General features: G+C 35.6%; 1 protein-coding gene across 2 annotated transcripts; it reads left to right on the forward strand.

The window, feature by feature from the left end:
• Positions 1 to 37,507: 37,507 nt before the first annotated feature.
• Positions 37,508 to 243,309, forward strand: KCNH7 (potassium voltage-gated channel subfamily H member 7). 2 transcript variants are annotated; one of them, XM_066553653.1, is made up of 16 exons: positions 37,508 to 37,849; positions 39,827 to 40,057; positions 161,832 to 161,987; positions 177,075 to 177,503; positions 181,100 to 181,123; positions 184,237 to 184,451; positions 201,468 to 201,893; positions 206,441 to 206,840; positions 207,319 to 207,518; positions 217,507 to 217,759; positions 220,515 to 220,720; positions 223,216 to 223,315; positions 232,257 to 232,520; positions 237,232 to 237,397; positions 240,826 to 241,018; positions 241,665 to 243,309. In XM_066553653.1, the coding sequence occupies exons 1-16, from the start codon at positions 37,774 to 37,776 to the stop codon at positions 241,926 to 241,928; spliced, it is 3,603 nt and encodes a 1,200-aa protein (XP_066409750.1). In that variant the 5' UTR covers positions 37,508 to 37,773; the 3' UTR covers positions 241,929 to 243,309. The 2 variants fall into 2 exon arrangements, with proteins under 2 accessions (XP_066409750.1, XP_066409751.1); XM_066553654.1 differs by lacking the exon at positions 181,100 to 181,123.
• Positions 243,310 to 243,793: the final 484 nt, after the last annotated feature.

Consider the following 243,793-nt stretch of genomic DNA (forward strand, 5'->3'; position numbering starts at 1 on the left):
CTCTTGGCCATAGAGCAGGTGCTCTCCAGCAGCACTTCAGCCTTTCCTTAGAGCAGAACAAAATTGCAACCATAAAAGGAAAAAATAAAAAATCCATCTCTACAAAAGGAGAGAGATTGCTTCATTGTTTTGAAAATGAAACATTTATTTTCGTTTTATTTCAAGAGATTTTTTCACTTTCTTTTACACAAACCTTGAGTATATTAGAATGCCTTGAAAGGAAAGAAAATACAGTTTTGCTGCTTTTAGAAATATTAAAGCATTTCAATCCAAGCAAGGTATAAAATCATATAAATATCTTCTATGATCTGGAGCTTAAATAAGGAACAAGAAGGAAAAATTGGAAAAGAAATTTTAACTTCTCAAGATATTCAATAGAAACTTCATTAAGAAATCAGTTGCCAAAAACTGAATTTGTACATTAAATACTCACAGGAGAAGATCTATAGATACCAGGAGGTCTAGCTATGCAGCATGGCTGGTCCATTCACTGATTACTTACATGGCAAACCAGAAACTCTTGTCCATGCTTTTTCTGAGACTGCCTTGCCTCTGCCCAAGACACACACAGAAATACTTTGACACTGGGGTTACAGATAATGAGGCCCATGTCCTTCACCTCCTGTTTAAACCAGACTGGCTCTACAGATCAGCTTTTCTTCACCCTGCAAAGACTAACACCTGAGCAGAGGCACAGCACTGAGCACAGCCTTGACCTATTTTCCAGGGCAGCTAAGCTTGTTTGAAAATCATGTGAAGAACAGAGGGAAAGGCATAGCTCATGTAGGCTTTACAACAAGGAGTTTCATATACAGGAATGGAAAATGCTAAAAATTATTTATATGGTCTTACTAATAAGATACAGGTTTGGAGGTTGAATGAAGTTATTTTCTTTGCTGGAATAAACTCCTTATGATTATAGAAAGTAGAGAATAAGTAAATAAACCAATATCACTGTGTGGGTGAATAAAAAATGGAAAATAAAACACACCAAAGCCATGCCTCAGAAATTACTTTTTTCTCATTATGTGCATAGCAGGTTAATCTGATTAATCTCTCCCACATATTTTATAAAAGCCATAAGTTTTTCCAAGCTCTCACAAGTCCTATGGAATAATTTTCTGGAAACCAAATAAATCAGTCCAATCAGTACCAAATAAGTTCCTCAGTTCATGATCAAGGACAAGAAGAGAAGGGTGACTTGAATGCAGAGGTGGGCAGGCCTGGCAGTGTGAGCTTCCCAGAGCTTGGAGTCTGGTGGGTATCACTGGCCCTCCCAAGCCAGTTCTGTGCTTCACCCCACTGCTGGTAGGGCTCTCTGTGCTGGGATAAGCAGGGGAACGTGGCTCAGAGATTTCTCTGCAGAAGCTGCTCCAGTCTGGAAGCAGCAGTCTTATCTATTATTCAGATAATGGGCAGCCTGCTAAAGAGTAGAGCAACCAGAAGAGGATTGGTCCGTCAGCACTTTGTATTGGTGTTTCACTGTTGAGCTGTAACAAAAAGTTATTTTTGGAAGCCAGATTTTTACTCCTTACCTTTATGTGAAATGAATTATCACTGCTGTGCTGTAACAAAAAGTTATTTTTGGAAGCAAGAATTTACTGCTTACCTTTACCTGTTGGTTTTAAGGAATATGCAGCACAGTTTATTTTGTTTGCACTGACCCCAAACTGTCTTCTATTTAAAAAGAATGATATTTTAATAGATATTTATATAATAGTTATATAAAACAAAATGGCAGTAAACAGATAAATTATAAATGAATTTTAATCATTAATATTCACTCAACTAAATGGATCAGTATCCTGAGAATGTCATTATTTTGTGTTCAGCATTTGTATATGACAGGTTTTATTTACTTGTGTACTTGTGTCTACAAACCCCAGCTGAGTCATGGGGATTTTATTACCCTGGGGAATGAATAAACATAGAAAAAGATGGTCTCTCAGGAACGCTGGAGTCTGAGAAAACACATCAAGTGCAGAGCAGAGATGCCTAGTGCACTCTCATGCCTTTCCAGCATATGAAGAGTAGCTATAAATTCAGCTAAAAAGTAGCATGAGTCCTCAAAACACACCCAGTATACCACGGGGTACATTTCTGCAAAACACCCGCCCAACAAAAACTTGTAGCAACCAGTCAACTTGCGATTATAACTGCAATATCTCTGCATATTGGTCCCATGTCCCTTGTTCAGGACCTGTGTCTGGGACCCAGCTGGATCTATGGCCAGATTAAAGTGTGGAGGATGCTGCAATAGTTGCACCTCCAATGGAGATGAAATTTCTCACAGAAGTCATATTTACTCATGTAATTTATAATACATCAGTTGTTGTCCTGCAGGCATTTTGAGGAAGTAAATTACTCTGATGACTTTATGTTCCTGAAATTACCTTTCTCATCTCAAATAAATACATATCCTTTTATATACTTAACAGTACTTTTATTATATATTTGTTACATATTATTCCATTCAAGGCCTTACCTTTTGAATGAAATCCATATTTTCCTTTCTAAACTGTAGTTTATGCATTACTGTATTTATGTTTAGTTCTAGTTGTCCTGGAATTCTAGTAAATGCATCATGAAATTAATATTATTAAGTATTAACATCAGGGTGTTTTCTTGATCATTTATCCAATATTTAAAGGTATCTTTGCCAATATTGTCAGCAATTCCGTATTCAGTAATCCTTAAATTGCAAAAGGATCATAAAGGCATTAGCAGAGAAATGAATGGTCTCACAAAAGGCACTGTACAGAAAAAAAAATCTACTTGCAACTCCAAATCTCTTGAGGCTTGTCCATTCAAACACCAAAAGTCCAAACACTCAAAAGCTGATGCTAGTATCTACATTCAGAATGCTAACCAAGAGAATACTCTTTTCCTATGCTTTTGCTTACACAGACATTTTGTGAATATAAACCAGTTTTCCAATTTTTCATGTCTATGTTTTTTAGCATTATTTTTTAAAACAAAATGGAAAGTACAAATAACCTTGCCTTCATTATGCAGCAAATGTAGGCAGACCTTTAGCTTCAGCATGACTCCATAACTGAAACTGTCCACTTGTGTCCCTACAAGGACCTTTTTGCACAGTCAGCTTAAATTAATGAAGACATATGATGCATTAAGCCATGCACATTACACTCAACAGCGGTTCAGGCTTGAAAGTGCCTAATGTTGAAGAAAGTTTCCCACCAGCTGTTTTTGTGTTGTTGTGTGCTCCCATTTGAACTATTACATAATGTGTTGAGATGAAAAATTGGCATATAGAGGCATAACAGTTTGTTTTCTAGAGACCAAGCAGTTTATAATTTTAGTTCATACTCACATAATAAAGCAGACCTTTAGATCAAATAGAAAAAAAAAGAAAGATGTGGCAAATGACATCATAGACCATCACTTTCAGGAAGTATTCTTAAAATATGAAGACATATCTTCATCATGTTGGAGTCATAACTTATGACAGATCGAAATCAACATTCTTCTGCCTGAATTATGGTCTAAAGATGTTATGTACACCGACTTACTGTAACACAGGAAAAGGAGAGAAGAAAAAATGATAACTGATATGTTGCACACCATTTTTTACTAAAAAAATATCCAGTGAATGATACAAAGTGTTTGCAATATTGAATCAGATAAAATAAATGAGTGCGCATGTACACACATGCAAGATTTCTTGCAACAGCACTAACGTTTTGTCCATCATATACTTGTGCACACAGAAATGCAATCTATTCTGAGGTGGAAAAAGGAAATACAACAATTAGCAGGCATGGCTAGTGCCCCAGTGATTACAATCTCACTGAGTTACTAAAGAAATGGGCTGCAGTACCACCAGCTGGTTTGCAAAGGCTTTGCTGCTACTTAGGAAAAGGCAGAGGTAAAACCAGAAAAGATGAAAACAGAATCTTTAGTGGGCATTACTTCAGCCTTTCATTGGGAGGACACAAGAGATTTCAGCCTTTGGTCATTGCAATGGGACTTCACCACCATATACTTTCATCATTGTAATGTCCATGGGAGTCATATTGCATTCAGAATGAAAACCAAATCTATTTTTGATAAGAGGTAAGTCCAAGAGCTGGAACCATTAGTTAGTAGAAAGGCCCAAGAGGATGGAACTGCCATGACAAATTAACCTTATCATGAGGCAAGTGAAAAAACTTATTCTTAATGCTGCCTAATCTTAGCATATATGTGTTTTGCCTAGAGATGATTTTGGGCTCAGTCTAAGAGTTTGTTAGTGCACATGCATAACACTGGCTTTTGAGACAGGGAGATGCAGAGAAGTTATCCAGAATTTACAGAGGGGTTTAAATTTATCACAAAGCAACTTTAATGGGACTCTTGGAACTGGTTATCTCTCTGGTAAAACATCAGCCACAGGAAAGATTAATTTGCTGCCCATTCACACTCACCTAAGCATAGATTATAATGTGAAACAAAACCAGTGATTCAATTTCTCTTCCACACAGGTAAGAAGTCCAAATGATCTGCATGGTCTGTGTTTGTGTGTAAGTGGTACTGATTTTCAGTATAGCTAAAAGTTAACACTGGATGAAAGTTTGCATCCAGAATCAATGGAGAAACACTGTCCAAGTAGAGATTATCTGTAACCTCATTTCCACAGAGTTATAATTTGTTTCAAATTTTTGAATACTGATAAAGGTGAGAACCCCCAGAGTCAGGCAGAGTGAGATGACACTCTTTCAAAAAAAGGGGTCAGAAATTCTTCAACATCAATTTCTGTGTACTCAACACCCTCTTTTCTATTTTCAAGCACCAGGCAGGCAGGCACTTTTCCTGGTAACACATCCACACAGGTTTCCTTGGCATCCCTCAAATCCTCACAGCACTATTATATGTGAATGCTGCAATTTTCCATCAGTGGAGAAACTACTCTGTTTCCACTCCCTGTAATTTTACACCCTCAGAAGACACTTCTATTGACTGACAGACATCACCTTCTTCTTCCTATTGCTGCACTGGGATTGGAAGCCTGTGCCTCATAACAGTTAATATTCCTGACTTTCCTTCTTATACAATTAAAAAGCAGTCATATGGAAGAACAAGTTTGTGCAAGGCAGGTCAGGTTTTAAAATACAAAATCCCAGAAAAGACAAATATGGAGAAGTACTTCAGCATCTTAGTTTAAATTCAGCCCTGTAAAAGCTCACATGAAATATTCATACTTTAATGTCCACAAAGTAGTTTAATCTGATCTGCAGAATCACAACACAGGCAGTATAATATGTCCCATGGCTGTACAAAATGCTGAAGTGAGCAGAATGCTCCCATTTTCCTCAGCCAGAAAAATTTTGACCTGCAGGCTCTGGTACAAAGCACTCACTAAACACCCTGTATAGCTATTTAATATATGTGCCCTCTGGAAATGCTGAAGGCTTTTCTCCTTAGGTGTCTGTCTCTGATCCTAGCAACGGACACTGTTTCTTTGTTCAGTGACCTTATGAATAGAAGTACTAAGAGCCAGATAAATTGCTAGCAGCATCACAGTCATTAGTGAAGGCCAGTGATCCTCCAAATTTCATCCTAAACATAATTATGTAGAGAAATCTATCTACAGAACTTACAGGTTCCTCAAAACACTTCATCTGTCATCACCCCATTGAACCAACACTATTTATTTGCTTTCTAAAGGAAAGCTAATTGATTTATCTGTTACTTGGAATAACACCACGATAAATAAATTATCACTTAAACACAATGGATTACTAACATTTCCTTTTCTAATTATATTTGTGACATATTACCATGTCTTCCTTCTTTTAAAAGCTTGCATATGTTTTCCTTATCCCTATAATCTAATCTAAGGTGCAAAACCTGGACTTGTGCCAGTGAGCCCCTTTGTTAATATACTGCTGCACTACCAGAGTCCATCTGGAGTTACTGTTCTGCTTGATGTCACACGGCAGATCCTACCTGCATGGAAGATGAAAGGACATTCAAAGCACGTATCAAGGGATGACAGTTTTCTTTGTGATGAACCACAGAGTCACAGTTTGTTAAGTAAGACTGTGACAGTGATAAAAGACAAAGCCATCATTTTATAGCAGAGTATGGCCTATCAGTACATGGCAAGCCATACTATCTCTGCTCACACATGCTGACATCTCATAATGCATTCTCCCAAGTGCCGGACAGAAATAGTCCCTGAAGACAGCACCACTAGAGAGTAATAGCATACTGCTTATCTGAGAGCAAATGAATGGAAAAAACCTGAAGTGTGCAATGTGTCCCTACAAAAATCACAGATAAAGTGAGCTTTCAGCTGAAATAATTTTCTAATTTCATTAGAAGTTCAATTGCTTTTGAATCAAACAATAAGACAGTTATATTATCTTCAGTGACCACAACTTAGCCCCCTTTCACTATGACGTTTTTTTAATGTTGAAAGTAAATTTACAAAAATCTGTTGGGAGACTTCCTTTTTGAGAGCTGTGCATCCATACTGTTCATACAGTCTTGCACTGTACTTAACATTCTTCACACTCGACATCTTCCAGCCTGTCCAAATATCACTAGCTGGTGCTTACAGGCTCCCAAGCTGCCCTGCAGGGTGAAATCCCATGGGAATGTAGGTTATGGTGGGAGGCTAACAGCCAGACACTTCCCAGAGCAGGCAGCATAGAGGGACAGGGAGGGGACACTGTCAGCAGAGGTGGCAGGAAGGAAATTGAGGCTGCTACCTTGCTGGAGGGAATGGGAAGACTTAGTAGCTTCCCGGAGAGAAAAAAAAACTGAAAGGAACATCAAGAAGGAAAGGATTTAGCTTGAAAGACTAGGGAAATATGCAAAAGGCTACCAACCAGCAGGGGAATATAAGGAAAAGTCAGGCTCTTCTCTTGGTTTTAGCCCAAGCCTTTTGATAGCCCCCACGCAAAATTCTTCATGATATATTGATGTTGCTATTGGAAGCAATTGCAATCCACCTGGATTGAAAAAACAGAAATATCTATCTGCTCTAGTGATTCCTATGAAACCTCTGTCTCCCTACACTCCCAGAGGGACACAGCAACTCTCCTGCAAGTGCAGCTCATGGGGAGGGACAAGGAACAGCAGTGCAATAAAAACATAAAGTGATGTTCACAGAGATAACCCTGTGTGACTGCAAAATTAGTGGTGATGTGATGATGTAAGGGCTGTTTATCAGCAAGGAGCTGTCAGTGTGGTTAACAGGGGCTTTCAGGCTGAGCATTAATCACATGGGCTTAACTGAGAAGTTCTCCTGGTGCTGCTGTACATTTGAGATGCATTGGCTGCATTGACTGGGGATTGTAAGACTTCAAAAGTGCCAGTGAAAAGCTGTCTGCCACTCTCCTCTCAAGACGCATAGTGCCTTCTGCAGCCCTTCCTGCAGCCATCCTCTCACAGAAACTGTCCATCTGGCACAGCCAAGAATCCTGCTCTCACTTGCCCTGTAACTCACCCATAAATACCTGCAAAATTCACTGGTTAATCACCTGCAAAATTTTCTCTTGTGACACATGTAAAATATTAGTCGCAAAAGTGAAGTAGCCCATTTGAGTGGTGCCTGCGATACTGATCAACATTTACTGTTTGCTTGTGCCCTTCCCATCTGTTGACTGAATGGCTCTTATCTTCACACATAAATATTAAATTCTTTGGTATAGTTGTAATACAGTAAGTACAATAAATAGCAGTAATGTTAACTACTGTATTTAATAGTGAGACTCTTGATACCATTTATATTGCTGTTATAGTTAGTCCAGCATTTCTGATTTGTGTCACGACTTTTGTTATATAGATTAATTGATTTTTTGTTTTCAGTAGTTGTTGACAAGATCAAATAGATGCTTTTTAAATTTCCCCTCTTCTTGATTCTGGACTTTTAAATCTATATAGGCACTCAGGTCCCAGTACCTTTATCTCCATTTCCATATTTAGAGTACCTTCCTCACTAATCCTTCTTCCATTCTCATTTTCATGTCTTCTTTTTATGCTGATTCTCAGACCTGAAACTGCAATCTCGCTCCACTGATGTTGTTTCGCGGGAAGCCCTCTGTGCTAGATGGAACAGAAAAATTATATTCAAAGGCAAAATATTTCAAAATTAAACCCAGAAAAAAATTTCAGGCACTACATCTGATATTTGACTGTCACAGACTCATTAAGTAGGAGGTTGGAGGGGATCTTAGGGATAAACTGGTCCAACCTTTCTTGGCAAAAGCTTAGTCAAGACAAGATGGCTCTGCACTCTGTTCAGCTGAATCTTAGAAGTGCCCAGTGCTGGAAAAGGTGTCCAGTGTTGGGGAAGAACCAATATTTGAGTAATACAGAGCATGTATACATGACCACAATGTGGTACATAGAACTGTCTGGATAACAGATTAGAAAGATCTCATAATACAGTGCTTTTGCAGAGGGAGTCCCCCCATCTGCTACACCTCAGCTAATAAGTCCTGTGTCTCGGCTTCATTTGAGCTTGGACAGATTGTTTCCCTTTCCAGACCAATGACCACTCACAACTTGTTGCCTCCACTCCTTCACTGGTGCAGTACAGACAGCCATAGTTATTCTGAGGCAGGTCTCCATCCTGTGTAGTCTTAGGTCTGCATTTACCTGGCTATAAAGTATATACAGTGTCTTATCTCTTCTAATTTTACTATGGTCGTGTGTTTGAAAGCTCTTAATCCTGAAGTGGTGGGATTATGTGACAGTCCCAGTTTTCATTTGAAGAAACACTCTTTAAAATTTAAAGAAGTATGTTCAAAAAATCTGAATTCATAGAGAGAGGAAATCACCTTTCCTTGTTTTTAACTTTTTCCTGATTTTTCAGCCATTCTAACAATTTTGGCATATTCTGTTCTAGATTATTTGCAATTGGAATTAGCTATACTAAAACACTTCATTGTGAAGACTGAATTTTTAATTTGTAAGCTCATGACAAAGATCACACTTTTTCACACATTCTGGCATATGCATAAATTAAAAAAGTCTATCAACATTAAATTCTCAAGAAATGTTATAGCTTCTTCTGTTTTCTTCTAGCCAAGCCATCACACAATTTTGTAATTGGAAAGGACAAGCTGTTTTATGAAGTCAATCATCATTTCACCTGAAAAAAGGCTATTTTTAGAAATTCTTAAAACACAGCTAGCTTTTTGCTAGAGATTTTAAGCTTTATGCACACTGCGGTCCCAACTACAAGTGCCAAAATGCCACAAAGAAAGATTATTTCCTCAATACTTTCAGGTTAGTGAGACAGAAAGTGCTGGAAATTTTATAAAAAGAGAAACCATAATGAGAATTACCACTCAGCTTTTCAATCAAAAAGGCTGATTAAGCACTGGAGGTTTTGGGAAGATTTTCAAACAGAATTGATGCCATAAATAATCAGAATTTTGCTGATCAACTTGGTAAACACACTGAATATTGTCTTACATGTGATCACTTTTAATATTCAGGTGGGCCTCATATATATTTTAAAAGAGATAGCCTAAAGCCTAAACCTGGCTAAAGCTGACCACTGCTGTTGGGTAAATATGAAAATACAGAGAATGTGTATGTTGATGACTGATTCTTGCCATTGTTCAGGTTAGCTCTTCATTTTTTATCTTATTAAGAAGCTCCTAAAATTACACAGGAGCGTGCCAACAATTTGAAATATTTTCCACACAGGTCAGGCTCTGTCTGTAACTCTTGAGGGGGCAGAGGCTGCCAGAATTCCAGGCTTCACTCTGTCTGCTGAAGGCATCTGCATTCTAGGCCAGGTTGCAAAGAAGCAACCTGTAATACCAGAACACTTCCTCTAGGGACCCATGGGGTGGAGAAAAGCATGTACTAGAAACAGTGGAGGACCAGGGTTCGATGTCAAATGACCAAAATGTCCCAATTTTCTGTTGTTTCTCTGTACAAATTGTTTTATGTTCGCTGGTGTCTTGAAGCAGGAGCAACAATGAATGTCAAAAAGACTTTCTTCATGTCTCAGGAACAACAACTGGAATATATTTGAGATGTTCGGTCATTCCTTTAACTTGGCCCTGATCACAGCTGAATATTCAAAAATGCACATGAGGGGGTTTTCATGCAGCAACTCTCATCAGAGTTTTTGGATTTGCAATGCACAAGTTACTCATGTAAGGCATGCAATGCACAGTGAATATGAGATAACCTCCTCCTTGTCAAAGATAAGGTGTGAACTTACTGATGCTTTTCGGAAGTGGAGTAAATTACTTCACACATTGCTGGCTAAGAGAATTTGCAAAAGGAGCTAGTGTGGAGTAGTTTATGAGCTTGAATTCACACTTCAATTTTTTTTCTTTATGATAACTTTTAACATAGAGAAGCATTCAGTCATCTTAATTCTGAGAGTCTTAGTGACCAGAGTTTTAAAAAAATGCAATGTAATATTCTTGTGTTTTCTTCTGGAATGCCAATTCTCCATAAGCTGAATTGTACACTTTTAAGTTCTTTCTGATTTCAAGGATAATGGTATGAGATATTTTTCTTGAAAAATATATATAGTGTTAACATGGGCTGTTGAAATATGTTACAGACAGCTGAAGTAAGATGAAATTCTGGGAAAATAATATAGTAATTAGCATACTGAAGGTCTTATGTAACTTCTAATAGTTTAGATCTTGCATCTTCCCCAGCATCTTCCCTTGATTAATAAGTTCAAAAGTACAACAATTCTTGTAAAGCTGGAACTTCTGAATCAGGACCTCTTTGGCAGGAAGAGGAAGAACCCAGCAAGAGAAGCACTTCCCACCAAATCCTGCTGTCATTCCAGATGCACAAAGACTTTTAAAAGCAATAATCGTGCTCAGGGCTGGGCTTTATGCAGTCTGGTTTTGATACTCTCCAAGGATGGCAACTGCTCAAAATCATCTCCAAAGACAGGCTTTTAGGCATATTTTTAATTGCTTTGTTCAAATTCACACTTCATTTAAAGTGCTCATGGAGGTGGGGTGCTAGTGAACTTGTCAACCTTTTTGAAATGTGCTGAATCACAGGAAAAGTGAGGATGCTTACTTACTGAAGACGCCCTGGGCTAGAAAGCTTGAGTAATAATAAATGAAGTAAAACCAGATTCTTTCAGAGTCCTCACAGGATCAACATCATCACTTTCCACAAGGTCCGAATACAAAGCATTTTATGCAAAATCCTAGACATTTCAACCTAGTAATAACCTACCTAGTAATAACCTACCTGTAAAAACTAATTTCTATGACCCCAGACTCTGGTTAAAGATAAAAGGTCAGTCAATTGGGTAGATTTCAGTGACTGTAAGCAGAAAATGAGAAATAAAGACCAGTAAAAAAATAATAGCTTGAATTTGCTTCTTTCAATTTCAGTGTTCTATTAGACTACTTTAGGTATTACTTCATTTAAATATCCCATACAGCAAAATTTTAAGTGCTTAACTGAATATTGATCAACCAGTATTCTTCTTAAAAAACATTCTTTGCATGTTCAGCTTTGTTACTTGACACCTGATTTTCCAAAATTCTGAGCACCTGCAGCTCCCAGTGACTTCATTCTCACAGTAACCACAGTTACCCAGGAAATCAGTTCAGAGCACACTTGTACTCACGTGGCATGGCCCCAGTTTGCAGTGGAAAACTATGCATTTTGAAGACTAGGGAATTTTTTATTTTGCTACACCTTCAAATAAGAAGTGTCTATTTTTCCACAGCAGATGCTGGAGCCCTGTCCTTTTAAGCTGCCAACATCCCAGATTCTGTTTCCAAGTTCATCTATTTAAAGAGCAAGAATTGTCATGCTGGAAAGTACCTTAAAAATAGGGGTCTTTTGCAGGGCCTAGACCCAGCTCCCTACTTATTCCATTCTGTATGCCAGTGACAAGGAAAAATAAATTATGAACAGATGCATGCTTCTGCCCTGCTCTGGATTCTGGCCAGACAGACTATCTGAAAAGGTGTAATACAAGCAGCTGCTGCTTTCTAAAGGTACAGATATTTATTCACAGGAACAAGAGAACTGAGATGAAAAAGGTAAAAGAATTAGGACTCTGAAAAGTACAATTTCTTAGAGCTGCCAACAAGGTGACACAGCTTTCCACCTCTCCATATGCAGAGGCACCTTCTATAAATCCATACTTGTGCTACATAATCTCAGGCACTTGGACAAATCAGGCTAATGCAGAGTTCCTTGTTTCAGTGACTCTGCAGAGCACAACTGGAGATTAGGAAAATAATTATTCACTGCAAAAAAAGAGTGTATATGACATTAATCGAGATTATAAAAAGCTAACTACATCTGGGGCTAAAAAATTGTGCTATCCCAAATTCTCATTAATAGCATCCAATTACTGTCTGTGGTTATGTAACTGCTCATCTCACTATGTGGCCACTTACTGCTGGAGTCTGTTGCTGCTCAGCATAAATTGCACAGAGCACAGGGTGTAAAGGCATTTATGGCATTTACTTTGCATTTTGCAGTACAAGGATAAACAAAAATATAATCTGAAACAAAATTCCAAGTTGCAGGGAGAAGTCATTCCAAGCAAATTTTTAAAATTCTTTATTTTTAAAAATTATTTCAGTTGCAGGGGGAGTGGGAATTTTGTTTGGTTGTTTTGGGATTTCAGTAGCAAAACATATGATTGTAATGGGGTATAAAAGAAAGTAAATGTTTTCTGTTTCAAATATGTAGTAAAAACTAGTACACTATCACATAAAACAAACCATTAATTTTAGAGGGTTTATTCCCCTGAATGCTGTACAAATATTTCAGATCTCAAAGTGCACATCATTAGAATAGGGGAACTTTTACTGAGCAGTCTGACCAAATAAAATGTCAATGAGCCTCTACTGAAAAGAACAAGCTGAGATAAAGTGGACAGAAAGATCTGTGAGTCAGTAAATACTGCAAACAACAATCATAGAGGGTCAGGCAATTATCACAAGAAGAAAAAACACCGATAAGTCCAGCAAATAAAAAGTGATCCCCTCATAAACCACAAACATCAGAGAGAATGACAGCAGACTAAAGCTGGGGTTCACAGGACATTAACCTTTCGGAATAGAGGGCTGACTATTGCTTTGGAAACAAATCCAACAACCAATCTGTTTGTACAGCAAATTACCTATTTCCTTTGTAGGAAGGAAAACAGAGTGTTTGAGTAGTAAAGCTGCTGTGAGAACCAAGGAAACAAAATCAATGAGCCAAAACATGAGGCAACAATTGCAAACTGAAACAATGAACAGAAGAGTTATGAAAGATAAAAGCCTAAGACTGAAGCAGCAGAGAAAAAAAAAGAATAGGCTGCAATGATTTCTGAGAGGATGGTTTTTCATTTTCTTCATGGTTAATGGCAAGATTTCATTGACCTCTGCTGAAGTCAAATCAGGGCTCTTAAGATGAGAACAAAAATGGCTAAGAAAGGACAAAAAGCAGAACAAGTAGTGAAAGGATTCAGTGTGAAAAAAATCCAACAAATACTAATTCTTCCCCCATTATAAGTATAATTTATGCCTCTGTAGGAATGGAGATTTCAATTTTATGCTATCTACTAAAAAATAATAATTTAGCAAGAAGACACCACAGGGGATTTTTGCCATAAAGAACAAAACCTTCAAAAACTCATTCTCACAATAATAACATTTCTTAATCTTCAGCATATTATCTGGGGTCTGAAAGTGGATCCTCAGCTCCTGCAAAATTCCCTTTCTAGAATGTAGTGCATAAGGTATTCCTAAGGAAATTGACATCATACTGTAATGGTGGTGTCTGCTGGTATTGAGCTTAACTTCTGAAATTTTCTACGTGAGGAAAAAATGCCTCCTGCTTATATAAATGAGCATTATCATGAGTTACAATATGAGTTGACAGATATAATCATGAGTTGACAGATAGTCAAACTTATTTCTGGAAATAACCCAGACATCCTATTTTATTCAAGATTTTTTTCAATATTTTTTTTAACTAGCCCTGACACGTTTTCTGGGATAAACACAGTATTGTAAAATCAGAATTCAGCCTTGTAAGTTAGCTAATATTCTGCTCTATCCAGCAGAGCCCCAGTGCATAAGTCTTACATCATATTCAATACATTTCTTTCAAAACACATTAGCTTAACAAGGATCTATGTTATAAGCAGTATTAATCACGTGTTTGCAAATAACAGCTTTTATCAACATTGATTATTTTCTTGATAGAATTAAAAAATCAATAGGCAAAAGTTAGACAGTAGATGCAATATATTTAAATTTATAATGTATTTCTATTTAAATTTTAAAATTAATCTTTAAAGAGTGGTTTGTATGAAAGGATTTTGACAGATTAAAATCATAACTGAGGGGTACCAATACATGTAAATGCATCAGAATAGAGTAAGAGGCTAGCTAGAAAGAGGAATCAATAGTAAAACATTTATGGTGAAATTAAAAAATATAAAGATTATAGCTTCAAGAAAAATAGTTTCATATATACACATACATAAGAAAAGGCAGAAATCCTTGAGTACAGACATTTTTGACAAAACTGAATAACAATTCAAACATAAATATTTAGACTAATATAAGGACAAATTAAATGGGTGTGTGTTGCTCAATTTCTCAAGCAATGTTAAAACTCAATACTAGATAGATGTACAAAACAAGAACTGCCCCAGAAAAAGATCTGCACTGTGACCAAAGACTCAAAAAGAAATAACAAATATGTAACAGAAATGATCAGGGAAAGAAATAAATGCAGCGAAGGAATTAAAAAGAAAATAACAAGACTGTTTCTCATATGAATTTCCCCCCAGCATTACAGATAAGTTCTTAAAATCTGAAATATTTCCGGAGGAAAAGGAAAATAAGTAGGGGTAAGGAGATAGACTAACATGAGTGCAGAGACTGACCACATGGGTATCAAATATACATTTTGAATACCTGAAACTAATAATGGACCCCCAAATCCAATATTACATCCCTTAACTTCTGCACTTAATCAGGTCAGGATGATTTGTAGGTGCTTCATCTGAAACACTGCAGGCTACAGCACAGCAGAACCTTGGTGGCCAGAGACCCTGGCACTCCCTGCCACGGGGGCAGCACCGGTGCAACCAAAGGTTTTCCCCCCTCTTTCTCAAAAATGCACCTGAAGGCATGAAGAGTGATGAAAGCACTTTCCTTTGTGACAGAGTCTGTGCATTTAATGCTTTCTGAGGAAGAAACTGAACTCAGATCCTAATTTTTGAGCTGGTGAACCCTAGAATAAGATAGAAAAGGTGAACAGCTGTCATTTTCTCCATTAACTTAAAGAAAGGGAGACTACAGAAAAATGCAGCATGTTTCTGCAGATATGCTTTTGGCGCACTGCAAAGAAACTTCTTAGGTTAAGTCTCAGAGTCAATTAAAGTGAAGGAATGTCTGCTTCTGGGGTTCCAGCCATATTTACAAGAAAAATAAGTAATAAGATGGCTACATAGACATCATCTGCTTTGTGCATCTGCAGAAGCACAAGCCTATGTGCTTAGGGATTTTAAGGCAGAACAGGGAGCTCCTTATTGAATTTAGGCTCCACAAACATTAAATAGTGACTGAATTGATTTAGATAATTTGTATCTACTCAGCTGTTGTCTTAGGTGCCTAAATCCTTTCCTGGACCTGGACCAGGAGAGAGCTCACCATTGTGCTGTTAAGTGCCCTGCTTTTACAGAAAATCAATGCCGATCTACCATATTTTCATTTAGAAGATCCTCCCCCAGCATTTGTATAGCTTGTCATTATACAACTAATTGGACACATTATAAATGCTTAAAGATATTGGAGGGCCTTAACAAGGAGGAAAACGTAATTATTTTGTTTTGTAGAAGAGTATGAAAATCAGAAGAAAATTCATGTATGTACTAACTACTGAGAATTTCTTGTATTCAGATGAGGAACTCCTATGGACTTATAAAAATAGCAGAAACTTCTTCATTTCTGTTATTTTAAAAAGAGAATAAACATATCACTAATAAGTAGAAGGAACATGATATTGCTAAGCAGCTGATGTTGTGTGTCATCTCTTCCTCTTAATGATGTGACCTGATGGAATCAGCTCTCTTTTCCATTTTGAATATGTGATTTTTAAGCAATTAGTGATTATCAGAGAAACCTATGGGAACGTGACCTGTCATGGGGCTGCAATTTTCATGCCAACAACTTCAAAATTATCAGGTTTTACTCATTTAATCCAGGATAGTAAATCCCTGCCTGGGACTTTCTGAAGATAATATTTTTCTCAGAAGTAAATAAAGTAATGAACATAGAACTAGGTGAGGTAACACTTTTCATAAAAGTGATAAAGCCACAAAATCAATAGCACAAATGCTTTAAAAGTGAATATCCATTATCCTCTCCTAAGATCCAAGGGAGAGGAACATTTTGGGAACATTTTACAATACAGAAGGTTGACCAACAAGCACTAAACTCTGAGCACTGATCTTTGCTCAGAAGGTAAGGATCAGAGCCACACCTCATGAAAAGCAAATCATTGAATTCTGGTCCACTGTGGAATCTCATCTTCCTTATTTCTCTATAAGATGATTGGGTTGGCCCCAAAAAGCCAACCATTTCTGGGTTGCATCCAAATCAGCATGGGCAGTAGGACAAGGAAGTGATTCTGCCCTTCTAATCTACTCTGGTGAGACCCCACCTGTATCACTGCATCCTGCTCTGGGGTCCCCAACATAAATACACAGAACTGTTGTATTTATTACAACAGTTAATATTATGTGTTACTGTTGGAGCAAGTCCAGAGGAGGTCATGATGATGGGCAGGGCTCTAGAACACCTCTCCTGTGAAGACAGGCTGAGAGAGTTGGGATTTTTCAGCCTGGAGAAGAGAAAGCTCTGGGCAGATCTCATTCACCTTCCAATACCTGAAGAGAGCCTACAAGAAAGATGGAGAGGGACTTTTGTCAAGGACATGTGATAATAGGACAAGGGAGAATGAGTTTAAGCTGAAGGAGGGTAAGTTTCTGCTAGGCATTGGGAAGGAATTCTTTATTCACAGGGTGATGACTGCCTCTGAGTCCAGAGAAGCCATGGATGCCCCATCCCTGGAAGTGTTCAAAGCCAGGTTGGATGGGGCTCTGAGTAACCTGGCCTGGTAGAAGATGTCCCTGTCCATGGAAGAGGAACTGGAACTGGATAATTTTTAAGGTGCCTTCCTACCCCAAACTTTCTATGATTCTATGAAAAAAAAAAGGACAGAAAAACTATCATGCAAATAGAGAAAGTCACTGACATCTGGAGATGCATAATCTTTCCTTCGGGGTATCTTTGATTAAGGGAGGTATCCACTGGCCAGTTTTTTCCAGCAAAACACACAACTTTTCAAAAAATTTATTCATATATTTCAGTACAAATAGTAAAAAAAAAAAAAAATTTAAACCCACATAATTGGCAGTCATTATACACAAACTTGGATAAGCTATTTGACCCAAAATATACTCCCTAACAAATAATACTAAAAAAACCAACAAAACCAAACCAGTTTTAGAAGTTATTCCTGTTATTAACATTTTTTCCAACTGACCTCTTTTTCCTACATTTTCTTCAACACACTACCTATAAAATTTTTATTTATTAAAGCATTAGCTTTTTACTGAAATACATAGATTTTTATAAAAATGAAAAATGTGAAATCTATATTGATAAATTATAAAATGGAAACAAAAATGGGAAATGGGTCAATCTTGAACTCTATTAAATGGAAAGAGCTTTAAAATTTCAGACCACATGCATTTTGACATGTAAATATCAACATACCATTAGTGGAAAGTTCACTGTATAGACTTCCAAGATTAGCAAACAAAAGAAACAATAACCTTTTTGTTCCTCTTAATTTTTTTTTAAGCCAAACTTACCTTTTCTTGCATGTGAAGTAGTTTTGAATGCTTAGAGATGGGCAAGCTGTAGTCAGTTTGCATTTAAGTTGTAGAGTGCACTGTGAATCTGATAATAAATTATTTAAAGGAAAATTGCTTCCATTTACAGGAGATCTTAGGAATCTGGTGAATATAAACCTACACAGGAGCATTTTAAAGTCTCTTCATTCTCAGCAAAGGCTTTTGTGTTGAAATGTTGATTCTCTGTTCTTCTATATCTATTCTATTAATGGTTTACTAAGCAGTGTAAAGGAAGGTATTTTCTTTCTTAAAGCCCACTCAAACACATCAGAATAACTTCCTGAAAGCAATACACATTTACTTTCAAACAGGGAATATTTCCCTTAAAAGATACTTTAATAATTTTCCTAGTAATTACCAAGCTTTTAGGAAAAAATATTCAAATAATCTCCAGGGTTCACACAGCCTTTTTAACAAGGATACCTGGACACTTTCTTATTTTTAAATACTTCTATTTTACTAAGAGGAAATAGAGCCTCACAGAAACATAGGTGGCTTTTGGCTTCATGGCTGCAGACTGCCAAGTGCACTTCTGTCAAATCCAAGTCAACGTCTTAAAAGGCCAGGAAAAAGCTGCAATGCAAGAATGAGGATGCCCAGCAACACAGCCCCTCTCCCCACATTCTGCATTGTGTAAACTTTAGATATGAGGGGCTGCATCTTCTTCGTCCATGCCACACCATCTTTCTCCTTCTGAAGGCAGTGGTTATCCTAAGCAGTGTCCTGCTCCACAGAGGCAGAAGAGCTTTTGGCACAAAGGTGACAGGCAGACCTCACAGTAACCACACAAGTTACCATATAAAGGAATTAACTCAGCCTGTTTCTTGTATTCATAACACTTCTTTATCAGTAATTACAGGAGGAGGACTGAGATCTGTGCCTACAGTGTTGCTTTCTGTTCTGCCATGCTATTCAGAAATAACAATTTCCCAACAAAATATTAGATGGCAAAGTCCATCTAAAAAAGTTAACTTTATATTAATTCTCCTTCATTCTTGAAATACAAGAAAACAGAGCAAGCTTCTTTTGAACTATCAGAACATGCATGGCTACAGAACCTCTGCTCAGGTGCTTCTTTGCTCAGAGGCCCAGGGCAGTTGGAATTAGAACAGTTCCAGGCAATGAAAAAATAAACTTCCACCAGGAGAACAATTTATGTCTTCTAGAGGACAGTCATCATCAAAAGCACATGACACATTCAACTTCATTACTGGGTAAAGGTGATTTCTAATCAGTTTTGCATGTATTGCACAAATATACCCGAACTCTAGCAAATCTTAGGGCTTTCTGTTCACTTAATCATCACGCATCTCATGACATATATTATTCTGCCTAAAACATACATTATTTGAACTAATGTTCTATGGAGAAAGAGTCAGTCACAGACTTTTTTAGATTAAAACTCAAACATTTGTGGTTTACACCTGTATGAATGTTTTTATTTTTGTTTTCAAGGCTACAAGCGGTTAATTCTATGTTATGGATAACCAAGACCACTGAATTATTACTTATTATCTGTAAGAACTAGTCAAATAAAAAATGTCCATTACTGTAATCAGTTATTATATTCCACATCAATCACCAAGCAAACTACTAAACATTTGTCCATGTTCCATAAATTTTCTGTACATAATAGTCACCAAACAAAAACAGAATCAAGATCTGTTTCTGAAAACCTCAGATAAATTATCCATAAATATTTGTTTTATTAACCAACTCTATTACCTGACATGTCTCCCAGCAGATGTTAAGTATTCCCCTAACTCCTTTCCTAAGTAAATTAATATCTGGTTACACACTTTTTTTGTGTGTGTGCCACAGTAATATGATTTTAACCTCACTTTCTTACCTGTGGTCAGGTATCAGTTCAGGGTAAATGATGTCCAGTCACAAGTCTTTACTGTCATCCAAATAAAGTTTCTCCAACCATGACCAAAGTATATATTTTTTCTTTCCTTAGTTCTCTTCCAGCTTCATTCAGATTAAAAATATTCTGTATATATGCCTTGTAAGGTAAAAAAAAAAAAAAAAAACCAAAAAAAAAACCAAAAAAAACAGAAAATGCCCAATCTGTTTAATTAATTTCTGTCTGATGAATTATCCACTTTCTCAAAAGTGTTTAAATGTGTTTTCTAACCAGTAGTATGGGTATCTTATATGCTGATCTTTAAAGAGAATATCCTAAAATCTGTTTTCAAGCCTAAGACTCAGGATATTAGTTGAGTTAGCTCAGGATATTTCCAACTCCTAACCTTGGCAGCATCTCTTTGCCCTATTGGAGTGCCTATACAGGCAGAAAGACTTCATCATTTCCCATAAATACATAGGTATTTTTATTCCTTCTAAAAGAATATGAAACCTTCTTTTTTAAGTAATTGGTAGAAGAAACAAGTGTTTCTAGTTTCAACACTTACCCTAAACAGCTACAGCAACTCAGGGACTCAGAGAAACAGGAGGACAGGTGATGACATTTCCTGTTCTTGAAATGCAGCAGAGGTGACCCTCTGTTGGGCTGGTAATGGCAGGGTTCCCCCAGTGCTTTACTCAGATTTCTTAAGTGCATCATTATTTTAAGCGTACATATTTTGGGTTCCTGCTAAAAGAGAAAGTTTTGTCCTCTACCAATTCTTTTTCTGGGTTGATTTCAACCTGAGCTGTGAGTACATGAACACTTGCTCTGGCATACGGGAGTAGGCGGCACAGGAGCAAAACAAGAAGGCAGAGATAGGAAAGGGTGGACTTTTTGGAAACATATATCATTAATGCCAGCTTCTGAAGCTGTGATGTTAAAGTCAGCACCCTAATGCAGTGGAATCATCTCTTAAAACTACTAGATAAGATGTCAACAAACTCAATAACTGAGATTTTTTTAGCTATCACAATAAGGAAACACTTCTGCTGATTTATGAAGAATGAGGCACTTAAGTCCTGTTAGATAATTCCAAAATCTGATGGCCATGCAAAAAGTCTAAATTTGTTATGCCTTAATGAAAAACTGGATATTATGATGGGACTGTTCTAATGATCTAAGCGGAATCATTTATAGAATCATATAATCATTAAAGCTGAAAATACCTGTAAGATCATTGAGTTCAAACAACATGGAAACTGCTGTGTTTCAGTGTCAATACAGTCACAGATTTCTATCTTCTGATGCTTTATATAGGGGGTGTATTCCTATGTATTTTAGTCCACCAACTTGTTTTAGTGTCTTTCTTAAGGTCAATATGACTTTCATGTGGTCATATTTCCCAAGTTTTATTTTTCAATAAAATTTAAAGAATTTAGCCAGATATCTGAATAACACAAAATGGTACAGCCCTGACCTGATGAAATCAGCACATTTCTGATCTTTTATTCCAGAGACAGATGCACTTTATAAAAATATTCTTTAAATATCCTGAGACACTTAGGGATTTAATATAGAAAGAAATAGATTTGCCATCAAATTGAGGGGCCATAGAAGTGAAAAAAGCATGAATAATGCTTATAATCCCTTCATATCCTTAATTGGTCACAATTTTCAATTACTGTTTTTATTCTTGGATGTTTCAGTGATATCTGACACAACTGAATAACAGTGAATTGCTCAGAACTTATGCCAAGCAGATACAAAGTGTCATTAATTTGCTTACCTGACTATGTACATGAGGTTCGTTCTGGCAATTTTTATTCTTTTTTTCCCCATAGTCTTTGCATGTATCCAGGGAATTACCATTTTGTTAATTGTTATCCATTGTTTCTACGCTTCCTCTGTGTGAAACAGTCAAATTGCACAGTTTAGATTTCATTTATTCAATTCCCCCTTTTGATCAAAGTTGAAGCCTTTATTTTGCTTATATTTTTAACCTAAAGTTAGCTAATATTTAACTCTATAGGTCGGGTAAAACTATCCTGTTTAATGTTCTCTCACTATGACAAAGTTCAGATGATAATTGGGGAATAGGCATTTATAAGGTGTGTCATATTTATAGTACACTTTGCAATTGACCATAGTATTTTCATAATGGTTGGCATGATTTAACTGGCAGATCTTTGTGAACTCACAGTTGAGAGTTCACAACTGAAAATGAGTATTTTATCCATTTCTTTAAAAATGAAGCATGATTGATGTCACAGAATATTTTCATACATATAATGCTACTCTTTATCTAGAAATGTGTAACAATACCTTTCCAAATTCTTGCCTATTTAAATACCAAATTATTTCTTTATTCAGAAATAAATTTTAGAAAAATAACTATTTTCTCATTTGCCGTATGATAATGTGAATCAAGAACCAAAGCAGTACTAACATAAAGAGAAAAATTTTGGGTCATACATAAATATACAGGAACAAATACCTGAAAATTTAATTTATGTTCATCCAAGTAAATAGTAGAAATAACCTGGCTATCCCTATCAGCTTTCTGTTGTTTTGGTTTTTTTTCCCATTGGCAGTTTACATAATGAAAATAATGACATTGAATCTAAACTGTACACATCCTACAGAGCCACACCCTTTTTCATGCTGCCATTTCACAGAATCACAAAATATGCTGAGTTGGACGGGACCCACATGGATCATTGATTTGTACTCCCTGCCCTGTTCAGCACCTTTGCCAAGTGTCACACCATGTGCCCAAGAGCATTGCCCAAACACTTCCTGAACTCCGTCAGGAAGTTCATTTTAGGCCCCTCTCTTCTAGAAAGACACTGAGATTCTGGAGCTTGTCCATAAAAAGGCAGCAAGTTGCTCCAGAAGAGTTTAATGTTCGATATTGTGAAAACTTTCTGCACTGAAGAAATTGTCAGGCATTGGAATGGGCTGGCAAAGGATGTGGTTGAGTCACCATCCCTGGAGGCATTTAAAGGACATGTGGTTGTACCACTTAGAGACATGATTTAATGGTGAACTTGGCAGGTTAACAGCTGGATTCCATGATCTTAAAGGGTTTTTTTCCAAACTAAATGATTCTATGATTTTAAGATTAATTTAAAATCAAATTCTTCACATATGCTATTTATTCATTCCTATTTCTTTCTAATGCCTTTGGTTGGTGACTGACTGAATTGGCAATAGCCTTGCTTTAAAGTGTAGATATTAGGTACTTCATTTCGAAGTGCTAAATTATCTCTGCTTGGTTTCTTTTCAGATTCCTGGGTACGTGCCATTTAAAAATGTAAACACCCAGCAGACATGATGTAAACATGCAAAGATTTTAGTCAATACACTGGTTGGATTCCTCTCACATTAGCAAGGACAGCACAGACAACTACCAGCCCCAGGTGTTTAGATCTTTTAAAATCTGTAACACATACGCAGGAAAACTATGTTTCTCTTTAAATAAACATTTTCTATTAGAGATTTCTTACCCAGACTTGCATAACACATTTATTTCCCTGGGTCATTTTCCATTTTACAGCAAATAGATTATAGACAGAACATAGCAATCTGACAGCAGCTTTTCCCTCCATCAATAGCATTTCTATTTAAAGAAGAGGATTCAAAATCAGTACTAAAGGTACATGATCTCTTTTCTAAAGGGAGTCAGTGTACCTGTACATAATTCATCACTTCTGTTAGCTTAGTAAGGCCAAGCTTAAAAATCAAGGAAAACCTGGCACTAAGTCTTTTCTTTAAATGCTCTGCAGGTGAGAGTTCATATCTTCACCTAAAGCCAGCTCTATTCTCTGACCATATTACATGTCTGCAGGAATGCTGTTGGCACCAACACTGTTGGTTTAACTGGTATCCAAGGAGAGAGTCATCCCCACTGTACCTTGAGAATACAAGGATATTCCATTACATTCCACTTATTCTCCCACTTTATCCTTGTGTTCTCTGATTAAAAAAAAAAAAATTACTCAGTTAAACTGGTTAACAGGTATGGCCACATAGATAACAGTATGACAGCAAATTAATCAAGCATGAGCTGGTATCAAACTCAGAAAATGAAGGAAACTTTTATGAGAAAGTAAATTTTCATCCAATCATCCAATGAAATTGAAGAAAGAGTATATAAATCCCAAAAAGCTACCATCACACCTGGCTAATGCTATAATGCAGTTTTCTGCTGCTTCTCAGTGCGAGAATACAGAAACCTGCTACAGTTGCTAACTTGTGAAACAGAGACTTACCATAAAACACATATAAAGTGCAATAACTATCACAAATATGCTGGAGTGCCACTCAATTTCCCTGATAAGACTTCATATTCTGCTTCCTGACATTCTTGACTGATTGATTAAAACAATGCAGCCTTCACACTATTTTAAGAGTTAAGCTTAAATGAATAGCCTGGCAGAGCCATGATCCATGGCCTTCAGTACCTGCCACAGGCTTTCATGGATGATTTCTGATGAACGCAGCCCAGAGTAAACACACTCTTGTAGATTGCCTGTTCCTGTGATCATAATTATAGGTACACTCTCTTTCAAGGATTAGCTACTGTGTAACTTGCAGATTTTTTGCTTTCATAACAAAGTTGGCTTGGAAGCAAATACAAATATGAAAGTGACATTGTGAGCACAGGGACATTGAAGAGTCATGTGATTCTATGACCAAAACTTGGCAGTATTTTCACCAAAAAATACTGTCATTGAGACAGACATCTGTATCTAATTATAAGGTTAATGGTTTGGGTTATGAAGGTAGGAGACCACCCCTGCTTATAATAACCTACTTATTTGTTTAAAGTATTTGTAAAAGAAAATATCCCAATAGCAGCAAGTGGAACTTACACCTAATTTATAAGAAAAAAATTAAATCAGAATTTTCAAGTCCTATTACACATTTTAATGAGCCACTTACTGGATTCTTTCACTTTTTCCTCCATCTCATTTTAAAGACAGAAATAGAATTCCCTTGGAAGTTTTATTTTAAAGATAGAAATAGAATTCAAATGGATTTTGCTTCATTTGCTCAACACCTAAAAAACAGGTATCTAAACCCAGCTACAAAGACCCTGGATAAAACAGTCTGGTGCTTTACCTTTAAAAGGCAAAGTTTTAGAAGCTGGGCTGGATATCAGAAATCTTGCTTTGTGTAAACTTAGCTGCCTAATTACAGCTGTAGACTGAAGGAAAACGTTTTTGTTATCTTTTTATTAACTTGGGTATGCATATGTATAAACCAGTTAACTTCTAATGCCATGGCACCTTCTTATTTTTTCACCAGAGGATCAGGACTTTTGACTCTAATTCTGTACTATATGGCAGTACTGACTTCAGTGGAATAACCCTTCATTCAGTGTATTCTCTGGAGAGAAAGAGTATAATTAGATCCCTTAAAATTATTAGAAGTGAGAGAGTAAAACAAGCCTTAAAGTAGGTGTGTTTGCATATTGAAACGCTTTAGTAGCAGTAGGTTGCAGGGAAGTCTATTGTCATTTGCAGCCTATGTTTTAGGCCATGATTCTGCTAAAAATGCATATTTGCTGGGGATGTTGTTACTAGGGAAGTATAAGTTACTAAATATATATATATATATAACTATAAAAAACAGGAGAGTGTTTAATAAAAAGAATGAGAAAAAATTCCTATCAAGAAAATAATGTAAATACCTCCTATCTAAAACACAGTCTGCAAAATGTTTCATGAACACAGGCTGGAATGGTGCCTGTTAGAATCTGACTGATACAGCAACCAATGGGAAGAGAGGAAGAGGAGGGACACTTGTCCATGGAAAGTTAAGAGTTCTGGAGAGATCTATAATAGACTAAGACCCCCTAAAAAAAAGCATCTCTTTCCTCTTCTTTTATAAAAGTCCGAATCCTATAATTTTCTTCTGTTTTACTGGATCACTCCCACAGTAATTTGCTTAATTGAACAAAGGAAAAAAATCTTCCTTAAAAACTGAATCACTTGCTACCTTTCAGAAATTTACTGCTATTGAAGAATATCCTAAGTATACACATCTGAATCCCAGCTATCCAAAAAAATAGGAAACATAGCAACTCTACAGAGACATTATATAGCATAGAGAGCAAATTATAGGTAAAATTAGCTAGCAGTTGTTAAAGATAGCAGATGTCAAGAAAGTCTTTTAATCACTAAACACAGAAGTGATTGACAAGTTGTTATTTATCCAGAAATGTAAAATTTTTAAAACTAAATAACGTGTAAAATACAATTATTGACAGAATTGGTTATATATAATGCTAGAGATTTTTAATTCTATACATATTTTAGGCAAAAATAACTATTATTTCCCCCCCTAATCTAACTTTCTCTTGGCTTGAACTAGATGTGCTTTTAGGTAGTGATTGTCACATATCACTATCATGCTCCCAACCTTCCTGAGGTATTTTCACATAAGAAAAGCAGATAGCATTATAGCCAGGGCACTGCTACCAGATTATCATATGCCATGATCTGTCTCAAGTGTGAACTATTTTGGAAGGATTTCAACGCTCTATAGTTTCTTAGATTCATAAATTGATAAAGTGTTCCAAGACCCACAGCTATTCACATTCTTGTGGGTTAAAAATACATACAATATTTTTTGCTTATCATGTATGTACTACCTACTGATACCTACTGGCTTGTCTGAAATTCACCCATAAATGTGAGTGAGCACCCATAAATGTGTTCAAGCAGCAAATGTAATTATATTTATATTAAACAGAATATTGATAATTCCTGTTTTTCTTTTCCTTTTCTTTTTTGACTTTCAGGAATTCTTTCTGGCAGTAAAATGTTCACTTAGAAGATCAACAGGAGAGACTAAAACATACAAAACAGAATCCTGAGGTTATTCATGTCTAAAGCAAATGACACAAATGGGACCCCAATCTCAGAATCTTCTGGATGACAAAACATGGATCCCAAGTTAGTTTATGAGAACTGAGATGAATAAATTGTTCTCTTATGACTATTTATTCTTTTGAACATGATTATTCCAATCCAAATTATTCTCACATGCACACTTTGGCTAATGTTCATCCACACACCTGTCTCCTTTGAGCATTGGCTGGTGCACCTGCCTTCACTACTTCTCATGCAAACTGAACTAGAACTAAGTTAGTTTATGGTCCTTTTTTAGAATTAATCAAGAGCAGTACATAATTTTTTAAACTCTTAGATGAGGAAGGCCAAGTAAAACTATAGAAAGCAGACAGTTTTCAATTATTCCAGGTAATAAGATCTGCCTGACGCTTGTCATCTGCACGGTGATTCTACTACTCCCTAACAGATCACATTTCATATACTAATATTTAAACAAAATTAAATCAAACCCCTTGAGTCTTTACTTCTATAGCAGTTATTCAAATTATCCTGTTCACCTGACTACTGAAAAGGCAAACATGTCAGTGCTGAGGATAGAGAGATACAATAAAGAGGAAAAGGGAAATCTGGTAACCAAGCAATGTAGTCATGAGCTTGCATCTGTGAGAAGGATCAGCAAAGTTCCTGCGCTATGCCAGCACAAGGGAGCAGTGGAAGAAATTAAAGTCTTATCCCTGAACTTAAAGAAATAATTATAGAACTGGAAGTACTTTATGGCAGATTAACAAATATTACTAGAAGACATTGAACTCTCATGAGAGAAAAGCAGCACTGATGCAAAGTAGCTCTGAGAGCCAGGGTAAATGCCGCTTCTGTTCAGATAGTTAAGAAAGAAGAACAAAGGGTACAAGCAAATACTGTGTATTTATATTTAATGTTCCATCTGAAAAGGTTTCAGATATCACAGACAAGTATCCTGCACGTATACACGTGTATGTGTGATGTCTTTTAAAATGTAAATCAATTATGTATCACTTATGGAACATCTCAAGTCTAGGGAATCCTATTTATACCATTGATGATTTCAGCTAATGGTAGAAATGGAACCACATGCTTCAGGGAGCCCTATGAGGCCAGCACATAGATATTATAGAGGGAAAGAAGTGGCATAATTAAAACCTCATCTGCATATTCTGGATAATCAGAAACCAAGTCTCAGTATATCTGAAATTATCAAACATACCATCGTGGAATCATATGATAATATGATTGTGAGCAACCTCAGAAGGTGCAATGTCCTGCCTAAAACAGTGTCAGAGAAATTGTGAGACCAGGTGGTTTAGGGCTTTATGTAGCTCAGTCTTGAGAATGTCCATTCCCCTAGGGAAGGGGAATGCATGGCTTTGGGCAATCATCGTGGCTAGGTGAGTTTAGCAGAGAAAGGACTACTGAAGCACTAAACAGGATTATAGTTTTGTCTTAAACTGAAGATTTATTTTGTACCCCTTACCCTCAAGGGATGTATAGCCCTAAATTGGGTTAGTTGACAAGGTCTGAAAATTGATATTTACTGTCAGATGAATCACAGCAGTCTTGAGTTTTTGGGTGCCAGTATGATGAAATCTTTATTTGAGATTATCACAAATTCTCCCTCAGTACAGTCCTCTGATTTGGAATGTTCACTTCCCAAAATGTCAGTATTTCCTGGGAAAAAAAATAAATCCTAAGAAAAATTAGAAGTGTCTTTAGGAAATATTTTCACTCATACTTAATATGACTTTATCAGTTCATTTTTTTCATGATAAATTGGAATAAAAACAAGGCCTATGTTTTCAGCAGTACAGTTCTGTATCTGAATCTGCCCATGCATCTGTCAGGATGTGAAAGTCTGGAGGCAAGATTGGATAGGCAGTCATCTAAGTTGTGCATTATTGTCCCTAACCTAACACAAAAACATGGTGGATTTAAAATCTTAGATGTGCTTGACACAGCATATGAGGAAAATCAGTAAATGAATATTTATCTAGCTCAAACAGCATAAAAATTAATGTATGTCTATATTGATTTTTTTTCAAGACTTGTGAAATCAGACTTTCAAAATCACCTGTGAGGGGCCTGAATACTGAGCTAAAGCACAGTTTCTGAGTGATTGCTTTGGGTGCTACAGCATGTACAGAGGAAGTCGTCTTTGAAAAAGCATATCTGGATAGTTTGGTTATAATATTGTGAAAATAAATACAAAGTATAAAAATAGTTTAAATTATAATCATCAACCAAATTAGTATTTCTACTGTGATCTAATATGCACCTATCTTAAATAACTGAACAAAGGATGATAAAAAGAAAAATGCAAAATAAATGAATGCGTTATGATGAGGTAATCTTGCTACTTCTGAATATGTATTTTAGCATAGCAGTGGATTTATTACTCTTTACTGGCAGAAAAGTTGACTTTAACCTGAAGTTATTATTCATCCTGCCAAATAAATTGAACTGTATGGAAGACAAGTGCTGGAAAAGTAAACTGAAAATATATCTTATTCGTATTGCAACCAAATAGCCATAATGGTAGAGATCGGAAATACAGGAGAGATTATGTAAATAAATTCTATCTTAGGCAGCAGAAGACTTTCACAAAACAACATATGTCATTTGATTATCTCTCTCTGTCATCACAGATAATGAGCAAAACTCTCACTTGTCAAATACCTGCCGTTCATATTTCATATTGGCTTCAGCAGGGTTATTGAATACAGTGCTTAGCACTGATGAAAAATCTCCCCATTCATTTGCAGCTGTATTGATACAACTCTGGAGATGTTGGCTCCAGACAGGCACCTGAGTTTGTATATTTAGCCTATAATGCATGTAATCTACCTGCACAGACAGCTCACACTACTTTTGAGGAGGAAAATGCTGTTTCAGGATATGAGCATCTCTTCAAATGAATATAGACAAATGCCAATTTTTGTCATATAATTAGACATGACCTCATGCTATGGTATTAGGAAAGAAGAGTGGAAATATTGAAAAAGAAATGTGTGAACTGGATATTTGCAGATTATTTTTGACAGCAATGTGAACAAAAGCACTGATAAGTACACTGTCAGAAAGAATAAGTCTATACAATTCTGGACTCTACACAGTTACAGAGAAATATTATTACTGTGAGAATAATACTGAAAAATAAATGTGGAAAAATACAGTTGTAGGGAGAAAATATACATGGCAGGTGGAGAAAGCTTCGCCTACAGAACTGAGTGTTAGAATATGCTAATAATAAAATCGTTAATGACTAAGTGAGCACAGTGTAGAAACTGCAGTTACTTTATTTAGATGAAGTGACTGTGTAAAATATGTTAACAGAATGCAGAAAGAGCAAAGAAGGTATGAAACACTAAAAAATTAACATAGAAACACAATGTACTACTATTGAGATATTTATAGGAAAATTAAATTCACTTGATCAAGATTGTATGGAGCCATTGACACTAAAGCCTCATACTGCTTTGGTGGGGTTTATTTCTTATGAGTGAAATAGGAATTTATTAGCTTTACTGTGTTCTGGGACATATATACAAATTTCTCAAGCTTACTGCAGTCTGACTGAGGTCTACAAGGTCTTTGGGGATACATAACATACATTCTTAGGAACAGCAAAAACATTCTCAAGCTGGAATACACATTTGAAATTGTATTTAAAGTTGATGGAAATTATTTTTCCCCCTAAAATGTTTCAATTTATATTTAATTTTGGCTCTAAAGTTCAGTGCATGTTATAATTTCTGGCCAGTTTCAGGTCAGTTTCTGGTCCATTTGTACTTCCATCTCCCTGTTCCTTCTATTCCTCTGCCTTTGGGGCTGAAAAGCACAAACTGACTATACCTAGTAGATATAGTAGTAGTATTGACAGTAGTCAAACAGGGAAGACAGAAATTTGAAAACAATAGGAAACATGACATAAAGGGAAAAAGGGAACAAAATTTATCCAAAATCATAATGTATCAGATCAGCCCAAGGAAAGGGAACAAAACAAACCCTATATTTATCTATTGAGATTAAAAAAAATCTTATCTATTGAAATTAAATTATCTATTGAATAAAATTAATTATATATTAATGAAATTAAATTATCTATTGAAATTAAAAAATCTATTGAAATTTTAAAAAAATCTTGTATTTTTGGACTACCAGGATACCGGTGTCCAAAAAGAATCACTTATATGCTTCAAAACTATATTTTATTCATCTTAATATTTATCTGTGCTGGAAAGATATTTGTATATGATTTGTATATGTATATGGACTCTTTGAGAGCGTATCCAATCTGATACTGTCCAAAGCAGAAAAAAGGTCTCACTGCCTCCTGGCCACTCTCAAGAAAAATGTTACCATGAACCAAGTTCAGAGCAGCTGCTGTCCTTTTTCTCCCCTACAGCTGCTCAGCATTGCCACACTGCCATTTGCTGTAGGGCAGAGGAAAGGAAAAGAGGAGTTCTGGCTATTTACTGCTTGCTAAACTAGCTATGGAAATATCATCCAAGCAGGAATTCAGCTCCTCTACCCTGATCTAAGGTAAAAGGCTGAAGAGTAGAAACAATCTTCGTCTTGTGACCTCTCTGAAGTTAACTCCACCAGCAGAGAGGGTTATCTACAAAACTGGTTCAGAACAGTAATTTCGTTTTGTGAAAGAATTTGATATGGCCCATTTTTATTATTATTGTTTGGAAATGAAACCATTTTAAAATTATGAAAGGAAATTGTGCAAGCACAGAATGTGCTGGGTCCTAGCTGAGGCTGCCTTCCCCTGAGGACACACAACACAGAACCCTGCTGCAGCTAAACTAGGAGGAACTTCAGGCAAAACCAGCAACCTTGTAACCTCAGGAAGGTCTAGGCCATTGCTGTACTTTTCATTGGCTTTAGGGTGAGAGCTGGAATTCGCTAAAAATCCGATCCAAATGCAAGGTGCACTCTCTCATCATTATTGATAAAAATACATTCAGAATATGCAGATGTAGAAGAAGGAATTCTAACCACAGTTTATTCAAGGGAGAAGCTAAGAAAAGGAATGTGCCTCACCTGACAGATGGCAGTCCTAACACTTAATATGAGAATGCACTGTGGAGAAGGCAACTGGAATTTGGTACAAAGATAATTAATTTTAGAAATGTATGGATCTAGTTCAGTTAGTAACTTACAGACAATAATTTAATTTTTCATGCTTTAGCAATGAATTTTTTCCCTTTCCTAGCTTATATGATATTTTCTAGGCATATACTTCTAAAGAGATTAAAACTTAAGATTTTTCATATAATAAGCATAGCCGTTCTTACACGAATTTGCACAAACTAATATTAAAAAAGATCATACCTGGTATATGTTATAATGGAAGACAAATTATGGAGAATGCATATATTTATCTTCAATTACATTTCCCTGTGGTACAGAATTACTCACAATTATATGGAGCAAGGTACTAGATTTGTACACCATTAAAATTCTTCCATATATGGTAAAAGGAAACAAATAAATTAATAGAAATATGTTCCATGTCTTTCCTAATTACAATCAGCATTCTTTATGGACTGACAGCTGTCAGAATCATAGAGTCATAGCACTGTAATCTAGCTAGAAAATCTTGCAGAGGAACAGCACATGCTGGGATCATTCCTGATGCTCTAAATTGGCCAGAGAAGGTCAGCGCAGAATAGCCTGAAGTGCCTGTTCCAGGCCAAGAACCTAGGGAAACACAGCGTGCATCTAAATGCTGTAACCCCCAAGGCAAGCGCCCACACCAAAACTGTGGCTTAGTACAAGGGAATGAAGCCCTGTGGTGAGACAGAGAGATATTGAAAGAGTCTCTCAGAGGAAGAAGTGCAAGCCTCATTGCTTGAATAATTTAAATCCTAAATGAATAATACAAATGCAAATATACTAAAGGGAACTATCCACTGGCAGGGCCTTGAGTAAATGGATATATTGATGGTTTTTGTAATTCTCTTTTCATACCTGTACCTGCTAATTCCAAAATGATCCTAACTCAGGAGGTTCTGAATACCTAAGCATTCTAATGTAGCACATAATAATAACAATGGATACTGTAGGATAACTAACAACTTTTTGTGAATCCTTACAGAAAAAGTAAAGTTGCTTGCTGTCTTACTCTTTTCCCATGTGATGTTACCTTTAATAGACTAGGAAATATAGCACATGTAAGTTCTGCCTTATGGATTTTGCATTTATAATTCAAATTCTTGTCATCAAATTACTGTCTCAGAGTGAATTACATGTAAAATATACATTGAATGAAATCCAAAATATAACTTTTTTTTATTACTGATTAAACTAGCTGTAAAATTAAATAGAAATTTTTAATCACTTTTTAGACTGTAATTTCATGCAGACACTTCTTTTGTCATCCTAAAAACCTGATAGTCTTTCCTCCCATGTATATATCTGAAGTCCTGAATACTAATAAGACCCATATGCAGACACAATGATGATGAATGCCTTAAGGCCAAATATAATAATTGCCTCTGTGTAATCCCATTGGCTTTAGTGGTCTTGCCAGGAATAGGAGCCTTTATTTTAGACAGAAAAAGTGAAACACAAACTAACCATAATCAGATCTAATTCAAGATGAATTTTGTAACACCAATAATGAAGCATTCCCATTTTTCTGTGTAGACCATGTGGCTTCAGGATTAAGAATGACCTGGTGTCCAAGGCATCAGCACAGTGCAAGAAAATACAAAGTATTGCTTGAGGAAGCCAGCTCTGGCAGCAGCAATTGCTACCACACTCACCTAGTGCCTTTCTCAGTAGCATCAGCAGAGATTTGCTCTTTCGACGCTCATGACGTTCAAGTAGTTGATTTCTATCTTCTCCAACAGAAGTAATTTGGCAGTCTGCTGTCCCCAGCAACTGCATACTTTGCCTGAGCCTCAAGCACAGAGAGTCATAATCTAAATGATGATCATTACTATTGTGAAGGACCAAAACAAAATCTAGAGCTATAACTTGAAGTTCTGGAAAGACATAAATGAGTAAAGAGATGAGAAAACAAGACTGATATAAACTAAAGGTGATAATAAAAGACATCCACCTGTCAGAGAATCACAAATTCTATCTTAGCCTAAAATGGGATTAAAAATAAAGTCTCAATATTGCTTTTGACAGCTCTGAAGACAATTCCAGCCTTATTTAAAGTTGTAAGCATATGTAACATAAGTGGATGAAGAAAGAAAGAAAGAAAGAAAGAAAGAAAGAAAGAAAGAAAGAAAGAAAGAAAGAAAGAAAGAAAGAAAGAAAGAAAGAAAGAAAGAAAGAAAGAAAGAAAGAAAGAAAGAAAGAAAGAAAGAAAGAACCATATTTTGCTCCAGTACAAAAAGTGTTTATTCAAATAGGAATGCACTTAAACTTCTGTGTACAGGAGGGCAAACATAAGACTTTGAAAAGTCAAATATGATAGGAATGCTGGACTAAATCTGAGTCCTGTTGTTTGGGGGTTTTTTTTCCCACCAAAAATATGATGGCAAATATGATTAGAGCCATTTCCCCAGAGCCATCTTTTCCTGACAGTACCAGGTTTAACTGCTAACTGCCAAGGTGTGGCAACACATTAGTAATACATCTTTAGGCATATAGTCCTCAAAATTTACTTAAGGAACTTGAGAAGTATTTAAAATTCCAGTGAAAACTTTGTAACCATCATTTCAAAATCAGCTGCTCTCCTTGAGGCCAGGAAATGCCAAATACAGTTCTGCTGAGGAGCAGCCGTGCTCAGGAGAGCTGTCCTTGGGCTGTGGCGAGGGTGGCGCTGCAAGGACCAGCGCCACAAGAGGGCAGAGGACACGGCATCGGCCATGCAGGATGGGCTTCAGCTCCGGAGACATCCTCCCTCGGTATTTCGGTCCTTGCAAAGTTAGAAACTGTACAGCTTTATAGATAAAATACATATCTCTATGGCATACTCCATTTCTCTAATCACAGTAGAGACGCATATTTATAATGAATTCAAACTTTCCCACTTGCATGCATGTTTTCCCAATCAAATGCAAATTCTTCCACATTACTTTGTGCTTGCTTGTTGTTAGCTGTCCAATTTTAATATATTTTCCTCTCACACTTCTTTGCTTTCTTGCTACAGAAAATTATCAAGCAATAAGCACAACGAGCATTAAGCACTCCAGGAGCAATAGATCATCTACAAGACTGTAGGAGTGCAAATCACCACAACAAAAGATTTTCTGATGTCACCTATTGCTCCTGTAGTTATTACAACCCATCATTCTTGTGAATTCATTCCCTTCTAAAAACCACATCTCAGATCTTGTCTTTCAGCAGCAGTTATCTCTCTTTCACTGGAGTTATCTTGATCAGTTCTTAACCAAACAACCAAGGTGGATAAAAAGGGGGGAAAAAGAGGACTATAATATACATTCATAATATTATAATCAACATCAAAATTCAAGCTACCACTGGGAGACAGAACAAAAAAATTTTCCCAGAATCATGGAGTTCTGGTGCCTTCAGTTTTCAGGCAAGCATAGTGTCACTCTCAAATTTAACATAAAGCTGGGGCTTCAGTGAAATTTGAATTCTTAAATGTATTTTTTTTTCTTGTTTTCTTTCCAGACAGGCATCTAAAGCACTGGACTCTGGACCCTACTAGCCTGTAGTTGATCTTGTTTGCTACTAATTGTTCAATACTAGAAGCAAACGCTGATTGTTCCATAAAGTTTTATTGTGATTGTTCCATAAAGTTTTATTGTGATTATTTTCTGTTGCTGTTACAGATATATCAAAGTGATGTTTTTAATGTAAAAATGAAAATTATGTCACTGCTGGCCATTATGACTTAACAAGATGTTAGGTATTATAGAAAGTGTTAAAATAAGTATGTTCCTCTTCACTCTTTGTACTACTGTGTTTGGGAACATTAATACATTTTCAGAGAAATATATGTTTTTCATAAAGACAAAGAGCAATAAGAGAAAAATTGAACTTGAAGGCTCATCCACTATCCAGAAGAAAAATATTCAAAAATACTTTGAGATTTTTTTTCTAATGTTTATCAGAGTCAAAAAAATGAGTTCTCCAAATATTATTACAAAACATATATGGATGTTTTTCTTTTGATTCATACCTCTGTATATAGAGATTTTAGCATTTGTTTCTGCAAATAAGCAATGCTCACTTCCTAAAATTGATTACATATCTGATTATATATCCCTTCATGTAGCCTAGGCTTTGTAATTAGTATACAGTCAATTAATATGAAGCCATCTTAATACAGTTTATGTATATATAAATTTTATTTTCAGACACCATTCACACTTGTGTAAATCCAGGATGATTCCGCTGAGATTAAATTAAATTAGTCCTGAAATGCACCCTCATACTCAAGAGACTGTGCCCCACCTCTGAGAAATATAGAGGATGACACACGGTAACAGTGACACAAAGGGCCACACCTCTGAAAAGCTCACAGGAATAAGGAAACACCTGTTTGTGCTGCGGAAGAACAGGTGGGAAGCGGTGGTTTGCCGGCTCAATATCCTGTGCTTGAGATTACAAAGAACGGTGCTCAGGTGCCTCTCTCTTTTTGCCCTATGAGTTTATTAAGAGGCCGTCGGTGCTTTGCACTACCCTAGAGATGCCTTTCCAGCATCGCATGGCGGCCCCCATCTCCCTCCCAGTGTCACCTCGCCGAGCCGTGCCGAACGCACACAGTTTTGCCTGCTGGGTAGGGCAGGAAGCCTTAATTACAGCCTGAAAATAATACCCGCTTCCCCCGGGAGCCTCCCTAGCTATTCCTGTGGGATGGGAGAAGCTGAGAGGAGCCAGGTGGGGGGAGGCTGGCGCTCCCCGGGCCCGAGCGCGGGCAGCGGCGCCTCCGTGCGCGCCGGCGAGGCGGCCCCAGCACCACGGCCAGCTCCGAGCGGCCGCCGCGCCCCGACGCGGCCCCGGCCCCGGGGCGGAGCGCGGTCCCGGGCAGCCGCTCAGCGGCGGGGCGGCCTCGGCACCCGCTCGGTGCCGCCGCGGGCCGGGCGAGGGCTCCGTGCCGAGCTCAGCCCCCGCACCCGCGGGACCCGGCGCGCCCTCCGCGCCGCTCGCTCGGCCCCGAACGGGGTCTGGCACCTGCCCGGGAGCGGCGTTCGGCGCCGGGGGAATCCCCCTTCCTCCCAAGAGGGGGTCGTGTGGCGAGGGGAAGCCCTCGCCTGGGTCACGCTGCGTAGGAGGCGGCAATCCCTTCCACCGGGGAGAGGAAGGATGCCGAGGGCTCCGGTGGTCCCTTCCCCCGCTCCCCCATCGCTCAACATCGACCCCTACTCGCGCCGCCCCCTGCCCCAGACGGGGCGTGTACCAGCTTCCCTCCCTCCCCCGGCCCTGCCAGCGCCTGGGGCTCCCCGGCGGGCCACGCTCAGGGGCCGCGAAGGGGCCGGCGGTGCCGGGAGGGCGGGGACGCCGGGGCTACCGGAGGTAGCGGGGCCCCCCTGCTGCCATCGCCCTCGGTCCCCGCTGACCCCTGCAGCCGCCGCGGTGGGGGATGTGGCACGTCGCGGTGCTGCTGGGGTGTAGCTTATTCCTGATGCCGCTGTTTGTCGCCGAGTTTTGAAGAGATTTATTGGCTGGCTCTTGCTAAACCACGCTTGAGTAATCCGAGCTGCTGCGCGCCGTGGTGAAGCCCGGAGGGGGGGAACGTCACTCCCTCTGGCAGCGGAGAAACATTAGTCTTCCAGCCCTCAAACCACCACTACAGCGTCGGAAACTGCCGGGTCACAGCCATTTGCTTTGGAAAATTGGCGATGTTTGGTGCTAGAGATCGATTACCCTTGTAATCTTTCCCCACCCGCCACCTCCTCCTGCTTACCCCACCCCTACCCGCCCCAGACAATAGCGTCCGAGCTCCTCCAGGAAAAAAATAGAAAAGAAAGCAAGGAGAGAAAGAAAGAAAAAGAAAGAAACTGGGGGATGAATCTGACTCCAATAGGAAAAGCGTGTCTCTAGAAGTGGTGCTAATGGGAAGAGATTTCCGAGCTCCAGAGGACGATGATTTGTCACAAAGGGTAGCTGGCTCGGTGCTTTGGGCTGGAGCCTTGTAGGAGATCCTTGGAGAAGTCATTGTGCACAGAAAACCGAAGACCTGTACAAACATGCCTGTTCGCAGAGGTCATGTGGCACCACAAAATACATTTTTGGGTACAATCATACGAAAATTTGAAGGGCAAAGTAAGTTCTCGCTTTCTATCTATTTTGCTATAGTAGTTTTATTCTGCTTGTGACTAAATGGACAGCAGCTCCAGACTATTTTTAAGTTTGTAGCTTGCAAAGAAAACCCCGGAGGTAAGGAGGGGATCCCTGGCAGAAGTAGCAATGTTTTTGATCTAGAATACAGATTACTAACTTGAATTATTGGCTAGCGGGTTTGTTTGGGTTTGGGTTTTTTTTGAGAGGGGGGTTGGGGCTATTTTCCCATCCTATTTCAAGGAATAGTTTTTATCGTTGATTGTATCCATATTGTACAGCTATAGAAGTTATATCTCTTACCTTCTTCTGAACCAGTGAGATGGCTCTAAAAGCAGAATGTAGAACCCTGTTGTCTTTGCAATGTCTAAAAAATAGGCTAGATTTATTATTATGATTGTTAATGCTGTTAATAATAATTGCATTTTCAAAATAAAGCAGAACTTCAGACTTTGATTTAGAGGAAAGAGAAAATATGCAGAAGAGTTATTTAAGAGGAAATACTCTCTTACCTTGTTGTCATGACTGCCTTTAGATATAGCTGTCAAATTTCTCTCTGTTCTTTATGTAAGTCTAAAATATCTATCAAACCAGTGCAAATGCATCCTCAGGGAGAGTCTGTGAGATCTTTTCCAATGCAGCAGTTTACTACCTGTCGAGGAGGCTGAAGCTGAAGTGCTTTTTTTCCTGGCCAGAATTCTGGTTTCCTATTAGCTGTAAGAAAGATCACTTGATACTTAAAATGAATTTAGTTTAGAAACAGTAGTTTGATATATGTACATTGATTTAAATATTTAACATAATTTTAGTATCAGCCTGGTGTGAGCCCTTACAGGTAATTCCAGTTCATATACTTCCATATACTTAACCCATAATAGCATGTGTAATATTTATATTTTTTGAGAAAAAAATAAAGACAGTGCTACTCCTAATATATCTATATTAAGCTGGTGTTGCTACTCCAAGTTTTTATGTAGTGAAGTGTAGATTTTTTGACAGTAATAATGCACTAGCTGCTAAATAGGTAAGTGATAGTGAAAGTTCAACATGACTGAAAGATAGCAGAAAAAGTAAAATGAAATCTCCAGATATGTCGCTGTGTTCAAAGACAGACATATTTAAAATTTTGAAGACTTGCACTGTTTACTTGGTGTAATGTAAAAATATTTTATAAAGTGAGCAATCCCCTTGTGAATTTGAGTAGCTAAAAATTAATGTTATTAGCAGTAAGTGTATCACAGTCACGTTTATAATTACAATGGGTATAGTGTGTTTAAAAGGTAAACAGAAACGAACTAATAAGAGTTGAAAACTTTTGAACATGTCTTTGAGATGAGAGTTTGGGAAAGGAGGATGGATGGAAACAGAGAACTTCAGTGAAATTTGCAAAATGTTTCCAGCATAACAATCGTTTCATGTTTTTTGTTTTTAGGAACTTTTCTTCTGTTACATTCCAGATAGATTTATTAAAATACTATAAATTTATTGTCATTCACCTCAATAAAAACCCCTATAGAGTAGATTGAGATGGACCGGACCTTACATCAGGAAGCCCTTCCCTAAAGCAGAACCCCCTTCCCAAGGCTCTACTTTTCCCCAAAGGAAGCTGCTAACTTTTCAAAGACTTTCCTGGAGTTGTGACTGATGGGCCGGCGCTCATCGCTTGGGCTTCAGTGAAGCCTGAAACAGACAAAATTTTGAAGTCAAAAGGAGATTTACAGAGACTTACATAGTGTGGTTTTATTTCCTTATAAAAGGAATTATATTCATCTTTAATGTATTCTAAATTAATTGAAGTTTCTTTAAAAGTTATGGATCAAATAATCTTCATTAAATTACTGAAAATCTCTGTATTTCAGGCATTCTGTGAAAAGAAGGGTTGTTCAGCATTCATCTCTGCAATCGACCCTATAAGAAATGTTGAAAGAGCACTAAAAAATGCATCACTTTCTTTTATTGCAGATAAAAAATTCATCATTGCTAATGCTAGAGTGCAGAATTGTGCTATCATCTACTGCAATGATGGGTTCTGTGAGATGACTGGGTTCTCCAGGCCAGATGTCATGCAGAAACCTTGCACCTGTGATTTTCTTCATGGGCCAGAGACCAAAAGACATCATATTGCCCAAATTGCTCAAGCCCTGCTGGGGTCAGAGGAAAGGAAAGTAGAAGTCACCTATTATCACAAAGATGGTAAAGTCTGGTTTTATTTTCAAAACTTTTTGCATGTTTAATTAGCAGTTGATCGGTAAAAGAAGTGTGTATGTTGTACTGGCCAGCCCCTTTGCTTTGTTGTAATTTCTCTGAAGTCCAGTGAAATACATTTGTGTGTGTCAGTAAGGAAATCTGCCCTGAGAGTAGTGGGTGTATGGAGTATGTCACTGCACACTCACTCCAGCAGCTGAATGAAGCCAGCACAGTGTTTGCAACTCTGGAACAGAAGTTCTTCTCCCAGTTGGTTTAAAGAAGATGTAAATCACTTAAAGTAATCAGCATAGAGGAAACATACCTTGATTTAAATTCAATATTTTACCACAAAGTTAAAAGTAGAAAAAAACAGCCCATCATAAAGAAAGCATTAGTTTATAAAGAAAGGGACAAGCCTTTTTCAGAGCTGAGATATTGTGAAGTACCTGCAATTGAACTACAGATATTGTCCTACTATTGCCAGAGTCAAAACTTGGGTTTGCCTAGACTATGAACTATTCCCTGTTATTCAGTAAGAAGTCAATACATGCAGAATGGCTGAATCTGCTGATATTTTTTTTCTGTTAAGAGCAAAAAATTAATAAATGTATTTGCAGATTTTAAAATGCATACACATGAAAAATAATTATGATACATAATAGTTATATGTAGAGTTTTGTTGTTGGGTTTTTTTTTAATTACCCAGAGTTATTTACAGAAACACCCATCTTTCAAATGAATTCAAATAATTGATAATTGTGGTGTACCTTATTTTGTCTCTTGCTGTGTACACTCTTGGGAGAAGGAAAAGGAAATTCATATTCAAATGCTGAGCTTAAATTAGTTCTGGAGAAGTGCCAGTGTGTTGTTTACATCAATTTTAGAATCACATGCAATGTGCTCTCTCATTTTAAAGTCACAGAGTTAAATCCTGTTCTCAATAATTCTGTTGTTATCTTGGAGAGACTTAAGGAATATTATTTTTAGCTTAGGCTGGTATAAGTCAGATAGGACTCAGGCCAACCATCCTACCCACTCTACCAATATTTAAGCATACTCCTGGTAGCAGATTCTCAGTAGAGCCCTTTATTCTTAGATCTGGTTTGGTGGTCGGGAGCAGATTTCAGTTAAGATTTTTTGTAGCTGTGCCTTGGACGTAGATTTCCCAGGAGAACTGACACTGTGTGTCTTTTTACACATCTACCGTGTGTTTGTGTTAACTTGGCATGTGTTGAAAATAATATTGCAAAAGGAGAATGTTATTGCTAACTTTCACAGCCATCAGCCTGGAGCACTGTTTGGAGATGTGGTAGTTTAAAAGTCCTAAAGTCTCCCAAAACATTAGGAGGGAGGAAAAGGCCTTTAAAAGTACTGCTTATCTGTCAATTACCAGAGGAAGATAGATAGATAGATAGATAGATAGATAGATAGATAGATAGATAGATAGATAGATAGATAGAATAGATCCTTTTCTAAAGTGCTGAATTCTGAAATCATGCAACACACCATAATCTGTTTGAGACATACCAAAGAAATACCGTCCATAAAAGTTGCCATATCTTTCATAAATAGTTTTGAACGCAGAGTTAGAGATTATTCATTGTAAACAATCTTATGCATAAGGGTTTTCAGTAACATCACTTCTATGAATAGTTACTTTAATTGTCTCTATATTTTACTTGTCTAAATTTAAGCATGTGGACTATGATCTGCTAAATTTAAGCAGGTGAATCAGGCAAAAATTTTCAAAATACAAGATAGGTCTGACACTCAAATGCATGGCTATCTGTCAGCTTGATTGTCTGTATATAAAGAGGTTTTTTTGTTTTGATCCACATAATGTTCAATTTCTTTTCAAAATTTGATAGAAAGCCTTAAGTCTATGTGGTGTCATGAAATTGAAATTACCTGTATGATGAATGTAATGAATGTTAGTAAACATATCCTATAGTTCTTCTAAATAACTCAAAAAGATAACATCTCACTTTTCATCTTCACTTTTTCAAATTTTCAAATTTGATTTTTCAATATATAGCATATATACATATCCCTATATATAACATAGTCTGTATATTGTAACAATATACAGAATAGTGATACCTAACAAAGACTTCCTCCAGGTTGTGAAACAAAGTAAATTTCAAGAGTTTTCTAAAATTGTGAGTTTAGTGCCTGGTTAGTGGCTTATTTTGCATTTGTGCTCTGAGTAGGAGACTTGAGGTCAATTTCAGCAATTTTCAATCTTCAGAGGTCAGAAATGTAACTTTCTACATGTGAGTAACCCAAGTTCCTCCAATGAACTATCCACTGCTTAAAAGTTTAATTTGATATTTTATTTCATGGCAAGCCACTGTATAATATTTAACGTAATACTAAACATATGGAGGAGGAAGACACCTCAAGTAGCTGTGAATTGCTGGAGCTTCCACTGACCAGAGGTTCTGAAGACCATATTACATATTACACTCCTGACTAAAAGCCCAGTGAATTGCAAATAAAACCTTATTCCACATCACGCTATCATTTACTCTCCATAAGCCACTGATTATATTAAAAATTATTCTAATATTTTGAAGTAAGGCAAATGTCAATGGGATCACTTTTAAAGCTAATCTGTCATCAGAATTCCAGCAATGCAGATATCAGAAAGGGAATCACTCTATAAATAATGCTTTTTCTTTTTGATTCTAAATACCACCTCATATAATTTTAATTCTTGCTATAGAAAAATGGTATTGCACACACACACAGAATTAGGATTCTGATGTTCTCTACTGGTCTATAGTCCACTTTTCTAGATGAAAGTGCAGGATCCCGAGTTTTAAACATCGTGATGATGCAAGACTGAAAGCTGCTGTTTGTTCACTGCTTTAATTTTTGGCCAAATTACTCACTCAAAGAAGATGGGACAGAAGGATGGGAAAAAATATTGTAAGTTCATATTAAAAAAATGGCAATTACTTGAATCTACACTGCCTTAAACATGACAGACAAAAGATAGAGTGGTCAAAGGAGAAAAATTTTTATGCATGATGGTTTTATAAATGAGTAACCTGGATGGACCCTGTTTCCCTTTTCACTGTGCAGTGTGGGGAGGGTGCAGAGAAGCATCAAATGCTTGTGATGGCTTTGTGTAATTGTTTAGGTAGCCCAGACTTGGGTGCCCGGCATGATCTGGGCACCCAGCAGGCCTGTCCCAGCCACACCAGTGCTGCCTTCACAGCAGTTTTTGACATTTGCAGCTAAAATCCCTACTAGCTTTTCTCACAGTACTTCTATCAGAGTGTAGCTTGCTTTTGGTTTGAATTTCTCCTCTCTCTTTTTCCTTTTAGAAAGGTATTGACACAATCTAAGCAAAGTTCTAGTCCTCTGTCCTCTTCAAGTAGTGCCACAATAGGCAATTACATAGCTACTGAAAGAGTTATTACTGAGAAAAATCATTAATGGGAACAGACAGTGCCAAAACTAAAGGTCCAAATTTACAGGTTCTAATAGCACAAGTAGCTCCACAGTTGTTGCTGGATGTACTCCTGGGATTAAAGACACATAAAATTTCTTTTTTAATGTAAATATCCCTTTTTAAAAAGAGCAGTAGATAAATACAAGTCACAAGAAGTATTATTTTGAAACAGGTTTTTTTTTCCAAGGTTGCCCATTAGGCACTAGCATCTGCTTAATTTAAAAATTATACTTTGATATCAAAGCAGCAATATCATAAATTCCTTACTATCTCAAAATTTTTTTCACTAATCTTATAGCTATATGATCTGAATTATACTTGAAGGCAAGATATTGTTTATACAGGATATCAGTTCTTATTTTAATAAAGTTATTTATGGTGAAAATATTTGACAGCTCTTCCTTTGAGGACTCCATTTTGCAGTTTAAGTCATTATTGCATAAATCATTCTTGACAGATGTAAAATATTGCTTGAGGTGGTAAAGCTGTAAAACTTTTGAGATAAAAAGTATAATTATTTTGGGATTGAGAATGGATATATATAATAATCAGAAAATACTGTACCACACAGAATACATTTTTACTTTTTACTGTATGCTTTGTAGGCAATAATGAGATTTGTCTAAGCTTGCAGATGATATCTATTAAAGGAAGGTAGGCTCATTTAAGCTCAGCTTAAATTTAGGCTTAGCCATCATATATTCTAGTGTTGAGAAGAACTAAGGTAGAGTATAGGTTTGAGCAAAGATAAGATCAAGCAATTTGCAGACTGTGTACAAACCTCATAAACTACTTGCTATTTACCAGTTTCAAAAAAACAATTTGCCACAACTGACTACAAATTAAACATAGTTGCATTTTCAAAGCACATTTCCAAACTAATATCTTAAGGCCTTTTCTGCTCTTTTTTTGAGGATAGGAGAATAAAAGTTGTGCAAACATGGTAATGAAATAAAGTGAAAATGGTATTAAGAGTTCTTAAGAAGAAAGATAAGGACTTCATTTAGAAGCTCATCATCTAGACTTCAGCCAGCATAGGTGTTTTACTACCTATTTGTGTGAACCTACCAATCAATAAAAAACACAACTGAAAAGAAAGCTGCTTACATGTGTGTCAAGTCCCCTTAGATTTGTTTTAGCGTGAGGGTCAGTAACTGCAGTCTTGACCATAGTTTCAGTGCCTTATCCGGTAGCTGTTGAGATAGGCCAATGAATCCAATCTCTCTGCTACCCTGCTGGTGTAGGACTCCTTGACAGAAGAAATACTATCTGACTGCATTTTGATAAAGAAAGTGTTTCCCCCCCAAAAAACCTGCCAAAACCCCTTTCTTAATCCGGGGGTTTTTTTCCAGGCATTCTTAAAATACCCCTTGGATGAAATCCACACTGTTACTGAAAGTGTTGGACTTTTGGAAACAAATGAGGATATCCATTCTTGTGTCTGTAGTGCTGTGTTTCTACCTTAGGCTTTAATACTTGTCAAGAAAAAAACATCCCTTGCCCCACTCAGTATTGCTGATTTTACAGCAAGGAGAACCACCAGCAGTGAGAATACCTCAGTGATCCAAAATATCCATTGTCCAAATATCTCATTTACCCATCCCCATTCAGATACTGCTCCTATGTCTGCTCAGAACTGTAGGTCTCTTCTGATTCACATTTCATGTAGAATATCTAATGATTATGATAAAGCACCTCTTAGAAAGCCTAAGAAAGCTTATAAGGTCAATTTCAACCTTATTTTTCAACTGCTTGACTTTCCAATATATTCTTTTTCTTTCCAGGTAAAGATGAATTGATTTTAAATAAGGAGGGAACTTTTATAGGAAGAGATAGTATCTGAATAAATAGAACAACAATTAAATTGACTTCTAAATTACTCTCTTTCTCAGTGTTTAGGGTCAGAAAGGTATGAATATATATATATATAATTTTAATAAGTAATTAAGTATAAAATTGCCAATATTTTAGGTACTGCATCTTTAACAGGAAAAAAGTCTTAATTTGGAAAAATCCATTCTGACAGTTTTGAGTTCCTCTATGGCACAAATAAAAAACCTGCAGGCTACTGGTTCAGGAGTCTTTCATTTCAGTACAGTGTTAAGACAGAACTCTTCTTACACTGGACTTCCATAGGATAATTTTATGTCAGGATTCAGAATGTCACAGGGCCAATTTGCACCAATCAAGGGGCCCAAATTTCTCTATTCTAAGCTAAAAAGAAAAAATGATTGCTGACTTTTAAAAAGTATGCCGTAGCAGTAAGAAAGGTGACACATTTTAGAGTGAAATGGTAATGTAAGGTTACGATGTGATACACATCCTCAAAAGAGCTTCATTTTTTAATTAGACATTGCTGACAACATTTTTTATCTGCTTTGAATATGCTCATTTTAGTTGTAGTGAAAGCTATTTTGGTTTTGGGTTATGAGACAAAAAGAACAGATGCTGTCAGTCTATTTTTGGTGTCATTTCACATGATTTATTGTGTCCTCTTTCCATCTTTATCGTGCATCCTTTCTAATGTTACATTATGATAAGAGAGTCATTGCGTACTCCTAATTCGTGTTATTGATTAGTTCTTTCCCTTCTCCACCGACTTGGCCCATATATCAAAAAGAGATGCTGAGAGCAAATCAGACATCATACCTTGCAATAGACACAGGGGAAGAGCCACTGCTTTTCTAATAGCACCCTTTTGCATATTTGATATGAAACAAACTTCAAAACATGGCACTTGGAGTAACACCAGTGTGTTGACATGAGTGCTGTTCCCTCTTGTTCCAAGCAATGGGAAGAGGACAGTGGTATGGGTTAGATTTTATGTTAGTGCTTTCAAGTCCAGCTTTAAAGTGTTTCCTACATGCTTGACTTAGTGTATGACTCAGTCTGTGTACTAGGCAGTCCATGCTCTTCCAAGCTAAGTATGGAAAAAGCTTAATCAGGCACTATAGGATTCAGAGTTGGAAGACAAAGCTGACTATGGAAATTGCTAATTGACTCTGGAAACTGCATATCTCAAAAGCAATCAGAACTGTAGCTGTGAACCTCAGTCCAGGCAGAGCGGATAAATGACAATGACAGCAGGGTATTGTGGCTCTATAGTTACTTGCTCGTTTCACATTGTCTGCAACTCTGAAAGTTCACATCTCTGAGGTGGGAACTATTTACCTTATGATTTTGTACAGCTTGAACTTTTTATTCTAGTATACTGGGTTTTTTTAAAAGGCAATAACATGCATATTTGAATAATTTCTTGGAAATTAAACTAAAATTTCATTTTGAAAGCAGAATTATAGCCATAACTAGACACAAAATGCTTTTTGACCTCCAAAATTTCCACAGATATACAATTTTAAGCTTCCTCGCCAATTTTCTCAATATAGCCTTTGCATTTCTCATTTTGTTAATTCTTTAATACTGAAATCACAGTGAAATCTCATCAGGAAAGATCACCACAAAGAATACCAAAATTCAATCTGAGAAAAAGTCAGAGTAAACAGTGTAAAGGGAAGGTCTTATGTTTTCTTTGTTTCATTAACTGGATTCCAATTATAGATCTTATTATACCTAGTTTTGATACTGCCTTTAATTATAGCATTGAAGTGTTATCCACACAAAGTATATATTCTAGCTTATTTGTTAACAAAGAGCCATCATATAATCAAAATCTACAGATGGTATTTAAGTATCTGCATTATTAACTATTTCATTACAGATAGTGAGTGGAAATGACCAGAAGAAAGCTTAGGACAGAAATCACAGCTGCATTTAGTACTTGACTACATGGTGAAATTTCTTGCTTTCCTGTGCTTGTTCCTCCATAATAACACATTACCTCATTTAAACCTCTGATTTGCCAAATGAGACTGTAGTGGAAACCAGAAGGTCTTGCCTCAACAGCCAGTTCAGAGAAACACAACAAGAATTTACTTTAAATACTTGGAAATTAGGATTTGTCGCAACATCTGAATACTGATCCTTGACAGCTTGTCTTGGCCTTTTCTGAGCAAATGCATGGGACTATTTGGCAACTCATAAAGGCCTGAGAGCAAGATATCAATGCCTACTGACACAGGAATTAGCTTGCACGTCAATAGCTTTCATAGAATTAAATTGCAAAGTTTAATTTTTGTAAGACTAAGAAATCCTGATCTTTAGGCATTGGAGCACTGCTCATACAGTATAACTTTGCTAACTAGTATTAGCTGAATCTCTATTGCTGCATAAAGAGACAGCAAATTATGAAAGAAACGTGCAAATCACAGACAACACTTTCCTACATTTTTATCCACAGGATAGACAGGCAGAGACAACTTCAGAACAAGGACATATTAGGGGGTTTTGTCTTTGTCTTATACCTAGGCTACTTGAAAAGCTGTTAATCATCATGTAAATGTGTTTCATCACTAACATCCATGTGCTAAAGCACTTACTCCCAGCTGTTGTCAGACTTTGGAGTCTGTACCCTTTTGAGATTATTTCTTAGAGCATTCTTTGCTGATTTTCATTCAAATCAATGCAAGTGGATCTCTGAAAATAGCTTGCAAATTTCCTCCTTTCAAAACTCATATATGTCAATCTGCTTTACTCCTTCCTCTCTGGAAAAAATTGCCCGATAATCTCATTAGTATTTTGCATGTTTATGGCATTTCTTTTTATACTTTCAAAAGGACATGAAACTCAGTAGTCCATAAATCCTATTGTCATGGCAGTTAAGTTAAAATAATGTTGCAATTCTGTCTACTTGCTTTAGAAGTGTAAAGAAAGAAAGAAAGAACCTAAAGTCCATGCCGTTTTAAATAATGACAATAAAAGAAAGGAGAATATGTTCCATTTTTCCATTTTAAGTGCCCAGTGTTATTTTTGCTTGATAAAATATACCAGGAATCAATTTAACACCAAAGTCTATTCAACTGAAAGAACAACTCTTCCCAGAAGGACTATTTCTAGGGTCATGGACAACATAACCATATTACGTGATAGAGTGGCAACAGCCTTGGAGTACAAAACCAGGTACCTATAAATCAACATGTGAGCCTTCTCTGTGGATTAACGGAGCAACTCAGTAACTGGTGTGAAAGCTTATGTATAATGTCAATCCTGAACCAGTCCATGCTGGGTCGCAGTTCAGAGCATCCTTTGCAGAACATCCTTAGCCTTTCTATAAGCTACACTGATTGTTTATTGCAACAAAAATGTGAGCACCTAATGCACAGAAGCATATTTAGTGTTTTACCCACAGGGTTTTAAAGAAAAGTTTTGTAGTTTTTGCGATAAAGCAGAGTTTGAGTACTGTTGTGGATGACCACAAAATTGTAATAAAACCTCGTTCCTCCTTATCCTGCAACTTGCAAATCCCTTCTCATGTCAGGATTAGAAATTGGATGTAAGGACCTACTCCCAAATGCCTAAAAAGTCAATTAAAAACTACTCACTTCTGCTGCAGCCACAAGCAGAATTAGTGTCTGATTTGTGTGATGTTTGTAGATCAGGAGCTGGGTGTGGGTGGCTTCCCCCTCCTGTGCTCACGGTTATTTAAAAGCAGAAAAGAGGAAGGAATGCATGGTTCACAGACCACTCTTCTTCCTAGCTGATGGGTAGGCAAGGCTACCACGCAGATCTATTTACACTCATTTTTGATTGTCTTTTGACCTCATTTGTAAAAAAAGCAGATCCTGCAGTAGCAGAATTACCAGTAGCATCATTGTCTCTGCAGAACTCGACATATGCAAAACATAATTATTAGCCTGACAAATACATTGTGTGTGGCTGCTTGAATTTCAAACATAATCTCTTTAACATTTAAATGTGCAAGAGCATTTGTCCCTGCTTCATGGGAATTAATCAAATTGTTTCCCTTTTAAATAAAATTTTATTCTGAATCCCTTTTCACCTTGGGATAATTTTTCGAGAAATAAAAATAAATTATAAAGGACTTTATTTCCACTTTCTGAGGAATATCTGAAGAAAGATATTTTCTTTTTGAAATGATGGAGAAACAAGTCTACACATTTAATCTTGATTATTACCTGGAAAGTAGAATGCTGGGGGGGGAGGGGGGAGGCTGTTGCCCCATAGATCCCACAGGCACTAAAAGATCAGATTTAACTAAGTTATTATAACTATAAAGAGCATGCTGAAGTTGAGTTACTGCAAGAGAAATTACTGACCTGAAGTTCTACGTGTAAAATCAAATTAAGGAGTTAATTTCCAATTATATGTGTATATTATAAAAGTGCATTTCTCCTTCTCAGAAGGTTTAAGAACCACTTTGAGGAGATGCCAAAATTACTTCCTACCCCATCATAGAATGCAAACTGATATTCTATAGTTCACAACACTTTTGCTAATAAAGCACTTTTCTTGTTAAATATATTAAATCACAGGAAGTTTGAACTGAACAGCAAATTAGAGGGGCTCCTAATGAACTGATTGGCTAATGCAGTGAGTCTTTTACCTCAAAAGATGTATTATTCTGAAAAAGCTCACAGTTCCAAAACATCCTTCTCTACTGCATTTTTGCACTATCCTCTTCTCTTTTCGAATGCAGTACACCAAAGTTGCATTGTAACATTTCCCAGTGTACACATATATATATATATATAAATGCCACAAAAAGTCCCCAACATGATCAATTCTAAAAAAGGGATAACAGAGTGAGAATAGAAAATGATATTTTCTATTCTCTGTCAAAATACCTTTAATAGGAATTGTACTTAATAGGGATTATTGTAATATGAGCATCTCAGACCACAGGTCAGGTCCAAGACGACACCCTAGGTAATGCAGTTGTGTACATGTCTCTCTCCTGTCATAATAAACAATAATTTCCCGAGAAATGCATTATTGTCTTACAGAGATCACAAATGACCCTGAAGTGCCAGAATGGGTTAGAGATAGCCGGGGCAAAAGTGTCCAAACTGAATGGCAAAAGCCTCCAAACTGTTTCCTTCTCTTGACATAAAGTTAAAAGAGCACAAAGGTAGAATCAACTCCTGTGTCTTCAGCCCTCATCCTTTCCAAATTTGATATAGAAAATAGAACTGCCAAATAAATGGCAAGTAAAAATGCAGGAGGCATGATTGAGAAATTTCAGTGGCTGCTAAACTCATGCTTTTTTCAAACAGAAAAAAATAATCATTTGCCAGTCTCACATTGAACTTTGTTGTGATATTTGTAGCACTTATTCAGGTGCTAGCACTAATCAGTCACAAAGGGCCTGTGCATCAATACTTCAAAAAAAAGCAAAACTTAACTGAGTATTATTTGTGTTTAACTGGTGCTACATGTATTATGCAACAAATGGGGCTTTATTTGCTTTCAGAAAGCATTCTGTTAGTATGGCACATACTCTAGTATATAGCGTTTCACCATTCTGGTATAGCAAAGAACCCTTTTCTTAGATTGCTCTTTTATAACCATTGTGTTTTCATAGAATCCAGAAGCATTTAGGTCAGGAGAAAAATTGGGAGGTCATCCCAGTCTTCTGCCAAAAGCAAGAGCAACACAGAATTCAGAGTAGGTTGCTTAGGATTTGTCCAATTGGATTCCAGGATGGAGCCTCTCTGGGCAACCTGTTCCAGTACCATCATATTGAAACTGGTTTTTCTTTACACCAATTTAAAGCATTGTCTATCATTCTTTTGCCACGCACCTCAATTGAAGACCTGCCTCCATCTCCTGGTAATTCCCTCACACCTATTGAAAGACTTTTATTAAGTCACTTGGAGCTCTCTCTACTCTAGGCTCACAGCCAAGGCCAATTTCCTCAACCACTCCACAGAGGACATGTGCACCAAATCCACATCCATCTTGGTGGCCTCTGCTAGCCTCATTCAAGTTTATCAGAATTTCTCTTGTATTAGAGTTCCAAAGTTGGATTCACTATTCCAGGTGTGATCAACTGAGCACGGAGTAAAGGGGAAGTATCACTTCCTCAATCTACTGGCAAAGCTTCTGATGATACAACCCAGTATGTTTTATCCTGCACACAGCTGGATTCAAATTTCTCAACAGATCATCATCTGAGTCCTTTTTCACAACCTCTAGATTCAAACCTTTCCCAGACTGAGGCAGTGAATGTTTAAACATTCACTCAACTTTATCTGCATCCACTGTCACTAAATCACTCTCCCCACTCATTAGCAGACTCAAGTTGTATACTGGACTATACAGCTTGTACACTAGTTGTGTACAAGTATACAAATTGAGTTGTATACTTGTTCATTCTTTCGCTGCTAACATACTAGCAACACAAACTCTTCTTGTTGCCTTTGATATCCCAAGAATTTCAAATCTAGCTCAGCTTTTCCTTTTCCAAAACCATCCCAGCATGCCTGGGCAGTGTTTTGGTATTTCTCTCTTGTAGCCTGTCCTTGCTCCCACCTCTTTTAAATACCGTTTTTGTTGGGGTCGTTTTGCTGTTTTTTGTTTGGTCTTTTATTTGTTTTTTTTCCCACTGAAGCTCAGTCATGAGTTCTCTGTGGAACCAACTGCTATTTGAATACATTTATTCATTTTTCTGAGTATTTGAATGGACTGATATGATGCTTGAGAAAGCATTTGAGCAATACCCTCTGCAATGTTTGAAGAGCTAATGAGATAGATACCATACTTGTTTTATTTTTCCTCTCTATTCAGTAACCGATATTGGGGGTATTTTACATATTTTTGATTATACTAAGTGGCACCTATGCTACTTTTATGTATTATTCTTACTCTTTCTTCATTGTTTCAGTATGTGTCAAGTTTTAGACCTTGTATTTTACATAATTTAGATACACTTATTCATTAGGAAAACATTTTATATTACACATACAAGAAGGCTGAAATTGCAACCTAGATGTTTTTTGATGGAATACCTTTTCCAAATATCATTACTGATGTGGTACATGGTATAAATTCTCTGTTGGTACATATTTTAGTATGAAGAAATCAGTGTTTTCCTGTAATAATGGTCAATTCACCTGGCTGTTAGGCAGCTGCCTGTTTTTTTGGTATATTTTTCATACAAAAGTGTTTGAGTTTAGAAGAAAAAAAATCCTAATGCTTATTTTGCTGTGGATTACAGTCATCCAAACCAACTTAATGCTAAAGAAAGTTGCGATGGACTACTAAGTTTTAGAACAGCTAATCAATTGTCTTACACTAGAAGATAAATATAACTGCACTGGCAACTAACCAGAGCATCCCTGGTACAAATTATTGAGCACTTCATTCTCGTCACTAAAGATATGAAAAAATCAGATCTTCTAAGAGAGAAATATTTTTTACACTGTCAAATTCTTTCAGTGACTTTCAGTAGTGAGGTAATATTACTGAAAAACTGTCTCATCTCAAGAGAAAAAGCTTATTGCTAACATTTCCTTAGCCAGGTCATGCAAAAGACAGCATTTTCCTCTCCATTTCTCTTCTGCCATTTCTGCCATTTTTAATTTCATATTTCCTTCTAAAAATTATAGATTTGTCCTATATGCTTTTTTCCAGGTTAGTGACTAGGAGAGATAGAAGTCTCTTTTCTTCAAGGGTTAATACCAGCATTTTCCTTTAGGACAATATCAACTCCCTTTCCCCTATCCTGTGGAACACCACAATCAGTATGGAAGTGTGCTACCTCCCAACATCTGCCTGCTGGCATTGATGGCTCTCAGCATCCTGCTGGAGCCGGCCCCTAACACAGACCTCAGCAGCAGAGCATCAGGGATTCTGCACCTTGTGTGCCACTGCAGTGATATCAGACCCATGGGTTTAAGCAGTACCTCTTCAAATACCCATCATTTAGGGATGTGATTCCATGTGAGGATATTAAAAAAGAAAGCTGAGGCATAATCCTGCTGATTTAAGACACCCCAGCTGGGGGGCCTGACAGCCTATTCCAATTTCCTACCCATTTCATGTTTTCTGTCTGTTCTTTACCTGTAGACAAGGACTGTTAAAACACAGTATGACAAAGCATATTTAATGAATATTATTAGTGATGAGTTCAACTGCTGCTTGAAGGTGTTGATATGCTTAATCGAATATACTTCCACTGACTAAACCAGCGTTGACAATATTGTAATGGTATTATTAAAATAATTTCTCTCCATATTGTATGCATATTTAACACTTACAGATCTCTCTGTTTCATGCTGGATTTTATTTTTAATCATCCTAATGTGATGTTGGAACGTTTGTAGATAAAACCTGCTTTATTGACTGCCTGAAAGGAATTGCTCTCTGCCCGTGTGATAGGTAAAAGTATCTTGAGGGTGTACTGCAGCAGTTCCTGGCATTACATTACAAATGTTGGTTGCTCCTACATCAGTTAATTTGGTGATGCAGAAGAGAACACATTTAGCATATGCATTAAATATAGTATTATGCAAGGATTTTTCAATTTGTAACTTTTTATTTAATTGTATTTTTATTTCAGTTCAGATGCAAAGCCATTCCTACATCAAAGGTAGTCAGTGAGAGATTCACACACTGAGGTTTCAAATGCACCCATTTCTGCAAGCAACAGATATAGTACAGTGCTCAGGATAGCAGCTTCTATGTGCTTTATTTCTACATAGGATTAATTTAGTGTGCATAGTACTGGACATGTGTCTTATTTTTAATTTAAAGGAATGAGATTGTACAAATCATTTCTCATTCTTGGACTGGACCAAGTATTCCCCGTCAGATTGCCCGTGACAAGCTGATTGCAAATGTGGACTTGTTTTTGTCAAGAACAGTTAAAGATAGTTGGCCCTACAAGGCTTGAGTAAAGTCAGAATGTGAGCAAGAGCCAAAAAGATGGCTTTTCTAGCCTTGTTTCTGATACTGTGCTTTGCAGAGAAACACAGTTATCTTTACACACAGTTATTACAAAACAACTTTCCCTTGATTAACATAACTTTCAAAATTGTGTTTACATCCCTTTTTTTTAATGGTCTTTATCTATAGCAAAAGAATTGTAAACCAAATGTCCCAAAGAAATTAAGTTTCATTTCTAAGGTTTTTGAATAACTGAAAAGCTTTTATGTTTTTATATGGATTTGAAATGCTTGAAATTATTCAATAGTTACGTATTTGATAAAGGCTTTACAAATACATGCATTTTTGTGATTCAGTTGAACACATCACCATTTTAATGATCAGCAAGTCATTGTTTTTAGATACACAATATATTATAATGTACAGTTTGCAAGCAATTATGAGAGCAAAATGACAGGCGGGTATTTTAAAACTGAAGTATTTTCCTACTAACTTCAGCCCTAATCTTTAAATTATGGCATATTTGTTCTTTGAAGTTACATTTTCTTATCCTGGTACCCAGGATAATCATAACAAATTTTAGAGATCAGGATAGTGAGTTGGACCATTCAGCCAGGGTCTATTTTCTGGGAAAAAATGGGGTCTTATTTTAAAGTGTAAGTGCTAAATAGAAACCTTTTTTGAGTACAGGATTGACAGTTCCATTAAGTCTACCTAACCAGCCTTTCTGAAGTGCAACAAAAAGGGTAAGCAGAACCTCTGGCTAAGTAGGTACCTTGCATCACCTCAAAATGCTTTTTCCAAATCCTGCAATGGTAAATTCAGGTTTCCTTTTGGTATTTTAGGGGATATAGAGACCTTCACGCATATCTTTGTTGGAGTTTGATTTTTTTTTACATTTTATGGGAATAAAACACCAGAACAGTGGTGCTGGAATGAGATCAGGAATCAAAGTTAACATTTTACCTCTGAGATATTATCTGTAAAGGAAACTTTCCAAAACAGATTGAAGAATTGTAAAGAAAGTTCATTATGACCTGCCATGGACATATCATCTATATATTGCAGAAGAAAAGAAAATTACTAAAGAAAAAAACAAACAAGCAAAAAAAAATCAAAAACAAAATGAAAGGTTGTTAAGTCTGTTTGTTCTGTGCTACCAATACTTTCAGCAAATTGATAATGTTATTATGTAACAGCAGTGTAGAAAGGAAAATTTTGCTAGGATTGAATCAAGTTAAAATCTGTTTTAGTTTTGCCAAGTGCATCAGCCTTCAATCAGTGGTGGTCAAATCAAAACTATTTTGATAAATTTTAGGCTCTCAGGGCTACAGTCCTAGAGTTATTGAGAAGTTTAAGCAAGGGAGAGAAAAGCATGCAAAAACCTGACAAAGAATTCTCCAGTTATTTCCATGCATAAAGTTCATTTCACCTTTAACATTACTATACCTTTCAGTGGGGAGAAGAAGGGAAATGTGAATTCTCAAGAATACCTAGAATTACATTTTTTCTTCTATTCAAATTATCATTCAGCTCAAGTAAAGCATCTGGCATAGTCACACGCTGGACATGAATGGGATGAGCACACCTAGCAAGGAGCTGTTTCCTCAGTTCTGTGGTAATCTTTGCTAGTACCAAGAATCACATTGTCTTTCTTTACAAGAGTGCCCACAATTTTAGCCCTGTAAATTTTTTCAAATTATTAGATATCTTCACCTTTCCTTCAGATTTTCAAGAAAATTTTAATGATTTAGCTCTTCGTGAGGATTTTGATTATTTATTTGGTATGAAAGTAATGGCCTGCATTCTGTCCCAATATAAGAAAAATATAGTGTGAGCTACAAATTTAGGAAAGTGATAACTCTGATTTGTTGAATAGCTCACTGATGCTTTTCTTATTATATCATAGAGGATCTATCTTCTGTAATTGTAAAATTTAGCAATAATATGCTGCATCCAGTAATATCTTCAAAAATAATATAGAATAATAATATAAATATATATTAAAAAATATAGAATAATAATATAAAAGTACTATAGATATCTTTTTCATTGCTTCTACTTATGCTTATTTGCACTTTTTTTACCTCTAGAATAAATATCAGAGTATGGTGAAACACAGAAGGGGCAAATTACAAACTCACTGCTTTTCCACAACTTTTTTCTTCAGAGCAGCTAGCAAAATCTAGCACTGAATATTCCTTGGTTTTGGTAGCAATGTTGATTTTTAACTTTAATGCAGTTTATGTGAAGTATAGTAAATAGCTTCAGATATATTTACTGTGGGGGTTGTAATCACTCATAATTATATAATTGGATGCCTAACACTGTTTACCAAAGATATAGTCAATATTACACATGAAATTGGTTTGGCTCTGTATTAAAGTGAAAAAGTCAAACAGAAAGCTTGATGTACCCATTGAATTGGAACCCTGGTCAGACTTCAGGAGTGGGGATCCTCTGGAGAAGATGTTTATTACAGACCACTCCAAAAGGAAAGAAATCAAATTTAGGTTCTCTAAGAAATACATAAGCACAATAAGAAAACTTATGCATAAATTACTGTACAAGAGTGCATGAAATAATTTGGTTCTTGGCCAAACTGATGAATAAACACAACAGGAATATTTTTTTTCAAGCTCCACCCTAATAACTTCTCAGGTCATGATTCAACTCAGTCATTTTTGCAAATGCTAAATTTCTCCGTGAACGCTTGAGAGCTTAAGTGAGTATAATTGCACCACACAGAGAAGGTTGCAATATCTACTAAGCCCAAACACTTGGCTTCAAACTGCCAAAACAAGAATTAAATATGATTAAAATTTTAAAAATTTAGGATGAAAGCTTTTACTTAAACTTTGATCTTCTGGGCAGGAAAAAAGCAATCAAACAAACAAGGAAGAAAGACAGACGTATATATAATTAAAATATCACTTTAATTTCATTAACTATTAATGAAAAAATGTGACTAGTCCAGTTGTATAAGTGTCATTAATATCAACAATTAATGAGGTTTTATGAAATGTGCAAAGAGGAGTATAAATAGCTCAAACACTAATCCCAAACATCCTATAATCAAAAAAACATGGGCATAGAGTTTCTTTAACAAAACATTCTTAAAAAGTCTCAAGTCTAAAACTTATAATAATTTTGAAATTGGAAATGTTGTTGAAAGTGAGTTCTCCTTACAATCTATGTTATATTCTTAAAATGTTCACTCTATAGCAATTGAAGCATTTTTGTGAGTGACAGATGAAAACTGGTAAAAAAGCTTTTGATCTAAAATGTTTAGCCTCAGATTCTCTGAAATTCAGTAAATTTTAATAGCTGATATACAATTAGAGATAAAATTTACATTTTTTATCTTTAGTTTTTACACATAATATCATCATATGATTTTTAATATATCTTTAAAAATTCTTATAAAGTAGTCTATGATATACTTATTGTAAGATCCTGTACTATCCTTTGTATTACATAGAAATCAAGGAAAAAAAAATCTATGGTGCTTTCATTTAATACATATATTATAAATGGGACACACACAAAATTATTATTTACATACCCATCATTATGTCATTAAATAATTCTGAAAAATTTATAACTACTTCTTGAAAATTTTAGAAATCTGAAATGTCTTCCTTATTTCACCAGACACCATGCTGGTTTTATAATTCCTCATTGTCTAGGCCATACTTAAAATTTCTGTTTATCTAAGTGAAAGTACTGATACCTAATATTTCTAAAGGTATTTTTCATGCTGCAAACAGCAGACCAATTTCCAACTATCTTTTCTAGTTCCCTCTCTCTGCTTAATGCTCCCCTCTCCAACCTGTCACTTATTGTTGTCATTTGTTTAGTTGCATTTCATTTTAATCCAGTCAGAAAAAACGAGATTTTTGTAGAGCCATACAGGGTAAATAGATATTTTATAGTGTCATGGGAAACTGGATTACAATTCCCATTATAAAACTAGTTTTTATTCCTTAAAGCACTACTTCTGCCACTGCCCCTGAACTCTATGCTCCCAGGCACAAAACACATTGGTCTACAAGCAAAATATCATCTCAGGACAAATCTCTGACCTTTTAATAAATACTGAAAACGTCAATTGGTCATTGCAGAGCTGTATGAATGAGCACAAAACAGGTCAAGACCAACAATTAAGTCACGATCAGCAGTAGTACTTGTTTCAAGGTTATATACAGAAATCAAAGATTGAGCACATATTCCTATGGAGAAGTTTCTCATCAGAATTTACAAGAACAGTCATTTTTTGGAAAACATATAACAGCCAATATTTGTACATGTCCTTCCTAATACTAAATTTCAGAAAATTTCAGAAAATATGTTTTTTCACTAACTACTACAAGGCAAACTGTTCCAGATATAAATTTCCTTAGAAATTATCTATCCATTATGCCTTAAATTATTTAATTGAATAGAAGCATTTGATGCCATACTTAGGCAAACAAGCAGGTGGTGGAAGTTGAGCAGACAGCAGCTTAAGAACAAGATCTGTATAAAGCATCCAGATACTTTAGGAACAAGGGCAAAATCTAACTAGGTACCCATATGTATGTTAATTGATTTTCCAGTCTTCCACTCATGTAAAATGAGTAGATGGAAAATTCAAGAATCTTTATCCTTTGTACCCTTATGCAAGAGTTGGTGGATGGTGTTACAAGCTTTCCTATTTATCAACACAGTGCTACATGTTTTACCAATTTCAAAGATGGCAGGACTTTTACTGCCATGCCCTAGATCACCAGAACTCTTTGAACAGTCACTTCAGTGCACATTTTTTTCTTAAAACCTCTACAGCCCAAAGAGAGTGTTGGAAGTGAAAAACAAGAATGTGACCTGATACATTTATCCTCATCTCTGAGTACTTCCCAAAATAGGGACATACCTATCGGATGTGTAAAAGAACAACTACTGTGTGCTCACTAACAGCTTGTAGGAGAATTTTTGAATACTGAGTAGGAGGAGAAATGACAGCTGACCAGGATATAGGGTTATTATATGTTCTTTTTTAAAAGCATCATTTTGAACCATTTCCACAAAACCACTACTCAAGGTTAATGAAGCAAACACAAACTTATCATTTCATCCTAAAGACTGAACATCAAATGCAGTATTATCTCTAATACTGCATTGCAGTATCACTTCTGGGTTTCTGTCCAAGTCTTGATGTGGGGCTTGAACTCACCGTTTTCTGGTGAGTTTAAAAACCTACTGTGATCTCAACCATAAAGGCATTCACCCTACTTTGAATTATGCAGCAAAATACTTACTGTTGTTGCACAAATAGTAGGAGTGCGATACAAATAATTGACATTTTATAGAAATAATCATAAAATATAAAAATAAACAAGGCCCTAAATATTACAGAAAGAGTTTAAAGACTAACATATACTGCATTAAGTACTTTTATTTCTCTTAAGAATATTTGTTGTATTGCTACAGCAAGATAAATAGATACTAAATTACAGTGCACAGTGTTGTTACATCACTTGAGTAATTTCTTCCAGCCTATTGCAGAAATAGGACTAGACCTATTAATTTAATCATCTTACTGAAACTGCATTACTAATATTTAATTTAATGCTTCTTTTAAAATGTAGCAGCCCTCCTTCAAGAGCTAAATATTCATGTGGATGGCACAGTATGTTATCTTAGGACTTCACTTGTAGCATGTGGCTAAACTGCGGCTCTCTCTTTGTAGTAAGGGTGACTGGTTTGAATTCTACAGAGATCATTATGACTGCTAACAGCTACTTTAATCCAGAGGTACAATTTAGCTCTGCATCCCAGCATCCAAATTGAAGTAAGAGAAGACAACTGAGGAATGAAATTTTGACTAAGGCTACAAATACCATAATGGCTTATTTCACCATAGTGTTTGAATATACAGGGAGCAGCCAAAATTAGTGCAGTTTCTATCAAAAGCTACCACTGGCAACTCTCATCATCATCCTTTTTTGAAAGCTGCCCCAGAAGCAGAAGCCACAGACAAAAGCTCACTGATAAATACAGCATTATTAGAGAGAAACACCATAGCACCTCGGCATTCCAGATAAGTTTTAATCACTCAGGTTGGGAATGAACCAGTGTGAACTACTCATATTATGAACAAATGTGAGATTGATGTGAACCACAATTTGGTGGTTCTTTTATTTGGTGAACTGAAAACTGGAGAGGAAAAAAAAACTGCTCCAAGTCAAACAAAAGACCAGAGTTGGGCTGGGGAAAAGAGATAGTGAGTGATAAAGAAAGATAAAGTCAATGAGAAAAAAAAATTCAGTACTACAAGGTGGGAAAGTTGTCAAAAGGAATCTTGCTAGCCCCAAAATGCCTTATCAGCTCAATAATATTCCTGCTTTTGAAGGCCTGTGTGCAACAAAGATCAATGCAGTAGCCTTCTCCTCCAATGTATTTGGTAAAAATAAAATTATAAAACCCTTTATAGTGCTGTTATAATTGACAGGATCCCTTACGACAACACAACTGGCTAGATTCTCTATAAGGACCTTGTATCATGCATGTAGAAAGTGCTGGCCAAAAGGGGAGGTGTAAAGAGTTACAGTTTACAGCTGGCTACCAGGTTTCTGGCAGCTCTGAGTGTCAAGCAGTCTCTGATATAGCCCTGATATAAGACTAAAGCTGTACTTCAAAGGTCTGTGGGTATAACGCATTTGTACACATGCTCAAAAACACGTAGTTCAATTCCTGGCTTAAATGTCTTTGTTTTCTTGCTAATCCATATCAATACTTCTTAAGTCGGTCTTTGGATATGAGGATTGTAAATGCAAAGTGTTCAGGATGTTATGCCAGCAGGCAGTCAGGAAGATCAGAGGAAAAACAGACAGCAAAACCCACATTGATAGAGAAGTTTGGTTCCTTACTAATTAACTACAACTGTGATTGAAATTACTTGTTTTGAAGAAATCTATTCACATTTCTTCTTTCAATTTCCTAGAAAAACTGTCTCATACCAGACTTCGTTAGGTGCAGAAACATGCGGCTGAGACCTGATGAAAGGATTAGTCTCATACAGCACGGATTGAAGTCACTTAGGCCTTTTACTGTGACAGGATAAACTGAGACTAAAACTTAATGCCTTTCAAGCTGTTAGGCAAGAGCTCAAAAGCACTTTCTACCATCTCCAATCAAAGCCTGTAAAGTTCTGATCTCTTTATTGCAAATAGTATAAAGGATTTTAAAATATTATTCTGAAATCTAACCCCAAAACTAAAGATACCCAAATGTATTTTGTCCTTTTTCAGTCAGTAATTCTCTGATTTGAATGTATCTTTGCAGCAACTCCACTTCAATAAAATTGTCCCAGATGTGTGCATTAGTTTAACTGAAATTAGAACTGGGGTTAAAAACTGAATGCAAGAACATATTAAGCTAACTTGGAGCGGTATTTAAAAGTCAAAAAGACAGGCCAGGAGAGGGTTTATCAGAACCAAGACTGATGCATTTTTTCCTTGCTTGTAACTTTAGGATTAGAAAAATGAAAGAGTTGCTTTGCTTTGGAAATTAGCCTATTTGCTTTTGTTTATTAGTTAAAATCAAAATGTACTTGACTGTCTTATGCTGCTTTGCTTTCCTGATGTTGTGGATCATCCTGAACTAGAGCAGTCATTACTTGTATCCTTGTATAAGTTTCCAGTATAGTGCACTGTTGAAATATTTACCCCATATTCTGTTTCTTAAAAGAATTCTGCTTTACTTTGCAGTTGGGGATTTGTGGGACAAAGAAAATAAATTGCCTTAGTAATCTTTTAGCGTCTGCAAATATGAAAGAAAATAAAAATGTTGATGGAGATACTCAAATATTCAAGACAGTTTCAATTCAACAAAATTGTAGCAAGAAAGCCCTAATGCACCTTCCCTTTTAATGGCACAAGTTCCTAGTTGTATCATCTGTAATAATTTATTTTGCTGTTGTATAAAGCATAGCTGTAGATTTTCCTTTATGTTGCTCAGCCAGAGAATTTTTCCTTTTTTTTAAACTGCAGCATAATTGTGTTGCCTAATGAATAAATTATATAACACATTTAATCCTGATTGATATTTCAGTAAAGCTCAAATTATTCCTGCTACTAATTAATGAGCACTTCTGTATCTGCAAAAGATGATTTAACTAATCCAATGTATAGATTTTCTTGAGGCTAATTGTTAAGTTTAATGAACCAGATATCTCCCACTGAAGCAAGTGTCGTGTGTCCTTACACCAAGCAGCTAAAAAAGTTATAAATCCCCTTGCACAATAGCAGTAGTTATGGATCAAAGCCTGTTCTGAACTGTCTTCTGTTTGTGTAGTGTCCTTGGCTTTAATAGGAATGTGCAAGTAAAGTACAGTTTTCTACAATGTTATTACTTCAAATGTGATTCTGTTCTCCTAATTTGTGCTCTGTTTAACTTTAGATAATTTTAAGTATCAAAAGTAAAATAAATACAATGAGGAAACTCGGATATGAAATTGAGTCTATCTGAAAAAACAGCCAGAGAGGAAGGCACTGGTGAGGATCTGTTTCAGGGAATGCATAGATTACTGACCAGCAAGCAAAACCACAATAAAAGCCTTTTCAATACACAGTTTCTCTGGAACTTCCACATTTAAAGCCACAGACAAATTTAGCAGGAAAGAAATCCATTAGTAAAACAAATGCAGCAAAGCAATTGAGCACAACTGGAGTCCCAGACAGAGCTGCTATCAGCTGCCATTACTGGTGTGCAGCGCAGGATAAGTTAAGGACGGCTGATGGTGAATTATAATGACACGGGGAAATGGGGTACAGCCACTCAGCCGTGAACAGCAGGGCGCACACAAGATTAAAAGAGCAGGTATTTGCTTAGTCACTTTTTTGCGTCTCCTTGCTGACTGGAGTGCCAGATAATCCCCATCCAGATGTTACTTATGACATTGACTTTTTTTAAAATTTAGTCAAAATATCAGGTATCTGGAATGGAAAAAACCCCAACCAAACGAAAAACAGCAAACCAACAAAACCCAACATCAAAAACAAAAACCAAAACAAATAAGCAGACTGATTTGAAATAAAACATCATGTCTGGAAAAGTGGCAAGTTAGAAATTTGATGTTACTGAATTATTGATGTATCACAACAGACATGTTCTGAGGGTTCTCTGTCATGTCATAAGGATATTGCCACATAACTTCTCATCTGTGCTACCATCATCAGAAACAGCACTAACAGGAGGGGAATATAATAAACAGGGTCTTTTTAAGTCTTTGACTAAAAATCATGTTAATATATGTGGGTTCTATTTATATTTTTTAAACTATAACTTGCTTTTGGATAATGTTTTTTAGTTTTTTAGTTTCAGTGGTCCTAATTTTTTTTTTTTTTTAATCCCAAGGTACATTAGAAAGACATTTCCATAGCTATGAAATTTACCTTTGGCTAAAATCTATGCACTGCAGTATCAAACTTTCTATCAAAATCTGTCTGTCTAAAATTACATTAATTATTATAATTTTTTTATTGTTTACTACGAAACCACTTGAAGTGGACTAAATAATGGGGGTGAACCTTCGCTGTTAAATTTTAATGGCAATTTCTATTTCTCCCTGGCAGTCTTCATTAATCCATTTGGAAAGGACTGAAAACATTTGAGTCAGAGAATAAGGAGAATATTCTTTAAATAATTTATTTTAAAAAAAAATTCCTCTAACTCTCAAGCAGTATTTAGTTCAGTCAAATTATAAATAAGACTTACTTTTAAGCATGTTTTTTCTCATTTGCCAGCTTAACTACACCAGTTCATTTTCATTCTTTTTGAGGTCTAGGATCTGAAACATTATTCTCACACACACCTTAATCTTGGCCATATTCTGATCTTTTATGTTTTCCCTTTCACATTATGCAACATCAAGCACAACAGACACCAAATACTCTGTTACAGCCAGAGGATTACTGTTTCTGTGCCACATAAAAAATCATATGAAAAGCAGATTACTACCTAAATACAGTTAGGTTTCATAATATGGCAATGTTGCCAGTATTTCTGTGCCTGGGTATTTAAGAGGTATCTAAATTATTCTTACAAATCGTTTATGTCTGTGTCAAGGAACATGGTTTCTGTAGCACAGGAATGCTTTTCTCAACTTTTGCTTCAGGATATGGTTGGGCATAGCCAAGCACAAGGATTAGCTGAGAAGAAATTAGAAGTAAAGCATTTTTCTATTTTCCTGATATTTTGGGAGGTTGGCTCTTAAAATCAAAGAACAATGCAAAAATTGTAGGATGGGATAACAGCAGTACATTGCTCAGCTCCTCGGTCCTCTTTGTGATGGTGGAGTTGCACAGACAAAATTGTAAGGAAAAGTCTGTCACCTTTTAGCACATTTGAACTCATGTGGAAAGGGCCTCAGGACAAACTTGTTAAAAGCATCCAGAAGCATAAATACTATTAACTGTAGAACATGTATTAAACTGCTTGATACCTGCCATCCAAGAATCTCAGTTAATTTTTTATATTACCCTGACTTTTTAATATTGTCTGACTAGCCTTAACCAGATGGAAAAATATAGCCAAAGTATTCTTAATCTCAAAAAGTCTTCTCCCTTACCAAAATATTAATGGTATTAACTGTCTTAACCAAGTATTAATGATATTCCCTGATTATCTAGCAGTAGCTTTGCACGCATAAAACTTCTCTTTCTAGCAATATGAAGCCAGGATTATTCCTTAAATCTGTGTGCTTTCAAAAATTTACTCTCTCTTTTTTCCTCTCTCTTCTCTTTATTTTGGAGCTTTAATAAATGATTGGAAAATGGGTGAATAATTCTACATTTAACAACTGGCATAACAGCCTGTGGTCTTTGCTAGTGTCACTGAGAACATCTTAATGAACAGGCATGATAATTTTCTTTTTCAACACCAGCATCAATAATAATCAGCTCAAGACAGAGACCCTGGGTGGGAAGCCAAAATTTGTGGCTGTATAAACACAGTGAAACTCAGGAATGCAAAATATAACTTTATTTCCAAAAGTTTGTGCAGAGTAAGTTAACCAAATGCATTTTCTCAGTAACAGCTGATGATTTTGGGGAACCATAAACTGTGTCTGCAGTGTTTTCCCCTCTCATCTGTGTATCATTCCATGAGACAGTTTGCCTTTTCCCATAATAGTTTAACACTGATGAATTCAGCCCATGTACTGCCTTTATCCTGAGTAACAGCTGTCTTGTGTCACAGTCCAGCTTCCCAAGAACTTGGTCTATGACACAGTCAACTGAGATACCACAAGTGTTAATGAATGATTTGAGCTGTGCCAGCACCAATGGTTACTACAACTTCTTGGAACAATGTAGGGCCAGCCAGCTGGATTGTTCTCAGAGTTTGGACTATTTTCACTCAAATTCAGAGGGCTGCTCTGACCTGCCTTCTGTACCATTAACAGATTTTTAATGGGACCTGGCAATGTCACTTTTCTCTAGCAAAATACACATTTCCCATGTCCTCTGTTGCATTCAAATAACCATATTGCAGTGGGTGAATTGCTTGTAAATAGCATTTTGGGGTGGGCGTGAGAAGATTGGTTCCAGGCTGTTGTGCCATACTGTTTCCTTGCAAACAGCTTTTTGGTATCTACATGTAGCAAACTTCACCTTTCAGATCCCAACTACTTCACAGCAAGTGACTTTCCATAAATGAAGTGGCAGAAGAGCTATCCCTCTGCCTGTCATTGCTTTCCTGTTGAAGGTGCACACATTGCACTTTGAAACTGTGTTGCTCTTCCTAAATTTCCTCTATATGATTGTTGCTCCAGTATTACTGTTTCTTTTTCCCTAGCAGAATTATAGGTATTCATCCCATGGTCTCAATATTATCTTGCCTTAATTGCTAAATTTAAATTCTTGACTGATCATAGTAACAATTAAACTACCTAGTAAGAGTCACTTTGGTGACATTTAGAAAATTTTGAAATACTTACTTATCCCCAGCTTCAGCATTATTGGATGTTATTTTTGGTCACAGAGGTTATTTTCTCTTTTCCTCACCCATCTATTTTTCCCTGAACCTGCTGTAACACTGTCAGCCATTTCCCTGTTTTAGCTTAATTTTTTACGTTTGTTTTGAGCCAAGTGGAAGTTAGGAGAGTAGGAGGAGTACTGTTTAAAATATGTAAGATATGATCTTTTCAACGGGCCACTAGTTTATTTTACAAATACAGCGGTGAAATATACTTCCTTGCGTAAAAATAAATTTAATGCAGGCAAATGCTGCGGCACTTGTAAATGTTTAATGAAACTCTTGAAAGCTCTTTCTCATATATTTGAGTTTATGATTGATAAATTACAAAAAAAGAGTCCTTTCAGTGATCTTGTCACACTCAACAACTAGGATTGGGTATAAACACCCTGTAAATTGTCATGTAAAAAACCCCAAACACAACTATGTTTGTTATATGTCAAGGGGACAAAAACAATGTTACAATTTAATTTTCAAGTGCTTCCTTCTCTACAACTTTAGCGCCTTAAAACATAGCGACACAAAGATAAGATCAGACTTGGTAACTCCCCCAGATTTTTTTCATGCATTTCCTTATTTACCCTGGGAAGAGCTTTTCAGACAGAGGTTGCTCTGCAGGCAGAAGCAGGAGGGAAAAAAAAGCATTTTGATAAATTATAGAAGGGTGATATACTTGGGTGATATATTTATCTCAAGTCTTCACTTTGAGGAAAGGCAATGTGGGCAGGTGGTTTCCCCACATTTCTTCAAACACAGGTGAAACAGATTAAAATAGGTCAAAATACTTAAACTGTTCACATCTACCTATACTTGAAACTTGTTTTTTCCAAGCAAACACTTAGTCTTCACCTCCTACTGTCCTTTTATAAGAATTGCTAGAACCACAGCCTAGATGCAGCCAGCTGTGTAAAACAAGCTCTTCTGCCTATGATAAGTGTTATTTAAGATATTGTCCACTGTGGGTGGAGATAACACCCTTATCTTCTGGGAACCGTACAGCAAATTATGTACATCTGAAATTGCTTGTGTCCCCAACTCACTGTAACAAGTCCCAGATCAACTGGTGATTGTGGTATGCACATACTTAAATCAAAATTGGGCAGAAATTTGAGAAATTACCAATGCAAGTTTTGTTTTCTCTATGGTGATATACTATCTGATTTTTCCATCCAGGCATTAATTAGCATTACCTTTGCACACACAGTAAGGAGATAAAGGCAAGAGAAATAACCAAGTCCTGATGTTCCTTCAGGATAAGAAATTCAACCTTTTAACCAATGAAATATGTATAAAACAGTCTTTGAACATGGTAACCTTTCCCTTGCGACATGATCACAATGGCATCTGATCAGTTCCTACTTTTTCCAGTCATCAAACCATTCATAAAATTAGTCAGAGCTAACCTTGCTTAGAAGTGGAGATGCCAAGTGGATTTCTAGTAGGTCACAGCAGCCAGCACGGCCCCCTCCTCACCCTAAACTGGAATTACAAAGCTTGAAACCTCTTTACAACAGAGACATTATCAACACTATTTCAAGCATGTGCGCATGGGCTGGTACACGCCAGGGAAATTGTGGGCTTTATATGTCTTCATTATCTATTTTTGGGTATTTGTATGATTGCTGCAAAGACTTCACTGTTTTTCCTTGTTAAATATTTGTTTATGCAACCTTCCCCCTGCAGGCAACTATGTTCATGGGATCCTTACTTTATAAGGAATTTCAGTCCCATATGTTGCTCCTGGCGCTTTTTGCTGCTCTACTGGCACCTCTGCTGCTTGCCCTTTAACTGAAGCGACAATTAAATCATAGAAAAACAAATCTTAAGCTGTAACCAAAATCTCTCCAAGCCTGAGGCTAAAGCAACCAAGATCCCTTTTAGATTGTATTTAAAAGTTAGGGACTCCATCTGGCCACATGACAGCAATGACATAAATCCATACGTTCCATGAGAATTTCAAGACTGACTTTCTTCAGCTCAAAGAAAGCAAGTTTTGCCTGATATACAGACCTGCTTTGATGTTAGCAGGAGTACAAAACATTCAAGATTAATTAGAGCTCAAAACATAAATGCAACAAAGGGAATTCCCTTCCCTTCTGTTCTTTCCCAATGGAGAGAGGGAATTCCCTTTCCCTTCTGTCCCCTCTCTGAGCAGGGAGGGAATCCCTTTGATATTCTTACTCATGATGACGATTCTTTTCTCCTCCTAAGAGCAGTGGTTTGGTTTTTTTTTCTTCTTTATTTCCCCTTTCCCCATTAAAGGGTGGAGATCTTCCTGTTTTCCTATCATTTCTCTCTCAGAAGTGAAGAGGGATTCAGACAATTGCTGTACCTGTTTTCTGCTTTAATATTTCAGTATGATAATTAATTTTATGTGCAGTGGGGTTTTTTTTACTTTTTTTTACCCCTCTGAGTGCAGCATTTTATCCTATAAAAATATGAAACCAGAAGACCACTTGAAATTTAGTTACTGGCAGCTGTGATCTAAATATAACTGCATCCACTTCAGTATGGCTAATTAATAATTAATGCAGGGAATGGGGTTTAAAAACAAGGCTGAACACCAGAATCCATATTTTATTAAAGGGGCTTCTCCTCCAGTCTAAAGCATGCCCCAACTACAGCTTCTAATGCAAGAATTTAGTTATTCTCACTGGAACTAAAATAATCTGTCCCCCCACTCCCTCAGGAATTACAGAATACCATGAACTAACAAATTATTTCAAGTTCAGTTTGATGTAGGATGATGGCCCAGAGAAACCACCACTAATGTACAGATTAGGTTCCATTTCAGCTGTACACTACTGAAGCGAGCTTTGTGTTTCTCTTCACAGGGTAATGAGTTTCACCTGTGTGATTAAAACTAAAGAATAATGGATGATGATGTGAACTTTGTTCATTTACTATAGTACTTGTTGTTGGGTTTTAATAATTTAGAATATTGCAGATCATAGATGGAGTTGTTCTATGATACCTTTGCTAAAAAATAATGAGGTAATATTAATCTGAAACCTCACTGTAATTTTTGTCCTGAGCCTGAACTTCTAATGAAGAATGTATTTTCTCTGGTTTTAAATGAAATGCTCTTTTTTTTTCCCTAACTGGTTTTCAACATCCAGGGCACAGTCAGAAAATTTTAAATGTAAATTTCTAAAACATGAAGCCAAGTATAGTAATAATTAAAATAAAATAAGAAATACAGGGAAACTATTTAAACCCCATAGAATATCTGCAGGAAAAGACAGCCTTTATTCCTCAAACCAATCTTCTCCTGAATGACTGTTCACTATTACTTTCTTTAGGCATGGCTGTTATATTACTAAAAATATCATTAATATTTCACTCTAAATGTTTATAGGAAAATACTGTCTCTTAGGAGCAAATTCTTGTACAAGTAAAATTACAAGCCTGTTGGTTCTATCCACTTTCTGCTCAGATTAGTTGACATGGGTTTCTATTCTCATGGATAAAGCACCACTATTGACACAAAACCCCAGCTATACAGTTCTTATACTTTAAGGACTTTCAACAGAAACAAAAATTTGGGACAATGTCACCTTTAGATATCAGGAAATCACTGTAGGAGGTATATCACAAATATGGTAAGAGCAGGTTGATGAAGCAAGTGAACTGAGTATAATCAGACCATTTTCAACACTTCCATTTAAAAATATATAATATTTTACTTCTTGTGAGGGTAAATAGATATAAATCTTGCACTATTGAAGTCCAGCATCTTCTATGCAAAAAAAAAAACCAAAAACAAAAACAAAGATTGGTCAGTCAGATTCAGGGAAACCAGTAATCTCAAAGGCAGCAAGCACCATCAAAGAACTGAGAGCAGGACAGAAGCCAAATACATCTGAGTGGTAGATTACTAGTTTTAACTTTCACAGTCTCAATTCCTCCCCTTGAGACAGAGTTCACTATGAGATCCTCAATACATTTTAAGCATCATTCTCAACCAGTCTCAGCTGGCTAGAATTTAAGGCTCAAATGATCTCATCTGTGAGTAGACTAGGCATCTGAGTCAATGTGTTACTCATAAAAGTTGGGATTTTCAAGTGAAACGTCAGCTAAATTATCATCTTTTGCTGTGCTGTTACCTTCATATTTGTAAGATCTCAAGCATTTTTATATCTGGAACAGTATAACTTCGGTAGAGAAGTACACAAGTACACTATCCTCTCCATACATAATTGTAATGAAATCATAATCAGGAACATTCAATGTAATTTTAACCTGGTTTAGGTTTTTTTGGAAAATTATCAGAATCCCAGGAGTTATCAGTTAGGCTTTTTGTTTACTGCTGAATTACTATTGTTTTGAAAGCCTTTTATTTGCAGAAACATTCATAATCTCTATTTCTCTTGGTGTCATATCCTCATAATTTCCTATTGCTGTCTCCAGCTCTTAAACCTGAAAAACATCAACAAAATTTCTCCTTTTTTTGGTGCTTCATACAGTGAAGAAAAGGTAAAAATATCTGAAGGTCACATGGAGGTTATGTCTCTAGGGAAACTCTTGTTAAAGTTGTGCAAATGCTGTACATGCAAATGTTATGCAATTTTTGTACATGCAAATGTTGTGCATGCAAATAGTCAACAAATTTTCAATCTGGTTATTCAATTACTATCAGCCCTCTGAGGACTGCTGAGCTAACCCTACTGGCTTTGACATACAACAATTGTTACATGAAAAAGACAGTGTTGTCTGAGAACTAATTTGCTCCTTCTAATCTATGTTTATCTAGTCACATTTTCTGAAGAGAATGTTCTGGCCGCTGATGCAGGTTTGCATGCTATGAAAGGGCACTCAGCTTTGTGATGGCCATCTACAAATGTGCTTCAAAGCACAGCTCTCCAAGGCCTACACTAATATAAATGTGATGAATATTCATCTTTCTTGAACAAATATTAGTGGATTTTGCTTCCTATTTATCTGTTCTTAAATTATGTGGATGGTAAGGCAAAAAAGGACTGAATTAAGGACACTGTCTTCAATGTTTATAGAACGAGGAAATTTCCTATTATATTCTGCTGTTAACCTGAAATGCTACTGGTCCTCAAGCACAAGGACCATTGTGCACCACATTCTTCTGCCTTGAATTCAGAGGGCTCCTAACCCAAAGCTTCTGGTTCACAAAGACCCAAACAAATTACTGATACAAGAGACAAATACACAGATAGCACAACACCAGAGAGAGCGCTACTGTTTTTCAGATTGCAGCCTTTTTCTTTCGGTAGGACTTGATGTCTCCAAGCGCCTTTCATGTCCTTACGGTCAGATCTCCCGTGCAGAGATCGGCGGCCGCAGCAGCCCCGGGCCGAGGGAGCGGCCGGGCCGGCCGTGCCGCAGCCGAGCCGGGCGGGGGGAGGCAGCTGCTCCCGCTATGTACAAACAAAGCCCCGGTTGCTGTAGCAACCCGGCAGCCCGGAGCGAGCTCCCCGGCGCGGCACGGCCCAGCATCCTCCCCCGCGCCGCCCGCGGGGCTCCTCGCACGCTTCATCCCCTTTTGGACAACACGCTCCGGGATCTGCGCTGATCCAGCCCGCTGAGGTGAACGGCGCCGGACGCGCTTCAGCTCTGGCAGAGGATAAATGCGCACGGCTCTGCGGGCTTGTCACGGGCCCAGCTCTGCAATACCTACCAATAGGACGTGCTTAAATATCTATATTGTGCATGTACATTGGTAAGGTAAATGGTAATCCATTTGGTGAAACTGAATTTTAAAAAACACATAGCCTTTGAAAAAAGAGATGGACTATATACAACAGCATGATGTGAATTTTAATGCTTTCTTTCTAAAATTCAGCATCTATAAATTAGGTTCTGTCACCAAGCTTGTTTCATTCCTCAGTTATCAAGACAGCATTCCTAGATCCACAATACCTAATATTTGTTTCAGCTTTTGCAAGAAACAAGAATCCAGAAAAAAGAAACATACTTTTTTTTTTGTTTTCTCTTTGACAAATATATAGGACCTAAATAACTCACCAAATTTAAAAAAAAATCACTAGACTTATTACAATGGCATTACTTAGATTGTTATTATAATTAGGATTAGGTATTTCAAACATAAAATGTATGTTTGTGTGAATCATGCTAAAATGTCCCTCATTTTGATGAGCTTGGAACATGATGCTTTAAGGAAGATGATCAAGAGAGATTTCATGTGCTGAATTGGATACTCACAGCTGCATGGAAATATCACATTATACTTTTAGTTCATTGTGAACAGATAATCTTTTCATATCTCTGACAAGGAGAATTTTAATTCATGGTCTTCTTTCAGTTGATGGCTCCTATCAGTGACAAACTCATATAAAAATGTTCAGAATCCATGGTCACCCTATGTTAGTTCATTATAATGGGAGGAATTGCAGCTTTTATGGATCCATTTTTTTCACAACATATCAAGATAGAAACACTGCACTGACTAAAAAAAAAAAAGAAAAGAAAAAAAAGTAGCAACACTTTCACTGATATTTGAAAGTTTGTACAGCCTGTCATGAGACAGCTATTGGTAGGAAGAATGCTCATACCACATTAAAACTTGGAATACAGGAAAACTGATACTCTGGAAAATGTACTAATTTTCATTATGCTTATTTGGACTGGTTCTGATAGCTGGCTCTGCTTATCAGGAAGGCCCAAAATAAAGATGGCTATTTTCAATTGAGCACTGGTGAGACCTTCTCTAGTGAAACCAACATTTTTCAAAAAGTTCTCATATATTCAGTCATTATTTTTTTAGACATTCATTGTCTCTGATATCTTGAGCTAGAAATTAGATGCCTAATCTCTAATGAAAGGCAACAGTAGATGGACTTTTAAGTACCAGCCTTTGCTGGGACTTATAAAATACATCCTCAAATGTAATTAGTTCCAATTTATTTAAATAGTACTCAGTTCAACAACAAATGCTTCCACAGTTAAATTTTTAACATGAATGTCTCATCAAAAATTTCCATCAACCCTTTGACATTTCTTCTCAACAAACAGTAAGATAAAATTTAGATAATTGAGTATCCTTACCATCAGGATCAGTTTCAGCAATTTGAGCTCCTGTAACCAAAATGTTCTCAATTGTGAAACAAACAATATCCTAGCCTGTCTCTCTGCATCACTAGAAAGCCTTCAGCTCTACTAATGCCTTACATCGAAGAGTTTGTTCTTAAAATCAAGATATATAACACACAGCCTTTCTGTCCCCCCCAAAAAAATGAGGCACCATAGAAGATTCATTATTATTTTTAGATTAGTATTAGTATGCATCAGTACATTTAATCTAAGGGGTCACTGACCTATTTCCTTTAAAAAAATTTTACAGTGCTTATGGAATGACACTGAGTTCAAATCCATTCAGTGCATTTGAAGACCTGGATGAAACAGATATTCAGGACCAAAGAAATCTTTAACATAGATTATCAAATAATCACCAAATTATACAGAAAAAGTGCTATTACCATCCTGACCAGATGTAAACCAATGAACTAGAAGTGAATGCACTAATTTTCCATTATTACTCTTCTTCTGAATTAAGTGACCACATTATTAATGTATAAAACTGCAAGAACCTGATGAAATTAATTTCATGCTCAGGATTTCCAATAGTTGCTTTTCAGAGAAATCTTTGTTGGCTGAAAAACTCTTCCAAATTTCAGTTAGAATAGGATTCAATGGCAAAGTGGAATTAGATATAGCATTTGCATTCAGGTCAAATACTATCAAACAGTAGTTTCACCTAGAAATAGTGATAAACATTGACTTTGCACCAAACTATGGCTGATACATAAGTAACGTATGTACCTATATAGAAAAAAATAAAATAGAGAGAGACCATTATTTTAATGACCCTATTAACTACAGAATATTACATTCTCTGTCACTGCCTTGAATTTAGAACAGATCTGAATCTGTTCTAAATTATGGAAATGTAATTTTAGAGAACACTAACGTTCTGAAGCCTCCTGGGCGACACACCTCAAAAACACTTCCCAGATTCAATGTGTGGCCTCAGCTTTGGGATCTGTGAATACACAACCACCAGTCACCTCTTTTGAGCATGACATCAGTGGTGGCATCTCTTGCTTTTCAGTGAGATACATTTCTAACTTTAGAATCTATATCAGCAAGTTCTCTAAAAATATGACATATTTCAAACGCACAGAGTATGAATAAAGAAGTGTAAAGTGCATACAGAAAAGTAACATAATCATAAAGTAAAAATCTTAAGCCTTGCTGTAAACTTTACCAAATTTAGGTGTCTTATGGCCCCAAGACTGTACTTTCCCCCCAAAAGACTAATATGTCATTTATTCTTATTTATTATTCTAATACCTTCTTGTCCAAACTTACAAAATACACAACAGCTTCCTACAGCAAAACTTACAGTGTACAGGAGGCCAGAGTTACCCTCCCATTCACACCCTGTAACTGGCAAACCAAACAGGTCGCAGATGCTTTTACAGTGCTTTGGCTGGGTCAGGAAGTTTGACTGTGGCCAAGTATTCACTTGAAGTCAAGTGTGAAACAGATCCAAAACACTAAGGCATTTCTATCATTCTAAACTAAAGGTAGTAAGGATTCTTAGATGGGTTAACTGAGTTTCTAAAGAGCTTCCTAACACTTGCCCTGACACACTATAGCAGTCTGCACTACCAAGGATAAATTTATTTTTAAAAATCAAGAGACCTAGTACTTTTTACAGTTTACTTTCACATATTTTACTTCCATAGTAAGTGTCATAAAGGATCAGTTGAGCTGAAAAGATGGGATGTCCCCTTGTTATACCAAGAGACAAAATGGCTTGTCTATGCACCCACTCCCTGGGTCCATGGAAGCATTGCTCACAAGTATGCTTCATTACATTAAGGAGAATCTCTTGCATTTCTAGTCTTAAGGCACTATTACTATGAAAAGACAAGGAACCACATTCTGCTCTTATTTATACTCCTTTTTGGTGCTAGGTTTATATCAAAGTCATGGTGAGCTCCATCTCTCATGCTAAGGTAAATCAAACATTTTTAGTGAGTCTCGTAATACCAGATCCTAATCCCTCTATGAAAGCTTCTCTCTCTGGAGACATTTGAAATGTGTTTATTAGGAAGACCATATTTATATCTTCAGGGAAGCCTGTATACAAAATGGAAAAACCTTGTAGGGCAGATGTTGCAATTGGCTAAAAGATTGAAACCAAGCTTTGTTTTATGCAAACTAGAGCGTGAACATTTATCACGTAACTAGAATTTAAAAGAACAGAATGAGAGAATAAAAGGATAAAATATGCATGCCTCTTTACACCCCTGTGCTACATTAGGAAAGCATTAAGAATGTAGTAATTGACATTTTATTTTTGCTGGTCAATGACAGCTTTTAAAAGCTACTCCAAATGCTGGTTCAGCAAACTATATTTAAACTTATTATTCAATGGCACACACCAACATTCCACCTATGTTAAATGTCATGCAACTATACTTTTTTTCAATATAACTAGAATAATCAATCACATTCATTCAGCTAGCATGGCCTGCAGGGCAGTGGGGACTCTGCTGTTGGAATTTAAGGTACACATGAATTAAATGCAAAATGCTAACATCTCACTAATGTGCTCAGATAATCTAATGTTATATCTCATACTGCATGAAAGGCTCTTGGACCCTTCAGTCTTGGAGACAGAAATGACCCATTAGACTCCAAAGCCTGAAAAGAAGGTAAATTCCTTGTTAGACTTTAATATAAATTGTAAATTTCTGAATTTCATCAATCAGTCATTTTTCAGATATTCTGGACACACTTATTGGTAATGGCTAGCTAAAAGCAAAACAAAACAACCCAACAACAAACAAACAAACAAAAAAAAAAAAAGCCACACTACTAACCAACTAACCAAACAACCAACAAAATCCAGCTTTCCTGTATTTGTGATCAAGAGCACTCAGATGGTCAATGGTCACAGCATGTAAATACCCAAATTCCAAGATCTTCTGTGATCTTGTTGAGACTATTTTGGGGTAAGGGAAGAATGAAGAAAAACCAAGGTGAAAAGAAGTGTTTGCCACAAAACAAACCCCATGGATAACATCAGCAAGATTTTGCAGAGCTGCAGCCACACAGGTTTCACTTCAGCGACAGGAGAAGTGAAAATAACATGTAGGGTTCACTGAATCCAGAATACCTGAGACAGAAAGACCCACACAGCCACTACCAGCTCAGAGTGAGTCTCATGTTTACCCAATGGAGAAAAACTGTTAAACATTAACACCAATCAACATACTAGATTGATCACTGTAAACTATGTAGAACCGTGTAGCTCATATTTAGGTCAGAGAACCTGCTCTAAACTTCCTATCCCCTTTCCTGGACCTTTGAATGGCCTTTTTTTCATTGATGAGATAGAGGATAAGGAGATTGTTTTTATTATTCTGTCATCATTTGTCACACCCTAGCTGTATAGGCAGCCGATGCTTTATTTTTTTAGTAATCTAAACAAAGAGAAAAATCTGGTGTTTCGGTTTTTGATTTGCCCACAGGTGAAGTACAAAGGGCCAAACTGACACTCAACATTTAAGTCATAGTTATATTGCAAGAATCTTTACAGTGGCAAGGACGGCAAGGACTGTCAGCACACAAAGATCACAGAACTGATGATAACTGAGTAAACAGTTTTGAGAACCCTGGGTCATCCAAAAGTCATTATTTGGCATATCAACACATCTCATTACCTCTCCTGTACTACTTCAACTCGACATGAGGACATCTTTAGAATACATAGTTCTAATACATGAACAATGCAAACAGTTTGGATCATGGGTCCTCTATTCATTAGTTAAGAAAGTCTCAGCTTCTCTACCAAAACATCTTTCTGGCTTTTCAGAATGGAAGTCACTTGTGGTATTGCTATAGTGCATCATAAAACATGAGATTAATTTCCTCTCTTTAGATGTCAGTGCTGTGTAAGTAAATTAATTTTGCATGCTTTAGCATGATGCTACCTGATGGTTTAGTTTTGTTGAGTGGCATATATTTAAAATTTTTCACAGGACTATTTGTCCAGAAGCAGCACTGCCACAAACTGAGACAATTGTGTTAAATTTGACAGGAAGATAAAAAAAGAACATATATAATATAGAAAATATATGTGCTCTATTTTACAGTGTATGAAATAGAAAGAATAATGGCTAGAAAAAGACATTCTCAGTATTTATATTCCAACAAAAGAGTCATATTAAAGTCATTTTTATTTCTAATAAAAAGTCATAAATACTACAGTAGCAACATAGATGACAGCAAAATGACTTTTATTGGCCCATGAAATTATTTTGATGTGCATATCCAAGTCAGCAATTCACAGATGAGAACATCTTCACAGGAGATACCTTTTAGGACAATTATTGACCCTTTTCAATTACATACCAAACGATGAAATGGGTACTGTGGATAAATACTGAAGGACAAGGACTAAGCTATAATGACACTGACATGTAAGTTTGTACTTCAGTTATTTCCACTGAAATTCCTCTACAGAGAGTCAAGGCTGCCAAGCTCATTAGTTCAGCTGGTAGTACTCAGAAGTAAATAAAAAAATAAAGTAAATAAGGTGTAACCAGAGAACATATAGGAAACAGGACAAGTTAAGCACTATGTGTGGCAAATTTCTTTGTTTTTTAAACTGTGAAACACATTGTAGAAACTTTCATGTCAGTCTGATTTCTGTGATGCTCACCTTTAACCTTCTCATTATGAATATCTTGCAGAAAAATTGAGAATATCCAATAAGAAACATAGAAATTAAATTATTCTACCTGTGTACATTGAAAATAGGTCTAAAAGCAGGCAAAACCATTGGTTAAAAAAGGGAAGATACACTACTGAGCATGAACTTATTTGCCTTTTGAATATTTGGCATATTTTTATGCACTGAGTTGGACAGATGAGGGAGCTATATTCCATAATTTAAAGCTGGACAGTGCATTTAACGTACAGTTTATATATAGAAAAAGTGTGAAGCACCATTACTCCATGGGAAAAATATATGGCTGTATTAAAGAGAATAAATTATTCTTTCCAGTTTCATCAAGATACATTTCTCACACGACCCTTCAGTTCTGTGAGCCTGCACATGAATATGAAAGAGTAGACTTTAGCCAAATGGCCACCATTTCTCAACATGTTCCTGAAAGATGACATGACAGTATTGGAACAAAATCACAGAAGAGCAGGGGGAAGACATACTCATACTCTACAGGACACTAATTTAAATCTCAAAGCCAAACTCTAGTTATCTATAGAATAACTCCTATAAAGAGCATTATAAGCTCATCCTTACTTGAGGTGGTGGATACCCTCTTCTTAGAGGTTTATACTATTGCATTTTTGTCCTCCACCACAACTCTATCAACAGCTCAAGTTATTAATTTGTAGGATCTATCATAAAAAATAAAGCTGCCTCTAACTAAACAAAATATTTCTGGTCAGTTCAAATACTAACATTACTTTGCCTTTGTAAAAACAAAATTAAGGTGGTTGCTAGATTGCCAGTGAAAAGTCCTTAAATACTTTATACTATTTTATACTGTGTCTATGGAAAGGGGTCTTTGTTTCATTATAGGTTCACATCAACACACTCCATTTTTAGCAGATAAGTAGGTACCATATCCTTCAATATCTGATGCTGTTTTCAGTCCAATATAGCATGCTTGTACTCTTCTTTTTTTCCAAAGGAGCAGAAGACAACCATTCTGGCACTAAAAGAACCAGATTCTTAGCTTATATATTCTGTAGGGGTCTTTGCTATCCATGGCAGAAATATATATCAATCCATATTGCAGAGACTGACTTTATTATTTTGTCTGAAACTGTTCCTCTCCAATTGTGCAGATCCTACACAGCTTAAGAATTAGTCCATCTTTTACTTACACTCAGTGAACTCACTAGTTTAGGATTTTTGTTTTCTTTTAAGACATGGGAAGAGAAATAAGGCCTATCCTCTTGTTAAATTGCTAGTAGTTTTGCTGGATAATAATGCACTTCTTTAGTGTCTTTTTCTTGGTTTCAATTGTGTTTATTATCTGAGTACTCAGGTCATATTGCAGTTATTGTTACTTTGAGAAAAACTTAAAAGTAAAAGGAAAATCAGGTTTATTCCTTTTTATGAGTCATGATCTACACAAGTTTTGATCTCAAATAATTTCTTTTACATGACTGATCTTTTTTTTTTCCATTGTATTGAAAAAGAGTATAATCTTTTAAAATGCTGTCTCAAGGGAATCCTAACGCTTGACTGAGCCTAGCAAGAAACCCCTAAATATACACAACTCAAACTCTCAATGTAATAGCAGAGAATTTAAAAATTAACACAAAATATTTTATATAATACAAAAATCCTTATAGTATTCAAGTCAAGTAGCAGCCAACAAACTCTCAGAAAATCTCTTTATGCTGACACTCAAACATGTGTAGGAATGATATTCTGTCTATTATTACCCAAGCATAGTCAAAGCATCCTAAGAATTTCCTTCAAAGATTGCATTCCTTGGCCATTGGCAGGTTTCTGTTTGCTCTGTTTCTCAATCCACAAGTATCACTGACTTCAATTTAAGTCTTACTGATTCCAGCAGATGCTTTCTGAACTGCCTTCCAGTCAATAGCCTTCATTCTAGGGCTCAGTTTTGTATGTACAGAGTATAGACAATCCTGAGAAGTTAGAGCACCCTCAGGCTGCTCTTCCAAGGAGGTGGCTGACTTTTCTCAGAACGATCTTATTTACTTTGAATCATTTCTGTAGTCCAATATTTTGATTCCAAATAGATGTTAGTTTTCTACATTTATGTTTTATTTTCATTATCATCTCCACTTGCCTTTTTGGTGAACAAATACAGCAGAATGTGATTCAAATGAAAAACAGTGATTACATGTGTTCCCCTGTGCAGTTCTTCCATTATATAATTATCCTCATCTTCAAAAGTTTTTCCTACTACAGCTAAGCTGAATCTTTCAAGCTGCAGATCTTGTCTTTTTGGACATAAGGATGGGTTTATTCATTTCCTTTGTTCCATCAAATGTCACATATGTTAGCAATTTGGTTTCCTTTTATTGCTCTAGATTAACAAACTCAGCTATATCTTCAGAAGTCATGCTTCTCTACCTCTAATTATCTTTAACCTGTCTCATCTCAACTATCTTCAGCTCATCCACATTCTGCGGCCCTTACCAGCCTGCTATCATCTGCAAATTGAAGTGGACTTTTCAAACCATTAATGAACTAAATTAAATAGATTATTCATATATTATTAACGATAAGGCATGTTAACTTCTCATCTGACTAGATAACAAGTCATAATGCATATAACCAAGATTTTCCTCTGTAATTAATTTGAAATTTTTTATCATTTTCAATGACCTTGAGATTGTGCAAATTCTAATACTCTGTTGCAGTTTAAAAAGTTTCATGTGAAAAACATCTACCACAATGAGATCTTTTTCCCCGTTTTTCAGCTCTTGAATGACAATATAAATTTTTGTACAAATGACATCTTAGCTGAGTTTCAAATTTTGTAGGATTTGGTAATTTTCCTCTGTATTTAAACACATATTCACTTTTGAGTTCCCATGTGATATATGTATATACTTGCCTCTCTGAGGCAATAATGTGTTATTAATCAAATGACAATTCTCCCAATGACAGCTAAAGAATCAGACATATTTAAAGTATTCTTCTATAAGCATACTAGTTTCTGTAAAGATTTATTAACTATTTGTGTATTTTAGTTAATTTTCCTTCTTTATTGGTTATTCAGTCTTGATGCAAGTAATTTCTCCCATTAGCCACATGACATCAACTTTGAAAAAAGGCAAGTAATGAATAACCAGTAGGGAATGCTGATGAATGAGGACCTGCTGAATTATTGCATAAATATGATGCATTTGAAACTAATATGGGAATTCCTAAGGGCTAGCTATTTTTGCAGTATTGCCACAAATATCTTTTGGTGACTAAATGAAAAAAATACAAACCCAGAGGTAAAATGTCATGACTGAACCATCCAGCCAGTTGGATTTCGAATTTATACTTGCAAGTAGTAACCTTCAACCAGCTTTCCCTAGCTCTAAGACCTAACACCTGGGCTATGAATATTAAAAAAACTTCAGGTTTTAAAAAGTATTGCAGCTGCTTTAGTAAGTGAACAAGTATGTAATTAGAAATGCATAGGTAAATAAATAATTTTTATTTTCTAAATTAAAATTTAGAAAAATTCATCAAGAAAGTAACTGAAGCATACTACTCCCAGCCTTCTGAGTTTCTGATGATAGTTCAAATACCAATCTAGCTATCACAATCAAAATCTGGTTCTTTAAGTTTGAACAACTCAAAGATTGCCATGAATATTTACTAGCTAGGTATGCATATAATACTTTTTTGGGAATAAGGAGCCAGCATGAAAAAAACATAAAGGTAGTGTTCCAGCAAGAAGACCTAAATTCTAAGTATACTCTTCCCATTACTCATAGGAAATAAGGTTAAAATGAATATTCTAGCATTCCAGACGAGTATAATAATGGATTTCACTTTTTTTTTTTCTCCTACACCTTTGCTTGCATCTACTCACTTTAGTGAGGGTGACAAAACTCTTGTTAAGTTTTACAGGTACAGGAACAGACCCACTTTTTTTTGCAAATGTCACTCAGACCAACTAGAGGAAAGAGAAAAAATACCAGTACAAATTCCACAAAACTCACCACTCTCGGAGTACTCCAAGGCATACATTGAATAAGTATCAGACACAGTGATTTTTGGCTGGGGATTAAGTTGTAATTTTTGTCTCATGATAAGCTTCTTTATTTCATACCCTGTACAATACAGGGGAGCTAAACATTTTTGTATTTTAATCTTTGCTGGCAGACAGACAATAAATCACATCTAAGGACAGAAGTGTACTAAGCAAAACTTCAAAGCTATTTTGAAAAATAGTTAGGCTTACCTTCTAGTTTTATAACCAGAAAGAAAAAAAAATAATTATTATAAAAAGAATATATATATATACGTGTTTGATATATGTGTTTGTGTGTGCTCCAGGGGGTAAGTCAGTCATTCAAAAATTAGCCAAATGAGGTCAGGGTTTAAAAAAAATGTTAAAAGTTGTCAGGTCGAGACCTTGCTGATACAGGTGCTGCTGCATACATACTGGTTGTTTGCTTTGAATTGTTCTAGATTTCTCATGTAATGGGAATTTCAGATTGCCTAAAACTTATATTGTGGTCTAGCAGATGTCAATGAACACTTCTAGATTGATCCACTGTTGGAATAAAGTGATGGGAAAAGAACATCCCAGAGCATGAGATTTGAGAAAAGCAGATTTTAGTGAAAAAGATAAATGATAAAATATACTGGATGTTAAAAATAGAAACACATACCAGGAAAAATAAAAATTAATTAAATGTTCCCATAAACAAACAGTCTGCATAAACTTTAAAATCCCATAAGGGAGAACTTATGCATGGGAAACAAGAAAGCTGTTCTTATTTTATGAAATCTTTGTTGAAGGTGAAATTCAATAGAGAATTCCAGGCATTCATGAATACCAAAGCGTATAATTTTTTGCAACATTGCCTGTCTATTTAGATAGAGAATTTATAGCATACTCCAGGCAACACAGTCAGAGTGGGGTGAAAAAAAGTAAACTCAGAGTTCCTCTGATTTCTCTTTGCTTCAAGTATGAAGAGTTGTCATCATCCTTTTTGTTGTATAATTTCAGTCCTTTGCAAATTCAGAAGAGATGATCCAATGCAAAGAAGAAAGTAATTGCTATTTGCCAGCAAATAGTAGTTTGGGATTCCTTATCATGAGGTTGATTATCGGAGAAGTGGAGTCTTTAAAACTTTTGCTAAACAAAAAAGCTGTCTCCACAGTTGGGTACTTCATGATATTCAGTGCAAACTGATACAATTTTTTTAAATTTTAAGTTTTAGTAATGTGTGAAATAATGTTTTAAATACAAAACAGACTTCATGACTACATTTTCCCATCAAACACAGCAAGAATTCAGCTCTATGCCTGCACATTATTTTTATGGTATGTTTATTCCATTGAAAACAGATCTAAAAATACAGTGTCTGTAAAAGGCAGCAGAGCAAGATGCAACTATGTTAATTGGAACACAAAAAGAATGCATGGGTTTGGTTTAAGTAAAACACTTTCATGGATAATATATTTCTCAGCTTAAGGAATACATTTTCAGGAATAATATATTTAATTATTGTAGTAATATATGCCAAAATAGTACTTTCACTGCACAGTGTTTAGTTATTACAGAGCTATAAAGGCATCCTTAATCCATTTTAACAGGGCTCTGTTAGAGAACTGGATTTGTAAAAGAAAGCCAAGGTATTTAGATCAAGGTACATGACATTCTGAATGGAATAATAACAAAACCCCCAACAAAACAAATAATAACAAAAAAAAAAAAAGAAAAAAATAAAAACTCCAAAATCTTAGAAGACATCTGTGGCAGTGTAATTTTAGCTACTTTTGGGAATGGACCTGAAATGAGATTCAAGTGGGATTATGAGAGTGTCATGGGGCAGCAGGAAGGTTGGCTTAAAGATCAGTCATTAGTTCAAATGGCTTTTAGTAGATGGTGATGAAAAAGCTGTGCTTGTCTAACAGTTTGGATTATTCTGCTGGTTAATGTGACATAATTATCCAGTGGACTGCAACCAAGAAAAAAAAAGATTACTCTCTGTATTAAGAATTTGTAGCTTGTCTCTGAACAAGGACAAAAGATCAATGAGGATTATGAACCTCCCCACGCCCTTAAAATTATATGACAAAATTAAAGAGGTGATTTGATACTCTTAGGTACATAGCACTCATGCATCACTTAATCTTTTTAACATAGAAAGACTGTCTGTCCCTGAACAGGTCTAATACCAGATCTCCATCAGTCATTGGTGGAGGATCATTATTTTCCTCAGAGAAACAAAAGTGAAAATCTAGAATATCACATAGTTTCTCCAACTATCAACACAAACTTAGCTTATTTTTAAAATGAAAATTCTATCCATATATTGAAACAAAGTGAATATTTTCATTTTCACATTTTCACAGAATGAGCCACAATAGTTCATTATATCCTTAGCACAGTTCCCACTGATCTCGGAAGGAGCAAAATATTGTTAGTGAGACACAGAAGGCACTGAAAACTGCTGCTAGCTAAATAATGTACTGCAATTGCATGTACAAGTTTACAGGACATGTTCAAACTCATACTTAACTAACTTCAGTACTGTAAAGGTGCATGAATATTTTCATTCAATAAAAGCACAGCATTTTGTGGTTAAAACCCATGACACTATTTATCCACTTGGAGCATTTTTTTAAGTCAAAACTGAATAATAACATGAATGTGTGAAAAGTAACTATCTGTAGAACAGCCTAAAACAATGGAATGCTTTTCAGATGCTCACATAATTGAGTACACAGCCACCCTGAAAGGTCAGATGTAGTTAGAGGACAATCCACAAAGCATAGTTTGTTTCAGCAAGATTTGGTGTGTTTGACTCAAATATTTGACTGGATCATTAGCATTAGTGCAAATGCAAGGACAAGCCTTTGTGTTTAAATAACCAAGGAAGATGTACAGCCTAGTTCCTCATATATTTTCCTGATTTACACAATTACCCCAGACTTTCTGGTGCATTTTCTTAAGTAATAGGGTAACTTGTTCAGATCTCAAATCTAAGCACATACTCTAAGCAGCTGAGCACATAGTATTTTTCCTTACATGATAATAAGGCAAATATTCTGTTCTAGCGAAACAATATATTCTAGAATCCTTGTATGCTTAAAGAATGAAGTGATTTCCCCCCGTATTCAACATATATTTTTAAATTATGGTCCATATAGCAATATGAAATAGCAAAATTTTAAAATCAAGCAGAGAATACAAAAAAAAAACCAAAAAAAACCAGAAAAGAAATGAAGGCAAATCTATCTATGACTATATTACAGAAGGCTGAAGTTTTCCACTGGGGGCTTCAAGTGCAAATACTAGTGACATAAATGCAGTTTTTTTCATCTATTTTTGACAATCATCTTTTCCATCATAAAAAGGAATATTTTGATCATTCTTGCAGTAATGTATAATGTCTTCTGGAACATGGTCTGTCATGTGATACACTTCAGTTTGGCAAGACAGGATAGATTCCTCTTAAGAGAATCACCTTGATTCTGCACACATTTGTCAAATTACAGTCCATTGTTTATTGTAAAAAACTTAAGGATGATGACTTCCAAGTCCCATCTTCACTTTTTAACTCCTGTAAAGATCAGGAGATGTATGGCATTGTTTAACCAAACTGAAAGTTATTTGTGGTAAACTTTGACTGAAATGCAAAAGAAAGAGTAAAGTATAGTATATTTATATATAAAGAGTAAGTAAAGTATATTACATTTAAAACCAGAAAACTCCTTCACAAAGAAGAGTTTTATCTGGAAATTCTCAAATATTCTGCGTGTAAAGTTACTAAAATGGAAACAGATGCAGTAGCCATTCATACCACCTAACTTCTTGCCCTATCTACAATTGCCATAAAACTACAACATACTCTGACACTCCTTTTCCTCTTGGCTTGCGTTATCCCACCAATTCATCCAGGATGAATTCCAGGATGATTGACATGAGTAAAATAAACATACACACAAAAAAATCATCAGAAATATCAATATGTTCAGTGAAATATTTGATAGTCATCTGACCAGGACCATTATTGATCATTTAAGGATCTATTAAGGGTAATTTACAAGTTTCCCACTCTCCCAGTTCCCTCTTTCTTCATCAGCAAAAATGCACCCCTTATAGCTGGTTATAGAAGGTTCCTAATTTCTACAATGCCTAGCCTAGAAGAAAATCTTAAATATGGTATTCTATGATACTGAATATCTTAAATACTGTTATTAGTTTTTTCTGCAGTGGGTTTCCCTTGTTTCAAGCCTTCCCCCATATTTTCTTTCAGAAGCACCAACTGCGTTCAAGTTCCTACTCTATAGAAAAGTGCCTCCACAGGGAGCTTTTCAAAATGAGAACATTGCAGGACAAATACATTGCTTCCTTCGCTAACAGATCTATGTTTTTTTCCCAGGAATACTCTCATTTGGTTTTTGCTTTCCTCCTGATAATGCCTTCTTATATTGTAGCAGCATTTCTGAGTCTAGATTTTTGTCAGACTGACCTTTCCAGCTTACTGGGTCCTACTGTTTTTGTAATAAATCACTTGGCTTTTCAACAGCTTCCTTACTTACAAGGCTTTTCACTGGCTTTATTAAAAGTTGCAGAAGGTCAGTCTGAACCATTGGTTCCTGATACTAAATCACAAAATGTAAAAAAGACAGGTTTTGCAATCAGCATTTGTAAGAAAAGAAAAGAAAGCTTACTAGAATTTATTTTTCTCAAATTTCCACATAACTCTTAAATGTGTCAGCATTTGAAAACATATAATCAAACTATAATGTTGCTCAAAACAGGGAAAACAAAAGAAGTTACAGCCATTAGTAGTAGTATTGGTAGAAGTCAAATTTTGCCTACATGAATTACATAGAGCCTACAAGTCCTTTGGGTTCTTACCACCATATATATGCTGACATATCAGCAATAGAGCTAGTGATAAATGAATTATCTCAGTCTGCAGCTCTTAGTCAGCAAGTCACTGTGGATTTACTCAAGTGAACTCATTTTTTATGTACTCACTCTACTTACAGAGGTATTCAAGCTTTTGATACACCTGCTTGTGCAGCAAGCCTCTTCTACTCCAGGTATCATACCAGACAATCCTGCTACACAGTAGAAGATACCTACAACTGTAGCTTTATATCCTGAAGTGCAGATACCCTTTCTCCTGACAAAGACCGTTTCTCACAAAGTAGTTATAGCCAGTGTCACAAATAAACAAAAGTTAACACAGCAAAACTCTTTTGAGCCCTGTAGGTACAGTTACACAAGGTCTTCTGCCAGTACAGAATTATACAATCAAAATTCTCATAGTAAAAGAAATCAAACACAGGTTTGAACTAAGAAAAACATCAAGTTCCTGTTCTCAAGAACAGGAGGCAGAATGCTTTAAATTTTCTATAAATTGGAAGATAAGATTCCAATAAACTGAGTCCCAAGATCTCAGTCTGGTACATTACAGTATATTCCTTCAAACATGCATGAGATGAATAAGCTGATCAGCACCAGCTTGGACTACTGAGCTATGATCAGAATGGGGGAAAGCATGTAGGAGACCTAAGCTGTCATTCACTGCCTCCACCACCACTTTTGCCAGTTCTTGGCATGCAGAGGAGAAATGGGCAGATGATATTTATTTCTAGTTGAGTCCTTAGGTATTTACTTACTGAGGAAATTGCACAACAATCCAGACAGTACATATTTAACCATTAGTCCTTCCATACAGGCTCAGAAACACAGGGCTAAGAATTGTCACTTGGCTGGGAACTTGATTTTGATGCTGGGTTAGCTAGGGCTGCTTTATCGGCTTCTCTTTGCTAGTCTATGAATGATAGTTTGAAAAATCTATATTGCCAACATAATATTAGCATCCACTAGTCTCAGGTTTATATCGAGTTATTTAGATTAACATTCATGTGTCCTACATGTAGGATTTTAGATTGGCAAGGTGGTCTAAACCATTTTTCTCCCTGCCCCCAAATGTAAAATGTAGATCTGTCAAGAAATGAAGATAAAAATGCAGGTCAGTATTGGTATATTAGGAAATCTGAAAAAATGCAAAATTCATACATTTGCCTAAGGGAACTGCAGAATTAGGAAATGCAGAAAAATTTATGTAAAGAGCCAACAAAAGTCATTGAGACTAAGAATAAATCTTAGATGTGCTGAAGTTATATTGAACACATCTAAAATAAATCAGAGTTGATTCAAAAGAAAGTCTTAAGACTTATGTTCACAGTACTTACAACATAATGTGTAAATAATAAAATCATAGTGGGAGTTGGAAAAGAGTGAAAATTCTTAAAATTCAAGTGCATGTTAGGTGTAGAAGGAAGAACTTCCAAAAGAAAAAATATAATGAATATGTGAAATTCAGAATAAGTGACTCATAAGAGAGCACTGGTGACCTAGGAAGAGCTTAACTACAAAGTATGAGAAAATGGGCACAAGAAGAAACTTCCCCCCCATGTAAATATTAGAGAAAGCAGCTGTTTGTAACTGTAATGCTACCACTGTTCTCTGTGGGATTTTTCTTCTAACCTGTTCTAAATGTTAGAAGATAATTTTCTTCGAATCCAAAGTTTCTTGTCCACAAACAAGAGAACAGAAACCCCAGGCAGTTACTGTCTTGAGATGATGCTTTATATACTAGAATGGAAGCCAACTGTAAAATGAAAAGCAGTGCTAACTCTCAGTTCATGGGTGTTGGAATTGATTTTGATGACTTGCAAAGCATGGCTCTCTGGAAGTCCTATCTGATTTTATTCCATTGCCAGTGATGAGGGCTAAAGGTAATTAAAATGTTTGTTCACTTCCTTTCAAGAACTGAAAGCATTGAAACATGACCTGTAATATTCTGTAACTGTCACAAATGTGGTAGGGTAAATGGAAATTAGATTTATACTAACTAGTGTAATGTTTAAGATATTTGTGATATAACAGTGTCCAAATATTCATCAGTATTTCATTAACTTCCCAATTAGAAATCTGTCTATAAATCTGGTCACAATACTTGCACAAAACATAGGCTGCATATAGTATTTTTGAATCACAAAATTCACCTTGAAGATAAGGCTTTAAGTTCATCATCCTTCCCATCCTCATTTCAGGATTTCAGTTATAGAATCATAGAATTGTCCAGGTTCAAGAGACCTTCAAAATCATGAAGTCCAACCATCAATCCCCAGCACCATTAGTGATTTCTACCACTTTGATAGAAAGCCCATACATATCACCACCAAAAAAAGATTAAACAGAATATTGACTTAGAGGTAGACATGAAAAATCCACCACAAACATTAGAGTTTAACAGAAAAACAAATAAGTGAACAGGGAGACATGAGGGCAGCCACTGCAGATGGCTGACCAGCTGCAGGTCTGGTTAATTCAGGGCATACAGATGTTTGATTATGTTTGTTATGTAGGAGACCGTCATGCAGCAAGGTGTTCACAGGGTCAGGTAATGAAGCATTGTTTGATTATGGAGAATTCATAAAATGTTATTATCACAGTGCTAAGGCAACTTGCATTATTCTTTATTTCTACTTGTATGACTAATTTGAGCTCATTTTCCTTAAATTGCCACCATCACAATAATCAGAATTCTCTTTAAATATTGCAACACAAGCATAGTTCACACACTGAACCTAAAATACGTTCTTATTACATAGTGTTCGTCATCACTATGGAGAAGACAGAAAAGAATGAGAGTTTAGTGACATTAAGCAAGAGCTTTTGCTTCTGTTAGCTCAGAATGGGAGGTCACCTTGATGAAGGCTTTTCTGTAAGCTGCTTAATTCTTCAGGGACAAATATGTAATAGCATCACACTTCACATCTCAAACTTTCCATATGAAAATCAATTGATGAGTCAGGGAACTAAGGCACTCACAGTATTTATGGTTTGAGCTTTCCCTTTTTTTAACATTTAATCTTTCAATCTTGATTGAAAGAGACAAGTATGAGCCAAGAGCATTAAGAAAGACATTTCCTGGAGATTTACAAAAGCATATGAAAAACTGCCGCTCTAAGACTTCATTAGTGGGCTACAGACACAACACAGAAATTAAATTCATATTTCAATTGATTTCTAAACAATAAAATGAACAACTGCAGTAAAGTATGGTTAACAATAAGTAGGTCTAGAAATTTAAATGCAGTAGACATAATGCTACCCTATGAGTAAGCATTGTGCAGCATTCAGAGTTTTCTGCCCACAAAACTGAGAAACAAATAAATATTATAGTGACTATCGAGCCCCAATATTTAATACAGACTTCCCCCCTCTTCTTAAATCCTTTTTCCCTTGAAATCTCCCATTATCTGTGGGGGCCTCTCCCTGAAAGCACTTGCCAATGGATCTTCCAGTGCTACACATCCAAAGAAATTTCTATGTACTCAATAAATTTTAACCTCTTGCCTACATGACTTTCACTTTCATCTTGAATATTTCCCAAACTTGCTGACACTGTGCAAGAGCAACAAAGCTCACTCCCTTACACGTTGTCGTCTCCAGGAAGGTCTCACTAAAACTTCTGCCTGCTCAAAAGTCAAATAGGAGCCTTTTGTGGTATTTTAAACAAAAACCTAAGTCTTTTCTATGTCATCCCAATAATCAAATTACTGGCAGAGACCCAGGTGCACTTGTCAAGACTTATAAGTCTTTTGGTTCCTTGTATTCTCTTGTTTTAAGTGGAGATTTATTCATCTTACTACTGAAGTTGCTATTTAGAAACACTATTGGCTCCCTAAAAATGAGAGGCAGGAAAGAATTAGAGAAGGAATGATGTAGTAAAGCAGTAAAAATTAGTGATCCCCTAATGATCTCAACTTGTCAGTTTGCACACAGTGCACGATATAACTTTTTTTTTTAATTAGGCCATTATAGCATGACAATTATTTCATTTTCATAAAACATATGTTAATGTTTATTAATGTGTATACACATGAATGTGTACCTGACAGATGGAGTAAAGGTCATCAAACACAGCAACCCAGGGAGGCTGTGGAGTTTTCTTCTGCTTTGGAGAACTGGGCAGTGTCCTGAGTAACCTGCTCTTTGGGACCCTGCTCAAACAGAGGAGTGGGACTAGATGATCTCATGTGCTCCCTTCCAGCCTTAATTGTTCTGTGATTCTGTGGCTTTGTCACTCTCTGATCACGTATGACCAAACAATGAGAGGCTGTGGAGGGTTTGTAGCCCTTCCAAGTTTTTCTTCTAAATATAATCACTTTTCACTCAGTGACTAAGCATGTACACATTATCTAGTTCTTCACAGTGCTGGCATTGTTTCTGCTGCCATTTCAAGTCATGCTACTGGATCATCCACTGGAGCACTAGAGTCTCTTGTGTGTGAGATAAGCTTGTGGACTCCTGTGATTACAGCAACAAGAAAAGCAGTGAGCAATTGGAAATTCATGTTAATGAATTTATTCCAATGTCTTCTCTTTTCTTGTCATACCTATGCACTTATGTGAAATCTAAGTAAAAACACTCTATCTAACCAAAACAACATTCATGTTCATAGGATAATATATAATAATTATAAGCATCTCACATGCAACTCAAATATAGCTTCAAACAAAAGCACCTGTTTTCCAAAGGATTCAAAGGCATTTTAGTAATCCATTTTGAACCAAAATTTTAATTGCCTTAGTCTGACTGGCAAAAAAGTCACTGATCCATAGTCCACTGAAATAATTTTCTTTTGATTTGAATCCAGCAATTTTTCTTCAGAAATAAGAAAGATCTTTTAAAAGCATACAAATGACTACCATACATGGTCAGAGAAAGTGTTAAGAGAATGAGAAATTCTTCAAGCTCTCTGCAAAGCAGACTTTGTAATCATTGCACTACTTCTATTTCAAGGGTTGCTCCCTGACATATATGATGTAATTATGAAAATAAGTGCTTTTAAATAAGTACATTGGTAGAGTAAGGTGCATGAGGTAGAAGAAAAAAATGAAATACAACTATTAAAATGCAGTATCTTCTGTTGGCCTAAAACACTGTCATTTCTTATGACACCCAAATAGTTTAATCATACATTAACCTACTGATCTCATAATCTGTTGATTTTCACTGCCTCTAGAATAATGAAGATGAGAGATAACAACTAAAGAGAAGCTGCCAAAAAGAAAGACATAAAGCCTATAAATACAGTGACTATAAATATTACTAGTTCTCTAATGTAAGAATGCTTTGTTTAGATACTAAATTTATTATGTAACCTAACTTAGTAACCTAAAACTCACTGCAACTGCCAATGCCTATTAAGTATTTGAGGTGGGATTAAGGGTCTCATAAAATGGGATATTGGGAATGATGAGGTGTGTGAGAGATGGTGAGACAATGATACTAGTGATTTCAAGAAAATGAGCTAAAAAGACTTTGCTTCTTGACAGAACTGCTTTGCATTTTCCTGTCAGTGTATAGGCCAAAATAGAAGTGAAAATTAATTTACAAATACATAGAGCATTGAAGGGTTTGATGTTCAGATATTTTGAGAAATATGGGAAAAAAAGGTGGTTCCTGGGACACTGGAAGGGACACTTTATAATATTCTGTTTTCCATGTCTTTAGTTCTATTTTGGTACTGGAACCGCATTTTTTGCTATTAAGATCAGAAGTCATTTGCTTTCAGATCTAACTTTGCAGAATATAATCATGCTTCTTAATGAGAATTAACTAGTTAACTGATTTGAAATCAGCTAGTTGGCTTCCAGACATTTTATGTATCTAGGATGATCTGGAAGCCAACTGCTTTCAGATGGTTTCCATAGATTCTCAGTGTGGAATAAAGGCTTGTCAGAACATATCTGCTTTAAAATACTCATAAGAGAAGCTTTTATCAGTATGTCAAGAGTAGTGAAATGCTAGTATGCCAAAATTTTGATTAAATTACTTCTTTATTTCTTTCTAAGGTCTATCTTGGGTCTACTGGTCTACCAAAGTAAAATTGGCGCAACTCTGCTGGGTTTTGTTTCATTCACAGTATATCATTCCAATACAACAATTCTGTGCATTACAGAGAATTGTCAGTTTGCAGCTCACCTTTCTAATGTCATTTTATGAACTACAACAAGAAAAAAAATCTTACCCTTTCTAGGCACTTTATGAGCTTGAAATTTAAGCTCCAGGTCTATTTCTTTATGTTCTATTTGCTGGTATACATCTGTTTCCTATTGCAAAATCTGTACTAACAGCCTTCAAATCAAGGGAATCACCTGCACACCATCCCTTTCAGATTATTTTCTTCCATGGAGACTAGGAAAACTTTCTTCTTGTACAGAAACTGTTAGACTGAACTGGGCTCCATGGGGAATCACTGGAGACATTATGGGCTATGCTGTTATATCCCTCCAAAAATGAGCAGCACACGCCTCTGGCAAGCTTGTGCTGCCAGTTGTGGGATTGGATAGATCTCATGGCCAAAGAAGCTGCTGAGTGTTAGGTTTTATTTTTGAACACTAAAGAGTGTCTCCCCTACAAGACAAAGGGAAATATTCTATACAGGTATAACTCTTGAGTAAGCAATAGCTTCAATTGCTCTAGGCTAGATATGATTTTAATTTGGAAATTGGGGTAAGCACAAAATTGGGCAGGATAATCTTTCAATTATTTGGTCCAGTGCCTATGATCATGCTCTTATTACTTCCATTATTGATCCCCTTTCCTAAGAACAGTAGTACTGTTTCTAGAGTAGTTACCTGTTCATTGCTCTGTAGATTGGTATACTCTGGATATGTTTGGATAAGCACAGAAAAGATTTCATAGCTTATATATCAGTTTTTCTGAAAAGCCCAGGGGTTATGATTACTGTGAAAGTACTGTGAATAATGAATCTCCATTCTTTTTTTTCCCATTCTTATGCAAGTAATTTAAACTACATGACAACCTTCCTGATAGTTGTCAAGAGCAGCAGTGAGGCCCTGTCAATCAGTGCATGATTTGTGACTGTTTCCTAAGCAGCAACAGACAAAGCAAACCCTACAGTGACAGTATTCTCTGCTTACTTATCTTGGCAGTAGCCAACAGCTCTTAGTATTTTAAACATGACTAAAAATATCCACCAATTCAGAGAATGATATAAATGGCCTTGCAATGGACCACATAAGGCAACATTATTTATCACCAGCAGGTATAGAGGGGAAGCACTGAAAGCAAATTTAGGAAAGATATATCTGCAAACTCAGTTATCAATAAGCAAATGATTAAAAATAGCCGACTGCCTTAATGTTTTCTAATTAAGTAAAAAACCCACAGTTTCCTATTTAAAAATAAAACCTACAAACATTTGGTTAATAGCTGTTCTCTGGACAATTCTGCTTGTCTCTTTACAGTGTATGCTTAGCTATAATTGTCAGGAAAGATTTATTTTAAAAAATTTCCCTGCAATTCTACATTCTCTTAATTAGGGAGAGTTTAGGCTTTCATATAAATCAGAAAGAAAGCATACTCATATTCACCTCATTTGAAGATTTTACAAGGAAACAAGAAAAGGTTCCCAGTATCCACAGTGAGTTTCATACCTTGGTTAACATTTTGCTTTCTGAAACTAGTCTTAGATTACAATATCTCATACACAAAGGGATCCCAGGAGTTTGCAATTAGGACAAGAAAGATACACATCTAATTTATATTCCTGAAGCTTGGGAAGACTAAAATAGCAATATTGCTGTATATAATGCAATCAAGAGCAAACTATGTAAAATTCATCCCTGGTATTGGCATAGTACAAAATCTGAGAATGTGGGGGCAAAATGCAGTCAAAAACTCTTCCTGTTGCAGTCTCCCAGAAAAGACAAACAGTAAAGGGCAATTGACAATAAAAATTTCCTGTAAAATAAAGAATAAGGAGATATTTGGAAAAAAAATGTCTATTTTCTTTGTTTTTCAATTTATTCTCCACATGGGATTTTAATAGTTTTTTACCAGCATAACACTTAAGAAATACATTAAAGTCAAATCACTTCATCTTCACTCCTTTCTTCCTCCATGCAGACACATTCAATATTGTGCCCATATGAAAGGTGAGGAAATAAGACTAAAGGGTGAATATGCACATAGTTAAAGACCTCATATATTAAAAGGACTAGCACTGCATTTCATCTCAAGCATTTTTTATGTTCCTTCATAAAAATCTATGTCTCTGGCTTTTGAACAGCTCTGAACATCTAGCTCTTGTCAGGTGATAAAATGAGCTAAGAGTTTTATAAGAAGCCTGGTTTTACTCTGGACACTGTTCAAGACACTGTGGGAGGTTTGATTTCAGCAATTGATCCAATCTCATGAAAGGAACCCACTGCAGTGATAAGAAGCTCCCATCACTGATTGCAGAAATTTAACCACAAGATAATCTGCCTAATTTTCTATAATAACTTAGAGCCAGAGACAAAACTACTTTCTGCTGTCAATATGACTTATGCAATAAAATACTAGCCCTTCTCATCACTACCTAAAGAACCTGCCAGGAGGAAAACAGAGCAATATAGATAGCATAGATTTTTAATGCTATAAAATATTACTTTTACAGAGAAGAATGAAGTACAGTAAAAAACTTCAAGTTATTCATCATCATGCACATTCTTAATATTATTGTAAGCAGGGCTAGTGTGCCCTGCTATCATCTGACCATGACAGTTCATGGTAAGAGAGAGCTCTAATCTACATAATTTTACAATAAGAATTCTATTTGTCAAGCTACTGTTTCAATTCAACTAGATCTTTCTTCTGGCTAAGCTGTTACATGACCAGTCATTGATGAAATGATGCATCTTACATCAAGAAAAATTAAAATTACAGGAGCAGTATAAGACAGAAATATCTTAATGATACTGTACCTAAATACGGGTTTATAGCCTAAGCTGTAACTTGACATTAAGGACCACTTTGTGCATTTGGTTTTTTTAAGGTAATACCAGTATAAAGTTTAAGAGATGAAGGTTGGGAGCTTTCTCTAATTGTTGCTTTGAAAATAGAAAACATAGGAGGAACACAGCATTCTATTTAAACTGGTAACATTACTGCTTTTTTCAGTCAAGTCACTATCAAAATGTTTCTTTTACTTTTAGAATAGACTTTATGGAAAGAGAAGCATTTCAAATATGTACCACCCTTTAGGATTCAAAACTTCTGTTTTGAAGCAGCAGAAAATACTATTTTTTATAACATACTTATTTAATTATTTTCCACAAATACCTGAAGATTCTGTCACCTTTTTCTCTAGTAAGCATCTTTGGTATTCCTGTTCAGTCAATATAATATTCAAAGACGCACACATTATCACTGAATGAGGCACTTCTCTAATTAGGAGCAGGGTCACTGTTTTAGTGTGGTTCTCTGCCCACACTTATTTACCTTGCTGAATGAGCAAATGAGTGCATATCCCTAATAAAATCACAGCTGGATATATGTTTACCCTTATTACAATTTAATTTGTACCCTAATTTCCATAGTTCAACAATTTTTTTTACTAGTTACTATATTTGCTATTTTCCTATTTGTGCATAAATTTATTCTGTCAATGTCTTTCAGATTCTGAAGACATCAGTAGCTATTACTATTTTCAGAATCTTTTAAAAATTAATAACATTTTATTTCAAACTGAAAATTCGAAATTGTTGTTTTATTATAAAGCTTCAAGTCAGAATCTTCCAGTTATCTGCCAGTTTCTCACTCCTGTCCCAGCCCCAGACTGAAATCTTACCAGACGTCCTTAGATTTTTCATTAGAGTGTTTGTATAAACTCATTTTCACTTTGTATGCCCAGGAAATTAGGATAATGAGCTAGGTGTCTCTTGTGTATTATCATTTCATGCAGACTGTGTTTTTATAACAATATAAGTTTACAGTCATCTTCCTTGCCAAGTCTAACTGAAAAACATGAAACTCATTAAACTCTCTTACAAGCTTAGACTACCTTCAGTTTTTCTGGTACACTCAGTCTGCAAATAAAGAATGACAGCACTGTCTGAATCTCTTTACATTGGTTTCCCATATCTAGAGTTCAAATGTGATCTCCTACATTTAGAGTTTCTTGGGAGTATTTATCTCTTCCATTCATTCTCTCAGGTTATTTTCTTCAGCTTGGATTCATTTCTGGTAATATGTGCTATTCAATTATAAGGTTGCACCAAAGAGAACAAAAGGCTGAAGCAGCTCTAATTGCTTCATCTTTCTATGGTCTCTGCAGTGTTCTTTCTGAGTCTGCCTGAATGTTAAATCACCTGCACCTGAATCATTCTCACCATAACATGTAGAAGACATTTGCCTATGTTCCTGTACTATCTACTTTTGTGCTGCCAAGAACACTAGAAAAGTTTAACTCATGGAGCTGCACTCCATAACTTGAACAAGACTCAGTCAGATGAGGTTCATGGGACATGTTGTCTGTGTTTCCTTTGTCAACATACTTGTAAAAAGAAGGGAAAGTTCTCAGCTGTAGGATAAAGCAAAGATCCTAAGTCAGTAAAAATGGACTTTGGCAACAGCTACAGCTAATATAAATTCTTAAAAGCATCCTACAAAATTTCCCTTGAGGAGTCAGATCCTAAAGAGTCAGTGGGCTATTAGATACACTGGAGATTTGCAGGGTTAATTAGAAAAAGAGAAATAATAAGCAAATCCCAAATTTATTATATAAGATCTGAGAAACTGAACTGAGCACATCTTAAAGGTTGAGGAACAAAAAAAAAGGACAAAAAACCTATTTTGCATTTGAACACTATCTATTCCAGGGCGTGAAGTGAATCACATACCCAACCTGTCTACCTATCACCAGCTAACAAATAGGGCATCACAGATTTGGGATTGTTCAGTATGTTCTTCCTGTTCTCAAATATAAGAAACTAAGTCAATAATTACTCTGCCTCTGTGGTTTTTTTTTCTTTCACAGCAGACTGAATCCATGTAGCTGCAATGCTATCAGTCCTACCATTAAACCCTTAATCTCTCTCTACTCACGTTGTTTCATGCAATGCCAAAGAGATCAGCCCTGCAACCAGTGTGTACGTACAGACTTCTTGTTAGGGCCCAGGCCTTGGCTCTTGCCTTTCCCTCTTTTTTCTGGCTGAGCTGTATTTATTTGGCAGCTGTCAAAGTCCTCAGCAGTCTCAGCCAAGAAAAGCTGGATTGACACATTTCAAGATACTCATGGTATCTCTAAGGAATATTTTGCAGACTAGCAAGTAGGATTTGATTTTTTCCAGACACGACTGTCTTACAAGTGGTAGATACCATTGTCATCACAAAACCTCTTATTTTCCATTTCTAAAGGCAGCTGTGTAGTAAGTCAACACTGGTCTTCACTCAGCAGAAACCTGGACTCAGAGTGTGGGAGAAACTAAAGAAATTTACAAGGGGAGAACAGAGTGGCAAAAGAGTAACCCTCCTTCCCTTTCATCTAGTTTGTTTAAAAGTTTGAACATGTGCCAAAGTCAACAAACAAGGCCTAACACTTGGATAATGTTTTATCTGATCTGTGGGAAGGTTGTATTGAAAGATATTTTGTCTTTGTCAATATGCTGTAAATGTTAGAAAAGTTTTGGTGAAAACATCTGTCCAGCTCTACCAGGAATATGTGATTTATTCATGCCCTTGTATACAAAACAATGAGCACACCATGAAGAACTTTGGGATGACTAATCCCAGGCACCAGTACATACTGGGGTCTGACCAGCTTGAAAATGGCCCTGTGCAGAAGGACCCTGGGGAAGAACAAGCTGAACATGAGTCAGTAATGCATCCTCACAGCAAAAAAGCCCAACTGCATTAGGAAAAACATTTGCTGACAGGTCAAGGTGGGTGATCCTTTCCCTCCACTCAGTGTTGGTGAGACAAATATGGAGTGCTGTCTCTAAGTTCTGGGCTCCCCAGTAAAAGGAAGATAGCAGCTTACTGGAGCCAGTCCAGCAATGGCTCAGGGCTAATTAAGGGACTGCAGTAACTAACATACAAGGATGGGCTGAGAAAGTTGACTGCTTTGCCTGCAAGAGAGAAGGCTTGGGTGTGTCTTAGAGAGGTGGTAAAGTTACCCAAGCCACTCAGATCCCTGGAGATACTGAAAATGTACCTGGACACAGTCACTGGAAACCTGCTTTAGCTGACCCAGCTGGAGCAGAGGACTTGGATTAAATGCCCTCGTGAGTTTCCTTCCAACCTCAACAATTCCGTGGCTCAGCAAAGCACATGAGCTCTCTTCCAAGGCACGTGTCTCTGGGTAATTCTATTTGTACCAGAATTGAAAAGGCAGTGTGAGCTTCAGGGAGCTCTCACGAGGCAGCTTTGTTCCTTTATTGTTCTGCCTAGCTCCAGTATGACTCCAGACTTGATAAGAAGGGCTGAGCATGATCCATAGGTGATGGATGAAGACTTCTTGAGACATGTAATTGTCATCTGTTGCTTTGGCAAGTGTTTGACTCGTCACCAAGACTTTACCTAAAATACTGTTATCTAATTTATGGCTCCACTTGTTAGATTAGTAACAACTACTTTACTGAAGTGTCAATGAAAATATTATTTTTATCTCTTCTAAGTATTTTAAATATAGAAATTTTAATTTTAAATAAATGCTGTGCTAGAGAAAAACAAAGATAATTTCTTCAAAAATTGAAAGGTGAACTTTACTAGAACACAGAAATTGTTTTCTTTTTCTCCCTATGTAGCTGGTGAAATTTTCCCATTAGTCATTCCATTTTCTAATAGAGATTAAAAGAAATAATACTTATATCCAAGCAGATAACATGCATTCTGAAGTAGATAAAAATGCAATTAATGAAATGTTTTGGAAAGTAGAGGCATAGATTAAGAACAAATTAAGAGGACAAATAAGAAATCAGATCTAATTATTATTTGCAGTGTCTACACCAGGGTATTTTAACTGATTACAAGTGTTAATTTTTTTATTTTCACTTTTACAAGTCAAAAATCAACACAGTGGCCTGAAGAATAAGATACCATAGTTGAAAATATCTTTTCTCTATAAGCCACAATAAGTGGAAATACACTGTCATCAATTCTAGTCAAACAGAGAACAAAGTGATCTCTTTTAGCTAGTCCTGGGCAAATGATATGCAAATAATTCATTATTCCAGCAATCCCTGTCCAAAACCACTCTTTGGTGTTTTGACAGATTCTAAGGCAAACTTCAGTATCTTCTTTTGGTCTAAAGATTTCTTACCAATGACAATTGTCTGTACTCAGGACCACAGATCCATACATAGATGTATCAGTCTGTCTTTCCACAGCTTGTCATTTGTATGACTGCTGGGGAAAAAAAAAATTTAAAAATCATCATTTGAAAGCATTTTAATACAACTTGGATTTTTATTTTAAAATTGAAGAATAGATCACACAACATCTATTGTGATGATCTATTGACCCCACAGCAAATGTTTGTAACTGTCACTGGAAACAGAACATTCCTAGGAAACACCACAATACAATCTCAAGATTCAGAGCTATTTAAACCTCAAAACTCTGCACACATGTTATCAATGTTTCAGTGGTGAAACTTCAGTGAATGTAAAAATTAAATCAGCAGGAAAAACAAACACAGAAATTAAACCATTAAATTATAACAGCTTGACACCCTCCATGAGAAAGAGGGCTGATTCTTCTCCCTGACTCAAAATCTATTATCACACTCTTCAGATACATAAAAGGCTGTTACAAAGAGAAATACAGAAGTAGTCTACTATGTAATAAGAGAAGATACAATAGTAGTAAGGAAGAATTAAGTCACACAATTAAAAAAAAAACAAAAAAAAACCCAACAAAAACCAACCAGAAAAAAATACCTAAACCTCTAGCAACACAGTTAGTGATAGATTACTCTGTGAAAGAAACTCCTTGTGAGACTGTAAATCCCTCATCACTGGTGCATCTCAAAAACAAGTATACAAACAATTCTCAGGAATCATTTGACACATGTGATTCTGCCCTCATCAGGGACTTTGACTGGATAAGCTCTTACATACCCTTAGACTGTACTTTTCTGAATAACATATGAAAACAGGGACAAACAAAAATATGTACATAATGGCTGCTGGTTTAGTGTATAGGCCCACATACAAATAAGGCAAGTTTTTAAAAATACTTTTTCTCCTACTAGAGACAGCTGGAATTTGGTAGAATACGGGATGAGCAATGAACCTTCTGAAAATCTGAAGCCAATTTATTGGACTTGAGACCTTGAAAAATATGATTACTAGAGACTAAGTCCATTTCAATGGAGGGTGATTCAATTTCCAGCATTAATCCTTACCAACATGAAGCTTAAATCTAACAGGATCTTAGCACTGCTTATAAGGGTAGCATAAGTGATTTTAATTTCATAGGGTATGATTCCCAGCAATGTGTCTTAAATAATTACAGGGGAAATCTCGGGGCTTTCATGGTTTGAAGCAAGTCACTGTCATGTCAGTGGAGGAACAAATCAGAAATTATCAGCTTCCAAAACCAAATTAAATTAATTAGAAAAATGACACTGAACTCCAAACTATGCTAAATTCCTACTCAGTAATTAGCAGACAGGGACTCATCAGGGGTGGGGGGGGGGGGGGGGAGGAAGGGGGAGAGTATGTAAGCTCACTTTAAAATTAAAAGAATGAGGTTTATTTCTCATAGTAGGCCAGTCATCTAGGGTACTGAAGATTTAGTGTCACAGGGGGGCCCTTAAGTGCTTATCTGAGCCTACAAATATTTGAAGTTCTTCTGACATGGGCCTTTTGCCATAATGATTTGCTCAATAATAGATAAAGCTTCTAATTAAGACTGAAGACCCATTCATTAGATTGTTTCTAAAAATTTTAACAACTAACTAGTGCAATACTAAGAGTGAAATCCAGTCTCCTATATACTTCTAGAGTACAGCAGTGTCAAAACTCCCAAAGATTTCAGCATGACTGACATTGGAATGTTGCTCCCTAAATCCTTCTTCTTGATTGTACTCTTCATTTGATATTCAGTGTTTCTCATAACAAGAAAACTGTTCCAGTTAAGAGACATGGCAGGCAGTGAAAAGGAACTTGCTGGTGGTACACTGTGGTCTGCACTCCTCCTGGAGCCCATCTTTGATTATGTCTCAGTAAAAAATGGAAGAGAGACACATCCAGTTTACTGCCTGGAAGTCAAAGATGCTTGACTTGAAAAAGATTCTTGACATTCATTCTTCAATGATCAGCTTAGCTAAGTGAGACAAGCCTGACCAAGCATATTCTGAAAGAACAGGTTTTATTCATCTGATCTAGGTTTCCCTGGCATATTGCAGTTTCTTACACACATAAAGAAAGTCAGCACATTTTAAAATAGAAATTAGAAACAAATATTGGAAAAAGAAAGTGCTGTCACATGAAGTGTGTGAGTTTGATAACCAGTGTTTCACTTGGTTTTCGTATGGGTATATATGGTTTTATTTGCCAACTATCTTCAAGGTTTTTCTTCCAGTACAAGCTTTTTAGATAATTCCAAGTGTAATTTTGAACACTTTATTCTTTACAAAGAGAGGAATTTTGAGCCTCAAAATAATATTACCATGTGCACTAGCTAGTAAGTTGAGTATTTTTATAGATGGTTTTAATATATTTATGAAATAGATGGGGTTTCTGCTGAGTAAACAGAAATCCCAAATCCTGTTAAAAATAACTTCACGGCATTTAAAAGCAAATTTTATATTAAAGCTACTGCACTGGATTATTATTTACAGAAATTCACTGAGTGATTTGTATGCCAAAAATTAAACTTTGTTCAAACTCTGAATGTACATGAGTGATTATCAGAGATGCAAATATTTTGATGAGATTTTCTTTCAGTGGCTTTGTCCAGTGAAAGTAGTTATAATGCCTCAGTACACAAATGATAGGCTTCATGTATCTTAGAAAAAAAAATGTACTAATAGATGATCACACAAAGTTCTAAATCTCTTAAGCAGTTTTCTCAGCTTAAAGAGAGCAACAGATCTTTGAGCATTTTGACAAGGAAACCCATCATCCTGAAAGAGAGGAACAGATTTGTTTGAATTTATACAACCCATAAAAAATGAAACCTGCTTAGATGAGCAGAAGTTTAATTTTATTTTCTTCCCCAAAGTCTTTGACAGAATTAAAAAAGAAGCAGACTTTCAAATGTTAGGAAAAAATTGAAAGCAACAGTTATCTTTTTTTATGCTTAAATATTTCAGATACAACCAGGAAACAGATTTCTCTAGCTTAAAAAGAGAAGCTGGAAAGATTTGCTTACTCTGTCACTCAGATACACAAAGACACACCAACAATTAAAAGAGCCAGAGTTTGTGTTTAATGTTTTACATTTGCTAACCAATTTTTTAATTTCTTAATTCTGCTACAAGTAAATACCTCCTAACTCTCTGAAGCAGAAAGTGATGCTGAATCTGACTGGACTGATGGAGGTGCAAGCATAAAATCTATTTCATACATGCTCTTTTTAATCTCTCAGTACCCCCAACTACAGCCACAAAACCCAGAACAGCTACTGCAGTATAAGAGCTCCATTGTTTCTCAACCATACAGCCCTGACTGAAGATGCTCAGCAACATCTTCAATTCACCAGTGAAGTGATTCTGTGCCTTTCTTGCCACTGTGTGAAGGCAATTCCAGAAGCTTCAGAGAGGAGCTAGGCTAGGGGTCTGCTTGCTTTATCATTTTAGAAAGCACCCAACTCAACCCAAGGGACAAAGGAAACTTCAGTCCTCTCTGGCCAAGGGGGTTTACCAGCTGGGAATTTATTCTTATTCACATAGTTTTCTGGTGCACTTATACAAGAGCCAGGCATTTTGGGAACTTAAGGTAGGTTACCCTGATTTTACTGTTGGCAAAGCACTCAGACACAGTAGGTTTGAAAGCACAACCCACTCAAACATGCTATTATTAGAACCAGGTGGGAAATAATTTTCCCAGTCTGGTAACACTTGAAATTAAGAAAAGAAAAACTCTTTCTACTGTTATTTGGGACTAAAAGCCAAATGTCCACAAAATCTGCAAATTGGAAATCAGTGGAAATCAATAGATAAACAATTTGGCTAATTACAAACCATTAAGAGTTTGCAATGAAAAGTAATCAAATTTGGAAAAAGTATTCAGAAGATACACATATGGTAGAAAACACACTAGGAGAAAGTGATGGGTGAAAACATTGCCTTTAAAATTATACTCATTAATAATTACCATGAAGGATAAATATATTAGTGAAGACCATCTACATTTCTTGAGAGCATCAAACTCATAGAGTTCTCATTTCCTCTTCCCTTTAATTTTATATGCTTGCTCACAGAAATCAGTCATGAAATTATAGGCTCCCAACGTGGTGCAGATTTGAGTTCAGAAAGAGCAATAGCAGAATCTTCAGTATTTTGAACTCCAATTCCTTGATAAAGCCCCTGAACTAAAAGGTTGAGATTGTCTAGGTTTGTATGCCTGCTTTTCAGCTTCAAAGAGAGGTACAATATAATACAAAGCCTGTGAGAGACTGGAAAGAAATGACACCTTCAAAATATGTTTGTAAATGCAGGAATGTGAAGAATTTCACTTCACAGAATCAGATATCATGTTAATCCCATAGTATTTCCCCATAAGCATCACTTTCTGTGTTAGGCAGCTTTCAAAATATGAGTTAAAAAACCATACAAATAAAACAACTTCCATTCAAAAAAAAAAAAAAACAAGTTCTGAAAGCTGTCAGACAGCATGGCTGTCTAGATGCATTTCATGATTATTTGTTTGGCTATGCAAAGTCACACACTGAATGCAAGGTCAGACTCACCTGTGACATTGGAGCAAAAACTTAACTGAGATCAATAGATTATGGTCACCTATAGTAGTGGTAAAACTAAACTCTCACTTCATGCACTTCCACATAATAGAAAAAAAAAACAGATGCTCTAAAACTCAGGGTTTGTAGTTTCTGCAATTTTCATGTTGTCCTTCCAGTACCCCACAGATATTTATGAGAGGTATATTCAACAACAGTGTGTTTAGCCAGGCAACAGAGTTCCACTGTCAAGACAGGATGGCCTTATGGCAGAAATTGTAACATGCTTTCAAGTCTGGTGATGTGTTTTCCAGTTCTATGATGAATCTTGTTTACATTTCTCTAGTTCTTTGTAATGCCACTGCAAGAACAGCACAGCAGGGTACCCTAACTCAGCTTTCAGTGGTACTAGGATTGACAAGGTGTGTGTTCCAGTTTTAACTTGATTTTTTGCCCTAAGAATGTGGTTATGATGCCAAGAATAGAGTTAGAGCAAACAAGTTGAAATCAAGAGTAAAATTACCCCCATAAATTCAAAGGTAGGTATTACCTAAACCAGCCAAAATAAAACATGCTGCCTCGTTTTTGGTACTATTTCTCTTCTTTTGTGTTCAAGAAAGGAAAACAGATAGGTTTAGTATAATATCAGGGTAAGAAATCATCTTTTTAAAAATCATTTTCTGAACATTTTGCCATTAGACATTTCAAAGATGACAGTTTCACAACAGCAGATGATAAGCAACAGATATTCTTCAGCATAATTCATTTAAAAACTGATGGCTGTAAATATATCTGAGAAAAGACAAGTGAATCCAATGTATCATAAGAAATATCATCATTTCTTTCCTTACATCTTAAAATATTTTCTAGGCAGCTATCTCCTTGCCTTGAAAATTATACGCTGTTTTAAGCAAAATATTCTGGCTTTATATGCAGCAACTCTAACATGGTTCTTTACAGTATTTTGCTAACATCCTGGGTTTTATATTCTGCAATAATCAATCATTCCCTGCTAGAGAGAAACGTGCTATTTCTAACGTTTTATTTTTAACAGCATGTTTCATAATAGATCACATTCAATTCCATTTGTGAGCTCTCCAAAGCCCAAAATAGCAGTAAAAGATGGACAGTTTCTGGGTAAGAAAAATATTTTGGCTGAGGATATTTACAACTTGGAAATATTTACTCCTTAATAAAATAAAGGTTAGCTGCTGTGCAGCTGATAATTAGAGCTCAAAACCACTGAGGCTGCCTAATGAATTCTGGTATGCAGGTATGGAAGTTCCATCTATGTTTTGATAAATCTTGTTCTGTTCTCCAAATGCTGACTTGAACCAGGAGGCTAGGGCTGAGAGCATGAAAAGCTATTTTTAGCCCTCATTCCCTGTGTGAGGATCTAAATGTGCTACACAGACCCCAGTGAATGGTGCTTATAAAACATTTGCATAGGGACAATCATGAAAAAAGCCAGAAGTATGTAATGTATCTAATGCAGAAGTACACATATGGTTCTTAAATTGGCCTACGTAGCTTAGATGGCCACTGCAATGACCTAAATTACACCAAATGTTTTGTGAGAATAAGCAAAGAGTATATTATACTGAGATTGCTGAAGGTTCAGCAACAGGAGGCCATATTCACAGTTTCTGTGTGTTGAATAATACTAGAGAGATGATTTAATGTACCTTGGCTTTCTAAGATTCAATGACCCTTTGATCTGTTTGCTCATGCTATATTTTAATATATTTCATCATAAAATAAAGAATCAAGCAATTAACTGCTCAAACTTTAGAGTCAGTTTCAAATCTTCCTACTTGGGCACATAAATCTCGTTCAGGTTTTCAAAAAGGCTCACTCTGTCTGGGAGCTGAATATTTTTGAAAGCTGATCAATTAATCTGGCAATTAAAGTGAGTTGAACAGTTTTATTGATAAATTAAGACCTACTTATTACTGATTGAATCAGAAAAAGAAAAATGAAAGCATATGTGGAAAATTATATCTAAAAAAATGGTAGTTTAGAGGTATAAAATGTTCAAAATAATGTGTCCTTCCACCAGAACATTATAATAGAAAAGGTGGCTAATTACATAGAAATGCTGAAATTAGTCTATTGATCCAGAATAGTAGTAACTTGGAAAATTAAAGAGGATGACAACATTAATCCTCTCTTAGAACTGAAGAACAATTACACCCTGTAAAAACTTTCCAAAAAATAAAATAAGCTTGTGTCGGCTGGAAGCAGGTAAAATTTTAAGAAAGTAGTTCAGCCCCACCAGATAACAAAAGAAATCTACACTGTGTCTAGACTTAAAGAGAAAAAATGGTCATTTTAAATATAGTTATAATGCATAATTAAACACTTTTTTTTACTTTCTCTGATTTCTTAAGGATGCTTGACAGGTTTGAGCCTATTTTCATTGGCTAGCCTACAGCAATCCTTTGGGGACTTGTGTAACAGAGCCTAGGAAGAACATTTGAAAATCTCCTCTCCCAAAGTTATAGTCAAGGAGATTCATTTTCTGTTACTCTTATTTGCAGCTCCTTTAAATGTCTATTTGGGCATGTATTTTCCTACTGCTTAACACCTCTGAAATGCTTTGCTTGCTTGGCAGGCTGATCAGATATTTTATGCGAGTACTTTAGCAGAGTAAAGCAAACTGTTTTCCCTACAGCTGTCTGATAGATTTGCCAATGGCAAAGTGTCATGTTATTAGCAATTATTCCCATGTTATCAGAACATCTCCAAAGCATTTAGCAAGCCACTGTCTTAATTTAAATTTTTTAATGAAGCATCTAACAGAGGATTTTAGATGCATGAGTGTTTGATAAAGGTTTTGGGCATTTACTGCAATATTAAAAGTGCTTCTATGTTTTTTTATGAGTGTATAGATCTAGAAAATTATTTTGCAAAAGTCAACATTTGAGCACTTTAATGAAACAGAAAAACTAGACATTGTATTTCCCTCTGACAAAGTTAAAAAGGATGTCCATGCCTCCCTGTTTTATACATGACATAAACTGTACGTATCAAACCAGGAAAGCCTGTCAGAGCAAAGGGTGGGCCTATTTATGCTGTGAGTTGTGGCATATGATGATCAGCCAAAAGCTCAGTGCACTCTAAAAACTAGAATATTTCAATTGAAGGGTATTTAAATGAGCTGGTACAGACTCTGTCATCCTTTCTGCTGTGATGACAATGGAATTTAAGGCTTTTCTAGAAAGGACTTAGAATTGACCATTATGGCAGACAGATTAGAAGAAATCATCACTTGGATCATTTTCTCAGTGATGCAAGTGAAATTACACAGTAAGTTTACCATCTGCTGGGAAGGCTCTACATTGTGTTTCTCTGGTTTCAAATACATTGCACCACTGCAGGAACACACAACAGGTCCATTTGAAAGTCAAGTTGATGTAGATTTGATTGACTATGAATGTGTGTTTATGGCAAGATTTCCTTGCAGGAAAACACATTCGCCTCACCTGACTCACAGCCTCTAATTCCAGTATTTTGATAACAGTGTCTATACAGAATATGTGGCCTTTTCATAACAAATGTATATCTTTTTCTTACATTTCCATGACTCCATGTCTGTTTCAGGATTTCTTTTAGGCTTGTTTCAGACAATGTAATGAACTTTATTTTGGTTTTTTTGCTGATATTTTCTTTCCAATGACCATAGTTAACTGTCTCCTAACGTCATAACACAATATACAAGACAAAGAAACATCTCCATAACTAAAAAAACTCCAGCTTTTCTTGACATGAACAATAAATCTATAAATAATATGAATATAGTATAAATTTAAGACATGAAATTTCATAGATTACATAAATATTCTTTATAATGTAGCATTGCTGGAGAGAGGACATCAAATATAATTAGTTGATCTGTTTCATTTTTAATTGATAACCTTGGTCATAGGAAATGAATTTAATAGAGCTACTTCTGGAATGAATCCAGGACTCTACATAATGCCAGGATTGCAGACCTCTATTCCGGTGAATTCTCTCGAGCTTCCTGGTGTTATCCTGTGTGGTATGTGTTAGCATATCAATAGTTTAAAGATCTAAAAAAATCTTTGTACTGACTTCCCCAATCTGGACCATCTGTTGTCCTCAAATCACATATGCAGTTTACTTTTCCCTCCAGCTCTATATTTGTTTCTACAGTCAGCTTGAGCAACAAATTCAGAAGTAAGGTATAGGGTCCATATACCTAAACATAATTAATTCAACAAAAATAAGATATGATTGCATTTTGCCTATGATGCAAAGAGAATTCTCAGTCAGAATGAAAATCATACTTCAATTCATTGTCCAGTGCGTCAACTTAGTTTCAGATACAAAGTGTTGACTGTGCTGTATTTGAAATTAAATTGATGCACTGACTGAGTCACAATATGACTCCTCCTTTTTTCTTCTTTTTTCTTTATGCTGTATAATGCTATTGACATAGACTTAGAGAAAATACTTTTAAGCTCTTTAAAGATTTATTACAAAACCATGCATCACAATTGTGCTTATAGTCCCCCAACCCTGCAATATGCACAATGGCAGTGCATAGGTAAAAGAACAGTCATACACTTTGTAACCTTTTCTCAGTTTAGAAAACAGATTAACAAGAAAAGAGGAAAAGAGCAGACACAGCAGTTTCCTCTTTCGTTCATTTGCTGCCATTACTATGTCAGATTCTTTATTTTTCAAGACTGCTGTTTCCCAGCAAAGTGAAATGCTAAATTACTCAAACCATGAGAAATAATAAGAACTACATTCATCTTAGAGCACTAAGTCAATTTGTAGTAGAAAGTGAGAAAAAGGGGCAATCTGTTCCCTCTCCAATGTAAATAATGTGTCTTTTATCTCAATTATATTGCTAAGAGAAAGGCTGAGTTCTGCTGGAGACTTCCACGCCATCAGTTATGTGTCACTTTCCTGGAATCAAGAAGACAAAAATGCAAACACATCTTATTCTTGTATTATTTGAAGAGTAAAGTTGTCTTCATGGTTTGATATGTAGCAATAATCCCAAACTGAAGTATATCTTTAATGCTGCCAAAGTTTCTGTGAGAGAAATTTATTAATGTTCTTTTATATGGCAAGCACTTATATATATGTGGTGGTATAATGTTACTAGTAAGAAGCTTGGTTATTTCTAAGGCTCCACTTGGAAAATGACAAAAGAGAAGTTCAGCAATCCACTTGACAATCAAGCAATGTTTTTTTTCAATTTAGCTCACCCAAACTGTGAAAATAAATTTGCTAGGAAAAAAAGCAGTTGTATGGGGAACTTAGGATATTATTATCTTCAAAGTGAAGAGAAAAAATATTGCATCAATTTAAGAAGAAATTCTGATTTAAAATGTAAACAAGAGACCACAGATATCACGTACCACCTACAGCATGTGAAACTAGTTGTAACCAAGATTGTCTGATGAAAGATTTTTCTATTGGTTGACCTAGCTCCAAAAAAAAAAAATTTAAGTTACCTATCTAAACAGCTCAGTTCCCCAATTTTTAATTTGACTCCTGTAGGAGGAAAACAGCACTGATTTAAAAGGAAGCAAAAAGAGAAATTCTCTGAGAAAAGTATCAAAGTAGAAAAATACAAAGCCACCTCCCGTCCCTTCTCAAATTTCTTTTGGCAACAACCTTGCTTTTTTGCTGCTAGGATGGTTTTAAAGGCTTTTCCTTTGTTTTTTTGGGTGTTTTCTTTTTGTTGTTTTTGTTTGTTTTTGTTTTGTTTTTGATGGATTTGCCTATCATAAGGCAAATCAGTTTCTGGACTCCAGCTTTGCCTGTTTCTCACAACTCAAGACTTTCCAACAGAGAAACTGAGCTTCACAAAGTAGAAATTGAACATAAATCGATAAAGTGGTGGGGCAAAACACTCAAAACTAAAGACAAACACTCAAAATTAAAGCCTTTTTTCCCCCCACTCTAGCAAATTCGCTTTTATTTACAACCTAGTTTAAAACAATCTGATTAAATAAGAACATAGCAATGAATCAGATGAGCATAACCTACATAACCTTGTCTGGAACGCTAACATTGTTATTTTTGCTGCTGAAGAATCAACTGCAAAGATTTGATAAATTAAAACCTTAGCTAAAGCTATATATGCCTTTTAGTGTTAATGAAGACTTTACCATTCTTATTTCTTCTTACTAAAGTGCCTCTATTATCTCATGAGTATACATCAATTAACTATAAGGATGCAATTCAGAATAAAATCTTCTTGACAGTGAGTGTCATCCTGCCTTAATATCAATTCTCCTCTAGGTTAAAGCTATTTCCTGTCCTGGACTTGCCACTGTGTAAACAATCCTAATCAATACCAAAAGAAATCTTAGCCAGAGAGGTCAACCTGCCACAGAAATAAACCACAGCACTAATTACTGCTAAGAATGATGTTCATTTAAATGTTTTATTTCCAGACAACCTTGAAAATAATCTGATCCAAAATTAATCTAGAAAAACAGTTGCTTACATCACAAAAACATTATTTATTTGTAAATTCTATCATCAGAAAAAAATTATGAACTGCAAATCTTTTAATGTTGATGGAAGTGGGATATCCTTCTCTTTGGATCAAGATAAATGTCAAGAAGATCTGCAAGTGAAATACTGCATCACTGCATTCCAGTTTTCCTTAACTCCTAATAGTCAAGCTGCTGATGTCACCATACATCATAAAACATATATTCTTTAAACCTTAATTCTTAACTAGAAAGCTTCAAAGCATTTTAGACAGTAGTCATGGCCTAGTATTTGTACTGTGCAGGTAGGACCTCACACTGATATTACTCCTGATGGTTTAAAAAGGAGAGGTTTTGGTTTCTTTGTTCACAGTGTCAAGGTACAGCTTGGATGCTAAACACAGCTAATCTTTAAGGCCACCCAAATTACAGATGAACTCTGCAGTTTCAACTGGTACATCTACAGTGAAAGAAGGGTGGGTGAACCAGAAGGGTTTCTTTCAACCTGCCTAATCGTAATTACTCCCACATAGAGTGCCACTATCCCTCTTGATTTCATTCCTTTAACTAAAATTGATATGGAGAGTAAGAGCTCTTGTTCACTTACCTAGTTTCAGTGTCCATAATTACTATTTGAAGAAAGTTTTGCCCAGCCTCTGGAAAGCATACTGTCATTACATATAACTGCTGGCTATGTCTTCCTTACTTCTTACAGTGGATTATGTTGATGCCACTCTTCTCCAAGCAGCTCTATTCACTTGGTTTCCTCAGGTAGCCTTTTTTTCTGTCTAGCAGTAAAGGGACAGGAGAATGTCAGCTTCAAGATATTGCAGATCATCTGCTTAACATATTCAATGTGCATTAGTGTAGCTGGTGAAAACAGGGAGCAAGTAAGTACCTCCCAGAGTAAACAAATTCAGTAATGTGTCCTGTTTGGTGTTAGATCCAAAGAAGGATTGACACAAATGAGCAGAGGAACTTTTTAAAAAAAATTTCTAATAATATAACCATTAGTTGCACTACGGGACAATCAATTCTTGAATTGCCCATAAATCTCCAGAGAATAATATGCAAGTTTTTCAGTATTTCACAGCTGTATTCTGCCCTTAGAGTATGTGGGCAGCTCTATTCAATTACAAAGGATGCAGATGAAGGGTATGATATGTCCTGAAGTGATGACAATTTGATGATTATTGTGTTTGATTTGAAACTCTACCCTTACCATTGAACTTGCATTTTTTTATAAGGCCTATTTTAATATGGTTATAGAAACCTTTGTCTCATTTCACCCAAGGCAGAAAAGAGCATGTAAGCCTAAAAGCAGTATTTTCCTTTTTTCCACCAAAATTAGAGAAAGAACATAAGAAAAAAAACAGACATGTCTACTCAGTCCTCCATTTTCTATTAAGGCCTTGGTTTCTGAGATATTGAGCCTTCAGTTTAATAAATCAGGAAATAAATAGCCTGATGTGATCCTTTTCAGCCTTAAAAGATGCTTCATGAAGGTAGCTAATTTTTCACAAAAAATACTTTTTCAGTAGTATATTTTGAGTTCAGCTATGAAGGATTCACAAATCAATTTGCAGAAATTCTTCATTTGAGAAAGGAGAGAAACATTCTTCCATGTTCCTCCAAATCTGAAAGTCTCAGTTCATCTTTGAAGACAAATGTTTGGTTCCTCCAGTCAGCAACAGCATTTCATTTCAAATTTCACATTGTTTTAACTTTACCACATGAAATAACCCCAAAATACTTTCTTAGATTCAATAACAATTTATGTTTCATCATTAAGGCAATCTTTTTTCTTTTTCAATCTTCAATATTTGTTGTGATTAGATTCCCCTTTTTCTCAAAATTTTTACAAAGAGTCAGGATTTATCCATAAAATCCTAAAAGGGGAATGTTCTTAAAAGCTATTTGGTTTGCTGTCTGTAAACCTACCTTTTCGGGGTTTTTTTTTAAAACATCTATGTTGCTAACCTTATTAAATACGTCCTAACCTTAAATACTATCTTCTGGGTTGAAAAATAAATTTTTATTTGCCCAAGATTTTAGTTGTTGTCACCATATATTCAGCAAGACAACCCCATATCAAAAAAAAAAAAACCAAAAAAAACCAAGATATACCATGTCAGTGAAATATGACTGTCTCTGGTCAGTGATGCTGACTTTCAATTTAAAATGTACTTTCTGGTCATAAAGAGAGAGCTTAATTTTTCTCACCATGCATGGAAAACATTTACTGCCTATTCTGTCTAATCAGTGTTTTAAAGAAGGACATGCTCATGTCTGCTGTATGAGGCAATAATTCCTGTCTGAATAATTTAATAGGATATAGAAAAATTGAGACATTATGCAAAACAATAAATTGACAATTCCCATCAAAATAAAACGTAATTTAAACTAAATCAAAAGCTATAGCTGACTTCCTGGCATGAATAGAGCGGTCTTCTTTAAAAATAAAAGACAACAAAGTAACTGTAATTTTCAATATTATCAGCACAGAGTTATCTAATTAATTTCCTTCTTTAAATTAGGAGGTAAATTCCGTATAACTGGACTTTGGTAGTTTTGCAAAAAAAGAGTCTGCACTAGAAATAGAAAAGCTAGATATTAAAGAGGGAAATATTGATATATTGCATTTCATTGGGAAACTTCAAAAATACATATGACTGAAAAGTAGCATTAGGCTGCATACAAAAATAGTTCTGGACCTGTTTTCAATTTCTTTCTAAAAACCTTACTGTAAAGCAAGAAGTAAACTTCTGATTTAATTACAAATTCTGTGTCTTTTTCTTTTTATGTATGACATTTAGCCACGTTACACCCAACAGACATGAGATTTTTGGATGTATACAAACAAAAAAATAGAGCAGACAGTGCAATTCAAGCATTGTTTGCTAAACTTCATTATAAACTGGTTTTGTTTACCTCAGCAAAATTGCACATAGTATGGAAGCCTAAAACCTTCCATCTTCCCTTTGGGAAAGAAGTAGCATTCATAGGTAATCAGTATTTTTTAATGAAAATTTACCATTCAATGAGGGGTTTACCAGGAAAATTACATAAAATAGTAAACCTCTATGGGCTTATGTAGGAAGTGTTGAAAGGAGAACCATCTTCTTCACATATTTACAAACTCAAGGCCAAGAACTTGCCAGTTTAGGATGTTTTCTAAACGAACTAGCAGCTTGGGATCTTCCATTTTTTTAATGTCCAACTTTAGAAACTCAGGGGCTCATGGATTCCCACAGTAATAAGTACTTATCTCAGGAAAATCCTTTGCTGAGGTACACATAATTGCATGTGCTTATAAGAATTAGTTGTTTATAAATGTTAAGTGATAAATTATAAAACATTCCCCAGTAAAAATCAGATGTTTGGGTGTGAAGGCTCATTCTTTTCTTCTCAAATCACAGTTTTTTTGTATGCATATACAAACCACTATCCAGTGGTTATTAAATATCATTAAGACTATAGAGAATCAGGAATTCTAAATCTTGAATAATGCAGGAAAGTATTGGGATGACTGAGGACTTTTTTTAATTTAGCTTGGCTTTAGCAGCTGAAGTACTCTCACTTTTTTTTCAGGTCTTTCCATTTCTCTGGTCTTTTCTTCCTGCATATGTTTGCATAACTATAGGAAAATTGTCAGTTGTTTCATTGACAATTTTCTGTTTAACTGCAGAACAGAAAATTGCTTGGGCTTATTTCACTTTATTTGCTTGAGCATTGATTTGACATTATTTTCTGGTCCCTAGCATCTGTTTTGATTTTCTTTAACACAGAAAATATTCCTGTTTCTACATGTCTTCCTTTGTTCAGTGGGTTCTATGACAGATATGTATCATAATGTTCTTTTAATTTTCTTCAAATTTATATTCTGGAAATTGGTCTTTTACAGGCCTTCAAGATTTTCCAAGTTGTGCTAATAGTTTGCCACTTAACACTGGAAGTGCAGCAACTGATCTTTCATTGTTCTCCTGTAAAGGAATCACTTTTGATAGTCAAATCTGCCTTTAAGTTATCAGCAACTAAAATTGTGATATGCATTCAGAGACATGGGGATAAAGAATTGCAGAATAAATGAGAGTTAAATTCCAGCTTAATGAATCATTTAGAAACAATACGTCATTTCCAAATAATCAGCAATTGTCCCTGTCAAAACAGAATTTTGCCAGACTTTTCATCTGGCCTGCTGTTAAAAGGAGACAGAAATCTTACAGTCTAATTTTCTAGTTCTTTTGAAAACTTCTCATTTTACAAAGAGAAAATAAGTCAATCACAATTTTCTAATCCATAAGTGCTTGGGGAAGTAAAAATGAAAGTAGAAACTGAGTATATTTCTTTATTACAGCAAACACCAAGTACTTCAGGAAGCTGCTAAGTAGACGCTCCTGTTTTCCCTTGGTGCATACATTGTTTGATGTAACAGAGCAGACCATTCCTGCAGTCACCTTCTTTTGAAACTGAAGCCAATTGCATTAAAAGTACACTTAACATTATTTTGGTTTGTATCACCTTTTTTTCTTGAATAGGTAACTTAGCCTATTAAGCTCAGAATTCAGCTTTTCCATAAGCAGTTAAGGTTAACCAAGAGGCTGAAAATAACCATTTTTTAAGCAAAAATGCTAATTTCCACAAAGAGTATACAGGCTAGCTCAATTATAAGTCATGTTCCTTGAGCAGTTACTATGTTTTCTTTAACATGAGTGCTCTGTTTACTCAACAGAGATAGTATCTTTCTCCTAGAGTGGCTTGAGAACACAATTCTCCTCATTTTCCTTCAGTAAAAGTACAGAAAAGTACCAACAAATTTCTTCTAAGACAGACTCAGAGACACATGGATGGAGGCTAAATCCAGAACAGAACACATTTGATGAATGACTACCTTGCTTTGCTAAGTCAGCTAAAATTTTCCCATTGACTTCAGATGTGACTATGGTCATGAAATGTCTGATGCTCACCATTTTCCAGCCAATAGAAGAGATGTGAGATAAAGACAACCTTCTAGCACCCCAAAATAATCTTACAATGAGTAGTGTTATTGAGAAAATTGAATAGTGGATGTAAATTTATCAGTGGTAGGTGGGATTGTATTACTAAATATAAGCCTTTACCTGCTTGGCAAATAGGGATTTGATTTTTGCAGTTAAAGATATAAGACCAGAGATCTCTGCCACATTTATTAATCACAACTTAAAGATCATTTTATCAATTCATTATAGCACTCATATCAGAAAACTTCAACATGTTCCCACCTCATTTCATGATAAAATTGAAAACTATCTAAAGATTACACTGGAGTTCTTCAAAAAGACAAAGTGTCATGGTTTAACGCCAGCTGACAACTTTGCACCATACAGCTGCTCACTCTCTCTCCTCAGCAGCAGGATAGGGGGAAGAGAACTGGAAGGGTAAAAGGGAGAAAACTATTGGGTTAAGATAGGAATAGATAAATATCTGACATAAAATAATAGTAAACACAATAATAGTAAATACAACAATAAATGGAAATGAGAAGGAAAGTAACAAAGAAAGAGAAATAAAACTCAGGAAAGGCAAGTCATGCAAATGAAAATTTCTCCCCACCATCCAATTACTGCCCAGCCTGTCCCTGAGCAGTTGCCCCCTGGAAAAACTGCCCCCTTTATTGCTGAGCCTGCTGCCACGTGGTCTCAAACACCCCTATGATCAGTTGGGATCAGCTGTAGCAGATATGGCTCCTGCCAGTTCCTTGGGCATCCCCAGCCTCCTCAGTGGTAGGGTCACCTGAGGCACAGAAAAGGCCTGGATGCTCTGTAAACCCTGCTCAGTAATAAAAAAATCCCTGCACTGTTAACACAGTTTCCAGCACAAATCCAAAACACAGCACTGCACTAGCTGCTATGGAGAAAAGCTAAGACAGTTCTAACTGAAGTATTTGATTAAGGCTACAATAGAGGGCAATCCTAAAATGGAAGTCCCATCCCTGTTACTTCCAGCTGAAAAGATCCTCAATGTGACTGGTGAGGTTCTGCAAATGTAGCTCTCCATCTGTCACCACTCACATTTTTTAGCAACTGCACAGATAACTCAAAAGGTTTTACAGTTACAGGATTTCCCACTCTTTTATATGAACTTTTAACCCCTTAGCCCACAAAGTCCAAACAAAGTAGAATCCTGCAGGACAAGAGCAAACATACGAGCAGAATTTTCACAGCATAGGTTTCAGTTCAGACAGCCTCCATACAGAGTATCATCAATTTCAGAAAGTTTCAACCCAAACAGAGTAACACCCTACCACATCTAGAAGGTTTCAGGCACCTGTCCTTCTTGCTCTTTAGCCCAACATTTTTATACCCCCCATGTTCATGCATTGCACCTGTGTGTCCTCTCTACTTTTTTGTGATTGGTTCAGTGCATCTTGGCACTCCCTGGCTCATTACCTTTCATACTGGTCACCTGCTTTTCACAGCTGTAGCCCATTAGGGATGAGGCTTGGCTGCAGCCCCACTCCCAATTACCACAAACTGTGTACGTGCACAGGACTGTGTTCAGTTCCTCATCCCAAATCAATCTATGCCTAGTTCTAGTTGATGTAGCTGGTTCCACTGGTTTCTACTAGTTTCAGTCAATCATATTTTTAAGGAGAGAGGGAGAGGAAAGATAGGTCACCAAGGAAATGTATCCATTGACATAGGCATATGATCAGTTTGTCAGAGAAGGAGCAGCAAACTGGACATTTCTTTTCCCATCTATGGCGTTTTTTCTAGATTGCCTGTTAAAACTCTATTCCCAAATAGCAACAGTCTCAGTAGTATTAGTGACCTTTGGCAACAGCCTTTCTGTCTTTTGGGACTACATCATTTTTTTTTTCCTCTTCTGGCTTCCATATAGCAATTTGGCATCTTATTGACCCAGATCTACAAAGTGGCCAGTATCACTACCAGCAAGGGACTTTGAGAGGATTTTTTAGTACAACAAATTAGAACATGAGCTGGCACAGGCTGCAGTGAAAAAAGCATTGCTAGTACTCTAGATTCAGACTGCTCTAGTGGACTGACAGCCGTGTCTGGCAGATGTGGCATTGGCTGTTTTTTTTCAAGATTAGTTTGTTAGCCACACAGAGTACTTGGTAGCCACAGACAGTACTTGGCTTGCTGGTCTTCCAGAGTGTGTCTAGGCCCCAAAAAGGCTTCAGTTTCAGTTTTCAAAATTCCAAGTGGGTAAAAGTTTATGTGCTTGTATAGTGTATTAAGATATTAACACATAAAGAAAACAGAAATTATGAGAACCCTCTCAACTTCTCTTGTTTTCTTGCAATTCCTAGGGATTTATTGTATAGACAATGGGCCTGGTACATACTTTATATTTTTCAGGGGTTTTTTTTAGTAAAGGTTAATGCATATTCCATTTCCCTGTAGAATACAATAATCTTTTCAGCAGTAAATATTTGGAATCCTTGTATGGATTTATTCTCATAGTGAAATTATACTGTATTCCTATTTAAACTCTGTGCAATGTATTGGCTTACTAAAGGATTGAAATGGATTGCTTTGAACGATATCCTGTGGAGGATAGTCTGCAGCTATCCAGCCTAGTTGATTTTAATCCTACTCAACACTATTACTCAGTAATTATAAATTAGGTTGGTCTAAAACTGAATGGTTCTATTGCCTTCTAAAGACCCACACTGATGCTTCCCAAGAGAATACTCTTCCTAGAGTACTGTCTGAAAGTTCTCTTATTATTCTGGAACTCAAATAATATGGGGAAATCAAAGCTGTTTTGTAGACTATTTATGAGAAAACTTTCTATGTTTTTAGCTTTATGGTGTTGTAAAGAAGAGCATGGTTCATGTGCAAATCACAGCCTTGAGATTAGGTTCTCACTGTAAGTAATGAGTTCAATCCTAAAGCAACTCTTCTTTCTTTCATAGCTGTTTTTCTTTATAGTTATATCAGTTATACAGTTATCTCTCTCTATATTCAAACAAGTTTACTACAACAAAAACCCATAAAAAGAACCAAAACCTGAAAATTAAGAAACAGAATGACCATCTTTGATGAGAAAATAACTTGAAACAATGTGAGCTGTCTTAGAAAGTAGTGAGTTATCCCAGCTAAAAATGTGTAGGTTTATATGCTTCAGTTGAGAATAGATTTTTAGTCAGAACAAGGCTCAGACTTTGTGTATGGACCCCGATAAAGAAAAACAGAAAGTAAAGGATGTAGGTTCTGCATATTACACAGAAAATATCTGAAAGTTTTATGTTTGTGTGTTTATGTTTATTCTCCTTTCAATTAGGCAGATAAATTGCTAGAACACCCACTACCAGAGACTGATATATTTTTAAAACCCCCAATTTTACACTCTTTACTGTTTCAATTTTTCCAGATGTCTGCCTGAGGGTTTAAGAATTTGCTACTCCCTGCTATCCATTTTGCAACTCTTTTTTATGTGTTTAATACAGTTTTTTATTTCTTTGACATCAGTTCATTCCTGAAAAGCATAAGCATCTGACACAGAATTTTAGTGAGGTACTCCAGGAAATCCCCTTGGCACAAAAGGGATATAATACCTCTTATTTCCAAATCTGCTCATGCATAACCAGGGTTAGCATACACTTCCTTAAAGTATATTTGTCTTCAGTAAGACAAGAAAGGAAAAGACTCCAGTGAATTTATTTAATAATTGATAGTGGAAATAGACTCTAATGAAATTTCCATCATCCAGAAACATGAACTCTACTTCATATATACTGTCATTCATTTGTTGGCTAATAGCTGACTTGGCAGCTCCCTTGAATTCCCTACTTGGATACAAACAGCCAACCCACTTCTCCTATGATAAAGCTCTTCAAATCTCAAGGGAACCAGTGAACTCTTAGGGCTGTATCTTTAGAGGCTCTGCACCCCCACAGAAGCACAAAGCTGCAAGAGAAGCCACATTATAGAGATGAACCTGAATGTTTCAAAGTTTATTTACCTATTTCTTTGTAAATACTTTATGGGTTGGAGCTAACAGAGGACTCTTCAGACAAACACTGAACCCAGTCCTTTTTCCAGTCCAGAATTCAAGTCCTTTTAGCCCCTATTATTTACACATGGAAGATTTGTGGGCTGGAAAGCGTATATATTGAGAAACTCCTAACTTACAATGGCAAAGCAATTTCTCCATAGTACCCATACTTTAGCCTTTTTGTATCAGTTGCAAAGTCTGTAGCTGCTGTGGCTTAAGACACCAACAAGCACTGTGTAGGTATTAAGTGCTATATTTTCATATAGCTTTAATATGTATATAACTTCCAGTGAATAAAAGTGCACATATTATATATATGCCATGAGAAAGATGAAAAATATATGCTTCTGACTGTAAAGAGCCAAAATATTTGGAGACAATGATACTACCTGAAACTTAATGGTTGCCTACTGAAACATATTTTACAAGAAACACTGGTCTTAAATTTCCTATTTGACTATGTTTAAAATTCTAAGACTTCCATTCTTTCCACAATTAAAAGAGATGAAAATTGCACAAAAGACAATATTTTGCTAAAATAATAATAAAAAAATTATTACCACTAGTTTTTCTTTTGATCAAATATTTCTTATCTCAGCATTTCATGACTTTCCGATCTTATTATAAATAGTTTAGCTGAAATGTACAAAGTAGAAAAACAAATGTATTGTTTTCTTATAAAGTATTTTTAATCTAATTTCAGGCCTCAAACATGTCATCTTCTTACTACTTATACATATTTCCTCTTTGGTTTCAGTAGAACTAAACTTCTCCAGGTGTCTCCAGAACCAGGTCTTACAAAGCAGTCACATCAAATACCTGCAAAAGACTGTCTAACAATAAATTTGTATCAGCTTTGTCATACAATAAGTAATTTTATGAGGCTTAAAACATGCATCTGTGACTACAAATACCTAATTTATGGTGAATATTTTATTCTCTGCCAGCAGGTGTTCAATCCAAGCTTTATACATCTCCTTAGTCATAGAGGTTTCAGGGCTTAGTTTAATTTTCCATGACAGCAAAGCTCTTCCATGGCCGACTGCACAAGGTTGCTATTAAAATATTTCTTCACCTATTACACTCAGTAATCAATAGTCTACTCTAGTATTTATACTGTCAAATTCCTCAGCTCATTTCTGTAACTTTTATATGTCTTGTTGACATACTTTTGTATGTCAGCAACTTGTACATGTGCATGTACAAACTCCTAAAATTATACTTTTATTAATCTCTAATCATTCAGTCTATTTAAATAATGCTTTGGAAGCACTTTTAAGAGCTCCTAAGTTCAGAAGGCTCTGGGGAATATAAAAAATTCTTAAACTATAATTAGGAACCCTAGAGGAGCATTCCATGCAAAAAATACACCTTGCATACACTGCAATATATCGGATTGATAGCAAGCACCTTGAGCTCAGAAGCAAAGTGGGCAAAATGAAAATTTGAGTATTATGAACACAAAAGAAAAGAAAGAAAAGTAAAAAACTTAGTAATGCATTAAAGAAATAGAACTACAGTCAAAACAAAAAGAATTTAATAATCTCTATATATTAAAAAAAATAGTTGTTGATCTGATTGTCTTCCTTTAAAAGCCTTTAAGGTATGTTTTAATTATTAAAAAATGTTACAGACTGAAGACAGAAATATCTCATTTTTTCCTTGTACATACCAATTTTGAATAATTTCAAATAAAATGTGATAAGAACAATTATTCTGATCTACAAGGAATAAAATTATGAAATCTATTACCACTGATTGCACAGAGTAAAAGTGGGAGAGGACATGAAAAAGTGAGCACTCCGCTAAGGGTATTATGCTTTTTCTCTAAAATGAAGACAAACTTTGCCCTATAGAAATTTTTGTCTACTTCTCTTCAACCTTGGAGTATCCTGGATATCAAGATTATTACAAACTTTTGTCATATATGCAACAGCTCTGATACACTTTATTACTCTTTGAAAGATCTATAATTTAGATATGATACTGAAAGGTAAAGATGCACACAAAGCAAACATAGGTGAGCTAGACATTATGAAGGTGGAATGCAAGGCTCATCAAAGCATGGTATCATGAAGATCAGGAAAAATAACTGAAGGTTGAGCAAACAGAGTGTTTGATTGACAGAGGAGACAGCAGCCTTCAATATACAAGTGGATTTGCAAGTGACAGACACCCAGCAGCAGATGCAACAGATATCCTACAAGCTGAGAGCATGAGCCAGGTGAAATTTTCCACACTTCAATGGAGCATTTAATTCAGGCAATGCTCTCAGCAAAACAGAAGAAGAAAATCAGAAGGGAACTAAAATACAGGAAACTTAAGCATAAATAGAAGTGTTAACAAACTTATTTTCAGTGAATATTTTAGAATTATTCCCTAGTCAATGGCAAATGATGTTCAGAATGCGCAGCATAAACATTTTATTTTCACACTAGGCAAGCACATTTTGGAGTCACTGAATCTTCACTAAGTACGAGATAAGAGGACTTCAGGCACAGACAAGTTCTATCCCTTATTGTCACTACTAATTGGAAATCTTTATTTAATCAGGAGTTCTGCCAGTATAAGCCAGATTACCTCCACTGATAATAATGGCATTATAATGATTTACTCATCAAGACACTGATGCTTTGAATATTTGAAAATACTAGAAAAATAATCTGTTTCCTTGGAAATAAGCATGACTGAGTGGTTCCAGGACTTCCAGATCCCACATGTGAAACTATGTATCTCTGCAGATGCTCTGAGATTCTCTGTGCAGTATAATAGGAGTGAGGAACTAAACAGTGAAGAACACAGAAGTAGTAGTTACATACCTCTGGTTGGTGCATATCCATTTTCAGGACTATATTTATTTCTCTTTTCAAATCATAACCAAATCAGCTGACAAGCCAGCTATCTGTCAAGAATACATACAGAGAGTGGTGAATGCTGTGACATGCTTTTATGGAAATGGGATTAAGTTTCTGAACAGTCTGTAAGGCACACTCATTGTGGATTTTGCCAGCCAGGGCTCTCCACTTGGCATTGACTGCCTCTGTGTAGCTGGATTTTGTCTCGTAGCATGACAGCCAAGCTCTGAGTGTTACTGAGCATAAGGAAACCATTGCAAATACTTTCAATTTGTTGGTAAAGTCGCAGAAGTCTGTATACTTCTGAAATACTTAGGCACAGGACAGGATCTGCAGCCTCAGAAACAAGGCAGAACCTGCAATACAACAGGAATTAACCTAATTTTCATAAACTGATAAAACCAGACAGCCTTTGGCCAAATGTATAGGCAAGCAGAATACGTTTGTCAATATTTAGCAGCAGCTAAAAGGCCAGAGAGGATGAATAGGAAACAATTCCCTCCCCAAAAGGAAGGAAAAGAAAGTAGATACATTTTTCTCACATAAAAACAAGCAGAACAAACCTAGGCTTAACTCACAGCTCCCACTGATGATATCATGACAAAGAAAAAGGTAGAGCCAGGAACCTATTCAGGAGCTATTTGGTTGCATTTCACTAGATCAGGAAAGGTGATGCTAAAAATAAAATATCAGCTCAATATAGATGTATCTTAATATCCAAGAAAGTGTGAATCACATTCAGATGCTTGAATGGACTGGTAGGAATTGGAGTTAACAGTTGCCAAACTAAGTGATTGAGGTTAAATGAAAGTCTAAAAATGGCAATAGAATCTACAGAGATTTGAAGTTATCCAGGGCAGAAATTTCAGCTAAGAATGCTAGTTAAAACAGCATGAAGATTAAGCAGTTTATGCTTGTACGAAACTTAAAAGAAATAATAAACAATCTACTTTTTTATATGATTCTTATAGAAGGCATAGCAATGGATATACAATCTTACTATAACATCATTTAAATCAAATTTTCAAAACCACATTTTTTTATATTTAGCCAAAAATTATAAAAAATTTACATAGATAAAAAACTACTAATAGTTTAAATTATATGCAGTAATTTTTACTATATAGCACTCAGATCAATCATACATTCCTAATCCTAATCCTCTGTTTATATCCTGAGCAAGGATAATTTCCTGGTCTCGAATTATGTAAATAAACACTAATTTCACCACCAAAACCATAGTTTCATAGCACTTCTTACAGAGAACTGTACTAGAAAAAATATGGGTAGCTCTTTATAAACACTGTTTTAACATCTGATTTGTTAGCAATGGCACTCTTAGTATAGGTTTGCACTCAAAGTATTTTGTTAGTTTAGCCCCTAAAATTCAAGATATGGAGAAGAAATCAGAAAACATGGTGGAAATCTCAAAATTCCTCTCTGAAAACAACTCTATGAGAAATATTTTTATTATTTCCCTTACCAAGTTCTCTGAAATTTCAAAATAATATCTTTTCTATGGAAGTTAAATAAATAGGGGTTTTTAATGTTTAAATATAAAGTGCAAAATTCCAGTCTTGTATTTAAAAGGAATTTTAATGGCATATTTAAAGTTCACAGAAGGTGAAGTATGACAGAATAAAATCAAAATTGACAGTTTTTCCAATTTGGAAGTTATTTTTAAAGTAATTTGTCAGTTTATTCTCCTTATCCATTTAAATGGTATGGCAGAGGGAATATATTTCTCATGCTATGTAGTTCAGAAAAAATTGCTATTTGTACAGAAGTACAAATATCTGGCTGAGTAGCTAAGCACCTGAAACACTGCTGTGTTTATTTATTTATTTATTATAATCCTTTAAGGATGATCATAATCATTCTTCAAAGGGAGTGATTAAGCAGAAGTTCCATTCAAATATACAGGGAGTCTTAAGAGTAGATTTTTTTATTTCCTAATAATAAGCAAAGTTACTTTATTCTCAACTAACATTTGGAAAATTTATGTTTTCTAAAAATAATTGCACTAATATAAGCCAGTACTGATATTTGGTTTCAGATAAGAACACAATATTATTCATTGTTCATTAATCGTTATTTGCTGTTTGAAATTCATTATTCTCTAAAGATGATTACTTTCATTTAAGCAGGAAGGGACAATGTAATACTATACAACATCGTTCACTCGTGAGAAATAAGAATTATTCAATAGGTTAAACAAGCAGTTCATCATCTATTAATTTAGACATAATTTACCTGTCAATAATAAACAGTTAAACATGCATCTTCCAAAAAATAAAATGAAATAAAAGTAAAATCAGAAGTTCATGCACTAAAAAAAAGGGAATTGATTCTTCTTCCTAGATCTGCTGTGATATCAACTGAGATGACAAACTGAGAAAGAGGTTTCTCTTCAAATTCCAAAATCTAGATAGCAGAAGAATAAAGAGGAAGTGTTTAAAAAAAGGTAAACTTTTGAGACAGAAATAAATGTAAGAAGTTCAATAATTTTTTGAATTGGTTTTGAATAAACATTCCACATGGGTTAAAAAAAAAGTTAGAGAAAAAAAGGCAGGTTATTTAATTTGATGGCTTCATTTTCAGATGTTGATCAAGACCTAGCATTTAAGTGTTTTAAATACTTATATTTTTAAATTATTTTCCCATTCAACAATCCTTTTATAGTTTATGCATACATTTGTCTATACCAAGTCCTTTTCAGCAAACCAAACTGGAAGCCAGAAGAAACAAACACAAAAAATAAATTGTCTACTCAGAACTTCTCTGAGCCCTGCTACTCCCTCCACTCCTACTAAATATTTGTACCTTACCTTCCCTGGTATTCATAAGTTACTCAGCCAGTGCTGACTGGCCTCCATGGATCTTTTGCCTATGAATTAACAGCAAAGCAAAGAGACTCCCTGTGTGGAGACATGACTGACTGTACATAAGAATTCCATAAGCAAATATAAATTAGACAATGACATTGGTTTGCTTTTCTCATGCTCCATCTGTTTGGGTCAATTTATTTAGCCAAAAGCAAAAAGCAATTTCCACCAGCTAAAGTGCTGTAACTTTGACAAACAAATCAGAAGCCTGCATTGAAAGCAGAGCATTCAACTGGCTCTGCAGGCCACTTGCCCTGTCTCCATATTCATCAGCTCTGAAGCTTCTGCTATACAAACACAATCTCTCATTGTTCAACTTTAATAAGGAGTTTTTTGTGAGCTCTAGATCCTTAGCAAAAACTCTTTTCTTCAACATTTCAACATAACTGGAGAGAGTTTTACACTGCAGCACATCTTTTCTTTCAGGTATTTCCCCACTGGAGCAAGGGTCTTCCTGACTTCTAATGAGAACTACATTTCAGACTTTATCCATTTTATTTAGGATAACTCTGGACAACAAAAAGTCTTCTTGTGGTTCCCATGACAACAACCTTTCAGTTACTAATCCTGAACATATGGCTGGAGTAAAAGAATATTTCAGGGAGCTGCACCACTACTTACAGGAAGTCAAGTTAAACTTAGGGATGGCTTACAAAGCCCCTTCAATCAGTGGAATTTCCCCTGAGGGAAATTCAAGCAATTAGTGCAAAAACTTCTCCCATTTAGTCTAGTTGAGAATTTTCAAAACTATTTTCTACATGCAAGAAATTTATGTTGGTTCAGTTGACTCCCTGAATGAATAGAGCAGAAAGTAAAGTGCTAGGAATTTTTTGCAAAAAGGTTGGGCAAAAACTTTTCATGAACAGCTAATACAATTTCTGTCACAGAAACTTCACCTAAAGATACAATCAAATAATGGTTTGCAAAGAAAGGAAATTCCATGTATTAGAACAACTACTGTAGCTGGAGTAAAAAAAAAAGAAAAAGAGAAAAGACTTTTGTGCAGAAAATCTTTTAGAAGATGTAACTCATTCTGTTCTAAGTATGCAACAGGTCCCAGCCCTGTGATTCACTGGTCCATGAACTATGACTGCAGTCCCTATGCCTAAAGAAAATGTGTCCTAAAGTTACTCCTTTCTCATTATCAATATTCCAGCTGCACATGGACTGCAAGGCTGAACTAAGCCTTTGTTAAAATACAACTTGTTAAGCTTGAAATAAAATTGCTTGGGTTTTAGCCAAGAATTTTAGCAGACCAGTAACCTCAGTGATTCAGGCAACTAACACTGATAAACCAGTGTTGATACACTTACATAAGCTCATCTTGATCTAGAGGATTTGATGATTTAATGTGTGGGTGAAAGGTGACCTGAAGCTGAATTTTCAAAAAACCCAGTAATCTTAAGAAAACATTTTATTCAAATTTTAAATGTGTATCAAGGGAATATAAAAACAATTAATTACAGATTTATTTCTAATTAATGATCATCACTTTTAATTCACAATGATATTCCTGTCAATAAAATTGTTTAGCATCTCAGACTTGGCTCTGAAGCAGTGCAAGCTCTGAAATGTTATTTAATTAAATGATTTTCCTGAATTTCTCATGATCATCCAAACTTCCACTGTGATGAAATACCTGAATACACAGCACATTCCTGTAATCAACATTGAATTAAATCTTTCAAATAATGGACACAAAGGAACTGCACATAGAAAACTTTGGCCAAGAATACAGTTAATTGGGCTAATTAATTTATGCTCTTTTTATTCTTTTTTTTCCTAATTTAAGAGGGAGTAGGCATAGAGAATATTATCGTTAGTCTATTTTTTGTTGCAGAAATAAAACTTCAATCCACTTTATTAAATAGGTCTGGAACCCCATTTGCAAAGGTGAACATAAGCAATAAAAAGAATCATAGCACATGACTTCCTGCAGAGCCAGAAAGTAGCAATGATGATGCCCTTCCAAATCTGTCTTAAATGTGTTTATCTTAACTTAAATATCTTAATTGCATAAAGCTATCTTTATTTCATTCAAAATAGTTATTAATGTGTGGTTATCAATATTAGTGTATATACATATAATACATGAAATATTTTATCTTCTTGCTCTAATTTGCACATTGGTTAAAGAAAATGGAGGCTTCTTTTGTTGTCTTTGAATATGGTATATCCACTCTTCACATATAAAGCACTGGTGCCAATGGTACAGGGTCAACAGGGGCCTGGTAAGTTATATGGGCCTATTGCAGAATATTATCACATTGAATTTCTTTTATGCCTATGGATTAATCTATTCTGATATTTGTATTTAATCATCTCCAGCTCCAGACATGATAGGTTCTAAGGATTATCCTTATGATTTAGGTAAAACAGAACTAATGACAGAAGGTCTCTTAGTATCTAAAGCCAGCACATGCCCTCACATATCAGTATCAGTTGCTTTTGCCTAACTTTCAGCACAAACCCACCTTTAGTTGAACTCTGACAAACTGTCTGATATGGCCCCAGTTGAATGGATCCCTCATTTACAAATCATTCATAGGATTTAATAATTAGAAATTTTTTTTAGTTTTATATAAGCCCTTTGAAACTAATTTATCTATGAAAAAATTTTGAAAACTTTTTCTTATCCAATGTCAATTCCAAGGTTTGAAGAACAGAGATCTATACAGTTGAGTAGCATGGAAAAGAATGGTTGACCCTCTGGACTGTAAATTATGTGACTGTCTTCCTAAATCCAGAGAAGTATAAAGTAATAGCCAAGAGAGTAAACTACTCCCAATTACTTCAGCAAGTTCTGATGCAGAGGCCAGAGAAAATTTAAATGTCATTATTCATCCAAGAACATATTGCAAAAAAGAGAAAATATTGCAGAGAACTACACAAAAGCTAAAGATCATCCTAGATGAAAACACAGAAAACACCAGATTTGTCAGCCTGAATATTGATTAATCATATTCCATCACGTTAAGCTAACTCAAATGAGCTATGATTGAAAAATACATCCAGTGCTGACTATTAATACAAAAAAATATGATAAATCCATTTTGAGCATTAATTTTGAGCAGGTTTTTTTTATATAATCTAATTTATCACGCATGTAGTAAAATGGCATAATGGGTTTGTCTTTCTGACGGACAAAACAGGTTGCCAGATTTGGGGCAGTAGAGCTGAACAGAAATGAACTAATTCTGGTATTTGTTACTGCAATTGCCCTTGGTGGAGTAGGGTTTTTTTCCTGAAATAAAATTGTGAAGAATTTACACTATATTCAATTGGAACACAGTACCAAAATGGCTTTGCATTCAAGTTACCATAAAGTGCATATAGAGACAAGATTTGTCAAAACATTTTGAAATCTGTGGTGATGTCTTTAATGCATGTCAAAGAGGTATTGAACTATGACAAGAAAAGTTAAAAAACATGAGCTGTGTTTAATGTGCTAAAATGCTGCATACATATCTAAATAGATATTAGTATTGAGCTGATTCTCTGCAACTGTCACAATCAAATATAATGTAAATAGCAATTATAAAAATATCTTCAAAAATAAAATCAGAGCACTGGGATTTAAAAGTATCTTCTCTTTTTCTTCAGTCACAAATTTCCCCGTTTAAGAAGACTAAAGTGAATTGAAGTTTTAGTTTGACGAGTTAACTTGGAAACTGAGGGCATCATCTTTGTAATTTAATGTTCCCCTGCTCATAGTGTTGTCTTTTTAAGGTGACAAGATATAGTACCAGTGTCTGAATGCCTTGTCTTTTACATCTAGTCTTGAGACACAATTATGGATAGTATTCTATAACCATTTTTAGAATGTGCATTTGTCATTTTTGACTAATCCTTTTTATTCTCTTTTGTGGTCAGAGAGGTCACTACTGTGTAATGGTGTCCTTTTTTACCATCTAGATAACATGCAGCTGGAAGACACATAACTTTTTTTTTTTTTCTGGGACTAAAAATGCACATCCAATTGCAAAGGTCTTTCTTAGATGAAGAATTTAGACTGCTTACTACATACAAACAGTGAACCAAGAATATCGATACATCACATAGCAGGAGAAAGGCTTATGTTTTATATATTTGCAAAAAAAATTTAAAGTCTGTAGGGGATTAGAGCATTTGAGAATATAATTCTTTTTTTCAATGGAAAAAGTAGAAAAAGAAAATTTAACTCAAGACTGACTTGCATATGAAGACTGATGATCAGAGTAGGAATGTATTTATAGACATCAAAATAGTCTTCAGCCAAAAACATACTGAGGTTACATTCCTAAAGAGACCCTGCAGGAGAAATTGTACCTCTGATATTTTCGTGTCAGTCTCCAGAACCAAAGGGGCCTCCTTGCTTTGCCTCATTATGATAAAAACATGATATGAACTACTATATTCCTGAAGTCTATGACTCTTGATATGCATAAACCGGGAGAGACTGAGCTGTGGACTGCTGTTTCATCACTATTTCAGAATATTTTCATCATGCTCTCTATTTCTGCATTTCTCTTGTATCCATCCTGGGGTAGTATTACATCATGAGTTCTTGGGGGCAGTCCTCAGCCACAAAATGAATTTTTGAGCTGGCAGGAAATGAATCAGATTAGCAGGGAAGCTATAGCTTTCCTCTTGTACAAGGAATTTTTGAGTATCATAAAAGCCAAGTGAGTACTCAGCCTACATGAATTCAAAATAAAACACATGAATACACCATTCCAAGAGCAAGTATTACTGATTGCACATTTGACTTTGAACACTCAGCTGGTTTTCCACAGAATACAGATGATAAATGCTGTTTTGAAGTTTAAAGAAGAAATTTAGTTCTGAATGTATCTTTTGAGCTGGGATGTTGTTTGAATTTCTGTTGTAATTCTGAATTTCTGACTTGTAGTTCATTTTGGATCAGTCACTTCACTGGAGCCAGATTTCACAGATAATAGACACAAGACTTTCTTTTACTCAGATACTTCCTAATAACTGTTAGAATGAAAATTTTAATTGAAGAAAACCTTAATTCAAAATTTCATTTCATTCCACTTTTCATTTAATTTTACTCACATTTCATTATATTTTATTTACTAAACCACCAGATATTTGTTTCTTACACACACATCAATTTTTCAAAGACTACCAGAAGGAATTTAGTTCTGGGTCTTTTTTAATTCTGCCACTTTAGCCAAAAATAAGAGAATGACATCAGAAACTAAGATGATTTTTTTTTTAAAAAAAGCCTAGCAGTATTGCAAAGAGAAGTCTGACAGAAGCATCAAAATTTCTCCTTACCTAAATGAAACCATAATTTTGTGTTTTCTATCCTGTGTACTCTATTTTTTACCTTATTGGTCAAATACATATAAAGCATAACTGGTTCTCTATTAATGTCTTTTCAAGATATAAATGGGAATACAACAGATAGTTGTATATCCAAAAAACTTGAATACCTGATTTCTTAATGAACACAATTTACTCAACCTTTCTGGGATAAATATTTCCTTCACAATTTGTATTGATTTTGCATAAAGTTAGTCAGAATCATGAAAAATTTGGGCAGAATTATTTGCTCAAGCTTGTCTACAGCATCGCTGGAGATTCTGTAACTAAAACAAAGTATCCAGTTTAGTCCTTGATGTATCCTTCACGAATCTTGGGAAAACTTACACGCAAATCTCATTTTAAAAATAAGATTCCTTAGGGAAGTGTGTAACTGATTATTCTTATTATCAATTAGAAGAGTAGTATGACTTATATCTACTGATCTTCAGGAAACGGACATTTTTGATTAAGATATCACTGTCTCTTGGAGAAGCTGGGGTCTGGATCCTGCCACAAAGCATGCTTTATGTTAATTCAATTGTTTAAATAGTGCTTTCATATATATTAATATTAATTTGCCATGGAACTTTCAAGATGATTAGACAGAAATTTCTTTCCAAGAAAATCTGCATGTGGTTAGATCATGAAAATATTTAATCACCTCTAAGCGTTTTCATTTCAAACTGTGCTAGAATCTGGCCATAATTGTTACATGATTCTCCTTAAGGTATAATTGGAACTCTGTACTGAGGCTGACTGAAACTATTTGAGAACTACTGTAAATTATTAACAAAGGAAGGAGCTGCCAAAGAACACACAAACCAGGTTGGCCATAGAGGCAAATCCTCAGGCTTTGAAGATGGCCATGCTTGTCAGCTGAGTCCCACTAGTCATATATTTTTAATAGAAATGCAAAATTCTTCTATGTACAGGGTCAGGAAAGTGTAGTGTCTGCCTATCTTACATTCAAGTAATATTTTTTCAATGAAAGATATTTTGCTTTGACAAGAGAAGAATTTTCAGAAGACAGAGCAAATCTTTTTAGTAGTCAAGCCTGTATTTTCATTTTCTGTTTCCTTATATTTTTCACATGTAAATATATGTGAGCCACTCTGTGTATTGCAAAAATGGTTTTATTCTTATAAAATATCCAATCACAACAAAATTCAGATTTTTAATCTGGTTTTGAGCCTTTGAAAGACATCAAGAGTTTACTCCTAATTAAATAATCTTATAATTTTTTTTTCTAAATTTATAACTCTGAATCCAGAACCTGGCTCGGGACTATCTTCAACTTATTTTCTATCAAATTACAGTCAAAATGCTAAATGAAAGAGCTACAATTTAAGACAGGTGATTTTACCTAGAAAATTTTGCAATAATTTTAAAGCAAATATATTCTGTACTGACTCACAGTGAAAAGTTTTAAAGATTGTCACAAAATGATAACCATGTGATGAAGCTACTGATAGGAAAGTGATAATTTGTATTCAACTCATCCCATATATCTTTATTTCTCTTCCTTCTAAAGTTTTAAACAGTTATGGAAATATGACACATATACAGCAAGCAAGCTTTGCACATAGGTCAAGTCAGCCCTAGAGGCAAGTATATGTTGCTGCTTATAATGTACTAAATCTAAGCAAATATGTTTGGAGCCTTTTTGATGATTAATGCTTCTTGCCTTTCTCAATTAGAACAATGCTGCATAGCTGAAGGAGAGTGATATTCATTTGCTGTAGAGAATATGCAAAAAATTATACACCCAAGCAGGCAAATACAATTCGGAGAGAAGCAGCAAAATAGGTGCTTATGTGAAAATGCCCTCTTCTTAAATCCAAGAAGTGTATGGAATCTGAGATGAGCAGTCTATTCCTTTTAGAAAGACATTTACCACATCTACTTGATAGCAAAGTAACCTTTTCCATAGCTGCAACCTTTTTGTTTAATGAGCAGAATAGGGAGACCAAGGACCTGAAGCTCTTTTATGAAGGCATGTCAAGTAAAACACTATATATAGGTCTGATTATTGAGGAGTAAAGGTCAGGCTTTGAACTACCTTCTGGCTTTCCTCCCAAAGCTAAAAATATAACCAACCCCAAGTAACAGAATAGATTTTCAATCATGATACTCATTTATGTCTTGTGAACCTGTGATTTTTCCTTCAAATCAATAAATCTTTTTTTAGTATCCTAACATTAGAGAACAAAATGTGTATATACTGGAAAATAGTTATGTTCAAATGCTTACCTGAAAGTGTCAATCAGATACATTCAAACTAGCATCAAGATAACACGCATACAGGTGCATGAGTCTATTTCTCTGCAGAATGACCTTCCTAGCTTCACTTAACATTACTGGAAATTTAGGATATGGCAGAATTACTCAAATGACACATAAGTATTTTAAAGTTCTTGACAAGTTTTCAGTAGAGGACGCAGCTAATGGTTGATGACTCTATCTCTTGCCCACTAGCAACTTCTGCTAGCAAATATTCTTAATGCATAATGCAAAATTCTACAGAATCATGATTTTTTTTTAAATTTGACAGTACTATTTGTGAATGATTTGTTAATAATTTTGACTGCAGAAGTTCTCAAGTACTCAATTATCCACTTTTTCAAAGATTATTTTATACAATTATTCCATATTCCATAGGTATGATTATGTGACTAAGGAACCATTTTTTAACTAAAAAAGGCATTTCAAATTTGTGAAGATGTGACTAGAAATTCAATATTATCTATTCTGAGGAAAAAATAGATCTAAAACCATTAAATAATTTTACATATTTCAAAATTTCTAATCAATATATAATCATTCTGTGATCCCACTAATCAGGACCCTCATACTATATTATCTTACAGTTCCACAGGTGGAGACAGGACCAACTCACACCTCTTTATTCTCTTCTAAATGGTTCCACTGTTTTAACTACTCTTATGCCTTTATTTATATAAAGGGAATTTATGGACTTAGAGAGGCTGCTCTTCTAATAATGTATAACCTGAAGCTTCTAAATAACAGCAGACTTTCCATCATATTCCCAAAGATGGTAGACATGGAAAGAACTTACTTCTCAATTTTTCAATTATTTTCATTTTTAGTCAAATTGTTGCAGCAGGAAAGAATACTCCAGTCTGAACAGTAATGACAGATATAATGTAATGCAGATATATTAATTATCATTGAGACAGTGATGAGGAGTTACAAGGAAATAACTATTGACTTGGCATTAATACTATTTCAAAGGATAAAAGCAATCCTGTTACTTTATAAAAAGTGTTTGAAGGGATGGGACAGCTAACTCAAAAGTGGATTTTAGAAGGTATTTCAGTTGCAACAGGAATGTTAAGGCTGAAAGAACTTTGATACCACCAGTGGCAGGACTCAAGGAATGGAGGAAGCTGAGTCAGGGGAGGTTTAGGTTGGGTATCAGGAAAAGATTTCTCACCCAGAGGGTGGCTGGGCACTGGAATAGTCTCCCCAGGGAAGCGGTCACAGCACCAAGCCTGACAGAGTTCAAGAAACCTTTGGACACTGCTCTTGGGCACATGGTGTGAGTCTTGGTGCATCCTGCGCAGGAACTCCATGATCCTAATGGCCCCCTTCCAACTCCCTTCCTTATTCTGTGATTCTATGATTCTATGAAGTCCAACCTGCTTCTATTGCAGAGAATCACACTAAATAAGGTGTTGACTAAACTTTCATAATTTCAGTTTAAACAAAATTAGGGGTTTTGAATCAACTGCTTGAAAGGCTGTTTCAGAATTTGATTGTTGCTATCGCTAAGTACATTTATTTAATTTTCAGATGAGGTGTGTATCTGAGCTGTTAATAACCATTCCTTTTGCTGTTGATGATGACTTTGGCTCAAATATTTCTTATCTCATGACCATTGTGCTTCCATATAGGACTAATGCAGGCTAAGGCTACATAACACCTTTTCTTAGCCTCTCATTCTCTTGCCTACCTTTTTCTGCATCTATACTGATTTCTGTTTCATTTTCCTGAACTAGAATGTCCAGAATGGTATTTAGCATTTCATAGTAAGTGTCAGGAGTGCTCTGTAAGTGAAACACATTTTAGGATCTCATTTGTCTCTTATACAGCTTGTTTCCTAGTTAGCTGCTAGATTTGCATATCACCATCTTTAGTTATGTTGGAGGATATTACACATACTGGACAAGTTGAACAAAACTACTTTATGGAACTAGAAGTTGTTCCAAGGTTACAAAATCATTTCCAAACACCACTTATTCCATAGAATAGTATTGCACCAGTATGCATTTGTGAATAGTTCTCCAGTGCCATTTAGATACCTACTTGACTGAGGTTTTAGCAATCATAGCACTCCTCTTTACACTGTCATATCTACTTCATTGATCAATGCAGGAAGCTTCATAAATGTAGATAACATATTTTCCAGACATTTTGTAATTAGCATTGCAAGATGAACTATCATAATTGCTTCCTTGACAGTAGTTTCTCATAACTTATGATGTCTTGATATATAATGCATATCCTGTAATGCATTTCAACTAATCTGTAACTATTACAGTCAATCATCTTGAAATAGTGTCACAGTGTGAGCTGCTTTTAAGTCTAAAGTAAGTGTTCTGTTGGAAAATTGTGTTGTATTACAGTAGGCAGCATTGTTTTACAACCAGACCTGCATAAACCCTGTGGGTATCAATGAAAGCAATCAAAGACTAATTCAAAATTTACGCTTTTCTGCTGTTAGTGGAATATGACTGATGTCAACAACTGTGTTACAAAATGAAAGTTTTGCATATGCCTAGAAAGCAGTTGAGTTCTGACTCATGTTAATATTATCATTTAAGGAATAATCCACACTGCCTTCACAAACAAAAGGTAATCACATTATAGGAGCAACAGATACACAGCTGGGGCAAAACTTAAGCTGGAGTTTCTGATATTGCCAAAGAAATGCTCAGTGCTGAAAAAGAAATTGACCCTGTATAATCTATTTAATAAGGTAATTAGGACTAGCTGTTTCTGAAAATGTATCTTTAACCATAAACAGTTTGTCAGCCATACTGAGACAAAGAGCCTTGTACTCAGTCTGCTTCAAGTGCTCATTCTTGACCCCAGGTTTCCCACTTACTCAGTGGGATGCACATCTCTCTAGTGATCTGGAATAGGGAGGAGATCTGAGTAAATACTAGTCAGCCAAAACCCAGTTTAATTTTAGTTCACTATGGTTTCACAGTCACACAATCATCTGTATTTGCATAAAGAAAGGAGCTGAACGAAGTGAAAATGAGCAGCCCAAGACTGGCCAGGACTGCTTCTGTTTGCAGAAACACTGGCTTACATTGATATAAAACTTATGCAAAATTTAGCCTTTAGCTGCACTGCCCAAAACTTCTATTCACGTAGATAGTGACTAATCCTTGAAATTGCTAACACTGTAAACATATGCCAAAAAATATTTATGGAAAATCCATAATAAAGAAGATACTTCTAAAGATGAGCAATGATTACATACCAGTAATTTCTAAACACATACTCATGTATAATGATTGTATACATTTGTGAGTAAATTTGACCACTGGGTATATTCCTATGCTCTGTCAGTATAAAAGAATAATAGCTTGTGGATACAAGCCACCTGAAGCTTCTGTCATCCTTCTTTCACTGTCACCAATCTGCCTACTCTTGAATGACTGCAATTTGTACTAGCTGATGCTGGGTACTGGTTTCATTCATCTGTATTTAGAATCCTTCCTCCACTTTCAAATGTAGTAGAGACAAACAGAATATCTGAGTGGCCCTGATGTCTTGTAGTTCAAAACTGAGATGAAAACATATGTTAAAGAAAGCACAAATTACACTGGATTGAAAAAAAATGCACATCTAGGCTAAGATGTGGAGGCAACAGCATGAAATAAAAATGTTAACTAGGGAACAAAATCTTGATTAAAAAAAATGCTTACAATCTCATTTTGTGTATGTCTGCACATCTGTCTTACAGACACCTCTCTCCCTCTTAGTCCTGCAGCATCAGCTTTATCAGTGGCTCTGAAAATTCCCACCAACCTAGCAACTTGTCAGCTTTAGCTGGTGTTGCAATTGTAGCCATGGGGTTTCTGAATTTGCTATATAGAGTAGTTCTGAGCACTGAGATAAATCACAGTGATAAGATGCAGACTACTGCTCTTCTGTAGCCTCTCATTGATGGAGATGCTCCAGCACTAGAGCAAAGGTTAAACAGTTAGAAAAAATATTAAAGAAATATCTTTCTCCCAACTATGTGATTTGGCTTATTTTTAGGTTTGGGAAGAAAAATCATTCATTTCCATTCCAGATAGAATATTACATAACTTCATATTAGAATCACAACAACATTACAACTACTTTCAATGATTTTATTCTTTCTTGCACAATATATGCTGTGTTTATTTTGAAATAAAAATTAATATATTTGAATTGGGTAGTTATTTTTTGTTATCCTTCATTTGATGAGAAAATAATTGCTCTTACCATGTTTTTGTACAACACTGAAATAAAAAAAGTCCATTTACATTAATTTTCTCGTGGCAAGAATCTAATTCTTTTGTTCAGCGTTGTGCTGAATTTTGTAAACCTCCTTCCCCCAAGCACCTCTCTAATTGCTTTCTGTTGAAAATATGTTTATTTTTATTTGAAGATGTTATAACCAATAGTCTGTATATAGAATTAAGTAATCTTTTGATTAATAATACCATATTACAATAGCTCAATAATACTAGTATATATTAAAGGAGTCTGGCATTTAATTTGTCAGCATGATTGAGCATGTGTTTTTACTGAGTATACTAATCAGCAGGAAAATTTATAAATATATAGTAGTTTGGTGTCTAATTTTTTCAGCTTCTTTAGCAAAATAATTGAAGTTCAGACATCTAATTTCTATTTTTGAAATTTAATTCCTCCTTCAATATGCTTTTGGAGTTGTATTTAGGTGTCAGGTTAGGTGTGAAGGTGTGACAGTGACAGGTAGATGCAAAATGAGATTTTTTTCCATCATGCAGATCCAAAGGTTTCTGAGTAGATACATGGATAGCCTAAAAGGATTATAAATGCCTTTTAATGTACTAACACTGCTAGAATGGATTTTTAAAATCTTGTAGTGTTGTTGCCTTTCTTTACAGGCTTTTAAAGAAATAAACTATGTAAACTGAGTCAGATATAGTCCATAAAAGTGCAAAGTGTTATTTTAAAGCAGCAGCTACCAGATGCAAGCACCTAATGATGATTAAAAATCTTTTCTGCTGAAAAAAACATAGCTGTTTAGTTATGTTCATCCATGATCTGTGCATTAGGGACTAAAGGCAATTGCTTTGGTAAAAGCTTCTGGTATATTTTAACAATATTAAAAACAAATATTTAGCAAGTGCTTATTACTTTCTCAAAACAAGGTATTGCAAAGATATAGTTGCAGGAAAACATACATTGGGAGGTAATTCCAATATGAACATATGTAAAATTGCTACGTATGCCATACAAAGTCTTAGTGCAATGCAACTCTTCCAGAGTCACTGCAAGTCTGAGGTGTTGCAGGTGTAGACAGAACAACTAACAGTGGAAATTTTTTCACAAAAAACTACACTTTTATTTTATTCTTACTTCATCAGTAGCTATTTAAATTTAGGCTCTAACTGAGGCAGTCAGTCAGGGCACTACCAGTCATGGGTCAAAAGTAACGTCTCCTTCTTGACCTGTGGAAGCTAAAGCATTGGTACGGAGGTAGAACATGATACGATACAGCTGTGTCTCATCCCAAAATACAGGAAAAAATTTCAGTCAAGTTAAGCATCTGCCTAGAAAGTCAGCAGTAATAGCAAATAAATTTTCGAAATGTTTTCAAGCCAAGTTCTGCTGTGGGTTAGACATGTAGAGTTCAAAAAGAGGAGTCAAACTGCACATTCCAGTTTACACTGTAGTTACAGAGATGTCGTGAGCCTGCACCACGTCCCGTATTCCATGGGAATGCTGCTGTTGGCACCCCATCCACTGAAGCACCACAAGTCTACCAGGCAACTTCTTTTGGCCATGCCAGTGTCTTTTGGATATATACACAGATTTCTGTTACTAAGCACGCAGCATAGCTCATACTCATATAAGTCATGACTGTGTGATTCTGACATTTTAAATAATCGCCTGAGACATGAACCTATCTCAAAACCATCCAACATAAGTATTTTTGGTAAGAAGAATGTAGAGCACTTCTATATTTCTATGTAAAATGACTCTGCATTAAAAAAAAATGCTAGTTTATCAACAACCAGAGCAGTAGGCTTTTCTGTTATTGCATAAAACCAAAAGAGAAAATAATAACAAAGTAAAGTGGGGCAGAATCCTAAAATTTAATGAAATTATTGTTGATAGTAGTGTCTGGAAACACTGTCTTGCAAGCTATGTGTTGTTGCTTTTACCAAACCGTGCTTTCCCATCTGTGTGATGTTAAACACAGTCACAATGTAAGCAGCTGGAATTAAAACACACTTTCATACCTACTGAACAGTTCGAAAAAGTATTTTTAGGTAGCACAATAATAAAGAAAAACCCCTCAACCACTAGTGTAAGCAGGAAAAATATTAGTGTTTTCACAGTCTGAATTCCTTCCCATTTCAAAACAAGACTGTTAAATGGCAAAGGCGAAGAGCTGCTGAAGGGTTAAACAGAGCTAAAGGCTGGAAACATACAGTCACACATGTTTATGTGTATTCAGCTCCAACCATCTGCTGTTCATATGTGGAAGTTAGTAAATATGATATTGCATCATAGCAGAAGTTCTTGGGGGCAGGATAATGACTGTTCAAGATCAACCTGTTAGAAGAGGACCACGCTCTATAGCAGATAAAGAAAAAATAATCCACAATAAATTTAGGAATCTGAGGCAACAGAAGGGTACAAGAGCAGATGGGTGAATTTACCAGTTAACTTCCATTCACTGAACTGTCATTTAATTGTAATGAGATATTCAGGCAGACTCTTAGCTATCTGCATCATTTGTGAAAATACCACTTCAAAAACACATCTGAGTTTTAGGCACTGTACTCTGAGTCCTTTACTCTGAGGAACTGATTTTTAACTTTTAAAACTATCTATAAAGGTAACAGGGAAGTAATTTTAAAGTTTTAGCTAGTACCTTATATTTCATACCAGCATATATTGGTTATGAGAGTGTAAGTGTTGTTATTAATATGAATATTTTATTTCCTAACATGGCCCCAACTTTTCTAGGAGAAGAACCAATATATGCTTTTATTTTAAGATTCTTTTTTCAGGACCATTCTTTAGTCCGGCACCTAGAAAATTATCAAGGAAATTATTTCTTACTCCATCTCATCAAACAGATGAGAAACGTTATTAGTGAAAGATGATTTGCAAGATAATTTTCATTTCTTTATTTCAGTGGAAAGAAAAAGGTTGGTGGACAAGGTACCTTGCATGTGCCACCACCGTTGCTTTTCAGTGGCATGACCAGTTTTCTCACATTGGCAGAAAGCACAGATGTTATGCTGCCCCTTAGGGAATATTCTGTCTGTGGTAGAGGCAAAATTTCAATATATCTTGACTGTATAGAAGATTCTCCTTGTGTTTCCTGAGGGTGTGAATAAATTGAATATTTCTGGCAGATGAAGTTGTAAAGGGAAAATTATAAATAATGATGTATTAAATAGTGCTGGACAACTTAAAACAACTCTGTGTGAGTCAGAAAAACAATGTAGACAGTTATTCACATTTTGTACCTTAGTGCGTGACAATTGCAGATGTTCAATATTGTGCTCCAATGCAGGCACAAAAGTATGAAGAGTTCAGGACTAGAAGGAATTAGACATAATTGAATGTTTACTATAAAAATATAAATTTGTCCTTCTCTGCATTAAATACCATGTCAGCTTATAAAATTAGGCCTAAGCCATTTGAAGGGCACATTTTGACTTCTCACCCACAGCATTCTAAGAAACGGGGAAGAATTCTGCCTCTGCCATGTGAAAAGAAATACGCATTGGATTATACTAGTCCAGGGCATCCTAGCTGCAAACTGGAACAGAGCCCATGCACTGGACTGGACTCGAGCTGTAAAGTAACACTTTATTTACAGCTGATAAAACAGTGATGTTTACTCTTCATGTGGATGGGAAATACAGGCAACAACAAAACAGAAAAAAAAAACTTATTAATTTTGTGTCAGGCAAAAGGATAGGATTAGTGAAATAGAAAGAATACAAACACCCCTTAGCAAAGTATTGTATTCCTACCTTCATTTCCCTGCCTTCTAGGTATTGCATCAAGATATAACCCACATGATATTTCTGTAGGAACAGGTCTGAAGATCAGTCTAGTAAAAAAATTAGTCCTCAAGTGACTAGTAGTAGTCTTTGCATTTCTGGTGTAGCAAACCATTAGATAAAGTTATCTCTATTATATTTTATAAGGTATTTATAAATATTCCCTTTATTTAAATTTTAATAGATTTTCAAAATTTCCACCAACAATATATGCACATATGTTACTTTAGACTACATATGTTAATTTAGACTGTTCAAGTAATCCAGCTTCTCATTTTCTAATGTATAGGTTTCTAGTGCTAGTCTTTAGCTTCTGCCAACTTTTATACCAACTTAAAGATTTTTTCAACTGCAAACATATTCCAAAAGCTTAGTTCATACAGATGACAAATGGAAATAAAGATCCACTCTACCCATCCACATCACCTCCCTCATTAGAGTAACTTTAGTCTACACTTCAGGCAGCATTTACTGTTTTTGGTCTTCTGATGTACTTTGACTTTAAATGTTATATACCACTGTCATTACAAGACATATTTATGTCTTTTATGAATTTTTATATTAACAAATGAATATGAATTTTCATATTATCAAAAAGTCAGATAGAAGGTGAAAAGAATGAAGCTTTCTTGCATGCCAGTATCTGTTTGTGGACTTTTGCTACTCAAGGAGTTGCATAGTTCTGCTACTTAAAGCCTCCTGTTTCAGGAGAGCATTACAGGCAAAATTCAGTTGTAATTCCACATCTGTAGTACCACTGAAAGGAGCAGAACTTCAGTCTTTGTCAAAACTTGACACAGAATATCACTTCAGATATCATTTGTGGTGGTAACAACTTAAAACAAGGCACATATTTTACATTGCAACAAAACTCATGAACTAAACTTTCTGTACTGGTGTCCTCCAATGACAGAAATTTTTAAGACTAAAATGTATATAACATAGTCTAAAATACTGCTGATTAAAACCTTGCCATGACAATTATTATTTTAAAATACAATTTAGCAACAAGGGAATGCCAGCAAATGCCTAAATAGGGTTTTTGTTGCATGCATTTTACTACCACTTAAAGGAAACCTCATGGGCAAATAATATCATTTTTAGGTTCTTTGGGGAAGAATTACCATGAAAGTGTTTCTATGGCCTGTTGCACCACCCCTCAAATATTTATTTAATGGGAATTTAAACAAGGTAAAATAATAACCTACAAAGTGTTTTTGTTAAATTAATATCAATCTGTAATAGCAAATTCCAGCAAAGCATAAAAATTGAGTTGGGCATGCTAGCATGCTAACATGAGTAATGGATGGATTAGCAGAATATATTTTGAGTTGGATCTGAACTGACTTTTTACTTTGCAGACACACTTTAATTTTGATTAATGCTTACCTCAGTTTAGGCAATAGGCTTTGGCAAGGAGGAGAGAGGATTTTCTTTTCTTTTCCATTGACTTTTCCAGACAACTCAATCTGTAATGCTTGCTAGACTTCCCTTTGAGCCTGAGAACTGCTGGCTTGCAGAATATGCTGTGTTCCTAATCTTTTTTCTCATGTAAGATTGATTTCTACTTTCATCCACATCTTTGGTTCCCTTACTAGTTATGATTTAGTGAAATTCTTCTCTCTGCTCTTCTTGGGTGTCAAATGGCAGCACAGGGTTGAAAGGGAATTTTAGAAGTCCATTGCAGTAGCAGCACTAGATTAGCCAGACCACAAATAAACTTGAACATGGGAAGAGTAATGATGTGCTACTCCAAAAGTACATAGACTTGCATTTTCTGATGTGAAATAATGTTTCTTCAAAAGAGTTTATATACTTATTCTAGAGTCATCCTGCACTTGAGCCTTCTGACTTCAGAGTTGCTCAACAAAAGAAAACAGCCCGAGTTTTACAGTGAGAGAATTTTCACCCCAACCAGAACTTTTACCCTAATTGAGGGATGCAAATTTTGACATTATTTACAACTGTACAGCACAGGTACAATCTACTAAAATCAGTATTTTGCTGTTAGTCTCAGGTACAAAAACACAATAAAACTGAAGGAAGCCCAATCACACACAAATACATTTATACTGTATATACAAAATACGTGTATACTATATATATAGCCTGTTTAAAAGAAGCTAATGTAAAATTTCTTGGAGAGGAGAAAATTAATGGAAAAATTTTAATGTTTAATAAAGACAGTCCAAATTTATACTTTCCCATTCAGAAGAAATGGAAACATTTATTTAGATGTGTATCAAAACAATGCATAGAGAATTATTTCGTTTCCTCAACCATAGTAAGTTTGGATGGTTTAGGGTTTTTTGAAACATTTGTACAGTACTTTGCCAATTCACTGAATTACTACATTATAAGGTATTCTGAAAGATGAAGCACAACCAAAGAATCCAGCAAATACAAGGAAGGGATAAATAAATTACAATTTACACCTGGCCCTGTAGCAGTTTAGTAATTCCCATTTAAAAGAGTCTACCCCCAAAAAAAATTTTTTGTTACATTTATTTGGTTCTATTTCCAAGAAAAAGTAAGAAGTTCTCCTTAGATAATGTAATGAAATTTCTACATTAATCAAAAATGAAGATGAATGAAATTTCATTTCTCTCAAATGAAAATATTTCTGTAATAACTTTCAGCCAGTCTTTAGCCTAGTTTAGAATCATGAGAGACACACAAAGCAATTGTGACATTGGTTTTGAAAATGCACAGCATGGGTATGAAATCCTGTCTCACATTTGACAGACCAAGAGCAATTCATTCAAGATCTGTTATAACAAAAAGAAAATCAAGCTCATCATTCGGATACTGAAATTGATTTCAAAAAACCTTGAACTGAATTAAATTTTCTGCTGCATGGACACCAGTAGACTTGATTTGATATCACTTTGCCCTGGGGCACAAAGCATGACTTTCTTCTGAGTTAAGGGATCACTACAGTTTCCTCATATCCAGATTTATAGGGACATACGGAATGAGCTGTAAAGAGAAGCAGAGAGACTGGAGCAAGCACAGAGAGCTGTGTGCCGAAGCGCAGATACTCTGCTGATCAACATGGCACAGGGGCATTCAGGGAGGGCACGGCCACGATCCTGCCTCAGAGACTGAGCCTCACCAGGCTCTGGGGCTGCACTGAAAACGGGGAGGGCTTCACCCACCTGTCTCTGCCTTTCCTGAAGTCAATGCCTGATGAAAGTAAAAATTAAATATGAGGAGCAAACTCCTAACTACAAGTTTTTCAACAGTAGAAAAAAACCAGGGCAGGAATACAAATTTGATTTCCAATTACATGTTTATATGGATGGATTTATTTCCTAAATATTTTTTTAAAATCTTCATTAATTTCTCATATTCACAAGGGGCTTAGTAAATACTTCAGTTCTGCCACTGTCATTTCAGATATTTGCACAAAGCTAAGATTTTAATTGTAATATTTAAATAATATAAAGATAAACAAAGTACTGCACAAAGCCCAAATTGTTGACATATTCAGCAGGACACTTAAATCAATGGGACTTCTCACAAGCTAAAAAATTGTCATCTGCTTAAGTGTCCAGCTGAATCACAGCCAATGGGCTTCATTATACCCTTTATTGGTTTTATCACTTTGACCTTTACTGCACAGTAAATTTTGCCCTTCTTGTGGTATTTATAACATGTTCTATGGCATACTTGCAAAGGAGATTACCACAGATTTATCTACTGCAATTTGAAAAGGATGAGCTTACAATAGACTGTAATGGTTTCACCCCACAGAAAAATGCATATTGTGTATATTAAAAAATTATTACCTTTAAATAAATAGACCATTTAAAAATTGTCAGAAATTACATGGAGAGAATGTAATTTACACATTTTAATTTCTTGTGGTAAAGGTGACTCAATCAGGACATAAAGTCTGTGCAACTCATTAAATCTTAAAAAAATAATCTCAGTCATTTAAGAAAATAAATCTGGAGTTCATCTACCAAACTTGAATGTTATGATGAAGCTCTAATGTGAAGTTTTGACTGTTATTTTCTGCACTCATGTTTCTTATTATTATTGTACTGTTCTTTTCTTTTTAACTGCTTTTTAACTTGCATATCCTGAATAAATTATTCAATAATTCATAGAGGGTATTTAATTATTGCCTATTAGGACCAGTTTCCCTGAGATACATCCATAACCTGTAGAAGATAATTCAGAATACCTGAAGTTAAGTTTTGTTTCCAGTTCCTCATCATAAATGCCCTCTTGTCTTATTATGATTAATAACTTACTGATTCTACAACACTCCCACAAAGGTAGAGCTTTGGAAGAAAAAAAATCAATCAAAAAATTCGAGCTGAACAATGCAGCTGAAAACAGGACATTTACACAATAAAAGGCATCAGATAATCTTGACCTTACAGTGCTTTGTGTATACTATGTGTGCTGTGCATGAATTTCAATATGTGTAAGTTCAAGGGCACTCTATAGGTAAAACACTGAAGTCCTTAAAATTGCCAGGCACCAATTTACATGAGTTAAGAAGTCCCATGTAAGTCACACATCCCTACTTTTTATGATGTTCAATAGAAGCAACAAATCCAAAGTGGAGATGCTTGGAAAATACTAGTAACCATTGCTCATTTGCTAAGGGTCGTCATTTCAACAAGCTGAAAAATAACCAATGTCTAGAGTTATTAAACTTCCAAATCAACAAGGTTTAAATTATATTATGAGATAAATATGCTTTGACTTATATTTGACAGGTTTCTGCTAAAAGGCTATTTTCAAGACTGGATACATGACGACTTAGCATCAACTTTTTTTATTCTTGATCATTAGCCAGGATTTCATTACAATTTAGCCCATTAAAAAAAGAACAAAATTATAAGCAGAATTCATTCCTCACACGGATACCTAAACAAACTAAAAGTTGTCTTAAGAACCAGCACATGGAACATGCAGTTTGACAAGAGTGGGCTGTGGCTGTTAACACTGCATCATTTAGTATTATGAATTCCACTTTGCACTGTACCTGAAGCAAGTTATGTCTTAAGCAAGTTACTGTAAGGCATTTGAAACAGATGTCCAGGCAAAGCTGATGGACTGTTACAGGAAACTGAAAGTCAAGATGACAAACAAAAGACCTTAAACTCAGAGTCTTATTCATTCATTTTCCTACAGAAAGGTTTGTGAGTGGGGTGAATGTGCCATAGCCTCCCACGAGAGTTTGTGAGGCAGAGCACAGTCTTTCTGTCAGCAGTAACCAAAGTTTCATCTTCCAGGAAACATTAGAAAATATATCTCAGGAAAAATTGTATTCCTTTGCAAAAATATTCATTTGGGTTTTAAATGATTTTGCCCCAGAAAATCCTCTACAGCATCTATATTTTTCCTTTCCTCTATTGTCTCAGTGGTAAATCAGAAGTCAAAACTGTGTGTGCTGTGTAGTAAATTTGACAAGAGATGTTAAGGGATCTGCAGCCTAATAGGATCTCTGAGGAGGCATGCATGTGTGATAGAAAGGAAATACAGCAGGCAGAACACCTCCTGGAGGAGAGCCTGAGTCAATAGGTCTAGGGTTTGCAGAGACAGGACTTTGGAATTGCACATTTTCTTTATGTGGATTGAGCCTGGATGTGTGCTATGAACTAGATGCCTCCCAGAAGCAGTTGATAAGAAAAGCACAATTTTTCAACTTGTAAAACAAAGCTAGCAAAGTAAAATCATGATAAGCAAGATGAAACACTATGTGAAAACTTTCAAAATTCTATCTCTTTCAGGAAGGATACCTTTCTAAACCCATCTTCATTTAGTGTTTAGCACATGAAAACTTCATTCTTGTTTCTGTTAATGGTCTGTCTCAAAATGACTATTTACCACTGACTTTTTCTTTCCCCTCTGTAGGATTTGCATTTCTTCCTAAGAAAAAGTAATGCTTTGCTAGTAAACTGTTTAGATTTACATACCCAGCTTGGAAAATCCAACTCACTCCATGGAATTGCTTACCATTTTCTATCAAAAACATCCCTATCTAAAGTTCTTCTGGGTTACATTTAGAGTGTTTTGCCTGAAGCAAATTAGGCAAATACCTTCCATCCTGTCCATTAGAAGCAGGAGGGTTACAGCACACACGCACACGCCCACACAGACAGGAAGTCACATAAGTATTTAAGTAAGCATTGAGTCCTCAGCCGTGTCCTAGGGCCAAAGTCCAGCAACTTGTGGGAGGGCACCATGCCAGCCTAACAGATGGACATACATATGGGTAGTCAGGACATCATGTGAAGCCATCAAGTATGGATACTAAGGGCACGATTCCAACCTAAGAACATGAGCTTTCTGTGAAGGTTAGGGGATGTTAAGCTGGATTTACTTTCAAAAATAAAGAATAAATTCCACTGCCATGTCCAGGAACAGTTACGCTCATAGTTAATCAGGTGGAGTTGCTAGTAGATAAAAGGAGCTTTTATTCTAAAAGAATTATTGCAAAGGAGAGTTCTAACATTTCACAAGGGAGATTTCATTTTCACAGATAAATATGTATTATTTGTGGGAAGATGATAATCATTATCATTTAATGATAATGATTTTGCACTGGCAGTGCTTTCACCCTGCATCACCATCTGTCCTATGCCTTTTTCCTAAAGGAGACAGGAAACTGCTATTTGAGCAATGAATGCAGCCCACTGAAACACATTCTCCAGCAACCATTATTGGGAGGGTCAGTGTTGGGAGCTGCTGCCCTTTGCTGATGAGGAGAAAATAAGAAAAACAGGCACAGCACCTCCACACACATTGCCCTGGAGAGTACTGACTTAGCACTGCTGATGTATCTGAGTGAAATACAGGCATGCGCATCCACAGCCATCTGCTGCTATGTCCATCAGCAGGAGAGAGGAAGAGATTAGGAATCATGCTTTGTGAATTTAATCCACTGCTACACTACAATTACAAATGGATGTGCCAAAACATGCTCAAATGGGATCCCATGGAATCATTGAATCATAGAATGCTGCATAGGAAGGGATCTATCAGGATTGGTCAAACCTCCAGCTGAGGTTTGCCCACACAAAATGTCTCCCTACAGTGCCAAGTGTATTCTCTGTATTCTTCCCATGTCACTTGGCCTTGCTTCCACTGGGATTCCACATCTTACTTAGATTAGAACACTGTAATCTGAAAAAATCATGAATAGCTTTTGAAATTTTACCAATTGAATAATGAGAGCATATGAAATTTTAATTCCAAGTACAGGACGGACAGAAGCAGCATCTTCGTTTGTGGAGCACTGTATATTCAGAGCAAAATTGAGACAGTAAGCATTAAATTCCTCCTTGATTGAAATGAGATATTGAGAAGAAACATTAGAATTTTATGAAGATGAATGTTACATAGGTGGTTTTGTTGAATAAAAGGACTTTTCTGTTTCTTCCAGTCTTGATTTAAAAACAAAAAGAGAGAGATAACCACTGCTTCCTCTGACCCTCTGTATCCAGAGGATACAGCTTGAACTATCTGCTTTAACTTCTAGACGTTCAGGTTCTTTCTGCTAGACTCAACATCTCTTTAGTATTCAGCGCTCCTTCCATGAAGCTACTGATTGTAATGCAAGTCACTTCTCAAACCACTTTTCACTAAACAACAAAGATTGACATCTCAAAGATGTCAGTGGCACCATTCTGAAGAATGCTATTCCTCTGGTCATTTTTATGCCCCCTTCCATTTTTTCAATGGACTTTTAGAATTCAGATGCCAGAAATTGTATGCAACAATCCAGTTTTAGTCCCCTAAGTGCCATATATATAGGGAAAGGTTGACTTCTTATTCTATTTCTTTATTCAGGCTCTGTTCACCATTCTTACATATTGTCCTATTATTTCTTTTGTGAGATAGAACATTCCAGGCTATAGCTATCTTTTTACATTTCAGCCTACATGCCCTGGTTCTTTAACTGTCTGACTAAATCTACCATTTAATATTGCATTTTTTGCATTTTATGTCCCACTTACAGAATAATTTAAATGCTTCTATTTTGACTCATTAGCACATCATTAGCCACTGCATAACTGGTTTATGAAGCATCCATGCATTTCATAGAAGGATTTTATATTTTCTTCAGATCTTGGCAAAGCAAATTAATGCTATGTGGTAATTTCTGTGGACTTCCACTAGAAAATGGCACTGAATTGTCATTCTCCATTAATGACTTTTCAGAAGCTCTCAGACAATTTGTAAACCATGTAATGAGCTTTTTTGCAATTATAGTTCTATTACTTTATTAGAACATTGCATAAAAATCAGTAGACTACCTTACAAATGCATATGTCTGTAATGACTACTTGGTTGGAGTTTTTATACAAAGAATATAAATATAAAAAGAGATTTCTTGTCCATTAAGAATGTCTGCATTACCACAAAGGGTGACATTAATTACATTCCTGTCAGGTATTCTTTCTTAAATTAATCTAACATCACAGGTTGCCTTCCTTATTTTGCTTACAACTGATGTCAGTTTCACTACCATGCAGTCATTTCATTGCCACAGTATCCCTTTTATGGATGTTGGCACAATCATAGATCCATAGAAAGGCTTGGGTTGGAAAGGACCTTAGAGAGCTTCTCCTTCTAATCCCCCTGACATGGGCAGGGGCACCTTCCACTGGAACAGGTTACTCAGAGCCCCATCCAGCCTGGCCTTGAACACCCAAGGGATGGGGCATCCATGGCTTCTCTGGGCAACATGTTACGGAACATCAGTACACTCACAGTAAAGAATTTCTTCCCATTACTGGAGCTATTTTTTGGCTTCTTGTATTCACTAATGAGAGTATTCACTTACTCTCATTAGTCTCCTTAGTTGTCACATTCCTCTGTCCACTTGAGACATTCCATACCTCTCAGTTTCCAGAGATGTGTCTTTACTTCCTCTATTCTCCATTCACTATATAGCTTTTAATCCCTATTTGTTACCCTTACTTTTGCACTCAGTGCAGATGGACTTGCTAAGATCTTCAGCACTTTTGAACTGGTACTCTTTAGTTATTTAACATTCTCATTAAGAATTGCAGTTTTTCATTCATGTATTTGTCTGACTTCTCCTCCCAATTATTTCTGCTTATATTTTTCTCAACCATAGAAAATTACCCATTTAGAAGGACCACTATTTTACTGCTTGGGATTGTTCTTTGTTTGTCAAAACTGATTGCAATCAGGTCATGAAAACCACCCCTAGGGCAGCCGTGAATTTCTAGTCCAGTAAGTTATTAATATTTATCAGTTCTAATGAGAACTTGAATTAAAAATACATTATGTTTGGCTTGAAAAATTTTGCACCAGGAAACAAGTTTTTTTTCTTTTTACAAGAAGTTTAATATCTTGCTAGTGTGTTTCACAAACCTTCTGTACATAGACCTCCCACCACATTTATTAATATGCATTCAAAATCCCATGATTTTGTGTTGAAAAGAACTCCCAAATACCACTACTTTTTTTGTCCTGGGAGGTTAAGTCCATTTGTTTTATGATTCAAGTAGCTTGACTACTTCCACCAGATTTCCGGGTTGACTTTCCCACTGAAGAGGGTTTCTACATTGTCCCTGTTATCATGACCTTATAATAGCTACTGCATGCAAGAAGAATCCCTCATTTTGTGTCTGGCCATTCTTCCCCTTTAGATACATTTTTCTGGATTACAGTAAAGCACTGTAAGGCACACAATGACTTTTAATCTAGCCCTGTATACAATGACATAATTTTTTTTTTCTACAAGCTTGGGGTTGTGTATTTCAAGCTACTCATGATCAATTCACTTAGAAAATATCAGGAAAGATATGTTTCCATGAGTATGATTTTCCAGGGGTATGATTTCAATAAGAAAAGAGCCTATATTTAGGTACTCCTTCCACCTGGCCAATGGAACTGAATGTACATTGCACTTGTGAAAATTTGCAGAAATGACAGCATTTCCCTTTTGCCTCAGGGTACCTGCTGTTGATCTGTTTTTCTGTATCATCCTTCATACTGTATGGCCATTTAATGATTTCTTCTTTTTGATACATTTTAATAACTGTATCACAAAAAAACCCCATACTCTCCCTGAAATGGCAGAGTGTCAGTGAGGACAGAATCTGGATCACTCTTTTACTTCATTTTGTATTCTGGACCAATACCTTGAATAAATGTAACATATTACAAAAATGGAGTTCTGGGAGGGATTTTGTGGGTTTCATTTTGTGGTTTGGTGTTGGTTTTTTTTTGGTTTTTTTTTTCTGTTCCATTCTGCTTTTCAAATTATCCAGTTAGTTCTTAAAATAGTTTATGTAGTTTAATTTGAGAAAATAAATGAGGTTACTTTAACAAAAAAAGTCTTAGTCTGCACATTTTCTGCAAGATGGGCAATATTCAACAAACCTGAGATCCCTTTTCTCATGAACATAATAAGACATTTCTCAGTTGAATGCCCAGAGGTGCATAGCTTTTAATGAGGGTTTAGAAAAGAATATCTAGGAGGAAAAAAAAGAGAGGTGGAAATAGAGAAAAATTGAGAGGGAAAAGTAAAAAAAAAAGACATCTTTAATTTTAGCACATGTAATTAAATATTTGCTAACTCTTGGCCAACTAACTAAAAATAAGATATTAGAGCCATTATTTCTCACCTCATTGTTTTTGCAAAGATTTATGTTTAAGGTATATTTAAATTTGAAATTTTCACAAAATGTTTTTAAACAGGCATTGGGATTCTGCAATTCTTTATTTTTCTGTTGAAAACTGTGAGAGAAAATGTGTCCTACCAATGTTTTTCAACTTGAACTATACCTCTGGTATTTGTTTGGTGCAATGATTTAAATAAGCTTACTGAAAATGTAAATAAAAAAAAATCAAAGCATTTTCATAATGAAATCCAGTTGTTTTCAAACCTATTCTAATTGCACAGAATTCTGCTGAATAATGTAATTCCTCCTTCTCTAAATAAAATTGTCTTAACAAAGTCTGAAAAATTATTGAAAATTGCTTAAACTAATACAAATGCCTATTGGTACCACTAAAAACATAGTGCTGCATTATTATTATTTGAGCCAAGTTATTATGTTTTTTTTAACCCACCTTTTCAATTTTAGAGATGAATCTGATATTTCATCACTGACCCTTCTCAATTGGTACTGACCAGCAAAATAAGGAAGTCCAATGACATTGGACTTTGGTAATTTTTTATTCCTGTCCCACATTGGGATGATTTATGTTTTAAGATATTACATTCTGAGTTATCTTTTGTTAATAGACAGAAAACACTAGTCAAGTATATCCACACCGTGGTATCTAAAAAAAAATCTTCTTTTAAAAAGACCTCAGTTCAAGTGCATCACACAGTTGAGAAAATGGGATTTGCTATTCACTGTTAATCCTGAAAATTACTTCTTAATATATTTTCAGTAAAACACACATTTCAAAAAATTTTATCTCACAGGAATGATGTGTGATGTAGAAAAAAAATCACTTTTTAATATTGTCCTTTAAAAATAATAAATAATTAATTTTGAAAATTTCTCAGTGAAATATTTCAGTTTTTTTCTTTCTAAAATAGCACTGTTTGCAATGTTTCCCTGTTAAAATCTTCAATTGTGAAATTCATTAAGTTGTCTGCAAAAGAAGCATTTATACTAAGCAAATAAGACTCGAAGACTTGGATTTGCTTCTTTTACACAGTCTGCAACATATACAACACAAAAGAATGAAAAATCTTCCTCAGTTATTTGACAACTGATTTGAAAGGGGTTTACAGGCTTAATAATTAAGTTCTTTTTATAGATGTACCCCTTTGTGCAATCTGCCTTGACCTTCCATGTCTGACTTCTTAGTATCAGGTAATACAGTGTGCAATGCACTCAGAAACCTTACACAGGTGCAGGGATCTGGGCCCAAAATGTTCAACTGCATATGCAGAGACAGAAATATCCCCATTAACAACTCAGAGACATTGCTTTTCAGAAGTAACACTGTTTGCTACATACTTTTGGAAGAAAAAGACAACATGTAAGAGATTTTAGATTAGGTTTAGGGGCTGGAAAATTCCAAGTTACACTCATGTTTTTGCATACCCTCTTTCCAAACCTCTAGTAATGAGAACTCATCCAGAAAACTATTTCAGATCCAGCTTTCCCTCCATTATGTATGTACAAAGAGTGCACCTCTGAGAAAGATCAGCTTGAGTGTTCAAGACTGACTGTCAGAACCAGGCCTCCTGACCTCATTCTAGGTTCCTGACAAAACCCCTCTGACAAAACTCAAATGTAGTTTTTAAGGTGAGCAGAATCAGAAAGAAGAAAGCCTATCTTGCAATTTCTGGCCCAGCTGTGGTTTCAATAGAATTATTCTACAGGCAGCCTGGAATCTCAACAAATCTTTACCTTCCATGTACAGTTTTCAACATTTTTCACTCTATGCTTTTTTTGTTGGTCTTTTCTTTATGCACATGTCACTGCTTGTGTATTTTTCACCTAATTTCATTTTTTCTTTCCTTGCCAAATAGTTAACTGCTCTGTATCTTCTATACATGTTTATAGATAAGCTTAAACAACAAAGCAGGAAATTTTCCTCCCATACAAAATGTTTTCAACATTTCAATTAATCACCATAGCTTATTAGTGTAGGTGTAGATATTATAATTAGGATGTTAGCAACAATTTCAGCAACCCAGTAGCCTAAGAAATGCTGGAATGAGGATTTGAACAGCATTTATCTGTCAATTTAATTATATTACAAATGGGATTAAAAGGAAAGCAAATAAGATATTCATATTTGCCAGTCCAGTAATGAACATGTCCACAGTTTCCAGAGGTCAATTTTTTTCTTAGTTTGTTACTTTAACAATTCTTCCCTCACCTTTAAACAGTGTAAGTTAATACCTAACAAAATCTAAATGGTCCTATAAATCAAATCTTAGTATCAGCAACAATTTCAGTGACAGAATGAATATTTGCTAAGGAGGGTGGAGTGAAATGTCAGAGGAAGTAGGTCTCATTTAATCACTGTAAGGTCCCTAATAAATGTCAGCCAAATACATTCTTCTTGTCTCTACCCATCCCCCTTAAACATATGTAGTCAATTGAAAAGGGATATAATACATTTCAATCTAACATCTATTTTTAATTGTTCTCTGCATTGAGTCTTTCAGAATAGACAATCACACAGATATAGGAAGCATGAGCCACTCACGGTGGCTCATTTTCAGTCAGATGGAATTGGAAAATGGCGACATACAGCTCAGAAGATACAGGTGAAAGATAAAGAGAATTGTATAACCCATTGCCCAAAGTTCTGTATGGAAATTTATGAGACACAGTTTAATATTATGGGGCTGCTATCTACTAATTCAATTGTGAAAATGGGATCAAGAGTTTCTTTGCGTTATCCTTAATTTCTTCATTCATTTTTAATGCTGGTTTGATTAAAATCCTTTTCATGTCTCAGTCTTAACACCTTTAGAAGAAAGTAAAATTATACCAGTACCACCAATTACCAGTATATATATATATATATATATATATATATACACACCAGTAACCCCATTACACCAGTACTACCAATTGAAGGGCAGCAGCAGGCAGCAATTGCAATGCAAACTGGGATTCCCAGAATAGATGCTTTTTGTGCCTATCAATATAATCATCTTTAGTCTTAGTATCAAGTTTTCTCCTATTCCTTATGTGTGCAGCTACATAACAAATTCTGGGCAGGAAAGAAAGGAACATCCAAAGGTAATTCATTCCTATAAGCCACAGTTGTGACAAAATTTAAATAAGGTATTTACAAATCAGATGTCTCCAAAGGTCTAAATAAATTACACTAATTTCAAAGATTCAAAAAGCTGCAGGTACAAACAGACAAAAGCATTTGTCCAATATCTTTCTCATGGGTTTGTTACTGAATTGAACAAGTAATTATGTGGTATCTGTCTCCAGAGACATAGTTCTACATCACAAAGTGCTGGGAAATATTCTCAGGGCAGATTCAGTCCTTCTTCCACTCATTTGTATTGTATAAACAAGAAGACTAAGCTGTGAAAATCTGTTAATAAATCTTAGTTTTAGTTAACAGAAAAATAGATTTGCAAAGGTATTTGCTGTTAAAGGAGCCCTTTAGCATAAAACCATGTGAAATTTTGCATGCCTCTTTCCAACACAGCATTACAGGAATAGACTTCTTAGCATAATTTTAGAAAGAACATAAAACTTTGCATTGTTTAAAACAATATTCCTTATGACATACTGCATTGTTCCTGGCTTATGCTTGAATAGAAACAGAAAGAATTGGATTTTCAGTCCTTGATTGGTCATGTTGAGTCCCCACATCACAACACACATCATGCCTCATTATTTGACAAACTGGCTTTGCTTGAATATTCAATAGACATCCCCAGTGCAATTGTCCTTAAATGCCAACTAAACATCACCTAACACAGTGTTTGCTTAGAGTGGACTTCAAAGTGGGGGTAAATAGGCTTCTGAATTTTAAGCATAAAAGAAAGGACTTTCTTCACAGATAAGTCACAAAAACCACACAAAGCAGAGCAAATATTCCCTGGGCACTGTTTTTCTTTCAATTTCTTTTTCTTTGTCTGCAATCTTTCATGAATACAAAATGCTTTGCTATACTGGTCTCATTAATAAATTACAACCAGTCAATTTCAGGTGCATTCTTCTGCACCATTCACAGTATTTATTTTCTAAAATAAGTTTTTAAAATTTTACTAGAACCTTGACAACGCATTGGAAAAACAAAGGTTTTGGCTTCTATTAATTTTTTTAAAGTTTGGCTGAAAGTAGCTATGGAACAGCAGGAAATAAAGCCAGAATTACATCTCACACAAAGCTGTATAAAATATGAATATTCTCCCAATTCTTAGGGCATTTCAGGAATGTGAAAATCTTAGCAGCTCTGTGCAAGCAGCAGCTTTATTTCACAAGATATTATATCCCCCCTCCCACCTTGCCTTCCAAGTAATTCCTCTACCTCACAGTTCCTGTGACTCTTCCACACTCCATATTAAAATCTTGTCTATGTCCTTTATCTGCCAGCATTTAGTGACAAAATGGATTATAAACAGCAGTTTAGGCTAGAGAACAAGACTTTCATCAACTGCATTTCATATGGTCCCTAAGGAGCTTGTTACTATTTGTATGCTGAGCATGGTGGATAAAGCTCCCCATCTCAGCCTTCCTGAATGTCTGCACAAAGCAGGACAGTATCTCCTTTTCCAAGACTAGCACATAAATTTAATTTCATTAAATTCCCTTTATGTCCTGCCTAGAAAAGTATTACACCTTTCCAAGACCATTCCCGTGCTGAAAGAAGTAGAAAGTGATGGGGGGTTTTGGCCATTAGAAAGGAAGAGGATACTGAATTTGTGAAGTTTAGGTGTCAGTAGAAAGCCATGCTTTGGCTCCTCATCCCAAAGATGAAGATTACATTATGAACAGGCAGAGATAGAGAAGGTTTTCTGATCTTCCACATTAATTCACCCTCATATTATCTCTCTTTTCTTTCCCCAACGTAGATCTTATTAATATTGGGCAAAACCCAAAAGCCATGATATGATGAAAGGACAAAGAAGGCTATAAACATGGACATAGAATAGCAAAATAAGATTGGTTATGTTTTGGAATGCATAGCATTCTTTGCATTTACAGAAGTCAACTATTACTTAACAGAGCAATATTAAGTTTTTATGTATTATAATAGCTATCACACTCTAATAATTTCACAGTAACTAGTCAAAAAAGAATCTATGAAAACAACATTTTGCTGCATTACTAACAAAACAGGAACTATGTGGACTTTTCTGTGCCCCGTTTCAGTAAAATGGTGATAGAATTAAGACAAAGCTGAGTACACAATTGAATATGAAATATATTTAATTGCATTTCTACCATAATTGGTAGTTTTAAGTTTATGCCTCTGAGAGAAGGCATTTTGAGTATTTCTTTTGATGACAAAGTGAGAATCCTATTGAGGGAACTGGAGGGTATTTATTTCCAAAATAAAAATAGTGATTATTTATAAAAGTGCAAAAAATATCCAGTATCTTTCTCTTGTCCCTGTATTACCATAACATTGTGGTCTGCAGACATGTTTCATTCAGAGCTGTCTGGCAAACAGCAAACAGGATGGTTGAGATCTGGAAATGCAGAGTATCTCTGCCTCTATTTTTTGACTGTGTTTGGTCTTGTTCTAGTAGGCAGGCTGTTGTTGGCTCTTTCTTTGTTATGTTTTGATTTATTCTTTGTTATCTTCAGTTTTAAATGAGCAGATGTGGCTATGGATTGTAGAGATACCTATACTACTACACCTGTAAGTTGTAGAAGTAAAAAATTATCACAATCCCAGGAAACTTGGGTATGAGATCACTCTGCCCAGAAATTTCTACATGCATTCAGAGGACATGTTCAATATTTTTCTTTCTATAGCCCTATTCAGTTGTCTACAGCAGTTCTAGTAACAAAAAATATCTGAGAAGTCATAAATTCTTTGGCACACGGAGCCAAGATTGGTTCCAAAATATATTGAAACCAGTCTCCGCCTTCTGGAGGCTGTCCTCGAATTTGTACTGAGTGCAGGAGTCTAAATTTTTATATGGTGAAATGCAGATAGCACCTGTAAAACCCATTCAGGGCAAGAGGATTCCCGAACCATCCTGTAGAACCGTGATGAATTTTGAAAGGTTCTTGTTTTGTGAACCATGGCAATTCTTCAGAATTAGGACAATTACCTAAATGCCTCATTTTTCAGAGATCCTTTGAGCTTGGCATATAAAATGGCCTGTGAAGATTTTGTTCCCAGGAAGGCTGAATCAAATTAGTTTTTTGGGTTTGTCATTTTTCAAAGTTTACTTGTCAGAGTTTTTCACATGAGAATTTGGAGTGTCTTCACTGTTGTATTAGCTGCATTGTCTTCTCCAGATTGTTTGTAAGTGGAACTACCACAATTCTAATAAATGAATGCAGTTATATCTAGAAGATGCAGTCTGATAAAAATCTGCCCAAAATTCTTCCATACATGATCACTGAAAATGTAAAAAATGTTTATGAACCAGATTAATTGACTTGATGTGCCTGCCTTGTACTGATCTTTTGAAGCAAGTCATCTTTAAACACTATGCAGACAGATAGATATAGAGGTTTTCCTTCATCAGAATTGCTCAAATGGTGCAATAGATCCTTGTATAACCCTACTATACCCTATATCGTTATTTCTGAAATATTTATTTTCACTTGTGTATGTATTTTAGCAGTTACTTGTTTCACACAAGGCTGTGTGGTCTTGTGAAATCATACTATTGAATACATAACAATGGAATCATATCCACCCAGCAAATAGGGGAGTGAAATCTGTTCTTCCCATATGATTATTTTTCCACTAATTTAACTAGGTGAAACAGTGGGCTTTACAATGTCTTAAATAAAAGTAAACAAGTCCCTATAACCATGGAATTCAAGCTGATAAGAAAATGTCTAACTTGTCCTCTATCATCTCCAATGATGAAAACAAGAGTGCAAAACAGGTATATTTCATGATTACTCCTCAGGAGTAATCATGAGAAAATTCAGATGTATTGCTGGCTATTGAATTTATTAATTATGAAGGTATTATTTTCCTAGTTGTTCTCATTAAATCATCCACTTGCCCGGTGCTGTTAGATAAGAAATGCAAATTCCAAAAACTACATTACCATTTTTATTGCTCAGTGGAAGCATGTCTTACTTTTGAAATATTCAGCATAGAGACCAAACAGGAAAAACATGCTGAGTGCAATGAAGAGCAGTGGGATGCCAGAGTGCAAATACTGAATAAGATTGTTTGTAAACAAGCTTCTTATTATTTCTTTATTGCTATCAACTCTAACAAATCAAAGCTTATCTTTGAGTTTGTCAATGTTATTTCTTTGTACCCATCTCTTCTTTTTAAATCATATTAGGATATTCCTTGGTATTTTGAATTTTGTATTTCCTTATTGTCCCTTCAATAGAATTAGATACTGAGAAGTGTATAGCAGATAGCAGTGTCTGTACTAAAGAAAAACACTAGCAATGTCAGGAACAGTGACTGCGACTGTCATTATATTTTGGTTAACTTCCACATTCCACTTTCAGTATTACAAAAAACGTAAATATTCCTTTCCTCTTAAAAAGCCTGGGTTTCTTGGAAAAATTTAGACTAATGAACTACAGTGGACTTGACTAGTCTGGTGTATTTGGTCTTCAAAGCAACCATGCTTAATTAAAACCACACATGAAACTTTCCTATTTTTTGTTCCTGAAATATATCTACATACAGCTTAAACTTTTAATCATCTGCTCTTTTTGCCATGTTCTTAAGCTGTGGACTGTTAAACAACTCCTGCATCTCCCCAGAGATGCAAATCCCTAGATACAGTACAAATGAGGTTTGTAAATTCTTTAGGGAGGAATGTTCTACACAAATGGGAAATAGTGTCATTAGTTAGCACTGTGGGAAGCATTTCAAAAGCTGAAACACCCTTGCCTTCAAAAGCAGAAAAGTTTTTAAAGTGTCCTCATCATCATCCTTTGCAAATACTGACAAACCTTTGATCCACTGCAGTGTTATTCAAAGCCATGCATGCCTCAGCCAAGCCCCACCTCCAGATATTGGGGAATACCTGCTCAGCCTATAAATTTTCATGTCAAAACCATACATATCATTTCCTTCCAAGCAAATCAATAAATATAATTTTGACTTTTTGAACTCAGTATGTATTTTGTTAGCTAAAACCACAAAGATTATTCTGAATTCTCTCTAGCCCCTCTGTTTAACCAGTCTGTGTTGCAATGGTTGGCCTGCAGCATTTCTATTTTTAGCTCTAATGGAACAGTCTTAAATTGCTTATTTTCTGTTTACTAAAGACATTGAGCTTGTAACCATGGAAACTGTGGCAAGTGCCACAGCTTAACTGTTTTATTAAATGGATGGAAGTTACAGCTGCAAAACTTGAAAGGCCAGCATGTCAATTTTATACATAACTCGAATTGCCATATATACCACATTATAGCAAGTACTGCATTAAATATTAGAGGCCAGAATCTGGTCTTGGTTGTAATGATACAAATTGTACTATCTCTCTCCTCAATGGAAACAAACAACAAAAAAAAAAACTTGTGTACAATCTAGATCAAGATCTGTTTTTGTCAAACTGCACAGGCTGTCAAGTTTCAGTGATTACTACATTTGAGTGCCTAAATTGCAGATGATGTACATTAAACCAGTCCCTAGTTATCATAGAAAGACCCCGTCTCACAGTTGTGTCTGCATGAAATTTTTAGCACATTATTGTATTGCTTACAGCAATCACATTATTTTTGGAACCACTATGTTCTGTAACATTAAGAGAAAGAATTAAATCAAAACTAAGGACCTTGTCAACTGAAACTTCTAAAGCCATAGTGGAAGAATTAACACAAAGAACTCCTTAAATCTGTAATTAGGTTTTTAAACAAGAACATTCTGGGCACCAGAGGTATTGAAAGTTTACACTCTCTATTACTTTTAGTATAGGCAGAGTATGCTTCACACATGTGAAAGCTAAGGTATTTTTGAATTCCTACTTCAAATTGTATATAACACTTAATTCAAACCCTTCTGAAAATTATTGAAAATTATTAGCACAGTTTAGAAGATTTTTGTGATGAAGTATAAAACAACTAACAAATAAAAATTTTAACACAAATCTAAACATTTCCCCAACGTCCCCAAAAGACTGAGAGCTAAAATAAGAATACTGGTATATTTACATCCATAAATACTTAATGCATGACTCATCCTGTGTAATAGAACCAAATGCTTGAAGAATGTTCAACATTTAGAAGAATCAGGATCTGCTTTCTTCTCAAGGACTGTGGTTGGAACAGTGTTCAGTTTTCTACTTTTGGTGTTAAATGTCTCCATATTACAAGTCCATCTATATAGGCACTTCCAGTGAACAAAAGAAATGAAAAAGTAAAATTGGCATTTCAAAGGAGACGCTTTTTGGTAAAGGTAAGGCTCCAAGAAATTATGAACAGTGGCATTTCTTTCTATGAAAACATTACTGTTTAAATCAAAGAATAATATGTTTGATGCTCAATTATTGAATTCAAATAAATACTCTTCACTGTCTGTTGGTGTAACTAGACTTACTGAAGTGAAAAAAATTATGTTTCCTTCCATTTATATATTTCTTTCTTTTTTTTTTAATCCATCTGCAGGATCTACCTTCATTTGCAACACCCACATAATTCCAGTGAAAAATCAAGAGGGAGTAGCAATGATGTTTATTATTAATTTTGAGTATGTAACAGATGAAGAGAATGTGACATCTCCTGAGAAGTCCAAGCCAATATTACCATCTAAACTTGTAAATCGTAAGTTACACAATGAAATTTTTTTGCTTGCCTCTACTTTTATCTGGCAAAATAATCAACATGGGCAATAGGTTAGCAAAGGATGCAATCCCACTGACTGACTCAATAATCCGAAATCATAAGAAGCTAAATGTAGCAAACCTACTGCAAGATAATAGTAAAATAATCTATCAGACCTTTGGTAGTACTAACAGCCTAGATCTTGTGAATAGTACTAGGACGTATAACTTCATAAAAACTAGAATCTTTCACATAAATGCATTACCTTTGACAAAAATCAATTATGAATGGAAACCTTAAAAAAGCATTGTGATATAACCCAGATATTTCATGTTAGTTTATTTGAAATTGGATAATTATATTTTATTCTAAAAAAATGGTGTCATTTGATTAATAGTTGGTGAAATGTGATTAAATAAGACTAGAAAATATAACAATCAGTTAAAACATAATTAAATATTCTGATTTTATCAAATTGAAGTATTTAGATTGACTTGGAAGATGGAGGGTAGATGGGTGGATGCACAGGAAATGCTTTTGCTTTCATTCCACTCTGGAGCATAAGTATTGTCAAAATCAGACAACTCAACACAAATGTCCACTTCTTATACAAGTGCACTGCGTATCTTTCTGTCCCACTATCTGCAGAACATGTGCTCTTTTGCTGACCTTCACTGTGTTCAGCAACAGCACACAATCCTTCTGCTTTACGTCGCCACTCACGTAATCTACTCTTACTACAAGAGTTCCGAGAACACATCTGTACACAGAGCATGTACAAGCTCTTAGTCAAGCACAGCATGCTCTAACAGTGAGCATTAACACTTGGAAAATACCTTTTCACAGTGAGATAATCTTTAACATTAGTACAATAAAGGAACATAAGTATTCTTATTGTTAAATCAACACTTCAGAATTCTCTATTTAAGAAATAAAGACTGGTACAATTCTCACTGTGAGAAGCAAGGAGAGAACTTTCTTGATGCAAACACTACACAGTGTCTGAAGCATCCATAGAAACCTACAATGACAGGGTACATAAGAATGTAGCAAAGGAAATTTCCATTACTGGAACCTTGCAGTCTACAAATAATTACTGTTCCCCAAATATTACATTTTTTAAAAAGTCCTTGTAAATAGTCTTTACAGTACATATTTAAAACCTTGTGCTTTTATGCTTCCTTTGTTTATTCTGTTTTGCATTGGGTGGAGGGTTTTTAATAACCAATAGAGCAGCTTTTGTTGGGATTTTTTTGGGATTCGAAAATAACACTTTTTTTCTGCAAATGATACTGTTAAAATCCTATTAGGAGTATCAGAAAAATTTTAAAATTACATCAGAAAAAAATTATTATAAGTACATCAGGTAAACCCTACCCATATTCTGGTTTTGTTTTAGTATACCATGTTTTTTTGAGATTGAAACATCTTCCTTCCTTCATTTAAAAGGCAATTTTATAACATAGATAAAATTGTTCCGCTTGGCCATGCTTACTGTGGTTTTATGGACAAAATAGAAGGTAAAATACCAATTGGGTAGAAAAAACAGAGCTTCATGTCTTGAAAAAGAACATTTTGTTCTCATATCTGTGACACATCACTGTACCCTTTCAAGTGTTATCACTTGACGCATTTTAATGTGAAAAGCCACTAAAGAGGAAATCTGCAAAAAATACCCTCACTTCATCAAAACATCCTTCTCTTGTTTTGTGGTATTTACACCTGATGTACACAGGGGATTTCCTTGCTGAGAGTTCTTGAAAAGTTAATAAGCGGACCTCCAAGCTCAGTACATAACTGATCTCTCTCAGAGAGAGATCAAGGTGCAGAAGGAGGCAAGGAAAGGTGGCTTGAACCATTTTACTGCTAGTGGGTACAGCCAGATGCCAGAAACTGGCAGAAACTAGAGCAGGCACATGGCTGCTTCGTCTTCTCCCGAGCTGCTTATGGTTTCAGAGCAGACTGTTATGTGGGCCGGATGGGATGGATGGGGATACAAAATATGCTACATAGCCAAAAATTCCTCTTGGCAAGAAAGAGGCCAAGCTATGCAAAACATCCAGAAATAACTGCAAGATATTGTGTACAGTTCAATAGCGGTTTTAAACTAAAACAGAAAAAAGTCTTGAAATACAGAAAAGGCAGAGAGAGACCAATAAGCCAGAAAAAAAAAAGTCAAAAAAGGTGGATTGTTTACCAGTGAAAACATATTTTTAAAGTCATGTTCCCAGCATAAGAAAGGTACACAGCAGATTCTCCAGGAGATAGTTTTTCATCATCATACTCTATTTAGAACAGGTAAATCAGGTGATCTCTTTTCACTGGATCACACACAAAATGGACAGTAATAGGTACTGCTTCGGGGGGGGGGGGGGGGGGGGGAAGCAACAAAATCCCTTCAAATGCAGCAACTAATTAAGAGAATAAAAATAGAGAGGGAACCAGACACATAACAAGTGCAATGCATCTCTGACAACCAGGAAAAGCAACAGCTAATGACAAAAGACAAAAGATTTCAGATTACATTAACATCTACTACCCAGAAGCACACATATCATGAGATTTCTTTCCAGAGCTCCTTAGATTAAGATTTCTCAAATTAGAATGCCTTTTCAACATGAGAGGGGAGAAAAAAAAAAGAAAAAAAAAAAAAAGACTGAGTCAGGTTGCAGGAGAGAAGTAAAAGTTATTAGGAAGCAAATAGATTGCAGCTATTTTCCAGTCCCTAGAAAATAAGATAACTTTTCATATTCTCATCCTTCCTCTAATGGATTTATCAAGAGTTGATCAAATTTATCAAGTGTAACTTTGAAAAGCCTTTCCTTTTTTCTAAAAGCATCTATTCTGCAGCCAACAGTCTTGAACACTACCACTTACCATAGAGTTCCTCATGACAGAAATTGCCACTGAGGTGAGCTCGGTTGATTGCAGCAGAGTGCTAATAACATTGAAGTTGTGGATGGTTGTTGATCCCTGTATGGGTCATTCACTTAAGAGTTGGACTCAGTGATACTTCCATTTCAGAACACTGTGATTGTGTAAAATCTAATGCAATGTAATAAGAAAGCATTTCATGCTGTGAAGGAAAGAGGGATTTTAATCTGTTAAAGGTCTAAGAACCCTCTGAAAAAATTAAGACCAATGGAAGACAAGTAGCATTTTTTAGGTTTAGTTCAATGACTGCATTTAGCTCTAGATAGATAGGCAAAAATTTAAAAATTTATCAGCTGAATACTGATGGATATTTCCAGCAGTGTTTGTAAGCTCTCTAGTACAAGGAACCTGTCTTTTTTTATGTGCCAGGATGATGGCTAACACAGTTAGGTTCTGATTCAGCACTGGGCTTGGCAGATGATGATAATAATAGATTAAAAAGAAAACGTATATTGCAGGAATTTGATGAGCACATTTGAGTATAAATAGAATCCTTTCTCATCTGGTGCTCGAGAGTTCCTATCTTATATGCAGCAAATGTCTGAATAGGCAGGAATGTGAAAAGTGAAGATAGTGGCTTCACAATAGCAGTGTAAAAGTTCTTTCAGTTGGTCCTTTCCTTCCCCTTATATTTGCTGGCAAGAATTTTTCACCAGTTCTCACTGGCAGCTGGAACAGTTTTTGCATATCCAAATAGTGAAATTTCAGAAGATCCTAGCATGCACTTCCTCTGTAAAAAAATCACAGCCAACTGATTTTTCACTCTTTTCTGTTTTGTTGTTTTTGTAGTTTGCAGCAATTCTATTTTCCAGTGTATGCCAGCTCCCTAGCAAAACTAAGGAAGCCTTTGTTCATGTATAATTCTTCTCTTTTTTGAGGAAAAAAGGGTATAGCCCAAAACTTTTGCCACATCTTTTCTTTTAAACTTCTAATCAAACTTAATTTAGTACTACCCCTGTTCCATCTTTGCATTCAGAGGCATGCAGAAATTTCCTCTGTTCTTACTTACCCCACAACTAGATTACATCCTCTTGTCCAGTAAGAATATATTTGTACAACGTGCAATTAAAGAGAAACTTGGAGAAACTGATTTCTGCTAGAGATGCCCATTCATCATTCAATCTTTCTAAGCTTTGTCTCATTTCCATATTTGAGAATTCTACTTATTATTACTTCAATTATTTTCTAATAAGTTTGCTTGGCTTTTGTGTTGCCTTTTCTTAGATTATGTAAACATTTTAGAATTCCAGAAATTAACATCTATACCAAAAGATAAAAGCATTTAATAACTTTACTCCACTTCATGTGGAACACTTGAAGACATAAATACCTGCTTTGTAAATGAAGCAATATTTGTGTAGTGCATTGAAGTGTTAAGACTGATAGTTTTGAGCTACATAAGCCCTAAAAATGGATTTTACTCATCTCTAACTGTTCTTATGGACTGTTCTCTCTTACACCTTCTAAGACACTAACAGTTTCTTGATTGTCACTATAATGATATAAAATTATTCCCAAAAATGTAGTTAATAAATTTTCATGAATCTACCCGTTTGCAAAGCTGTACAAAATTTTGAACTCCAACTGAAATAATGAATAAATAATGTATATTTAGCAAGATACTCGTGGTAAAAGAGAACTCCTTTCTGTTAGATTCATTGTAAAAATGAGCACAGAGCTTTGAGTAGATTTTCTACAATGAACTAAATTAAGCAGAGATGTGATTTTAAACCACCTTTGCAAAAAATTTCTTTGAACACTAGCAAATTGTAATTTAAATTTATCAGCTAGTAACAATTGTTAACCAAAATAACATATGAATACCCATTCAGTGTGTGGTACAAACTTCATTAAAATCCTTATTATAAAGTGTTAAGCTATAACTTCTGGGTGTAAATATGTCTTTTATATGAATGATTGAGGAAAGGGACCCTTAGTGTCCAATTTTATTCCCAAATCTCTCAAACATTCCACTGTGGCATGTCCATCCACTCCATTATTTTATGAGGAGTTTTTACAGCAATTTACAGAAGTAGTGGCATAAATTACTATTTGCTCATAGCACCTGATTCTATTCCTCAAAGCTGTGAAATACTTCTTGTCTGTAAAACACTTCTTGTCTGTAAAACTAATGACTACAAGATATCAAAATCAACCATGACATACACTGAACTCAGAAAATCAACAGCCAGCTCAAACTGAAGAAATCCATAGTTTGAGGATCCTGAATTCAATATGAAGAATGTTGCTACAATTTTCTACTCAAAAGAGACCATTTGTGGGATTGCAATGAGAAAAACCTTTCAGAAATTAATTCTGGGTTGTCTTCATTTTCTGCTCCACCTAGAGCATTCTACCTTTTTACTGACCTATAATGCTTTTTCTAACATTTAATCCAGTCCTGTCTAGATCACAACTTCTATTAATCAGTAGGATAAAACAGCTAGTCAGATGAGGTAACTTTATCACAAGTTTTATTCTTTTAATTTCAAAACAGTTTGACTAGCTAGAAGTACTAATTTATAAGCTAAATATTGGTTCCCAAACACCATGTTAATTACCTCATGGGAGAAAGTCCTAAAAGTTATTTGATTAAACATGTAATTGCATTCTGCCAAAGAGAGATGTTTCAGGATTGTCTTATCATTTTATCATTTCAAAATCTGTAAGCCTAATAAAGACACTCCAGAATAATTCCTTGGATTTCTTTCTGTGAAGGAAATGAGAGGATCTGTTATGCATCCAATAAATGGAAAATAACCTTTTTTGGATAAGGTTCAAATAAAATGAAGAGGCTAATAATATTCTTAAAACGGCCAAAACTATAATCAGAAAACCTTTGAAACAACTTCTTCAAGGTGCTTACTCTTCTGCAAATTTTCCTTTTTCCTGGCCCTAGCCATGGAATTACATCTGAGAAGTAGAGAACACTATACACTGATGTAAACAAAAACAATTGCAATTTAAATTTTCCTACTAGTAAAAGAGCTAGCTTAAAAACACAGTATTTACTTTCCTCTGTGCAGAGCACTTTGCTATATAAGTAAATACTGCAGTTTAGTGGAAGGCAAGCATATATTTTTAGTCCTAGAAATATTAGGACTGCCATGTTGTCATGAAATACTGCATACTGCTTGATGCATGCAATTTTGCCTTGTAGAATATGGCATGTATAAGTAAGAGTAAGCCTCTGACTTTGCCCAAAATGTAATGAGAAATTTGTCCAGGATCTTATTTTTAGCTGCACCACTGGAAACAAATTCATATTCAGTGAGGGCTAGTCAATAAAAATTGTGTTCAGGAGGACAAAGGTTTCTATTTAGCCAACCAGCAACATGGTTCTGAAAACCCCAGTGCCAATTATGTGTATTTGTCTCCAAGGTAAGTTACAGTAAATATTAGGCAAACTGAAACAGTGTTGAACTCCTAGCAAAGGAATATGGCCAAACGCCAATCACCAGTAAAAGACAGAAGAACCTCTGCTATTACCACCTTCAATGCTCCACAAATGCCTAACTGCCTAAATTAAAAGAACAGCCACTGAGATAAATGATTTTTCTTAGTCTTCTTTTGCAGAGAATTATGAGTGGGGTAGCTCTACTTCTGTTTCCTCATGATGGCTGCTATTGGGGCTCAGCTCAGAAAGGAAGCCTCCCTGGATTCCATGTACTGTAATTAGCTGTTTAAAATACAGCCTCACCCAGCTACGATCACAGAGCTATTTTGCCATGTCTTGAAAAACATTCAGTAAAAAAAAACCAATCTCTGCTTAAAGAGATTGAAAATGAGAGAGTGACACAGCTTTCAGTAGCTTTCAGTGGAGGCAACTTATGCATACCACACAGGTCTTCCAATGATATACCTTTATTAATTTTTAACAGGTCTCCTATCCAGCTGTTCCTTTCAGGACATTTAAAACAGGGGGGTTCTGTGAGGTAATTTAAAGGCTAAGATAATGATTTTCTGAAGTCATCCCACATTATAATACATACCCTCAGGAAAGTATAAAGGTAGTGAGTTTTACTTCATTCTCTGATGGAAGAAAGAGACACGTCTCTATTATTCATAATAAGAATTAGCACAGAGAACTTAACACATCTGTGTGCTTGCCAAATTGAATTATAGTTTTTGACCTTGAAGAGGAAAAAATCAGAACTATCAATGTATCTCAAGCTTAGACAAAAATGACTGTACTAGAAAGCAGGAAAATTTCCAAAGGATTTGAGAAGATTTTAGATGGATGTTTACAAGAAATATGTTTTTTATTTATAGCCTTCAACCTGAAAAGCCTTGCTTTAGAATAAGCAAACGAAGTAGATCCGTAGATAAAAATAAGGGAGTTTAGCTCCACCATGTCTTACTTCTCAAGCATAGAATCCTATCATTATTACTTGATTGTTTTAAGCATCCAGGCAAGTTGGGCACTTCAAAACCTGAGAGGAACTGGCAAGGACGCATAGTCTGAAGAGCTCTTGCCATGAAGAGCTGAAATAAGTGAGGCCTATCAGTAAAATTAAACTCAGCTCATATTCTGAACAAGAGTCAGTGAATAAAGTCTATTCTTCTAAAGAAAAATATGAATTCTTCAACTTTTAGTAAGTTTCATCCAAATAAAATTGTCATTGTCAAGCAAAAAATTTTCCATTAATTAGAAGTTCCATTTCATGAGAAATAGCATATTAGTACACCTACTTTAGTTTTCTGTCTGGAACCTTAGCCAACTTCAAAACTTGGTAATTGGAAACATATATTGATTTAGTAATTATTAAATATTTCTTAATTGAATACTTCTTAAATTTTCTAAATAAAAGCCAATGGACTTTCAGAACAATTATTTTGCATATTACATATATTGTCTTTGAATTTAAGCTACCTGAATTTGCTTCTAAAATATGTGGAAATTTGATATTCTGCCTTCTTTTCTTAATAGTCTGGTTTTCTTATGAATCTGTTTCAAGCAAAAGCTTTTTGTAAATTTAGTTTAACTGTATTTCAGATGGTAACAACCTTTCAAGTGGCTCTTCTTCAGGTAAATCTATCTTCTAAAATTCTGTCTACAAACGTCCTTTTATTGCTTTGTTCTGGCTATATTATTTCAAGATCTCATTACACTTTATATATTTCTAGAAGAGTGCAAGTCATAATATGGCTCTTGCTCTCACTGTCTGAATATTTATTTCTGCAAAAATATAGATATAAAAGGTAAACTATTAAATTTAGTATAATTATATGACATATAAAAACCAAATTTAATGATACTTCTCATCCTATTATTACTGAAAGTTGCAGTATGCAGAGCATAAAAAACTTCAATCAATATATGAGACAAAACACATTGCAGAAATGGATAGTGGTTTATGAATTCAGCGTTAAAACATAGAAAACATCTTCAGGCTTCCTGTCTCAGAGAAAAGCAATATTTTTTATCCTATGAAGCCTGGCAGCCAAGGTGATGAAGGGCTGAGAACTTCTTGAGAGCCTGGTTTAATAGACAGAATAAATTCTTTTTCTCTGCTGCCAAAAAAACCACCATAGTCATACCAAGACAGCTAAATATTGTGCTAGGTAATAAATAATTTAGATATAATATTTTCTGTGATGCTTGCTCTTTTTTTTCATTGCAGTTATTTACTTCTTTTTTTCTTTCATACTTCTAATCATATTTAAGAAATAAAAATGCAAGAAGTAAAATCTCTTTCTGAGAGGACAAAAAATTATTTTTTCATGCAGTTTTTTTACAAAAGCACTTCAATTCCTGTAAGTTAATGAATAAGATAAAGTAAATGACATTTGTATCGACAAGTGGAAGAAAAACATGTAAATGTACCAATTGGTATTAACATTCAAGGATATCAAGATTATAACTTTTGAGGGACACCCTGTTTACATTGTTCTGACTAAATTCACTCATCAACCACACACACTAGAGCCTCACAAGCAGTCAGAGGCTTCATTCCCTTCCTTTCATATTCTGACAGATTCCTATGTGCAGATATCAAAGTAAAATCTTTCTCACTTACAAGAGAACATAAAGATTGCTGGTTTCTTATACTGGTAGAAGACACATGCAACCTTAAATTTTACAGAAAACTAAAAGAAGTGCCAAAATTAAAGGAGACCACACCAGAGGATAAAAAATATAAGGGTATTCAGTGTCTGAGAATTATGAGTTCTAGCTTATAATGTTAATAATAGCATATGCCTTGTTTTTTCCTTCTGAAAATAAATTATTTAATGAGCAGAGCAAGAAAATTATCCACTTAAGTATGCTTCAATATGTTTTGGGCAAAAGAACTGAAAAACCCATAATTGTCTCTTTCTGTAATTCTTTGTCCCAAGGCCTGCTCTGCCCAGACAGAAAATAAGGCATTATCACATGAGTTGCTAGATGGTATTTCCAAGCCTTTGAGCAGCAATTCAATGACTATCTGTGACATATTTCTGATAACCTAAATCCTGGAATTCTGTGACATTCATTTATGAGAAAATATTTCAGCAAAGGTCTGACTTGTGCTACTATTGTGAAAGTAATTTTGCTTTTTCTTTGGGGAAGGTTTCAGAATAAAAGTATTATGGAATTAGCCCATGCTCTGGAGGACAATCTGTAATAATTGACCTATCTTACCTGCCCCTGTGAAGGAAATCTGTTTATGATAGGTTGATCATTGCGGATATGTATGTTCTATTCTTTAATCTTAGATATTGAAAAAGCAACATATGTTTCATATTATAGCCAGACCAGTCATTCAATATTGTAAAACTATCCAAGACCTGATTTTCTTCAACACCCTAGCACAGACAACAGGTTGTACAGAAACATGAGCAGCTCACTTTTGTTCATCTCTCAGCTCAGGAGAAGTGGCATATCACATCAGAAAACAGTTCTGACAGTTTCTACACCTCACATAGACAACCTTCTGCAAACTCTTTGTATATTTGAGCTCCTTTGATTTGATTTTGGAAAGTCTAAATCTAGAGAATGTTGAGACAAATACACTAAATCTAGCTGCCAGCTAGACCAGTCAATATTTTTCCTTTTGCTTTCACATTCTGGGGTTTGGATAACTGCTTTGCATCAGCATGAAAATAACAATACTACTAGTGGTGCTACAAGAGCTGAGCAATTCTTTGAGGAGTCATCACAATTTTTCAGCAGCCATCTCTTAGGATTACCCTTCTTCAGTGCTTGGGATAGTATTGCAAGAATCCCATTGACATAGGCTAAACAAACCTTGGGACATAACACAGCATCTACCACTACCCAGAGACCACTAAAGAAATTACAGAGAAGGTAAAAGTCTCTCAGTTGCAGGCATTTCTCTGACTTAACCACTGTGTCTTGTAAGTAAATATACATTTTCATCACTAGAAATTTGGGGAATACCTTCACTATATCAAGGCAACGATCAGGCCAAATATAATTTCCCTTTCTTTTTATGAAATATTTTCACAGAACAGACACAAGAATCACTAGACATGCAAGTGTATTGGGTTACAAAAGAAATCCTTGTTCAGATATTTTTGCTGGAATCGTCTTGTATTGATGGGGCAGAAAATTTGCAATCATGATTGTAGCTGTTGATAAGGTCTTTTGGGAATTAATTTTCATTTTTCCTTTTTTTTTCTGACACAAAATTCCATATGGTTGTATTCAGTGTCTAAGAATAACAATTTTCTATTAATGTTAGCACTTCTTATTGCAATACATATGGAAAAACAAGGATATTGTTTTCTTATCAAGATAGGATTTTTCCCTGCATTTTTTCCCCAAAACTATTAATCTAAACATTTTCTTTCCATGAATACTAAGTCTTCTCTTTTGATCTCCCAAAATATGAGACAGAATTAAAAAAGGATTCCCAAACACAAAAAAAGTTGATTTGCATTTGAGACTTTGGACACAATTCTATCTGCAAAGAGTTTAGAAGAGTCCTATATCATCTACAGTGATATTTTTGGACTGAGTTGTACTATTCAGAAACTTTAACAGCTGAGATGGCACAGAGAATAAGTGCAACCAGCAGATTAACTCATTTGCAAATAACTTATTCAATAAAGTGAGGTATAAAGGAGGAGGTGGAATGTACACCTGGAATTGTGATTCAGACTCAACTGCTTTCCTCAATTGATTTTAGGAAGACACAATCATACAAATCTCTGACTCAGCATTAAGAAGAATTTGGCAATCTAGTCTTTAATAAACATAAGGAATTTAATGTAATATTATCTCTGAATTCATAGTAAATAGCCAGTTGCATCTGAAACGTGTTTGGGAATTGTAACCCAAGATTCATGTGCTCTGACATCATGCTTAGACAAAGCAGGGGCTGTCGATTACAAAACAAAAGATTTCACCCCATAGGCAGGAGGCCAGAAAAGCTTCCACTGGCACTTTTATTTTATACTGGGACAGCAGGCCTGAGGCCTGAATGAATTTTGCTTCGTGACAAATTGTGTTATTACAGTTCCTTGCTCAGCTCAGATCAGTAAACTACACAAATTCTGAATGGGCCCTCTGATATCTTTAGCTACAGGAGAGAGATGAATGTTCAACACACCATGTAGCTCATTACCTGCTCACTGAATAATAGCAATACTCCTTCTCTTAGGAATACTCAAATTAAAAAGCAGGAAATAGGGTTTGAGACTATTTATTACAGTATATAGAAGAAAAGCAAAAAGCTGCTCATCTAAGTTTTCTATTTTATGCCCAAAATTCTTAACAAGAAGCAAAACTCTCACTGAGTATTCTTTCCAGCTGAACTGCAGTTAGACAGCTAAATCAGTAATGCAGTATAACGTGGTCATATTAACGTGGTGAGGCAGAAAAGACCATCTGCAGCACCATGAATATGACTAAAATAGAGTGCCAACAAAAAGCCCTGAATAGTGTCTAATGCCAGAAATCCTTATGAATGGTGTTTTTAAGAATTTCAGAGTAATTGATAAAAAAGAGAATTATAGTATTTTTTTCACTTTGGATGCAATAAGCTTTCAGAATTTATTTATAAGCACCTTTACATCTCAATTCTATGTAGATTAAAAAAATATATTTTTTTAATATTCTTCACTAATTTTAAATGTGAGCAGTTGTAGTGTTCAAGCTTGCTTAGTAAGTTAGAAGAAATCTACACACTCCCAAGATCCACGCTGGTGAATATCACTGTGTAGACTGAAAATTGACACTTTTAACTGCTGTTTTAAAGATGCATGACTCTGGTTTATGTAACAGAGATTTCTGTCTATTTTACTGTTGTGTGTATATGCTTGGAGTGATAAATTCAAAGCTAAATATTTGGAATTCAACAAACTTTTTCAAAAATTGTCAAGGACAAAAAAGTACTATCATTACATGGATTTATATTTTAAAGTAGGGAAAAAGGTGGAAATAAATCAACAGATTTCTAAACACTTGGATGTTATCAATAGACTCACAGGTTTTTTATTTTAGAGTACATTTTCAATTACTTTGATAAAAAGGGTTCTAACAATGAGGTGAGAATGTAAAAAAATTATTCAGACTATTACATGAGATTCAAAGACTTATCCAAGGATGCTGAGTGGCCTAGTGATAAAATAACAAAAGCAATTTTTTTGCAGACGCAATATTAGAGACTAAATTATCTATTACCAAACAACAAAAAAATTTCTCAGCTGTTGCAAAAATATCTTAAATTAGCACAGTTAGAAAAATAATTCAAAAATGCAATTAAATATTGGTAATTGTAAGGAAGTGAACTAAGGTCAAAACAAAAAGCCATTCTTTCACTGCATTGATCCTATGTCTGGGAGTAGCTCAGTAGTGTAATCCATTGTCAAAAAGGATTACATCAGAAATAAAAAGTAACTGAGAAGAGTGAGAAGTATGTTCAGAGGTACACAATACATTTACACAGGCATTCTTCAGCCTGCAGAACAGGTATACAGAGAGCAATTCAGCAGATGCATTAAAAGCTGTAAATATATTAAGACTATATTGAGACTATAAAAAGGGAATAATTATTAGCTGGTTTCTATAGGAACTAGAACCCTCCCAAATGTCACTATAGGACACGAAAGAACACAAGCTCACACCGCTGTTCTCAAGGTGATGAAAAAAGGGCGGTTTATTTTATGACTCCAACATTTATAGTTTTCCAAAAGTGACAGCGGATTGGAGGGTGACAGTGCCACCTCTCCAATGACACTGGTCCAACCAACAGTCTATCAACTTTCTCCTCCTCCATAAAGGAATGCAAAACAATGAGTTATTCACAGAAAGTGTGTGAGAAAGTTCACTACATGAATGTCAACATCAGAAGGCTTAGAAAATCTTAAAAAACGAGGGTGACACCCAAAGGCATCAAATGTATAGCAAGTAAGGGGAAGTATTTTCACAAACATATGCTAAAATTATGGAGTTTTATTGTATAGAATGCTTTGCAGATCAAACTACAACCATTTTATAAAAGCACTGAGACAAATTCATAGAAGAAAGGTACACCAAACATTCAGTTTGTGGTTTGAGCAAATAACCTCTAGCTCAGGAATTTTCTGAAATTCAGATAGCTAGAAACTGAGTAAATTTATTGAGAGAAATAACACAATGTAGTGACTCTAAATTTTTTTCTTCATGTATCCACCACTGGAAAGTATCAAGGTCCAACAGTGTGCTAGGTGGACCTTTGGTGTCATCTAGTACAGCAGCTATAGGTCTTAGATAGGTTTTCCTGAGCAGGGTACTCTCACCTTCATTCATTTCGAATTCAAAATACAATTCCATATTCAATACTAAATATATAGGACATCCATTTTAAAACATTAAATGATTAAGCTGGGTCATCTATTTTTCTCCAATTACTGTCTGCCATAGGCATAAAAGAAAGACTATTTCAAAACATGTCAGTATCAAATGATAGATTACAGTGGTAAATATTAATAAATGTTAGGTAGCTACAAATTCTGGCAATTTAAACTGACTGAAAAAAAATCTTATCCCAAACTGAACTTCTTATCCCAGAAATAGAGAATAAGAATATACTTAGAAATTTTCTCCAAGAAATCATTTCACTATTGATTCACTGTTGAAAACATTTATGTAGCAAAGCAATGAGATACAAAAGTTATTTATAAATAAGTCAAACTGTTTATACAATCATACCTGATCATTTCAAATTTTTAATTATTTTATTTTGTTAAACTTTCTTTAGCATTGTTTTTTTCTAAACTGTTTAATATGTTTTCTGTACATCTGAAGTCCCCATGCCTCCATCTGTGAGTTGTATTACACCAAACCTAACAATAGTTGTTATTTAGGTTTGGTTTTTTAGAAGGGTATTCTGTAAATTCTGCAATTCTTCCACTATAGTTTCTTTCTATGCACCATGTTATACTCTTCCTCTCAGCTACTGACATTTCTTACCATTACACAAAGTGTTAATTTTCCACACACTCAGGATAGTCTCCCCTGCCATTCAATACATCAAACCTAACTCAGCCCATCGCATGCAAATGTAAGCAATAATTGCATTGTATTGGTGCAACTGATGCTTGAAAGCTGTGTCACTCTTTTTTTCTTTGCTTTGCTCCTTTACTTTTCATTTTAAACTTGTTAAAACTGCTTCACCTAATCATCAGATGTAAGTATTGGAGAGGACTGTAGCAAAACTGATATACAGCTTATTTCTCTATCCTAAGAAATTAGCCTTGGTATCTTCCTGTTTAACCTGTAGCAAATAAATGCATATATCAGCAGTACATTTATAAGCACACGAGGTTCCACTAGTATTAGAATCCACAAATATCTATTTCAGGATAACAACTACCAAGCAAAGTGTTAGATATATTCTGGCAGTCTGTTATAGATACATAGATTTTTAATTTAGAAAGGATCATCTGAACCTCATAGCTTTTAAAATAGGCTGTAGAATTAATGCTGTTATTCCCATTCTAAGCTCAAAAACTTAGGTCTAACTGAATTATGAAATCTTTTAAGATCCCAACTCTAACAAACTTGGAGTTATATTGTATTTGTATATTTACACATTTCATTACTAATAATTTTAATTTATTAGGAATAGCTACTATCATTCATTGTAAGTGAAAAAAGGTTGATTTTAATGACCAGACACTAATGTGTAACATTTTCTTCTGTTTCTGTGTATTTACATATAGGCAGACTTTTTGGGTTCCGGCTACCTGGATTGAGACTTCTAACCTACAGAAAGCAGTCCTTACCCCAGGAAGACCCCGATGCAGTCATAATCGATTCATCCAAGCACAGCGACGACTCAGTGGCAATGAAGCACTTTAAATCACCTACGAAAGAAAGCTGTAGTCCCTCAGAAGTGGATGATACAAAAGCACTGATTCAACACAGTAAATGTTCACCTTTGGTTAATATATCTGGACCTCTTGACCACTCATCACCTAAGCAGCAGTGGGACAGACTTTACCCTGACATGATACAGACAAGCAATCCACTAACCCATTCCAGATCAAAGGAAAGTATTTGTAGTATACGGAGAGCCTCTTCAGTACATGACATAGAAGGCTTTAATGTCCATCCCAAGAACATTTTTAGGGACCGTCACGCAAGTGAAGGTATGGTAGAAAGTCAATCACTATTCTCTGATGTACTAAAAAAGGATTATTTTCAATATTTCATAGTAATAATCATCACTTTGTAAACAAAGCTAAATATAATGACTCAATGGTGCATTGAAAATATTAAGGGCCCAAATATGCCAGGTTTATGTACACTAAATATTGTTTTCCATTTTCAAGGAGACTAATGGTATCATGGTGTTGATCTTCTCTATAGGGATATAGCAAATATTGGGGCCAGCATTCCTAAATCTAATATTGGGGTTTGGGGGGAAAAATCAGGTGATCAAATTATAATTGCATGTACTGTTCTCTCCTATACTTACAGATATTAGATTGTCTTTGATTGTATGAAATCCTACTTCAGAGACTGATAAGTTTATTTCTCTTAAATCTGTAATGTGCAGATTTTACATTCACTGATCCAACACTGAGACATGCTTTTTCTCTCATGCTGAAGAAAACATCTTCAGCAACTCCATGCTTTGTGTAATGAATAGTGAAATACTTAGTGAAATTGTGAAATGCTCAGTGCAAACTTCATTTAAGTGTGATTTTCTCCTTGTGCTATTATATTAAATTTCATTGTAGTAGTTCCCAAATGGCCATTCTTCATCCAGTTATACATCTATGAAAATGTGTAAAAATCAGTTTGAATATTAAATATCTTTGATTACAGTGGTTGAAAGCTAATGCATAAATTACCACATAATTTTAATACTTGGAAAATGAAGGAGCAAAAATTTCTATCTCCATTTTATGGAAAAACTTTTTTCAAATGTTAAGTACTAATGAAAATGATTTCTACTATGAGGAGTCAATAATCCAATTGAACTCCAAAGGCCTCTCCTGCAATGAGATCATTTAGAGTGTAAATCGACAAAACACTCTCACTCTGTTTCCACTGTGCATAAACTACAAAATAATAGAGAACCAGGCCCTAATTTATGTCATACATAGTCATTCTAGAAAAATTCAGCAGAAGAGAGGATGGCTCTCAGAAAGGCATTAGGATTAGTAACCATCCTTGATGCCACCTGCTTACAATCATGTTAGAATTGGACACCTTATGCTGAAAAGATGTTTAAATTTATCCAGCAAGTCCTAATTGCCTAACTCAACGGTGAGCCATAAAACCCTCTTATTGCTATAAAATTATTCATGCAAGTTAGGCAACCAAGATTCAGCTTAAATCATCTGCTCCAAGCTTGCAGTTTCTGAACAGGGAGAATGCAAAACCCTAAGTACAACAAGTAAAAGTAAACTACAGTCCCAAAGGGCTCAACTCTTACCAAAGGAAACATATGGTTAACATATTTTCCCATTCCATTTTTATTTTGAGTTTTCCTAAATCATTCAAAAACTACTACTCTATCTGAAAATGCAAGTCAGGATTCAAATTTTTCCTACCCTTTCCAGTTCAAAAAATATTAATTGAATCAGTAAAGCAGAATTCTGAAAGAAGAGAATAACATTACTTAGCTTAATACTAACTAGGGTAATTTACTTGCAATCAAATTTTAAGATAATGCAATTGAGAATATAAATTATTTCATGTGTTAAATTAATTTATGCAGCCTTGTTGTCTATCACTTTAAAATTATCTTCACTGTGCCTATTATATGCCAAAAGTTATTACAGTAAAAACGACAGCTTAGCATTTTAAATTAATTTGAGTGTACTGGATCAAATTCCATTATCAATTTGCCTATATGACAGCAAAAGCAACAGGGCAGGAACTGTGTCCTACACTCACCATCCAAAATGCAGCCAAGCCAGCCTCATCTGAAACACCAGCAATCCAGATTCTGCAGTCAGGTACAAGTTCAGAAATGTTATTGTCTTCAGAAAGTGGACTCAGCAAGATCACTGCAGCCTTCTGAAACAGCAGCAGGCTTTAGAGCCCAGCTTAGCCTAATCTCCAGTACTGCTACAGATGCCTGGCCCAGGAAGGCACTGGCCTGGGAGGAACTAAACCCCCTTCCCCTGATGTGCTGTGCTCGGGAAGCTGAGGAGAAGCCAGCGAGGGCGCAGGTCTGGCAAGGCCCAGCGCCATGTCCGATGCCCCCGTGCAGGCCACGGCCTCTGTCCAGAGCAAGGCTGACCACTCTCCACAGGCTGCTGTGGCACAGCCTCAGCCTCAGAGGTGGCCTGTCAGCCCAGCCAGAGGAGGTGAATGTCTGTGTGAGCCCAAAGCACATCTGAGAGCTGGTAACCTGGGCACAGCAGGTACCCACACCAGGAGGAAGGCTCCATTCCCTGCCAGACCCGCCTCACACCCTCAGAGCCGCAGGGCACAACACAAGGGGATGGTGCCTTGTGGATCACATTATTATCACATGAACCAGCGTGGCGTCTACCTCTGCACCTGTGTGGCTTCTTTAAAATAGTGATAACAGCAGCAATAATAATATTTTCCCTGAAAAGGTTTCATCTCATGAGAGGATTCAGGGCCAGGTGAGCCTGTCAGGACAGAAAGCTTAGCCAATGTTTCCTTGAGGAAAGGCATCTAAGAGCTGAAGAAAGGTTTAAGGTGCGTCTTTCTCCAGCACTTGCTCAGAAGGACATGGCTTAGGCTGCTGCCATGGTAAAAGCGTTTCCTCACATGAGTGCAGGCAGGCATGGGGGGGCCTGGGGGTCTGTGCTGGGCCTCCTGTCCAGCCCCCCATTCCATGCAGCTACTTCTGCCTCAGCTTCTCTCAATTATGTGAGACTAATTATTTCTTCTTGGCACTTTTGCCAAGAAATAATTTTTTCCTGCAGCCCACTGCCAGACTTGTGGAGAAAGAATTTTATCATGTTTCTATTAAGGCAAGTTAGATAAAGCCAGTCCTACTGCCTGATGATCTACTCCAGACACTTTTACACATTATCTCAATCGCTGGAGTGATTTCACCTTCACCTTCACTGAAAGGCTTCATAATACAGTCAAGGAGGTGCAACAATATTTCAATTCAAACCATGCACACATTGAAGCCGTATTTTCTGCTTTTTCTGATGTAGATTTTAGTTGTCTTTTTTTGTCTTTTTCTCCACTTTTATTATGCTGAAAACCAGACAATGGTCGCAATGTCAAAGGTAAAGTATACATCTAGACTGTACCGTCCAGTGTTTCAATCAGCCACACTTTTTGGCATGTTACTTTGCCTGCTGTATGAAATGTTCAAACGCAACACTCTCATGTGACCTCTCTAGCACTAGGTCTATTACATAAATTATATTTGTTAAACACATAGTTACTCATGTAACTCCTGTCTCAAAACACTAACTACAAATCACTGGAAAAAGTGAATGCATACTTAAACAGCCTTTTGATTTCATTATCTGCTAATTTAAAAAAAGAAAGGGAGGGAGGTAGAACATATCTTAGTTACTTAACTCAGTGCTGTTGTCCTTAAGCAGTCAAAACTTCTGTTGAAGCTACCAGGAGCTTTACCTGTAAAAGGATGTGTGATTGTATGAGGACATTAGCAAATGATCCATAGTTACATGGTCCTTAGTTTTCGGTTAACTCTCTCAAAATTAAATAACTGATAATCAGGACCCTTGTGGAAGTATCTTCACTTATTCCTCTTTTGTCTCTTTAAAACTAGTTTCACGTTCCTGGATGGCAGGGGGTATGGTTTCAAGCTTCCTGTAGCATCAAAATGTGCATGCATGAACTTCATTGCCAATTTCATGTTTAAATAATATTTAGTGCAATTTAAAAACTGTTTCTTTTCACCAGCATTGAGCTATATGTTTTAGAAGCAATTTGAACATAATCTGTGAATTACTTCCTCAATTTCTGAATATCACTTACTAAAGTGTTCAGTTTAATTGCCGTATTTGTATTTGTGGGAAAACTGGTTTGTGACTTCATGCATGATGCAAAAAGTGTGTGTATCTGGTAAAATCTCTCCAAACTGCATGCAGTGCATGACATAGGTTCTGTAAAATAATTTGTGGACTACAAAATCATTGCATTTGCTTCATGTGTATGTTGGCAAAATCTTAGGGAAAAAAATGCAGTTTCTGTGCTGTGCAATATTTTTTATAAATGTATTTACTGCTGGTGAAAGATGATTAATTGGCAGCTCAGGAGAGTGAAATTATTTCTCAATGCATTGTGCAAGTCTGTTGGGATCCACATTGTGTAAGCAAGGACAGTGAAATCCTACCATCAAAATGGGGAGCTCAAACTTAAGCTGATTCTCCTTTTTAGGCTAGGCAGAAGCAACTCATTCTCCCTGCTTATTCAGTTCTCCACCTGTCTGTTGAAACTGTCAATCAGGGTGCCAATTAGTATCAATTGTGATTGTGATTTGTTATGGCCCCCTTTTCCTGTGCCCTGCTATGACAGTATAGCAATGGTCCACTGGCTGTCAAGTACCAGCTCAATTTCTGCCAGCCTGGGCTGTACTTAAGCTAATACTGTCTTTCAATCAATTACCATTGCCAATGAGGTGCATTATACCTTTCACCACTTTCTAAAGCAAAAGAAGGTGGGAGAAAAGAAACAAGGTTCTATTCTCTTGTGCAATGAGCTTAAGCCTAATATCATGCTCTAGGGCATGAGTATTAGGTGGCAAAAGAGAGAGTAATCCCCTTTGGAATGGAAGCAACAAAAGATGTAAATCCCAGAAACCAAAACTTCAATGCAATTTAAGTATCTACAAAGTTACTAATAAAACAAAATCTTGCCTACTATCTAATCACAGATTTGCCTAAGCTATTTTAGTTTCCTCTTGCCTTTGAATTCCTAAGGTATGAAGAATCTTCTTAATCTGACAAACTGATTCATGGTTTTAACTTGAAATCCTGCTTACATCTAAACTGATTCAATACTCAGAAACTATTGCTCAAACTAACAGGGAAGCAAAACAGGGCTGGAAAACTGCAGTCTGACCACATGTCCATTAGCACACACCAGCCAGATTAGTCACTTCACTGATTAGTGAGGAGATTGTGTGCCCTGATATACTTTGAGCACTAATTTTTAGTAGACTCATATAGATGATGTGATCGATTCAGGTCCCACCTGAGCAAAAAGGCATTTAAATATAGTATCACAATCCCTTGGTGGTGCCCTCAGTAGCAGGCTTTTTTACCATTCCTTGCAGGTGAAAGGTGATGCTTTCTTCCCTTTTCCTGTGAATCTGTTCCACAAAAATTATACTAGGAGAAAAAGAAGGACTGCTTTGCAGTTTATTGGTTAGAGAAGTCAGGCACAAACTCTTTTTTGTACCCAAAATTTTAGTCTAGAGCATGATGTCCTCCCTTGTCATCTTAAATTCCTTTCTGCACAGTGGCAAAATTTGAAATGGAGTAATAGAGATTTTCTATCTGTGTTCCAGATTAGCATGCAATTATTATGAGTTTAGGAGAAAGAAAACATGTATAGATCCTTATCAGCTTCAAAAGAAAATGAAATGTCTTCTTCTTCAACAAGCATTTGAAGCCAGGTGTGATGGAAAATCAGCCCTCACTTAAAGAATTTTGAAAAAAAAGAAAATTTCAACACAGCATAAAGCATTTCCCCACAGCCATCCCCAAGCAGCGGGTTGCTTTGAATTTCATTCATTCTCACATTGCGAATAAAATCAACTCTTCCACTGTTGACTTTGCAATTTACCCCATAGGCCTAATCCAATCTATTGACTGACCCTGAATCAACATACATATTCTTGTTTTCCTCTCAGGAAGACAAAAGAAAACCTCAAAAAGAAGAAAAAGAGAAAAGCATCACACTGTTGCCTTTAATAGAATTAAGGCAACCTTAAATAAGGTTCTCATGCAGATCTAAGAAATACCTTTCAATCTCACACTTTATGTACATTACTACCAACTGCAAGACCTGGATTTTTTTTCTTAAATACCTAAGAGGATTTAGTTCTCACTGTCTAAACATCTTTGTAGTACTTTTTCCAATATTATTCATTGCAAGAAAAAGCAACTTTTCCTTGCAATGAATACTTTTGTCTTCCCAATGACCTTATGATGACAGTACAAAACAAGTATTCTGATCATTTATATTTCTTTCTTGTTCAAACAACTCTGTCTGTAATGAAAAGAATAATTATAAAGAATATGTACCTTATGAAGTATGTAATTTCTATATATATTTTAATGATACACTAAAATAGTATAAGAAGGTTATATATAATCTGTTGATATTCTACCTATAGTTATATAGGTTATATAGGTATATACAGCATCCCTATAGTTTCCAATATTTTGTTAGTAATGACAATTGAAGAAACATATTTTGAGTCTACTCAATTTTCCAGTTTCTTTGAACTATCATGTGAGCATGAGCAAGGTAGAGATGTGATAATAGAGCCTTTGCTAATTCCAGGCACTCTTACATAATCATGTGCCCTATTTCCGCTCTCATAAACAAATGAGCATATAGTCTTTATATTCAGCCAGAACTATAATAAGAGCTCACCAGAATTCCCAGTAAAATGAAAACAAGTAAGGATAGATGCATTATGCAATTTGGAATCCATCAACTTTCTAAAAAATATTGAGGGTTATATGTAAAGCAAATGTCATATTCATAGCCAATATTAGATTTCAATCTAATTAACAAAAGAGTTATTTTAAAATGTAAATAATTTTTATTATTAACAACTAGTATACAGAAAAATAGTTTTTAATCACCCTTTTAACATATTCCACCTAAATATTAACGATAATTTATTTCCCTTAATTTCCCAGATACTAAATATGTGTTCTGATTTTTCAGGGCCTTTTAATCATATCAAGTCAAGTCTGTTGGGATCCACATCAGATTCGAATCTCAATAAATACAGTACAATCAACAAAATTCCTCAGCTCACACTGAACTTTTCAGATATCAAAAGTGAAAAAAAATCTTCATCTCCTCCTTCTTCAGAGAAAGCAATTATTGCACCTAAGGTGAAAGACCGAACGCACAATGTAACAGAGAAAGTTACACAGGTAAGGTAATACATGTTATTTTAGCTCATTTTCTTTTTTTTTTTCCCAGTGTATTCAATAGATTCTTATTCTTTTAATGAGTGGCTTGGCTATCTCCAGAATAATTTGAAGGCTTTAAAACATTATGTAATTTATCTTCCATTCAGTTGTTTATGAGGTAGTCTACAACATCAGATGATACTGCTAACAAACAAAACTCTTCTGCTCCCTATTTTTTAATGGAAAAGAAATCTAGTATGCACCATGTGTCCCAAATAAGACCATTTATTTCAGTGATTCCTGTCATTCATAAATGTTAGTTTCATTCTTCATAATTTTTTCTCAGCATTATGAATTGCTGATTAGTGTAGGGTACAACATGATAACAAATGGTAGATGATTGTGCCACTGTATCATAATTATATCTCATAATTTCTGTTCAAGTTCTTTGGCTTTTCATAATGCTCTGTCTTATGGGTATCTTTTTCCATATCTGTACTTCCATAAGGCTGTCAAAATGAAAAGCACATACCTTTGGACTGGATGTACAATATATCTTGTGAACAAGGCATATAATTGAAACAAACCTTAAAATAATTTTAAATAGCTGTTTCTTCACTCAAAACAAATGCAGTGCCCTCTGAAGTCAAAAGAACTTTTCAGCTAATTTCAATATTATTTCATTTGTGTTACAATCTTATATGGAGAGTGACTGGGACAGGCTAGGAATGTGGAACATACTGAAAAAAATACCAAGAGATGACAGTATCTGAAATAACATTTATAAGGTTAGTAAGCAGAGGGTTGGCCCTTAAATGCCTAGACAGACTGAAAGAGGTAAAAAGCGTTTTGCAGTAGAATGCAGCTAGATATTCCATAAGGAAGATCTTGCCAAGAGTATATTTGGGCTTAGAATCATAGAATAATAGAATTTTAGACCAGCATGTCCAACCATTAACCCAGCACGGACAAGTCCATGACTAAATCATGTCCCCAAGGGCTGACCAGACTGCAGCTTCTCTACATTGGTGCTTTGCCAGGCAGGGTCCACGTTCCTACTCCCTTTGACAGATATAAAAAGGGATGTATTGTACACCCTCCTAAAGAAATAGAGATAAAAGTTCTATCATTTCTATTTTGAGATCAGTTAGTGCCTAAAAAGTAATTGGATTTTTATCTTTCATATATTTTGTCTTTAATAGCTAGCTTGAATCTGCAACCATTGCCTTTTCTTCTGTGGTCAGTTTTGAAAGATATAATCTCTTCTGGATCCATTTTGATATGTTTTAAATTATTCATTAGTAGTTATATATAGAAATCTTTTCATACATAATACAGGAAAAAGTCAAGTTACATAAAAAAGACTAATTTTTATAAGTTATATAAGCATGAAACAAGGTGGGGTTTTTTAGGGGTGTTTTTTCTTTGTTTTTTGGGTTTTGTGGTTTTTGGTTTTTGGTTTTTGAATTCTGACTGGCTAATTAGTGCCAGGGTGCTGAGCTTCTACATACTACTGATGCTGCTGAGGGCGGAAGGGAGGGCAGAAGGTTTTTTTTTAAATATATGTTTATTCTCCAAATAATTTAGATTTTATAAAAAATCCAATGGAAATGGCATGGATCAGCTAATCTTCCAATGAAAATTGATACCTACCAAATTCAAAATTAAATTTGAAATGCTCTATAAAATCTTTACACTTCAAAAAAGCCTTCCAATTTAATTTGACATTGGTTTATGTCCTTTTCTAGAACAATCTCAACCACTGTGCAGAGCACAATTTGCATACCAAACTTTGATGCCATATCATTCATTATAATTGGAAATAGTTCCCTGCAGCTGCTGCTTTTTCTGTTATTACATTCACTTATCAATATTTTTAGTTGCTGCCGCATCCTAAATGCTAGAATTAGGTACAGGTAGAAGCTCTTTGGAGGTATAAATAAATGTAGGTCTATAGTATTACAGTGGTCAAGGATCTAGTTAACTAGAGATTCATTAATTAGATTAGAAATAGACATTTAGAAGATTTAAGTGGCTAGTTTTAGTCCTGTTTATGTTCCTATTCCCAGTGATTTTAATATATTTTGTTAGAGTCAGCTCTTTGAAGCTTCTGCTTCATGTCTGAATATAAATTTATTTGTAAATCTGTTCTTGGGCCATAGATCCATCAGGAATCTATCTGCAGAACAGTGCAAAAGTGGGCTTGGAAGATTTGAGCAGAGTGTTGAGAATATAATATGGTGGAAATGTTAAATGAGGTAGTAAAAATATGCTCATGCTGGCACAGTCTAAGGAAATCTGTCAAACAGCATCAAAATACACAGAGAGCAATATGACCTATTTAATCTATGGGGCAATATCAGTAAAAGAGCAAATGAGTATAAAACAGCCATGGTAAGTTTAAAGGTCACCCTTAATCAGAGTTGTGACATTCTGAAACAGTCTTTAATGAAAGAAGCTAGGGCAGCAATTCTAAGTGTTGCTAGAAAGACCCTGAGGATGTAGTGAAGGGGTACAGAAGATGCTGTATTTTCTGGGATTGCAGGACTTGATGACATGAAAGGTCACATATTGTACCATTCAAATATACATCCATCCATCTCTCCCTTTGTAGTCCTTATTTTCTATCTTTCTCCCTTTCCTCAGTTTTGCTGAGAAATGCAACCCTGGTGTTAAAATCTGACAATACCACTACTGTAGCTCCTCATGGTGCAACACAAAATATATCAGTGAGCTTTTGTGTTGGATCAGGCAGCCTGGATTCTCTCTCATTCTCTCTCAACAGTAATAAATCAAGTATCAGCATCACAGGATGCAACAAGTTCTTTCCAAAGACAACAGCTGTATAACTTCTTTAACATCCACAAGCTGGAGATGTAATTTGGGTCTTTAAGAGAGTGAAAAGGTAAGGATGGCACATAGTCACCTTCAGAGGGAAGAGGAAGAATAATGAATAAAGTAAATAAAAAAGTCGTTGGCCAATGTGTTTAGAAGAAGTGTTGCGCTTTGAGAAAACATTTAAAGAGGAGTAAGATACTTTAATAGAAAGATTTTAGTGGAATAAGTTAGAAATAGAAAGTAGAATAAAGTTTAGAAAATTATTTTAGAAGAAAGAGGAGATGCACTGGGACAGTAATTTATACCTTGAGAGAAAAACCTAGGTTACGCATTCTACGGCAAGAAACCTTCCAATACTGTTTTTCTACTTAACAGGAGGGTTCAGGACATTATGTGGAGATGAAAATTGCCTTAAGATATAGCTTGCAGTGAAGTGCTGCACATGTGATGGTCCTGAATAAGTAGATTCCTGATTGCTTTGCCTGGATGTTCACCTGGGGCTTCACTGATCATAACTCCTTGTGTAATGCCGAGAAGCATACCATCCTCTGGACACTTTCTGCATAACTGACTTTTAGTCAGAGAATTAGTCCAGGTGTAGCTGCCAGATAACCCTGATTGATAAATTGGCATTGTTATATCCTAGTGCAGATATTTATGACTAAATTATATTTACATTTCCATTCCACTTAAGAAAAAATTGTTTTTTAAAGTGTTTTTCCTTATAATTTCTGGAGGTGTTAATGTCACTCTCTTCTAGAAGAATCTCAGCTTACTTTTTTCCATTATTTCTTTTTTACAGTCTGTTCAGGAGGACAGTGCAATTTCTGCACTCTTTTGTACTGACTGGTTCAGTTGGGGTCCTGACATGATGGTTAGAAAGAGACAAGTCTTCCTAGAGGCACAAAAGTAGACTTTTATTAAAGAAAGCAGTAGGGCAAAAGTCTGACATCTGTCCCTTAACATTTTTTATGAATTCGTAAAGGGGACTTCTGGCCTTAAAATTTCAAGGTACAAAGACACAACAGGAACTGATTTTATCTTTTGCTTAAATACTGATTTATTTTAAAGCTTTTTAGACATCCAGTTTCCACTGATGTACAGCTGCAAAGTTGTGAACTCCATTGTAAACAGACTCATGAAGACTAAAATAGTCAGTGTCTGTGCTTTATTTTTAAAGAAAAGAGAGAATTCCTGAATTCCCATATCTTAATACTGTCTACAAATAATTGTCCCAGTTAATAAACTGTAAATTACTGGTCTCTTTATTGTGTTGTTTAAGAAAAACTGTTTTGTTGCTTTGGTCACTAGTGTCCAGAGAACGTTTATCTCCTTGCAATTAATCAGTCTGAAGGAATACAGAATGTGGTTGAAAGGCCCAATATATATCTGTTGTTCATTATTTATCTCAATAAATGACTTACAGGAAAGTAAAACTCTGTAATATTTTAACTTCTTGTAATAATAGATTTCAGAACAGTTTCATTATCCACCCACCTCTAGAAAACATATATATACCCAAACTGGTCATATGGCTTATGAAATGATAAATATATACCTTGACAGGCTACACAGAATATTGTGATCTGATTTGCAGACATGCTGAACACCCACAAATCTTCTGAAAATAGAGCTGCTGGTGAGGGGGGTGGGGGGGAGGCTGGGGACCATGTATGAAGTGATAGACCTTGTAGTTTCACTGCATGTTTTTGTAATCTGGCCAGACTTTATTTCGTTCCCCAAAAGATTAAGAAATAAGTAACAATATCCTCCCAAGGCCAATAAAGCTGTTGATATAAAAAGAACTATTATATGATCATGACTTCAAACTGACCTTCAGGTTTTCAGGATAAAAGAAGACTACCAGCATCTAGGACAGAGGGGGGCAATATAAAACCTAAAAATAAACCAAATTATTGATCTATACGTTTTCAGCAGTCTGATTCAGCTGACACACTGTGCTGTTTACATCCTGCAATAACTCACATGCACACAACGTTTCAAGGCTGTTCATTTTGCATTCTGCATAAGGCAGAAAATTCTGAATAAAGGGGAAACAATTTTGATGCCTTCCAATTACACAGCAAGAGATACATATAATAATGAAATTAGGGGGTAGGCAGGGCCAACATTTCCTAATATATGGAAAGTTTAAATTTACTCTGAAATGAGATGCTTCTTTTTCCTGTTATTTGTGAATTGACACATCTTATACAGGAGTATTCCCTTTCTTTACAATAATAGTTAGCACCCTCATGCAATAAATTTTCATCTTTTATTGTCGTTACATAATTAGGCTTTGTGATTACTATAGATGTAATTATAGAAATAGTATAAATGTGAGTAATTTCATTGTAATTTAGAAAGTGTGACACACCGTGAAACCAAGAAAAGCAAAAAGGCCATGGTTAAAATCAGTAAAAATACCTTAGTCCCACTGTGGCCATTTAAACCTGTGCCAAGGTGTCACCACAACTGGAAAGTTGTGTCTTTTTCACCAGAGCAAACAGCTATTCCAAGTGTGTGGAAGCAGAAATTAAAGCCCACTGTTTTGATCAGTTTCAGATGAGAGCATAGTATCTTCATTATAATTACTTGCTGTTGCACCAAGTAATAAAAATAAGATTCACAACAATTATGAAAGATAAAATATTCCTTCCTTACAGTAGAGCCTCTTCTTTTTGTGACAGCTGAATAGGTTCAGGCGGCTGAACTGCTGCAGTGTTTTGAGAAGATTTCACAACATATGGTAGAAATGGAGCAGTCGGAAAGCCCAGCTGCTTTGCAGCATGTAACCTGGATGCATCCTTAATTAGTCCATGTCCTTCCCCCAAGATCTGCTCTTCTATTACCTGATTTTGCTGAGTTGGGAAAAGTATCCACTATCTTCTATGAATTACAGTTTTGAGTAATCAATGTTTGATCTCTGTGTTTACTGCTGTGATGCTAACATGGAAAAAAACATATGACCTTTGTTAATATTAGCTCATTTGCCAAAGCAACATTCCTCTTCTAATGCTAAGGACTGGGAGAAAATAGACTTTCAGATGGCATTGTAATTTGTTCTGATAATAAGTTGGGTGTAAGAGCTAATACTGTACAAAGCAAGCAAAGCTTATAGAAACCAAGGTGCTGGCAGCATTTAGGCAAGTCTCATTTCTCTGATCTGGAGCTATAAACACCCAAACTCCCACTTCATGGTGGATTGACCTTGGAAGTTTCTAAACTTGGTAGGTTACTCTGCTGAAACCAACAGTTTTGATGCTCACCAGAACAGTCTCACCATGAACAGCAAGACGAACCCCACTAAAACCCAAAGAGCTGTGAGATCCTCTGATACATTTGTCATGCGCAGTCTGGAATAATAGCTTTCACATATGCAGTTAGAGTTGTCTTAAAACAGCTGTGAAAGTCATAGTCCCTCTTTCACATAACCTTAGAACTGTACAAAAATGTAGTGTGGAAGAGACCTCTAGAGGCCATCTAACCCAGCCTCCTATGCAAAACAGCACAAGTGCAAAGTTAGATCAGGGTCCAGTAGTTACTATGTTAACCCAGGACAGTCTCTATCTTTAGGAGAGCATAAGTATATAATTTCCCAGAGATAGACAGCAGTAGCCGCTGACATGGGGAAAGAGGAAAGGAAGAGGGATCTCATGGGTCACAAAAAGCTGCTATTTTTCAAGAACACCGCTGGAGTAACTAACATTCAGGACAACCTCTTAGAAAGAGGCAATCCTGGATTGTAGTTCCAGAGTAATTTGACTGTTACTTATCTTACATAAATGACCATCTGTTAAAAAAGGCACAAAAATAGCCCTGGGCACCACGGACTCAGACTCAGGACTCCCTCCCTCTCTCAATGCCCTTACCCTCAAATGGTCTAGATTCTGAACTCTGCTCTAGTGCCAGGCAACTCACATGTACGTACTGTAGGACCAATATTAGATCTAGTCACAAAATGCCATAACCTGGACAGGCAATGTTTAGCATTTACCTGCAATTATATAGTTGCACCTCTTAAGAGTGACTTTCCTCAGGAAAAAAAAAGGCAAGTGTGGTCAGCTAACAATTTAAATTCTTTTCTCTTTTCATGTAATACTAGATAGTATACAAACTAAAATTTTTGTGGGTAATCTAATGATTGATTAGTTTTTTCAAGGAAATTTTTACTCTCCCACACATCACTAATGAAAGAAATTGATGAATAAACTAAATTTAAAAAGAAAGTTCCTGCAATTTGCAGGTAGTATGATGATTATTATAAAGCAGTTATGTTCTAACACTAATTATAAATGAGGTCCTTAAGCATATTAACAAGAAATAGCAATGAGGTTATTATTCTTTTGTCTTGGGCAGAGGGGAGGAAAAAAGCATGTGGATTAGTTGTTTTTGATGTAGTGGCAACTGAGGAAAATGTTTTCTATTTAGGGCCTGATAAGGTTTAGCATTTTTTTCAAAGTAGTAGAAATAGTAAGAAAAAGCAAAGACCATTAACCCCAGTCAGCATAGTGTGTTGTTTGATGAATTCTGAATGCCCTCAAAACTAATAAGCCGAATGAGAAGGTCATTTTTCTCATCTATTCCCTGTCATGTGTTAGAACTTGGATAATGCTTTCAGCTTGTAACTGGTAACATGATCAATAGAGAAGGGCAAACCCAGAGAAGTTCAGAGTTAATGCTTTTCCAAAAAAAAAAGAAGAGGAAGGGAGTAAAAAGGAGAAACACTCCTTAAATTATATTTATGGATGGTGTTGGTGTTACTGAACATAAAATCAATAAGCATAGCACAACAAAAATCTCTAGGAAGTATTTATTAAAAGTGGCTAGTTCAAGCAATCTGTTATGAACCAGTTTAAACACAGAAGAGTCAGGGAAATGAAGCGTCTGTGAATAACACAGATCAGACCCAGAGAGGTACCCAAATAACCTGATTAAAACCAGATGAGGTTAGATGTTGGCACCAAAAAATGGTATATTTCATTTAGTAGTAAAAGAGGCAAAGGGGGAGAGAGAGGGAGAGAAGAGAGAAAGAAAGAGATAAAGAGTTGTGCAGGGGGAGTGGGTGGACAGGGAGAGAGTGACAGGGTGGAAACACATCACCCTTCCTGGGGTCCCAACCGTTGTCCCCCTCCATCTGGTCTTCTTGGCGGTGAGAGAGTCTCCCCTCTCCGTGCCCCGGAGCACTGCACCAAAAAGTACAGAATGCAGTGGATTGATGTATGTTTGGGCCAGGTGGGAACGCCCAAGGTGCCTCCCCTAAGGGGGCCAGTTTGACACTGTCCCTTGCAACACTTTGGGTATGTTGTATCTTGTTGCAGTGCTCTGATGCAGGGTCTGGGGACCCCTTTGGGGAAGGCCTTTGATGGGACATGACACCCCTCTGCTGTCCTTCATGTGGATGCAGATTTCCCAGGGTGAAGCGGCCCACATCTGAGCTCTGCACAGTGGAGGACGGGTGTTCACCACCTCTGACCAGAAGCTTTTTCACCACACACCCAACACCTCTTTCCCCCCACCCTTCGGTTGGAGGTTCTGTTCCAGCCTGGCAGCTTATAGCCCTGAGGCTGTGGTCTCCACCCTAGAAAGTGCTAAGGATGATCCAGCTGTGAATATATTCTTCCAGCCCAGGCCCGAGTCACTGTCTTCATCAAGGAGTAGTTCTGGGTCCAGTCAGAAGGCCTATTCTGGGTGTGGTGGTCTTCTCTGCAGCTTTTCTAATATAGTTTTACTATAATAGGCAAAAGTCCTTAATGAAGATATTTAAGCCATAAATTATAACATTCGATCTCCAACACCATTGAAAGTGTAAAAATATACTATAAAATAAAAATCTATCTGAAATAAAGTACTGAAATTATATGAACATTTACCTGATATTGATACGTAGAAAACCCTGTTTCTTCTTGATATTTTATTTACCTTGGGTAAGTCTAGTTTTCTTTGACAATTGAATAAATCTTGCATTGCAGCACATGGTGAAATTGTCCTTAAGATACTTTAGGTTTATTTACAAGCATAAAAATTTCTTTTTTTACTCAAAGAATTGCCACTTTTACATTAAGGTAGCATCTTTTTAAATATGGAAATTCCAGTAACTACTCAATATCTTGGAAGCTGGCATGAAATGGTATGCTCAGCTTCAGACAGAGTGTGGAGTATACTACTACTAATAAATGAGAAACATTTATTAAATGGGAAGAACAGTTCTTCATTTCCCAGCTTTGCATTTTTTTTTCTATTCTAAGTATCCATCTTTGAAAATGTTCTACTTTCTAAATGAATTCTATCAATTATGAAGAAGCCTCTCTTTTAAAGCAAAATAACTTCTGAATGATATGGGCTCATATTTGTACAAATTTGTTCTGTTCAAGGAAATTTAGTTTCACTGGGTTTGTAGATGAATTACAAATGGAAGACTATAACCAAAGGAGAATAACACATTTTGCTACATCTTAGTCTCTGATGATGTTAGTTGCTTGGTTTGGAATTGAGAAAAAAATCAGAGCCTGTGGCTCATGGCCATTCTGCAGAACTTGTTAGAGGCCAGCTAATTTATTTTTGACAAATTTTTTTAGGATAGGATGCAGACTCTAGCCTCCTTACAGATTTTCAAAAAAAGCTTGAAAAATAAGTTTTATCCAAGATAGTTATTTGCAGATATATTGTGTTGTCTGTTTTCTCACTTCTTTACACCCACAATACCCAGTGAGGAAAGGAAACTGCAGTTTGCACCGTGTGACAAATTAGTCAATATATCTAGAAAACAATGAGCATTAAGGCTTACAGGCTTCTCTTCTAGGCTTTTTTTCCACTAGACTGAGCTCTCAGGGCCTGCAGTAGCACCAAAAAGATTCTTGTATCTCCCTGGTTGTTACAGTTTAACCCTAGCTGGCGACAAAGTACTATACAGCAGCTGCTCAGGCCCTTCTTGCACCCTCAGTGGGATGGAGGGGAAAGTCAGGAGTGATACTAGTACTAATGTGTAAACAAAAGGAGGGAGGAAGACAAAAAAGGAGAGACAGAGACACAGGGGAAGAGGACCCAAGAAAAGCAATTTATACAGCACAATTGCTCCCAGCCTGCTGACTGATGCCAAACCCATTCCCAAGCCGTAATAAGTCTGTCTTCCTGGTGATCCCCCTCAGTTTTTAGTCTGGCCATGACATTCTATGCTATGGACTATGCATTTGGCCTGATCAGGTCAGCTGTCCTGCCCATGCTTCCTCCCAGCTTTTTGTGCACCTGCTCACTGAGAGAGCCTGGGAAACTGAAAAGTCCGTGACTTAGGGTAAACATCACTTAGCAACCAAGGCATCAGTGTGTTTTCAACATTATTCCCATACCAGATCCAAAACAGAGCAGTGTGTCAGCTACTAAGAACAAAACTTAACTCTCTCATAGCCAGAATCAGGACACTGGTTAAATCCATAAATAAAACCTCTTGTTCTCTGCAAAACATGAGCTTCATTTAGCATAGCACGGGCAAGGTAGAGGTTCCCAAGGACTTACTTTTGTCTCACTGATTCTGTGCTATTTTTGTTTTGTTATTGATTCTGTTGGAATATCAGAGTATTTAGTGAAGAATCATCATGAAGATCATACCAAGTCTTGCCACAATTCTCCAAAACTAAAATAAGTTTTTGCATTGTAAAACGATAAAAGTTTTACAATACAAAAATGTAAGATGCAGCTACTGGCTGAGCAAAGGGCAAGTTTGTCTGCTCGCTTCCCCATGGTCACAAACCCACCCTTTTTCTATGCCTAACCAGCATTAATTGAATGGGTGGCCCTAAAAATCTGGATCACGCTTTTATGGGTTGGTTTTACTAATGAAATGTAATTTGTATCATTAGATTGTCTGTATCTATGTATGCAATCTGTTCCATCTACCCTTGGTAGATGGCTTTTTGGTCAAAATATTGATGGCCAAGTTGTATAGAAGTTTGGGTAATGCACTTAACTTTCCTAAAAGTGGTGTTGAGAGCAGTACTTAGGCAACCTGGGCAGAGTGCTAAGACTAAATATCTCCTTGAAGTGAACAAGTGCTCATTAGGCACAAACAAGGAGAGCCACAGGGAAGATGGTAATTTTTAAAGTAAGCTTTTCTCCCTACCAGAAGAGTTTCTATTGCAGTTCATGTATTTTTAAACACTATGGAGTCTAATTGCAAAATGCAGATTTTCTAGACACTAAAGTTAGCTTTTTTTTCCATAGTATGGGAAAAATATTTACCATGAAACTGAAACTTAAACTTAAATATGAAGATATGCATAAGGATCTTTTCTTCCTTTCTCCTGTACTCCTGACAGTTATGTCAGTAAGTACTGTAATCATAGAACCAAACAATGAATGCAGCTATTTCATTATCTCTCCATGCACTTCAGAAATTCTTATAGCTTTTATTCTTTTCTTTATCCCATCAAAGTATTTCACAGCCAGCAAACCAGTCAAAATGTATAATAATGAAAAATGTTTTTTTCATAAATATTGTAAGAAGGATGAGATAACATCAACAAGCACAAAATCTCAAAATCTGCTTCTTTTCTTGCCACACTATGAACAGATGATAGAAAATATATTCTTGATTACTAAAAGCCACACAATAATTTAAGTCCTTATAAGAAATTTGACCCTTGATATTTTGTTTTCAGACATATAAATACTTGTCAGCAGCTTAGTGTTGCCAGAAGAGCAATGAATAACTCACAAACTCACAAACTCACTAGAATGCTGATTTGCTGTCTTCTGAAATATTATCTCATAGTGAATTTTAAATAAGAGGGTTACGCAACTTTTAATATATAGTCTGTCATTACCTTTTGCTAAAAGAAGTCAATATCTTCTTTGTAAATATCTTCTTTATAATCTATATATCCCTAATTTCAGTTTTAAAGAGCAGTAAAGTGCTCTACCTAAATCTATGTGCTTCTAAGTGTTGCTCTGACAATGCATTACCCACCAATGTTGAAGTAATTACATACTGACTGGCAGGAAGAGGCTCTTGAGGTTTAAGATTACACACCATTTCTTAAAATTTTCATGGAAAATTAACTATAAAAATGCCTCCTCTCTTTTAATATCTAGCTTAATAAAAATAAATTATGGGTTAGAGATATACATGTATTCAATTTTGGTGAAAGGGTCTTGTAAGTCAGTAAGTATTATTTCCCTGAAACCCAAACAATTTTACTTAACAAACAGGAGAAAAAGGCTGTTCTACTGTTTTGACCATGAGACATGCATGTTTCTTTAACCATTTGAAGATTTTGGGTTGCTGTGTATGTAAATATGTTTAGCTGAATAAGATATATAATTATTTGATAACTTCATGAAAGTTCAGCCCTTCATGGCCTCAGCGAGGCACTTAGCACTCTGAGGAAGTCCCATTTCTCTCAAACAAGCTTCTGTGAGACAGATTGATATCTAGAACAAAATAAATTAAAATAAATTACACTCAGATAATCTTTGAATTTTCAGGTTCCACCACTACTAGCAGTTCTGTTTCAATACCTGCCTAAAATAACATTTGGTGAATATGAGGATGTAGGGGAAAAAGAAAAAGAAAAACCTTCTGTATAAGACTTCATTACTTTACTACAAACTGTCTCACAGAGTGTTTTAGCATTCAGCATTATATACAAACAGACACATTACATGATTTAAAAACCTTTAGTAAAGACACAGAGAGTAAGACAAGAAGGCAAGTATTATTAACATTCCCTACCATTAGTATTTCAGGAGATGTTCTTTTTAGCTGTCCTTTGAAAGACATGCAAAAATATCTTTTACATGTAAAAATACCTTGTAAAGCTGGTATGTGAAAGCCTTATGTAATGCTGTGTTTGCACCAAATCAAGAGCACTTCAGCTTTCTTTTAGTACTGGTGTAATCTTCTTAATTGTTCATGTCTGCATAAGGAAGACAATCATCAAGATGACTGAAATATGAAAATCCATTAAAGTCTTTTGGGGAATTAGGTAATGCCTACTATCAGAAAGTCAATGTTAATTTAAATTCCATTTGTTCATAAATACTCGTGTAATATTTATTTTTAGTTGGTTTTAGATTCAGAAATCTCCTTAGGAGGTCCAGTCTGTAGATGTCTCATAGTAATGGTATGAATAGAGAGGAAAAGTAAAGATATGTACTTACTAGTTATAGCTTGGCAGCTTCAATAGAACTAATACACAGGAGAAAAGAGAGACAGGAGAGGTTACTTCAAGAGAAGAAATTTCCATAAAATCTGTTAAAATCATTTTAAAGCTGAAGCAATACTGCCTCATTTTGAGTCCTCTATCATTCTGATTTAAGGTCAGGACAAAAACCGTCAATTACAAGAATATGGCCTTTGCTGACAAGTCTGATTCATGTTTCTCATTTCTTTTCCTTTCCAAGTTTTTCCTGTTCAATACTGTTATTAGCCTTGTTGATAAAGATCTGAAAATTAGTTCAAAACTACCTTTAAAATGGAAGACATTGTATTGTGTATTTGGATTAGATCTAAAGAGACAGATGTTCCAAATTCTTTCCTTTTTTTCCACTAGCTACAACAATGTTTACAATACAATTATCATGGTTCAGTTTCTTCTTTACATTTTCATGTAATTTCATATTTTGATGTTGAATATCCTTTATTCAATGAGTTCCTTAAATCATAGTAGATATTCGAGTCTCTCACCAGATGAGGAGCTGATGTGTTTCTAGATTTGCTACATCCTTCCTGGCTTAAGGATGCAGGAGTGATCATCCACTCGGTTCTCAGGGCTGTGTGCCTAGCTTTGGACTACTGCTAAGTGAGTGCAGCAACACATTGGCAAAATAATATTTTTTCATGTCATATAGTATTTCCTAGAAATAAATATTGCAACATTGTATTTGAACAGGTACCATCTTCCATAGTTTTACACAAGATGTTTTACGGATGAGATAAATGTTTATTTTAAAGTTCCCAAAGTAATTTGGGACTATACTTATAGTTTGAACTTTATTAAGTGTTTATGAAATTCTCTTAACATTAAAGGTGCTATGCAGTAGCTAACCTTGTCAGTACAAGATTTACTTTAATTAATCTTTTGCAAAAGCAGCAGTGACAAAACAGTATTTAGTACTGAATATAACTACACCATTTAAATATACATACACTTCATATGAGGCACACTTGGTCATGAGATATAGCAAAGTACCATCTAATTTATTAATGATTGCAACCATCAAACTTCCACATCTACTTTTCACACAGATATCTGTGTCCATCTAACTAAAATCTGTTCAGTTTCACTCAAGCCCTTATACCTTTTTTGATATTTTGTCACCTGCAAACATTGTTCTTTGTTCAAATTTTCTGCAGTACTTCTCTCTGAGATGAAAGGTGTTACCTAGATTGTGAACGTTACATATTCTTTCTGTGAGTGTACATTAGTCACCTATCTTCTGTTTGTTTGGAAATAAACAGCACAAAAAATATTGTGACTTCTTAACAGAGGTGAAAAAGGTCCAATATTTTCTGAATAACTTGCATTTTGCATTTGGTCAATGCAATTGCAGTATGTTCAAGGGATGAGTGCAGTGCTTCTTGAATGCATTAGGAATGGTTCCTGGTTCTTTTCCATGTTCATGTGCTTTACTTAGCTCTATAGTCACTTAAAGAGCCTGGGTGCAGCCCTGTCCTAGACTTGCTCTCACCAAGTGGTAGAATAACCAGGAAACCATACTGTTAATGCATGCAATGGTTTGGCAGAAATATTTATTTAACAATTCATGGTGCCATTAATATTTTATTATTTCTGCTATGATTTATTCATATGCTATTATGCTTCTTTGTTTCTAGGTCTTTGGTTTTTACTGTGTGCATTTGCATTCTTTAATAAATTTAGAATGAGAATGCCTCAGAACAAAATTTATGAATATACATGTGATAGCAGTATGGGTCTCTCAGACTGTCTTGAAACTAAAGTTTGAATAGTAGAATCATAGAGTGATAGAATGGTGTGGGTTGGAAGAGACCCTAAAGATTATCTCCTTCCAATCTCCCTGCCAGGGCCAGGGCTACCTTCCACTACTCCAGGTTGTTCAGGCCCCATCCAGCCTGGTCTTGAATACTCAGTGAAATGAGGGAGTACTGCTCTTCCCTCATTTTGTCCAATTGTTTGGATTTTTAAACTCTAGTTTTGCCTAACTCATTTTAAACCAATTTAGGAATAAATGTAACTAAAATTAGGTTTTGAGTCAGATTTCAGAGGAATTAGTCCAATTTAGATTCTGCATTGCTCTGAAATGAAGCAGAGTGTCTGGAATTTTCAAGCAACAGAAAGAAACATGTGAAGTAAGCTTTATTGTCCTTGTTGCTTAATCCATTTTCTTCATTGTCTGAAAATCCAGTGGAACAGTAATATAAATTTTATAAATAGCAGTTTACTTGGCACATATACTCGCTGTTCTCAAATACTAAGAAAACCTTGTCAACTCATCAGGTGGGGGACTAAAAATATTAAGACTGCTTAAGAGACTAAGCAATGCTTCAGCTTGCTGTCAGCTAATGTGTTTAATGCATAAAAAAAGTAGCCAGCACCATTAGTTAAGTGCAAGTCTTAATTACAATACAAAAAATTGATGAACCGCCTCTACCTCAGCAGACTGCTCAGCCCAGTGCTTGGTGGCTGCTTGGAGCCAGCACATATTCTTTTGGATGACTTAATCACTTCTTTCTTCAAGTTCAAAGAAGAGTGGTTATTAACCCTCATGTTCACACAATATTTTCAGAGTAGAATTTGACTGGGTAAGATTAGTGTCACTTATATTACTAAGGATAGGATCTAAGATTTATACAACTATTTCTGTTGGAATTTTAAACAGAAAAGACTGTGCTGACCCTTAGAATTTTCTAAGATTATGTTTGAGGAGCATGGATTCCCTCAGTCTTGAACAAGCTGAATTCTCAAGTCCCAGAATACTAAATGTAAAAAAAAAGCAAATAAAAGCAGGCAATATCACTGAAAAGGTATATCCCCTTCCAATCACCATTTCATTTGAGTCAAATTATTCATTTTAATAGCTTTTGAAGTAACCTATTTTTTTAATAGAATTGTTTTTAAATAGCAGGAGAATAAGGAATAAGCAGAAGTAACTGGTGGAAAAAGGGTATAAGATTTCATGAACATGAATATTGCCCAACTGAGTAATAACTGAAGGTTGTCACCATCTGATGTTTGTTCACTGGCCTGTGTAAAATGAAATGGTGTTCTGAGTCTCATAGGATTTGGAGATCATTTGCAGCACAGAAGGCAATAATTAGCATCATTGCTGACAATCCCAAACACTGAATAGAGACAAAATATAATTTACCTTTTGATCCTTAAAGGTTTTGTTCCTTTGTTCCTCAGACTGAAAGAGCAGCCAAAGGAAATTTGTTTTATCTGGTGTTCACACAATGCTTGCTCTTTGCAACAAAGCAAACATTTCAGCTTCCAGAGCCAGCAAATTAAACAGTGCTTACAAATAATCCTTCCAAATAAAATTGAAATCCAACTTAGATAACACCAGCAGATAACAAATCCATACTTTTAAAAGAATAATAAGCTTTAGGCATTGACAAAAGTAGAAGTGGAGGAAAAGGCAATACTCCTGTAGTATCCTTTGTCACACCTTTAGCTGAACTAGAACTATAGCCTCAGTGTAATTTGTAATTTGTAATTTGCATGAAGGTTTCTAACATCACAAAACTCAAAGTGTAGATAGATGTCAAGGACACTAACTTTTTTTAATTTTTGGTTGTGTACACTTCCTAATGAGTGTAAACTCTTTTGTAGGGAATGAAAGCCAATGATAATGGGTTTGCTTTGGGAGAAAAACACTACATCACTGCAAGAAAAGTCTGGCCCTGAGAAGGCTGGCAAGGTTATAATATGGTGGATAAATGAATTTCATGACATGCTTAATAATGCAGATTTTATGGATATAAGATATGCTTCTTAATGTTTGCTACAGGGGACAAGAATCAACCGACTGTGCAAAATTGTCAATGAATATATTGGACCTGGCAGACACCATGAATTTCACAGAAATCTAGTTTGCCAAAACACTAAATAATTCAAGCTTAATTCTCAAAACTACAATGAAGTACTTTTTGTCCTGTATTTGCTATGTTTACTGGAAGTAGATACACTGTCTGATTATTGATGTGGATATTTCTTATTCTAGGTTCTATCCTTAGGGGCTGATGTTCTACCAGAATATAAACTCCAGACACCTCGCATCAACAAGTTTACAATATTGCACTACAGTCCTTTCAAAGCTGTCTGGGACTGGCTCATTTTGTTGCTGGTCATATACACTGCCATATTCACCCCTTACTCTGCTGCCTTCCTTCTGAACGACAGTGAGGATCGCAAGAGGAGAGAGTGTGGATATTCCTGCAGCCCACTGAATGTTGTAGACTTAATTGTGGATATTATGTTTATCATTGACATTCTAATAAACTTCAGAACAACATATGTAAACCAGAATGAAGAAGTGGTAAGTGATCCAGCAAAAATAGCAATTCACTACTTCAAAGGCTGGTTCCTAATTGACATGGTTGCTGCAATACCTTTTGACCTGCTGATTTTTGGCTCTGGCTCTGAAGAGGTAAGCTTAAATGAATAAGAAATCTTAAATCTTAATTTATTACTTCATGATAGTATTCTGTGTATCCTAAAGTATTTTTTGCTTGTTATTTAATAGCTGCTTAGTATTTCCATCCCATGTTTTAATGTTAAATTAAAATTACATCTTCCTTTGTAGAATAAGGCACAATGTTAGCTTTCATTGAGAAGAGAAGACGTTGAATGATTCAGCTAGTATTTTTCAGTTTTACTATATTTGACACTGTCTTTAGAAATAATAAATATATTGTGTATGAAGGACTTGGTCAAATGGTTTTATATAAGAACTGCTGCTTTGATTTATCACTTTTTAAAAACTTTCTATGATGCATATAAGTGCTGTGTTGGCATTGCATCATTAAAATAATTTTTCTCTGCTCAAAATGTTTAGGTCAGATGTTTACTTAGCAGAAAACAGGTTAGTTGTAGCATAAACTATACTAGTTATCAAAGAGATTTGGCTGTTGTCAATTTTATCAAGAATATGGACTATCAAAAGAAGCAAAAAAAAAGATTACCTTGACAAGCATGATCTATCTGCACAACAGAGTAAGAAACTGCTCAATATATGCATCCAAAACTGGCCTAAAGGTATATAAAATATATGCTATATTGTGGATTCCTGACCCAGTTAATCCAAAAAATTTTATTTAATTTAAAAAGGGATAAAATCATAATATTTTCTCTGAAAAGTAGAGAATTGGGTTTGACTTTTCTGTGATGCACAGAATACAGAATTTCCTTTTTTAAACTAGCAAACTAAGCAAAACATAAATGAGGAGTCTAGTGAAACATGAGATAAAACCATGCACTAAAAATAAATGTTACCAAGGAAAGCTATAAGAAGACAGAGAGTAATATAAAGGACAGAGGGAACATATTAATAGTTCTCTTACCAGAAGAGAACTTTTTTACTTTTTTATTCAGTAGGTGATTAAAAAGCTCAGAGATTTAAGAGAAAATTTGATCACCTTTTGCATTCATTATCTGTGGCGGGTGTCCAACTTTCTGCTGATAACTTTTTCTGTGGTTTTGAAAGCACAGATACATGAAAGACCAACATTTTTATAATGGCATTACTTCTAACTCAGACTACAGTGTTGCCCTCCAAGCATGGTCTGCATTCCTTTCTGATCATTGATCACTTGTCATTGCCAAAAAATTATTTTCAATGATTAGAAGTGTGGAACATAAAGGATTACAACAGGGACCAATTCCAAAGTTCATTGAAGGAGTGCCCCTGAACATCATTCTTCCCCACCTCTCCTGTTACAGAAGTTCTTAAGAGTAAAGTGCCAGGTGCTAAAGTCCTGCTAAAGGAATAATTTCAACATAAAATAACATTGCAGATTACAGTAACAAAGAAGAGCATTCTTGCAGATGAGTAGACAAATATGAAAATGTGGAAGTTGAAACAGAAATTATTGGACCATGTAATGACTTTTTCACTATTTCAGATATAAGTAAATTGAATCTTTATTCCCTCAAAATCTAGTAATTGACCAGTTTCTCTAGCTGGAAAAAAATGGCTTTGTTTATCTAAGCAGTAATGATGTTATATAGATTATGTTCCGTTCACCGAGACATCATAGCTTCTCTCTCTCATTCATGGTATTGAATATGTCAATCACTTTTCTAAGCTGCTACTTACTGCAGTTTTTCTTCCTACACTGCTAACTATAATATTTCACCAATGATCCCTTTTTCATAGTTTAGCAAGAAGAGGCAAATATAAAATTGACAGAATGGAGCATTTTTCATTTAATAGAATTTTTTAAGTCATAAAAGCTATCTTTTTTTGTAAAATAGCTCTTTTTTGTTATCTAGAGATTCTTCAAAGAAGATCCCCAGTGAAAAATTGTATTGAATAGCCTTTTTATTAGAAAACATGAGCTCTACAGAGAGCTCCACGTGTGTTCATGCAGCTTTAAAACACCTTGATATCAAGTGGAGTCTTGAAAGGGCAGGAGATAATAATCCAAATACCACATACAGCACTATCCAAATGCTTCTATTCGAGCCATACTTTTTCAACCATAAGAAAGCAACAGAGTTAGACTGTTAACTTTCCAATTTCTAAAATAGGGAAATAATGTAATTTTAAATTTTTTTCTGCTTAATGAGACTCAAAATGATGATGATTGGTAGTAAATAATTCTCTCTTTTTTGTGTGTGTGTTGTGAAAGTTAGGTGGCTTCCCTGGTATTTGGGAAGATAAAAATAATGAGTAGATGGAGAGGAAAGAAGAGAAAAGAAAAAAAATCTGATGTGATTATCCAACCACTCTTGAACTTGTAGTCCAGCAGATAGGTATGATGGAGACAGAGAAGCAAGCAATCCAGAAAAGAGAGCAGCGTCTATCAGGTTGCTATTTGCAGGTATTAATGGCTGGCACCAGATGGAGTAAGGTAATTGACAGAGTAGGCACCCTGCCTCCTCGGGCATTGTGCTGATCAGTGTTCCAGCACACCAACAAAATTACGTTCCATGAGATGTAGTTCTGAAACCAAGAACTTCTGTCCCTGGCCAAGTGACACATGGGAGATGTACTGTTACTATGTGAAGGCTACATCTATGCTGAGAAGTGGACAGCATGTAAGGCACATCAAAACTTGTGGACTATGCTTTTCACTTCTGCTGCCAGCTCTGTTTTAGTGTTAAAGCCTCCTCACTGTGTTAAAGAAAATTAAAACTGAGGATGAGTTTTTTGATGCTTGAAGCATATCCAGTCTCATTCATGCTGATTTTACCCTTGAAGAGATTAAGTTTTCTTATGTTATATACCTTCCACATACTCCAGAGCTCAAACTGATGTATCTAAGTATAGGATTGACACTGAGTATGAATATTATTAGCAAGTTTTATCTTAAGAATGTGGTGGAACAGTGATGACATATTGTAGATTAACAATCTACCATCTCATCTATTTAAGAGGCACTGTAAGAATATGTTGTCTCTTGCATGACGTAGAGATATGACTACATCTGTAGGGAATGTTTCAAACACCCCACTAAAAACAAATCTTAGCTTTTCTTAAGGGATCATAAATATATAAACCTGATCTACCTACAAAGAAAAAATAACCTTAGCACAGTGTTTACATGTTTCTGAATCTCAGCCTAGGCATAACATTTTGAAGGGTGTGGTCTTTCAGACTATTCGAGTCACTAATTTTCTTTATCTAAAGTTATTATTTGGGGTATTAAACTGAATTTGGGAATGTTACCATACATTATCCTCTTGCTCATTTACTCAGAAAATATGAACAATTCATTGAGTTGTCCACTGAGAAATGCAGCCAAGAAAGACTCTTGTTTTTTTCCAAGAGCTTTGGGGTTTTACTCAGAAACATGGTAAATACAAGGATTTAATAAAACATAAAAACTAGTCTTGTACTTGTTGCAAAAAAAACTTTATTGTTATGCATACTACTGTCAGAGTGGTTTGTGAGGCTTGGAAAACTTTTCCTGTTAAGTGTCATGTAATATACATGTATGCTAAAACAAAAACCCAAACCAAACAAACAAACAAACAAAACATTAAAATGTATGCAGTCTTGGCATTTACTGAATACTTTTATATATGTTCAGACTTAATGCAAGGAAAAAAGGTAGCTGAGGGGTTTTTTAAATCCAGCTGTTCCTCTTAACAATGCTGTCCATTCCTTCTACAAGGAATTAGCATATTTACTAATTTAAATATGAAAACTTATACTAATCACCTATTTTTTTGCTATAAAAAGATCAAAGCCTCAAAGAGGTTGCAATGGATAATAGCACACATCTGCACTAAAAATCTTGAAATACATTCCTTCTTTAAAATTCTCCTATTTACTTTTATAATGGTGTAGTACTTTTATTACTGGCTTTTGCCACTACACCTACAAGATGCAAAAAGATTAATCTGAAGGAACTTTTACATGATGTTCTGTTCACAGTGCTTTATCCTCTTTCACCTGTATGAATGCTTTTATCATTACAAACAGGAGGAATCTTGTAGATATACTCTTTGAGATACTTCTGCCCTAATACTTCACTTTTCTAGAGTATGTGTGTCAGGGCATTGCAAGGAGCTTCTAAGTCAGGATAAATACAGTCACACAGTTTTCTTCAAGAATACTTATTACCCATGTGGACTTATTACTTATGTAGTCATATAATTATGAGTAGTTCCAATAATTTACACATTTTATCATGTTAAAAAAATCATTGATCTATTGGATCGTTAAATCCATTATGGTCAACTCAAGAGTCCAGATCAAGTAAAATATTCAACATAAGAGGGTATTTAGCACATAATGACAACTTCAATATATCTTGATTTTAAATGCACATTTCTTATTTTTTCCCTGCTTTTATAATGAAATTGATAGCTTAAAGATAATAAAATTAAATTTACATTGAAATGGGTTCTTCTACTCTTTGTGTTGATTCCCCAAAAAAATTGAATTTGTGGTGGTTTATTTATGCTTACTATTCATGAAAATACATTTGGTAACAGAGAAAATTAATTCCTATCTTATTTTTACAGACAACTACATTAATAGGCCTTCTGAAGACAGCTAGACTGCTGCGTTTGGTGAGGGTAGCACGGAAACTGGACAGATACTCCGAATATGGTGCTGCAGTTCTGATGCTCCTCATGTGCATTTTTGCACTAATTGCACACTGGCTTGCTTGCATTTGGTATGCCATTGGAAATGTAGAAAGACCTTACTTGGCTCACAAGATTGGTTGGTTGGATTCTTTAGGAGAACAACTAGGAAAGCATTACAATAAGAGTGATGCAAGCTCTGGACCATCTATCAAGGACAAATATGTTACAGCACTTTATTTTACCTTCAGCAGTCTGACAAGTGTAGGATTTGGAAATGTGTCTCCAAACACCAACTCAGAGAAAATCTTTTCCATCTGTGTCATGTTGATTGGCTGTAAGTAATTTTATCATGGATTTTAATCTTTTTTTTCTCTCTGTGTTTGAGCAAATGGTTTAACATTCTAAACTAATAAGATTATAAGCATGCAGCTGGAAGGGCAAATTCCTAGGGAAAGGAATGTTGCATGCAAAAATATGTTGTGACTCATTCAGTGTCAGGAAGTAATCAAGTTGGTTGACGACTCAAAATCTGTTATCCAAACTGTCAGAATATCTGTGTTGTATATCAGTGCCTGTAAGCAAATCCTGTATAAGGTAAGAAGGTGAGTTTGGAGTGGATTTAGGAAATTCTATCCCATAATATTTATATAATCATAATTATATTTTATTTTTCTATTTAAAACTGAACCCATAAATGTATGCATACCTTTTTAACTCTTCCCTTTGTTCTTAACTTTTGCTTAGCTGTACTCATCTGCAAAGCCCTTAAGTAATGATATGATTTAAGCAAGTTTTGTTTCTCTTTAATCCAGCATTAATGTATGCTAGCATTTTTGGAAACGTATCCGCAATAATCCAAAGACTCTACTCGGGAACTGCACGGTACCACATGCAGATGCTGCGAGTGAAGGAGTTCATCCGCTTTCATCAGATCCCAAACCCTCTGCGGCAGCGACTGGAGGAATACTTCCAGCATGCGTGGACATACACCAATGGCATTGACATGAACATGGTATGTTCTTCTGTTTTTCAGGCAGAGATGCTGGGTGAGCAATAGATAAATGCATGAGAAATTAGAAAGAGACTTCAAGTCTTTAGTATTTCTAAGCTGTAAAAATACAAGTTTAAGAAGGTGCATATATATCTCAGTTGTTTACAATCAAGCCACTACATGTTTAGCACACAAACATTTCACTGCCTAGGTTATTGCCAGGTATATCAGTAAGCTGAATTCTCATTGTGTATAGGAAAGCTTGAGAACTGTAGGCTACTTCTGTAAGCTTAAACAGGGAAAAAATATATAGGTTTCTTCTTTCAGATATAGGTGTTCCAGAATTTTGTTTATTCTTTGCCCTGATTTTCCACTTCCAGTATCAAACAAGAGAAAGAACCTGTGTTCTGTTGATGTCTACAGAGCTACTGTTCTATAAAACCTGTGGAGATCAATTCTTTTTCCAAATCTTTCCATGTAATGTAGAACAGGTATATTGGGAACAGGTTGAAGAGAGGAGCAGGCAGGTTTTGCTGCTCTTTTCAAAGAGACATATTTGAATCACACGATAGTCTGAATAATTTGCTTGTATTCACAACCATGTAATTCTGCACAGAAAATCAACACAGTACTACTAACCATTTAGCCATCCACAGAAACTCATTTCTGACAAGGAATAACACTCATTTTTTCTGGTTTTGATAAAAAAAGCCCCTTCAATCTCTCCTTCTATAAATACATGGCTAGCTAAAAAGGAATAACAATCTGTTAGTGAGCAAAAGTAAGCATCTGTAACACTCTCTTATTTTCTGGAGATAGAAACATTTTTTCTGAAAAGTCAACATCAGTTTGAAGACACTGAGGGCATTGTACATCTTAAGGACCTGTGAATCTGTGTCTCTGTAGGGATACTTTCCAGAGGTATTCAGAGCTGCAGATTAGAAACTGCAGAACTCTCCAGAAAGCTGTCAAGAACAAGAAAATGTATACACTTTTGTAACAATTTAACTAGAAATCAGCTTCCAAAATTTTGACATACATTCAAACAGCCTTCATGTGATATCTATAACTACATTTCTGAATGACTGTCAGAGTACAACATTTTTATGCAGCAAACAGAAAAAATGGTCTCGATTAAAATCTTTTATAAAGGAGAATCACTGACAATTTGACTTTATGGTTACCATTAAGTAAAGCAGATCTTGAAAATACAATAGAAAATTAATATATTTGTCTTCCCCTGCCACTTCCATGTGTCCCCTCCAAAGGAATAATATGTCCAGGGCAGGACAAGGACAATTGTATAAACCTCTGCTGGGGATTACTGCAGTGGAAGGCAGCATCAGTAGCTTCATCCTGTGTGGCACTGAATATCCCTAATTCCTTCTGATGGCAATGGAATTGTGGGGTACTCAGCACTTTGCAGGATCAGGCCCTTAAGCTGCAGGGGTGTTCAACCTAAGCCTAAAGCAGCTCACTGAATTATTTCTGAAGATATTACAAAATCATATATGCTTTAAGTAATTCATTGCCACTAATGGATGTACTAAAACCACCTGGTTCACATGAAATAGTAACTATAACTGGATATTGTCACATGAAAAGTTGCATAATTTGGAAACTGGTGTATGGAAATTAGTCTTGGATTTGTCATGAATGTGAAATAACAATTAAATGGATTAAAAAGCCCATATTCTGCAATATGATTGTGAGGCAGTATGGAGGATTTGTTTTTAATAAAGTGTGGAAAAACTCTCAAGTTTAGTATCTTGTTTCATTGTATTTTATTCCTTATTCTGTTCACAGTTCGATCCCTCAAGTTTTATGTCAATCGCCTTATTTCCTTTAAGAGTTTGAATGTATTACACTTAGTACAAGGATAATATAAGAATTGTGTGATTTACATTGTACTTATGAAAGATTTATCTCTTTCCTGTCTGCTTCACACCTAAATACATGGAATAACACCACCCACTGGTAAGAGCAGGAGGTATTTATATCAAATTTAATTCCAGTATAAAGTGTGAAGAATATCCATGTTATCTGTTGGGTTTAGAGCTTGTTCAGTGCTTTCTAATTTTAATTGTAACTTTTTGCATGATGAAGGGGTAGATAGCAAAGGGAAATAATCCAAGCAGAATCAGATGTGGGGCAAAATGGTTACTAAAAATTAGACATTAAAAAATGTTAATCTAACCATGTTTATTAATCACTGTTTTACCCCACAACTCAAGTCATGCTTCTTTGCCCAAAAAAGGTCATGTGCATATTGGTTTGCATCAGATAGTTGCTCTGTAGGAATGTCACTGACAAAGTTGTCATGCTGCTGATCATTCTGCATTTTCCTTTGTGTGAATGCTCTTGGTTTACACCATATCTGCATGTTAACACACGCACCTATGAAGTTTTCTTGGCTATTAGCCATGTGCATATGAGTTGGACTTGCATGTGGTTTTTTACTTAATTTTGCATGAAATATTTGCATTTACAGAATAAAGGACTAATATTGTCCTCAAACAATTGTGTTTGACTCCTGCCCATGTCTGCTTGGAGTTTTTTGTGAATTCTGAAGGCAGAATTTCATCTAATATTTTTTTTCTTCATTTCATGACTGAAAGCTGAAAAAAAATCAAAAATCTCCTTTGAAATCTCCTTTGAAATATGAAGTGAATAATAATTTACATTGTATATATATATGAACATGCAACATACACACACACATACTCATATATATATATATATATATATATATATATATATATATGGAGAATATATTTCAAAAGATGTTTTAAATTATCCTCAGTAATATATTTAAGAATCCAGGTAAAGTGGAAAGCAAAATACAAAAGAAGAGATTAAACAGAAACCCTTTTAATCTCAGGAGTAATTGTGCACTAGGACTAAACTTGATTTTTTAAACAAAACTCTACACCCTAGATTGCAAACCAGAACTGTATGCTTACTTGAAATGCTTAAACTTAAAATTAGCTTTAAAGACCTGCTAGTGAAATATGCTGAGACCTTGTTTATTTGTTCATTTGCTCCCTTCTGCTCCATTTTTACATATTTTTGATTATATTTCATTACATAATGTATTTTGGTTATAAAAAGTTTCACATAATTATGCATGGACTGGATAAACAGGATTTGGGATTTGTTTTAATCTGGATAAAAAATCTTGAGTCTATAGAATAAGCATAATTTAAATCATGTCCCTGTGATATACACTGGCAAAGTCAAATTGCAAAAAAAATGTTTACATTGCACATTGTTTCATGAAAGATGTCACCAGTCCCAAAGAATCCAATTCTTGTAATAATTTTAACTGTCCTGTTCTAGTTTTTCTAAATTCTTTTTGCCTTCTTTTTCCCCTTTCATTCCTATGTTATCAGTCCAGCACTGATAATGGCATGCCTATGATGCTTACCCTAAAAAGATTAGTTATTTAGTGTTTGAGATTTTTTTTTAAGTTATGCATGTATTTTTTACAATCCTGTCCCATCCTTTCTTTCCATGGATCTCCTGTGCATCTGAATAGCTTTATTGGTTTATTTTACATTTGAAAAGAGTTCAAAGAAGTAACTAAGTGGGACATGCTGAAAAGTGTTTAGCCCAGTGTAAACATTAATTAAAATTTTGGGTGTGGGACAGATGTCTTTTTGGTTTGGGTTTTGTCCAATAGCATGAAAGGGGAGCACAAACCAGAATTTTTATGAATGAGTGTATGATTTCTCCTGCAAGCATCCAGGCAATTGGTTCATTTTACTGTTGTGATCTTGGCCACTGTGATCATACAAGTGCAGTAGAACACACACCTATCTTGAACCAGTAATTCTATGGTAGCAAATAAAGGTCAGATTCAACATTGCCTTGAACAGGCTTCTTTTGTAAGAAATTGGCCATTGACACCTGGTTTACATCACTACATTTTTTCATTCTTGCTTTTCCTCCCACTGTGATCACTTCTTACAACAAAACCAGTTTTAGCAATAGAACCAGTGCCACTAATGTATTTGAAAGCAGAGAATTAGAGAAGTAAATTAGAATTTCAAAAACAGCAAGGAGAAATTCTTTGTACCATCAAAAGACTAGTGCAAATTAGATGTGTTTGGAGCAAAATCTAGCAGTAAATTCTTAAACCAAGGGAATATGTAATCATGTTGGAACTTGGCACTGCTACTTGCCTATAAGTTAGAACACAAATCACAAGATATAAACCAGCCACAAAGTACCTTATGATTAGCCATAAACCTGTTCTTTCATTTTCTAAAAGAGGCAATTTTAAAAATGTGATCACCTCCATTGAATTGAGTTGTAGAAAATAAGACCTCATTAAAAAAATATTTTCAAGGATGTCCATCTATTTCTAAATGATCCTTTATCAGTTTCTCAGTGCATTATATTTTGTGGTCTAAAATATCAAAAGAAGAGCAATTAATTCTTCAACTATCATATTTTTTGAAATATCCAGATCTGATCAATCTTCAACTTCTACAGACTTAAAACTTTTCTCTAGTAGGGGAGTCAACAGTTGAAGAAACTGAAATAATTTTTCATCTGCCTTGTTCAGCAATGTATCATATCACAGAGATCACTTTTCAGATGTACTCAGAAACTGTAATAGGACTGTAGAAGAATGGTCCACTGCAGCTTCACTAATTCCAGCATAAAGATGTCACACATCTGTGTTGTGGTGAAAACAAAAGATGTGGTGAAAACAAAAGATGACTGAAAACAAAAGATCCTATTCTTGATAGGGTTGTGAGGCTTCAATCTCAGTGAGAGGTGAATTAGCTCATTATCACATACTGCTTCTCTCTCTCAACTGTTGAAAGGAAACATACTGAACATTTTAAAAAATCATCCTCTACAAAGAGGATTTTTCAGAAATATTCTTTCTTCTATGTGGAGCCCAAGAGCTTCTGGAGCAGTATTATTGCCAGCTGTGACCCTGTTCTTTCTTTTCTAAATGCTGAAAATGCTTAGAAATGTTTCAAACTTCTACTTACAGAAATAATTAATTTCTGTAATTAATTATCAGAGTAATATTAAATAGTAAATTCTAAATTCTTTCTAGAAATAAAATTGCTGAATTGCAGAAATGTTTAGCCTGGATGGTGTTATTCAATTACAAGTGTCAAATGTTTGCAATGGAACTAAATCCCACACTATTCTCCATCAGAGGAAACAGCTGCTGGAGGACAGAAATCCTAATTCAAAATCTAAGCAGTGCAATTTGTGCAGCTAAAGAGTATCAGGTTAGCCTTAAAATTAGGTGGCTGGCAAAAAGATAAAAATTAAATACATAGGTTATTTCACCAAATATATGAATTAATATTAATTAGTTTTACTAATTCTTTCTGAACAAAGACAAAAGGTTAATAAAAATAAAAGGTTTTAATATAAAGTTCAGCTTTTATTATTCAAATATTTTGAGAACTTTATTCAGCATTTAGTGATGCCAATGTCAACATAGCCTGAGATCTCTCTTATGAAGGTGAGAAGCAAATAGATATTAAGTATGTGTGGTCATGACACAAAGTGAATTTACTCTTGCCTCTTTGTACCTTCAGCTGCTCAAATTTTTTGCTGTGTTAATTTTTTGTATGGATCAGTTTCTCAAACCATTTCACAAGGAGAGATCATGACAAGGCAGGAATAATCAAAGTGGAGAAGGACCAGAATACTCTTCCATTTATGCCATCTTAAATTCTCAGAGGAACTTGGGAGTATGCCTTTATCTTTCCCTCTATATGCTGGGCACCTGCCACTCATAAACAAGTCTAACTGGTTCTAGGACAAGAAAGCCTTAGTCACTAGTTTCAACATATCCCAAACACAGCACAACACACAAGAGCACTCTTGTGCTCTCTTCAGCTGCTGTTTGGTATTTAATGATCCCACCTATATTTCAGCAGAGAAAATGTGTGACAGAAGATTATATGCAGAATTAAACAGTATCTTTGATTGTAAGGCAACAAGCACTGGAGAATCTCTCATACTAGGAAAGGCTGAGAGAACCGGGACTCCTCAGCCGGATAGGAGAAATGAAGGTTCACAAAGGGTCACATCAATGTGAGCGGATACCTGAAGGAAGGGTCTAAAAAATGTGGAAAAAGGTTTAATTTCAGTGGTGCCCAGTGACAGGACCAGAGGTAATGATCACACACTGAAACTGGAGTATTTGACCAAACACCAGGAAACACATTTTTACTGTGAGGATAACTAAGCACGGGTAGAAGTTACCCAGAGAGGTGGTGGCATCTCTGTCCTTGGAGGTATTTGAAAGCCATCTTGGCATCACTCTGGCTACCAGCTCTAAGTAGACCTCCTTGAGCAGGGAGGATGGACCAGATGATCTTTCCAATAAGATCATTTCCATCCTCAATCGTTCTGTGGTTTTGTTGGTATGGAATATGGTATTTCCATGTTTAATGAAAACTATTTAGCTAATATCCTGGTTTGCTTCAGGTTAAATACTTTCTAAATATTTTCTATGAGTCATATATCAATACCTGTTGAAGAACTGAGAATTAAAAATCTAAAAATTGTCATGAATTTTATAATTTATCCAAAAAACCCCAAGGTTATCTTTGCCGCTAACATTTGCTTGTTGCCTGAGATTAAGGCGCAAAGATATGTCCAAATCTGTTGTCACAAATGTGCCTGATAAATGTGCGATATCTTGCTGTCATCCTGAGAAAAGAAATTAATGAAGCTGGACTCCCTCTCCTCATAAAAAGATCATGTTCTTCAAGGCAGTAAGAATCATGTCCCTGCTATCCTCACAAACAATCACCTATTCTGTGTAAAATGTTTTACATCTCTCTGGATGGCGTTATCCTCCTCTGTAAGCATGCCACATAGATAAATCAACATTATGTGATGTGGAGTAAGTTTCATTCCAAACAGGAAGAGATAACTGAACTTGGACTTGATAACTATCAATGACAGACAACTGAAGCCTGTGGTCACAGCATCTTAACTGATTTCCTTTACTTTTTCTTTGTCAAGGGGGAGGGCTACAGCCGATTTTATGTCTTATTACATGTCTTTTTAAAAATATCTGTGTGTATTTCTTGAATTATGCATGACATCTGATTCCAAACATTATTCTAACCATGAGAATCCAAGATTTTTCTCACCAGAGCCCCGTGGAATCACAACTGAGGAGATATTGTGTATAACAATAGAAATATGTTAGGAAAGAATGGAACAATTGAAACTCAAATCTGTATTTAAATGATTTATTTGTTTGGGGTTTTCATTAATAATAATATTATTAAACAGCAGTTCTAATTTTATAATTTTCAATTTTTTATTTTGAAGACTGCATGGATGGTTTTCTAATATTTAGAATAGGCAGAGTGTGTACAAATTTGATGTTGATGTTGATTCTCACAGTATAACATAATTTTCAATAGAATTTCAGTAATGAAATCAGAATATGAGAGTGAATGTAACAAATATTTGAGAGTTTGGGTTGGCACAATGTCTGTACTGCACAGCATAAAACTTCATCTGGAAACATCAAATTCTGTATTATGTCACCTATTGGACTTAGATTAAACACCTCACCATGCACAATGTGTGCAATATGATAAGCTCTTTTTAGTAATGTAGGTTTTACCATTGTTTTAACATATTTATCTTCCAATCAGCTTCTTTCTTGAATTTCTAAGCTTGTATTAATGGAATAAACTCCATTGGAAACCAATGTTATTTAGTCTTCCTTTTAGGCATTTTTAAAACTGTGATATTAAAGAGTAGATGTTTTTTGTCTCTGATGTATAAAAGTACTTTAGAGTGTAAGCTCCATGGAGCAGGGACTTTTTAGTCACAGATGCTTGAAAAGAGGCTGGTATCTTTCAGATGTCATTGATATTTAAATAACTATCAACTGATATGCAATGATTTTAGAACAGTTTCATGACAAATATAAATTAATTATAAAAATAATTGTTTCTATAAGGGAATATCCAAAGTATCTTCAGAAATATAAACCAACACATATTGTCTGCATTGGTTTTGCTTAATGGTAAAATACAATCCCTTGAAAATCAGATAAACAACTGATGTGAAAAATTAAAACTATTTATTCTAAATGTAGTCTAACTGCTCATGACTTCCTAACAATTCAAATACACTTTTCTTGTAAGTACTTCTGAATTCAAAATGCATTTCCTATTTCATATCCTATAAAAAATGGAGCTCTTCTAAATTGTATTCAGATACATACATAACAAACAAATTAATTCAAAATAGGACTTTTGCACTCACATGACTGGAGAACAATTTCAAAATAAACACAATTCTTTTTCTCCTGTTTCACTGGTGTACATATTTGTTTCTCAGTTTTTCAGTATTATTGAGCAAATAAATTCCTACAACCTATAGCTTTTTTATTTCAATATAATTACATTATACTAAAAAGCATAATTGGGTACTAAGCTGTTTCTAGTGATGTGATAGATACTGAAAACAGAGTGATGCCACAGAAGCTTTTCATTTATGATATTTTATTTTGCTTACTGTTATTGAATGCTGGCTTTTTCTGATGATGTATAGATTTCATATGGTAATGCCATAAGGCTCAAAAAATTGTTCTATATATGTGTGTTAAAACATTGTTTGTTATTTCACAGCATTGATTTCCATTAACAATCATAAAAACTTTTCAATACTGTTAAAGGTTCTAATATCTCATTTTTACAACACAACTCAGCTGGTGCAGACAGAAGCCTCATATCAGAAATGCATTCATTTTCACCAGCAAGGGATATGAGTTATGAATAATTTCTGCAATGAGAGTGAGTACACAGGATATTTTGTGATGAAGTAGAAATTAATATAGCAACAAGTGAATGGATTTTGGATATATCTTTTCTCTGCAGAAATGTTTACAAATTTTTTTAAAAACAGTGCAGAGGATAAACAAGGATGAAATAATAGACTGATCTAATAACAAAGAGACACATCCTGTTCACATATTCATAAAACTTGTAGCATCAGTACATATTTTGCCTTTAGTAATATGCAGCAGTTGTAGCTGTCCCTAGGGAAAGCCAATGACCCAACCACATCACTGACAGCAGGTAACAGGATATAACAAAGAAAGGTGGTGTGTCATACTGTGTCAGCATGTGCAGAATCACTCACAGTACTCCCATGAAGTCAGTAGCAGAAACGTTTATAGATTCTAAAACAATCAAAGGTGTATTATCCCAGAGAACTTAGAAAAAAACACAGATAATGACCATTTTGTAAACAACTCCTTTCCTTCTAAACAAAATTAACACGTTGCCATGGTACCCAAGAGGAATCCCATGATTCTACTTCAGGCAAACTCCCATTGTTCTGAGTAAAAGATGAACAAGGACGACAGCAAGTAGCCCTGTTGTTTGCTGAGCGAATCATCTGTCTATGTAAATCTGCAAACATTGTTGTTTCAATAGGTCATGTTGCTTTCTTTCTGATAAAAATCAAAGTCCTACAGTTGCAAGAGGGTTATATTTAACATGAAAATCCTAATAAAATGCCCTCATTCTGAAAAATATCTGATCTTCTTCAGATAGCACTCATTTTACAAATGTCATGGTTGTTTCAGCAAAAACCTCTCATATAATAACTATAGTACTTTGACAATTGATAAAAAGGAAATAGATATATGGAAATATATAATGGAAAAGGAAATTCGGTCAAGACTTTCCCTTTCACTGTCTTATTTGTTATTTTCCTGCAGTATAGTCATTCATGTACCCTGAGACCATTTCTTGCAATCAATTAATAGCATATTTTTAACCACTAAATAGGTTAGTATTTATAGGAGTACTCACATTGTAAAAGCTTTGTAATATAGATTACACTATGAATTTGTTGAATTTTAATACTCCTACACCTTTTATGTCTGCTTGTAGGTCACTTCTTTCTTTTTGTCGAGGAAGAAAACAAAAATTATATCAAGAACATCCATAGCATTCGCATGAAATCCTTATGCTTGTCTTTCCAGGTCCTGAAGGGATTTCCAGAATGCTTACAAGCTGACATTTGTCTGCACCTCAACCAAAATTTGCTTCAGAATTGCAAAGCTTTCCGGGGGGCCAGTAAAGGCTGTCTTCGAGCTTTGGCTATGAAATTTAAGACAACACATGCACCTCCTGGAGACACTTTAGTGCACTGTGGAGATGTTCTCACTGCTCTTTATTTTGTGTCAAGAGGCTCCATTGAAATCCTTAAGAGTGACATTGTTGTAGCCATTCTTGGTAAGTACATTATTACAAGGCATATTAAAAGAGTCAGATTTTCAAAAGAAATATTTATTGTTGCTCCTGGGACAGGAAATTTGTAAATATTTACTAACTAATTTTTTTTAATCAAGCAAAGAAATAATTTAAGAAGAAAAATCTACATTACTGCAATAATTCACGCGCACCAGAGCCCAGACCTTTAGATTTCTAAAGATTTATCTTTAGTCACAGTAATCCCTAGGTAAAAGACAAGCTGCAAGTTAAGTTATTCCAGTTCTGATTATACTGCAAGATCAAAAGTCAAGGCCACTCTGTTCTTAAACAGTGATGAAGGTATTGAGACACATAGACTCCTCTCTTTGCTAACTGGAGCAATCTACTCTGGGCATTCAAAATGTCTTCTAGAGAGTTTCAGAAATATCTGTTTCTGCCCACTAGGCATAAAGGAAAAGAAGAGAATAACAGATTAATTTTATCTAGAAGTAATGACACCAGGGTTTCCCCTATATTACTAACACATCCTTGTTTGTATAGCATGATGAGTTACTTGTTTTCTTTCCCAAAAAAGTTGGCTCAGTCCAGCTGGGACCTCACCTAGAACTGGTTAGCTATAGCAGTATGGAAAGTAAAATAACTAAAACCTTGCATAACATGACTACAGATTTTCCCAATTTTATATTAGATAATAAGAATGCAAAGAATAATTGAGTAGATGAGTTAGGATTTTGATGTACAGAAGCATATACCAGCTGTAGTATCATTCATATGTTGTCTTTCTGTTAATTGGCCACTGTAGGAACTTACACTCAGCAAAGAAGCTGAAGCAACATGTGGGCTGGGGGCAGTATGTTGCTATACTTTGACTGATTATTCTGTTTATACTTTGCAGGGTGGATATGTGAGCAGGCACAAAGGTGTGCCTAAAGCAATCCTTCCCTAGGTTTAGATAGTGTTATCAAGATAATTTATCATCTCCTGCTGTTGCAGCTCATCAGCTGGGCCAGCTTTAGGCATAAAGAAAGTAGGGAGCATGCAAGTATGACATTGTGAGGTTTTTACTTAACTGTAAGAGTCTTGCCCTGATTATGAGCAGTGTGGTTCATCAAGGAATTCATCTCTCACACCAAAAACATGTACATTTCTGTATTTTTTCTATTGCACTTCCAGTCAAGACAAACTGGCAGTTATATGGATTCATCAATTTTTTCCTGGGCCAAAGATGCAGACTGGACAAGTTTTTCATATCATGCACATGAGATCCCTGTGCTCTCACACCTTAGCAGAAAACCAGCTATTTGCAAGGCCATGCCACTATATCTCTTCCCATCAATATCTACCCACAATATTCTTATTTATATTCTTATTAATAATAAGAATATTGCAGAGAAGGTTTTATATGCCTTGAATAGGGACCTCTGAATTCATAAACATTTAGGGCAGAAGGAGTATATTGGCAAACCCTTGTTTCGTCACTGATTCCTGTTACATTTCATATTTTTGACTATCCATTACATCTAATGAACTGTGTTTTAGGAATTAAAACCAATAGGTTTTGCTCTGAAGATATGAAGAGATGAAAATAGGATCACTTTTGATGGCAGTTTATTTCCATATTTAATCATCTTTATTGTTTAAAATGTGTGCTTTATTTCCAGTATAAAATTATCTTGCTTCAATTCCTTTCCATTGGTTCTTCCTATGCTTTCCTTCTTATATTCTAGAGGCATTGAATACCAAGTAATTTTTTCTCTCTAAAGAATAGATGCAATATAATCAGGTTTTCTCTTAATCTTCCCATGTTCAAGATCCTCGCTATAAATCAGCCCTTAAATTACCTTTTGGGTTTTTTAGCTGCAGTTTTAAACTTCCTTTTTAGAAAATAGAAATAACAGAACTGCTCTTAGTAACCCAATGTGAAAGGCACAACTGTTTAACAGAGACCAAAAAATCACCACTGTATTCTTTTTTACCAGTCTCTGTTTCTCCCTTGCCATGATCACCCTTCTTTTCCACAAGTGTTTTCTTAGTGCCTCCCCAACCCCATTTTGCAGGTAACCCTGAAACCCTTAGTGTGTAGCATATTTTCACTTTTTTTATGGCTGAAACTGCTTTGCATGGATGAAGTTTAGGTGCAGTTTGGCAAAAATGAGCAATTAAATAGAGATGAAAATCTTAACAAACCCCTATTTCAAATGCATCAACACTGATTGGAAGAATCGTAATGGTATCAAAACAGAGGCAGACATGTTTAAAGAGCTTGTTCAAAAGAACTCCTGCATCTTAGAAGCTTTGCATTCCCTCAAAAAATATAAAAATTAAGTAATTTTCTACTAAAATATATTTCAAGTACAGTCAGTTCCTTCATGTAATTCTTAACAAAATGATATTACAGACCAGACAAGTTCTGTACTGGACTGGCAATAGAAATTACATCTTTGCCATTGTAATATGATTGAAATTACCAAATAATGCTTTTAGAAGAAAGGAAAAAGGAACCTGCTCAAATCATATTGTTTTGGTGAAACTGAAGAAAAGTTGTGATGAAACGTTCACTTAGTCCAGTTATATGCTCATAAATTATCATTGATCTTAATAATTTCACTTTTAATACTTAATAATACTGCTTTTTTTTAATGTATGTACAATGGGAATCTGACTGCATCACTTCATGTAAAACCAAGTATTCCTCTGTCATAAAGAAATACATCATTCAATGTAATGGCTTATTCACGTTTAAAATAATAATCTCTGTTTAATTTTCTTTCTGCAGGGAAAAATGATATTTTTGGAGAGATGGTACATCTTTATGCAAAACCAGGAAAGTCAAATGCAGATGTGAGAGCTTTAACTTACTGTGACTTACATAAGATCCAGAGAGAAGATCTACTTGAAGTTTTGGATATGTACCCTGAATTTTCTGATCTCTTCCTCACCAATCTGGAGCTAACTTTTAATCTGAGAGATGAAACTGCAAAGGTACATATAATAAGTGATTTTTCTTTCTTAATATTGGGCCAAATCTGTCCCACAGTAACAATACTTAAAAATAGCATTTGAAAAACTAACAAAATGAAAAGCTAAAATCCTATATTAAAAAAATTTACTCTCCTGATTGCTTCTACTGAAGTCAGTTAAACTCAGCAGAAGTCAATGAAATTATTCAGATGATGTTAATCTAACAGGATTTGGTTCTATATTTAAATAGCATTAAGGCTTCACCCAGGGGGATTTTGTTAAAGCCATGGAAAATATGGTTTTATTAGATGACTATAGCCTAGGTCACCACAAGGGGTACTTTTGACACTAAATGTAATTGTACATCCATAAAATAAGAATAAATCAGATTATCCACATTTCTTCTGTGTCTAGCAATAGAAAATATTTAATTGCCTTTCAAATATGAACTGTTAATTCCCTTATCTTGGCATGCACTCTACTTCCTAGGGGACTAAAAACTTACAAGAGACTTTTCAACTTTCACTCAGTCTTCAGATTTGCAGGCATTTCTTGGTCTCTTTTTCCCACAGTGACTGTCCTAAGTGTCCCCTTTTGCACAAATTACATCTTCAGGAAAAGTCAAAATATTACCAATGTTTCCCAATTTCAGACTGAGAGGGTTACTCTACTTGGGAAAGGAAGTGGGTGTTTGGCCAAAGGGGGAGTGGGGAAATTCTCTTGCCCAGTTTGTGCTGCTGAGGCTAAAGGCTTCCCCAGAAGATTGCAGGAACTCCAGCTCTGGCCACCAGGCAGGGACTAGACTGCCCACAGAATGACTGGTTTATATTTCAGTATTTCTGAGATAATGCCATTTTTTGACTCCCTTAAAGAAAAACAGAGGTTCAGTGTGAATGAACTAACATAATTTGGCCTCAAAGGCCTTCTAAGAAAAAATGAGAAAAAGAACACTTCAGTTGTGGGCTGCAAATCATAGGGACATCTTTGCTGATAAGTGTGGATCCTTATTTTTAAAAAAATTATAATAAATACAACTTCTAACAAGGAATGTCTTTCCATTATGACCATTTTTTAATAAAATATCATTCCAAAAATAAAAGACCAATTCTATTATTTTTTTCGGTCATGCCTTTTGTGCATTGAAAAGGTCATAATTATTAATTACATGTAAAACACAACAAAATGAATGTATGGTCTAGTGATAAATTTAAGTTAAAACGGAATGTCCATATATTTGAAAAATTTCTTGAGGATAATTTCACATTAATGATTTAAGTCTGAGAAATTATTTCTTGCAATTACATCGTCATCAATGTTTTATAATTTTTTCCTTAGGTCAGAGACAAGAAAGGCAGGAGAGGCTCAACCATGCTTCTGAGCTTGCAAAATCACAGTTTTTCTCTAACAATTCCACTTACTTTCCACTGTCTATTGCAATCCAGAAAGTCATCCCCCAAAAGAAGAATTGAGCACAGTCTGATTTTCAAAACACCAGTCAGATCTAAATTTGTTATCAGAGTAAGAGGGGCTTCTGCCTCAAGTTCTGCCCCTGCTCTCTTGTTTGTATGAAAGTACCTTTTTCTTCCTGCAGTTATTCCACCAGTGGGCCACCACAGAAGCACATTACTTACCAGGTTTAAAGTGAAGGGATAGAGAAAGATGTAAATGCTTCCCAGCTCCCTTCTGCCCTTCTCCCACATGCAAATCTGCTTACTTGAGTGGTATGGGAAACCTCACTAGCACAGGGAATGGAAGTAGGTTGAAGCCAATGCCATGGGTATGTACACAAATAGCAAAACTGGTGTTATATTTGCTAATTTGTAAATTTCTTAAAGTAAAAAACGAGTTAAATGCATCTTTTACCTACTGAAAAAAAAAAAGCACTGCAATCATCTTAAGATGGATAGAAAAAAACAACATTGTGTTCTGGTACAGAAGTATCTGAATGATCTAAATCTGATAAATAGGAAGGGAGGGTCTAGAAGGATAAAATAATGAGGTAAAGTGCCTGATGCTTGTCAGGCTTATATTTATTGTAAAATATAACCTTTATAATCATTACAAACTGTAACCTTTATAATCATTACCATCAGTTAAATATAAATATAATTGCAATCAATTACCACTTTACTTCTTGAAATAGTATGCATTCTCTGTTAGAGGTTATTTAATTTTTTTCATTAATTTGTCTAAGGTTACGTAAGCCAGGTCTGTGCAAGTTCAGAGAAATTGAGAACACATGAACACATGTATTTCCATGTAAACTTATTATCAGTATAATTTTATTTCACCATTAGGTGATAACAGTGTTGGTTTTGCTCAATTTGCATAAACTTTTTTCATGTTAGCCTTGGACAATTCCATTCATTAGCTGGTGATGGAGAGGCTGATGCAGGCTGACTTTAATATTGCCTTTTTTAAAGCTTGAACATGATTAACAGTCAATCACCTATTGCAAATCTGCCCTCCTTAGATGGGACTAATCTGTCATTTTGTTTCATATTTCATTCATCAAGTCTGACCTCGTAATAAGATCACAAACTACCGATGATACGGATGGAGATAACTGCAAAATACGGAGACGGAAATTGTCCTTCCAAAGTGAAATAGAGAAAGGTAATTAACTTCATTTCTTACATGAGACAGCACTGCCTCATTATTCATTGGTATCTCACTTGGTAAAGCTGGGTACATTAGAGCCCATGTCGGCTGTTACTGCAGCAGCCCTTGAGAATCCAGCTGGGCAGCAAAACTTCTCTGTGCATTAACTCCTATATGCTTATGTATAACTAGAATATATATGTTTTACACTTCTATGACTTCACATCTGTCTGTGAAGAGCTGTTCCAACATTAAGCTACCTTATTGCCTTTGAGGCATGCATATATATATATATATGTAAATTATGTCTTAATATCTATTTTCTGAGACACCATGTTTTAAACTGTGTGGACAAGCTAGTCTGTGGATTATTTTATCTCCTCAGCAAAGTGCTTTGTTGTACTTGGTGCTAGGTAGTGTTTCTCCCTGGAATAGAAATATTTTAAAAATGAAAAATTTAAAATATTTCAGGACACTGTAGATTCACCATAGTCTGATTTGGATCCATATGGGAATGTGTAAAAGGTTGTCCTGGCAAAAGTTTATGTAATACTTTATGTGCTTACATTTACATTAGCAGCTTTTGGGACCTAATGAAGGAAAATTCAGTGAAACATTAAACTTTTTTACCACTATTAAGTACTGCTCAGTACTGGAAACTGTAGGCAGTAGATCTGGTCAGACAGCAACAGTCATGAAGACAGCTAAACTGATACTCATGGATTTTCATTTTTTATGTAGGAAAAACACAATTCCTTGAATACCATTGCACTTTTATGGTTGAATGCTTTGTCTGACAAATTACTGTTTCTGTTATGCCTGTCTTTCACACTCCACAGTTAAACCTCAGTCCCAGATGCAGCATAACCAATTTATGGAGTAGCAGAGTAGCTGATAATAAATGGGAACAGTTTAAATATCCATAGCAGGTATAATGCTCAATGAAGAGACTCTAATCCAGAGTGTGGCTATTCAGAACAATGACATCCCTGTTCGATCAAAGAAGCATCTTTAGGGCAGGAAGCCAAGACCGACAACAAATCTGTCAGGAAAATGTCCCCATGAAATATTCAATCTGCTCTTCACAAAGAATCTGTTGACAGAGATACTTTGCCTGACTAACCTTCACATTTCTTATGAGAAAACATATGCTGCTACCTAGACAAGATGGAAGTGATCTTTCATGTTGTGCCTGCAGTAGAATTACAAATAGGCTACTCGGGTGTCAGTGAGGTTCCAAGACCCCTAGGCTTTTATGGTTCTTGCCCAGTCAATTACACTGAACATCCTCTTTGAAACATTTATTTGCATTACTTTTGAAAGAATATAATTTCCCACAGTTTTCTCTTTGAAAAAAATTCTTCCACTGTTGGTGAAGAAGAGGCAAGACTGGCAGGCTCCTTAGCCCTGGCAATGATTGTACAGCACTTGGTAATAACTGGGTTAGGCAGAAGTGAGGTACATTGGAAGTCCATCTGAGGAGAAGATAAAACTAATAGGAGTCCTTTGCCAAGTACTGAGTACACTTTTGGTCCAGTGGCTTACTGCCCCTCTCTGGTCTCTTTCCAGATTCTCTACGTGTTCCCATGGCCACAGCAGACGCCTCATAGTCATAGATCTTCAGTGTTACTTTTCTGTGTCCCTTCCCACATCCTCTTTGAGGTTGTAGAGTAGGTTCTACTAGGGGTACTGCTGGTTTTTAAAGTAATGTTCTATTGATTTCAACCCTTTATATGTAGGAGGGAGTGGTATCTTATTTTGATCCAGCATAGTCAGTCTATAATGATAAATATTTGGAGATGATCCTGCAGAGTTTTTCAGAACTGGAGGAGAAAAGACACAGTTTCTGAACAAACAGTTGGAAAATGCATTTCTGGCCACAGTGTGCCAAAAGGTAAAAAAATACTTGTTGTATGAAAATCGTATTTTGATTTCAGAACTATAGTTTGAACAGGATAGAGACTCCCAGAGTTCTTACTGTTGTATTTTGATATTTTTTTTTGCAATTATTAGAGGCATGCTTAGTAAATGCTCTTCTTGCTGGCATTCTTTGCTTTCAGCTGTTGGCCTACTAGCATATTATGCAGCTTGAAATTGCATTTTTTCCAGCTTTAGTGTGAGCATGATGTTTTCTCTGTTTTGGAGTGCTAAAAATGGGATTGTGTTATCTCAGCCTTTAGTTCATGCTAGCCTGATTTGGACCTTGTTTCCATGGTAACTCTTCCTGCACAAGTTTTATCAGGGGTTAAACAAAATCAACACAGCTCTCTTTTATGCATCTGCAGTTAGTACCCCTGGTCCTCCAGTTTCACACAAGACCTCACTCCACATATACATAATTCCACCATTTCTATCTTAACTAGGAAGGCTTATAAGGGTTCTGTCATAGTGTGTTTTTAGAGGCTACGAGACTATTTGAGAGACCAGCTTGTTCTCCGGCTTCTAGAATCGGTTGCAGTCTCAGAAGAGGTCCCCTGCAAAAATGAATGTACGCACTATGTAGCAACTTGCAACTTGCACCCTAAAGAAATTCACTGCATGTCTTTAGAATAATGGATGGTACTTCTTGCACAGGTGCAGGTGCAGACTTAGCCAGTTGCCATAGATCCTTGACAGTCAGCCAAGGAAGTCTCTGAGACTGCTTAAAATTAGCAGCATTCCAGCCTGGCAGTTCCAAACAAAGCTCTCAGCTGGGTTGGCAAGTTAGCCTCCTGCCGAAAACTTTGTGACAATGAGCTATGCCATCTATACTCAGTTGTCATTTTTAGCAGTGCAGAATACAATTTTTTCTTGCTCATTTCTCATTTACTTCTAGCAGTTCTGTGTGAGTTAGCTAATTTCAAGGGAAGTACATTCAGACAAGAACTTTCTTTACCTCTACTAGTTCTGAATGCAGTTCTATTATCCCATGCTAAATAGGGAATTTCTAAAGTTGTTTACATCAATATAAAATCCAATATATGGGTTGCACCATATATGAAAATGCACAGTGTAAGGAGACTCACAGAAAGACTGAAAACTTGGGGCTTTGAAAAGACTGTTCTGAAGGTCAAGCATTATCATTTTTGCTAGCAACTTTTTTAACTTTTTGTTAATCTTGGCTCTAAAATCTTAATTTTCTTGGGACTGTTCTAGTGACTGTTCTAGCTGGCCCAGGAAACTTATAACAAGAAAATTTTAGCTCCATGGATATGATTTTAAGTTGTCACTAAGCAAAGTTCTCCCAGATTCTTGTTACCCTGGGGCTTGCACTTGTCCGTGTCGACACAGACTGTAACAATCAAGTGGGATATAAAATACATTTTGTTTCATTCTTAAAATATTATTAAGTAGTAGACTCATATATTGCTTAATTTGAAGAGTTATGTTTCCTGATCAGACTTTTCAAAAAGTGTCTACGCATCAATTCTCAAAGTAAGCACAAAAGCCAGAATTCTAAAACACTTCTAACTGAATCTTGATTAATGTTACTACCTTAAGTGTTCACTGCTTGTAGGTGCTTTTCAGGCTAAGAAGCCAAGCCATATTAACACAGCTTTATTACACAAAGTATCTAGAGGCCATGGCTCTTGATTTAGATAGAGAAGACAAGAAAACGTTTCAGGAACTGATTCTCCTGCCTGAAACTATGGTGTACTAAGAGAATGGGGAAACACCCCCTGCCCTGTTCTTTCCCATTCTTGTCCCCTCCCTCAGCTTACTTATCTAAATGCTTATTTTATTAATAGATGCTCAGACAAGCACTGTGCCATGTTCCCAGAAGGAAAGTCAGGTAAGAATGTAGAGAAAAATTGAAGCTCTTACCTAACTGTGCTAAACTGTTAGTATTTTGCTGATGAAGTTGGCTTTGGCTTAATTAGCAAAGAGTTTCTAATATTCCCCCTGTAGTGTAAGGTCATTAAACACTCAGGAAACAACTAATGTGTTGGCAGGCTGGAAACAAGACTTCATGTCCCCAAAATTTTACTTAATCATGAAACCCCTAGCAAAAAAGTACCTAGTCATCAGACAGCCCCCCATCATCAGAGAGCAGTGTTCATCTGCTCCTATTAGTGTTTCTGCTGCTATTGCATTGCCTAGGTGCCACCTCAGGGAGCTTCCACATAAGAGTCTTGTTTCCAGTTACTCCCAAAGAGGCTGTTTCCAAAGGCCAAATCTGCAAAATGTTGTGTGCAGTCACACATATCCATAGCTATCCTTTGAAGAAAATAGTAATAATAGTACTATGGTGAAAACTGAATCCCTTGGAAAAGATAAGAGAGTTCTAAATTTGATAAAAGAATTGTTTTGATCTATGCCCTGAATCCATTCTGAGAGGTGCACTGCTATAATTCTTTGTTTCCGATTTTTTTTCCCCATAGCATTATTTCCTGAAATACAAACTAATAATTGTCTTTCCATCATTATCTGATTACCATTGACACAAAAACAGACAAAACAAAGAAAATGGAGATGGAGGGCTGTCACTCCATCCCTAACATCTCATTGTACTGAAAATGGCACAAAAGAATAAATGAAGGACTTCATATTCCCTTGACCTTTGAAATTCTTGGGTTTTTAAATGTGTCTCAAATTCAGTTATTCAAAACCTAGCTCTTTTCTAGGCCCTTGTAAAAATAGGGACATGGATCCTTATGGAAAAGTCAATAAGGACTTCAGTCCATCATGATGGGGAGGTTTCAGTACCCTCTGCTGTTCCCTATTTCCAAAATAATCTAAACTTTCATGGGTCAGAGACAAAACATGGCAAAGGACAGATTAATTTACCAAACACTCCCAAGCAGTGCTGATACAGAACAGTAATTCAAGCTCTCTGCAGTACAGTTCATTTCCTCCACCATCACTATAGAATCTACTGGAAACTTTCAGCAAAATTGCCAGAAATTCTATAACAATGGAATCTCACTAGTTTACGTCTATATTTGTATCTAGCTTAATCTATTATATAGACCCATAGTAGACTTAGAATCTCCCAAATTAAGAATGAAATTGGAATTAAACAAATTTTTCATCATTAAATAATCACAAAAAAACATATAAACCTTTTTACTACTGAAAGACAAAATGTTTAAGCTTTCCCAAAATACTTCCAGCAACCTACTCTTCTTAGGATTAGGGATCTTCCTGCATAATTTCTAGACAGACAACATTTTTCCTTGGTGTTAGTCAAATACCACACACATATCTGACAGTACATTTCTAAGTAGGGGGTCCTAAAGATAGGTGGAATAATTGAAGAGAACCATAATGAGTAGAAGTGAGGAAGAAGGAGAAAACAAGCATGTGCTAAAGAATCCAAGAACTTTCACTGTTCAGGTTTCAGAAGTGACTGTAAGTCTTTGGCATTGTTTCAGATTTTGAGGACTGACAGATCAACAAATATGTAATTTATAGTGCTGAAGCAGGACATCTAGAAACACAAATTCAAGGGCCTGGTGGAACTTCTGGTAAATTATTGGTTAGCTGAAATGGGAGTAAAAATTTACTACCTTCTGAAACACTAGGCTACATAGCTGGCTTGATTAATGATGACAAATTCCAGTTAATGAAATTACAGCAGTATTAAACAATTCTGCTCCACAGGTAATGTATTGTTGACACTTTCACCAATACTGTTTGCAGCAGACTGATATATTAAGAGAAAATACCTCTAGATCATGCAGACTGGCCCTACCTGAGTAATGCAAAATTTCCATATGCAAACCATACCACACAAAAGAAACCTGTCTGATGTCTGGTAACCATCCCATGAAGTAGAAGTAGGATTTTAATGCCAGTATGTCTGTGAGTCACTGTCATAGCTCTCTGACCCAGACTTGTGACAACCCCACTTCTTCCCTTCCTTTGCCCATCTATGTGCAAAAAGCAGGACACAAAACCTTCTGATAATTACTTTGAAGATTTTGGAATTTCCAGACAGCAAAGGTCAGAGGACACTGTCTGTAAACTTGTCAAGCACTCAAAACACATAGCATGCCAAAACAGTCCCATAGAGTGTAAATAATGTTTATATACTTTGGTAAAGCAGGAAGTTACTAAAATAATCATCTTCAGTAAAACAGTTTCTAGCTCTTTCAGAATCAGAAAGTGAAATTTTTCTTACTGGAAAAGGAAAGAGAAAACACTAGAACTGGTACAGGGGGAGGAGAGGAAGATGGGGTTTAATGATTATATTCAGAAGAAGAACAGAAAGGGATAAATAAAGCTTTTAAAACCCTTTTCTGTGTGGCAGAAAGTGAACATATCCATACATACACAGTTAAATAAGTTCTTATTTTCTGGAAAATCTATTCCAAACCAAAGACTAAATTTCATTACAAAAGGAAGGAGAAATTGGAGAAATTCACATTCTGAAAAAAAGCCCTGCCTATCTATTATTTGTAACTTACTTTCCACTGAGCTACAGAGGCACTGCTAAGGTGTTGGGCAGAGGTACAGAACTTGCACCGTTATCAGGTTCTGAAGAGTCAATAAAATAGAGCTGTTTCTATTTTAATTCATACCCTAGGTGCAAAGTGTCACAAGATTATCCTCCAGAGAGAATAATTTTTAGAATTAAATAGGAGCCTTTAAAAGAGAAAACAACTTTTGACTCTCTGAGTATAGCCAGATGCCTCTAAGATAAAGCAATGGCAGTAAAGCCAAAGATGTTCATTTGAAATAGATCAGCTGATGGACAAATCTGATTTCAATAGGCAAGAGCCTACATTCAACAGATCTCTGCCTTCCTTCTCATGCCAGTGAGTTCATAATACTTGGACAGCATTGGAAAATAATGTGTTATGTTGTTCTGATATAGATGGAGAGATATCAACTGAATTTTCCTAGTTTTACAGCAGAGTAATTATTAGCAGAATCTGGCTTCATGTTTCTAAATATTTTAGTATTTTATGAATATAAGAGAGAAGACAGTCTGCTATATTTCAGCTGCTAAACGATTTTTTTCACTACAGTCTCAATGACCCCTTCTTAAAATTAGTCCACTGCTTGATTTGTATTCCACAGAGTGCTCATTACAGTTGTCGTTAGTGCACAAAATCCCATGAACATATAAAATTACCCTAAAAATTGGTAATTTCAAGCTTTCATTAGAAGGTCTTTTTCACAGGTTGAAGTCAGTCAAATATTAAGTAATTAAGGCAATTTACTGTAGCGTGACTATGTTTTCAATATATTCCCTCAAGAAATGCCATGGGACACATCTACAATAAAATTTTCTTGTGAAGCTTTCTTTTGCTTTTATACTGTTTTGGAGATGGAATTGCTGAGAATATGGCACTTGAGTCTGAGCATCCCCCAAGAGCTTTTACACTGCCAGTCCATTTGAAGTTGTTTTGACAATTTTGCAGCAACTGAGCATCACCAATATCACTTAGAGCCAGTAGTCCTGCTTAACGAAAGCCCAGTAATGTCATCTCTGCTCGGGGTTGTGTTAATTGCCCTTGGAGACTCTAGAGGGTACAGGTACAGAAGGCCTGCTTTGCTATTGGGTTTATTTTGCTTTGTTATTGGGTTTATTTTCTTTACCATTACCTGTCCTCACTGCTCACAGATTTCTGGACACTTGAAGGGTGCTCTTTTACAGATACTGCATTCTTTTTATGTGCAGACAAAGACAATTAGATGAAGCCACAGTTTCATTTCCTCATAGTGACCAGAAAAGAGAGAAGAAACCTAGGGAATATACAGAATGTTGGATTAGCCACTGCTGTAGGCTATAAAGACTGCAGATATTCTAGAACTATGTTGATTAGTAATTAGCACAAAGCAGATGGGAAATCATGCTGTCTCCCCAGGAACTTAATGCAAACTAGTTACAGTATTTATATGATGTTGAGACTACCCTGCTAAAATGTGTTTTAAATAAATAGCAGAACTGAAATTATCTTGACATTTCAGTTAAAAATAGGTAAAACCAAATATTGAATTTGAAATTAGCTTCAAGTTTATGCTGAAAAGAGATCAAGACTTCTTTATATTAATAAATAATTATTCTAGGGTTTAACTCCTATTTCTTTTTTACGATATGTTTTTAAAGCTATCTGCTTTAAATCTAGGCTTACTTGCCATTTCTTAAGAGGACTAAATCTACTCCTGCTTCTGCTCACTACAGACCTTGAATATGATTAATGAAAGATTCATTCTCAACTTGACTGGTACTGCTACCATATATATCACAGAATGTTGTTTAATTTTGTTATTCAAAAGATTGGATGTTCAGAGAATTCCAGCTCTAAAGAGTAAGGAATTTGGGCTACTTTGCAAAGTTTATTTGAAGTGATCCCATAAGTCAGACTAGGAACTCCCTCCTTTTATTTTCCCTATCATATCAGCCCTGTAATAAATTTGGAGAAATATGCTCTCTGAGAGCATATTTTGGGGATGAGTGTTTGATTAATACCTCCAGCATTAATTAGAGGTAATTGATTAATGCCTCTTATGGGAAAAGAATAATCAACAAATATTCTCTCATGTGAGAATAACTTAAATGAGTATTTCTGATACCAAGTCTAACATACATTACTGTTAGCCTGTCAAGACTGTAATAAATGCCCAATAATCAGAGTAATTAGAAGACAGGATGAAATATTTCATATTTTATAAACTTTGGAATATAAGGCTTCCTCGAATTTCATCCTCACTATAAAAAAAAAAAAGAGTACACAGGACAGTTGTGTTGGATAAAGCCTTTGTTGTTTTGATACAAACAAGTTTTGCAAGAGGAGTTATGGTTTATGGACTAGGAATACATACATACAAATGTCTTCCAGGACTTCAAAAGAAGTATAAAACTCCTCTGACAGAAGAATCTAAAAAATGGTTTAAAGTATTTTTTTCTACTAGACAGTGAACTTCCTACTTGATATAAGAATCGTGTCCACCCTCAGATCATAATAAACTAGAATAAACTCTCAATAATTGCTTATTTTTGGATACAATTATTTCTCTTTCACAGATTATTTCAAAGAGAATGATCAGAGTGATCCTGAACCCTCAGGAGACAGTACCAGATACTATCAATCTATTAAGAAACATTTTGAGGAGAAAAAAAGCGGGTCATCATCTTTTGTGTCCTCCATTGAAGATGAGCAAAAGCCCCTGTTCTCTGGGATAGCTGATTACCCATCTGTAACAGAGAAAACCACAGAGATGGACTTTGAAGAAATGGATCATGACACAGAAGAAATTCTTATTGACAAAAGAAGCAGTTCTTGCAAAGGTAATCCAGCTGTTTCTATTTAGTAAAGTTTGAGCAGACATCTTTTTAGTCTGATTAACAAAAATAACTTTCTGAATGGTTCTCTTGATTCTTTACATAATATTTACTCCAAAAATCTTAAGAAAAAATATCTTAGATCAAAAATTATTATTTCTCGAGAGGATTATTATAGTTTAATTCAGTGGGAACTGGATTCCAGTTCTGTTGGACTGGCTTGTACAACCTCCAAAAAGTCATTATAGGTTTTGCTACAAATCATCTTGCAACTGAACTACATAAATAATTTAAACAAACTACAAAATTGTCCACTAGTGTTGGACTCCACTGTGTGCCCATTGATGATAGCTGCACTCAAAGCAATACAGTATCTCCCAAAGGACATTTGATGTGCCAGGGTTGATGACGGTATAAAATTATAGATAGTGAGAGTCAGACTAGCTAAACATAATGATAGTTGCACATGCACCAAAAATATGTTTTCAGATAACTAATTTTATTCACTGCATTGGCAAGGCACAACAAAAATTAAGTGAAAAAAAAATCATAATAGCTTGAAAGAAGGCTGTCCTGTCTTGCTGCACCTGTTGGTTAAAGGAGTGCCATTACACCACACAGAAGAAAATCATGACTTCCAAAAGTAACACACAAGAATAAAGACTTGAGCTTTTGTAGATGACAAATGATCAGGAACTATTTAACAATCTCAGATACTTTTACATAGACTTAAATCACATAATTAAAATTATATCTAATATACTAAAATATTAATTTTCTCAGTGAAGTGAAAGGAAATTAATGGAAAACCCTGTATTAATATACAATTTAAATATTGCTGCAAGTTCATTTGTAATTCTTTCAGTCTGAAGGGAAGAATCACATAGTTATTGTTTGATGCTGTTTTCCTCAGCAGTTTCCATTGAGACACTTTAACGATTTAACCATCATTTAATAAACTTTAGGCTTCTAGGCTATCATTTTAAATAAGCCTAATGATTAATTAGACCAAACAATGATTTTAACATCTCAGAGGTATGAATATGTGAAGTGTGGTCTCTTCAAGTTAAGGCCCTATAAATCCACACCACATAAACTTGTTGCATACATACTGCAATTGGAAACCTTTCCTTCCCCCTACCAATAGCCAGAAATGTGTCCTTGCAGCTATGGCAACATTTTCCAAGGCAACCTATTGCACGTTTTATTTGAGCTAAATTTAGCATATCTAAAGGTTACAAATTTTGATTAAGACCACACTTTTTCCCACTTTGTAATTTAGCCCTTCTAGTAATGTTATGCAAGGTAATGAGCTGTCTTGCAACATTTATAAAACCTTCAAGGTCAATAAGATTAGCTTTTCCTGATATATGTTTTAAACTGAATTTTTACTTCTGTTATTAGAATTAGAGATTGATTATAACTTACCATAAGAGTAGTTACAAACATAATAAACTTGTGAAAAAACACTCTGCTTTTATGTATCCTCATATATTGTAGTGTCTTATAAATCTTGGATACAAATGCACTTGTACAAAGCTAGTCTAATTCGTTACCACTGTGACTGATACACATTTAATTATTTTTTGTTTTGTTTTAAGCCTTGGTCATTACTTCAATGAATGGAAAGAAAATTAAAAATGCATTGTATAATTTGGCAGAAGCAGTATAAAAGTCTCACTCATAATCTTAGAATGCAACTTTTAAATTTTGAACATATGGTTCTTTTGTGTAGATCTGAGAATTTTTCTGTAGCTGTTAGCTCTATGTAAAAGAAAAATGTTATTTTCACTTGGTCATTATTTGGGCTAAAAGACTGATTCTTCAATTCTTCTGGTGAACCTAGTGATACATTTATTGACTTAGTTTCCAGTCTAAGATTCTTCAAGCCCTGGAAGACCAGAGTAGGTTATACAGTTGTAGTTGCTGATGGGGTTTTCTAGGGTTATTAAAAAATATGGAATACCTGAAAAGACACTTAGATGAGTTACACCATATTTTATAGAGTATTAACTTGCTTATGGTGTGTGAACTTATTTTGTTGTTTCAGTGCCAAATCATTTGCTTTGTCACAAATTAAGCATCTATTACAATAGTCTCCAAATACATATTCTGGGAAAAAAACAGCTGTGATTTCCCCAGGATAATCCATGGCATTGAAAATCTGTGATTTTAATGAATGACTTACTGTTTAAAATAACCAACATCTTTTTTTTACAACATTGATGTTTTTACAGGACATTAAAAAGCAGTGAAATGCTTTTGAAATTCACTGCTTATAAGTCTGCTGGATCTACAAAACCCATTGCACCTAAACTCATAGTTTAAAACTTTACCCCTCAATTTTTCATAGTATGCTTCATTCAGTTTGATGAGAGATTTCCAGCTTTTCCTTGGACTCTGCAAATTGTACCACATGTGCCTCCTAAAACCAAATTGCTAAATGCTTCTGTGACACCCTTTATCTCTTTCTTTCCATTGGCTTAAGTTCCTGAGAAGCAGAACAGATTTCTGTGTAGCCAAGATGAAATCTCTTTCCTCTTGCTTCTGCCCAGTGCATAAAATCAGTTACTGGTCGTCAGATGAAATCCAAACACTCTACAGCTCCAGGAAACCTTCTACCACCTGCTAACCAAAGATCAGATAATACAATAACGACCTTTTTCTGATAAAAACAAACAAACAAACAACAAAAAAAAACGACAGAGAGAGAAGAAAATCTCCTACACTTGGAATCATGTAGTGAGAGCTCCCCTTCCTGGCTAAATCTACTTGAAATACTAAATCTGAGTGGGAACTTTTTTTTTCTTTACTTAGAGAAACACTGCTCAATGACATGTTTGAAAAGGATTAGCTATTAGCATTTGGACAAAGCTCTTACATGTTACCCACAGTGTGGGGTTTTTTCTCTTCTCTTTGAAACATGGCTCTAGCTGCTATGGTTACTTAGAAAAATTTCACAAGTGTGAAATGAATGTAACCTATGCTGAGTTAACAGCGTGCAGTGCCAAGTGAAGTGTAAGGAGAAGCTCTGAGCAAATCATTCAGGGACTGATGTGGGATTCAAATCCAACTGCAGATGTCTTACAAGCAGTCAAGGATTTTGCCCAGCTGTATGCTGAAGCAGCAGCCTGGGTGCAACAAGAAGTTTAATTTATTGTATAACTTCCTGTAGTTAAATAATTACAAATACAACTCTAATGGGAATAGTATTGAGCAGATGTTAAAATTTAAATGGACTTTTTTTTATCACATCAAAGAAGAATGAGTGATTCTGACCAGTTTTTACTGTTTGATTGACTGATTAACTCAGAGTAAACAAAGGCTATGGGGAGCAGGGTTTGCTGTAGGAAAAGGACTGCTCAACTATGTCACCTGTAGGCTCTGCAAAGGTCCCAGCAAGATCTTCATTCTATACAATAAGTGCAACAAATATATTCCCATGATAAAAATGGCATAAAGCCAAGAATGTAACTAATTAATAAATCCACAGATGCATAAATTAAGTAAACTGAGAGAGGAAAGAGAAATAGACCAAACCAGAAGTCCTGGCAAAAGGAAAGAGTGTCCCTGAGCTCTGTTTGGTAGTCATGTGTAGTGCTTGGTCACAGAGATCCAAGAAGTGGGAGGGTCAAGAGGGATGAAATTTGGGTGCAGCAGGTACAGGGTAAGACCTGGAATAAGCATCATCATTTTTTTTTACAAGGGGCTGGATGTAAAGAAACAAATATAAATTACCCATATAAGGAGTATTTTTAGATACATCATGTTTACTATGAAGCTTCATTTAATATCAAAGTGATCTCTGGCTGACCCAGAAATGCTGAATATTTTATTCTTTTAGAAGTCTGAAATCCTTAAACAAAATGAACAGGCACCTTTCACCCCACAGTACCGTAGGAGTTTCAGAGATGTACTTTACACAGAGGTGAACAGATTGGGTAGGAGAGTAATGATGCTAAAAGCAACATCAATAAAAATCAGTTTCCTTTAGGAGAATAATAAGCAGTACCCTTTTGCTAGCAGCATGAGCTGCATTAAATGGCCCTTGTCTCAGAGAAAACATATTACACTTCACCACCCTAAGAAGTGTGGCAGTAATGGGTAAGAAAGGCATCTCCCTGAGGCCTGGCATCTTTCTCTAGAGGGGACATTCCAATGCACTGTACCACATGCCCAGTGGTGCAATTTTAATGCAGCAAATCCTTCTTTCACACCAAAGAGCTAAGCAGTGAATACACTTTAGTAGCACATTCAAGGGCAAGAGAAGGCATCTTAGGCCTCTGAAGCACACTATCAAAGACATTCAAGTACATCATTTAAAGTCTTTAGGTTAGAACAAGAATTTCTATTTTCACTGAATAAAAAAATTGCTAAAAAATACACTGAGAAAATTTGGGATCCATTTGTAAAATACTTGAAACAAAACTAAAGAGAAGCCATTCAGTGGCAGAACTCTGATGCTGCTGACTAGAAAAAGCTGCTTGTTTATTTGCAGCTTCAAAATGTTAGCATGTATGTGACCACTTTTATCTTTCCTTAAGGAGCGTTAAGGAACAAAGAGAGATGTTCAGTCTCTCTGGCTAATGTACCAATTTAACTTTCAATGTTTTGAGAAACTCAGTAAGTAGGATGCTTGAGAAGTGTCAACCTCTCTAATTTTTTTTATATAAAACTATACTTTTATATGTTGTTTTTGTTGTTTTTTTTTAATCAGACATCAACAAAAGAAACTGGGAGCAGGAGAACATCCAGGAGTACCAGGACTCCCCAGTTCAACCAGCATTATCCCATGTTACATGGGGAATCTGTGAAACTGAAAGTGATTTTATATATGGGGAAGTGGAGAATCGATTAGATTTACTTCAAGAACAACTTAACAGGTAAAAACAAAGAGAAAAGAGCCTATGTGTGAAAGAGTACACAATACAACTGATATTGAAGATGCTACAGAAGGAATGAGTTTGTGCAGGAAGTTTCCAAAAGCATTCAGATCTTCAGAAGCTCAAAAATACAAAAATATGCGTAATGGGAATATCACTTTTTTTGTGTGTATGTATTCTGCGGAGGCTGTATATCACCTAGGTTAGGCTTTCCAGAATCTTGGAAAAACCAATTCTGGGAAATCTGGATACACAGTTTTTAAATGTTGCCAGAATATTCATGTCTTTTGCCTCTAGATACGCACATTAGCTACTCTGAATGGCTTTGCAGTAGAGCCCTTTTCCTCAGCTGACTGTTTTAGACCATCTTTTTAACCAAGAAGTTGTACTGAGAGGCCTCGAATTGTTAAATTTAAATCTCACCTCATCAAGAGTGCTGTTCCTAGATCACAGAAACATCTAACAATTTGGGTTAGAAAGGACATTAAAGATCACCTAGTTCCGACCGCCTGCCACGGGCAGGGACACAAAACAGCAATTTTCAGTATCTTCAAGATGTGAAGTACTTTTTCTTTCCTGGAGACTCAAAGTACACCAGCTGCCTGCTTTTTAAAATGTATTGCAGATGAATTCCCTTTTTGATGCGTTAACTCTTTTTGCAACTCTATAAGTAAGACATGGGAATATGCAAAAGCACGATACTTATACCTGTTACAACAGAAAAATTATACTTTCCAATATATTATCCAATATCACTTTTGCTTAATATATGGTGCCTAATATATATATTATGCTTAATATATATTATATTATTATATATTAATAGATATTATTATATATTATTATATTATTAATAGAAATTAGTATTAATATATATTATGCTTGATATATCTTGCTTTGCTGGCAGCTAAGCAGCACAGCTTACAGCATCTTAAAAATATGGTTACAAAATTTTGATCCATCCTGCACTGTAATTTACCATGTAACTTCACTTAAATTGACATAGGCTCAGGACCATTGATTTTTTCATTATTTTCACTCTATATTTTCATTACTTTTAATATTTTTCCATGACAAATAATATGAAACACACTCAGTCCTAATCATACTTTAGTAGCTATTGAGTGGCATTCTGCGCTGTATATTTTAGCAATCAGTTTTAAGCCAAGGTAACTGCATATTGATTCCTTCATCCACCAGAAGCCAATCAAACAATAGTATTTTACATTCCTGAATATGGCATAATGCATTAAAAATTTTTAACACTTTTAACACAATTTTTAACATTTTTAACACTTAACCCTAAACTGCTGTAATTTCTAGTTAAAATCAAGTAATCTAAGTAGCTGCAAATGTCACATAACTACATGCCTGCAGGATCCCCATCAACAGTACATAGTCTTTTGGTAACATTTCATTTCCTGAAACCTTAAGCTCTCAAAACTGAAGTTATACCTCAAAGTTACCATCATTTTATCATGCAAGTTGTCAGTATTCTGTCAGAAAATATAATTGTTGCTGATAAACTAAGAATTAAATTTTTATGTATTTTATTATATTACTTTAAATTATTCTCATGTTTTAAAAGCTTTTCATGCTTTTGGTATTTGGGGCCTTGCTGGGTTTTCTACTAATATAACAGACAATATCCTTTCCTGCCTTTGTCACTTCTGACTTGCTAGCTTAAAAAGCATGGTCGCTTCTCCCTGAATTTTTCCATGCCAAGTTAGAGGCTTGGCATAACACTCAATTATTAAATTGACACAGAGGGCTTCCCAGCCCTCTATGTAAAAGGTATATGTCCCTAGAATTCTCTCTGTTTCTTCTCTTTAAGCAATTGGAATTTCATGGACACTATGGGCCTAGCATTTAGGCCAGTTCTGCTATTTGTTTGGGTAGCATGGATTTGTTTTAAATTTTGGAGAATGGAAAGTGAACCTTTATATGCAATGATGATAAATAAACACTACCAGAGACACTCTTTCATTTGAAGTACAAGGAAACATTCAAGCACTAACAAAGTAAGAGGGGAGCAATTTTAGAGTTAATTCAAAGCCAAAAATAATCTTGAATGGATATCCTCCAATGCTACCTTTTATTCACTGAGGAGTTACCTACCCAGGTATAGCAGATGGAAGTTCTCTGGATGGTGGCATGTTCCTGCAGCATTTCACTCTGTGGCATCAGCACTGTGCTTGTGTGAGAACAGCCCATTGGCAAGTAGCAAAGAACCCAAGGGTGCTGACCAAGAGGGCAAGTAGGGCACATCTGACTCTAACAGTCAGAAGTCTGGGTTTGGGCTGTTTTTTTTCTGGGAGCTGATGCCACAAAATCATCTTTTTCTGATGAAGGAAGAAACAACATCCCAAATACACTTCAGTCATACCTTTTGGATTAATTTCACAGATACTTTTATAAATAAATGATACAGGCAATGGACAACTACAACAGGATAAAAAATAACATCAGTAAGCACAGGGTAAAAGCAAAAATCTGACAGCACGGGATCAATTCTGCTACTGTAGGGAGCCCAAGTAGTAACATTCACAACATTAAAGGCTGCTGACAAAGATTTGTTTACTCTGTCAGAAGCTCAGTTGCTGTACAGAAGGCTGTATTATCTGCATTACCATCTGTCAGCATGTGCTGTAGCCTTCCAGCAGCTGGGAAGGTACAAAAGGCATTACCTTTTCCTGAGTTTGTCACAGGTTTTGGCAAGACCATTTAAAAATCATTTCAGTGCTATGGAGTTGTAAGTATGAACAAAATAATCAGCTCAAGTGTTTCAGAAGTCATATACAAATTTATAAAAAGGTGAAAAACATTTTTAAATGTACAAAATTTGAACATTAGAAATGCTGACATTAATTCTGAGGACTGCATAAGTTTGAATAAATTTTCACACTAATGAGAATTGGGCAGTTGAATTTTTAATAGTTTTGGAAGCATCTTTCTTTTTATTTTTGTGGAAAAACACAAATGCACTTTCTGCTTAGTTCAGTGCATTGTATCAGCATGTCAGAATGCCTTGTCAGATACATCAAAATAATGTCCCATGCCCAGCCAGCACAAATCAATTTAGTCACAATGAAGAGAATACATTTATTCCAGTTATTTTCAACCAGATACCCAGTCCCCTGTGTTGCTTCTTGTTGCAAATCTAAGGCAGAGTGATGAACTCATTCTTAGTATAGCAAAAACCAGAGAAAAGCTCACAGGTATGTTCTGCAAGGGAAAGCGAGAGCCAGAAGCTTTGGAAGGGCTCCGTACTCCCTCTACTGTTCTCTCCTTTTTAAGACATGTTCAAGCCACAACAAGCAATGGTTTTACTGGGAAACTGCAGGTCCCTCTTGAAGACCTCTGTAAGCAGTGCATAAAATACACCTGTTTCTGGCCATGAGCTAACTGATTTCATGTTCCCTCTCTAGGCTTGAATCCCAAATGACTGCTGATATCCAAACCATCCTGCAGCTTCTGCAAAGGCAGTCAACACTCATTCCACCTGCCTATAGCATGGTGACAGCAAGTGCAGAGTATCAAGAGCCAGCAGTCCGGGTCATACAAAAGCTTCAGCCTGCAGCATCAATTAAAACAGACAGAAGTTTCAGTCCTTCATCTCAGGTAAGTACATGTCCATAAGATCAAAAGAGGTTTCCTAGTCATCTTATGAGGAAGAAATGCACCAATCGGGTGCTGGTTCACTACTTTAAGGAATATGAAATTATTATTTTGACCTAGCACCTCCACAGTGGGCTTAAACACCACAATTTCAGAGGCCACATTTTCTATGAGGGTTGTAGAGATTCATACAATGATCTTATAATCAGACAGATTTACTTCATTTTCATTTTTTTTATAAAAGTTAGCAGAAAAGGAATCCAAGTGGTTAGAATGTTCAGAATTATGCAATTCTGGAGTTATGCTCTAAAACAGAACTTCCTATTCCAGAATGTTGATATCCATACTCTTAGACTGGGTCTCAAGAGTAATCAGTCCTTCAGAAAGGGCTGCTAATATGTGTATCTTGATGTCATATTAGCAAGTCTGAGGGGAGAAAAAGATATCCAGACTTCTACAATTAATCAGCAGAATTGCATTCAATTACATTAAATCAAATGCAGTACCATGTAAAAAAATATTTCTACACTGTTTAATTTTCAAAAATTATTTTCCATCAACCATCTGAATCTGCTAATTTTGAACAGAACAAGGGCCTGGAAGAGACCAATGTAATTATTACCATCTCGTTTTTTCTCTTCCCTTACAGTGTCCTGAAATTTCAGATGTTGAAAAATCAAAACTGAAATCCAAAGAATCCTCAAGTGGAGTGCATCTGAACACAGCCTCAGAAGACAACCTGGCTTCTTTTTTAGACCAAGAACGTGACCAGTCTGTAGAGCCACTCCCACAGCCTTGTAAAACTTGTCTCCCTCCAATTAGGCACCCTTCCTTGCCAGAATCTTCACTAAGCACTGTAGGAATCTTGAGTCTTCATAGGCATGTTTCTGATCCTGGTCTTCCTGGGAAATAGTACTTTTATACTATTATTTCACATAAAAATGTAAGTGCTTTTAATGGCTGTTTCTCCTTTTTTTTTTTTTTTTTGTATTTAAATCCTCTATACTTGACTCAGGGGCTACAAGGAATATACCATTATATGCAAAAGTACTGTATATTTTCCTAAATCTGAAGCTTGTAAGGTAAAGTTGAGCAGTTCTGATGTAAATATATATATACACACACACTAACTGTATGTTCCAAATGTAAAACTGCCAGCATTCTCAAGGCACCTTATATTTTTATTTTTTTTAAATAACATGCATGTTCTGAAATTACAGTTTACGTTGCATGGAGATTACCATTTACTGCTGTCATGGAAATAGTATTTTATTGTGGATATGTGTTCAGAGCAAATAGGAGACCAATAACAATAATTCACGTAGAAAAACTCCTACCTGACCAAGCTAAAATTCAAGAAAAATGCTCTTCTAGCTCACTTTTGAAACTTGATTTATCTTTCTTGTAGTGAGCTTTTTCTACTACATCACAATGGGTCTGAATCTAAAGAAAGAATAGGGTAACCAAATCTTCTGGGCTTGAAACAATTAGGACAGAGAACACAGCCTCCTTTCAAACTAGTTAAAGTAGGGTAGTATTTTAACAGAGAGGAAAACTGCCATATGGTGGAAAGTATCACCATAGGTCACATCCACAAACTGCATTAAATTGAATCATTTGTTTCCATCACAGTTTGGGTTTTGATTTTTGTACTGTTATTTTTTTTAATTGCATCATAGAATTCAGCTGTGATGAGCAGACAGGTGCTCTTCATCTGTCACACAAACATAATCAAATGCAATAAACCTAATTTCTATGTAATGCAGAAGACTGCGTTCCTTTTGTTCAATAGAAATTATTAACAATGTTTTAATTTAAAAATATTTTACACATTTTTGTTATATAATTATTAGGGTGGCTGTTTGCAGTTACCTCTTTGTACTGACTGGCCCCTCTACAATGCTCACACACACACACACCCCCCCACAGGTGCTGTGGACGTGTGCATGTGTGTATTTTATAGCTGTACATAGGTGTGTATGTATGTGTATGTGTATATATATTTATATACACACATACACACAAGTGCGTGTATATACCTACACTTACATGTAGGAGTATAGATATAGAGCTATATATATATATATATATATGTATATATGTAAAATCACTTTCAGAAACAATTGTAAACTTTCTTATTACAAAATGAGTAAGCTTAGCTTGTGTCCAAAGCTGACTACATTAGAATAAAATGATCTAAGGTCTGTAGGCTTTAAATACAGTATGTACTGTATGTGCATAATGCTTTGTGAATACTTAGATTTAATTTTATTAAAATATTATTCTGCTTCAAATGTTGTGTTTCTTTTAGAGAGAAATTATGTTTTTCTTACTGCTTTCAAATATTTTTAAATATCCATATGATTTTCTAATCTTATAGTTTTAATGTGAAATTCCTCTAGCATGAGTACTGTTTACAGAAAAGCATGTAATCCAGTTAGAGGGGGGAGAACATAAATTTTACCTAAAACCAAGCTAAACCCTCTGTCCAAAATCAGTGCTACAGAGAGATGCAATAGTGACTGTCCCTCACATAGATACATTCCTTGTATGTTGGGGTCAGAATCAAATGTGACACTTCAGTCATACACAGCCCGTAGATAAACCCAAGGTGGGTAAATCTTTCCTCATTTAAAATTAGTGTGAGTGTTAAGCTACTGAGCATGGCTCTGCTTTACCTTTGCTTTTAAGGATACCAAAATAAATTAAGTCAATACCTTTGTCACTCAAAAGATAAACCAACCCTTCCCATACAAGATCAAATTTTCTACTGCCTCA

This window comes from Molothrus aeneus, chromosome 7 (assembly GCF_037042795.1).
Source record: "Molothrus aeneus isolate 106 chromosome 7, BPBGC_Maene_1.0, whole genome shotgun sequence".
In the NCBI taxonomy this organism is placed as follows: domain Eukaryota; kingdom Metazoa; phylum Chordata; class Aves; order Passeriformes; family Icteridae; genus Molothrus; species Molothrus aeneus.

Excerpts from the sequence above, each read along its gene's own strand:
- KCNH7 (XM_066553653.1), top strand. The coding sequence starts at position 37,774 with ATGCCTGTTCGCAGAGGTCATGTGGCACCACAAAATACATTTTTGGGT. Across the intron at positions 201,894-206,440 it reads TTGGCTCTGGCTCTGAAGAG|ACAACTACATTAATAGGCCT; the intron begins GTAAGCTTAAAT and ends TTATTTTTACAG. Across the intron at positions 232,521-237,231 it reads AAGAAGCAGTTCTTGCAAAG|ACATCAACAAAAGAAACTGG; the intron begins GTAATCCAGCTG and ends TTTTTTAATCAG.